Source organism: Pseudophryne corroboree, chromosome 11 (assembly GCF_028390025.1).
Source record: "Pseudophryne corroboree isolate aPseCor3 chromosome 11, aPseCor3.hap2, whole genome shotgun sequence".
Taxonomy (NCBI): Eukaryota; Metazoa; Chordata; class Amphibia; order Anura; family Myobatrachidae; genus Pseudophryne; species Pseudophryne corroboree.
This window is the reverse complement of record NC_086454.1, coordinates 65,673,447-65,961,804: the sequence shown is the minus strand read 5'-3', so window position 1 is coordinate 65,961,804 and position 288,358 is coordinate 65,673,447. Positions and strand designations below refer to the sequence as shown.

At 45.7% G+C, this 288,358-nt stretch overlaps 2 protein-coding genes and 2 pseudogenes across 7 annotated transcripts; 2 read left to right on the top strand and 2 right to left on the bottom strand.

Annotated features, from left to right (window-relative positions):
- Positions 1-78,505: 78,505 nt before the first annotated feature.
- On the bottom strand, positions 78,506-79,568 carry LOC134969934 (3-galactosyl-N-acetylglucosaminide 4-alpha-L-fucosyltransferase FUT3-like). Its single transcript, XM_063946093.1, has one exon. It carries the CDS (start codon positions 79,566-79,568, stop codon positions 78,510-78,512), a length of 1,059 nt encoding a protein of 352 aa, XP_063802163.1. The 3' UTR covers positions 78,506-78,509.
- A 10,002-nt stretch (positions 79,569-89,570) lies between these two features.
- On the bottom strand, positions 89,571-278,259 carry VWCE (von Willebrand factor C and EGF domains). 6 transcript variants are annotated; one of them, XM_063944373.1, is made up of 31 exons: positions 278,166-278,259; positions 226,308-226,402; positions 223,650-223,739; positions 223,526-223,561; positions 217,701-217,820; positions 197,423-197,578; positions 193,304-193,429; positions 193,080-193,196; positions 190,920-191,042; positions 183,864-183,992; positions 156,582-156,701; positions 156,039-156,451; positions 155,853-155,943; positions 155,687-155,769; positions 144,865-144,952; positions 144,503-144,588; positions 144,190-144,307; positions 141,526-141,611; positions 141,194-141,290; positions 137,793-137,875; positions 135,801-135,891; positions 135,636-135,718; positions 129,647-129,737; positions 129,081-129,163; positions 128,854-128,929; positions 127,887-128,768; positions 126,852-126,934; positions 109,538-109,642; positions 106,769-106,892; positions 104,751-104,927; positions 89,571-90,302 (listed from the first exon to the last, which is right to left on the bottom strand). In XM_063944373.1, exons 2-30 carry the CDS (start codon positions 226,366-226,368, stop codon positions 104,842-104,844), a joined length of 3,927 nt encoding a protein of 1,308 aa, XP_063800443.1. In that variant the 5' UTR covers positions 226,369-226,402; positions 278,166-278,259; the 3' UTR covers positions 89,571-90,302; positions 104,751-104,841. The 6 variants fall into 6 exon arrangements, with proteins under 6 accessions (XP_063800443.1, XP_063800438.1, XP_063800439.1 ...); XM_063944368.1 differs by lacking the exon at positions 278,166-278,259 and adding an exon at positions 272,686-273,243; XM_063944369.1 differs by lacking the exon at positions 278,166-278,259 and adding an exon at positions 272,686-273,243 and having other exon boundaries at positions 156,039-156,448.
- On the top strand, positions 157,780-157,898 carry LOC134971395 (5S ribosomal RNA; annotated as a pseudogene).
- On the top strand, positions 168,842-168,960 carry LOC134971383 (5S ribosomal RNA; annotated as a pseudogene).
- Positions 278,260-288,358: the final 10,099 nt, after the last annotated feature.

The window sequence follows — 288,358 nt, the reverse complement described above, 5'->3', positions numbered from 1 at the left end:
AAGAAGTGTGGTGTCTTATGAGTCCTCGGTGCGCCTTGACGCCTGATGCAGACAGCGCTGCCAATCCCTGAGGAAACTAGTAAACACAAAGATTATATACATCAGAACATGAATGTTTTATGTGCCAAATGGTTCCCCCCTACACTATATGGTTGGTGTCGGGGATCATGTAGCTACCATAGGTGCAGGTAGTGCAACTGCTATGGGACCCAGAGATGAGAGGGGCCCACCTTGCCTGTAACTGTTACATGTGTTTTATACATTTTTCATTGGGTGGTGCATAGAGGCCTTTACAAATTTTTGCCTTGGGGCCAGTAATATATATCTAGGTATGCCCTTGAACCTGCTCATTGTAATGTGGCACAATATGAAGTGGGGGCACTATAGTGTGACATAATATGAACTTTATGACATAATGTAAATTGGGGGTACTGTTACATAATGTGTTCTGGCAGCCCTACAATGTGACATAACGTGAACTAGGGCATTACTATGGTTTATTAAATAAACCAGGGCACTACCAGTGGTGCTGAGAGGGGTAGGGGGTGGGTAACTAATTATCCTCTTGATATCTTTAGTAATAGGATGTGCAATCCAGGTTCCCCCTTTTTTCACTATATTTGTGTATACATTGTACACTGGAAGGCAAGGCTTCCTTCCTCTGGCATTGGCACTCCTCCCATTCACCCTCAGGTGTTTTAATTAGCTAGGTTCCTGCATTTCAGATCACACATTGATAAGGCCCTATTTAGAGGTAAGTCCTGTATAAATTTATAGAATGTGATAGTATTAGGAATGTTAGGGACCCATGTGATGAAGTCACCTGGCCGCGGTACATGGGCCCACATATCTGCACAAATGTGTGCTAAGAACTTCAGTTATACTCCATGTTAATTGTGAGGGTTTATTTAAATAATTTTTACTATCAGTGTTCTTAGTGCTTAGAGTGTGCAACTGCATTTTTCTTTCTCACTCTCTCACCTCCCCTGACCTGTCAGCCTGGGCAGTGATTGTAAAGAGTCTGCTGCCAAGCAGCAGAAGCGGCATCCTCTGTTTGTGTGGTGGCGCAGGAAGGGATGGTAGCAATTGCACTGATCGTGCCCTCTCCTTTCTGGGGTGCACAGCAGCGCCCCCCTATAGAGCACTCGGCACCGTGAAAATACTATTTTTAATAAAATTATTTTTGTGACGAGGCGTGGCCCTTACACAAAAAACATTACCTGGGCCCCACCACACTATCTACGGCAATGGGCACTACTATCAGGGCATAACATTAACTGGAGCCCTACTATGGGTCATAAAATTAATAACTGCTGCGGAGAAGTGTCTCTCTACAAGCATTTCAACAGCAGCCCCTTCAATATGTTGCTATGGGGCCCACAAAGTTCTGGCTATGCCCCTGGTAATATATTGTTTGTCAGTTTATTAGAATAGGGACATAAGTGTTGCCATCTATTTCATTACAAACTGGGCGTATTATCGATTGATATCACACATACGCTTTAAAATCTTTAGCAACTGTTATTGGATACTGTCCAGTCGTCAAAAGGTTAATTGGTGGTAAAGTGAAAAAACCAGAAGGATTAAATCCATGTTATATTTCCATACTGCCCCACGGGTATGGGTCCTTGGGTAGACACAACTCAGGTCGACATGCATTAGGTCGACAAGTCAAAAGGTCGACATTGTTTTTTTTACTTTTTTTGGGCGCCATTTTCTTCGTAAAGTGACGGAGAACCCCAATTAGTGCACTGTGTCCCCTCGCATGGCTCGCTTCGTGTTCCAATCGTAGTCCACGTGGATCGTTAAGTATGAAAAAATCCACAAAAAAAACAAAAAAATTAAAAACTCATGTCGACCTTTTGACCTGTCGACCTAGTACATGTTGACCTAATGACCATGTCGACCTAATGACCATGTTGACCTAATGCATGTCAACTTTCAGTAGTCGATCTAATGACTGTCGATCTAAGCTGTGTCGACCTAACGACCGTATCCCCTGCCCCACAGAAAAACTTTTTTAACGGTTGCTGCTATTGCAAGAATTATGTATATAGAAGTCTCAACAAGTTCACTAAAACAACGTGAATGTTTCATCATCGAATAGGAGGGGTACATGTGTGAACAGGCAATACTCTCCTAGTCTTAGAGAGCGATAGTGTTTTACCATCCTATTTGTGAAAAATAGCATTTCTTTGCAGAGCATAAACACAACAATATTGCTTTGATTATGTATTGAAACATGGTGAGAGTAAAGGTGCCCATGCACCTATAGATGTATCTTCCAATCTGGCTGATTGGAACGGAAATCTGGTAATGGATGGGAACAAATGACAGATGGAAGCAAATGAAATGGTCAACTGTCATTTGCTCCCATCCATGTCATTTGCTACCATCCATTACCAGATTTTCATTCCAACCAGCCAGATTGGAAGATAAATCTTTAGGTGTATGGGCACCTAGTGGGAAGTGAAATCCTATTACCCCCCAGCATGAATGAACCTCTTTATGTCATCTATTTTGTATGGTAAACGGGAGCATAAGAGACTTCAATGAGAAGTGTGACCATGGTCCCAGTGAATAATAACATGGTGTATGCTTGTTATATGATCTGAACATTTGTGTTACAGCAACACTGTATCATGCTTCCCTGGAAATAAGCTTGACACAAAATAGAAACATTTTATTATAACAGTGTATACACATGTGGGAGGCCAATTGCAGGATATTCCTGTTTCATTTTGAGAACATTATACAACTGTAATTTATGGAAAATACAATACTGTAATAAATAACAAATTAAATTGACATGGGTGGTCATTCCGAGTTGTTCGCTCGTTGCCGATTTTCGCTATGCTGCGATTTGTTGCTAAAAGCGCATGTGCAAGGCACGCAGGGCGCATGCGCTTAGTTATTTAACTAAAAACTTAGTAGATTTGCTGTGGATCCTGCAGCGCTTTTCAGTCGCACTGCTGATCGGTGTATGATTGACAGGAAAGGGGCGTTTCTGGGTGGTAACTGAGCGTTTTCCGGGAGTGTGCTAAAAAACGCAGGCGTGTCAGGGAAAAACGTGGGAGTGTCTGGAGAAACCGGGGAGTGGCTGGCCGAACGCAGGGTGTGTTTGTGACGTCAAACCAGGAACTAAACGGACTGAGGTGATCGCAATCTAGGAGTAGGTCTGGAGCTACTCAGAAACTGCAAAGAATTATTTAGTAGCAATTCTGCTAATCTTTCATTCGCTATTCTGCTTAGCTAAGATACACTCCCAGAGGGCGGCGGCCTAGCGTGTGCAATGCTGCTAAAAGCAGCTAGCGAGCGAACAACTCGGAATGAGGGCCATAGTTCAGAATAATAGACAACACACAGCTTTTGGTTTTAAATATTTTCTTTATTTCTACACCATTTTCATGTATTTTTTCCACGTTATTCTATAAATAACACGCTTTTAAAAAAATACTTTGCTTTTTGTAATCCTTATGGGTTATGGGAGTCATTCTGACCCGATTGCACGCTGCAGTTTATCGCAGCGGTGCGATCGGGTCAGAACTGCACATGCGCCGGCGCATGCCAGACGGCCGAAGGCCGTCGGAGCGCTACGATCGCCTCTGCCTGATTGACAGGCAGAGGCGGTCGCTGGGCGTGGGGGGGGTGGAACGATGGCTGCCGTTTCGTGGGCGTGGTCCGGCCAACGCAGGCATGGCAGGTCCGTGCAGGGGGCGGGCCGCTGCGCCCAGGAGCAGTGACGACCAACTCCCGGCCAGCCACTAGAGCTGCGCTGGCCGGGAGTAACTCCACATGTACAAAAGCATTGCCACTGTGCTGGTTTGCCACTGGTTTTTGAAAATCATCTTCTTAGAATTTTTCATTTTGAACAACTTAAACATTTCATTCCTTTGGTGCAATGATCAGTTAAAATGCTGTTCTTGGGCTGATATTCTTATGCTTCTGAATTTCTGTTCTCTAGATGACAGTGCCATGCATGAATACGGTTAATGGCCCTCATTCCGAGTTGTTCGCTCGGTATTTTTCATCGCATCGCAGTGAAAATCCGCCTAGTACGCATGCGCAATGTTCGCACTGCGACTGCGCCAAGTAACTTTACTATGAAGAAAGTATTTTTACTCACGGCTTTTTCTTCGCTCCGGCGATCGTAATGTGATTGACAGGAAATGGGTGTTACTGGGCGGAAACACGGCGTTTCAGGGGCGTGTGGCTGAAAACGCTACCGTTTCCGGGAAAAACGCAGGAGTGGCCGGAGAAACGGTGGGAGTGCCTGGGCGAACGCTGGGTGTGTTTGTGACGTCAACCAGGAACGACAAGCACTGAAATGATCGCACAGGCAGAGTAAGTCTGGAGCTACTCTGAAACTGCTAAGTAGTTAGTAATCGCATTATTGCGAATACATCGGTCGCAATTTTAAGAAGCTAAGATTCACTCCCAGTAGGCGGCGGCTTAGCGTGTGTAACTCTGCTAAATTCGCCTTGCGACCGATCAACTCGGAATGAGGGCCAATATGTATTAACAGCTTCACTACAATTTAACTGGTACAGTTGACTCCAGCAAGTGTGTCTACTGTTTGTAATAATGCATTTATCACCATGTCACATGTCCTTGCTTGGCAAGCTTTTTTTTTTTTTTTACAGACAACAGATTGGTGTCAAGATTAGGCACATATAAGACTCTTCATAAGTATCGTTCTGGCAAATGTTGGAGAGACTAAACAGTAATTATAACCTTATCCTGTGCCTTCTGAGACCATATAATGATCATTAGCTACTGTATGTATATTCTTTATGATTAACTTTGGTCTCACTTAGTAAAGAAAGTTTTATCATTTGTCATATTACACTTCTGAGTTAATACACCAAGCATATATCATTGTACTTGTATTAGAAGCACATTCAGGATTAGAAATATTTTCTTTCTTTATCTTTAAGACACTTTTTATTTTTGCTTTGTATCTTGTTTAATTAGATGATTCATTCTGGCTTTACAGACTCTGCAATCTGCCTTAAAGTAACCAGGTTTCTTGCACACAAAATGTTAATGTGTTTTTAGTCTCTGACCAGTGCTTTTAATAAAACAGTCCTGAACTCTCAATACTGTATCATGCGTATTTGCACTTTCTGTCTTGCAACTGAATTTATCCACAAGTTTGCGTAGAACATCCTCTAATGTCAGTTCATCATCTGGTCTGGCATCAAGTTCTGTTACAAGTGTCTCATAGCTGTCTTGAAGACCAATGAGTAGCAAGGCTGCTTTATAAAACTCCTTTATTTCTTCTCCAATGCAGCTCAAATACTTAGCCATCTCTAAGGTACATGCTCATTTTGCATGTGCTGGACTTTAAGCAGTTTAGTCTGGTACAAATTTATTATTCAGGGGGTGATTCCGAGTTGTTCGCTCGCTAGTTGCTTTTAGCAGCATTGCACACGCTAAGCCGCCGCCCTCTGGGAGTGTATCTTAGCTTGGCAGAATTGCGAACGAAAGATTAGCAAAATTGCTAATAGAAATTTCTTAGCAGTTTCTGAGTAGCTCCAGTCCTTTTCGTTCCTGGTTTGATGTCACAAACACACCCAGCGTTTGCCCAACCACTCCCCCGTTTCTCCAGCCACTCCTGCGTTTTGCAACTCGAACGCCTGCGTTTTTCCGCACACTCCCATAAAAAGGCCAGTTTCCGCCCAGAAACACCCACTTCCTGTCAATCACACTATGATCAGCACAGCGATGAAAAAGCTTTGTTATGCCGTGTGTAAAATACCTAACTTTTGTGTAAAAAAACTAAGCGCATGCGCTCTGCGAACCTTGCGCATGCGCAGTAGGCGACTAATCACAGTATAGCGAAAATCGGCAACGAGCGAACAACTCGGAATGACCCCCTAAATACAGGTTATTGCTTAAATGAGCTCTCTTTTGCACTTTCTACAGCACGTCCCACATTTCTCTGGCAGCATCACAGTTACATATATGCACAATCTGATCATCATCTACACTGAGAGATATTGTACTCTGGGTTTTCTCAGTTCCATCTTCTATAACTGGATCAGTTAGGCTCTTATATACATTTTCACATATCTTCTATTATAAGCAGTATATTTACTTTGAATTTCCATGTCTGTTAGTTCTGGTTCCTCAGACTCATTACTGTAAAAGTGATTGAAACACAGGTGGCAATTTCATCTGGTCTTTGTCTTTTCTATCACTGAGTTACTGACATTTGTGACTTTTCCTTCTGCAGTCCTGGGTCCATAACTTTTTAGCAGATATATAGGAACAGCAGAAGGTATAATAAATACAGTTGAGGCAGTGGTTGCAATATCAAAATTAGAGGTGTGCGGTTTGGTTTTCCTAAAATACGAACGCACTCAAACTTAGGGGTTCTGAGTCGCATTGAATCCCAGCTTGAAATCATTTTGGGTTCTGAGTGGGACAGAGTCCCGGCTCATGTCTGCTGTCCGTTCGGAATTCTGATTGAAAACTGAACTCAGGTTTTGGATTGCATTAAACAGGTCCAAATTACATGATTATAGCTATTTTTTATCGACTTTAAAGGAATCCAAAACAAGGCAAAAAAACAAACAAAAACAATCTGAACCAAAACACTTGAGGGTGATTTGGGCGAAATAAAAACATGATGCAATAAAACCAAAACACGGGCGTCTGCGCACATCCCTAATAAAAAAAAAAAAAATTCCCCTGGGAGTTATGGTTTCCTCCAACAGTCCAAAAACACATTAAGGGATCTATTTGCTAAACCTTGAATGGTGATAAAGTCAATTGTCAATAAAGTACCTACCAATCAGCCCCTAACAGTCATTTTTCAAACACAGCCTGTGACATGGCAGTTTGGAACTGATTGGCTGGTACTTTATTTCCATCCAAGGCTTAGTAAATAGACCCCTAAATATACTGTGTCTTGACAAAACCAATCTCTGTGTGTGCACATTTACTGTATATTAGGTCACTTATACTGATGTGAATACAGAGGCGGAACTACCGGCAGTGCAAGCAGTGCGTTGCACTGGGGCCCGCCTCTGTCCAGGGGCCCAAGCATGTAATGAGTCAAACTGACTCATTACATGCCGCTGTGCGCTGCAGGCAACCGCTGCCCGCAGCGCACAGCCGCCCGTAGAGGAGAGGAGCGGAGCGGAGCAGCTGCACGGACGGGGGAAGGAGGAGGAGGGAGGTGAAGGAGGGAGCCGCAGCAGCGCTTTGTTACTGGTGGAGGCGCTGCTGCTGCTGCCCCTCTGCTTCACTATAGGCTGTCTTCCGAGAACAGCCTATAGGGAAGCAGAGGGGCAGCAGCAGCAGCGCCTCCACCAGTAACAAAGCGCTGCTGCGGCTCCCTTCTTCACCTCCGTCCTTCACCTCCTCTACTGCCCGGGAATCGTCTGACGCGGCTGCACCGAGGAGCCTGAGCCGGCGGAGAGGGTAAGTATAATTCTTCTTTCTTTCTTTTTCTCTTTTTCTTTCTTTCTTTCTCTTTCTTTCTTTCTTGGGCCTGCCTGCCGCTATGTGTAAAAATGGGGGACTGCCTGCCGCTATGTGTAAAAAGGGGAATCAGCCTGCCGCAATGTGTAAAAATGGGGGACTGCCTGACATAATGTGTAAAAAGGGGGAATCAGCCTGCCGCAATGTGTAAAAAGGGGGGACTGCCTGACGTAATGTGTAAAAAGGGGGAATCAGCCTGCCGCAATGTGTAAAAATGGGGGACTGCCTGCCGCTATGTGTAAAAAGGGGTAATCTGCCTGCCGCTATGTGTAAAAAGGGGTAATCTGCCTGCCGCAATGTGTAAAAATGGGGAATCTGCCTGCCGTAATGTGTAAAAATGGGGACGCTGTCTGCCGTAATGTGTAACAAGGGCACGTTGTCTGCCGTAATGTGTAAAAATGGGACGCTGTCTGCCGTTATGTGTAAAAAGGGAATGCTGTCTGCCGTAATGTGTAACAAGGGCACGCTGTCTGCCGTTATGTGTAAAAAGTGTACGCTGTCTGCCGCTATGTGTAACAAGGGCACGCGGTCTGCCGTTACGTGTAAAAAGGGCACGCTGTCTGCCGTTATGTGTAAAAAGTGCACGCTGTCTGCCGTTATGTGTAAAAAGGGCACGCTGTCTGCCGTTATGTGTAAAAAGGGCACGCTGTCTGCTGTAATGTGTAAAAAGAGGAATCTGTCCGCTGTAAGGTGTAAAAGGGTCTCTACCTGGTGTAGTGGTGCTACTGTGCGGCGTAATTTGAATAATGGAGACTACTGTGCACTGTTTTATGAATTGGTATTATTTTGTGGCCACACCCCTTCCCCACGAAGCCACGCCACTATGTATTTTTGCACGCGCCTGCGGCGCGCACTGCCCCTGTTTTGCATGCAGGGGTGGGGCTCCGATGCCGTTTCTTGCACACAGTGCTAAAATGTCTAGTTACGGCACTGTTGCTAGGTATCCATTTCTCTGGCCCTGAGCAAGTCCCCCTCACCAGATCCTCTCCAGGGGTGAGGGGGTGGACTTGGATGGGATGTGTGTGGGGGGGGGATGTGGGGAGGGGGGGCCCAAAGCATTTTGTCGCACCTGGGCCCACCGCTCGCTAGTTCCGCCACTGTGTGAATACCAAATACTCTCTACAGTGCAGCATAAAGTGCAGCATAAATTGGTGGTACTACAGTATTTAAATCAGTGATTATATTACTTAGGAGGGAATTTTACATTTTTATCATCACATGATATTTTAAAACTAAAACTTTTTCACATTGCAGGATTCAATTCCTTTAATTTTTACGTGATTTTTTTAGTGTTTGCAAAGGGATAGAGCGAACTCTGGACCTCATTCAGAGATGGATGCAGATTGTTGCATCTGCAGCAGGATCTGCATCCATCTCCTGACACGCTGGGGGCCGCCCGGCACTGGGCAAGGCCATCCATCATGTGTCTTGAACCGCCTCATAATGCGTCCGCAATGTAATTGTGGATGCATTAATTTGAGGCACAGTGAAATCACCGGCCATCTGACCACTATAATGGGTGCAGGGTGTGCGGTGCACAGGGTCCAGGGGGCTCACACCGCACACCCTGCACCCATCCATTTCAATACTTACCTCTCCGCAGCAGTGCAGTGACTCTGAGCACTAGGTGGGGAGCAGGTCTCTGGGAAAATGGCACAGTGGCCATTTTCCTGGCATTTTGCGCATGAACAGTAGAGAACATTGGGGGTCATTCCGAGTTGTTCGCTCGTTATTTTTTTCTCTCAACGGAGCGATTAGTCGCTAATGCGCATGCGCAATGTCCGCAGTGCGACTGCGACAAGTAAATTTGCTATGAAGTTTGGTATTTTACTCACGGCATTACGAGGTTTTTTCTTCGTTCTGGTGATCGTAATGTGATTGACAGGAAGTGGGTGTTTCTGGGCGGAAACTGGCCGTTTTATGGGTGTGTGTGAAAAAACGCTGCCGTTTCTGGGAAAAACGCGGGAGTGGCTGGAGAAACGGAGGAGTGTCTGGGCGAACGCTGGGTGTGTTTGTGACGTCAAACCAGGAACGAAACTGACTGAACTGATCGCACTGGAAGAGTAAGTCTCGAGCTACTCAGAAACTGCACAGAGAAGTCTTTTCGCAATATTGCAAATCTTTCGTTCGCAATTTTGATAAGCTAAGATTCACTCCCAGTAGGCGGCGGCTTAGCGTGTGCAAAGCTGCTGAAAGCAGCTTGCGAGCGAACAACTCGGAATGACCCCCACTGCCAGGAAAATTGCTGCTTCATCATTTCCGGGAGATCTAGTGCTTAGAGTCGCTGCTACTGTCTGCTAGAGAGGAGGGGGCCTGGACATAGACTGCACATGGGCCCCCTCCTCTCTTAATATATCCCTGAGCATTAACATATTTACACACAGCCAAATATGTAACTACTGTATGTACTGGGTCCATCTCTGAATCAGGTCCAAAGGAGGCAATTCAGAGATCGATGCAGCCGCACGTCTGTACGCAGCGGCCACGTCCATCTGGTCTGCGCAATGGACGTGGGATCCCAGCGCACGATTTACAGTATTTAAAATAGGGACACAATCGATGTATTAAAATAAACAATTTGTTTATTATAGACAATTTTTGTGCAATTAAAAAACAACAATCAAGACTAATTTCATCAGAATCAAAATCCGTTTATTGCCAAGTATATCAGTACATAATACACAAGTAATTAGGTTACAATGACCACAGCTCTCAGACAAGATACAACACATGACATAACATCGAGAAGCATGACGGGTACTTGAGTACATGTTACGTGTATGACATGAAATGGGCTAGGCAGTTATCGAATTAACCAAGATAGTTGCTTGGGGGAAGAAACTGTTCCTGTGTCTAGCATTTCTCGCTAGCCGCAAGCTGTACCGTCTGCCAGATGGCAGCCGACGGAATAGGACGTGAGCGGGGTGGGAGTGGTCGTCAATGATCCTTCCCGCCCGCTTTGTGACCCTTGCCCGATAGCTAATTGCTGGGAGGTTTGTCCCTATGATTTTTTCTGCTACCTTAACGATTCGCTGTAGTCAGTTCCTGTCATGGGTTGGGACTTCATTAGAATTCTAAAACAATTGATAACACCGGTTTACACAGGTGGGGGGTGGGTGGGGAGAGGGGAGTGGGAAGAGTGGGAATAGAAAAAAGAGAGAGAAGAAATTATAATCAAGCATGAAAGTTTATTATATTTCCACTATACTAAGGCTACATCCAGGTGTAATATGGAGCCACAAGATGAGATCACATAACAGCGCCGGGAAATGCTACCCAGGCAAAAAACAAAGGCCCACATTCCGAGTTGATCGCTCGCTAGCTATTTTTTGAAAGAGCAGCGATCAGATAGTCGCCGCCTCTAGGGGAGTGTATTTTCGCTTTGCAAGTGCGCGAAAGCATGTGCAGCTGAGCGGGTCGAAAAAGTTTCTTGCAGTTTCTCAGTAGGTCTGAACTTACTCAGCCCTTGCGATCACTTCAGCCTGTCTGGTCCCGGAATTGACGTCAGACACCCGCCCTGCAAATGCCTGGACACGCCTGCGTTTTCCCTACCACTCCCAGAAAACGGTCAGTTGACACCCATAAACGCCCTCTTCCTGTCAATCTCCTTGCGATCGGTTGTGCAAATGGATTCGTCGCTAGAAGCCTTGCACAGCAACAATGCTCTTTGCACCCGCACGACGCGCGTGTGCATTGCGGTGCATACACATGTGCAGTAGTAACCTGATCACTGCGCTGCGAAAATTAGCAGCGTGCGATCAACTCGGAATGACCCCCAATATGAAGATGTCAACACTCAGTATTACAACAATACAGCGGGATGGAAGTGATGCGGCCCAAAAGAAATTGTGGGCGGAAGCAATATGGCACCGGTAAGGCACTGCCGGGCGGAGGGTCCGGAAGTGATGCTGCCCAAAAAAGACTGTGGGCGGAAGTGATGTAGTGCCAAAGACACGGCGACTGGCTTAAGTGACTTGATGCCAATGACGCGATGCTGGGGAATCTGAGTGGAAGTGACGCCTTTTTTCTGGCAGAAGTGACGCCCAGTTTTGGGTGAAGTGACACGCCCACCGGGAGCGGGACACAGGAAACGGATGTGACGCGGTCATCAGACTTAACGATGCCACAATTTAATTGGATATGTTCAGGTACAGTATATAGAGGTGATCAGGGGAGAAGGTCAGCACATCTTCAATTCCCTGAGGAAGCCTCTTTGCAGGAAAACGCGTTAGAGGGAGCAAGTGCTGTAGGCCAGGTTTCACTTTCATTAAGGCAACCTTACCCCTCCTTTGCCGGCAAAACCCATGCCCACTCACTTCATATACTTTGAGGGAGAACTCCCCTCATTTGAGAACTTACCTATACAGGATTCCAATAAGGATATATCACTTGAGATTAACATACCTACTTCATACAGTACATCAAATCATCGCCTGAGGGACATTTGTCTTTTCCAAAAAATATTTTTTTTTCAGAAATCCCCTTTTTTTCCCTCTTACATCCTAGAGGATGCTGGGGTCCACATTAGTACCATGGGGTACAGATGGGTCCACTAGGAGCCATGGACACTTTAAGAGTTTAATAGTGTGGGCTGGCTCCTCCCTCTATGCCCTTCCTACCAGATTCAGTTTACAAAATGTGCCCAGAGGAGTCTGTCACAGCTAGGGGAGCTCCATAGGAGTTTTTCTAATTTTCTTATTTTTATCAGATATTAGGCACAGGGAGGCTGTTGGCAACAGCCTTCCTGCTTCGTGGGACTTAGGGGGGGAGTAGTGTCCAACCCACTGAGGTTAATGGCCACTAGCTCCGCTGACAGGACACTGAGCTCCTGAGGGTGTCGATCGCAAGCCCCCGAGGCGACCCCTCACTCCCGCAGCAGTGCCGCCACCCCATAACAGAGCCAGAAGACGTCGGTGGTGAGTTGGACACCGGTGACCTGAGAAGCGGGGATCTGGTGAGAATGGCGGCATCAGGGTGGGAGCACAGCGCTGAGGCTGCGCTCCAGAGGGCTCAGCGGTACAGAGTGCGGCGCTGTGAAGGGAGCCCTAGGCCAGTGCAAACACCCTTAAACTGGTCACAGCAGCTATCAGGGGCACTATACTACTGCTAGCAACATTTACCTCAGTATAATCTTACAAAGTGCGGGAAGACGCGCTATTTTAGGGGGCGGAACTTCTCCTCAGAGCGGATCCAGCACTCACCAGCGCCATTTTCTCCCTGCAGATCACACTACGGAGACGCTGACAGGGAGCGCTGACCCTCCACATAACTCCAGCTATAGGGGTTATAGAAGGGGGGGGGGGAGAGTGTTATTCACATTACTATGTAGTCTATTAAGGTTGAACAGTCAGCACCCAGGCTTTTATTATATACCTGTCTACTGGGGCGTTGTGTAGGCTGGCTCCAAACTCTGTGTCTCTCTGAAGGTACTTGGGGGAGACTGTGTCTGACATATTCCTGTGTATGTGTGTGTGTGTATGCTATATACCCCACATTACCATGTCTAGGGACTCTGTATCTTGTGCTGCAGACTATGTATCCTCTCCAGAAGAGTCTATTTGATGTACTCAGGAATGCAATACACTGTCTCAACCCCCTGAACCCGAACCCAAGTGGGTGGCTTCTATTGAGGGTATGATATCCCAGATTTCATCTAGGAGAGCTCATTATGAGACTGAAACACAGGTTTTAAAACAATCTGTGGAGGTTTTGTCATATTCAACTCCCACTACCTCATCTAAATCCCCTGGATTATACTCCCAAAACTGTGCTCTTGCCCAAGTAATGCAAGTCGACACGGATACTGACTCTGAGACGGTGATGGGGACATACTGCGGGGGGAGGCATCCCTTGCTAAATGATTGAGGCCATTAGGGATGTTTTACACATTATCAAGGTGGTTTATTTTACTGACAATAAGAAAGTCTCCCTTACCTTTCCTGCATCTAGGGAATTAAACGCTATATTTGAAAAATCCTGGGAAAACCCAGAGAAAAAATTCCAGATCCCAAAAAGAGTTCTGGTTGCTTTTCCTTTCCCTGAAGAGGATAGTAAAAACTAGGAAAACCCTTCTATAGTAGAAGGTTGTGTTGGCTTTTCATATCAACCAACCAGGGGCGGATTGGGAACAAAAAGCGGCCCTGGAAAAAAATTGTATTAGTGGCCCCACTTGGGCAGCACCAGAGGTGTAAGGTCTAGCCATGGGCCATGGCAGCAGCACCCTCCCCCCCAAGACTTTCCAGATAGTGGGGATGTCCAGCATCAAGGGGAAATTAAAGGAAATAAAATTAAATGTAATGAGCACATTATATGATACACCTTCAGAATTTAGGAAACTATATTATTCTTTAGAATGATATATTTTCTTGCTTATTACAACAACCATATCCCAATCACTATTCACTCAATCTTATATGTCAGCCAAGCAGGCAGACAGAGCATACACTAGATCATCTGCAATCACAAGCTAAGTGGCAAAGTCAGTTTCATATATGCAAATTGTTTGGCATCTTATTTATTATGTCTATAAATAGGACCACATGTCCTCAAACAAAACAGGCCCCACTGGTGCGTCGGCCCACCGGGAATCTTCTAAGCAGATGATTTCTCGCTGGATCAGGTTCACTAGCCAGCATGCTTATTCTACGGCAGGCATGCCGTGTCCAAAATCTGTTAAGGCCCACTCTACTCGTAAGGTGGGTTTTTGCTGGGCGGCTGCCCGGAGGGTCTCGGCTTTGCAGCTTTGCCGAGTGGCTACTTGGTCTGGGTCGAACACGTTTGCTAAGTTCTACAAGTTCGATACTTTGGCCTCTGAGGACCTACAGTTTGGTCAGTCAGTTCTGCAGGAGCCTCCGCTCTCTCCCTCCCGTACTGGGAGCTTTGGTACATCCCCATGGTACTAATGTGGACTCCATCATCCTCTAGGACGTAAGAGAAAATAGGATTTTAATTACCTACTGGTAAATACTTTTCTCGTAGTCCATAGAGGATGCTGGGCGCCCGTCCAGCGCTTCGTTTTCCTGCAGTTGTTCCTTGGTTCAGTACTGCCTTGTTACTTGGTTTAGTACTGTGTTGTTACTTGTTTAAGTACTGTCTTTAGCTGTTGCTGAGATTGTTCAGGCTGTTGAGCCTGGTTTGCCTTGTTATGTGTGAGCGGGTATCAATCTCACCACTATCTGTGTATTTTCTTCTCTTGAAGTATGTCCATCTCCGCGAGCACAGTTTCTAGACTGAGTCTGGCAGGAGGGGCATAGAGGGAGGAGCCAGCCCACACTATTAAACTCTTAAAGTGCCCATGGCTCCTAGTCCAGTCTGTACCCCATGGTACTAATGTGGACCCCAGCATCCTCTACGGACTACGAGTAAAGCATTTACCGGTAGGTAATTAAAATCCTATTTTTTCCTTCTTTCTCTTTTTTCTATTCCCACTCTTCCCACCCCCCTCTCTCCCCTCTGTCTGTTTGAATCTGCCCCATGGATTGTGAAGAAGGAAGGGGAACTTGAAGCAGATGAGCAGAGAAATTATGTTGTGAAAGATTATCAAATCTCCAAAAATGGACAAACAGAGGTAATTCCCATAGCAACCAGATACTGCTGTCATTAACCTAGTACATTCGATTAAATAATGGCCAGAGCCTGTTTTTTTTTTTATGTGCAACCCATCCACTTAGTCTATATACAGTACATGGTTTTCTAAATTTTCCCTTGAAGTTGATAAAGAAGTTATCAGTGTACTAGGTGGATAAACATAGAAAGGTTTCTTTTCAAGTGTATATATAAATTAGAGATGTGCACCGGAAATTTTTCAGGTTTTGTGTTTTGGTTTTGGATTCGGTTCCGCGGCCGTGTTTTGGATTCGGACGCATTTTGGCAAAACCTCCCTGAAAATTTTTTGTCGGATTCGGGTGTGTTTTGGATTCAGGTGTTTTTTTTCAAAACCCTCTCAAAAACAGCTTAAATCGTAGAATTTGGGGGTAATTTTGATCCTATAGTATTATTAACCTCAATAGCCACAATTTCCACTCATTTCCAGTCTATTCTGAACACCTCACACCTCACAATACTATTTTTAGTCCTAAAATTTGCACCGAGGTCACTGGATGACTAAGCAAAGCGACCCAAGAGGGCGGCACAAACACCTGGCCCATCTAGGAGTAGCACTGCAGTGTCAGACAGGATGGCACTTAAAAAAATTGGCCCCAAACAGCACATGATGCAAAGAAAAGAAAAAAAGAGGTGCACCAAGGTCGCTGGATGGCTTAGCTAAGCGACACAAACACCTCAATATCAATGGCCATCATGCAAACATATGGTTTGGTAATTGATGTGTGGTCATATATCCAGCCCAGAGCCAGGAAGGCCACGTGCAGCGCAGCTTCCGCCTCTCTGGTTTGTCCCCCCTGCTACTCGAAGTGCCCGTTTAAAAAATTTGGGGGCATGCTGTAATTCCATGCGCCCTGACTCACTCAGCAGTGTTTACGTGACCATTTCCATGGATGCAGATGCTAGGGCCAAAAAGCAGCCCCAGTCCGTCCCTGATCCAGCCTTTCACATGCATGCATAATTTGGCATCTACAGTATTGATTTGCCTACTGGATTATGGGGGAGATGTATCAAAGCTTGGAGAGAGATAAAGTGGTGGAGAGATAAAGTACAGGCCAATCAGCTTCTACTGTAACTGCTAATTTACAGGTTGTGTTTGAAAATTAACAGATAGGAGCTGGTTGGTTGATACTTTGTTTCTCTTCACTTTATCTCTCCAAGTTTTGATAAATCTCCCCCTATATACTTACAGTACACAATGTTGTGGTCTATTTTAAATGCCTGCACAGCAGCTCACAACATATAGATACCAGACCACATATTTATACTATCAGTCTCTTTTTTACTTTGCAAGTTTTAACATCATATCCAGGGCCGTAACTAGGTGTGTGTGGAGGGTGCACTGCACATAGCGCTGCAGAGTAGAAGGCACTGTTGGTGGCACTTGTCAATTATCTGTTTTAATTACTTTCACTTGCAACTTCCCCCCTTTTTGAAGCTCAGCATCTCCTGACTGCCCCTGCCTCCTACCCTTCCCCCTTCTGTAGCTAATACCTATACAACATTCATGAACTCAACTTGAGATTTCTTTGTTTTTCAGTCACATTGTCCTTTATTACATTTCAAGATGCTGACATACCCGGGATTCTAACCCATTGTCTGTGGCATTGCAGTAAGACAATCTATTCATTGAGCTATCTGCCCTTGCATAGAAAGGTGGATAATTCTAAGCTAGAGAATTCTAACTATTTGAAGCTCACCGTGTACTTTGTGAAAAAATTATCAGCATTGCAGCTGAGTAGATCTATGTAGTGTGTGGCTGCAAGAGATTGGATGTGTGGCTGCACACTACATAGATCTGCTCAATTGCAATGGCCTTTCTCTGAGATCAATCTTGTCATGCTCCTTCCCCATGAGGCATGCACCTTATGTCCCTATTGAAAAAATGGTGGGGAGGGGGTGCCAATTCTCTCTCTGGCACAGGACACCAAAAAGTCTAGTTACTGCTCTGATCATATCAGGCAGCTAAAATGAAGGCACGCTCTTAGGGGGTCATTCCGAGTTGATCGCTAGCTGCCGTTGTGCGCAGCGATCAGGCTAAAAATCTGCATTTCTGCTCATGCGAATGGGCCGCAGTGCGCACGCGCGACGTACTTTCACAAAAAACTATGTATTCCACACAAGCTCTAGCGCCGCTTTTCAGTCGCACTGCTGAGCGTTGAGTGATTGACAGGAAGTAGGTGTTTCTGGGTGGTAACTGACCGTTTTCGGGGAGTGTGTGTAAAAACGCAGGCGTGCCAGATAAAAACGCAGGAGTGGCTGGGGAAACGGGGGGAGTGGCTGGCCAGTCGCAGGGCGTGTTTGTGACATCAAAACAGGAACTAAATAGTCTGAAGTGATCGCAAGGTAGGAGTAAGTCTGCAGCTACTCTGAAACTGCTTGAAAATATTTTGTCGCCGTTCTGCGATCCTTTCGGTCGCACTTCTGCTAAGCTAAGATACATTCCCAGAGGGCGGCGGCTTAGCGTTTGCACTGCTGCTAAAAACAGCTAGCGAGCAATCAACTCGGAATGAGGGCCCTAGTTTGTACCCTTTAACATCAAACATGTCTGCATTTTCCTGTTAACATAATGCTGTCAATATGGACTGTCCCTACATGTCTACCATTTCTAAAACATCTCTTTTTGGCCCAGTTCCTAATTGTATGGAATTGCAGAGCCGCAATGAAGTAGCTGTACAATTCTTTGTCATTAAAATTCAAATGCAACAGGAGGCGTCTGTAAAAGATAGATGCCTCCTGTTTGCTTTAGCAAGATCTAAGTGCTGTGTCTTAGGACGCAGCCTCAGCTTGCAATCATGACCGCCGGTTGGGAATCCTGATGGTTTCAGGCACCGGCCAGCCTGTGTAAGCTGAAGATTAGTCTGGCTGGCCATAGGATCCAGACAGCAGCAGATCTTGCTATGGACACGCAGGATTTTTGCCCGGGGCGCCGCCTTCCGGAGGGCGCCGACGAAGTGGCAAGATTCGCTACTGGAGGTGCCCCTCGGTGCTGTGCCGACTGTGCGGTGCGCAATGAAGCCATCGCGCACCTGCACTGTATTTTAGGAGCGGCACATAGACACTAGAGGTCATGATTGACCTCTAGTGTCTATGCGGTGCTATGGGAGAGAAGTCATGATGTCTCTCCCATAGATCAGAGGAGCGACGCTGGCGGCCGGACTCGGAGAGCAGCAGCAGTCGGGAATCAGGAGCGGGGATGGTGAGTATTAATTTATTTTTCTTGTAAGCGGCACAAACTATGTGGCACAACTCTACTGGGGGCAATACTACTGGGGGCACAAACTAGGGGGCACAGCAACTCTACTGGGGCAATACTACTGGGGACATAACTGACCACGCCCCTTTATGAAGCCACTCCCCTATTTTTCACCCGGGGCGCCACAAGGGCTAGATCCAGCCCTGAATCCAGACACCGGGGTGTAGGTAGTCAGCGCCGAACGGCACAGACCCTGGACCTTTCATGCCTTCCAAGCAGAGGCAACGCACCTGTTTTAAAACACAGTGTAATGTGCGGCCTCCGCTTTGCCCCACAAATGCCGCTGCATGCAATCATGCTGCCACTGACAAGTGGTTGTGAGCAACATTGCACGACCCACTCTGCACATAAGCATTTATATGCAAACCATCAGGTTTGTGTACAAACTAGAGATGTGCGGCGGGCATTTTTCGTGTTTTGTGTTTTGGTTTTGGTTCTAATTCTACTTTCGTGTTTTGGTTTTGGCTTGGTTTTGCTAAAACCACCCTTTCATGTTTTGGTTTTGGTTTTGGATCTGGATGATTTTTGAAAAAAACATAAAACATGCTAAAATCACAGAATTTGGGGGTAATTTTGTTCCTACTGTATTATTAACCTCAATAACAATCATTTCCACTCATTTCCAGTCTATTCTGAACACCTCACACCTCACAATATTGTTTTTAGGCCAAAGGGTTGCACCAAGGTTGCTGGATGACTAAGCTAAGCGACACAAGTGGACAACACAAATACCTGGCCCATCTAGGAGTGGCACTGCAGTGTCAGACAGGAGGGCAGATATAAAAAAAAAAGGCCCCAAACAGCACATCATGCAAAGAAGAAAAAGATTTGCAATGAGGTAGTTGTATGACTAAGCCAAGCGACACAAACAATTGGCCCATCTAGGCGTGGCACTACAGTGGCAGACAGGAGGGCAGATATAAAAAAAGACCCCTAATTGCACATGATGCAAAGAAGATAAAAAGGTGCACAGAGGTTGCTGTAGGCCTAAGCTAAGCGACACAACCACCTGGCCCATCTAGTAGTGCAAAGCCGGCCATAGGCATAGGCAAACTAGGCAATTGCCTAGGGCATTTGATATGCCTAGGGGCATCAGCAGCTTCTGCTGATTAAAATGATATGCGGCATGCCTATATTCTGTATGTAGCATTTCATATGCAGATACAGCCACAGTTTCACACAGTATATAGGCATGCTGCATATCATTTTAATCAGCAGAAGCAGCTTGTGCATCCTAGCCACACAGCAATGCAAATAAGATGCATTTTCATTAAAAAAGGTGCCCAACGTTAGCATTGAGGCAAGAATTATGAGGACACATCTGTATCCAAGCAGAGGCACAGTGTTAGCGGCAGTGTGAGTGCTGTGTGCATGTGAGTTGGTTGGTTGTGCAGTAGTGTTCAGAATATGTGTAAGGAGCATTATGTGTGTCATGCAAAAATGCATTAATAACGTGCAACATATGTGTAAGGGGCACTATGTGTGTCATTATGTGTATAGGGACACTAATAATGTGCAGCACATGTGTAGGGGGCACAATGTGTGTCATTATGTGTATAAGGGCATTAATAATGTGCGGCATATGTGTAAGGGACAATATGTGTAAAAGGGCATTAATAAAGGTTGTCATAATGTGTAAGGCGCATTATGTTTATAAGGACATTAATAATGTGTCTCAAATGTGTAAGGGGCATTACGGTGCGGAATTATGTGTATAAATGCATTACTAATGTATGGCATTATGTGTACAAGGTGCTCTACTATGTAGCATTGCATATAGAAAGAGCACTACTGTGTCGTCTAATGTGAATAAAGAGCAAATAGGTGTGGTGTAATGTGAATAAAGAGCAATTCAGTGTGATGTAATGTGAATAAGGGGCTCTACTGTGAGGAGTAACGTTTATAAGGTAAAGTGATACTACTGTGAATGTAATGTGAATTATGGACACTATCGCATGATCAAATGTGAATAAAGTTGCAGTACTGTGTGGCGTAATTTGAATTGGGGTTACTATTGTGTGGCCATGCCCCTTGCCAGCAAAAACACACCCCTTTTTGGGCTGTGCGCCAAATGTGCGAACTGTTGCTATTTAAAATATAGGGGGTACAAACACCAAAATAAGGACTGCTATGGGTGAGGGGTGATGGTGCTGGGAAAGAGGTGGAAGGTCAGAGGCGGAACCAGCGGTGGTGCTAGGGAGCACCAGCCAAAATCTTGCCTAGGGCATCATATTGGTTAGGGCCGGCTCTGTAGTAGTGTCACGCAGTGGCTGAATGTTGAGAGTGGGCCGCAATTGTTCGGTCCACTGACAGCATCTCCAGCACGCTCCAGTCACTTTTAAAAAAATCTGCAATTGGTGGACTTATACGGCAGTACCCCAGGACTAATACAGCAGTACCCCTGGACTCATACGGCAGAGTCACACAGGATGGCACTTTTCAAAAACTAGGCCCCAAACAGCACCTCATGCAAAGATGTCGAAGAGGTGCAATGAGGTAGCTGTATGACTAAGCCAAGCAACACAAACAATGCCAACTGGAATTATATGTCCAAATCACTGAAATTAATTGGCAAGATCACTGTAATTAATAATTCTAAATCACTGAAATTAACTGGCAAGATCACTGTAATTAATAATTATAAATCACTAGAATTAATTGGCAAGATCACTGTTATTAATAATTATAAATCACTGAAATCAATTGGCAAAATCACTGGAATTATACGTCCAAATCACTGGAATTAAATGGCAAAATCTCGCTATCGCCTGCCTAGTGAAGTGGAATCTACAGTAGATGGGATTTGTTACCGGGAACACAATACCTCCATCAATTGTCTAAATCCCACTGCACTAATGGCGGATACCGGACGCACGTCTAACACCAACATAAGTGTCAAGGCCTCAGTTATGAGGGCTTCCATCGTCATGCGAAGCTGAACCACTAGTCATGAACTAGAGATGAGCGGGTTCGGTTCCTCGGAATCCGAACCCGCCCGAACTTCAGCTTTTTTTACACGGATCCGAGCGACTCGGATCTTCCCGCCTTGCTCGGTTAACCCGAGCGCGCCCGAACGTCATCATGACGCTGTCGGATTCTCGCGAGGCTCGGATTCTATCGCGAGACTCGGATTCTATATAAGGAGCCGCGCGTCGCCGCCATTTTCACACGTGCATTGAGATTGATAGGGAGAGGACGTGGCTGGCGTCCTCTCCATTTAGATTATAAGAGAGAGAGATTTACTGGAGTTTAGGACTAGGAGGAGTACTGTAGAAGTGTAGAGAGTGCAGAGAGTTTACTAGTGAGTGACCACCAGACAGTGCAGTTTATTTAATATATCCGTTCTCTGCCTGAAAAAAGCGATACACACAGTGACTCAGTCACATACCATATCTGTGTGCACTGCTCAGGCTCAGCCCAGTGTGCTGCATCATCTATATATATTATATATCTGTCTGACTGCTCAGCTCACACAGCTTATAATTGTGGGGGAGACTGGGGAGCACTGCAGCGCCAGTTATAGGTTATAGCAGGAGCCAGGAGTACATAATATTATATAGTGAGTGACCACCAGACAGTGCAGTTTATTTAATATATCCGTTCTCTGCCTGAAAAAAGCGATACACACAGTGACTCAGTCACATACCATATCTGTGTGCACTGCTCAGGCTCAGCCCAGTGTGCTGCATCATCTATATATATTATATATCTGTCTGACTGCTCAGCTCACACAGCTTATAATTGTGGGGGAGACTGGGGAGCACTGCAGTGCCAGTTATAGGTTATAGCAGGAGCCAGGAGTACATAATATTATATTAAAATTAAACAGTGCACACTTTTGCTGCAGGAGTGCCACTGCCAGTGTGACTGACCAGTGACCTGACCACACTGACCACCAGTATAGTTAGTAGTATACTTATATTGTGATTGCCTGAAAAAGTTAAACACTCGTCGTGTGACTTCACTTGTGTGTTGTTGTTTTTTTTATTCTATAAAAATAAAACTCATTCTGCTGACAGACAGTGTCCAGCAGGTCCGTCATTATATAATATATAATATATACCTGTCCGGCTGCAGTAGTGATATATATATATTTTTTATATCATTTATCATCCAGTCGCAGCAGACACAGTACGGTAGTTCACGGCTGTGGCTACCTCTGTGTCTGCACTCGGCAGGCAGTCCGTCCATAATTGTATACCACCTAACCGTGGTTTTTTTTTCTTTCTTCTTTATACATACATAGTTACATAGACATCTCTTTGTCAACCAGTCTATATTAGCAGCAGACACAGTACAGTACGGTAGTTCACGGCTGTGGCTACCTCTGTGTCTGCACTCGGCAGGCAGTCCGTCCATAATTGTATACCACCTAACCGTGGTTTTTTTTTCTTTCTTCTTTATACATACATAGTTACATAGACATCTCTTTATCAACCAGTCTATATTAGCAGCAGACACAGTACAGTACGGTAGTTCACGGCTGTGGCTACCTCTGTGTCTGCACTCGGCAGGCAGTCCGTCCATAATTGTATACCACCTAACCGTGGTTTTTTTTTCTTTCTTCTTTATACATACATAGTTACATAGACATCTCTTTATCAACCAGTCTATATTAGCAGCAGACACAGTACAGTACGGTAGTTCACGGCTGTGGCTACCTCTGTGTCTGCACTCGGCAGGCAGTCCGTCCATAATTGTATACCACCTAACCGTGGTTTTTTTTTCTTTCTTCTTTATACATACATAGTTACATAGACATCTCTTTATCAACCAGTCTATATTAGCAGCAGACACAGTACAGTACGGTAGTTCACGGCTGTGGCTACCTCCGTGTCTGCACTCGGCAGGCAGTCCGTCCATAATTGTATACCACCTAACCGTGGTTTTTTTTTCTTTCTTCTTTATACATACATAGTTACATAGACATCTCTTTATCAACCAGTCTATATTAGCAGCAGACACAGTACAGTACGGTAGTTCACGGCTGTGGCTACCTCTGTGTCTGCACTCGGCAGGCAGTCCATAATTGTATACTAGTATCCATCTCCATTGTTTACCTGAGGTGCCTTTTAGTTGTGCCTATTAAAATATGGAGAACAAAAATGTTGAGGTTCCAAAATTAGGGAAAGATCAAGATCCACTTCCACCTCGTGCTGAAGCTGCTGCCACTAGTCATGGCCGAGACGATGAAATGCCAGCAACGTCGTCTGCCAAGGCCGATGCCCAATGTCATAGTACAGAGCATGTCAAATCCAAAACACCAAATATCAGAAAAAAAAGGACTCCAAAACCTAAAATAAAATTGTCGGAGGAGAAGCGTAAACTTGCCAATATGCCATTTACGACACGGAGTGGCAAGGAACGGCTGAGGCCCTGGCCTATGTTCATGGCTAGTGGTTCAGCTTCACATGAGGATGGAAGCACTCAGCCTCTCGCTAGAAAAATGAAAAGACTCAAGCTGGCAAAAGCAGCACAGCAAAGAACTGTGCATTCTTCGAAATCCCAAATCCACAAGGAGAGTCCAATTGTGTCGGTTGCGATGCCTGACCTTCCCAACACTGGACGTGAAGAGCATGCGCCTTCCACCATTTGCACGCCCCCTGCAAGTGCTGGAAGGAGCACCCGCAGTCCAGTTCCTGATAGTCAGATTGAAGATGTCAGTGTTGAAGTACACCAGGATGAGGAGGATATGGGTGTTGCTGGCGCTGGGGAGGAAATTGACCAGGAGGATTCTGATGGTGAGGTGGTTTGTTTAAGTCAGGCACCCGGGGAGACACCTGTTGTCCGTGGGAGGAATATGGCCGTTGACATGCCAGGTGAAAATACCAAAAAAATCAGCTCTTCGGTGTGGAGGTATTTCACCAGAAATGCGGACAACAGGTGTCAAGCCGTGTGTTCCCTTTGTCAAGCTGTAATAAGTAGGGGTAAGGACGTTAACCACCTCGGAACATCCTCCCTTATACGTCACCTGCAGCGCATTCATAATAAGTCAGTGACAAGTTCAAAAACTTTGGGTGACAGCGGAAGCAGTCCACTGACCAGTAAATCCCTTCCTCTTGTAACCAAGCTCACGCAAACCACCCCACCAACTCCCTCAGTGTCAATTTCCTCCTTCCCCAGGAATGCCAATAGTCCTGCAGGCCATGTCACTGGCAATTCTGACGATTCCTCTCCTGCCTGGGATTCCTCCGATGCATCCTAGCGTGTAACGCCTACTGCTGCTGGCGCTGCTGTTGTTGCTGCTGGGAGTCGATGGTCATCCCAGAGGGGAAGTCGTAAGACCACTTTTACTACTTCCACCAAGCAATTGACTGTCCAACAGTCCTTTGCGAGGAAGATGAAATATCACAGCAGTCATCCTACTGCAAAGCGGATAACTGAGGCCTTGGCATCCTGGGTGGTGAGAAACGTGGTTCCGGTATCCATCATTACTGCAGAGCCAACTAGAGACTTGTTGGAGGTACTGTGTCCCCGGTACAAAATACCATCTAGGTTCCATTTCTCTAGGCAGGCGATACCGAAAATGTACACAGACCTCAGAAAAAGAGTCACCAGTGTCCTAAAAAATGCAGCTGTACCCAATGTCCACTTAACCACGGACATGTGGACAAGTGGAGCAGGGCAGGGTCAGGACTATATGACTGTGACAGCCCACTGGGTAGATGTATGGACTCCCGCCGCAAGAACAGCAGCGGCGGCACCAGTAGCAGCATCTCGCAAACGCCAACTCTTTCCTAGGCAGGCTACGCTTTGTATCACCGCTTTCCAGAATACGCACACAGCTGAAAACCTCTTACGGCAACTGAGGAAGATCATCGCGGAATGGCTTACCCCAATTGGACTCTCCTGTGGATTTGTGGCATCGGACAACGCCAGCAATATTGTGTGTGCATTAAATATGGGCAAATTCCAGCACGTCCCATGTTTTGCACATACCTTGAATTTGGTGGTGCAGAATTTTTTAAAAAACGACAGGGGCGTGCAAGAGATGCTGTCGGTGGCCAGAAGAATTGCGGGACACTTTCGGCGTACAGGCACCATGTACAGAAGACTGGAGCACCACCAAAAACTACTGAACCTGCCCTGCCATCATCTGAAGCAAGAAGTGGTAACGAGGTGGAATTCAACCCTCTATATGCTTCAGAGGTTGGAGGAGCAGCAAAAGGCCATTCAAGCCTATACAATTGAGCACGATATAGTAGGTGGAATGCACCTGTCTCAAGCGCAGTGGAGAATGATTTCAACGTTGTGCAAGGTTCTGATGCCCTTTGAACTTGCCACACGTGAAGTCAGTTCAGACACTGCCAGCCTGAGTCAGGTCATTCCCCTCATCAGGCTTTTGCAGAAGAAGCTGGAGACATTGAAGGAGGAGCTAACACGGAGCGATTCCGCTAGGCATGTGGGACTTGTGGATGGAGCCCTTAATTCGCTTAACAAGGATTCACGGGTGGTCAATCTGTTGAAATCAGAGCACTACATTTTGGCCACCGTGCTCGATCCTAGATTTAAAGCCTACCTTGGATCTCTCTTTCCGGCAGACACAAGTCTGCTGGGGTTGAAAGACCTGCTGGTGACAAAATTGTCAAGTCAAGCGGAACGCGACCTGTCAACATCTCCTCCTTCACATTCTCCCGCAACTGGGGGTGCGAGGAAAAGGCTCAGAATTCCGAGCCCACCCGCTGGCGGTGATGCAGGGCAGTCTAGAGCGACTGCTGATGCTGACATCTGGTCCGGACTGAAGGACCTGACAACGATTACGGACATGTCGTCTACTGTCACTGCATATGATTCTCTCAACATTGATAGAATGGTGGAGGATTATATGAGTGACCGCATCCAAGTAGGCACGTCACACAGTCCGTACTTATACTGGCAGGAAAAAGAGGCAATTTGGAGGCCCTTGCACAAACTGGCTTTATTCTACCTAAGTTGCCCTCCCACAAGTGTGTACTCCGAAAGAGTGTTTAGTGCCGCCGCTCACCTTGTCAGCAATCGGCGTACGAGGTTACATCCAGAAAATGTGGAGAAGATGATGTTCATTAAAATGAATTATAATCAATTCCTCCGCGGAGACATTGACCAGCAGCAATTGCCTCCACAAAGTACACAGGGAGCTGAGATGGTGGATTCCAGTGGGGACGAATTGATAATCTGTGAGGAGGGGGATGTACACGGTGATATATCGGAGGGTGATGATGAGGTGGACATCTTGCCTCTGTAGAGCCAGTTTGTGCAAGGAGAAATTAATTGCTTCTTTTTTGGGGGGGGTCCAAACCAACCCGTCATATCAGTCACAGTCGTGTGGCAGACCCTGTCACTGAAATGATGGGTTGGTTAAAGTGTGCATGTCCTGTTTTGTTTATACAACATAAGGGTGGGTGGGAGGGCCCAAGGACAATTCCATCTTGCACCTCTTTTTTCTTTTCTTTTTCTTTGCATCATGTGCTGATTGGGGAGGGTTTTTTGGAAGGGACATCCTGCGTGACACTGCAGTGCCACTCCTAAATGGGCCCGGTGTTTGTGTCGGCCACTAGGGTCGCTAATCTTACTCACACAGTCAGCTACCTCATTGCGCCTCTTTTTTTCTTTGCGTCATGTGCTGTTTGGAGAGGGTTTTTTGGAAGGGACATCCTGCGTGACACTGCAGTGCCACTCCTAGATGGGCCCGGTGTTTGTGTCGGCCACTAGGGTCGCTAATCTTACTCACACAGCTACCTCATTGCGCCTCTTTTTTTCTTTGCGTCATGTGCTGTTTGGGGAGGGTTTTTTGGAAGGGACATCCTGCGTGACACTGCAGTGCCACTCCTAGATGGGCCCGGTGTTTGTGTCGGCCACTAGGGTCGCTAATCTTACTCACACAGCTACCTCATTGCGCCTCTTTTTTTCTTTGCGTCATGTGCTGTTTGGGGAGGGTTTTTTGGAAGGGCCATCCTGCGTGACACTGCAGTGCCACTCCTAGATGGGCCCGGTGTTTGTGTCGGCCACTAGGGTCGCTAATCTTACTCACACAGCTACCTCATTGCGCCTCTTTTTTTCTTTGCGTCATGTGCTGTTTGGGGAGGGTTTTTTGGAAGGGACATCCTGCGTGACACTGCAGTGCCACTCCTAGATGGGCCCGGTGTTTGTGTCGGCCACTAGGGTCGCTTATCTTACTCACACAGCGACCTCGGTGCAAATTTTAGGACTAAAAATAATATTGTGAGGTGTGAGGTATTCAGAATAGACTGAAAATGAGTGTAAATTATGGTTTTTGAGGTTAATAATACTTTGGGATCAAAATGACCCCCAAATTCTATGATTTAAGCTGTTTTTTAGTGTTTTTTGAAAAAAACACCCGAATCCAAAACACACCCGAATCCGACAAAAAAAATTCGGTGAGGTTTTGCCAAAACGCGTTCGAACCCAAAACACGGCCGCGGAACCGAACCCAAAACCAAAACACAAAACCCGAAAAATTTCAGGCGCTCATCTCTATCATGAACATAGGCCACGTCCTCAGCCGTTCCTTGCCACTCCATGCCGTAAATGGCATATTGGTAAGTTTACGTTTCTCTTCAGACGATTTAAATTTCTTTTTTTGGTTCTTTTTACTGAACTTTGGCTTTTTGGATTTTACATGCCCTCTACTATCACATTGGGCATCGGCCTTGGCAGACGACATTGATGGCATTTCATTGTCTATGTCATGGCTAGTGGCCGCAGCTTCAGCACTAGGAGGAAGTGGTTCTTCTTGATCTTTCCCTATTTTATCCTCAAAATTTTTGTTCTCCATTATTTTTTAGGAGTTATATGAGACAATATGCGGCACAGGAATGACTGGAGTGACTGATGAGACAGGACACTACCACTGGTCTAATGCAGAACAACACAACAATACTGTAAGAGACTTGTGGTTGTTGTTATTATTATTATTATACGGCAGCAGTGGACATATAGCAGCAGCGTATATCATCACTGGAATGACTGATGAGACAGGACACTACCACTGGTCTAATGCAGAACAACACAACAATACTGTAAGAGACTTGTGGTTGTTGTTATAATTATTATACGGCAGCAGTGGACATATAGCAGCAGCGTATATCGTCACTGGAATTACTGATGACACAGGACACTACCATTGGTCTAATGCAGCACAACAGGTTGTTGTTATAATTATTATACGGCAGCAGTGGACATATAACAGCAGCTTATTTCGTCACTGGAATTACTGATGTCACAGGACACTACCACTGGTCTGATGCAGTACAACAGGTTTGTTATAATTATTATATTGCAGCAGTGGACATATAGCAGCAGCGTATATCGTCCCTGGAATTACTGATGACACAGGACACTACCACTGGTCTGATGCCAGTGGCGGAACTAGCGAGCGGTGGGCCTAGGTGCGACAAAATGCTTTGGGCACCCCCCCCATCCCATCCAAGTCCACCCCCTCACCCCTGGAGAGGATCTGGTGAGGGGGACCTGCTCAGGGCCAGAGAAATGGATACCTAGCAACAGTGCCGTAACAAGACATTTTAGCACTGTGTGCAAGAAACGTCATCGGAGCCCCACCCCTGCATGCAAAACAGGGGCAGTGCGCGCCGTAGGCGCGTGCAAAAATACATAGTGGCGTGGCTTCGTGGGGAAGGGGTGTGGCCACAAAATAATACCAATTCATAAAACGGTACACAGTAGTCTCCATTATTCAAATTACGCCGCACAGTAGCACCACTACACCAGGTAGAGACCCTTTTACACCTTGCGGCGGACAGATTCCTCTTTTTACACATTACAGCAGACAGCGTCCCCTTTTTACACATTACAGCAGACAGCGTCCCCCTTTTTACACATAACGACAGACAGCATCCCCTTTTTACACATAACGGCAGACAGCATCCCCCTTTTTACACATAACGGCAGACAGCATCCCCTTTTTACACATAACGGCAGACAGCATCCCCTTTTTACACATAACGGCAGACAGCGTGCACTTTTTACACATAACGACAGACAGCGTCCCTTTTTTACACATAACAGCAGACAGCATCCCCTTTTTACACATAACGGCAGACAGCGTGCCCTTTTTACACATAGCGGCAGACAGCGTGCACTTTTTACACATAACGGCAGACAGCGTCCCCTTTTTACACATAACGGCAGACAGCGTGCCCTTGTTACACATAGCGGCAGAAAGCGTACACTTTTTACACATAACGGTAGACAGCGTCCCCTTTTTACACATCACGGCAGACAACGTGCCCTTGTTACACATAGCGGCAGACAGCGTACAGTTTTTACACATAACGGCAGACAGCGTCCCCTTTTTACACATTACGGCAGACAGCGTCCCCCTTTTTACACATTACGTCAGGCAGATTCCCCCTTTTTACACATTGCGGCAGGCAGATTCCCCCTTTTTACACAATGCGGCAAAGATTCCCCCTTTTTACACATTACGGCAGACAGTTCCCCTTTTTACACATTACATCAGGCAGATTCCCCCTTTTTACACATTGCGGCAGGCAGATTCCCCCTTTTTACACATTACGTCAGGCAGATTCCCCCTTTTTACACATTACGGCAGACAGTTCCCCTTTTTACACATAACGGCAGACAGCGTGCCCTTGTTACACATAGCGGCAGACAGCGTACACTTTTTACACATAACAGCAGACAGCGTCCCCTTTTTATACATCACGGCAGACAGCGTGCCCTTGTTACACATAGCGGCAGACAGCGTACACTTTTTACACATAACGGCAGACAGCGTCCCCTTTTTACACATCACGGCAGACAGATTCCCCCTTTTTACACATTAGGTCAGGCAGATTCCCCCTTTTTACACATTGCGGCAAAGATTCCCCCTTTTTACACATTACGGCAGACAGTTCCCCTTTTTACACATTGCGGCAGGCAGATTCCCCCTTTTTACACATTGCGGCAAAGATTCCCCCTTTTTACACATTACGGCAGACAGTTTCCCTTTTTACACATTGCGGCAAAGATTCCCCCTTTTTACACATTGCGGCAGGCAGATTCCTCCTTTTTACACATTGCGGCAGGCAGATTCCCCCTTTTTACACATTGCGGCAGACAGTCCCCCTTTTTGCACATAGAAAGACAGAAAGAAAGAAAGAAAGAAAGAAAGAAAGAAAGAAAGAAAGAAAGAAAGAAAGAAAGAAAGAAAGAAAGAGAAAAAGAAAGAAAGAAAGAAAGAATTATACTTACCCTCTCCGCTGGCTCAGGCTCCTTGGTGCAGCTTCTGATCACGATTCCCGGGCAGGAGAGAAGGAGGAGGAGGGAGGTGGAGGAGGGAGCCGCAGCAGCGCTGTGTTATTGGTGGAGGCGCTGCTGCTGCTATCCCTCTGCTTCACTATAGGCTGTTCTCGGAAGACAGCCTATAGTGAAGCAGAGGGACAGCAGCAGCAGCGCCTCAACCAGTAACAAAGAGCTGCTGCGGCTCCCTCCTCCACCTCCCTCCTTCTCCTTACCCCCGTGCCCGTGACCGCTGCGCTCCTCTCCGACTCCTGTGTCCTGCGGGCGGCTGTGTGCTGCGGGCAGCGGTTGCCCGCAGCACACAGCGGCATGTAATGAGTCAGTTTGACTCATTACATGCTTTGGGCCCCTGGACAGACGCACTGGTTGCACTGGCGGTAGTTCCGCCTCTGTCTGATGCAGTACAACAGGTTGTTGTTATAATTATTATACTGCAGCAGTGGACATATAGCAGCAACGTATATCGTTACTGGAATTACTGATGACACAGGACACTACCACTGGTCTGATGCAGCCCAACAGGTTGTTATAATTGTTATACTGCAGCAGTGGACAAATAACAGCAGTGTATATTGGCCCTCATTCCGAGTTGTTCGCTCGGTATTTTTCATCGCATCGCAGTGAAAATCCGCTTAGTACGCATGCGCAATGTTCGCACTGCGACTGCGCCAAGTAACTTTACTATGAAGAAAGTAATTTTACTCACGGCTTTTTCTTCGCTCCGGCGATCGTAATGTGATTGACAGGAAATGGGTGTTACTGGGCGGAAACACGGCGTTTCAGGGGCGTGTGGCTGAAAACGCTACCGTTTCCGGAAAAAACGCAGGAGTGGCCGGGGAAACGGTGGGAGTGCCTGGGCGAACGCTGGGTGTGTTTGTGACGTCAACCAGGAACGACAAGCACTGAACTGATCGCACAGGCAGAGTAAGTCTGGAGCTACTCTGAAACTGCTAAGTAGTTAGTAATCGCATTATTGCGAATACATCGGTCGCAATTTTAAGAAGCTAAGATTCACTCCCAGTAGGCGGCGGCTTAGCGTGTGTAACTCTGCTAAATTCGCCTTGCGACCGATCAACTCGGAATGAGGGCCCTTGTCACTGGAATTACTGATGACACAGGACACTACCACTGGTCTGCACAACACAGCACCACTTTATACAGCTACACTGGATATATGACAGCAGAGAACACCAACACTGTGAATGGCTGGACTGATACAGCACAATGCACTGACTACACTGGGCTGGTCTGCACAGCACCACTTTACAGCTACACTGGATATATCTGCCTGGACTGATACAGCACAATACACTGACTACACTGGACTGGTCTGCACAACACAGCACCACTTATACAGCTACACTGGATATATGGCAGCAGAGAACACCAACACTGTGGCTGCCTGGACTGATGCAGCACAATACACTGAGTGATTACACTGGACTGGACTGAGCAGCACAACACTTGCCACCCCACTTTCCCGCCCCAACACACAGACACTGAACACTGAGGACACGTCCTCTCTATACACTCTCCGAGACTGGAGTGAAAATGGCTGCGACGCGCGGCTCCTTATATGGAATCCAAATCCTGCGAGATTCCGACAGCGGGATGATGACGTTTTGCCGCGTTCGGGTTTCTGAGCCAGGCGGGAAAACCCGAGCCGGGCTCGGAAACGGGCTCGAGACGTGAAGTTCTGTAGGGTTCGGTTCTCTGAGAACCAAACCCGCTCATCTCTAGTACAAACACAAATCAGGCCCATTATACATATCCCATTGTTACACACCACTGTAGAATATGTTAGTAAAACATCAATAACTAATTAATGAGAACAACTTGCTTCTCTCAGGTGGCCAACAAATAGGCGTTGGTACAGGAATGCTCACAGCTCATACCCGTCTTACTGTTCTTGAACACAATTGCATTTATTGTTTTTTTAAACCACAGATTGCTCAAGGCAATAATAGAGTACACTGTGCAATTGCAACAATTTTCTTTATAAAACAATTGATAGATTTATGTGTACAAACACAGAAATATAGGGAGTAAATCAGGGTTGATCATAGCAGCAAATTTGTTAGCAGTTGGGCAAAACCATGTGCACTGCAGGTGTGGCAGATATAACATTTGCAGAGAGAGTTAGATTTGGGTGGGTTATTTTGTTTCTGTGCAGGGTAAATACTGGCTGCTTTATTTTTACACTGCAATTTAGATTTCAGTTAGAGCACACCCCTCCCATATGTAACTCTCTCTGCACATGTTATATCTGCCACACCTGCAGTGCACATGGGGGGTCATTCCGAGTTGATTGCACGCTAGCTAGTTTTAGCAGCCGTGCAAACGATATGCTGCCACCCACTGGGGAGTGTGTTTTAGCTTAGCAGAAGTGTGAACGCTTGTGCAGCCGAGCTCTGCAAAAACAGTTTGTGCAGTTTCAGAGTAGCTCTGAATCTACTCAGCGCTTGCGATCACTTCAGCCTATTCCTGTCCGGATTTGACGTCATACACCCGCCCAGCGAACGCCCAGCCACACCTGCATTTTTTCAGGCACACCTGCGTTTTTGCAAACACTCCCTGAAAACGGTCAGATGACACCCAGTAACGCCCCCTTCCTGTCAATCTTCTTGCGGCCACCAGTGCGAAGGAAAACTTCACAAGAACCTCAGCACAACCACAAAGAGCTTTGTACCCGTACGTTGCGCGTGCGCATTGCGGGGAAAACGCATGCACAGAAATGCAGTTTTTTTTCATCTGATCGCTGCACTGCGAAAATCGGCAGCGAGCAATCAACTCGGAATGACCCCCATGGTTTTGCCCAACTGCTAACAAATTTGCTGCTGCGATCAACTCTGAATTAGGCCAGTAATTTGAGAGCAGAAAAGAACCTATATGTCCATTTAGTCTGCATGTCTTTTGGGTGCTTTGTACCTACAATAGTTTACTGTTTTTAAACATTTTAGGACTGAGTTCTAGCAACAACAATGGCCCTCAATCCGAGTTGTTCGCTCGCAAGCTGCTTTTAGCAGCTTTGCACACGCTAAGCCGCCGCCTACTGGGAGTGAATCTTAGCATAGTAAAATTGCGAACGAAAGATTTGCAGAATTGCGAATAGACAGTTCTTAGCAGTTTCTGAGTAGCTCCACACTTACTCGGCAACTGCGATCAGTTCAGTCAGTTTCGTTCCTGGTTTGACGTCACAAACACTCCCAGCGTTCGCCCAGACACTCCCCCGTTTCTCCAGACACTCCCGCGTTTTTCCCAGAAACGGCAGCGTTTTTTCACACACACCCATAAAACGGCCAGTTTCCGCCCAGAAACACCCACTTCCTGTCAATCACATTACGATCACCAGAACAAAGAAAAAACCTTGTAATGCCGTGAGTAAAATTCCAAACTGCATAGCAAATTTACTTGGCGCAGTCGCAGTGCGAACATTGCGCATGCGCATTTAGTGGAAAATCGCTGCGATGCGAAGAAAATTACCAAGCGAACAACTCGGAATGACCACCAATATGTTTGTTCTATGTCGTGTTCAGTTCTTTTACTGTAAATGTTCCACCACAACTGCTAGGAAGCGATTTCATTGTTCTGTCAATCTTTCTATAAAAAGAGTATCTTTGTTACCCCTTTAATTTCAACGTGTGTTTCCTTGTCTAAGAAAATCATATTTTAAAATGTGCCCCTTGTCTTAGACCCTTCAATTGCAAACAAGTCGTTTGGTCTAGAAGATGGTACATTTTTCATATTTCAGAAGAGAAATATAATATATATTTATATAACATTTTGGGGGTAATTCAGACCTGATCACTATGGTGCATTTTTTGCTTCCCTGCGATCAGGCAGTCGCTGCCTACACGGGAAGGGGGAATTCGCTGTGCAGGTGTGCGATATCGTGTGCAGGAGAGCTGCACATACATCAGTTTGAGCATTCTCTGCACAGCCCAGGACTTACTCAGCCGCTGCGATGATCGGGGCTGGAGCTGGGTCCCTCCTGCGTTTTTCCAGACACTCCCTAGCAACGGTTAGTTGCCATCCACAAACGCCCTCTTCCTGTCAAACTTCTTGCGATCGCTGGTGCAATCGGATTTTTCGCACCATCCCATCGCTGCCCAGCGCTCCACGTCACTACGGACCATCGCGCCTGCGCATTGCGGTGCATACGCAGTTCAGACCTGATCGCCCGCTGTACGAAAACGCACAGCAGCGATCAGGTCTGAATTAGCCCCTTTATTAGAACTGTTCTTGGACAAAAAAATCCAAGACTGAGATGATCATCTTCCCACCCTCCCGCACAACCTCACATCCCACAATCTCATTATCCATTGATGGCACGACTATCTACTCTAGCCCCCAAGTATGCTGTCTTGGCGTAATACTTGAATCCTCCTTCTGCTTCAAACCACACATTCAGCACCTCTCACAAACCTGTAATTTTCATCTCAAAAACATTTCCTGGATCAGACCCTTTCTCACTCAGGTTGCCACCAGGACCATTATCCACTGGTCATCTCCAGACTGGATTACTGTAATCTCCTCCTGACTGGCATTCCTGACAAATACCTCTCTCCACTCCAATCTATCCTCAATGCTGCTGCCCGGCTCATCTTCCTCACCTAAAGCACTACGTCCACCTCCCCTCTCTTACAAGACCTTCACTGGCTCCGCTTCCCTTTCAGAATCCATTCAAACTTCTCACACTCACAAAGCCCTCACCCACTCCTCTCCCACTTACATCTCTGACTTTATCTCCCTTTACTCTCCCACCCATCCTCTTCGCTCTGCTAATGCACGCCAACTCTCCTGTCTTCTGATTACTTCCTCCCACTCCTATCTCCAGCATGCTGCTCCCTTATTCTGGGATTCTCTACCTCTTCCCATCAGACTCTCCACCTCTCTACAGAACTTCAACGGGCTCTGAAGACCCACTACTTTACCAAACCCAGCCAAATCTCATCCTAACCCTCTGTCCCACGCTCGGTCTACCCCATCTGTGTCACCCCTGTCTGTTTGCCACTCCCCTTTAGAATGTAAGCTCTCACGAGTAGGGCCCTCTTCCCTCATGTGCTTATCCTTTACTTACTTTAATAATCCTCAACTGCTCAAATCCTACAGTTTTCGGCCACCTTGATCTCATCTCAGTGTCGTCTACTAATGTAGTTATGCTTAGTCACCCTGTACTTGTCCTATATCGTCTTCAACTGTAAGTCACTGTTTTCCTGTTTTGTGCATATGTACTCTGTAATTGGGCGCTGCGGAACCCTTGTGGCGCCATATAAACAAAGGATAATAATAATAATAATAATAACAACAACAATATGGTTGTAAAACTGATAAACATTCTAACTCATTTCTTGCTGTGGTGCCACAGAGAAGGTCAGTTTGGCAAGGAAGACTGTTTAGAAGGAAATTATTTTAGAAATTGTCTGTCTGCTATTGAGAATTGTCCATTGTCTAGCCTTACTTTAGACTGCAGATGTTCTGAGAAGTACATTAGTGTAATTATTATGTTCAAGTTTTTTTTTTATATTTCAAATTGTTATTTCTGTATGTCAGTATGTTATCTCAATTTTTATTCAATTAGCATTCTAACTGCCATTTTAAATCCTATTTAATAACACTCTGTCTTTTGTGTTCTTAAATAATTTATATATCAGGTAGGTTTCGTTTTTATGTTATACATGTCCTGGTGGCTTTTGTTGTAACACGATGTAAGCCAGGTGTAATAGCACTGAAATTAAGGAATTTAAAATAGGTCATGAATAGATGTGAGGTTTGTTTCTGTTTGCATAGATCGGTGAGTGAAGTGGGTCTATGAACCAAAACAATCATGGGTGCAGACTAGTAAGGTGGAAAGTAGTGAGGGGGAAATAATGATGGTGGAGGAACAAATAGGATGCAGGAGAGATGAGGAGTTTGGAGAGAAATTTGGTTACAGTGAATAGTCAAAACAGAATATAAATTGAAAGGTGCTTTATGAAGTGAGTGTCGCAGTCAGTAATATATGTTGCGATATCAAAACTGTAAATTAAATTTCATGACACTTAGGGCCTAATTTAGATTTGTATCTGATGGTTGTGAGGCGGTTGTACAATTCCTTACAAACATATGTTAGGCCTATGTTGTCATGACTGTAGTTTTTGTGAACCCAGCGTGTGTGTGAAGTCCGTGCGGGTAACTGGAGGACTATGTGTATATTTGGCTGGTCTGTGGGAATCAGTGAGATGAAGTAGTAAGGAGCAATCCCTGAACAGGGGTCGAACCCAGGCCTCGGCTGAGGAAGCCATATCCTGACCACTGGATCACCAGGGACTTAGTGTTGATAGCAGGATGGTGAATGTATTGGTGAGAATGAACTGGATATACTGTCACAGGAGTAGGTGTTTGTGTACTCAAGGTTACTATGAAATAGGTTCTCTGGAGTTGCGCAGAACTGGAAGGAGAGCTGAAGACGTTGAACCGGACTGGTTACCGGTGAGACTGAGAATCGCACTGTGAACCAGGCTGTGTACAGGTATACTGGAATGCAACTGTAATCCAGACTGGTGCCGGATATAACTGGAAACGCAACTGTAAGTAGAACAATGACTGTGGCTGTGACTTTAAGACAAGGCTAAAGAAGAACTGGAAACTGTAGCTGTGACTTTAAGACGAGGCTGAAGAACTGAAGACTGTAGCTGTGACTTTAAGATGAGGCTGAAGAACTGAAGACTGTAGCTGTTACTTTAAAACGAGGCTGAAGAATACTGTGGCTGTGTCTTCAAGACGGACTGAAGAATACTGTGGCTGTGTCTTTAAGACGAGACTGAAGAATACAGCGGCTGTGGCTTTAAGACGAGATTGAAGAACACTGCGGCTGTGGCTTTAAGACGAGGCTGAAGAATACTGCAGCTGTATCTTTAAGACGAGACTGATACTGGATATAACTGGTAACACAACTGTAATCCAGACTGAGTAGCAAAAGAGCAGAGTTTTACAGGAACCAAGGTAATAGTGTTACCTCTTAGGGAACACAGCTATTAAGCTCACACAGAGCTGTATGACACAAGGAACTGGCAGATTTTGTAACACAAGTCTCTTTACTTATACTTCCTGGTCTTTGGTGATTGGTGACAGTGTCAGGTGATTCAGAGAGTCTCAGGCTGGCACAGGATTGGACATCTCCAGGTCAGGTGATCTGACCCTGTCATGTCAGTACTCAAGGTTAGGCTCTGATATGGAGTGAGGCTTAGCAGGCCGAAAAAAACACTGAAGCCTGAACTTCTACAAATGAACAGAGGATGCTGACTTTTAAGCCTTAAATCTAGATTGCTGAGCACATTGGAGAATGTATCTGCTGACCACTGGAGTCAGAGAGGCATATAGTACAATGACAACAATCACTGCTATGTAGGCACAGCATAGAGAGACTTGCTGAATTCAGAGTCACAAAGAAGGTTAATCAACAGCTCGTGAACTCTCACCTTCCAGGCAGAGAATTCAGCACTCAGGAAACTCATGGTACTGACAAGCTGTTTATCCCAGTGAGCAGAAAAGATGCAGGATCCAGGACAGATGACAGAGGTAAGTCACCAAATATGAAAACTACAGTCAGAATCGGGATATATTTCAGTAGGCTAGCTGGGTGTATGCCCATACGCTGAGATGGTTTTCCAGCCCCTAGAGTTATTTGAAAGTGTCTGCACTTGTGATGCCAACTAATCAGTCCGATTGGAAATATTAACCTTATCCCTTATAATGAGAACTCACCTACCAGTCATTGACCAAACAGCAGACCAGTGGATGGTGATTATTACCCCCGGGCCCAGATTGGCCATTACTCATACGGGGAGAGTCCCGGCGGGCCGATTGGTTTCCGAGGCCACGTGTGACACGCTGCTGGCTGACTCAATAAGATAGTATGCTGTCCGCCACAGCCACTGGCCCCTATTGGGAGATCAGGTCTCACCTTGTTGTCAGGAAGAGATGGTCAGCGAGACAGGTGAGTATGAGTCTACTCTAGTCTGACCTCTTCCTGCACTAAGCTATTTATGTGCTGTCCCTTGTAGACATTACAGCAGCAAGTAGCACAGAGAGTCTGTTCCCAGTGCGCTCCGACCCTCCACGTCTTCTGTCACTCATTTTTTGACGCTGGCGCTGATACAGTGAGTGGGAATCAGCCCTGGCAGTGAAATGGACGCTGCTGCACAGAGTGTCTGAGGTAACTGTAAACCAGAGCATCAGCAACGGAGACACCTTGGTAAATGGAGATCTGTATGGGGGTAGGTGGGGGGTGGGGGAGGGTTCAGTAGTATGCAGAAGAGGAATACTCATATGAATAGGGAGGAGGCAGCTGGTGCAAGACAGAAGGAAAAGTGATTGATGAGGGGCACAAGGGAAAAGTGGGAGTTGATGGTAGAAAGTTTACATTTCTTAAGTTTTTAATGTGTTAGGTCCAGCTAATATGACATGCTCTGCCAAAAATACACCAAGGACACAATCCATAAAAAAATCATATCACAAAGGGATCGAATCAGCATACGGGAAGGAAAAACACAAGCACAAACCCTCATGCAAAATACTGAATCACGGATTCTCGCAGAGGAAATAAAAAATGGAACAAGACCCAGAAAACGAGCTTATACTATAAAATATGAAGATGAATATGATGATGGTTTTTTAGATTTTCTCATAGAAAAAGAAATACCACAGGAACACCAGACAGCTGCAAGTTACCAGAAGAAACAAAAACTCACGCTATCACCTGGAGCAGCGTCAGGGGTGGAAAAATCAAAAAGAAAATAAACACAACATCTTCTACACAAAACAATGAAGGTATTTACAATTTGAGTAAAAAACCTCTAACAGATCAACAAATATCGCTTCCAAATAAAGGTTTAAAGTTTTGTCCACACTCCAATGCGAACCAATTTTACTTTTTTATTGACACCCAGAGATTTATAAGAAAACTATGTGTCAAAACATTCTTTGCACGAGAGGATATTAATCAAATGGAACAAATACAACAAGAAGATTACACTCATACATTAAAACCAGCTTTAAAATTCTTCTCTGCCCATATAAAAGGAGCTCAAATAGAGACGTTTCAAAAGTTTGTTGAGAATATTAGAAAAATAACAGGGAAAGAAAAGAAGTTCAATCTAACAAGAGCTGAGAAGGAAGCTTTGAGAGGATTAAAGGAGGATCAAACAATCATTCTAAAGCCAACAGAAAAAAGGTGGTGGATTGGTCATCCTAGATAAAGAACAATATGAAACTGAAGTAAACAACCTCTCATCTGACACCACAACATATGAACAACTAACAGACAACCCTAACGCTCATTATCAAAGGGAATTAAAAGAATTAATGGATGAAGGTTTGGAAATTGGAGTATTAACAAAAAAAGAATATAATTTCCTCAACATGGAAAATCCACACATACTAACTTTCTATCAACTTCCAAAATTACATAAAAATGTAGAAAACCCACCTGGCTGTCCCTTTGCATCAGGGATAGATTCCCTTTCAGCAAATGTATCCAAATACTGTATGTTGATTTATTTCTTCAGAACACTGTGCAGTCACAAAAAAAAGCCATCTTAAAGACACAATGAATATACTACAGATTCTAAACAGTATCCAGTGGCAAGACAATTTCACCCTCTGTACCAGCGATGTGAGATCGCTCTATACGTGTATTTCACATGATAAATGAGGCGAGGCAACAAGATTTTTCTTATCAACTGAAACTTCTCTACCAAATACCCAAATCAATTTCCTAATGAGCTGTATAAACTTCATTCTACACCGTAATTATTTCTGGGGCCATGGTACATACTACAATCAAGTAAAAGTGACCGCGATGGGTAGTTCTTTCACACCTAGCTACGCAAACATATTTGTAGCTAGGTGGGAGGAAGAGCATATATGGAATAACAATCCCTTTTTCTCTAACGTCCTAGTGGATGCTGGGGACTCCGTAAGGACCATGGGGAATAGTCGGGCTCCGCAGGAGACATGGGCACTTTAAGAAAGAATTTAGATTCTGGTGTGCTCTGGCTCCTCCCTCTATGTCCCACCTCCAGACCTCAGTTTGAATCTGTGCCCGGACGAGCTGGGTGCCTTTCAGTGAGCTCTCCTGAGCTTGCTGTGAGAAAGTATTTTGTTAGGTTTTTTTATTTTCAGGGAGCTCTGCTGGCAACAGACTCCCTGCATCGTGGGGCAGAGGGGAGAGAAGCAGCCCTACTCTCTGAAGCTAGGTCCTGCTTCTTAGGCTACTGGACACCATTAGCTCCAGAGGGATCGTACACAGGATCTCACCCTCGTCGTCCGATCCCAGAGCCGCGCCGCCGTCCCCCTCGTAGAGCCGGAAGACAGAAGCTGGGTGAGTATGAGAAGCAAGAAGACTTTGAAATCGGCGGCAGAAGACTCCGGTCTTCACTGAGGTAACGCACAGCACTGCAGCTGTGCGCCATTGCTCCCACACACCTCACATACTCCGGTCACTGTAAGGGTGCAGGGCGCAGGGGGGAGCGCCCTGGGCAGCATTTGGACCTCTTTTTGGCAAAAGTAAACATATATACAGTTGGGCACTGTATATATGTATGAACCCCCGCCAAGAAAATACATATTTAAGCGGGACAGAAGCCCGCCGTCGAGGGGGCGGGGCTTCTTCCTCAGCACTCACCAGCGCCATTTTTTCTCCACAGCTCCGCTGAGAGGAAGCTCCCCAGGCTCTCCCCTGCAGATACACGGTAGAAGAGGGTAAAAAGAGAGGGGGGGGGCACATAATTAGGCGCAAAAATCAATATAACAGCAGCTACTGGGTTAACATTAAGTTACTGTGTTATTCCTGGGTTTATAGCGCTGGGGTGTGTGCTGGCATACTCTCTCTCTGTCTCTCCAAAGGGCCTTGTGGGGGAACTGTCTTCAAAAAGGGCATTCCCTGTGTGTGTGGTGTGTCGGTACGCTTGTGTCGACATGTTTGACGAGGAAGGCTATGTGGAAGCAGAGCGGGAGCAAATGAATGTGGTGTCTCCGCCGACGGCGCTGACACCTGATTGGATGGATATGTGGAAGGTTTTAAATGATAATGTTAATTCCTTGCATAAAAGGTTGGAAAAAGCTGAAGCCTCAGGACAGTCAGGGTCTCAGCCCGTGCCTGATCCTATGTCGCAGAGGCCATCAGGGTCTCAGAAGCGCCCACTATCCCAAATTGTTGACACAGATACCGACATGGATTCTGACTCCAGTGTCGATTACGATGATGCAAAGTTACAGCCTAAATTGGCTAAATCCATCCGTTATATGATTATAGCAATTAAGGATGTGTTGCACATCACAGAGGAAACCCCAGTCCCTGACAATAGGGTTCATATCTATGGGGAAAAGAGGCAGGTGGTGACCTTTCCCCCTTCACACGAGCTAAATGAGTTATGTGAAAAGGCTTGGGAATCTCCAGATAAAAAACTGCAGATTTCCAAACGGATTCTTATGGCGTATCCTTTCCCGCCAACGGACAGGTTACGCTGGGAATCCTCCCCTAGGGTGGACAAAGCTTTAACACGCTTATCCAAGAAGGTAGCCCTGCCGTCACAGGATACGGCTACCCTCAAAGATGCTGCGGATAGAAAGCAGGAGGGTACCCTGAAGTCCATTTATACACATTCAGGTGCCTTACTGAGGCCGGCGATCGCGTCGGCCTGGGTGTGTAGTGCTGTGGCAGCATGGACGGACACCCTGTCTGAGGAACTTGATACCTTAGACAAGGATACTATATTATTGACCCTGGGGCATATAAAAGACGCTGTCCTATATATGAGAGATGCTCAAAGAGACATTAGTCTACTGGGTTCTAGAATAAATGCTATGTCGATTTCTGCCAGAAGGGTCCTGTGGACTCGGCAAAGGACAGGTGATGCCGACTCAAAAAGGCACATGGAGGTTTTACCTTACAAGGGTGAGGAATTGTTTGGGGAGGGTCTGTCGGACCTGGTCTCCACAGCTACCGCTGGAAAGTCAAATTTTTTGCCATATGTTTCCTCACAGCCTAAGAAAGCACCGTATTACCAAATGTAGTCCTTTCGATCACAGAAAAGCAAGAAAGTCCGAGGTGCGTCCTTTCTTGCCAGGGGCAGGGGCAGAGGAAAGAAGCTGCACAACACAGCTAGTTCCCAGGAACAGAAGTCCTCCCCGGCTTCCACAAAATCCACCGTATGACGCTGGGGCTCCACAGGCGGAGCTAGGCCCGGTGGGGGCGCGTCTCCGAAATTTCAGCCACAAGTGGGTTCACTCCCAGTTGGATCCCTGGGCAATAGATATTGTGTCTCAGGGATACAAGCTGGAATTCGAAGAGATGCCCCCTCACCGATACCTCAAATCGGCCCTGCCAGCTTCCCCCCTCGAGAGGGAAATAGTGTTAACTGCAATTCACAAATTGTATCTTCAACAGGTGGTGGTCAAGGTTTCCCCTCCTTCAACAAGGAAGGGGTTATTATTCGACCATGTTTGTAGTACCGAAACCGGACGGTTCGGTCAGACCCATATTGAATTTAAAATCCCTGAACATGTACCTGAAAAGGTTCCGGTTCAAGATGGAATCGCTGAGAGCGGTCATCGCAAGCCTGGAAGGGGGGATTTTATGGTGTCTCTGGACATAAAGGATGCATACCTTCATGTCCCCATTTATCCACCTCATCAGGCGTACCTCAGATTTGTGGTACAGGATTGTCATTACCAATTTGAGACGTTGCCGTTTGGTCTCTCCACGGCTCCGAGAATATTTACCAAGGTAATGGCGGAAATGATGGTACTCCTGCGGAAGCAAGGGGTCACAATTATCCCATACTAGGACGATCTCCTCATAAAAGCGAGGTCAAGAGAGCAGTTGCTGATCAGCGTAGCACGTTCTCTGGAAGTGTTACGGCAACACGGCTGGATTCTAAATATTCCAAAGTCGCAGTTGATTCCTACGACTCATCTGCCTTTCCTGGGCATGATTCTGGACACAGACCAGAAAAGGGTTTATCTCCCGATAGAGAAAGCTCAGGAACTCATGACACTGGTCAGAAACCTATTAAAACCAAAACAGGTGTCAGTGCATCACTGCACTCGAGTCCTGGGAAAGATGGTGGCATCATACGAGGCCATTCCCTTCGGCAGGTTCCATGCGAGGACCTTTCAATGGGATCTCCTGGACAAATGGTCCGGATCACATCTTCAGATGCATCGGTTAATCACCCTATCCCCCAGGGCCAGGGTGTCTCTCCTGTGGTGGCTGCAGAGTGCTCACCTTCTCGAGGGCCGCAGATTCGGCATTCAGGACTGGGTCCTGGTGACCACGGATGCAAGCCTCCGAAGGTGGGGAGCAGTCACACAGAGAAGAAATTTCCAAGGTCTGTGGTCAAGTCAGGAGACTTGCCTTCACATCAACATCCTGGAACTAAGGGCCATATACAACGCCCTACGTCAAGCGGAGACCCTGCTTCGCGACCAACCGGTTCTGATTCAGTCAGACAACATCACCGCTGTGGCTCAAGTAAACCGACAAGGCGGCACAAGGAGCAGGGTGGCAATGGCGGAAGCCACCAGAATTCTTCGCTGGGCGGAGAATCACGTAAGCGCACTGTCAGCAGTGTTCATCCCGGGAGTGGACAACTGGGAAGCAGACTTCCTCAGCAGGCACGACCTCCACCCGGGAGAGTGGGGACTTCATCAAGAAGTCTTCATGCACATTGCAAGTCGGTGGGAACTGCCACAGGTGGACATGATGGCATCCCGTCTCAACAAAAAGCTACAGAGGTATTGTGCCAGGTCAAGAGACCCTCAGGCGATAGCTGTGGACGCACTGGTGACATCGTTGGTGTTCCAGTCAGTCTATGTATTTCCTCCTCTTCATCTCATACCCAAGGTGCTGAGAATCATAAGAAAAAGAGGAGTGAGAACAATACTCATTGTTCCGGATTGGCCAAGAAGGACTTGGTATCCAGATCTGCAAGAAATGCTCACAGAGGAACCGTGTCCTCTTCCTCTAAGACAGGACTTGTTGCAACAGGGGCCCTGTCTGTTCCAAGACTTACTGCGGCTGCGTTTGACGGCATAGCGGTTGAACGCCGGATCCTAGCAGAGAAAGGCATTCCGGATGAGGTTATTCCTACGCTGATAATGGCTAGGAAGGACGTGACAGCTCAACATTATCACCGTATATGGCGATAATATGTTGCTTGGTGTGAGGCCAGGAATGCCTCTACGGAGGAATTCCAGCTGGGCCGTTTCCTTCACTTCCTACAGTCAGGAGTGACTTTGGGCCTAAAATTGGGTTCCATTAAGGTCCAGATTTCGGCCCTATCCATTTTCTTTCAAAAAGAGCTGGCTTCTCTACCTGAAGTTCAGACGTTTGTAAAGGGAGTGGCACCTTGGGATCTTAACGTGGTGTTGAGTTTCCTGAAATCCCACTGGTTTGAACCACTCAAAACGGTGGAATTGAAATATCTCACGTGGAAGGTGGTCATGCTACTAGCCTTGGCTTCGGCTAGGCGTGTGCCGGATTTGGCGGCTTTGTCACATAAAAGCCCCTATCTGGTTTTCCATGCGGATAGAGCAGAATTGAGGACCCGTCCACAATTCCTGCCGAAAGTGGTTTCATCTTTTCATATAAACCAACCTATTGTGGTGCCTGTGGCTACTACTGACTTGGAGGATTCCGAGTTGCTTGATGTGGTCAGGGCTTTGAAGGTTTATGTAGCCAGAACGGCTAGGGTCAGGAAAACAGAGCCTTTGTTTATCCTGTATGCTTCCAACAAGCTTGGTGATCCTGCTTCAAAGCAAACTATTGCTTGCTGGATCTGTAACACGATTCAGCAGGCTCATTCTGCGGCTGGATTGCCGCTGCCAAAATCAGTTAAGGCCCATTCCACTAGGAAGGTGGGCTCTTCTTGGGCGGCTGCCCGAGGGGTCTCGGCATTACAGCTGTGCCGAGCGGCTACTTGGTCAGGTTCAAACACTTTTGCAAAGTTCTATAAGTTTGATACCCTGGCTGAGGAGGACCTTGTGTTTGCTCAATCGGTGCTGCAGAATCATCCGCACTCTCCCGCCCGTTTGGGAGCTTTGGTATAGTCCCCATAGTCCTTACGGAGTCCCCAGCATCCACTAGGACGTTAGAGAAAATAAGATTTTACTTACCGGTAAATCTATTTCTCGTAGTCCGTAGTGGATGCTGGGCGCCCGTCCCAAGTGCGGACTTCTTCTGCAATACTTGTATATAGTTATTGCTGCAATAAGGGTTATGTCATAGTTGCATCAGGGTTGTACTGATGCTCTGTTGTTGTTCATACTGTTGACTGGGTAAGTTTATCACAAGTTATACGGTGTGATTGGTGTGGCTGGTATGTATCTTGCCCTGGATTACCAAAATCCTTTCCTTGTACTGTCAGCTCTTCCGGGCACAGTTTCTCTAACTGAGGTCTGGAGGAGGGACATAGAGGGAGGAGCCAGAGCACACCAGAATCTTAATTCTTTCTTAAAGTGCCCATGTCTCCTGTGGAGCCCGTCTATTCCCCATGGTCCTTACGGAGTCCCCAGCATCCACTACGGACTATGAGAAATAGATTTACCGGTAAGTAAAAGTAAGTAAAAGTAAGCACCATATAAATCTTTGGAAGCGTTATATAGATGACTATTCTTCATATGGCAAGGTATGGAACAAACAAACGATGAAAGAATTCCTAGAATACATTAATAAGAACACATATGGGCTAGAGTTCACATCTGAAACAAGCAAAATGATGATTGTTTATCTTGATCTTGAAATCTACATACAAGACAACACATACAAGACTACATACAAGAAACCATACAAAGAAAATCAGTGGCAACAATACACTACCCACAACAAGGAACCATCATAATAAATGGATACAAAACATTCCTGAAAGTCAATTTCAACATCTGAAGAGAAATTGCTCACAACTAAAGTTTTTGAAAAATACATTTGTCCAGAGGGGGTACAAAGATGAAGACCTTCAGAAAGAAATAGAAAAAATAGCTGGAATGGACAGAAGAGAACTTATAAAATATAAACAAAGGGAACAACAACAGGACTTTAGTATCTCATTTATCACCCAATTCAATAGTCAGCACTTGGTTTTTGAAAAAATACTAAAAAAGCACTGGCACATCTTGTTACTGGACAAACAGCTTGAAGCACTAATTCAGGATAGACCTCACATTATTTACAAAAAAGCAACATCATTAAAACAAGAATTGGTAAAAAGTTACATTCCCAACAATGAAGAAAATCAAACAAAAGAAAAGAAGAAAGGACTTTATTTTTGCTTAAACTGTACAGTTTGTAAACCTACAAAATATCAACCACAAAACCTGTTACTGAATTTTTATGCAATGTAACACAAAAAGAATACAAGATTAGAGACAAAGGGGGACATTTACTAAGCAGTGATAAGAGCGGAGAAGTGAGCCAGTGCAGAAGTGCCCATGGTAACCAATCAGCACTGAAGTAAAATCTATAATTTGCATACTATACAATTATACAGAGCAGCTGATTGGTTGCCATGGGAAAATTCTCCACTGGCTCACTTCTCCGCTCTTATCACTGCTTAGTAAATGTCCCCCAAAGTATCATGTGAAACTGAAGGTGTAATTTATCTCTTACAATGCCCATGTGGGCTGCAATATGTGGGACAGACAAAAAGACAGATGAAAATACAGATTGCTGAGCATATCTATAATTTCATAAAAGGTTTACAAACAACACACAGTGTTTCTAAACATTTCTATGACTGCCACAAACAAAACCCAGTGGGATTACAGTTCATGGGCATCCAAAAACTAATTCCTAAATGGAGAGGTGGAGATGTTTCTCAGCAATTAAAAAAGACGGAATCGAAATGGATTTTTTATTTACAGCCACTGGAGCCAGTGGTGTGACACCTGGAGGGGTGTGACACCAAATGTCAGCTCCTCCACAGTGACAAGAGCCAGGTGCTGCAGTGTGAAAGTCTCCTACAGCACCCGGCTCCTGTCATAGCAGAGGAGCCGACAGTGCATGGAGACTGTCTCCGGGGGCAGCCCAGCATCTCCGGAGATGCTGGGTACGCCCCCAGAGTGACAATTCTGGGATCCCCGCAAGGCCATGCCCCCTGCACATTAGGCCCCGACCCTTTTGCCGCTAGCGCACCGGGATATCAGGGGTGCGCACCGGGTGTCACCACACCCGGTGACACAGGCCTGAATATAAACTTTGATTTTAACTCTTTTCTGTGAGATTGAACAACTAACTAGTACTAATTAACACATTTAAAACTATTCCACTTAGTCTTTATAAGTAATAATACTACATATACTCAACTTTTTCACAGCGCAATACCTGTCTAGATTCATGTTTTTAAATGTGAAAAAATCACCATGGTTTTCTAAAATGTTTTATTATTTCAATTAATGAACCAATAAAGCTTTCAAATAAAAGGAGACTTCAGATCAGCGGTGCTATCCTTGACAAAGGGCTTAGCAGCCCGAAACGCATTGGTAAGCACCAGAGACCTGAGCCAGCACTCCATCATGTCATCTCCTCAGCGCCGACGGGCGAGACAGCAAGAAGACACCAGCGGGAACCAGCCGGACGGAGAAGCACCGCTAAACAGCATCAAACAGGTATGCAGCGGTAGGGAAAGTTAGATAGGATTTCCCCTGCAAACGTCTGTATACTACCTGGATGCAGTAATTGACCGCCGGCAAATACAAGGAACCTATAAGCAGTGACGGATCTTTCATGGACTCACACACCTGCACTTAAAAGTGTGTGCTGTTAAACATTGCTCCATTAACCCATTTTCTTTCTACAGGTATTAGCGCTTTTTACATTCAGTGCTCCTTTTTACATTTATTATTACAGGTTGATGTTAAGGTGCCCATACACTTGTGCGATTGAGCACGATGCAATATTGCACTTCAATTTCCCTTGAAGCTCCCCGTGCAATAAATCACATCAAAAGTGCTTTTTTTGTCCATTCGATGCGTGTACAATCATGCTGTGGCCGGAGAGACTAGCCAGCCACACGTGCAATGGCGTCTGCGGCACTGAAGGGGTTAACCCTCGTGCCCAGCGCCATGTTGCGGACTGTTTAAAAGTTTGTTGAATGATGTGTTTTAACATGTCATATGTAGTGCTCTGTGCACCATTGCAGGAAGACATGTTTAAATGTATTTATTTTATATTCAAGACAGGCTTGGTGTATATTTAAAGGGAAACACGTGTTTAAATGAAATGTATTTAAAGGAAAAAATGCAGTTACTATAGCTGTCTGAATAAGCAACTCTTATCCTCTGGAAATAGGAAGGGGCATGCTAAGGGCTCTGTGCTAGCAGCGAGGTGTGAAGGACAATACCTTTTGATGTGTGAGTTCCTTAGAGAGAGATACTAATCACTGGGTCTATGGGCTTGGAATCTGTTTCATGTAGGGGATGTAAGTGATATACGATCCGAATGGCAGATAAAGGAAGGAAGACCGTTTGTTTGTATTGTAGCTATTCCTGTTGTAATCTTAAACACTGGGAGTGCCTGCAGATGGGAATGACCAGACACATTTGTATTTTGAAGATATGTGATAAATTTATCAATAGTGAATGTTAATCTGATACCAAACGTTGTCTGGGTGACAGGAAGGAGGATATTGTTTTATTGCACTTATATCCTTGTAAAATGTAATTTATTGGTATTTTGTAAAATAACCTGATTGGTTGGAGAAGACAGGGAGGGCTTACCCCCCCTGTGGTACTGTGTGGAAAACTGACATAAAAAGGAGACCTGCGTGCCTCCAGAGTTGTATTGTAACATCTTCTTCTGCTGAAAACATCTTGATTGTATGCTGTTGCCCCTAGCAATAGGGAGGAGCCTTTTTAAAGGTTATTTGAGCAATAAACATCTTTGCCTCAAGACTGCTTCATCTTGTGACCAACAGGGTAAGGCCAAACCTAGCCCCGTCCTCCGGCTGTCCAGGGAAGCACCTAGCGTCTCCAAGCTCCGCCTTCCGCCAGCTACCGGTAGAGGCCTAGCAAGTGGCTAGTGGGGATTCGTCAGCACCACACAGCTGTGGTAAAGCAGTGCGTCGGCACATACAGAGCAGAACCGTGGTTCCAAACGCCACGGCAGGTTAGGAGTTTGGTGGTGGCAGCGAGAACCCGCCCACAGCGCAGTGGGTGGAGTCAGTAACAGGCGGTTACTGACGGTAAGCGGGAATCCCCTATGTGGTCAGGCCTCGTGCGGCTTGACCTTCCATTCTGTGCGCAGTCGACGGGACGCGGCAAGCGGCGAGTGCTTCCGTACGGTACCGTCCTGTCACAGAAATTGGTGGCATAGTGGTGGGATATTCCCAGGCGGCTTTTCATCACCCGATTGGAGAAGCCGAGTTACTCAGGAGAGGAGTAACTGCAGCGCAGGAGAACGCACAAGATGGCGGAATTCAGCGGAATGTCCAAGGAGGATCTGGAGATCGTTTGCCAGGGGAAGGGTGTGGATATCCCTTCCAACGCGTCCAGAAGCGTCATGAAGGCGGCGCTCAGGAGCGTGGAGGAGTCTCATCGGGCGGAGGTGGAAAGCACTGACGGCGTCAGCATCGCAGAGGACGGCCCAACAGTGGACCTTCGTAAGGAACCGGTGAGAACCACAAGCCCCGCCCTCTCTCACAGCAGCAATGTTTCCCAGCAATCCCTAGCAGGGCCAGGATCCCAACGTCCCAGGGGGGGCGGCCCGGATAGCCTAGCAGATCGGCAAGCGGAATTGGGGGAAAGGGCAACGGAGCAAGAGCGCTTGATCATCATCCAGATGTGGCGTGATGAGCGGGCACCACAGGCCGTGGTACCCCGGGAGCCGTTGTCAGCTGTTGTACACAGATCAGGACGTATACAGTTTGCCAAGTTTGCAGACAGTGATGGGGACATTGATGGACATTTGCAAGTTTTTGAAAGGACTTGTAAACTACACGATCTACCCAAGTCAGAGTGGGTGAGACACCTTGTGCCCACTCTGAATGGAGAGGCCTTGGAGGCCTATCGAGGAGTGGCGACGGAGGACTGCGGGAACTACAACAAAGTCGCGAAGGCCCTCCTCCAGCGATTCTTCATCACTCCAGAGTCTTACAGGAAGAAGTTCAGAGACTTGCCCAAGAATCCTAGCAGCACCCATGAGCAGTTCGCCACCCAGCTGCGGCAGTACGTGGTGAAGTGGGTGAAGGATTCGGAAGCCACTACATGGGACGCACTGATCGACCTGATCTGCAGGGAGCAGTTCTACCGCAGGTGCGCCCAAGAAGTGAAGGAGTGGGTGCTAGATCGGGAGCCACCCAGCTTAAAAATGGCTGCCCAATTAGCCGACAAATATGTGGCAATTCGGCCACGGGGGCAGAAGCGCCCCGCCAGCAGCCAGCTCCAACAGACTGTACCACCAAGGGGACCCCCCTCTTCAGCTCATCACCCCCAAAGACAAGCATCTTCCAACCCGGGTGCTCTTAGCCAGCAACCGCACCGCAGCGTCCCTGCAACTGATCAGAGATCATCGGTGCCACGACTGGAGAAGAAGTGCTACGGCTGTGGGAAAATCGGACATCTGAGGATGAACTGTCCTGCATCCCAAGCACCCCAGACTCGTGCCCCAAATCCGAGTGCTGGAGCCCGGATCGCTTGTTTGACGAGAGGAGATGAGCCTACAGAGACTGTTCCCCCTCCAGTCAGTCCGATGGAGTGTGGCGAGAGACAGGTGCACTCTGCGGAGAGAGTCACCTGCATGGCCAAACAGCCCCTACACAACATGTGGAGGCACCTGCAGCCAGTCCACGTGAGACCCCTGCAGGGAGAAGGCCTAAGAGACTCTGGGGCCTCAATCACTGTGGTGAGCCCCCACCTTATAGATCCTGCTGCAGTATTGCAGGGTCGCACTGCCACGGTCACCCTGGCAGAAGGAACAGAAAAAGCGGTTCCCATGGCAAGAGTCTACCTGGACTGGGGAGCTGGACCAGAGTTGCGAGAAGTTGCCGTCATGGATGGTCTCCCAACTGATGTGGTCCTAGGAAATGATCTGGGTGGTGGGATCGTCACTATGTTTGTTGGCGCCATTCCCCGGAGTCAAGTTCCAAAACCACCGTTGACATCAGCTACTCCAGCACAGCCCAGCCCAGAGGAAAAGACTACAGCTGCTAGACAACTGCCAGCACAGCCAACCACAGCATCAACCAGCCCAGAGGAAAAGATCACAGCGGCTAGATCAGTACATCGACCCCGCATGCCTTTTGCCTCTGGTATGCCTACGTCCCCTAGCAACGCAGAGGATGTCGGTTCCAGCTCGTGTGATCCTGTGGGGGTGCCCAATGATGCTCCTGACCCAAGTGGTTTGCCAACTCCGGCGGTGAGTATGAGAAACCACGCTGACTTTTCCATGACTGACCCCTACCAGACTGACCCTAGTAGTCCCCACCTAGATCCCCCTGTAGAGTGTCCCAATTTAGGAGAGATTGAGGGCCACAGGCAGGAGTTTAGGGAAGTTCAACTCTCCGACCCATCCCCGAAAGGCATGAGGCGCCACTTTGGCAGCGGCCTTGACAGGGTTGGGGCGGGAAGTTTGACCTGGCGGGAAGGGTTAAGGTACAGGGTAGCCAGGAAAGTGGGAGGGGATAGACCAGATAGGGAATGTGTCCAACTGGTCCCCTCAGGGAACGTTCCTGTGCAACCGGTGTCGGTTGCCAGCGAAACCCCTTTGGACAGTAACCCGGAGACAGACCGTACCCTTAAGTGCCTGACACAGAGCTTACCCTGGTCTGGAATGTCGGATGACGCCCAGACCAACTGTAAGGCTGGTGCCATGCGTTGGCAGCCAGGGCACTCCAGCGTTTGTGTTGTCTCTGGGCCTCTGCCCATAGGAGAACCCTTGCAGCAAGTTGCTGTGGACATAGCAGGTCTCCTGCCTGTGCGCAGTAGATCGGGGAAGACACGCAGCCTCCCTGTAGTCGATGCCACACAGGATCCAGAGGCTGGTGGTCTGGCCGCCATCACTGTGGCCCAGGTAGCGGATGAGGAGGAAGGAGTAGGCCTAGGTGACAGGGTAGGTTTCCCGAGTCATAGGTCGACAGAAGAGGATTGGAGGGCAGGTCTGACAGTTAGGGCAGACAGTTGCCAGATAAGTATGACGGAGGTGCAGTGCCTGGGGCACCATGTGGGAGGAGACAGGGGTAGGCCCAACCCAGAGGGGGTGGAGGCAACCAGAGGCTGTCCCCGACCCACATCACCCAGACCGGTACTGACATTAGAACCTGTAAGGCCCTACGGACATGTTGTCATTGACTTTAGTCCTGTAGTGAACCCCTTGACAGAGATGGCTAGGAAGGGCATTCCCAAGTCAGTGGACTTTGCACCCGCTTGCGAGTTGGCATTCCAGTCATTGAAGGAGGCTCGGGTACCCGCTCCAGTGCTGATGGCGCACATTCTTGACCAGGACTGTGTGTTACGAACTATTGCGCCACTGCACGGACTGGGAGCTGTACCAAGCCAGAAAGAGCCATATGGGCAGGAGCACCCTGTGGCCTGGTTGAGCAGTATACTGCTATTGTGGGAGGTGGGGTATGCCACGATTGGGACACCTTGGGTCGCACTTGTTTGTAACCGGCCCCCCACCGTGGTGACTTACCACCTACCCGTTAGGTGGCGGCAACCTACCTTGGGGAAATTGGACAGACTTTTGTGGTGGAGCCTTGCACTTGGACTTCAGGTGGACTATTTGAACATTGTGCACCCACGAAGAGAGGCCCACTGCACTATGGATGAACTGTCTAGGCCGGAGCCTACACACCCTAGGTAGCGTCCCCTTCAACACAAGGGACTGCGGGACCAGGACCCAAATCGTTGGGACATGGGTCCCTGGTTGACCCGCTTGAATGGGGGGGAAGGAATGTGGCCGGAGAGACTAGCCAGCCACACGTGCAATGGCGTCTGCGGCACTGAAGGGGTTAACCCTCGTGCCCAGCGCCATGTTGCGGACTGTTTAAAAGTTTGTTGAATGATGTGTTTTAACATGTCATATGTAGTGCTCTGTGCACCATTGCAGGAAGACATGTTTAAATGTATTTATTTTATATTCAAGACAGGCTTGGTGTATATTTAAAGGGAAACACGTGTTTAAATGAAATGTATTTAAAGGAAAAAATGCAGTTACTATAGCTGTCTGAATAAGCAACTCTTATCCTCTGGAAATAGGAAGGGGCATGCTAAGGGCTCCGTGCTAGCAGCGAGGTGTGAAGGACAATACCTTTTGATGTGTGAGTTCCTTAGAGAGAGATACTAATCACTGGGTCTATGGGCTTGGAATCTGTTTCATGTAGGGGATGTAAGTGATATACGATCCGAATGGCAGATAAAGGAAGGAAGACCGTTTGTTTGTATTGTAGCTATTCCTGTTGTAATCTTAAACACTGGGATTGCCTGCAGATGGGAATGACCAGACACATTTGTATTTTGAAGATATGTGATAAATTTATCAATAGTGAATGTTAATCTGATACCAAACGTTGTCTGGGTGACAGGAAGGAGGATATTGTTTTATTGCACTTATATCCTTGTAAAATGTAATTTATTGGTATTTTGTAAAATAACCTGATTGGTTGGAGAAGACAGGGAGGGCTTACCCCCCTGTGGTACTGTGTGGAAAACTGACATAAAAAGGAAACCTGCGTGCCTCCAGAGTTGTATTGTAACATCTTCTTCTGCTGAAAACATCTTGATTGTATGCTGTTGCCCCTAGCAATAGGGAGGAGCCTTTTTAAAGGTTATTTGAGCAATAAACATCTTTGCCTCAAGACTGCTTCATCTTGTGACCAACAGGGTTAGGCCAAACCTAGCCCCGTCCTCCGGCTGTCCAGGGAAGCACCTAGCGTCTCCAAGCTCCGCCTTCCGCCAGCTACCGGTAGAGGCCTAGCAAGTGGCTAGTGGGGATTCGTCAGCACCACACAGCTGTGGTAAAGCAGTGCGTCGGCACATACAGAGCAGAACCGTGGTTCCAAACGCCACGGCAGGTTAGGAGTTTGGTGGTGGCAGCGAGAACCCGCCCACAGCGCAGTGGGTGGAGTCAGTAACAGGCGGTTACTGGCGGTAAGCGGGAATCCCCTATGTGGTCAGGCCTCGTGCGGCTTGACCTTCCATTCTGTGCGCAGTCGACGGGACGCGGCAAGCGGCGAGTGCTTCCGTACGGTACCGTCCTGTCACACATGCGATTTATCGAATGCACCTTGCGACCAGAAATCGGGTGACCAGAAATGGGTGGAGGGGAGTGTTCAGGAAGTGAGCTAAATACTTCACAGATCACACATTGCAGTGCTATAAATCGAGTGTGGTAAAAACAGCATGCGATCGCACGTGCAATCCGATAAATATTAAGTGCAGCACATAATATCTTGAGATGCGAGATTCGACCAGCGTGCCCGTGCATCGCATCGGGGGGGACATTCGATGTGCATACAATCCTGCGATTTATTGCACCGATGCGAACGAAATCGAAGGGTTGTACCAGATATCTCACAAGTGTATGGGCATCATTAGTTTCATCTGTCCATCTGGCTTACGAATGGTTTGCACCTTGTGGTGAACCCTTTGTATTTGCTCTTGTGACGTCTTCTCTTTATGATTGACCTAGTCGGGTAATAATATTCCTATCTTCTGGAGAATGTTCTTCACTGGGCTAGATGTTGTAAAGTTTTTTTTTCCATGGAAAGGATCCTGTGTTCCTCCACCACTGTTGCCTTTTGTGGTTGTCCAGGTCTTAATTTGGCCACTCCTAAGGTTCTTGCTATCTTTTTGTTTTTGCAGTTTAAGGATGGCCTCTTTGACTTGCATTGACAGCTCCTTTGACCACGGGTGGAATGTAATAGGGTGTGAGATTTAGAAAGTGAAAGCTTTTTGGAGATTTTTCCTGTTTTTTTTTTAAATAGCAATCATTTACATGGGAAAATCAACCTGGTTTTGCCATGTAAATGATTGCTACTTTTAAAAAAAACAGGAAAAATCTCCCAAAATCTCTCACTTTCTGATTCTTACACCCTATTATACTCCCCCCTCTGATGTTGTGGGTTCACAGCAATGACTTCCAAATGCACATGCCGCACTTGGAAACAACTCCAGACCTTTTGACGCTTAATTGATAAAGAAATAAGAAAGGGACAACCCACCCCTGGCCATAAAACAGCTATTGAGTCAAATGTCCAGTTACTTTTGGTCCCTCGAAAATTAAGGGGCTACATATTAAACAGCTGTAATTCCTAAACCCTTCCTCCAATTTGGATGTGAATGTCCTCAAATTAAAGCTTATAGTCTGCACTTTAAAATCATTTTACTTATACAACTGTAACATTAATATGTTTTTGGCATACATCTAAAATAACAAAAATTGTGTCAGTGTCCAAATATATATGGACCTATTTGTATGTATAATAGATATGGCTCTATCCCTATACAGTATATTTTGAATCAGGTATTTTTTTTTATTGCTTTTCGATAACAACAAAAACAGAGAAATAAATAAATAAATAAAACACCAAAAAACATTCAAATACACAAATATAAAATCAAATTCGTGCTCTCCATGCGTCATTCTCAATAGGTAATCAGATTGTATATTAAAGAGGCAAAATTATACAGCAAGCGCATAACCATCAAGTAGTACAACAATCTGTAGACAAAAAGTAATAAAAGTATTAGGCTGTGACACTCAGCGGCTATAAGAAACAAATATTAAAACATCAATAAATCAAAAAATTCTGCCTATCCTGTTTATCAGAATATAAAAGTTATGTGCATAGGTGCGTGAGGGGGGTAGGCTGGACCACGCCGGAAGCAGCCCAGCGTTAAATACAACATAGTCATATAAGATTTTTAAGGCAAAGGATCAATAAAGTACAGAGAGTTCTTCCAAGAGCCCCATTTCTTATCAAATTTCATTGGGCATTTACGTTCAGTGTACATAAATCGCTCATGGGAAAGAGTAGTATTCACCAGGGCAACCCACTCAGCAAATGATGGAGGGGCATGAGCCATCCAGGTGCGGGCTATACGCACTCGGGCCAATGTTAGAATGTTGTTGACATAGAGACGATAATGACTCGGGAGGGATTCCTGTAAATCTAGTCCAAATACGTGGAGTCAGTAACGGAATCTGTATACCAGTGTGACACACAGAAGTCATTACAGCTTCCCAGAAGGTATACACCCATGGACACTGCCAGAGCAAATGCCAGAACCCAGCAGCTGGAGCAGAACACTTCGGACAATTATCAGAAGCCGAGCCACCAAATTTAGATAATGCACAAGGAGTCCAATAGACCCTATATAGGATATACAACTATATCTGCTGGAATCTAGCACACCCCGTGGTTTGATGCGGGGAGGCCATAATATAGTCCCAGTCCTCATCAGCAATAGTACCCAGATCTTGTACCCATTTAGCACGGAGGGCGCTCAGCCCATCTGACCCAGAGGAGGAGAGGAGGGAGGAGTAGAGAACAGAACAGACACCCGTCCACGAGAAGGCAACGTACGGATCATTGTATGAACAGGGTACTCAGAGAGTTGTAGAACAGAACCCCGCCACTGCGCTGACAGTGCATGTCAGAGTAGTAAATACCTAAAAAAATAATGTCTAGGTCTGGCATATGTAAAAGATAGGTAATCAAAATTATGTAGAACCCCATCCTGATAAAGTTGTCGAATGGCAGACACCCCAAAAGAGGTCCAGCCAGAGCTGCCTTTTAAATCATACGTTTCAGAAAAAGACATGTTGTTCTACAGTGGAAAGCAGGGGTCCATCGTGGAATCTCCTAGCAATTTCCCAGTTGCCAACCATACTCTACAAGCCTGTTGTAAAAATGGGGGAAGAGAGGGCAATGAAGTATGTGCTAATAGAAACTGCAGCAGAGAAAATATTAGGCCGGCTTTATCCAAAAGGGCCACTGGGAGGTTGCCATAATCCCCCGGGTTAACCCACTCACTGAGTTGTACCAGCTGGGCAGCTAAATAATATAGTCGCATATCCAGTAATGCCAGGCCACCCTCTGTTCTGGGCCTACTAAGTGTTTTATATGCAATACATGCCCGTTTAGCTCCCAAAATAAAAGAGGCAATATATCGGGAAATCAACAAAAATTGGAAGGCAGGGATATAAACTGGTGAATTCTGTAATATAAAAAGAAATTTGGGTTGGACGATCATTTTGACAATGTTCACGCAACCAGTAACAGATAATGGAAGTTTCTGCCAAATTTGTGTCTTTATGCATAAATTATCAATCTGGGGGGTCAAATTCAAGGTGATAAAATCCTTAGGATAATGAGAAATTTGAATACCGAGTTATTTAAACTGGGTACACCATTTAAGGGTAAGGTCATAGGAGAGGGGTGGTGATGTAGAGGGATCTAACGGAAACACCACTGATTTTTCCCAATTAATACAAATGACCGAGAAAGAGCCAAACTTTCGTACCAATTCGAGAAGGGCAGGCAAGGAATGTGATACATCCTCCAAAAACAATATCATGTTGTCCGTGTATAAACCAATTTTCTCCTCCCGACCCACTATATGAAACCCTTTTATAGCTGCGGCGGCCCTTACATCGCAAGCCAAGGGCTCTAGTAGTGGGACAGAGGGCACCCCTGACGAGTTCCCCTGCCCAGCAGAAAGGACTCAGTGGTAAAACCGTTGACAATAACTCTCGCAGCTGGACAGGAATACAAGAGCTTAATCCGGGACAAAAAATTTGGGCATATCCCAAATCTTACAAGAACCTCCCAGAGATACACCCATTCTACAGAATCAAAGGCGCAGGCAGCATCCAGGTAAACAACGATCACACCGTCCAACTCATCACCCGCCAACTGCATATAAGTAAATAATCGTCTGTGATTAACAGTAGTAGATTTGCCCGGCATAAAGCCAGTTTGGACCAGCTCCAACACCACATTATTAAACCGGATCGCTAAAAGTTTGGCAAGAATTTTAATGTCAGTTGACAGCAAGGAGATAGGATGGTACGAGTCCAAGGAAAGGGGATCTTTAGCAGGCTTCGGTATCAGCACCACCAGTACCTCAGCCATAGATGGGGGGAGAGTACCACCCTGCAACAAAGATTCAAAAATCAACAAAAGTTTGGGGGCACAAACAATCCAAATATGTTTTATACAGTTCAATAGGGAGACCATCTACCCCCGGGGCCTTATTACTGGGAAAGGACCTAAAGGCAGTTTTGACCTCCTCCAATGTGATGAGTGCTTCCAAAAATTGCTGGGAATCGGGGCTCAAGGCTGGAACCTCAACCTTGTTTAAATAATCAGATAATGTTGAATGTGTGTACTGCACCCTCGACCTATAAACATCTAGAAAATATGCATAAAAACTAGAAGTTTTAGAAGGGGTATCTGTACAAATAACACCAGACGTATTCCTTATACTATGCACAGTGGTGGAGGCGAGCTCCCTGAATATAGAAATCATGGGCGCGAAACAATAAACATCTCTTTGATTTATCAAGAAGTAGATCCATCAATTGTTTATGAAAAATCAGCCATTCCACCCGATCCGCTGGGGGGCCACTGTGCAGATAAATCTGTTCAAGTTCACCACTCCGCCTCTCCAACTCCTCCCCAGATTTCCTACTAAATATCTTCAGTTGGGCGACTCTGGAAATCAGTGTACCATGCAGGAAAGCCTTATAGGCGTCCCACACCAATGGGGCATCATTGCTAATAGGGTTATTAGTAAAGAACTCCTCCCAGAGCACAATTATTTCAGAGGCTGTACCCATCTGCGTTAGCCAAAAAGGGTTAAGTGTCCAAAAGGATGCCCCTCTAGGTATATCAAAGCACACGGACAGCAGTATAGGGGAGTGATCACATATCCTACGGGGCAAATATCTCACTGCGGAGACACAGGGAAGTAATGAGCGGGTAAGCTGTGCCATATCTATAAGGAAGAATACTCCATACGAACTTGAAAAACAGGAGAAACAGCTAACAGAGGGATTACGCAAATGCTAGATGTCCACAAGTTCAAACTCAGAGACCAGGCATGCAAAGGCAGTGGGTCCGGCACTTGTAGTCTGGGTAGCAGGCCTCCACCTATCAGTAGACTCATCCATAACAGCATTAAAGTCACCAATGCATATAGCTGGGACAGAGGGAAATTCCTGCATAAAGGCACATGCCTTCACCAGAATCCCAGAGTTGTAAGGGTGGGGGGGAGGGGGGAATATATACGGCATGCAGCACAAATGGGGAACTATGAATTGAGCCGGCTAGAAACACATAACATCCCAACGGGTCAATTTGAACCTTGGTACATACAAAATTCAAATTTTAATGTATCAGCAGTGATACTCCCCCAGAGAATGGAAGGTGGAGTGAAATGTCCATCCCTCTCAAGGCTTCTTAAGCAAAAGAACTCGGCCGCCAATAAGATGCGTCTCCATAAGGCAAACCAAACCCGGACTTTGAGTCTTAATATATTTTAAAACCAGGGAACGCTTGGCCCTATTATTAAGGCCACGAACGTTCCAAGAGAGAATGTTTACCATGTTGACACATAGAAGTGGAGCACAGAAACACTAAGCCAGCATTGCCCCAGCACGGCACCAGTTGCCCCCTTGCAGAAAAATCACATACACAAAGCAGCACGCATAATCCAAAACAATACAAAGAAAGCACATACTAAAAAAAGAGCATACGTAAGGAAAAAAAAAAAGGCAGACTAGATGGGCCAAGTGGTTCTTATCTGCCGTCAAATGCTATGTTTCTAAATCATGCACCGCAATGGTTGAAATAGTTCTAAGACATTAAAGGCATCTAAAATGTTATAGGCTTATAATGCAGTATAAGAAATTATTTAATGGATAGGCCTTAAACTCAAAGTAGTTATACTGTAGCTTATTAAGTGCAGGTACACCAAAAGTGAGAGACTAGGGGGGTTATTCAGACCTGATCGCTCGCTAGTGTTTTTTGCAGCGCTGCGATCAGGTCAGAATTGCGCTTCGCACGGGTACAAAGCGGATCGTTGCTGAGCGATGGATTGTATGAAGAATCCATTCGCACAGCCGATCGCAAGTTGATTGACAGGAAGAAGGTGTTTGTGGGTGTCAACTGACCATTTTCTGGGAGCGGAAAAACGCAGGCATGTCCAAGCGTTTGCAGGGCGGGTGTCTGACGTCAATTCCAGCCCCAGACAGGCTGAAGTGATCACAGCAGCAGAGTAAGTTCTGGGCAACTCAGAAACTGCACAAAGTTTTTTTGACCCACTCGGCTGCACATGCGATCACACACTTGCACAGCTAAAATAAACTCCCCGGTGGGCGGCGACTATGCGAACGCTGGACTGCAAAAAAAACTAGCGAGCGATGAGGTCTGGATTACCCCCTGAGTACAATAAATTACTAACCTGCAGCTACCAATGCAAGATATTAGATGACTGCAGAATGCATTACCAACAGTGACCAGTGGGAACAGTTTATCAATGGGGAGTTATAATGACAGAGCCACAGCAGGGGGATCCAAACAACATGTGACGTATAACTGTCAGTATTGGCACTAGTTTGCATGAGCAGCAGTATAGAAGCATGTTCGGGCTATGGCCCTCATTCCGAGTTGTTCGCTCGCTAGCTGCTTTTAGCAACATTGCAAACGCTAGGCCGCCGCCCTCTGGGAGTGTATCTTAGCTTAGCAGAATTGCTAACAAAAGGTTAGCAGTTCTGCTATTAAATTTTTCCCTGCAGTTTCTGAGTAGCTCCAGACCTTCTCCTAGATTGCGTTCACTGCAGACTGTTTGGTTCCTGGTTTGACGTCACAAACACGACCTGCGTTCGGCCAGCCACTCCCCTGTTTCCCCAGCCACTCCTGCGTTTTCATCTGGCACGCCTGCGTTTATTAGCACACTCCCGGAAAACACTCAGTTACCACCCAGAAACACCCACTTCCTGTCAATCACTCACCGATCAGCAGAGCGACTGAAAAGCGTCGCTCGGCCATGTGTAAAATTGCATAGTTTTGTGTGAAAGTACTTAGCGCGTGCTCCCAGCGGCCCATACGCATGCGCAGAACTGCCGGTTTTTAGCCTGATCGCAATTCTGCTAAAAACGTCAGCGAGCGAACAACTCGGAATGACCACCTATATAAGCAAATGTTCAAGTCCAGATGGTGAAAACACTAAGTGGTAGAACTTTTAAGGATTTCTTGCTGAAGGCTACAATTTTATGTAGTTAGCGCCATAGGCAAACACAGGGGGGGTTTCCGGTTACCCAGAAACCCCCCTCCTCTTTGCAAGTGGCTTAAATTATGTCAATAGCAATGGTATATAATATGATTACTAGAGCTGCCGCCACATCATGCAGTTTAAGGGACAGAGAGGAGCTGCAGCACATGCCCAGTGGAAGCAGCTTCTTCTACCAAGTTTGTTGTGTGTGAGTCCTGAATCAGTGCACTGGACTAGAGAGTAGCTACCAGGAAGAAGAGACAGGAGTCTTACCATGTGGTGGGAGAATGTGTGCTTAGAAAGTGCAGTAGTGGTTCTATTATATTTGTGTCTCTTTTTTTTTATAGTATGTTTAACCTTTTCCTGATCACTTATTTATATTATTTAAATATGTTTGATACAGCCTATACTATAGGGATAAATATTAATACTGTATTCCATGTTCCGTAGAGAGGAAGACTGTGGAAGAGGAAGACATTTGGAAACCCCCCTCTCGAAATCCTGCGTTTGCCACTGAGCGCCTACCACCACACAGTATGCGGCAAGTCACCAGATAAATGGAGTGTGTAAAATGGCATCTAGGATATATGGTTATAGAGAAACAGAACTGCTAGTGAAAAGAAGCAAATATAGACAGCCTCATATATCCCATATATCCCATATATGTATTCAGTGTTACCAGTGTGTTAAAAATGATTTCTGCATGCCTTGCAATTCACTGTGTAGGTCTCAATGAGGCCTTGAGAAGCAGTCTGTACACATACTTAAGACAGCAGATCTACAAACCTTGAAGATAAGTTTGTGTGGTTTACAACATATACCGAACATTCTGGTCCAAATATCTGTTAAAACCAGAAAACAGAGAATAGCCTATAAGCCAGTGGTTCCCAAACTGTGTGCCTAGGCACCCTGGGGTGCCTCAGAACACTTGCAGGGGTGCCTTGGATTGGTGGTCCAGGACCAATCAAAATTATTTCTGGTCAACGTAATAGGCAAAACTAGTGCTTGTGGCAGCCAATCATAAAATATGTGGACAAACAGAAGCAAATCTTGTTCCTCACCACATAATGGAACCTACAGATGACATATAAACACAATATTTGATTTAATTTCTATTTCAAAATTTCTTGCTAAGAAATTTTTGGCCTAGGGGTGCCATGAATAAAATGCTGATACTCTAGGGTGCCATGATTCCAAAAAGTTTGGGAACCACTGCTATAAGCAGAAGATGTAGCTTCATAAGTAAAAGAGAAAGTATATGAAGGGAGTCTTCCCTATATAACATTGGGATTCGACTAAAATAGAGATCCATGTGACATATATATATATATATATGCTTAGTAAGTCTGCAGTGAGCTTGGCCATCAATCCTGAGAATCATTCCATAATAGGTCCCCCTCAGATGTTTGATTTTGAAGATTTGAAGGACATATATAAGAAACTTCACATATAAGTTGAGTATTGCTTATTGTTTGCTTATCATTCTTTTGAATTACATGCTGTTTTGATTTATATGTACCAATAAACTGTATTTATTAAAATGACATTTGTCAAACGTATATTTTTTTACTTACAGTTTAGTGCCTTTATCTTCCATTTTAATGTATTGAATTTTATTTTTATATTTTGTAGCCTTAGATTTTATTTACTCTTCTTAATTTGCAAATAAATGTGCTTTTTCATGTGTACTATGCTGTGACATTTGCATCATTTTTATTAGCTATTTCTTTGATTGGAGTTGAAACATTGGTTTTTATGGATGTTACTGTATTTCAATAAAAGATATTTGTAAGCAGTTTTTGTGCACTGCACAAAACAAGGTGTCTGTTATTTCTGTTAAAAAAATAAATGTATTCACCATGTATAGAAGATCTTATCGGCTTATTTGTATTGAGTTTTTATTGATATTGTTTTTTTTAAAAATCTTTTGCAGTGTGTTTTATTGGTCCTTCAAGTTTTTATTAAAGTACAGTCCACATGGGAAGTTTTACCCAGGATCTAGGGTCCGCTTATGTTGGTTTAAGAGCCACAAATATTTAATTCTAAGGGTGGGATGTATTAAAAGGACATTTTCAGAGTTTTTCACGCGTTTCCCATATGTACCAAGTTCTGGAATGCAATACTTTCTAGAGTGGGAAATGCAATCTAAAGAAGTGGGAACAAATTAGCTGTTTGAAGAGGATATGGCTATAGGCCTCTCTTAACATTTTCCTTTGAGAGGTGCCTGACCAAGGAGTACTACAGGGCCTGGAACCCCTTTTTCTCGCATTTGGGCCCTCATTCCGAGTTGTTCGCTCGGTAAATTTTTTCGCATCGCAGCGATTTTCCGCTTAGTGCGCATGCGCAATGTCCGCAGTGCGACTGCGCCAAGTAAATTTGCTATGCAGTTAGGAATTTTACTCACGTTTTTTTCTTCGTTCTGGTGATCGTAATGTGATTGACAGGAAGTGGGTGTTTCTGGGCGGAAACTGGCCGTTTTATGGGTGTGTGCGAAAAAACGCTACCGTTTCTGGGAAAAACGCGGGAGTGGCTGGAGAAACGGAGGAGTGTCTGGGCAAACGCTGGGTGTGTTTGTGACGTCAAACCAGGAACGACAAGCACTGAGCTGATCGCAGATGCAGAGTAAGTTTGAAGCTACTCAGAAACTGCTAAGAGGTGTGTAATCGCAATTTTGAGAATCTTTCGTTCGCAATTTTAAGAAGCTAAGATTCACTCCCAGTAGGCGGCGGCTTAGCGTGTGTAAAGCTGCTAAAAGCAGCTTGCGAGCGAACAACTCGGAATGAGGGCCATGGTATCTCATTTTTCGACAGTTGTACCAGTGACTGTAGCTATACAAAGACTCCCAATCATTTGTTTATTTTCATTAGTGTTTCACCCCAGTTTCATTGTTTATTTTACTATAAAATTTATTTATACATTAAATATTATTATTACTATTAACTACCAATTAGTACAATAACGGTCAGAAAGAGAGAGAAATTCAATTGTTCATCTTAAAAATGTACATTTTCCATAGTCAGTAAGCCAGTATTTATTCCGATTTCATTGACAGCCTAATCTCATTTGATTGAGAGTATTTTTAATTCTATAGTCACTGACTCACTGGTTATGGTAAAGATGGAGCTACACTTATCTAGTGCGACTCCATCGCAGACGTGCACTCCCGGCGGGACTAGGCGATCCAGCACCTACCCTGCTATGGGAGTGCACAGAGACACTCCTATTGTAGTGAATGGGGCACGTGCGCGTCATGGATGCACGCAGCCAGGGACGTGCGGTGAGCTAAATAGCTCAGGAGGCACTGGCTAGCCCCAGAGCCAGATTTACATGCAGTATGTGAGCCAAAGCTTACATCTGGGCATTATACACAGGTGCAGCAGTATAAACTCCTGGGAATTTGGTGAGTTTTGATCAGACATGAGCGGAAAAGTTACCCAGGTGAGGCACTGCCGCCACACCTGCCATAGACTTTTCACTCCTGAGTTTTGGCTATTAAAATGATTAGAATAATGCAAAGAAGATATTTTAAACATATTCTTTGTATTTTCCATATACTTTATACAGTCAAACCTCTGGTACAAACGTTAGTATGACAGGAAAGGCTCTGCCTCACCCCACCGCACGTCACTGCCACGCACGGCTCAGACGCTGCGATGGGCACGTCTAGGCGGGCGCGTCCATGCACAGACGGAGCCACGATTAGCGTGGCTCCATCTATATGTGCTAAAAATGTAAATTGCTATATCTCACGTTTGTTACTGGACGCACCGCACAAAATTCTGAGTAAAAGTAAAGTGAATAGTTGTTTATCAATACAGGTTATTTATTAATGTTTATGAACAGAACACTTGGAGTTTTTAAATAAACCAATCAATCAATCAATCAATCAATCCGCATACTAATTCCAAGTACACCCTAGAGCAGGCATTCCCAACCACGGTCCTCAAGGCACACCAACAGTGCAGGTTTTAGTGATATCCAGGCTTCAGCACAGGTGACTTAATTAGTAGCTCTGTTATTTTGATTTAACCATCTGTGCTGCAGCCTGGATATCACTAAAACCTGCACTGTTGGTGTGCCTTGAGGACCATGGTTGGGAATGCCTGCCCTAGAGAGACAGGGATTCATTCTGACACCGAAACGATTCCCTGTCAGCCCTATATAGATATATAGATATATAGATAGTGGGTACACACTGGGACAATGCTAATGAAGGTTGGAACAAACATGTTCCGTCCTTCATTAGCATACTACAGGATGCAAGTGACAACTCTTGGTTGGACGTGCAGCACATCCATCTAAACGCCCGTTGATAGCAACCGGGGGAGCGCGCAATCTCCCGTACACACTGAGCGATGTAGGCAATATGTTGTTACGAAACTGCATATTGTGCTGACATCGCTCTATTGTGTACCCTGCTTAAGGGAATCTATATTAAAGACCATTTGGTAATTATACTAAGACAATCTATATTTTAAAAAAGTTTCACAAGTTCAGAACAGATACCCTGACTTTAGAAAGAAGCATGAAGGACCTACTCCTACACGTTACCAAAAATTAGTGATGTGCACCGGAAATTTTTCGGGTTTTGTGTTTTGGTTATGGGTTCGGTTCCGCGGCCGTGTTTTGGGTTCGAACGCGTTTTGGCAAAACCTCACCGAATTTTTTTTGTCGGATTCGGGTGTGTTTTGGATTTGGGTGTTTTTTTCAAAAAACCCTAAAAAACAGCTTAAATCATAGAATTTGGGGGTCATTTTGATCCCATAGTATTATTAACCTCAATAACCATAATTTCCACTCATTTCCAGTCTATTCTAAACACCTCACACCTCACAATATTATTTTTAGTCCTAAAATTTGCACCGAGGTCGCTGGATGGCTAAGCTAAGCGACACAAGTGGCCGACACAAACACCTGGCCCATCTAGGAGTGGCACTGCAGTGTCAGGCAGGATGGCCCTTCAAAAAAATACTCCCCAAACAGCACATGACGCAAAGAAAAAAAGAGGCGCAATGAGGTAGCTGTGTGACTAAGCTAAGCGACCCTAGTGGCCGACACAAACACCTGGCCCATCTAGGAGTGGCACTGCAGTGTCACGCAGGATGGCCCTTCAAAAAAATACTCCCCAAACCGCACATGATGCAAAGAAAAAAAGAGGCGCAATGAGGTAGCTGTGTGACTAAGCTAAGCGACCCTAGTGGCCGACACAAACACCTGGCCCATCTAGGAGTGGCACTGCAGTGTCACGCAGGATGGCCCTTCAAAAAAATACTCCCCAAACAGCACATGACGCAAAGAAAAAAAGAGGTGCAATGAGGTAGCTGTGTGACTAAGCTCAGCGACCCAAGTGGCCGACACAAACACCTGGCCCATCTAGGAGTGGCACTGCAGTGTCAGACATGATGGCCCTTCAAAAAAATACTCCCCAAACAGCACATGACGCAAAGAAAAAAAGAGGCGCAATGAGGTAGCTGTGTGACTAAGCTAAGCGACCCTAGTGGCCGACACAAACACCTGGCCCATCTAGGAGTGGCACTGCAGTGTCACGCAGGATGGCCCTTCAAAAAAATACTCCCCAAACAGCACATGACGCAAAGAAAAAAAGAGGCGCAATGAGGTAGCTGTGTGACTAAGCTAAGCAACCCTAGTGGCCGACACAAACACCTGGCCCATCTAGGAGTGGCACTGCAGTGTCACGCAGGATGGCCCTTCAAAAAAATACTCCCCAAACAGCACATGACGCAAAGAAAAAAAGAGGCGCAATGAGGTAGCTGTGTGACTAAGCTAAGCGACCCTAGTGGCTGACACAAACACCTGTCCCATCTAGGAGTGGCACTGCAGTGTCACGCAGGATGGCCCTTCAAAAAAATACTCCCCAAACAGCACATGACGCAAAGAAAAAAAGAGGCGCAATGAGGTAGCTGTGTGACTAAGCTAAGCGACCCTAGTGGCCGACACAAACACCTGGCCCATCTAGGAGTGGCACTGCAGTGTCACGCAGGATGGCCCTTCAAAAAAATACTCCCCAAACAGCACATGACGCAAAGAAAAATGAAAGAAAAAAGAGGTGCAAGATGGAATTGTCCTTGGACCCTCCCACCCACCCTTATGTTGTATAAACAGGACATGCACACTTTAACGAACCCATCATTTCAGCGACAGGGTCTGCAACACGACTGTGACTGAAATGACTGGTTGGTTTGGGCCCCCACCAAAAAAGAAGCAATCAATCTCTCCTTGCACAAACTGGCTCCACAGAGGCAAGATGTCCACCTCATCATCATCGTCCGATTCATCACCCCTTTCACTGTGTACATCCCCCTCCTCACAGATTATTAATTCGTCCCCACTGGAATCCACCATCTCAGGTCCCCGTGTACTTTCTGGAGGCAATTGCTGCTGGGGAATGTCTCCATGGAGGAATTGATTATAATTCATTTTAATGAACATCATCTTCTCCACATTTTCTGGAAGTAACCTCGTACGCCGATTGCTGACAAGGTGAGCGGCGGCACTAAACACTCTTTCGGAGTACACACTGGAGGGAGGGCAACTTAGGTAGAATAAAGCCAGTTTCTGCAAGGGCCTCCAAATTGCCTCTTTTTCCTGGCAGTATACGTACGGACTGTCTGACGTGCCTACTTGGATGCGGTCACTCATATAATCCTCCACCATTCTTTCAATGGTGAGAGAATCATCTGCAGTGACAGTAGACGACATGTCAGTAATCGTTGGCAGGTCCTTCAGTCCGGACCAGATGTCAGCATCAGCAGTCGCTCCAGACTGCCCTGCATCACCGCCAGCGGGTGGGCTCGGAATTTGTAGCCTTTTCCTCGCACCCCCAGTTGCGGGAGAATGTGAAGGAGGAGATGTTGACGGGTCGCGTTCCGCTTGACTTGACAATTTTCTCACCAGCAGGTCTTTGAACCCCTGCAGACTTGTGTCTGCCGGAAAGAGAGATCCAACGTAGGTTTTAAATCTAGGATCGAGCACGGTGGCCAAAATGTAGTGCTCTTATTTCAACAGATTGACCACCCGTGAATCCTGGTTAAGCGAATGAAGGGCTCCATCCACAAGTCCCACATGCCTAGCGGAATCGCTCTGTTTTATCTCCTCCTTCAATGCCTCCAGCTTCTTCTGCAAAAGCCTGATGAGGGGAATGACCTGACTCAGGCTGGCAGTGTCTGAACTGACTTCACGTGTGGCAAGTTCAAAAGGTTGCAGAACCTTGCACAACGTTGAAATCATTCTCCACTGCGCTTGAGACAGGTGCATTCCACCTCCTTTGCCTATATCGTGGGCAGATGTATAGGCTTGAATGGCCTTTTGCTGCTCCTCCATCCTCTGAAGCATATAGAGGGTTGAATTCCACCTCGTTACCACCTCTTGCTTCAGATGATGGCAGGGCAGGTTCAGGTGTTTTTGGTGGTGCTCCAGTCTTCTGTACGTGGTGCCTGTACGCCGAAAGTGGCCCGCAATTCTTCTGGCCACCGACAGCATCTCTTGCACGCCCCTGTCGTTTTTTAAATAATTCTGCACCACCAAATTCAAGGTATGTGCAAAACATGGGACGTGCTGGAATTTGCCCAGATGTAATGCACGCACAATATTGCTGGCGTTGTCCGATGCCACAAATCCCCAGGAGAGTCCAATTGGGGTAAGCCATTCTGCGATGATCTTCCTCAGTTGCCGTAAGAGGTTTTCAGCTGTGTGCGTATTCTGGAAAGCGGTGATACAAAGCGTAGCCTGCCTAGGAAAGAGTTGGCGTTTGCGAGATGCTGCTACTGGTGCCGCCGCTGCTGTTCTTGCAGCGGGAGGCAATACATCTACCCAGTGGGCTGTCACAGTCATATAGTCCTGAGTCTGCCCTGCTCCACTTGTCCACATGTCCGTGGTTAAGTGGACATTGGGTACAACTGCATTTTTTAGGACACTGGTGAGTCTTTTTCTGACGTCCGTGTACATTCTCGGTATCGCCTGCCTAGAGAAGTGGAACCTAGATGGTATTTGGTAATGGGGGCACACTACCTCAAGCAATTCTCTAGTTCCCCGTGAACTAACGGCGGATACTGGACGCACGTCTAACATAGTTGTCAAGGCCTGAGTTATCCGCTTTGCAACAGGATGACTGCTGTGATATTTCATCTTCCTCGCAAAGGACTGTTGGACAGTCAATTGCTTACTGGAAGTAGTACAAGTGGTCTTCCGACTTCCCCTCTGGGATGACCATCGACTCCCAGCAGCAACAACAGCAGCGCCAGCAGCAGTAGGCGTTACACTCAAGGATGCATCGGAGGAATCCCAGGCAGGAGAGGACTCGTCAGACTTGCCAGTGACATGGCCTGCAGGACTATTGGCTTTCCTGGGTAAGGAGGAAATTGACACTGAGGGAGTTGGTGGTGTGGTTTGCGGGAGCTTGGTTACAAGAGGAAGGGATTTACTGGTCAGTGGGCTGCTTCCGCTGTCGCCCAAAGTTTTTAAACTTGTCACTGACTTATTATGAATGCGCTGCAGGTGACGTATAAGGGAGGATGTTCCGAGGTGGTTAACGTCCTTACCCATACTTATTACAGCTTGACAAAGGCAACACACGGCTTGACACCAGTTGTCCGCATTTCTGTTGAAATAATTCCACACTGAAGAGCCGATTTTTTTTGTATTTTGACCAGGCATGTCAATGGCCATATTCCTCCCACGGACAACAGGTGTCTCCCCGGGTGCCTGACTTAAACAAACCACCTCACCATCAGAATCCTCCTTGTCAATTTCCTCCCCAGCGCCAGCAACACCCATATCCTCATCCTGGTGTACTTCAACACTGACATCTTCAATTTGACTATCAGGAACAGGACTGCGGGTGCTCCTTCCAGCACTTGCAGGGGGCGTGCAAATGGTGGAAGGCGCAAGCTCTTCCCGTCCAGTGTTGGGAAGGTCAGGCATCGCAACCGACACAATTGGACTCTCCTTGGGGATTTGTGATTTCGAAGAACGCACAGTTCTTTGCTGTGCTTTTGCCAGCTGAAGTCTTTTCTTTTTTCTAGCGAGAGGATGAGTGCTACCATCCTCATGTGAAGCTGAACCACTAGCCATGAACATAGGCCAGGGCCTCAGCCGTTCCTTGCCACTCCGTGTCGTAAATGGCATATTGGCAAGTTTACGCTTCTCCTCAGACGCTTTTAATTTTGATTTTTGGGTCATTTTACTGATCTTTTGTGTTTTGGATTTTACATGCTCTGTACTATGACATTGGGCATCGGCCTTGGCAGACGACGTTGATGGCATTTCATCGTCTCGGCCATGACTAGTGGCAGCAGCTTCAGCACGAGGTGGAAGTGGATCTAGATCTTTCCCTATTTTTTTAACCTCCACATTTTTGTTCTCCGTATTTTAATGCGCACAACTAAAAGCCACCACAGGTATACAATGTAGATGGATGGATTCTATAGTATTATATTACTTATGGACGACGAGTGCACTGACGACACAGAGGTAGGTACAGCCGTGGCCTACTGTACTGCTATATATATATATATATATATATATATATAATATACTGTATAATAATAATAACGGACCTGGTGGACACTGTCAGCAGACTGCTAAACTAGTATGAAGAAAAAAAAAGCCACCACAGGTATACAATGTAGATGGATGGAAAGTATAGTATTATATTACTTATGGATGACGAGTGCACTGACGACACAGAGGTAGGTACAGCCGTGGCCTACCATACTGCTTATATATATAATATACTGTATAATAATAATAACGGACCTGGTGGACACTGTCAGCAGATTGCTAAACTAGTATGAAGAAAAAAAAAGCCACCACAGGTATACAATGTAGATGGATGGATAGTATAGTATTATATTACTTATGGACGACGAGTGCACTGACGACACAGAGGTAGGTACAACCGTGGCCTACCGTACTGCTTATATATATAATATACTGTATAATAATAATAACGGACCTGGTGGACACTGTCAGCAGACTGCTAAACTAGTATGAAGAAAAAAAAAGCCACCACAGGTATACAATGTAGATGGATGGATACTATAGTATAGTATTATATTACTTATGGACGACGAGTGCACTGACGACACAGAGGTAGGTACAGCCGTGGCCTACCGTACTGCTTATATATATAATATACTGTATAATAATAATAACGGACCTGGTGGACACTGTCAGCAGACTGCTAAACTAGTATGGAAAAAAAAAAGCCACCACAGGAGTGTTTTTCAGGCAGACAAACGTATACTGGACTGGTGGTCACTGTCAGCAAAACTGTGCACTGTACTCCTGCTATAACTGCTCCCCACAATTAGGCAGTGTGAGCAGTGCACTCAGCACAGATATATGCAGCAGTGCAGCATACTGAGTGAGCACAGATATGGTGGAGCGTTTTTTTTCAGGCAGAGAAACAACGGATTAAACTCACTGGTGGTATAATCAAAACCCTGCACTGTACTCCCTAACAGCTGCTCCCCGTCCCCAATCCTCCCCACAATTATAAGTCACTCAGTCTTTTCTACTATAACGGAGAGGACGCCAGCCACGTCCTCTCCCTATCAATCTCAATGCACGTGTGAAAATGGCGGCGACGCGCGGCTCCTTATATAGAATCCGAATCTCGCGAGAATCCGACAGCGGGATGATGACGTTCGGGCGCGCTCGGGTTAACCGAGCAAGGCGGGAGGATCCGAGTCGCTCGGACCCGTGAAAAAAAAGGTGAAGTTCGAGCGGGTTCGGATCCCGAGGATCCGAACCCGCTCATCACTACCAAAAATACGTTCCTCTCTTAATTTCTAGTTACAAACTCTCTGAATACGTCAATGGTCTCGTGTGTCTGCTTATGATTACTGTAAAGTGTGAAAGCAAAATGAGTGGGGCTTCTAAGGAAGAAAAAAAAGTGTTTACAAGAAGAAAATGTAAACCGAACAAACATGAAGATAACTTCATTTTTGGTCATCAGAAACGACAACGGTTGGAGAGTAAAAATAAAGCTATTATCGCTCTTCCCCATTTTCATTTAATTCTTCCCCATTCACTTTTGTGTAGAAGTTCATGGGGAAAACACATTGGCCACCCATTAGATATGATTTGTTGGGCAATTGCCCCCTTTACTCCCCCCTCCTCCCACCACATACTAATGCCCCTTATTATGGTTATGTCACTCAGTAGTGCCCTTTATTCACTTTGCGTTACACAGTGGTACCTTCTATCAGGGCCGTAACTAGGTGTGTGCGGAGGGGGTACCGCGCATAGCGCTGCTGTATAGGGGGCACTGTTGGCACTTGTCAATTATTTGTTTTAATTACTTTCACTTGCAGATTCCCCCTTTTTGAAGCCCACTATCTCCTGACTGTCCCTTTCTCCTACCCCTACCCCTTCTGTTGCTAATACCTATACAACATTCATGAACTCAACTTGAGATTTCTTTGTCATTCAGTCACACTGTCCTTTATTACATTTCAAGATGCTGACATGCCCAGGATTGTAACCCATTGCCTGTGGCATTGCAGACACTCTATTCATTGAGCTATGTGCCCTTAAAGAGAAAGGTTGATAATTCTAAGCTAGAGAATTCTATTTGAAGCTTACCTTGTACTTTGCGAAGGGGTGATTAGCATTGCGACTGAGCAGATCTATGTAGTGTGCGGCTGCAAGAGATTGGATGTGTGGCAGCACACTACATAGATCTGCTAAATTTCAATGCTGATTTTTTTTTTTTTTTTTACAAAGTATCAGTAGCTTCATATAGTGATCATAATAGCTCAATGATTAGAATGCAACAGGCTATAGGTTTGAATCCTGGGTATGGCAGAATATTGAAATGTGTTATTTAATAATGGGTATTGTAAGTGAATAACAGCAAGCTTTCAAGTTAAGTGCATGAATGGGGTATAAAGAGGATTTGTGTACACTGTATATAAAATGTGGGAAGGGGCATCAAAGCATGGGTTTTCTCTGGGATCAATCTTATCATGCCCCTTCCCCACGAGGCATGCACCTTATGTCCCTATTAGAAAAAGGATAAGGGGGGGGGGGGCACCAATTCTCTCACTGGCACAGGGCACCAAAAAGTCTAGTTACGGCACTGCCCTCTATACATGTTATGCCACACAGTAGTTCCCCTTATGTGTAATGCCCACAGTAGTGCCGCTTATAGACATAATGCCAAAAGAAGTGGTGCTTACAAAGAAAATGCCCACAGTAGTAGTGCTGCTTATATACATAATGCCCACAATATTAGTGCCTCTTGCAAATAATGACCACAGTAGTGCCACTTATAGACATAATGCCCACAGTAGTGCATCTTATACATATCTCTGCCTCTGTCACTCCAGCAGTTCACTGTTCTTCACCCCTCCAGCAGCTTCCCCACCTCTCTTGTCCATCCAGCCCCCTCTCATCTTGGCTTCGGGATGCTCAGAGCCTACTCCTCTTCATGGCTCTTTTTCACTTCAGCATCACTGACAGTATGACATCACATATACCGTGCCGGAAAAGGAAGACACTGGGACCTGAGGACGGGATAAATTCTGTCCAACAGACACAGCTTGCTTGAGTACCAGGAGGGGTTGGCCGTAGATAGAGGAAGACCATGGATCCACCAGGACCTGAGGAAGTGGGAGGTGGCTGCAGCTCATCAGTAACACTAGCGCTGTCTGTATCATCGATTGATGTAGGTGATGGGGTGGGCTTTTCTGTTGGAATTACTGTACAGGGCAATGGAGGTGGTGGAACTAGTTCCCCCTACCTTTACAGTTGGTGGAACTCAGTTTCACCTCGTTCCCACCCACTTTAACCGCTAGTTATATACCAGATAAGAGTCAGGATGTATTTCACTCTCAACGCGATGCGTAGTGCTTCCTGCCACAAGTGGTGAAGCTTTAGGAACATTGTTATTGTTTGGAGGAAATCATAAAGAGTCCACTATAACCACCAAGTCTCCTGGATCACTGTCCCATGATATGGGCCAGCAACAGAAATCTTGGGGCCCGGTACAGTGATATCTCCTTGGGCCCCTCAGCAGGGATGTGTGGTGAGATAAATGGCTCAGGAGGCACTGGCTGGCCCCAGAGGCAAATCTACATGCAATATATGAGTCAAAAGGTACATCTGGTCATTATACACAGGTGCAGCAGTATAAAGTTGGTGAGTTTTGATCCGAGATGTGCTGAAAAGATAGGATAGGAGGCACTGCCTCACCTGCCATAGACTTTTTACTCCAGAGTTTTTGCTATAAAAATGATTAGAATAATACAAAGAAGATATTTCAAAAAAATTATTTGTATTTTTCATATACTTTATTCAGTCAAAACTCTGGCACAAACATTTGTATGACAGGAAAGGCTGTGCTATATAAGAAACTGTTAATAAATATATATTTATTGATTTATCTGTATACATATGTAAATATGTATAGCTCTCCTTCCTCCCCTATACACACTCTGAGTGCTGTATGTGGGCATAGATCTCTGACACAAATCTTGACATCACTTTTGTTACTTGTCTCATTAAAAATGTTTCTCTTTGCACTTTGATGTAGTTTACGACTGACACTCTCTATTTTAGTATGTTAATAAAAGTATATAAGGGTTACTTAGTCACCAAGCAGAGAAATTACTTTATAGACTGATTAACCAAACAGGCTCTTCAGCGTTGGTGTTAATGGAATGACACATATGGGTGCACACTGTTCTGAAATATAAATAAATATATATATATATATATATATATATATACACACACACACACACACACTGTAGGGACAGGCTTGGACTGGCCCACAGGGGTTCAGGGGAAACCCCCCGGTGAGCCCCACTGCCTGGGGGCCCACCTCCTCCTCTAAGGATCAGGATCCAAACTGTGCCCTAGATTATACTGCACAGTACTGTTTTATTCTCTACAGTGCATTCCTGTTACTAATTTGGTATATTTTCCTTTATAGTCTTTATATTTATAAAGGGGCCCAGGCCATGAACACTGTAATAGTTAACCAAGCCTCTGTCAAGTCTGGCCACCCCCCCCCTTCCCTCTCTGTAGGCTGACCACACCCCTAACTATGTACCCCTATCACTGTATTCCCTGGTGGGCCCTTCATGGGCCAGTCCGACACTGTGTAGGGAGGAAAGGAAAATTGGCACATTCTGTATTCTCTATGAATACCACCAAGACTTTTTTTATACCACTTGACAGGACAAGGCCCACGTGTGCGTAGATGACATATTGGGGTGGAAGAGTTCATCAAATCAAAAATACTTGGTCTTTCAAAAAATTACTTTGTCTTAGGAGTTATTATTTACATATATTATATATGGCACTAAGTGGTTTTGCTTCGATTCATTCCTGTAAGCCTCCTATACACGGTGTAGATAATTAATGCATATTCTTTATGCCTAGTAAATGTTTATTATTAGTCTTAGGAACAGACTCTTGTTTTTACCAATATTTATCTCCCAGAGCCATCAGTGGCAGAGGTCAATGCTTATTTAGGCACTGATTCTCAGAGGAGGCGGTTGATAGATAGGTAAAAGGTAGACAGTCATTAGTTCGACACCAAATGGTCGATTGTCAAAAGTCAGACAGGGTCAAATGTCTGAAAGTCAAAAGGTCGAGAGGGTCAAAATGTTGACACATGTTTTTAGGGATTTTTCATGCATTTGCGACTTTTCTTTCATTTACAATCCATGTCACAAAATATTACCTTTAGTAACCTTGTGGCGCGCAAAGCGAGACACTGAGCACGAAACGTGGTGAGCGAAGCGAGCCTGCGAGGGGCCAAATTTAAACAAATTTTGAATTTTATTTCTAAAAAACACAAAATCCCCCCCCCCCCCCAAAAAGAACACTTTTTGTGTCAACATTTTGACCCTGTCAACCTTTTGATTGTCAGATTTTTAGCCCTGTCGGACTTTTGACCCTGTCGGACTTTTGACTGTCGACCTTTTGACTGTCGGACGTTCGACCCTTTCGGACTTTTCACAGTCGACTATATGGTGTCTACCTAATTACTATCTAACTTGTATACCACACCCGATTCTCATTCGGATGGAAGTTCGATCACTTTCCCATATACCCTTAGTATTCTACTACTATCCCACCCAACTTTAGTGACACCTCCTGCTTAAAACCCAAAAAAGTCAGCAGAATCATGAGTCTTTCATGGTCTATATTCATACTGAAAATCAACATCAAGCGAGCTTTTGCTCCACGGGAGGTGCCTGTCCTTCTTGAGCTCGCTGTAGGACACATGCTGGGCTTGAAAAATGACAAGAGCTGATTGGCTGGTACTTTATCTCTCTCCAATTTATCACTCTCCAAGGCTTAGTATATAGGGCCTAATTCAGACCTGATTGCTAGCAAACCAAAAAGACACTCAGTAATACTAAGTCACACAGGATCTTGCGTGCCAAGAGGGGCCATTTGGAGCGACTGAAGCCACAGTGTACGAGGACGCATCTGTTTGATCTGATGCATGTACACTTGGCAATTCCTTTATTGTGCTGAGACTGCGAGGCCCATCTTCTTTTCCATGCAACTCAGAAATACCTCCCAAAACACCAGATGACAACAATTTAGATACAGTATGTATTTATGAATAGAGTTTGAATAATGCATATAGAACTATCAGGGGGTATAAACATACCTAAATGGGAGGACTAGTCCATGCATTCACTGCACATAGTAACCAGCCCAGACTAAGCATCAGTGGTGCCCAGGGCCAGGGCTGCCATCAGAAATGAGGGGCCCGGGACCGACCCTCACAAGTCAGGGCCCCCCTACAGACCCCCACCCCCTTCAATGCATTCCCCAAACTACCTTTTGAGGGGGACTGGTTGGTTATAGTGAGGATCAGGGGACCAGGACAGCTGCCTGCCTGCACATCGGCAGGCAGCCACGGAGAGACAGAGCCACGGTCATATTCTTAATACAGAGCCGGCCGTGAGCCATTCGTTTCTCACGGACCGGCAGCCAATCAGGAGCTGCTATTCCGTAGCTCCTGATTGGCTGCCGGTCCGTGAGCTCCGATTGGCTCACGGCCGGCTCTGTATTAAGAATATGACCACTGGCCGCGGCTCAGCCTCTGTTCTTCCGTGGCCTCCTGCCAATGCGCAGGCAGGCAGCTGACCTGGCCCCCTGATCCACACTACAACCACCCGGGCCCTATCTCACCCCGGGCCCGGGACTGGAGTACCCGCTGTCCCGCCTTGATGGCGGGCCTGCCCAGGGCTGCCATCAGAAATTGTGGGGCCTGGGACTGACAAAAGAGACAGGGCCCCTCCCTCCCAAAAAACAGATTCTACCACACTGCTCCACCCCTATGTGATGTCATACATTGTGACGTTACATAAAGGTGGAGTGTTGCGGGTCTAGGAGAATGGTTTACAGAGAGCTGATGAACAGATAAGGCTTGTTTTAAGAAGTCCTCACTGCGCATCAGCCTGCTGATGATTCACAGACTTGTTGTGCAGCTCTACAGGTATTGGCGGTACGAGTCAGGGGGGGGGGCCTCTCTACCCCCCTCTCTACACCCCCCCCCCCATTATGCCCCCCCCTCTCTGCAAAGGCCCGGGACACCAGTTCCCACAGTCCCCGCCTGATGGTTGCCCTGGTGGTGCCTTTGAAAACTTTACGTCAGGAACCATTTTTCCACACTCTGGATAACTTTGTAACCTTTGTACTCTTGCAGCTCCCTGCATGCTTTACAGTAATGATTATCCCACCCGATCTCTCTAACTTCAGCATAATTTGATCTCCACTTAAAATATTGTTGGTATCTGGCATAGTCTTTGTCCAGGTCCAGCAGGAACTGTGCTAGCTCTCTAGGACTGGAGAAATCATCCACGTGAATGAAGGAGTCAGGAGGGATGAAGCGTTCATAGTTCTTTCGGGTGGCTCCAAGTACCACAGGAACAATCCTTAATTCAAAAGAATTGAACCACAGCTTCTCAGTTATGTAATCCTTATGGTCGCAATTTTCAAATGCCAGGTAAAATTTGTACTGAGAAAGGGTGCTGTAAAAATCAGCCCAGCTCAGATTCTTGTGGTGTTTTCCATACACATCAATAGGAATGTGTTTCTTCAGTTCTTCATAGTAAGCAGTCCTCCGAACACCCGGGTACCATTTACTAACTGCCCAGGCCACCAGCTTGGATTTTGTAGGAATTTTAATACTCTGAGGTTCCTTCAGTGGCTTCAGGAAACCATAGGGAATAAAAATATCAGAATCCTCTCGATAGGTCATCGTCATGTTTATAAGATTGTCTAACATACTGAGGTTCTCTAAGATGGTTGGAGGCTCCCTGTTGAACCAAATCCAACGCTGGTAGTGAGGCCTTGGTCCTTGGGGGAGCTTTTTATTAGACATGATATCAATGTGATGAATGATTACAGCATCAGCCTGATTTAACAATTTACGATCGGTTGTCAATATGCACCCTGATACTCCATACACGGACTGACATGTGTCCAGAGGAAATATTTCTCCAAAGGGCCAAGTCCATAGAACAATAAGAAGTTGGTTGCTATCAACTTTTCTTGATGGACTAGTCTGCATGTATGTAGGGTTTTTTTCCTTTTCTTGGCTTATGCGTATGATGTAGCTGGACATCCATATATACACGAGGAACAGCACCAACAAGAGGAGCGAGGTGATAGTCAGTAACTGCATGTGAGGTCTTTTTCTCATCTTCTCATTACTAGACAAAAGCAAGAGTAAGAAACTATGGTTATTTATCAGATAAAACACAGAATAGTACCACTTCACATTACACAACACAACACAGTAGTGTCTGTTATTCACATTTCACCACACACCATAGACAGCAGCAAATAGACTTTGGCATAATGCCAGAGTCTACTGCGCATGTGCAGGTCTCCGGGACCATGGCGCCTGTGCCTTGTTTCCAGGGACATCTCCAGGGCACATGTGCAAATCACTTGGAAATGGCCGCGGCGGGCATTTTCCAAGTGATTTGTGTCTGCACTCCAGGGCTGCCGCCGTGGGACTCCGGAGGGGTAAGTATAATATATGGGTGCAGTGTGTGCGGTGTGGACACAACTGGACCCAGGGGCCCGTGTGCTCCGCAAATACTGCACCCATAATAGAAAGCCTATGAGCAGAACCTCTAATACACAGTAGACCTTATTCAGAGCTGATCGGTATGGCTGCAAGTGTTTTTCGCAACTGCGCTCTTGCAGTGGGCGCAGTGCGTGGGTTGTCATGATGCGATCGCAACCCAGAAGGATGTGATCATGTCATGATTGTCGTTGCCTGCGTTTCCTGTGAGTGGAAACATGGCGCCGGACCGCCTACATTTGCAGCCATGCTGCATAGGCAGGGATCTACCTCTGTTATAATTGCAAGGGCAGTTGGACTTACCTGCCACATCACCTACCTGATGACAGGGATAAATATCTATATCTATATTTATATAACTATTTCTATTGTTATGTCTAGAGTATATCTATCTATCTATCTATCTATCTATCTATCTATCTATCTATCTATATATACATCCACACATATGCAGTTATTATGTTAAAAATATCATAGAGGACACTATGGGGATGCCAGATGATAGTGTATTAGATACAACAATAAGGGGCCCAATTATAATTTTTGGAGTTTTAGACACAATAAATCAAATTTATTATAGCTGCTATTCAGGAAATCAGAAATTTGTTTCTGGCCATATGAATTAGAAATATCATCCAGGGACAGGCGCTCCTATAGGAGTCCTATAGGAACCCTTCCTTGTGGTGTGTAAATTAAAGTGATCGCAACAGTGATGGTTTACTTTATGTTGCGGACTTGCTGTGCATGTGTGGTCATTAGACATCACGTGCGCCAGTGGCTGTTACCAGGGAGGGATCCGGCGGCGGCTCTACATCTTGCGTAAAAGTACATTGACCCGTACCTCTCGAATGTTTGGTTGGGGGGAGACGCTCCCTTGCCCCCCGCCCCCCCCCCCCCCCGTTCCCCCTTTTCTGGTGACTATGATGGGATCTGTCAATAAGTTATGTTGATTCAACCTTCTGTGCTAATGCATGTATATCCTTAAAATCTGCATTGTTTGGGTGCCTCCTTGAGGACCCATGTTGGGATACACTGTCCTGTTTTACTGGCACTCTTACATGTTATCCTTCCTGAGGATCCTGCCTTCTTTCCACTTCTCCAGTACCATGTCTTCTTAAAATAAGTTCATTTTTCTTTTTTGATACCTGATACAGATAAACACTGAATACATAAAAAAACAGAAATAACACCAAATTCCCTAAAAATAAGCACTTAAAAGTAAAAACCAAAACCATAATAATACATCACTGTTCCACAGTAGCTTTTCACTGCTTGCTACAAATCAGAGCGTTACGTTCGTAAATTTCAATAAGGCAAACAAGCAAAGACCTGTCTCCTGCACATATACAGCAAACAGGATAATAGGGGAAAACAGTCAACATACCTCTTTGCTATATGAGACTCTCCGAAAAGATGTGTAACCCAGAAATTCTTGTTTTCAATCCATAGTTTTAATATAAATCTCTTAAGACTGTAAATCCTTAGAGTGTATTTCAAAATGCCAAATGGAAAACTTACTACAATATACTATAATCCTGTAAAACAAGGGGAACCTGTTTCCTCAGATTTTATAAATGTGGTATATTAGAAGATCTTAATAAGTAGGTGGCAAATATGAGAACACTATGCTCATAAAAATAGGATGTATCCTAAACCAGTAGTATAAATTGGATGTATGACCTCTGGCCCTCATTCCGAGTTGATCGCTCGCTAGCTATTTTCCTGCAGCACGATCTGTTACTACTGCATAGCTCCGCAAGCGCACGGGCGCGCGACGTGTACTTATCAGCATTTGATGGTTTGTGCGAACAGCATCCGTGCAGCAAGAGCGGGACAAATTTTTTTTTTCTGCAGTTTCTGAGTAGGTTGTACTTACTCAGCCCCTCGCGATCACTTCAGCCTGTCCGGCCCCGGAATTGACGTCACGCCTGCGTTTTTGCTACCACTCCCAGAAAACGGTTAGCTGACACCCATAAACGCCCTCTTTCTGTCAATCTCCTTGCGAACGGCTGTGCAAATGGATCTGTCGCACAAACCCATCAACAATGCTGTTTGTACCCGTACGACGCGCGTGCGCATTGCGGTGCATACGCATTCGCAGTAGTAACCAGATCGTTGTGCTGGGAAAATCGGCAGCGTGCGATCAACTCGGAATGAGGCCCTTTGTCTCTTTTAGGTGGTTGTTTGAAACCTCAAAGTTTCCAGTGGCAGTTTGATGGATTACCGCAACATCAGTACTGATTAACAGCCTCGCTCGTTCCAATACCTTCTACAATTGTCAATATATACAGTAACGGCTCTTGCCACGGGCAAGCAGGACTTTTGCCCGGTGGCGCCGCCTTCCGGAGGGCGCCGGAGCCTTCCGGAGGGCGCCGCACCATGGCAAGATCCGCTGCTGCTGTGCCCCCCGCTGCCCGCTCTGTCCCGCTGCCGCTGCCCCCCGCTGTGAAGGGAACAAGACACGTAGCGTCTAGATTCCCTTCGTGGAGAGGACCTTTGCTGTGCGGTGCGCGATGACGTCATCGTGCACCACAGATCATTCCAGCGGCGCTACTACTGTACAGGGGGCGTAACTGACCATGCCCCCTGTATGAAGCCATGCCCCTATTGCCCGCCCGGGGCGCTGAAAGCCCTCGAACCGGCCCCGCACAGTAATACATCATGGCTCCGAAAAACTATGCATTTGCTGACTACTGTAAACTTTTAGGGTTAGACTATTCCACCCAGGGTGATCCTACGCAGTGCGGCCAAGAGGGCTGCCTCCCCTGGTACCTTGTGATGGTGGAATACACAACCTTTGGAAGTTATTACCCAAAATACCTACACCAATCCTGTATTATGCTTATGTGTGCTTAAGGTTTTCTTTTATGTCTGTGTGGCTTCTTAATTGCTGTTTTATTTAAATCTTCTGTATCATGGGCATTGTTTCTGATGTCTGTATGATGGGATGCAGTTATGTTACTGGTGCTCGGGATCACGAGCGTTAAAAATGCCGGCAGTCGGAATTCTGACCCACAGGGTCTATTCTCACTCATGTGTGTCCACAACACTAATAGAGTGGGAATAGAACCTGTGGCGAGCGCAGAGAGCCCGCGAGGGGCTTTGTCGCGCTCGCCTTCCCCCCCGCCAGCATTCTGCTGCCGGGATCCCGGTGCCGGTATGCTGACCACTGGGATCCCGGCAGTCAGCATAACATACCCAACCCGTCGGTAAAGCGCCTTTATTCCTGCTAGAGAAAGTGCTATATAAATAAACTTATTTTTATTAATGTTAATAAATAGATTAGTAGTTGATAAGAAAGTCATAGAAAAAATATATTAAATATCTATCTATCTATCTATCTATCTATCTATCTATCTATCTATCTATCTATCTATCTATCTAACAGGACGTCTATGAGTCCTGTTACAGGGCTGACTGGAAGATCAACAAAACAAGACAGAAACATCAGTTACATTGCAATATATCAGAAAACTCGTAAGCACATAGCATAACAAGTTGGTTGGTATGTGAACACTAAGGGGCAAATTTAATTACCTGCATAAGCTGCTGGAAAGACGCAACTTTGGTGCAATTAAAGTTCTCCCAGGAGGAGACGTAGGAGTGGGATTGCCAACATTGCTTGGAGAGACAAGATCGCTTCTTGATTCTAGAAAGTTGATGGAACCAGTGAGTGGTGGGCCTTCCCCCTCGCACACACACCCACAGACACACTATATATATATATATATATATATATATATATTTCTTCAGAGATCTCCTATACAGTCATAGGTCAACTAGATCACTGAGACAAATAAACCTATCTAAGGAAATAGGCAGTTCACGTGCAGCCAGATTATTGTTGTTTGTACCCATGAGACCTCGTCAGAAAACTGTGGTTAAGAATTCACAATTCCACTGGAGTTCAGAGGTGTGGAACTGGATCACATATTCCCCTGCAGACCAGGTTCCTTACTGGAGTCACAGGATGGCTGGAGTAGGAATAGGCAAATTATACTAAAGCAGCAAAAACAATGACTGGCCCATGAGCCTCTGATGTTCTGCAGGTTTTTTTTAACAGCCCTCCAATATTTGCAATGGATATCCGGCACAGTGGGGTCCCCAGACATCTCCATGCATGGTCAGATTTTACTGTCACAATTACACTGGAATGTAGGTGATTAGTCCTATTTCGACATTACTTCCTCAGAGGTGTAGAGCCAAATCGGGCAGTGGTCTTTGCAAGGGGGTGGGGGCATTTTAGAATTTCATGGGGAGGGGGCGCATTTTTTTTGTTTGCCCTGGGAGCCAAATTGTCTGGAAACAGCCATGCAAGTATCCAAAATGGTCAGAGAGTCAGATGTCTAGGAAAGCAAGACAGAGATTAGACACTGGACCTGCCAGTGGAGCAAGTATAAATAGCAGACATGCTAGCGTAAGAAGATGTCATTGACTTTGATGGTCACCTTTCTTGAGTAGACAAATGGAAAACATGGCTTACCTAGTAGAAAATCAGGACCCATGGATCCGATAACCGCATCTTGTGGCTCTTGGTTTACATTCATTCACTCTTCTGTCTGCCTGTTTCATTCAGATAATCTAGACCTCTCTTATTGGTTTACCTGTGTACTGAATGCTTTATTTATTTGCACTTGTCTTGTCCAGGTCTACCATCTGATCAGCAGCATACCGAACATCAACATATTCAGTTCTTACCTATATTATAGGAGTCTACAATACTCCAAAATTACACAGCAAACAAAAAAACAGTGCTACATGTCAGTATCTATAAACAAAGAAAGATCATTCGAATATTCAAATCAGAAACGTATCTGTAATGTAATGCTCTTAGAAGCATCTGTCCCTGACATGTGCAGTGAGATCTGGATGGTGGTGCATACATGACCCCCTGCTACTACCCCCCCCCCCCCCCCCAACTCAATCAATCAATGATGGCCCTCATCACAACCATAGACCAGCTTGCCCAGGGTACTCTCACCCATCTTCCATTTACCACTAAACGCTTAACAAAGATTTTTGACACAAATTGCTATTTCTCCACTTCATCCTTGGTCTGATCAAGTACAGAACTGAACATAATGTGCATAGCCACATGCAGCTACATACACTATAAAATGTAACCAGTAGCGTTAATGTTAACTTAAAATATTAGTAGCCCTTGTCCCACATTGATAATCAGTACATGGCTGCATGTACGTATATGTGTGTTGTAGGATGCAAAGAGAACATTTCGCCTGTTCCCAAGGATTTTGTTCAGACTGACATGCATAGATGAGTTGTTAATGGGCTTAAGGGCCTAATTCAGATCTGATTGCAGCAGCAAATTTAGTAGCTAATGTTCAAAACCATGTGCACTGCGGGTGGAGGGGGGACAGATATAACATATACAGAGTGAGTTAGATTTGGGTGTGGTGTGTTAAAACTGAAATCTAAATTGCAGTGTAAAAATAAAGCAGCCAGTATTTACCCTGCACAGAAACAAAATAACCCACCCAAATCTAACTGTCTCTGCAAATGTTATATCTGCCCCCCCCCCCTGCAGTGCACATGGTTTTGCCCAATTGCTAACAAACTTGCTGCTGCGATCAACTCAGAATTACCCCACAATGTAACTACGTAATATGAGCTATATGGTATTTGAATTGTCCCTGTTTTATGGTCTCCAAAAGCTTTTTTTTTTTTTCTTTCAGGACCTCCTTTCTTTTGAGCATGTTACAATCTAGATCAGCAAGCCAGGGCAAAGCAAATTTCAGCAAAGCAAACATATCTATTTATTTTAAAAGACAATTTCATATAATAAGATATTACAGGCAATATGATGGTATTGTTTTCAAACCTTAAAATAAAGGAATCAATGTAACATAGGTTATTTATAATGGGTGCAGGGTAAGTAGCACACACATACCCCCGGGACTCTGCATCGGTAGCTCTGCTCCCAAAGCAGGCTCACCAGTGGTATGGCGAGCAGGTCCTCCCTCTATTTAGTGCGCCAGGTCTCTACGCAGTGACAGAAAACTGATAATTAAAATGTCATATTACCGCTTATTGTGTTTGTAATTGATGCGGTAAGTAGCCTATAGGCTACAATAACTAACGCCATCTATAGACTGTGTGAGCTGCAAAGGCAAACCTCCAGAATGCTCCACATTCCACAGCTTGGTAAATTCCCCAAAATAAAGCATCCCCCATAGAAACCTGTAGGGGCTGCTCGTGAAAACGAAAATGGGAGACATGCATTTAGGGGAAACTTTATGTTTTGGGTACCCAAATATTAAATATGAATTGATAAATAGGCATTTAAACCTTTTTGGAGTGTCCTGAGAAGTAACATAACATAACATAACATTGTGTTGAGTCGTGTTTACTGTGGGGGCCAGTTTGTTCTTTTTTTATTATTCTGTGTGGGCCAAAGTGTTTAGTATTTTCCTTTTGGGATCAGTGTATTCATTTTTTTCCTGTGGGGCCAATGTGTGAAATTTTCCTGTGGTGGCCATTGTGTTGGGGTACAGGGTGCAAAAATAGGGATATGTGGTAGTGTTTTCCCTGCGAGTCCATGCCACTTATCATGTGGCCATGTCCCCTCTACTTCCCAAAAGTAGTTAGTTATGATAAATTTTAAAATATCCTGGGGTGGAGGGGCATTTTGACTGTGGACACTGGAGCCATATTGTCTAGAAACTACCCTGCCTATAGCTGGAGATGGCCAAGCAATCAAGTTAACTCTACTACCTTGGATTCTATTTCATAGAATTCCTGTTCTGATGCTTAAGAGCGTTTCTCTACAGGGTAGACTGTATGAAGATGCTGGATTTACAAATGTTTATTAGTATTAATTCACTAACTGGACGTATCCCAACTTTAACCTGTTTGTTTGACCAACAACAGATGTATGTAATGGGGTTTCCTTTATGTCTTTCAAGTGGATATCATCTGACACCTGTTGTCCACCGGGTGGATAAAACACTATACTGGAGCACGTCTTAAAATATTGGGGGTCATTCCGAGTTGTTCGCTCGGTAAAAATCTTCGCATCGCAGCGAGTTTCCGCTTAATGCGCATGCGCAATGTCCGCACTGCGACTGCGCCAAGTAAATTTGCTATGCAGTTAGGATTTTTACTCACGGCTTTTTCATCGTTCTGGCGATCGTAATGTGATTGACAGGAAATGGGTGTTACTGGGCGGAAACAGGCCGTTTTATGGGCGTGTGGGAAAAAACGCTACCGTTTCCGGAAAAAACGCAGGAGTGGCTGGAGAAACGGGGGAGTGTCTGGGCGAACGCTGGGTGTGTTTGTGACGTCAAACCAGGAACGACAAGCACTGAACTGATCGCAGATGCCGAGTAAGTCTGAAGCTACTCAGAAACTGCTACGAGGTGTGTAATCGCAATATTGCGAATACATCGTTCGCAATTTTAAGATGCTAAGATTCACTCCCAGTAGGCGGCGGCTTAGCATGAGCAAATCTGCTAAAATCCGCTTGCGAGCGAACAACTCGGAATGACCCCCATGGGACAGAAACAGATTGCAATATTTTTCAACCTTCTTACCTGACTTCTCTTTCTTGGCCATTATGATTAATGGACTAGTTTTACAGAGAAGAACAATGAGTTCAAAGTTAAGCCAGAAACAAAAAAAAACAACAAATTTCTTTCCAGCAGTTCCATTATAGGCCCTCATTCCGAGTCGTTCGCTCGGTATTTTGCATCGCATCGCAATGAAAATCCGCTTAGTACGCATGCGCAATATTCGCACTGCGACTGCGCCAAGTAATTTAACAATGAAGATAGTATTTTTACTCATGGCTTTTTCATCGCTCCGGCGATCGTAATGTGATTGACAGGAAATGGGTGTTACTGGGCGGAAACACGGCGTTTTATGGGCGTGTGGATGAAAACGCTACCGTTTCCGGAAAAAACGCAGGAGTGGCTGGAGAAACGGGGGAGTGTCTGAGCGAACGCTGGGTGTGTTTGTGACGTCAAACCAGGAACGACAAGCACTGAACTGATCGCACAGGCAGAGTAAGGTTGAAGTTACTCAGAAACTGCAAAGTAGTTTGTAATCGCAATATTGCGAATACATCGGTCGCAATTTTAAGAAGCTAAGATACACTCCCAGTAGGCGTAGGCTTAGCGTGTGTAACTCTGCTAAATTCGCCTTGCGACCGATCAACTCGGAATGAGGGCCATAATGTTAATGCACCGTAGGATGAGTTCTGTAGCCATGCTCTGATTTCACTCTTCCTGCCCCCTCTACTCGGTACATTTCTTTAGAAGAGGAAATCTATATGCATTATGTAAATAATCAATGAACGGAGATTCTATTCGTAACACTTGCTTTATATGATCTTAGGAAATAAAATATTTGAAAATAAATATAATAAGTAGGATACTGGGAAAATAATATGAGGTCATTATTAGTAATTAAGATATCACTTAGTGACCCATGTCCTTGTGACCTATAGGTTAAGAACAGCTATTGTAAGTTGATGTGAATGCGGTTTCCCAACAGGACGCATCAGCAATTGTGTGGTACCATATATTAAAAATCAAAATTCATACCACTTATCAAACTGGTCTTCAGAAACCTGTGCACCTGATATAATTAATGTGGACAAGTCGAAAACAAAAAGTTGTAAAAAACGGGATTGGTATGAGATCCCAGCGGTCGGGATCCCGGAGGTCAAGAGACTGATGCTGGGAACCTGACAGTCAGAATCCCTCGCAGACTTATTGCCACGTTTTGGGCCCATTGGAGTGGACCACCACCCGAGTGGGAATACCAGGCTAGGGTCAGGATTCCAACCGCTGGCATTTCCCCAGCTGTCGGGATTCCGGCGAAGGTATCCTGACTGCCAGTATCCCGACAGCCGGTAATTTAACCGCATACCTAAAAAAACAAAAACAAATGGCAGTATACTGTACTCTTTTTTTCTCAATCACAAATACCCTTAATTGTGTAGTCCAGTAGTTCCCAAACCTTTTTAAATGACTGCGCCCTAGAGTATCAGAATTTTTTTTCATGGCATCCCTAGTTTCTTATTGAAATATTTAGAAAAAATATGAAATTAAGTAACTTGTGTTTATATGTCATCCTTAGGTTCAGTTACAGTATGTGGTGATGGGCAAGATTCTGTTAGTCCATATATTTTATGATTGGCAGCCATAAGCACTGGTTTTGCCTATTACATTGACCATAAATAATATGAATTGGTCCTGGACCACAAATTCAGAGCACCCCTGCAAGTGCCCTAAGGCACCCCAGGGCAGTGGCATCACAACGGGAGTGCAGGGTTGTACTGGCCACACCTGGGTGTTACTGCTGGTATTGCACAAAGACTGGTCTCCGGGAACAGCCCAGCATCTCTGTAATCCCGGAGTTACAAAAAGAGGGGTTGAGGCCACGCTCCCTGCATACAAGGCAACACCCCATACCTACGAGGCCACACTCCTTTTTTGCTAGTGCATGCACTATGTATGTTCCCACACAAGGTGTCACCACAGGTAGGAATAGCCACTGCCCCATGGGCCACAGCATACAGTTTGGGAACCACTGGTGTAGTCTAAGTGAGTTCTACAGTATGTTACTGCATTGATTTTATGGCTACCAAAATGAATAAAATATTTGTTTTATTAAACTTTTCAGTGATTAGTATTTAAATGCTAGTCCCGCCAGTTTGATTGCCTTAATTAATGTTACAACGATTTCCAAATATTCAAAACAGTGGTATTTTATAAGTACCACTGTCATATTGCACCCAAGAACTCTTCTAGTAGCGAATGTGACATTGCAACACTTAAACAGGTTCACTGTCTCACTGTGTCCACAGGAATGGAGCATTATATGAATGGATCATATTGTATGGCTTATCCCATGATATTTATATTGTTACACATCTTGCTGAAGACATCATGGACTCCTGCAGAAATTCTCCTAGTATGCAGTATTATTGCTGAACCTTAGAGGATGGATGTGACAGCACTGTTGTGTAGGCATCTCTTGTTCTGACTTAGCTTTGGCTTCTGGTGATATCCCTGGTCAGCAGAATCAGGATGCAGTTTTACCAGGAAAACTTTTTACTACCTTTGGTTGGTGATGGTGGACTTCTCGGTAGTACAGCCATGAGAATTGTCTTCTCCCAGATTATCTCCCTAATCTGTTACATGAAGTCGAAGAGTGACTCACAAAATGTTATGATGTTTTCCAGTGGACAGCTTTCAGATTTCAGCTGTTTCCAGGGTAGCAGATTTATTGATGATGATGACAATGCTTTGATGAGGAATGGATACTCAGCAATGAACTGTACCAAGGTTCCTGTAACACCTTTCAGTATCTGTAGTGTAGCTGTTTCAAGAAATGAAGGGATACAGGTTATATTATCTATATTATTATTATTATTATTATAATTATTATTATTATTATTATTATTACGTATTAATTTTTTTATTATTATTATTATTATTGTTGTTTCTTATATAGTACAGAATATTCCATTGTGTTTTACAATTGGAACAAATTGGAACAACAGTAATATAAACACAAACAAACAAACAAACAAACAAACAAGTAATAACAGACAGTCATAGAGGTAGGAAGGCCCTGATTGCAAGTTTACAATCTATAGGGAAAAAGGCATTGATACACAAGGATAGATGCTACCTATTCCATTATGGTTCTTCCAGATTGTAAAGGTTCTTAATGGGCTCTATGATATAGACACACAGCAATGTTGTCCAAGGGTCAGGAGGATGTGAAAGTGAAGTAAGACAAAAAATGTGAGGTTATGTGTGATCAGTATAGAGGAGATATTATTGGGTAGCATAGCTTATGAAGGTTATGTGGGCGGTTCTGGAATCTGATAAGCTTGTCAGACGAGGTGAGTTTTCAGGGAACGCTTGAACATTTGGAGACTAGAGGAAAGTGTTATTGTTTGTGGGAGGGCATTCCACAGAGTGGATGCAGCCCGAAAAAAAAATCCTGTAATTGTGAGTGGGATCGAGTAATATGTGTGGATGAGAGACGCAGATCTTCTGCAGAGCGGAGAGGTCGGGTTGGGAGATATTTTCAGATAAGCGAAGAGATGTATGTTGGTGCAGTTTGGTTAATAGCTTTATGTTTAAGTGTTTCGTGTTTTATATTGAATACAGTAGAATATCGGTAACCAATGGAGGGACTGACAGAAGGGATCAGCAGACGATGAACTATTGGCGAGGAAGATTAGCCTCGCAGCTGTATTCAAATAGAACTGTGGTGAGAGTCTAGTTTTGGGAAGACCAGTAAGGAGACTATTGCAATAATTAATGCAGGAGATAATGAGTGCATGGGGAAAAAAAGTGTTTACAATGCCTTCCGTGAGATATGGTTGTATTTCGGATATGTTTCTTAGATGTATGTAACATGATTTTGAGGTAAATTGAATGTGATGAACAAAGGACAGTTCAGAGTTAAGAATGACACCTAGGGGGGGCGTGGCCTAGCAGTGGAGGCGAGCAGTCGCAGCTTCCATCAGCTCCTGCTTTGGATTCACTCCTGAACTGTTTTACCTCAGCCCTACACCTTACTCCCCTTCTAAACTTCTCTCCCCTAACCCCCAGCATCCGTCCGGACAGCGCCGCGGAACCAGGGGGTGCCATGGAGGCTCCCGCAGGTTGCGGCCTTCATAACATCCAAAAGCCAGGGCCTCGATTTTGGAGCAGTCCCGCTGGAATCCTGGAAGCTCCGTATTGCCGGTGATTGGCCCTTCACCCTCACTCTCCGGCTACATCACCGCCCGTGGAGAGCCCCGAGAGCCCCGCTGACACTCACCCTGCACCTGCAGCCTGGCTGGGGGCACCTGGAGCCGCCTCGCTGGGAACAGACGCTGACCGGTGGCCATCTTGCCCTTACACGCCGCTTCCTGGGGAGTACGGGCCCTGCACGGCGAGCACATAAATGGGCAGATCAGGTGAATTCCCCTTCTTTTGTGTGGCACTACCCGTGCCTCTGGCAGCCGGAATCCGCGCTTACTAGTGGAGCTGCATGAGTCGCAGCAGTGAACAAACGCCTGCTCCTATGTCTTCAGCTGTAGCCTCGGTTTCACAGCTGCCCCCTCCGCAGGCACCAAGGTCCTGTATCATCCCTGCCATAGGATATATGGGGCAATAGTATACCATTATTGGGACATTACTCCTGACCTAACAGTATTTCTAAGCTGCTGCTGTTGACGTTCTCGCATCTGCCCTGAGCAGGATTTCATCATCATTGTTACATTGCTTGTCACTGACCCACTCTGCCTGCTGGCTCATTTTCTCTCCCAGATTCCATCACTCCACTATCTGCCTGCTGGGATTTACATTTTACTCTATATCTACCCTGTACACCCTACGTGCTGGGCTTTTGTACTAGAAGAACGTCCCAACTTTGCTGATAATCCACTAACACTTTCTGCAAGTTCTCTGAATCAACTGTACCTCCCCCTGTACCTGAGACTGCTCTATATTCTGTCGCACCCCCCCCCCCCCCATCATTATGTCGATCGAGATGTGGCGATTCAATGGCTAAGATACTTCATGTGTGAAACCCGTTGCACTCCTTAAACCTTATACTCTCTGCATACTCCTGTTGCTGTTGCCTTATTATTTCAGTTGGTCTGCATGGAAAAGTTCCTCATACCCTCGTCAATGACGTCCACGGGTACTATATTACCACCTCGAGACGATATCCCCTGTGTAAACTCCTCCGATTCGGAACATTCAACCTCACGCTCTACCTCTCAATGCTCATGCAAATCCAGACCACCTGTTAACAACCAAAAATGAAGCATAAAGATCTAGTGGCGGTCTTGGGGCCCCTTTTGGACAAAAAATTGGCTGGTATTAAGGAAGCCATTGAATCCACTTTGACCCAGCTTAACCAACACTCTGGCCGCCTTGATGAAGCCGAACAGCGGATATCATCCCAGGAATATGACCTAACAATGGCTATGCGTACTATACGTACCCAACAGCTAGAGATATCCGGCCTCTCAGAGAAGGTCGATGATCTCGAAAAACACAGCCACCGTAAACAATTAAAGGGCACGAACTTATGGATCTCCTCTCATTGGGCATTCCGGAGTTATTGGGTATGGATCTAAAGGGAGCTCCGCTTCTTGTTGAGAGAGCCCATAGGGTCGGGCCTGATTGGAAAAATTCTGCTGGTCGTCCTCGCCCTGTCATAATGAGGGTCTTGACCATTATCGCAAATCTGCCTGCTTGTCTTTTAATGGTGACCGCCTTCTCATCTTCCAGGACTTTTCTGCCCTCGTGGCCACTAAACACAGAAAGTTTGCTCCCATCTGCAAGCACCTCTTTTATTCTAAGGTTAAATTTTTGTCACTCTACCCTTCCCGCCCCCGGGTATTTGAGGATTGCAAACCGCTATTCTTTGATGATCCTGAGGAGGCAAAACTGCATTTCTCTCAACCTGACACCAGATTGTTGACTCATTTCACTTGCTTGTAATTCACTATTGTCCTCGATGTGTTTTTGGGTCTGACATGCGGAGTGCTATATTTATGATATATGCCCACTCCTAGTCGGTTTTCTGTTTATTTACTATCTTTGTTGTTTTTGTCATTGTTTGTATTTTATTTCAACGTTTCAGGTTGTGTCTGCCTTGGCCGGAGCCCCCTTTCCCTCCTGTGGTGTCCCCCCTCCCCTGCTCGCTGGGACGGAGAGGGGCCCTATCTCACGTCATGTATATTTACTTTAACATTTCCATCTGTGGGGATAGGCTAGTATAGCATCTATTGCCTCCCCGCAATCTCATGTAGATGGAGATTCACGCGATAGCCTACTTCGTATTGTTTCTTGGAATGTAGAGGGGCTTAATCACCCAGTTAAGCGTAAGAAGGTAACATCTCACTTGAAATGCATGGCTCCTCATGTTGTGTTACTTCAAGCGATGCATTGGTTAGATGATCCTAGGAATTCCTTGTGAGCCTCTTGGATTGGAGAATGTATCTTAGGCCCGTATCACTCTAAATCCAGAGGCGTAGCTATCCTCTTCAACTCCTACTTACAATATTCTGTCCGTAGAAAATGTCTTGATCCTGAAGGAAGGTTTATGTTGCTAGATGTATCCATTGACAACACTGTATATACCTTACTTAATGTCTATGCACCTAATGTATCCCCTGACTCTTTTTTTGTAGCACTTTTAACAACGCTCCTTACTTGGGGTGGAAAGAATTTGATTGTAGGTGGGGACTTTAATTTGGTGATCGACCCATCCATGCACAGATCCAGAGTTTGTGCTTACACTACTTCTCCTCTCTGTCATCTCCTGCCCTCTTTCTGCATTCAGCTTGATATACTTGACCCGTGGCATATTCTTCACCCTACTCAGAAGGACTTCTCTTTCTATTCTCACCCACACTCATCTCATTCCCGCATTGACTATATCTTTACCTCTACCAACCTCTTTCCCAAGGTTACCCTCGCATCAATTGCTAACATTATCATTTCTGATCATGCCCCTATATCTTTGCATATTCAATTGACGTTGCCCCGCCGCTCTTCCCCATGCTTTCCCGCGTACCTACGAAACTCCACTGACTTCCTTCTCCACCTCAAGCAATCCTGGCTTAATTATACTCTAGATAACAATGATCATAGTTCAGATTCGCCACTGTTTTGGGGTGCTGCTAAGGCGGTACTTAGGGGCCATGTTATGTCCTACACTCACTCCAAAAGGAAAAAATTCTCCTCACAACTGCAGACACTGAGTGCAGCGCTTTCCTCGTCTTATAAACTATATAAACAACACGACATTCCTGCTCACAAGGAGGCATATCTTTCAGTCAAGCTCATTTCAGACACTTTCCTCACGGAACGAGCTCAATTATCTTATGACTACCAGCAGAATAGATTCCATAGATAGGGCAATAAATCGGGCAAATTATTAGCTAATCTAATTAAAGGACCCAAATCCCGTACATGGGTAACATAGTAACATAGTATCTCAGGCTGAAAAAAGACAATTGTCCATCGAGTTCAACCTATTTGTGGTGTCCTATGCATGATGATTTGACTAAAATTTCTGACTGATGCTGCTGTCAGCCATTGCATTTTATCCCTATTTATAGTAACTATAATGCATGACTATGCACCATACCCCTGGATATCCTTATCCAATAGGAATTTATCTAACCCATTCTTAAAGGTGTTGACAGATTCCGCCATTACAACTCCCTCGGGCAGGGAATTCCAAACACGTATTGTCCTTACCGTGAAAAAGCCTTTACGCCATATTGTGCGGAATCTCCTTTCCTCTAACCTGAGCGAGTGTCCACGAGTCCTCTGTGTTGATCTAACCAAAAACAGGTCCCGCGCAAGCTCTGTGTATTGTCCCCTTATATATTTGTAGATGTTGATCATATCCCCTCTTAGTCTCCGCTTTTCCAATGTAAACATGCCTAGTCTTTCAAGCTTTTCCTTGTATTCCATCGTCTCCATGCCCTTAATTAGTTTGGGTAAATGACATTAATGTTTCAGGGAACATGGTTTCGGATACCGAAGCTATTTGCACCGAGTTTATGCGATTCTATCGCTCCCTCTATGCTAAGGGCCCGGATAATGCTGATGCTAACCGCTCTTTTCTTGAAGATGCCAATCTCCTCCTAAAGAGCCCGATCACAGCTGAGTAAATCATTGAAACTATTAAAAACCTGCCAAATAACAAAAGCCCCGGCCCTATGGTTTTGGTGAAGAAATTTATAAAATGCAACGCGATGATTTAGCTCCTATTCTTGCATCCCTCTATAATCATATTCTCACCTTCAAACAAACCCCGATTAGGTTCAATTAGGCTAAGATAATTGTTTTGGTGAAACCTGGTAAGGACCCTTCCCTGCCTAGCTCTTACAGGTCGATTTCCCTCCTTAATCAAGACTTTAAGATCCTGACCAAACTAATGGCTAACCGCTTGCAAACGTGTCTCTCTCGTATTATCTCACCTGCGCAGTTGGGTTTCATTAAACATAGACAATCGGTGCGTGGTATTAGAGCTGCTTTAGCTGCTATAACATACTCTCGCACTCACAACATTACGAACAACATTCTCATTAACTTGGACGCTGAAAAGGCCTTGACAAGATTGCTTGGTCTCATCTTGATAGAGTCCTACACCATCAGTGCTTTTGAGAAAATTTTTGCAACCTTGTCACTTCCCTTTATACTGACCCTTCTGCACAGGTGCTGGTAAACAATATCTCCTCGGCTCCCTTTACTCTGGAATGAGGGACTAGACAAGGATGCCATCTTTCTCCCCTTCTCTTAAACCTAGCTTTGGAACCCTTTTTGCATTATATTACTAATCTCTCTATTTTTCGGGGGACATACTAATAGGCACCCAGGAATTAAAAATTATAGCGTTTGCAGATGACATTCTCCTCTTTACTTCTAACCCTAAGCAATCTTCTCCAGCATTACGAGACGCTATAACGCACTTCTCTTCCTTTGCTGGCTTCTCCATTAATTACAATAAATCGGAAGCCCTTGCTATATTCCGTCAAGCTACTTTGCGATGGGACACCGCTTTTCCATTTCGTTGGGCTCCTACCCATATTACCTATCTAGGGGTTTTAATGCCTTCTGATCCTTCCCTCCTCTATTGCTACAACATTCACCCTGTTCTCACTAATATTCAGACTGAACTTTGCCTCTGGCGAAATTTACCAATCAATCTCCTTGGTCGCTGTAACCTTATTAAGATGGCCAATTTCCCGAAATTGCTCTATGTCCTTCAGATGGTCCCTATCCTGCTTACAAAATCAGACATTTTTCTCCTTAACTCGCACATTTCTGAATTCGTATGGTCTGATAAACGGCTTGGAATTCGCTTTCTTAAATTATCTCAGTCAGTGCAAAGTGGAGGGCTTAATCTGCCGGACATAGAGCAATACAATAGGGCATGTCTGATCCGCTTTGCCATGGACTGGCTCCGAGACACAAATGTCTTCACTGATTCATCACTAGACTCCCATCTTTGCGCCCCCTTATCCCTTAGCTATATCTTACATGCAAACAACGCTACATTGAAATTGTCCCACCTTGACAATCTACTCCTGATGTTAAAGTATGGCGAATGTCTAGGAAATCATTGAGTTTACACTACTCTCATTCACTATTCCTCCCTTTTACTGGTAATCTGAATTTTCAAAATGGACAGGCCTCCTTTCCCTTCACTAAAAGCAAGCAAATATATAATCAGCGCTAAGTGGTCATAGATGAGATGAGCAGGTCAATAATTACACATGTTTAATTCATAATAAAATTCAATAAAACATCCATATGGAATCAATAAAATAACTGGAAAAAAAACCCTTGAAGAGGGTATAGAACGTAACTCCCAATCACATTTGTCTGAGAATGGAGGAAATAATAGGACCTGTTCCTATAGTATAGTCCCCTTATAGGGCCGTATGGACCAAATTGATAGTCTGAAATAGGCAATAGTCACCACAGGTGTATCCAAGGGTTATTAAGCGGCTCAGCACTCCGCAATATTGCAGTTCCTTGGTATGGTGGTAAAAAGGCAGTGTCCTCAGTTCAGTTCTCCTTTCCCTTCACTACTTGGCGCTCTGCAGGGATTGCACATGTACGCGATCTCCTAAACCGCCTCCATAAACCACTCACCGTTAATGAAGCAATAGCCAAATATAACATTGACCCCCTTCTACTACTTCCAAGCCTCTCATTACATACAATTTGTCCTATCAAACCTACATAAATCTGACTTTATCAACCCTTTAGACATGCTTGTACATTCTGGTACATATTCTATCTCTACCATCTATGCCCACATTCGCACAGAGATTGTACCTATCTCCGACTTAGCTTTCCTCCAAATATGGTCTTCCCAGAAACCTTCCGTGTTCCCTGAAATGGTGATGGATAGATTTACGGCCTCTCTGAAACTTACCCCGGCAAGTATCTACCAAGAAATGTCATACAAGGTTTTGCACAGGGCCTACATATCTCCAAAAAGAAGCCATTTAATGGGTCTTTCCGACTCGGCAAAATGCACCAAATGCTCTGCACCAGTGGCTGATATTATACACTGTTTTTGGCATTGCACCCACATATAAACCTTTTGGAGTGAGCTGCAGGCATATATTTCTTCCGAGCTGGGTATTAATTTCAATTGTACTGCCTCTTGGGTTCTCTTTGGACAAATTCATGACCAACCGACTATTCCTTCTCCATATAAAAAACCTGATAGTGCTTCTCTCAGGCGTTGGGAGAAAATCCATTCTGCAGCAATGGATTCATGACACTCCTCCTACCTTGCCAATGGCTACTTCTAGACTGCTTTTCCTATTCACTATGGACTGGTTGGAAACCTCTCTTGATAAAGAAATCCTGACGCCTGCCTTGTTTCAGTGTTGGGGAAAATGTATCCAAAAATTGCCCACCCCTACAGAACTGGCTATTCAACGTAGCTTTCATTGCACTACATGTTAGTGTCATCAATTGTTAGACGATAGACCCCCAATCTCTCTCCCATAAGTTTCTAACACCTTTTGTCTCTTCCCCCTATACCTCTCCTCCTTCTGATTTTCTATATGTTCTCTCTGACTTCTCTTTAAACTCCATCTGCCGCATCTACTACTGCTTTGATGGTTTAACTACTATTGGCCAGACCGGTGGAAATATAATTAATTCTGTTTTGGAAATATTACGTTTGAGGTGGCGTGATGACATACAAGATGAAATGTCAGAAAGACATTCAGTGACACGGACCAATACAGATGGTGACAAATCTGTGGAGAATAGGTAGATTTGAGTATCATTCGTGTACAGATGATACTCAAGGCTGCAACACTTGAGGCAGTAAGTGAACAAGCCCAAAGAAATGGGTGGAAAAGATTTATTGTAAACCTTCTGCAAACGGTTACCCACGATGCGCACGCGAGACCCGTATACTTCCGGCATACCACTTACAGAACACAGACCACTCTGAAGATACAGGTACTCTACCTCTCTCTCTCCTAGGAGCTCTCATCGTGCGGGAGAGCACACTCTGCCCTGCAATTCCTTCTGATACCAGGACAGTGTAAGCACACCCCGTCACGAAAGCAAAAGTGCCACTTTACTTTGTTCTTACTGACTGCACCTGTCACCCCCTCATCCCTTGTTCACAATATGTTGCTCACTACACCTCACTAAATATCGTTACTATTGTGTGCAACGTTATAATTGGGATGCAGTTAATATACCGGCTGTCGGGATCCCAACGTTCAGGATACCGACACCAGAATCCTGACAGCCAGTAAAATGTCGGCGGACAAAAGGGAATCCAGGTATACAATCTGGATAACTCAATTTTGAATGTGTCTTGGACGACCTTCGGTCGCCACCAGGTTCTATTCCCCTCCGGGTGGTGGCGTGGACCACCACCCAAGAGGAGTGACCATTTCAGCTGGTGTCGGGATTCCGGCGTTGGTATCCTGACCGCCAAGTTCCCGACAGGCGGTAAATTGACGGCCTCCCGTCTCACAGTACTGTACCTTTGAGTTGCCATATGGCAGAAACCTAGGAAGAGTTTCTTGACAATCTATGCTTATTACTTTACAATTCTGTGTATTTATCAAGTGTGTCTTCTTGTTGTGTACACTGGCACCAAACTATTTGACTTACTGTCACATATTTTTTCCATGTGAATGTACGAGATTTGCTAAGTAGTATGCCTCTATAAAAAGCTATTTTTGCTAACTGAGTACACATTTGACCGATGTTTTTTCATGTGTACCCAATTATTATTTTCACCCAGAATATTTAATCCAGAAATTTCAGGAAGGGAGCTCTTGAAATATGGTGATTTACTATTTTTAATAATGTTTAAGAAAAGTTACATTTAATACTAATCTTAAACATTAAGGGGTACATTTACTAAGCAGTGATAAGAGCGGAGAAGTGAGCCAGTGGAGAAATTTCCCCATCAACCAATCAGCAGCTCTGTATCATTTTATAGTATGCAAATTATAGATGTTACTTCAGTGCTGATTGGTTGCCATGGGCAACTTATCCACTGGCTCACTTCTCCGCTCTTATCACTGCTTAGTAAATGTACCCCTAAGAGTGTCCTCAAAAAGAGGTTGATCTCTTCTTTTCCTGCACACTGACATGACCCATGTTGATACTGAAATCTGAAAGAGCTGATTAGGTTGCCATGAGTGATAGACTAAGAAAAGCGGGGAACCTAAGACTGAGCCTTGTGGTACTCCCAATAGATGTCCCGGGCCCGGCCTCTCTAACATAGAGGAGAGGGCCCGGGCCACTCATGCCGCCGTCCGCACACAGCGATGCTCCGTCCCACTTTTCATTACCGAGTTCTGGCATTGTTAAAAGAGGGGAGGAGGACGCTGCAAGCTTCTATTATAAACGTCCCTCCAAAAATGTCTGCCGCCTCAGAGGAGACAGTTATTAAAGATACTAGAGGAGGCTACTCTAATATCTTTAATAGCTGTCTCCTCTGAGGCGGCGGTCTTTTTGGCAGAGACTTTCAATAGAAGCTTGCAGCATACTCTCCCCCCTCCTGTGACAGTGCCAGAACTTGTCATGAAAAGGAGCGGAGCTACATGAACAGAGGGGGCGGGGCTACATGGGACCAGGCTGCTACAGTTCTGGTCAGCCTGTGATAGGTAAGTCGAGGGAGAGTGAGTGGGAGAGAGAAAGCGCGTGTGTGTGTGTGTGTGTGTGTGTGTGTGTGTGTGTGTGTGTGTGTGTGTGTATATTTATTTTGTATGTTTTATATATAAATATATATATATAATTTTTTTTTAATTATTATTATTTTTATGTTTCTTTTTTTGGGAGGGGGTTCCTATTTTGTGAGTCCTGGGCCCCAGAATTTCTGATGGCAGCCCTGCTCCAACTGATAGAGGTAGCGAAGAGGAGGCAGAATCAATGAGTAACAAGAAAGGGCTGTGTCCTGAAGACCTAGGTACTGTTTGTATCAGGAGACAGTGGTCAACAGGATACAGAGATTTACTCATACCCCTTTCACATCGCACAAATAACCCGGTATCAACACGGCATATTGCCGTGTCGACACGGGTCAGTGTGCGATGTGAAATTACCTGAGCCGGTAATTCAACCCGGTATATAAGAAGGGTTATTCCCGGGTTGAATACTGGGTCAGACGCAGTGTGAATGGGAGCTGTGTCGATGCGACACGGCTCCCATTCACAGCATAGGGAGAGGCGGCGCAGGAGATGAGCTCATCTCCCAGTGCCGCCTCCACCCCCGCCCCTGCTGCTGCTGCGCCCACCCGCTGCTATGGCAACCGACCCGGTATATTGCCGGGTCGGAAAGCCAGCAAAGCAGAGCAAATGCCGTATCCACCCAGTAAGGACACGTTTCTCTTCCCAGGTGGGATACGGCATTTGCGATCTGAAAGCGGTATTATTTGGGAGGGTATTGGATCAAGACGAGATGTAGCAGAGTAGGTGGATGAAGAGTGTTGATACTTCATCTTCATTTGTGGGATCAAACTGAGAAAAGGTGCCAGAGGTGTCAGGTAGGGAATTGAGCAGGTCACTGTCTTTATCTATCTATCTATCTATCTATCTATCTATCTATCTATCTTAGAAATCAAGTAAATCTGAGTGTCAAAATTGCAATTGTTTTATTTGATTTATTTTATTCTCACCCTATATAATGTGCTTTTATTCTCACCCTAAATTTTCTTCTATGTCTCACTCTATGTAATGTGCTCATTATGTAGATTGCCTTTCCACCAATACATTTTTGGGATTTCACAGTTTCTTTAGAGTAACTAGGGACAGTAGAACGAAAGGTAAAATACAGTGGGGCTGATTCTGAGCAGTGCGCAAAGCTGATGTTCTCTTGGTGATTTTATGCGCCTGTGCATTCATATAAATCTCTACAAAGTGGCATGGCACATGTATCCCACTGTGTCAGCGCACAGAGGGCCTGATTCAGAGTTGCTCAACTGTTCCTACAGTTAAGCAATTTTATGCTTCTACACAAAGTACTAGAAACCCTCACTGCACATGCACAAACCCATGTATCCGATGGTGTTAGCTATTGCGTACAACATTGCTAACATTTGAGAAGGGGCATTTCAAGGTGGAGATTGGGAGGTGACCTAAAATGAACACAAAAGGGTTAGTTTCATGGGCGTGTTACAGGAGCATATGAGAAAGCTGCTTCATTCTCAGTTGCAAATCCACAGCCTCAGAGGCCATGTTTAGTTAGACTTGAGGAGAGAAGCTTGAGTAGACCCTAGGCTTTTGCAAATGTCAATGTTGCATCAATGTTGCAATTGCACAGACCCTAGAGCCTGAAAGTGGGCATCTCAGCTCTCATACACTTCACTTAATAAGAAGATCAAGGAACAAATGGATAAAAAGAGGTGTGCTTTGAAAGCATATAAGTCTGACAGGAAGGCAGAATCATTTCAGTTGTACAAGGAATGTAACAAAAAATGCAAAAAAGTAATCAGAGCAGCTAAAATAGAAAATGTAAAACAAATCGCAAAGGAGAGTAAAACAAACCCCAAAACGTTCTATAAGTATATAAACGGTAAAAGGTTAAAAAAGGAGAATATTGGACCATTAAAGGGCGAGTTGGATGTCTTGATTAATGATGATAGAGAAAAAGTAGAATTATTGAATAAATTATTTTCATCTGTATTCATGAGAGAGGACCGGTTGATGAGAGTAGAGCACAACATAAGCTATAATAACGACCCATTGCTAAGTACTTGGTTAAACGAGGAAGTAGTCTGGGAGAGACTAAGTAAAATTAATATAAATAAATCTCCTGGGCCGGGTTCTTATGGAACTTAACTCAGAGACCCCTATATATGATTTTCAGTGAGTCAATTACATCAGGAATCATACCAAAGGACTGGCATATAGCAGAGGTAGTCCCAATATTTAAAAAGGGAATTAAAACTCATCCCGGTAACTATAGACTGGTAAGTTTGACATCTATAGTGGAGAAAATACTGGAAGGTATATTAAGGGATAGCATACTAGAGTACTTGGATACATCCAAGGTTATTACTAGGAATCAGCATGGTTTTGTTAAGGACAGGTCATGTCAAACTAACTTAATATGTTTCTACGAGAAAGTGAGCGATAATATAGTTCAGGGTAAAGCAGTGGATGTGGTCTTTTGGACTTTGCTAAGGCCTTTGACAAAGTCCCACATAAGAGACTAATTTTCAAATTAAGAGAGCTTGGGGTAGGAAACACTATTTGTGCTTGGGTGAGTAATTGGCTGTACAACAAGGAACAGCGAGTGGTGATTAATGGGGTATTCTCTGAATGGGCCTCAGTGTTCAGTGGAATACTGTAAGGTTCAGTACTAGAGCCATTGCTGTTTAACATATTCATTAATGACCTAGGAGTGGGCCTAGAAAGCACAGTTTAAATTTTCGCAGATGATACTAAACTATGTAGAGTAATTAATTCAGACAGGAATGCTGAGTCTCTACGGAATGATTTATCTAGACCGTAGGTCTGGGCAGACAAATGGAGAATGAGGTTCAATATAGACAAATGTAAATGCATTTTGGGACTAAGAACAATAGGGCAGCCTATAAACTAAATGGGGATAATGTAGGGATAATGGTAGTTGAAAAAGATTTGAGGGTGCTCATTGATAATAGACTTAGCAGTATGCAACAAAAGCAAATAAGATGTTAGCATGCATAGAATGGGGAATGGAGACTAGGGATGAGAGTGTAATCTTAACACTGTATAAATCATTGGTGCGGGCACACCTGGAATATTGTGTACAGTTCTGGGCACCTCACTATAAAAAAGATATCTTGGAACTCGAAAGGGTTCAGAGGTGAGCCACCAAACTGGTTAAGTGGTTAGAGGCACTGAATTATGAGGAAAGACTTAAAAGGTTAGATTTGTTTACAGTACACTGGAAGAGAGGCGACTGAGAGGGGACATTATTAATATTTATAAATACATAAAGGGACAATACAAGGATTTATCAGACAATCTGATTATCAAAAAAAGGCTACACAGTACACGGGGACACCCCCTGAGGTTAGAAGAAACAAAAATTTCATTCACAACGGCGAAAAGGGTTCTTCACTGTAAGAGCAGTAAGGATTTGGAATTCTCTTACAGAGAAGATAGTAATGGTGGACTCAATCAATAAGTTTAAAAATGGACTAGATAAATTCCTAATTGAAAGAAATATCCAAGGATACAACATTTAAATTATATAAAATTTTATAATACAGGTTGACATTTGTCTTTTTTCAACCTCAACAACTATGTAACTATGTAACAAGGGCTCCCACTGCAGCCAGGAACTATGACCAGCAAGGAATAAGAGGCAGACAGGATATATAGGGAACATGAGCCAATCACCCAACAAGCACAGCCAAGTCTCCCTTAATTGTAAACTCTGTGCAGCTGTCTTGCTACACGTTCCACAAGTCTTCATAGCAACCCCGGTGACCGGGGAGCGGATGTTCACAAGCGTCCGGTCAAGTAGCAATGACCGGATGCTGAGGAAGTCATGGGCCGCGCCGACTTGTGATAGGCTGGGAAGTGGCTATACAGATGCATAAGTATATTCTGTCTCATGGGCATGTTATGTGGGCTGACTAGCATTAGTTGCAGTAGTGACTATGGCAAAGATGCCAACGTTCTCCAACTCAGAACCAACCTCAGTGTGTCCTGCACATAGTGGTCACTATCACGCACTTGTCTGGTTTTGGCCTAAGTATAGGGTGAGGTCCTACTGTCCGCTCATTGTGGTCTCTTCCTACCTTCTGAGTGCTGAAGAAGCATCAACATTAGAAGATGGTAACAGTTCTGCATCTTTCATCCCAGTGATTTGGACCATGATGACATATGTAGTCAAGGTTTGGAATTCTCATCCCCAAGATTCAGCTCATCTTCAATAACTAGTGCAACCCAATTAATCTTGCTCTTTGTACTTTGCTCTGTAAGAGAAAAAAAATCTGGTTAAATTATCCCAAAAAGATCATTGTTTTATATATTCATTGAAAGCCAATTTGTGCTCTAAATCTATTGGAACTTCTATGTTCAATATAATATAGAACCCAACATTTCTCTTACTGTATATAAAGATAATGAAATGCTTTCCTATAGAAAATTCTGCAGAAACATCCTGCTGTCTAAGTTCCATCCTTTCATGGATACTTTATTTCCCAGTGTTATCCCACAGTGCTGGTGTCCGACTATCCCTCTCTATATTCCGACTATTTATCCCAAGCCGGATGATGCAGCAGGATCTTCTAAAAGGGGGAGTAAACCTAACATCATTAGATTTGGCAGCCGAAAAGTAACTAAGTAAAGCTTTCAGGGGGAGCTGTTCCAAAGTTTGGATAGAGATAAAGTGAAGAGAGATAAAATACCAACCAATTAGCTCCTAGCTATCACTATACAGGCTTTGGGGAAGAGTTGTCAATGCTGGAAGAGAGATAAAGTGGAGAGAGATAAAATACCCGCCAGTCACTGTCATTTTACAAGCTGTGTATGAAAAGAGTTTTGGAGATGATTTGTTGGTACTTTGTCTCTCTCCAATTTATCTCTATCCAGGCTTTGACGTTAGGATCCATGCATTACTTTTTTTCTTCCTACCTAGGGACAGATTCAGTTGAGAGCAAGAGATTTGAAAACCCTGCAGCCGCAGGGTTTTCCTAACCAATTAAAGCAGACAAAAGGCGATGCTGTGATTTCTATAGAAATCACTATGTCTTTTTTTCCCGCACCCCCAGAGCAAGTGTGTAGTATGTGGTATGTGTGAGTATGTGTAAGGAAGTGTGTGACTCCCTATGTGCCTGTAGTTCCACCCCCCACATCTCTCAGCATACTCCTCCCTTCCCAGAAGCCCCCTCGCCTTCCAGCAGCCCCCTCTCCAGTGCAGAGATGGAGGCGGTGTTGGCCTGGGGCATGACGGGCCCACCCGGGGAATGCCGTTATAGGGGCCCATACTTAAGGGTGTGGCCAGCCTACAAAGGGGGTGTGGCCAGCCTCCACAGAGGCTTGAAATACACAATAGTCTAGTGCAGTGTAATGCAACACATCTACCATGTATAATACAAGAGCACACTCTGGAACTTGATCCCTAGAGGAAGGAGTGGGCACTCAGGCATTGGGGCCTACCGGTGGTTTCTCTGGTACCCCTGTGGGCCAGTCCGACCCTGGATGGAGGTGAGACCACCGGGAGCAACGGACACCACAGGACCGGTACATATAATTTAGTTTTTTTCACGTGGCAGGGTTTTCAGCATTGTGCTTTTTTTTTTTTAAATTGCATACCGCGGGTATCGGTGCCAACCAATCAGCTTCTAACTGTCATGTGTTCAGCTCCAAATTTTTATGTGTTTAGCTTCTAACTGCCATGTATTTGAAAAATGACAGTTGGGAGCTGATTGTCTAGAGCACCATTTATCATAAGCAATGAGTTTTAACATTCACAACGTGTTTTATCACTCTTTAATAAATGGGCCCCATAGTATGCTCCGAGCAGCTGTACACACTGCAGGAAGCGTGCCCAGGGCATCAAAAGGATGCAATGCTGCTGTCTGAAAGGTGCAGTTCCAGGCAAGCCATATGCAGGTAACATTAGGTATCGATATTGGCACCCCCAGGGCCCTGCATCCTGGGCGGTGGCACAGCTAGCAGACGCCTAGTTTTGGCTCTTATACTGTTTTTTAGTGCAGTTTGCTTCTTTGCGTGATTTGGTCATGTTGTACAATGCACAAAATGTATTTTGCCCTCCAATATGACAACTAATGTTTTACCAGTAGATCCATACCTGACTCTGAACTCTGCGAGGTGCCCTCTGTGCTACACCCATATCTGTAGGAGCAGGTGCGGCATTGCAGTATTACATTCTGACACTTGCAGAACTTGCGGCCTTCACGCCACTCTGAGTGTATCTGAAAAAGAAAGCTTTCATTGTATTCACATCGATTGTTATTGCGTTTGTAAACCTGGAGGATCCTGTATACAAAACATCTATAAACTAGAGCCGCAGGCTACATACAGTAGCTGGGATCATTCACACAGTATTTGTGCACAACAACTATATGTTCCCAATTTTACAAACATGTAAGTGTTCCTTTCAGACACTTACACAAACAGAGGGTGCACACAGCAAGGTCATTGTGTTGCCAGCTGTGTTTGGAAGAGGCAATAATATACGTTTCTGAAAGGAAGTCTTGAGGCTCAATGTGCTCACGGTAAAAGCATACTTGTCTACTTACTCAGAATTTTTAGGAAACTTCTAGATAAATGGGAGACTTACATGCTGCAAAGTGGGCAGGAATGTACCATGAAGCTACTGTACAAGTCATCCCCTGCACACCTCAGTCAACAGTGGGCAGCGAGTGGGCAGAGGCATCATTATCTTTTCCCTGCCCACCTATAGACTAGGAGGCTTACAAAATGCAGGCTCTGGTGAGATTCCGGCGAGTCTGTCTGTATTTTTAAAGCAGCCATCACTTAATATCACACTGCCGATTACATGGTACACTCCTCTAGGTATTTATCTATGATTCAGTAGTCTTGTACCACCTATGGTACAAGCACCTAAGGTAACCGAATCTTATAGCTACAGTTGTGCAGTCTCTGCAACACAACTACAGTAGCTCTCAAGTAATTAGTCAAGGGTGATTAGTCTCATAATACTTCTAGCAACAGCAATAATAGTTTTAGGGTAGCTTAAGCAATCCTTCAAGATTTCAGAGCATATATGAAACTAGGTACTTCATCGCGCCCTACGGTCGCTCTTCACACCGTCGCAAGGTGCTACGCCCTCTTAACCCTTGCACGCCTTTCTGGGGTTCAATATTTGTATTATATGGAGTATTACCTGCATTCCTTTGTTAGTGGTTAAATATTGCACGATGAAAGGGCGCGCGATGGTGAAGGAGGCGCAGCCCCTTGCGACAGCGTGAACAGCACCTGCAGGGCACGATGTACAGAATGTAGCGGTTCCTGTAGATGCTGCGGGTGGAGGGGGGGTCGGATGCGGGGGGGGGGGGGCGAACCCGCAGCAGGCACAGCAATGAGATAGGGCCCCCCCTGTCTCAAGTGCTCTGGGCCCCCTGGACTCATAATCCACCCCCCCCTGCCTGTGCCATGTGCTGCTGCTCCTAGTCTCTTATAGATTTGCCCAGATCTGTGACTCATTTGACTAACTCCGCCCAGCGTTAGCAAATGAGGCACAAAGTCACAGATCTGGGCTAATATATAGGAGATAATTGAATAAAATAAATACTTTATTTTACAAAAAGGAGTACAATGCTTAGGGACAAAATGATTACAATAAAAAGGATAACATTAAAAAGGGTTACAATAAAAATACATTTGTTGCAATTGAAATAAAAAGGAAAATGTACAGATAGAACATGAAGGTTATATTTTCTGATAGCTGTGGAGTACAGCAAGAAAAATGGGTAGCTCGCAAGTTTTAGTTGATCCCACAAAACTGACCCAGAGCTAACAACTCGGAATGACCCCCAATGTCATAATAAAATATTGTACCATCAGCATCACACAAAGTCTGGCTCTTTAATTCAATAATTTCTGCATCGACTATTTACATAATATAAATGATCTCAGATTCCAATGTTTATTGTAACATTGTGGCATTGAAGTTATACTTTACTGATTGTGCACCAAAGTGAAAGTGATTGTTCTCTGTTTTCAGTAATATAAATGGCCAAAATAAGCTAGGTCTTAATTACACACTGCACTGGACCCCCTACAATTACTTTAAATCCTTAGCCTGTTTCATATATATTTGTGACCAACATTTAGATCCTTTAGCATGTAAATTCTATTAGCGGGAAGCAAGGTGAGGTTTAGGTAAACAGAAACAATAAAAAAAAATTAAATTATGATAGACCTGTCTAAGCTGAAACACAATAAAAACAATGACCTTTATATTTATACACTAGAAAGGAAAGACAACTAAAGAAAATGCCAAGAAATTAGGGCCCTCATTCCGAGTTGATCGCTCGCTAGCTGCTTTTAGCAGCAGTGCAAACGACAAGCCTCCGCCCTCTGGGAGTGTATCTTAGCTTAGCAGAAGTGCGACGGAAAGGTTAGCAGAACTGCTCGAAAAAAATGTCATGCAGTTTCTGAGTAGCTCCAAACCTACTCCTACCTTGCGATCACTGCAGACTATTTAGTTCCTGTTTTGACGTCACATACATGCCCTGGGTTCGGCCAGCCACTCCCCCGTTTCCACAGGCACGCCTGCATTTTTAGCACACTCCCGGAAAATGGTCAGTTACCTCCCAGAAACGCCCCTTTCCTGTCAATCACTCACCGATCAGCCGAGCGACTGAAAAGAGTCGCTCAACGTTGTGTAAAACTGCATAGTATTGTGAGAAAGTACTTTGTGCGTGCACACTGCGGCCCATACGCATGCGCAGAACAGCCGATTTTTTGCCTGATCGCTGCGCTGCGAACAACAGCAGCTAGCGATAAACTCGGAATGACCCCCAAGGTGTACATATTGACTTCCGTGATTAAGTAAACTCCATGAATAGGTCTAGATAATTAAAGTGATTACCTGGTTGTTCTCTCCAGAACAGGACTCTAACGGAAAAGTATAACAGCCACGACAGCACAGCCCAGTGGGGAAATGTGTATCTGGTCTACAGTAGATCTCTTCTTTCTGAAAGTAATAAATATCTGCATCAATGAGACAATACCTTTTTGACCGTTCAGTGTCAATATTTTTGATGATTATTATACAATAATAGTAAAACCTTCAGCAATTTTCTGATTTACTGTGATTGTGAACAATACTGCAGAAGAGGAGAATCCATGCAGAGCTGGTGATAATGTTTGCAAACCAACCCAGCGTTGGAAGAAGAGGTCCCAACTACAGATCTACTTGTTGGGTCTATAATAGTAATAATAATAATAATAATAATAATAATACACATCGCATACAGAGTAATACATATATAAGTAATAAGTAAGACTAATAGGCCACCATTAGATGATTATGAACTAAGTAGTATCAGCTAATTCAGAATCAGCTATACAGTGTTGTCGATAGTCATGTACCTTTTGCACCACCCTTCTAGAACCTACAAGAGCTATGCCTCTTAGGATATGACAATACCTAATTATGTGGCATCTCCAAGGGGCATGACATAAACTCGCTTTTATTCTACTTAAGTTATGACTTACAATATAGTACCTAAAGTTTGTTGATAGTACCAGTATTCAGTGGAGTTCCTGCATAAGATGAGTTTTTAGGAAAGAATGCATCTACCCAGTAAAACAAATGACCGGTGTCCATGTTTAATTAGTTTTCCTTAATTATATAGCATGTGTCTCTAAAGGGGGGGTACTCATGGAGAGATCCATGCTTAAAATCTAAGCAATCTGACTAGATTGCTTAGATTTTAAGCAAAGATCACTCATGTGTACCCCCCTCAGCGATAGCGATGTGCGGCTCCGCTCATCGCTATCGCCGGCGCTAGATTGAGCCCCTCGTCCTCCACATAGCACTGTGCTGAGTGGTGGGAGAGATGTGTGCTGAGCGGTTCGCTCAGCACACATCTCTCCCGTGTATGTGGGTCTTTAGTTTTCATACAGTATAGAGATAAGATGGATATATCCTGCACAAATGGTGGTTTATTGTATAAAGTTGATAATTCTATACTCGGGGATTCCTACAGCTCACCTCGGAAAATGACAAGTCAAGTCTGGCAATAGTTGCCTTGGTTCTGGGTATGCCAGAGCACCAATTAGCTTGGCTGTCTGCCAGGACCACATTCATTGATCTTCATCCCCTTATATCATATTTACCAGATCTCCAAAATACACCTTATAATTAATTCCTTGAATGCATACATAGTCATCTCAGTGGCGTTAGGTCTTCAGTAATCAAAGGGATTGTACAAGGACTTTTACATGCTCCCCCATGTTGGCATTTCTTTTCAAGTGTATGTTGATAGGGGATGCTGAAAAGGTATGTAGTCATTAAGAATATCTACACCATTATGTCGGGTGTAGTACTTCTGACCGGCGGTCTCCTGACCGCCGATCAGCTTACCGACGCCGGGATCCCTGCAGCATACCGGCGGGGAGGGGCGAGTGCAGCAAGCCCCTTGTAGGCTCACTGCGCTCGCGACGCTGCGGGCTCGGTGGCGACCTGCAGTCGCCAAGGGTTCTATTCCCACTCTATGGGTGTCGTGGACACCCACGAGTGGAAATAGTCCCTGTTGGTCGGCATGCCGACCGTCGGGATAGTGACCCGTCGGGCTGGTGGAGGAGGTCATGTGACTGTCGGTCAGCTGACCGGCGGTCACATGAATACCACCCATTATGTCTTATCTGAATGGACATGACAGAATTTAGACATACAACGTTTTGACATTTACGTTGACCACAGCAACATAATGTCAATATTCCCAGAATGATGGCAGCCAGACTGTAAACATACTGTACTGTAGGATTTTAGGGTTAGGATTAGGCTTTAATTAGGGACAAGGTTGGATTGTAGGATTTTAGGGTTAGCTTCAGTTAGACAATGGAGACATGTCAGTGTCGACACTGAATATGTTGACATCTTGAATGTCGACATAATATATTACCCCCACAGAAAATATATGTTATTTGTAAAGTTTTAACAAGAGCCTTACAATACTTACATATTTAGTACTGCACATAGTTTTTTTTAGACGTATAATATTAGTATTTAAATTCATGCAAATGACCAGGAATATGTAGATTCTGAACAATGTATCATTGCACAGTTCAGCTTCACCATATGGATGAACTGCGATCGGTTGGTGGGACCTGTAGCCTCTGAACAGAAGAGAAAGTTAATCTAATCTTTGTGGGGGCACTCTTTTAGAATAAAATATTACTTCACTCTTAATATTCATTTTTTTTTTTCAAATAATTTTTATTGAAACACCACAATGATATTATAGTCATTACAATTAACATTTACAATCATTATTGCAGAACAGTACTTCTTCTTTCAGCCAATTACATATCAAAATATATATTGAATATTATTTATTATTGCATATAATATATTGTCATCTTTATATTATTTAGAAGTTGAAATAAACATCTATATCTTTCCCGTGAGACCTTGTGTCCTGAGTATTATTGTTCGACTGCTTCCACACATCAATCCATCCCCAGGATCCAGTGGTTCAATAAGCCACAGTGGGGCAGATTTATTAAGCTTGGTGAAGTGATAAAGTGGAAGGTGATAAAACACCAGCCAATCAGCTCCTAACTGTCATTTTTCAAACCCAACCTGTGATATGGCAGTTAAGATCTGATTGGCTAGTCCTTTATCACCTTCCACTTTATCACTTCACCGAGCTTAATAAATCTGCCCCAGTAAGACTTAGGGTAATATGTTTACCGGAGGGTCTACCGATATTTCTCGAATAGCGTACCACTGTTTGTGTTTAAGGGATTTTCGTATTCTATTACGCAATTCAATTGGTAAGATGTCGATATAGCTTTCCCAGGTTGCAAAGAACCAGGCTGAGCATAGTAACATAGTAACATAGTATTTGAGGTTGAATAGAGGAAAATTGCCCATCGTGTTCAACCTGTTTTACGTTGTGATGATTCTACATACTTGCTGAATAATGTTTTTTGACTAGTTAGCTACTATTACACGTTACCCCCGGATTAACCACATTGATTTTTTAAGTATTATAGCCTTGGATAGCTTTTTCATTCGGAAACGTATCTATTCCTTTTTTAAATCCAATTACAGAGTCCGCCATTACCACCTTCCCTGGCAGGGAATTCCACATCCTGATTGCCCTAACAGTGAAGAACCCTTTCCTCCGTTGCATTCGGAACTTTCTCTCCACCAGTCCCACGTGTCCTAAACTGTGCCCACGTGTCCTAAACTGTGTTCTTTTAATAAGTAATTCCTCTGATAACTCTTTGTGATGTCCCTTTACATATTTGAAGATATTAATAACATCTCCTCTTAGGCGCCTCTTTTCTAGTGTATACATATTCAGCCTAGTAAGCCTTTCCTTATAGTCCAGTCCTTCTAGGCCTTTAATCAATTTAGTAGCTCGCCTTTGAACCTTTTCGAGTTCACTGATGTCTTTTTTATACAAGGGTGCCCAAAACTGAACACAATATTCCATGTGCGGACGTACCAATGCCTTATACAGCGGCATGATTACATCCGAGTCCCTTGACTCAATTCCCCGTTTTATGCACGCTAGCACCTTACTTGCCTTCTTTACTGCGTTTTGACATTGTGTATGGTTATTAAGTCTATTATCAATGAATACCCCCAAATCTTTTTCCAACTCTGTTTCCCCTAGGCGTTCCCCATTTAATATGTAGGATGCAAGTTTGTTTTTAGTCCCAAAATGCATAACCTTGCATTTGTCTGTATTGAACCTAATTTTCCATTTAGACGCCCAGATTTCAAGTTTAGATAGAGCGTTTTTCTTTCTCTAAAATAGTATCTATCCACTCCATATTAAATACGTGGTGTCATTTATCTCTAAATAGCTTCAGGGTAGGGGGAGTTGCTTCAATCCATGTCTGCAAAATAGCTTTACGTGCAGCTGCACTAATAATCAGTAATAACCGTTTACATCCTTCCTCTATTCGCTGTCCCTGCGGCAGCATCCCATATATTGCCCATTTATATGTGAGAGGTACATAGTTCACCAAATTTTCTAAAGCGAATTATCTCACTCTGAGTCAAAAAATTCTCAATAGGGGGCATTGCCAGAAATAATGGTACATATCTGCCATATCAGAATGACATCTGGGGCACAAGACAGAAGGTATCAACCCTGCTAAATGCTGTCTGTGGGGCAAAAAATAAGCCCTGTGATAAATATTTAAAAACATCTCCTGATACTGGATTGCAGGGATTCATTTTCTTGACCACTGGAGTGTTTTCAACAATCCTTCACAATTTGGGCAGTACGGATGGTGTAATGGTTAGCATTACTGCCTCACAGCACTAAGGTCATGGGTTTGATTCCCACCATGGGACTAACTGTGCGGAGTTTGTACATTCTCCCCGTACTTGCGTGGGTTTCCTCCGGGTACTCCGGTTTCCTCCCACACTCCAAAAATATACTGGTAGGTTAATTGGCTTCCAACAAAATTAACCCTTGTGTGAATGTGTGTGCGTGTACATGTGGTAGGGAATATAGATTGTAAGCTCCAATGGGGCAGGGACTGACGTGAATGGGCAAATATTCTCTGTAAAGTGCTGCCGAATATGTGTGCACTATATAAGTAACTGGTAATAAATAAAAAATATAAGTTAAAGAGGGAATAATCTGTACCCAAGATTTTATACCTGACCCAATCTCTTTGTGTTTGATGTCTTGCTGTAAAAAGGCATAATGTTGTGATATTGTCCTTTTTGCCATTGGTGCTGTATGCAACATAATGTCTAAGGTATTGTTCCAGTCACCCTCTGAGAACCCTTTAATTACTGTTGCTACATAATGGTTGGCCTGCATATAGGCAAATGGGTATGCACGAAAGGTTGGGTACTTCTCTGATGCTTGAGCATAAGAGAGGGGTGCCCTAGCATCCTTATCCAAAAACGTCCCCACGTTTAATAAACCTTCAGCATTCAGCCAATCAAAAGGGATATGCCGCTAACCCTTCCTGGAATTCTGGATTCTTAAAGAATGGCAAAAATAAAGTGTTGTATGCAGAGGCGTAACTAGGGTTTTTGGAGCCCAGGGCAAGATGTAAAATGGCGCCCCCCCCCCCCCCCCCCCCCCCCCCCCCCCGAAAAAAAACATAGCAAAAGAAGTCGAGTGCGGCGGAAAAATGGGCGTGACCACACACCAGAAGGGGTGTGGCCACGCCCCAGAAGGGGTGTGGCCACTGAAAATGGCCCACAGTGCCAGTTACATTGCCCCACAGTGCCAGATACAATGCCCCACAGTGCCAGTTACATTGCCCCACAGTGCCAGATACAATGCCCCACAGTGCCAGTTACATTGCCCCACAGTGCCAGATACAATGCCCCACAGTGCCAGTTACATTGCACCCCAGTGCCAGATACAATGCCCCACAGTGCCGGATACAATGCCCCACAGTGCCGGATACATGCCCCACAGTGCCAGTTACATTGCCCCACAGTGCCAGATACAATGCCCCACAGTGCCAGTTACATTGCCCCCAGTGCCAGATACAATGCCCCACAGTGCCGGATACATGCCCCACAGTGCCAGTTACATTGCCCCACAGTGCCAGATACAATTCCCCACAGTGCCAGATACATGCCCCACAGTGCCAGATACAATGCCCCACTGTGCCGGATACATGCCCCATAGTGCCAGTTACATTGCCCCACAGTGCCAGATACAATGCCCCACAGTGCCAGATACATGCCCCACAGTGCCAGTTACATTGCCCCACAGTGCCAGTTACATGCCCCACAATGCCAGTTACATTGCCCCACAGTGCCAGTTACATGCCCCACAGTGCCAGTTACATGCCCCACAATGCCAGTTACATTGCCCCACAGTGCCAGTTACATTGCCCCACAGTGCCAGTTACATGCCCCACAGTGCCAGGCCCCACTCAGTGCCAGTTACATATGCCCCATTTGGTGCCAGATACATGCCCCACTGTGCCGCCAAGCCAGCCCCCCCCCCCCCCCCCCCCACCCCGTCACTCACCGCTTGCTCTATGTGAGGGGAGGAGAGCGCAGCGCCTCTCCTTCCCCTCACCGCTCCAGGTCTCCGGCGGCTGTCTGGCGCCGGTTCGCTAGCCAATCAGAGCTCGCGGACCGGCAGCCAATCAAGAGCCGGTCCGCAAGCTCTGATTGGCTAGCGCCGGAGACCAGACACAGCAGCGCTGTTGGCAGCGTTGCTAGTGCTTGCAGCGGCGGTGAGGGGAGGGAGAGACGCTGCGCCTCACATTTAGGGTTGACGGGGGCGAGTGGGGCATGATGCCCTGGTCGCCGGCGGCGCCCCCTTCTCCTGGGCCTGCCAAGGCGTCCAGGGCACATGCCCCACTCGCCCTACCCTAGATACACCTCTGGTTGTATGAGTTTAAGTGTTGCTTGTGTCGGAGTATCTGCCACAATCTTCGTGTGGTCCACAATAAGGGATTATTACGTATAGATTGTCTTATCCGGGTATCTGGACGCCATTTCTTACCCATCAGATGCCTCCTAAGGCTGGCTCAGCGCTCCAGGACCGGATCCCATCTGTTATCCTAATGTTCACATTCCTGCATCCTCTCCTGTCTCTCTGAGACGCTGTCACAGTAACGCCTTATTACATCTGGCATGGCGTCTCCCGCGGCCTCCGCCGCCGTCCCTGAGCTTCTGCATGCAGAGTGTCAGAGTGGCGATTACGTCAGCCGCGGCCTCCGCTGTGTCCGCGTGGTTGGATGTGCACTTGTCAGCCTGGCGTCTCCTGTCTCCAGTGGCCGGCGCCGCCATTACTGTTTTCATTACCACATGGATTACAAACCAAACTTCCCTCCAAGTGTCTGCATGGGCGCAGCCATCTTGGATTCTGTCAGCTGATCATTTCCTCCAATCTGTTGTCAGTATTGTTAATCTGCATAATTGCCTAGCCAATCCCTTCCTTGCTGCAGGTATAAATACACTGTGCCTGAGCAAGGAAGGCGTCAGTGCTTTGGTTGTCAAACCTAGTTCCTGTTTGTCTCTCTCCTGTGATTGTCTTCCAGGTTCCAGCTCCTGTCTCAAGACTTCCACCATAGAGACCCGCACCAGCATTCCACCTGCGGTGTAGCCTGACTCTCCAATCCATTGTGGATTCATCTGTTTCCAGCTACAACATTACCTGCTTCCAGCCCAGCTTCCAGCAGAGTACAGCTTCTCTTAAAGGGCCGGTGTCCTTTCTACACTTTACCACTCTCCACCGGTATTATTATTTCTCCGCTCTCAAGTTCTACATTTCAGTTCATATTTCATCGCTCCCAAGTTCATTTATTATTTAACTGGTTCCAGCCAGTATCCACTCCGTGCTAACAACAGTCTTGTTCCAGCCAGTATCCACAGCAGCCGTTTTATCTTCAGCAACCCAGCTTTTCCTGGAACACCAGCTGGTACAATCCTGGGTTATCTCCATTGCTACAGTCGGGCCTGGTAAGGACTTTCCATCTAGAAGATTATAAGAACTATCTCACACTACCAGTGCCCTGTGGCTCCCGCCATCCTGTAGTACCCAGGAACTGTATTTATTCTTTGCTGACTTTTACGTTTTCTTTTACTGCTGCTGTGTTGCGGAGTTGTCATAATAAACATCATTGACTTTTATCCAAGTTGTCGTGGTCACGCCTTCGGGCAGTTATTATTCAGGTTACTTACATGTCCATGGGTCTGATACAACCTCCCAGGTTCCGGTACATCTCAGCCCCTACAACTGAGGCTGCCTCCCGTCAGCTCAGGCCCTCAGTTGTGACATAGATTCTCCAATTTCACAGTCATGCATGTGTAGAAATACCATCAAACTACAGTCCACTAGGAATTGTCTCTCAATAGACGTGTTGGCGTAAATTTCTTTTTCATGCAGCCAATCTCGTAGATACCTCAGTATCGCAGCATGATTATAATGTAAAACGTTGGGGAAGTTTTTATACCCCCGTTGGCATTTGTTTGTTGTAATTTTATTAGCCCAATTCACAGCCATTTTGCACCCCAGATACATTTTCTAAAATGGGCAATAAGTAAGCAGATATCTTTTTGAGTCATAAGGAGAAACCTGTAACACATATAACCATCTTGGAAATTTCACCTTTAATAAGGTTCACTCTTCCAACATATGATAACATAAGGTGAGCCCAGCCCTCTAATTCCCTTGAGGTAGCCGCTAGTGCCGAGGAAATATTAAGTCTATACAACTCTACAGGACGTTTGGGAAGGCAAATGCCCAGGTAAGCAATGTCAGATTTTGCCCATCCTATTGCAATCTGACTACTCCAAGATTGAGTAGTAATATGGGGATGAAGGTATAAACCTACAGACTTGGATAAATTGATTGTAAATCCCGATATTTCCCCATATTCCTCCACTCTGTTTAGAATTTTCTGGAGTGACGATTCCGGATTGGTAATGTATAATAATACATTGTCTGCAAAGATTTATCTCTTCCAGGCCCACCTTCATGCCTTTGAACTCTGACCAATTTTGCAGGATGCGAAATAGAGGATCTATACATAAATTGAACAGCAAGTGGGATAGGGGGCATCCCTGGGCGTACCCCTAAACATCCGAATCGGATCACCCCTAACTCCATTGATCAATAATGATGTTTTGGGTTGGGTATAAAAATATCGGACCAGTTCAATAAATACCGGATCGAATTCTCTCCTTTCAAGTACCGCAAAGAGATGTGGCCAAGCCACAAACCAAAGGCCTTATTAGTATCTAAACTGAGTAACATACTTTTGGGGATCTTCTGTTGTGTTCCCGCTAAAACTGCCACTATTGCCATTCTGACCGCTCTGACCAAGTGTCGCCCTCTAACAAATCCATTCTGATGTGAAGTCAACAAGTCAGGTAAAATTAACTGTAGTCTGTAAGCTATAATTTTGGCTAGTAACTTCAAATCTGTGTTGAGAAGGGAGATCGGTCTGTAGGAGTCCGCTGACAAAGGATCTTTGTCTGGTTTTAGTATAAGTGATGTGTAAGCATCTGTAAATGATGGGAAGGTTGGCTTGTCTTTCAACAACTTGTTAAAGAGTTCTAATAGGGCAGGCAGTATTTCTGTTTCTAACCTCTCTCTATTAGATACCAGAAAATCCGTCAGGACCTGGAGATTTATGGGCTAAAAGTCTTTTAATCACATTCCTTATTTCTTCCTCCATTATCTCTTTAGATAACCTTTCCCTTTGGTCTTTTGTTAATTTAGGCAACTGTGCTAATGACAACAGATGTTCCTGCTGTTCCTTTGGCACCTGTATATCCTGATATAGGGTCATATAATATTTAAGAAAGTGTTGTAAAATGTCCTTAGTGGCTATGTATGTGTTATTAGTAGCGGGATCTTTGAGAGCCATGATGAAGGAACGTTTTCTATACGGTTTAGACATAAGGGCCAATAATCTGCCAGTCTTCTAGCCCCATTTATAATACATTTGTTGAGAATAATCCAATCTAGCTTTAGCTTGCGTGACCAAAAATGATTCAAGAGTTTTCCTGTACTGTAAATATATTTCCATGGTTGAATCTGATTGGTTCATTTGGTATTCCCTAAAAGCCTGAGAAACTTACTCCTGCAAATTTTTATACTGTCTCATTGCATCTTTCTTCCATTTGGCAACATACTATATGATAATGCCCTGCATCACCGCCTTTGACACTCCCCAGAACAGGACAATATCGTCTCAACTGTTTATATTATCATCTTCGTAATTATTCCAAGAAGTTTTTAGGTAGCGTTTAAAGTCCTCTGATTTTGATAAATAATCTGGGAAGCGCCAAAGATGATCCACTGTGGTTGCTGATTCATGCCACAAATCTAAGGATATAGGTGCGTGGTCAGATATTAAAATAAGCAACAACAAGAAGAAATGTGTCTGGCGCTGAGTTTTTCTTAAATAGCCTCTAAATAGAGAGGACAACCTAAATTTGGCTGCCTTCACAATGTGGACCTGGAAATCCACTCAACATAAAAAATGTGTTACTAAAAAATATATAAGTGAAGGCGCACAATATATTAACCGACTGCTGTTTTGATACAAATTACTGGTTTATTACAAATTACTTGATTAAAATCTTAATCTTACATACAAACAGTAAAGCAGAATTATTAGCATAAAAACCATGAAACATTAATTTTGTCAATTACTCCATATGCAAGTATATGTAAACTCCACACAGGTTGCGCTTTGATTAGTAATGCTCCCTTTTAAAAGCTTGATTGCATGCACCTACAAGGGTTAAACCAATTAGGGAAAGATTCTCTTTCAGCCGAAATAATTCTTGCACATAAATAAGCAAAGTTAGTATTTGTTCCAAGCAGAATGGTTGTTAATTCACAAGGGAAAGAGTTAGTTGCATGCACTTATGCGGTTTATGTAGTTAGGAAATAACTCTCCTTCGGCTGAATAGATATAGTTTCATGCACCAATGATTTGGGAAGATTTTTGCTCCAAACAGACTTACTGTTTAATCGTGCAAAAAAACAATCATGTATGGTGATACATGCCACTTTAGAAAGGATGCTGTTTATATATTGGGTGTTTGTAGAGTAATACTTCACTTATCCGTTAATGTCAGGAGCGCTCCTGGGTTGTGCAAGCCTGGTCCACAGTAGCTGGAATCTTGGTATCAGATGCAGGGGATGGGGAACTCGTAGCTGAATCTACGGGATTCTTGCGCAGCCACAGACTGTGGGAGAGTGGATCGTCTGCACTCATTTCCTGTGAACCGCAAGTGGAACGCAAAGTCCGGAAGCCCGAACCCGGAAGTCGCGGGACGCGACACGTGCAGACGATCCACTCTCCCACAGTCTGTGGCTGCGCAAGAACCCCATAGATTCAGCTACGAGTCCCCCATCCCCTGCATCTGATACCAAGATTCCAGCTACTGTGGACCAGGCAGGAGGAATCACTAGGAGGACATACGGGCTTGCACAACCCAGGAGCGCTCCTGACATTAACGGATGGGTGAAGTATTACTCTACAAACACCCAATATATAAACAGCATCCTTTCTAAAGTGGCATGTATCACCATACATGATTGTTTTTTTGCACAATTAAACAGTAAGTCTGTTTGGAGCAAAAATCTTCCCAAATCATTGGTGCATGAAACTATATCTATTCAGCCGAAGGAGAGTTATTTCCTAACTACATAAACCGCATAAGTGCATGCAACTAACTCTTTCCCTTGTGAATTAACAACCATTCTGCTTGGAACAAATACTAACTTTGCTTATTTATGTGCAAGAATTATTTCGGCTGAAAGAGAATTTTTCCCTAATTGGTTTAACCCTTGTAGGTGCATGCAATCAAGCTTTTAAAAGGGAGCATTACTAATCAAACCGCAACCTGTGTGGAGTTTACATATACTTGCATATGGAGTAATTGACAAAATTAATGCTTCATGGTTTTTATGCTAATAATTCTGCTTTACTGTTTGTATGTAAGATTAAGATTTTAATCAAGTAATTTGTAATAAACCAGTAATTTGTATCAAAACAGCAGTCGGTTAATATATTGTGCGCCTTCACTTATATATTTTTTAGATATTAAAATATCATTTATTTCAGACCGTCTCACCTGCGTCATCAAGGTATTTGTAATAAAAAAAAAATATATCCTAGAGAAAGATTGGTGCGCCCTAGATAGCTGTGTGTAGGTATGATCACCATTGTGTAATAGTCTCCCAGGGTCGCTGACCTGAAGAGTCGTCCTAGGAGCTTGTATGTGATATCATGACGAAGGTAGAGATCTATTTATTGGCAGAGATTTATCCAATAGTAGATTATCCACCGAATTGAAATCACCCGCCATTATTAATTTATAAACGTGATGTTTTGCTACCATTTGGGTGACTTTAGATACGAAACGGTCTGGGTATATATTTGTAGCAAATAAATGAAGTAATGTATATTTATTACCCTCTATTTCTACATCAATCAACAAAAAACGACCTTGCAGGTCAGCCAGCATATCCAATATAGTATATCGTAAATCCTTATGAAATATGATCGCTACTCCTCTGGACTTAGTTCAGTAGGAGGCCGTAACACATTCTCCTATCCAATGTGCCCTAAGAGTGGAACTATCTTCCTTTACCCAATGCGTCTCATGTAAGAGATCTATATGTGGTCTCAACTCAATCTCCTCAATTGTGTCACTACCTCCCTATGTTTAATTGGGGTGTTGAGACCAGCAACATTCCAGGAGATTAGATTAAAGTGTGGTGGAACCGAAGGTCTAACCTGTTCTTGTGCTTGTACAGACATGGACTGAGGCAACTATAAAATGACACATTGGTCTCATGAGGTCAGATGTACATATAAAACAATTTTGTGCATTCATTAGAAAACCAGCATGAACAGACAAATATAATCAACTGGAAAAATGGAAAAAGTGTAATTTGTAAAATTGAACAAATAAGTACAAGAAATGTATCAGAAATGGTAATAACTCTCTAGTTTCATGTTTCTTTTCTTTTTTTGTAAGTCTCAGGTGGTGGGCTAAACCCACCGAGCATATCTGAGGACCCCAACAACATAATTTGGGGTGCTCCATACAATCAGTAAACTCTCAACTATTTTTTTTCTTAAGGAATTTGTATAAAATGGGGGCAAAGAGACACTGAAAAAATGGATTAGAATCCAGCAATAAACACATTTTCAACAACACTTGAATACAACATATAAAATAAGCCAATTAAGTTGGCTATCTTTAGTATAGCTCACTTCCTCATACCTCTGTTAGAATACTGTAGGGACTGAGGGCAAAATTTTGTCACCACTCCTATTCCAGAATGGATTATGAATCAGATATGGTAAATACCAGTTATCCCAGTCCCTAATACTCCTATACTGATAGTTCATTCATCAGAGCGCTGTGGAGAGTGAGCTTGTTCCCTACGAATATGTTCTTTGTCCTCTATTGGATCCTTAAAGTATACTGGAGGACCATTTTCCATAATTCGCCGTTAGCAGGGTACATCAAAGCGAAGCGTTTATTACGTTCCACCAGCATCCTGCACACCTCTGAAAACTTTTTTTTCTTTTGAGACACTAACACTGAAAAATCCTGAAATATCAAGATCCTCTGTCCATACACAATAAGGGATTGGGTAGCACTATAGGCTGATAATATTTTTTCCTTAGCTCTAAAGTCCAGGAACTTGGCTATGGAAGGCCTGGGTCGGGCCATCTGATCTTGTCTGTCTGGACCCAACCTATGTGCCCTTTCAACTTGGGGAATAGCTGCCACATCATGTTTCTCCAATATTTGTGGGATGCGTACACTGATAAATTCTACCAACTGTGAGCCTATCACCACTTCTGGTATGCCTACAAACCGGAGGTTACGGCCACTATCCCTGTTCTCTAGATCATCCATTTTGGCCACTAATGATTGAATAGTTTGGTCCTTTTGATCAACAATGGCCTGTAAGGCATGGACCAAGTCCTCATTATCACTGAGGCATTGTTCTAAAGTAACTATTCTAGATATATTAGAGTCAATTTTGGTTAGTGAAGATTCCAGTCTGGTATGAAGGTCCTCAAATTTTTTGTCTAATAGGGGCATCAGCATCTGAATCGTCACTTTGGCATTATCTTCAGGGATAGGTATTTTTGGTATTTGAGAGGACATATCCAATGTGTCGCCCACCATTCCCTCTGACGGGAACAGTGGGGGGAGGGTGGCGGATCAGATGCTTTAGATTTATGTTTATTTCTTACCCTATTTGAGTCAGACGGTGTCTGGGAATTACTGGATGCTGCGTGTCTCTCCAAGAATCTGTCCATACTCTAGTGCAGACCACACTGAATGAGAAATTGTGTCACACCTGAATCTAGTGTTGTAGAGTTTTCCCTCAGAGCTATTATACAGTCATTATTTGCTGGAGTAAGAGTTGTAGGAGGTGGCTCTTCTAACCTAAAAATAATAATCTAAACCCTTAAATTATGAGCCCATCATGTCCCTTGTCAGGAGTGACTGCAATACACTGGGTAGGGAAGAGCTCTGGATCACAACAGAGTTGTAAACCTCGTTGGCATAAATCAACACAAAACCAATAAATGGTTATCCGGCCAAGAGTTCGCCCAACTTTTACAGATTGCAATATGTGAAACATAGTGTAGAGAAAGACAGGTCTATATTAGTGATGGTATAAGCAACTTTAGTCAGGGATAGTGGATGAGCTTCCCTCAGGGTCATAAATACAGCAATATAAACGTGTGATTAGTGTCATAAAAAAGGCACACTTTCAGTACAATTAACCTGTGATCGTGCACAAGAGTATCGGTGGTATGACCACAAACCACTGCAATATGGCCTCCCTAGCGGTGAGATGCAGAAGTGTGCTGTTGGACTGTCTTGTAGTATAGTGTATTGCAATTAGTTATACAGAGCAGAAAAAACTAGTAGCTGAATAGTGGGTGGAATAACTCAAACCGCCACAAGATGTCTCCATAAACCTGGTACATGTAAAAACTTACTGCTCTAATACACTGTTGAATTGAATGTGGGACACACACCTAATATCAATAGCTATGAGCCAGACCAGCATTATGGTATAGAATAATGCAGCATTCCTAATTAGGAATTTAAAACACTTAGTATAAATATTAGTTACTAATTACAATCAGTATAGTTACCAGCACTGTTACCATAGAGACACAGTCCTATGGACAGCTGAAGCTATAGAGGCAATAACTTCTCACGATGTGGAGAAGAGTAAGGGGGCACAGAGTCCAGATGGAACTTCACTCATACAGCCGGGTCCAATGCTTACTGATGATGGAGGCTGAAGCTCCAAAGTTGTCCCATCTATTATCCCCCTGTCTCACTGTAATATCCTCACCACCTGACCCAATATGTGTTTGTACGTGCCGTACACCACCAGGGAGGGAAGTGCAGCAGTACTCAGTATAAAGATACACCCATTAGAGTCTCTCCCCTGAAACGCCTGTCCTCCAAACCGCATTACCATATAATATGTCCCAGCCATCCCCAGTCATCCCGCCAGCAAACAGAAGCGGCGACTGTCCATCAATACGAGGTCCAGATGTCCGGCACTCGCCCACATGGGAGCTCCTGTAAAGAGACTGCTCCCGCTCCGGCCAGCCACAGAGAGTCAGCGGGGAAGTGAGGTCCTCAGGCAGCCATGCAAGAAAAGAGTTCAGGGGCCTGCTGGCTACAGCGATCCTCCGGCGTCCTTAGACATCACTCTAAGTCCACAGCTGCGGCTTCTCCGGGCAGCAACACCCAGAACGCAGAGCCGTCCAGGTCCTGCAGCAGCTGTCACAGGGGATCTGGGCCACAGGAAATGGGGACAGTAGGTGCAGAAGTTGTAGAGGGAGTGGGGGGGGATCCTGCTCAGAAACTCCACTAGGGCGACACGTGTTTCCACCACTTCCAGCATCCAGCAGATTACCGACAGCCTCCCGTCCACCCGCCTCTTGGTAATAGCAGGGACGGGATGTCCGATGTCCAAGCTGGGGAGTCCGTTTGCCGAGGTTCAGGGACAGCAATATTTCTCTGGCGTCCAAGCCAGTTTTCATGCCAGGAGTCCCGGCAATCATACAGGCCACCAACATATACGGCCAGACTCCGGTGATTATATAAGCTCTCGAGCTGAGCTAAAAAGCAGCCATGCTAGATGACCCGCCCACCGGAAGTCTCATTCTTAATATTTAATGATTCAAATTTTAAAAATAGGTAAAATAAAAGGACATATGTTTAGACAAACATAGACAAATGAGCTCTATCAACTATTCCAATGGTATCACACAAAACATGTGTTAATAACAGTAGTAGGTAGGTGATGAGCAAAAAGTTAAAAAGTATTATTTTGTTTCTAAAAGAGTGCCCACACAGAGATGAGAATATCTCTCTCTCTCTTCTATTCTTTTCATTTTTGTGGCTCTATCTTACACATGTATATACCATCTAACTACTGCTAGGGATCACCCTCTCCCCCCTCCCTGTGGGTACTCTAGCTTGTAAGAAAGTCTATTCCCAGCTAGGGTGGGTGTCTGCTGGGAGGAAGGCACAAGCTCATGGCCTCTATGGGTCTTTCCATTCATGTGCTACAAAGAGGCGACATGACAGAGAAGGATACAGAGGGGAATTGCAGAGAAGGATCTAGGAGTACTTCATTTGGTATCCAGTCATGATGTTGGCATTCAGCATGTTGATATTCAAAGTGTCAACAGCAGGTCAACACTGATGATGTCAACATGGTTAAAATGTCCGCATGATTAATGTAAACACCTGCAAATTGTCGATATTGACAGAATGCCAAAATCAGAAATGTAACACTGTCATAATGTCAAAATGAGAATGACAACAGGGTTAGCACTAGGGATAGGGCTGCCATTAGGGTTACCATTAGGATAGATCTGCCATTAAGGTTACCATTAGGGATAGGGCTGCCATTAGGGTTACCATTATGGATAGAGCTGCCATTAAGGTTACCATTAGGGATAGGGCTGCCATTAGGGTTACCATTTGGGATAGGGCTGCCATTAGGGTTACCATTAGGGATAGAACTGCCATTAAGGTTACCATTAGGGATAGGGCTGCCATTAGGGTTACCATTAGGGATAGGGCTGCGCTGCCATTAGGGTTACCATTAGGGATAGGGCTGCCATTAGGGTTACTTTTAGGGATAGGGCTGCCATTAGGGTTACTTTTAGGGATAAGGCTGCCATTAGGGTTACCATTAGGGATAGGGCTGCCATTAGGGTTACCATTAGGGATAGGGCTGCCATTAGGGTTACCATTAGGGATAGGGCTGCCATTAGGGTTACCATTAGGGATAGGGCTGCCATTAAGGATAGGGTTAGGGTTACCATTGGGGATTAGGGGAGAATCAGAAGAAAACAGCGATGCTGACATGAGAACAATATTTCCATTATATCTGTGTTGATATACTGAACGTCATCATGGTCAGTGTCAACAGCATGAACATTTCGACATGTTCCATGCAGACATAATAAATTTTCACAATGTGACTGTTGCATTTATATACCAAACCCCTTCATTACTGAAGTCACGGCCTGCGGATAATATAGTGCTGCCTTAGAGAGAAATGTCACAGTTGTAATTGTGTGTGTGTGTGTGTGTGTGTGTGTGTGTGTGTGTGTGTGTGTATGCCCAAAGAAAATGATGCATGTGGATGAATGTGTGAAACGCTATGTCAGTTAAGTTTTACCAAACATTCACACTGCAGGCAGTGGTCCACATCAGAAATGTAGATGGATCCATTGGTATAGCTGCGGCCATTTAGGGAGCATTCTGAATAAAGAAGAGATAAAGCAATAGTTATATAGAGTTGGGTACGACTTCCCAGCAGTCAGATGCTCGATATTCAGAAGATCGACAGCGGAAACCCAATGACCAGAATCTGACTGATCACAGTAAGTATTTTCACCCTACCCCAGAGGTTCCCAAACTGTGCGCCGTGGCTCCCTGGGGTGCCTCAGGACACTTGCACGGGTGCCCTGGGTTGGTGGTCCAGGACCAATTCAAATTATTCATGGTCAATATAATAGGCAAAACCAGTGCTGGTGGCTGCCAGTAATAAACTATGTGGACAAACAGAAGCTAATCCTGTCCCTCACCACACAACTGACCCTAAGGATGACATATAAACGCGATCTACTTGATGTAATATTTCTTTCTAAATTTCTCAATAAGAAATATTTGGCCTAGGGGTGCCGTGAAAAATATTCTGATATTCTAGGGCGCCGTGATTCAAAAAAGTTTGGAAACCACTGCTCTACCCTAATTCTAACCCTATCCTCCCTATCCTGCAGACTAACCCTATCCGTTCCCTCCCGCAGCCTAACCATCCCTCTAGTGCTTAACCCTAACCATCCATACTTACCTTCAGGGAATGTGATGATTCTGACTGTCAGGATCCCGGTCGGTCTTCTGACTGTCGGGGTCCTAACTGTCGATTTTGATTGAATCCCTTTATAGATACAGATCTGTACAGGTAATATATATTGTGCATATACAAATGATTATTAATCTGATTTTTGAGTTAGTAAACTGTATTATGTGTTGTGAGTTGATTGAGCCATTCCTTATGTATACTATAAATATTAACTGAAACACTGAAATAAAAAAACAATCTGCAGCATATATATCTTCTAAGCAGAATCTCAAATGAAGGTCACACAAAAATCTACCAATATTGTTCCATTATGTGCCCTGGACTTGGTAGCTCTAGAATGAATCTCACCTTTTGAGTTTACAGAGTCATAATGCTTCATCTCAGTGTTTTCCAGTTTTGGTAATGTATGTTTTGAGGTATCTTCCATATGGTGGAAATGACCAGAAGGTCTTGATGGTGAGACAGCACCGCCTGGGGCTTTTGTAGTCATTAAAGCTGTATAAGTGTTTTTCCCCCAAGGCGATAGCTTTCCAAGGTCATGATAAGACATGGGGAACTTTTTGTCTTTGACAGTAGTTCCTGAAAGTATTGTGGGTTTGGGAGAAGCCACAGAACCATTTTCTGGGGGGTGAATTGAGCTAGTGGATGTTCCTGGTGAGAAAGATGCTTCAGTGATGCTAGAAGATGACATAGACAGAATACTAGGGGGCACATTAGTGTAAGATACAATGTCATAAGCTATTGTTGATGTAGAGTGCCTAGTTGTAGGCAAAGTATGACTGGTGGCACTACTGTGTGGGACAGCTTGATTAGGAAATGTAGTTGAGGTAGAAACAGACACATAGACATTGTCTTTAGACTGAGTAGTACTTATGATGTCAGCATGAGATACTGGATCATCTTTTATATATTGAACAAAGTCTGTATTTATTTTAAATTGTACACCAGATACTGATTGTGTGTTGTGAATTGCATTATTATCCGCAGTCTGCAATCCGTGAGCTACATTGGGATATGGGACTTCTGTGTGAGGAACAGAACTGTGACTAGCTGAAGAGGTGACTGTAGTCACCAAGTTCCTGCTTAAAACTAGTTGTTGAGATAGAGAAAGGCTGCTAGATCCAGGTGGTTTAGTGAAACTTGGTGGCTTTAGTGGCATATTGGCCTCTTGTAATACGGTATCTTGCTGAGATGTTTGGAACGCATTGGTGTAAAAATTGTCTGGGACTTCTATGAAAGATACAAACAGGAAGAATAATGAGGCTTATATAGATGTCTAACACCTTCCATACAAGTCTTGTTGTGCCGGACATACCATTCAGGCAGTCCTGAGTCTTCTGCTCACATGGAGTGCAAGGACCTTCCCTCTGTTCACACTGTACATTACCAGCCTATGAAGAGACTTTGCATTACTATCATAAGTTCATCACTATATCACAGTCCACTTGCAGTACCATTTCATATAATATCATGTCATTTGATCTGTAGATTAAATAGACATTACTTAAGACAATAGTGAAGGAAATTGTAGAACATACTCACATAACAATGACACACAACACAGGGGTTAACCTTCCGTATGTAGGAGCTTCCATTTTCCAGCACATGTCCTTCAAAGGTACACTCTGATATTAAAGGGCGGAAACAATTTTGTTATTATACATTCACTCATGCTTATTTATTATACATTAAAGATATTTCAAATGATAGTATATGGGAGATTAAGACAGACACCTCACAGCAGAGATCATATAAAGGTTAAAGCAGTGGTTCTCAAACTGTGTGCTGTGGCACCCTGAGGTGCCTCAAGGCACTTGCAGGGGTGCCTTGGATTGGTGGTCCAGGACCAGTTCAAATTATTTATGGTCAATGTAATAGGAAAAACAATTGAACCTAAGGATGACATATAAACACAATTTGCTTAATTTAATTATTCTTTCGAAATTTATCAATAAGGAACACTTGGCCTAGGGGTGCCGTGAAAAACATTCTGATACTCTAGGGCTCCGTGATTCAAAAAAAGTTGGGAACCACTGGGTTAAAACATTGCAGCTTAACAAGACAGTACTAGAGTAAGAGCAACAAGATTTGGAGTTTGACATTTGTACCTTCACATGTTGTGCAGCATTCCCCAGGAAAAATATATGGATGAGAGCAGGAAACAGAGCATGAGATGGCTTCACACTGCACCTCTCCATCCTGGTGACAGAAATAATTTAGAATATACATTAATAGTGAAGTTGGGCAACTACGATATTTATTCTGATACTTTTTGTTTGTTTAAAAACACCTATATGGATTTTTTTAATCAGGTAAGGACCTCAGACTATGTCAAATGTGCATCCCGACTAAAAACATTTCTTCCGCTTTGGTCCTCCTTGTGACTTTGTGACAGTGACTAATGACACCAAGTAAGTGTGATGCATTCACATAGTGTATATTGTAAGTTAGAGTTAGTTATGTCCTTGAGGTATACATGCTGTTTTGAAATCACCATTGATTAAAAGATGATAATGTCTTCTTCCCATCTTGACTAGCTAGTCACAGCATACTTCCTGTCTCAGGACAGTCCTGATTTGAGGGATCTCTCCCGCTTTGCTGTTAGAATTCTGTTAGTTTTGCTGTGTTTTCCAGTAATGTGTTTCCCCGCCACCAGGGGTCAACAGAAGTGCTGCTCTTTGGACTCAATTACCAGCATGGACTACACCTGACTCCTGTCTATTAAGTCTGCTTGAGAACAGCACTCATAGCTGGGTCACTGATGTTCACTGATGTTTAATGTTACCTGTTCATGTTTTCTGGATCTGCCAAAGCCAAGGAACTTCTGTTTGAATGTTTGTTTTAATGTTTTGCCTTGCCAAGATTTTTGGATACCTGCACCTATTTATGTTCCTGTGAGAATCTGTCTGCTGTCAAGGTAAAGGATCTCTGCAATTAATCAGGTTACCATTCTGATGTTAACTTGTGTCATTTCTATTTAAGTTTTCAAGCTCATCTGCTTTGCCATGTTCATCAGCCTTGACAAGTTCATCAAACATTAACTATATCTGCATTGTGTATGTACCCACAGCCCCAGTACTCATGCAGTTTCCAGTAACCTGATTATTTTTTACGTTTGTCTGCATACCAAGTTTACCTGTGCAATAATAATTTCCTACAATAAATCTCATACTGTATTCACGGGTGGTCTTCAGTATGCCGACTGTCGGGATCCCGGCGCCGGAATCCTGACAGCCAGCATACCAACACTTTTTCTCCCTCGTGGGGGTCCACGACCCCCCTGGAGGGAGAATAAAATAGCATGGCGCGCGTGGCGTGCGTAGCGTGGCGCGCGTGGCGTGCGTAGCGCGCCACCGTGCCGGCAGCGTGGCGAGTGCAGCGAGCCTGCAAGGGGCTCATTTGCGCTCACCACGCTGTCGGTATGCCGGCGGTCAGTATGCCGGTGGTCGGGCTCCCGGCGCCGGTATGCTGGTCGCCGGGAGCCCGGCCGCTGGCATACCATACTACACCCGTATTCACTGCTACAATTCTGTAACTTGTGATTTAATCAGCACCCAGGGTGTCACAAAGAGAGCACACTCAGCGCTGTGCTGCCGGGCGCTCTCTTACTTCTCCAGCTATCTCCTAGCTCACCAATGTTCCCATGCTGACGTCGGCGGCTCTCCGTCATTTCTTCATCCTGCGCTGTTTGGTGTCCCACGTGGGGCCGGCGCCGGGCACTGTTATCTTGGTGCTGGTTCCTTGTCCTTTGATGCACCAATTTATTGACACTTGAAGCAGCATCAGCAGAGCACAGCCAATTGGCTGAGACCCAGGGGTATAAAGATCCTTCTGTAGCATTCCTCAGTGCTTTGTTGTACATATCTGCTCAGACCAACGCTGAGTATTTCTCTAGCAACACTTTCAGCTGTTAGACCCCAGAGCGCTTTCCATCTCTAGCAATCACTGACTCCCACAGTGTTCCTGCATAGCTGCTACTACAACATCCCAGTGCTCCTGCTTATCTGGTACTATAGCATCCCAGCAATCCTGCACAGTTGGTACAGCAATTTCCCAGATCTCCTGCTTATCTGGAACTGCATATCCCAGTGCTGTAGCATACTGTATCTGGTGCAGCATCAATCCAGACTATCTGCCTATCTGGTACTGCAATATCCTAGTGTTCCTGCTTATCTGGAACTGCATAATCCCAGTAATTCTACATAGTTGGCACTGCAATATCCAAGTGCTCCATTTTATCTGTAACTGCATAAATCCCAGTAATTCTGTATAACTGGTCCTGCTCCGCACACCAGCTTCACAGTCCTGTGGCCAGTACTCTACATTCTGGTTATCATGAACAGTAGATCCTGCCATCCAGTTATTCAATATAACTGGGTCTGCCTAGTTTCCCAGCACAACCTTCACCTCAGTCCTGGTCTTCACTCTTCTGTTTCCGACTCTGCATGAAGAAATCCTACATCAGGCCACCCAGTTCCCTGCCTAAGCTCCCACACTCCACCTCCACAGCAACTCCTAGTCCGGATTCACAAATCAGACCAAGCCTGACCCAGGGAGTTTATGGTACTTCCCAATTGGAGGTGCATTGTCCCAGTCGACTATTATGTTGGTATGCAGACATGACTGGTACCTGTCTCTACAACATGCAGAAGGAGGAGTTAATAGGTTACTCTGCAATGTTCCTACACTGATCGTGCTCTTGGATAAACTCACACAGCCCAATAAAAAATTATTTCAGAATACATTTCAAACTACTTAGCCTCACCTACAATCCCTTCAACCATATACATATACCTCAAATCTCATCCTGAAATATTCTCCTTCTGATAGCTACCTCAGACATGCATTTCATCCATAGCCAGATTAAGGGGGGAGCACAGGGCATACTATACCCCGATCCCCGCTCTGTCATTTGCTCTCATACATTACCAGATTTTTATTCCAAACAGCCAGATCTGGCAGATAATCTGCCAGATAATTGTGCAGTATATTCCCAGTTTAACAGTAGATCACAAATGCTGCACTTTGTAGTACAAATAAATAATGTTTAGATGCCTAGCTAGGTATTCATTTGGGATAGGCTTGCTGCAGCTGAGCTCCGTCTCACTCGGGCTTTAAAGGTTTTTGTCCCATGATTTATCCCCTATCATACCTACCTCATTTCTTGGCCTTAGTGCTGAGCTCTCTTCCTGGATCCAGATTTATGTCCTTGAGGTATACATGCTGTTTTGAAATCACCATTCTCAGTTTTCCAGTTTTCCCTGTCTTCCACCAGCCAACTATAAGAATCCTTTAGCTAAGTTGTCTTCGAGTGGCTTGTTTCTTACACATTAGCCCCCACTCTTCAAATCTGCTGATTGCTGCCTCTCCAGGATTGAACCCACTTGTCACACAGTGGCTTCTAATGTTACTGACATGATTAGATGCAATGGACCTCCAGGCGTTAGATGAGCTATGATGTCATCAATCCCCACTCCCACATTTGCAAAATTTGTGGGTCTGCAGGGAGGGGTGGGGTTAAAATGACATGATTCACGCAGTATTTAGCTATGTGTATGACTGTGTGTGCGACAGTATTTATGTATGTGTATAAGTATATGACAGTATGTATGAATGTGTGAGACTGTATGTGTGTAACCGTATATATGTATATATGTATATGACTATGTATGTGACAGCACAAATATATATATATATATATATATATATATATATATATATGTTTGTGTGTGTGTGTGACAGTATATATATATATATATGTGTGTGTGCGTGCGTGTGACAGTATATATATATATATATATATATATATATATATATGTGTGTGTGTGTGTGTGTGTGTGTGACAGTATATGTATATATATATATATATATATATATATATGTGTGTGTGTGCGTGTGACAGTATATATATATATATATATATATGTGTGTGTGCGTGCGTGTGACAGTATATATATATATATATATATATGTGTGTGTGTGTGTGTGTGTGACAGTATATGTATATATATATATATATATATATATGTGTGTGTGTGCGTGTGACAGTATATATATATATATATATATATATATATATGTGTGTGTGTGTGTGTGTCAGTATGTGACAGTATATACGAATGTGTGTATATGTATGGATATGTGTGTTTGTGACTGACTGTATGTATATATGTATGTATGTATGGGCTGCAGTGTCTCTCAGGGAGGAATAGTAGGGCAGGAACACCCTCTCCTGCTATGCAACGAGGCAGGGGGCAGGCCAGCAGCTGGAGAAGGAACGACAGCCCTCAGTTTACAGGCTAATCATAACAAACGCGGGTCATTTTCTGCGATTAGCATGCTCTCCTAGAGCCAGCTCTTCCTCTGCTGTAAACGGGTCCCGGGTCACATCGACCCAGCTTACCCCCTTATACTGTCCTGCGACCTGGGCCCTTCCTGGAACCAACCCTGCAAGCTGGCTGGGTTAACCATTTTCCACTGAGCCAGAATCCGGGTTAACCCGGCAATAAACCAGGTTATTACGGCAGTAGAAAAGGGGTATTACTTTTCAGTTCTTCAATATTCATCCATCATTTTTCCTTTGCAAGTTAGTGATGGTTAATTCCATTTAGACCACAGATGCCACTGCTTAAATAATTTAAGCCCAGCTGTTGTCATTATAATGTGCACAGGATGCATGGGGCGAGGTACTTTTTAAAAAAAAAATAATCCTACATACAAAATACAATTATCTGAAAATGCCATCTGGTGGCATAAAAATATAATGCAGGGAATGGTCTACTTTGGGAAGCACGCTTTACACCAGAGATTCCCAAACTCCGCCATTATAGTCCAGCTTTTCAGGCTATCCATGCTTGAGCAAAGGTGACTTAATTAGTACCTCAGTCAATCTGATTTAACCATATGGGCTCATGTATTTAAATGCAGCTGCGAGGCTAATCTTCCTCGCCAGACGTTCTTCGTCTGCTGATCCGCTCTGTCAGTCCCTCCACTGGTTACCGGTATTCTACCGTGTCAAATATAAAATACTTTTACTTACATACAAGGCTATTACCCAAACTGCACCATCATACATCTCCTCACTCATCTCAAAATATCTCCCTACCAGACCCCTCCGCTCTGCACAAGATCTGCGTCTCTCATCCAGATGTATTACCTGTTCCCACTCAAAATTACAGGACTTTACCCGGGCTTCACCCACTCTGTGGAATGCCCTCCCACGCACAATAAGACTCTCCACTAGTCTCCAAACCTTTAAACGTTCCCTGAAAACTCATCTCTTCAGACAAGCCTACCAAATTCCTGACCCACACACATAACCTTCAATGCTTCCCTATCCAGTTACATTCCCTCTGCACAGTCCCCATAACCTCACATTTTGTCTTCCAACATTGCTGGGTGATCATATCATACAACCCACTAAGAACCTAGCAATCTGAGGAACATTATGTAACAGGTTACATCTATCCTTGTGTATCAATACCTATTTCCCTATAGATTGTAAGCTTGCGAGCAGGGCCTTCCTACCGCTATGTCTGTCTTTGCCCTGTTTTGTTCTATAACTGTTGTTCTAATTGTAAAGCGCAACGGAATATGCTGCGCTATATAAGAAACTGCTAATAAATAAATAAATGTATGGATAGTCTTAAAACCTGGACTGTAATGAGTCTGGGAACCTCTGCTTTACACATTGCTTTGTGTTCCCTTAAGCATCAGCCCGCTGAAGGTTAGAACACAATTTGATGTGGTACATACATGTAGCATGACCTCAAAGTACGATCAATTAAAGGGGGTGGTGAGTTGGATGCAGTGAAAGCATCAGATACAAACATTCAATGTTTTCTTTTTGCTCATGCATCCGAGACACACTACGCATGTGTCCCTCTAAGTACTGCCAGGGGATGCAGATTGCAGATCAGAGTTATATGGAGATCCATGCAATTTTGATGAGTATTTCTGGGTGGTAACTGGAGTTGTCTGACAAACAGACGGGGATCAGATGTGAAGTTTGTATTAGAACACCCACATTCTGTAGCCAAAGTCTGAAAGGTTTTAGATTGTAGAGTACTGTACATCATTATGTGCGACAGAGCTCACCTGGCAGGTACACTGTGTGCAGGGCTCACTTTCCAGGGAAAACGTCTGTCTGTTTAACACTTTCCTCCCATCGTATGTGCAGTCTGCAATGACACAAACATTCTTATGTTAGGAGGCAACAGGGAATAAGGGTCAGAAAAGGAGCAGACTCAGACAAGGTCATACCTCGACACACAGGGCAACAATCTCCTTCATCATGGAACGGGTAGGTGCAGCTGGGAGCACATTCAACTGGAGAACAAGCTACTGTGCCCATCTAAAAAATAAATAAATCTTGTGTCTGGGTTATATAAAAATGCTGCCATCTTTTTTGTGGCAGGTGATTCTCACTTCTCACTGTGCAGACAATTCTGAGAGCTTTACACGCATACATATATCACAAAATGATATTCCTGAAGCCTCACACTAGCAGACTAGGATTGCACAATGTAATACATCTGTCTATATGTAATACATCTGTCTATTGCTTCAGCAAACTATGGGGCCAATTCGACCCTGGCGCTGATGTGCAAAAATCACTATGAAGCAATTTATGCACATCTGGGATCATGGAGGTGTGGGGTGTGGTGTCTCTGGACTGGCTGAGCTGGATGGCTTTAGTGTGGCATACCTTTACATTCTATTAACACTTTTCACTTATTAATTTTTTAACACTATTTCTCTATTTTAATTGCATTTCATTTTTGTATCTTCTCTATAGCTTCGGCTTCCTAAATACTATTTTATTAACACTATAGTTTTTCCACTGGTATGCTACGCTGGGCTTTCTGGCTTATACTGGTGTTTTGGGGTGCCACACCCTGTACCTAGATATAGCGCTAGGGACCCCAAATATACAGAGACGCCTTGATGCGGCTTTGGGGCTTAACCACACATTTGCATAAATATGTGTAACGAAGATCTCTGAATTCTATTTTTATGTGGGATTTATATCTGGTTACTGTTATCATTCAGGGTGCTGGGGGAAACAAAATGACTTTTTTTTTCTTGCTTAGGATTGCACAATGTAATACATCTGTCTATTGTTTCAGCAAACTATGGGGCCGATTCAGACCCTGACGCTGATGTGCAAAAATCACTATGAAGCAATTTATGCACATCTGCGTATGCCGATATGCACATATGCAAGGTCCTAAACTGCGTTCTCTTCAGAACGCAGCTTAAGACCTGGAGGGGGGGCAGGAACGTGGCGTCGACACCGCATTTTTGTAGTTGACGATGCTCAGTTTTAGGGGCGCGTTCCGGACAGAGCAGGCATATCTGGATTGTTTGCAGTCGGCCCGCAGCAGCTGCATGACGTCACAAGCAGCAGCTGCGACCATTAACATGGTGGGTAGCCATCTGCCTCTGCATCTAGGCTGTGCAGGCAGAGGGCTACTCTAAACATGCAAAAGCATCACCACCGCGCGATATTCTCACATGTTTGCGGGGGGGGGGGGGGGGCGGGCTGGATCTGGCATGTGGGGCGGACTTGCCCTGTGCTGGGCATCCCCCTGCATGTCAAAGAAATTGATCGTAGATGTGCGTTTTCTCACACATCTACAATCAGGTCTGACTTAGGCCCCATGGCTCATACTAACCTACTTTTGAAGTCTCATCTCCAGGAGAAGCCTAGAAAGCAGCTGCAGGTGGGCAATGCTGGGGGTGGGATCAGACTAGCCACGTCATTAGGACCCACCTCTCATTAAAAAGATGCTGTGAATCATATAACATTATTTGAATAGGGGGTGGGGTCAAAATAACACAACTACCATAGAATCACGTCATCTGTAGACCCATACCCCTCCTCACGGGCCACAGATTCCCATTATATTCTCCCCATTCTGTCCACTTCACCAGGAAGTGGATAGGGGGCTAGATGCATCATCGCTTGGAAAGTGATAAAATGGAGAGTGAAAAAGTACCAGCCAATCAGCTCCTAACTTCCATGTCACAGGCTGTGTTTGAAAAATGGCAGTTAGGAGCTGATTGGCTGGTACTTTTTTACTCTACATTTTATGACTTTCCAAGTGATGATGCATCTGGCTGAGGATGCGGATGATTATCCACTCTCTCTTCTGAGAGTGTGGAGAACCACCCCAAAACCCATCTGTCTCCCGCAGGTACCGGGAGAGTTGGCAAATATGCTATGGATATGGTCAAGTGCACATTCCTTACCAGGCAAATACAAGTGAGACAAGAGTCTGTAGAGGATGGAAAGCTTTCATTGTTCTTGAATGTCTTTCTTCCATAAGAGCAACCTGCAAAACAATCGGTTAGCCTAGTGGCACCCAGAAACATTTTTTCAATTATTTTTTTTAATACAAAATTATCTACTAATCTGAGGTGATTTAATATGTTATAGAGTTTACAGTCGTATGTCTCACAAATAAATTATACTAAGCAGGGGCGTACAGTATCTACACTTTGGCCAGGATGGCACTCACCAGGGGTGCCGGCCAAGGAGGGGGCACCACCCATCGGTGCCACCCTCAGCCACGGGGTGGAATCAAATAGTAGTGGCAGTATCTGGTGTGGTGCCCTGGGCAGTGCCTGGCCCTGAGACTTACATAGCAGCCACTGTTACTGGCACAGGTATCTGGCACCACACTGCACTACACCACTTGGTTGCCATGGGGTTGCCATAGATAACTTCTCCACTGGCTCACTTCTCCACTTTTATCACTGCTTAGTACATGTCCCCTTAAGCCTTGGGATGAGATAAAGGGGATGGAGATAAAGTATCAACCAACCAGCTCCTGTCATTTTCAAACACAGCTTGTAACATGACAGTTAGTAGCTGATTGGCTGGTACTTTATCTCTCTCCACTTTATGACTCCCAAAAGCTTAGTACATCTGCCCTTATATGCTGTGATCTGTGCCTGTATCCTTCAAAGGGCAGCTGGCAAACAACTTTGTGCTAAATATAACTAAAAAAGTAAATGCCTTCTAGGGGTCATTCCAGTTACAGTACCTGTGGGTGTAAGTAAGTGTGGCTATATGGCGCACTTACGGTACTGCTCTTACAGTACTCCATTAATCCGTGGCAAGATCAAGTCGAGAGGGAGGCAAGTTCGAATGCTGTTGCAATGACAACGCGACCTCTTGCGTGCAGAGGTGAGTTAATTGGAATGACCCCCTAGTGCTTAGGGGTGGTATTCATGTGATCGGCGGTCGGGAGACCGACAGTCACATGACCTCCTCCAGCATCCCGACTCCTCACTATCCCGATGGTCGGCATGCCGACCAACAGGGACTATTTCCACTCGTGGGTGTCCACGACACCCACAGAGTGGGAATAGAACCCGTGGCGACCGCAGGTTGCCACCAAGTCCGCAGCGTGGCGAGTGCAGCGAGCCCGCAAGGGGCTTGCTGCACTCGCCCCTCTCCACCGGAATCCCGGTGTCGGTATGCTGCCGGGATCCCGGCGTCGGTATGCTGACTGGCGGTCTCCTGACCGCCGGCAGCCATACTACACCCATGCTTAGGCATGCTTGGTTATGACACAGATACCAGCTAACATGAAATAAGTAAATAACTCGTTAATGCAATAGGCAGAATAACGGTTTATGGCTACAAAACTCTTTTTTATAAACGAGCACAATGAGAATTGGCCGTGATCATCCCTTCCCATCATAGACTTCCTAATGATACAACCTGTTCTAAAACAGATTAAGGGGGTCATTCCGAGTTGATCGCTCGCTAGCTAGTTTTAGCAGCTGTGCAAATGCAATGCCGCCGCCCACTGGGGAGTGTATTTTAGCTTAGCAGAAGTGCGAACGCTTGTGCAGCCGAGCTCTGCAAAAACAGTTTGTGCAGTTTCAGAGTAGCTCTGAACCTACTCAGCGCTTGCGATCACTTCAGCCTATTCGTGTCTGGATTTGAGATCATACACCCGCCCAGCGAACGCCCAACCATGCCTGCGTTTTTTCAGACATGCCCGCGTTTTTGCAAACACTCCCTGAAAACGGTCAGTTTACACCCAGTAACACCCCCTTCCTGTCAATCTTCTTGCGTCCGCCAGTGCGAAGTAAAACTTTGCTAGAACCTGAGCACAACCACAAAGAGCTTTGTACCCGTACGTCACACGTGTGCATTGCGTGGCATACGCATGCGCAGAAATGCAATTTTTTCACCTGGTCGCTGCGCTGCAAAATTGGCAGCGAGCGATCAACTCGGAAAGACCCCCTATATCTCATATGTCTTTTTTGTCAAAATATTCACATTACCTATACTCTCCTGAGTGAAATGTGATATATAAGCTGAGACGGTCTGTCCAATCTCTGACATGTACATTGGGAGCTTTGGCACGCGCCTCAGAAGATAACGGTTCCCACTACAGTGATAGGACTGGCCTTAGAGGATGGAGAAGGACCACTCTGCGGGTTCCAGGAATGTAGTTCATTTTCAGTCAGGACGAAGTGGGAAGGGGCAAGGCAGAAAGCGGGATTGAGGCATTGGGGAGATGGAACGAGGTGAGCCAGTATATTCCAGGTCCCTAACTATTACTTATGCTTATTCTAACTATTATCTGTAACTTTAAGGGAGAGATTTGTCAAAGCTTGGAGAGAGATAAAGTGGAGAAAGATAAAGTACAAACCAATTAGCTTCAATCTGCCATTTCACAGGCCGTGTTTGAAATATGATAGTTAAGAGCAGTGCTGCAAGTATGATGGTACGGGCTGGAACTGCGTACCGGTAAGAAATTGACAGCTGGTACGGAGTACCGCCAGCCCAACCACCTTGCATGCAGCCGCTGTGTGTCACAGGAGACCGAACTGAGCACTGATGGGTAGGAGAGGCGTGCACTGCACTCTACTGCCCACAGACACAGCAGCAGCGAGTTGCACTGCTGAGGGCATATGTGTATCTGGCACTATTTGGGTGCATATGTGTATCTGGCACTACTGGGGTGCATATGTGTATCTGGCACTATTGGGGGCATATGTGTATCTGGCACTGCACTACTGGGGGGCATATGTGTATCTAGTACTGCACTATTGAAGGCATATGTGTATCTGCCACTATTGGGGGCATATGTGTATCTGGCTCTACTGGGGGCATATGTGTATCTGGCTCTACTGGGGGCATATGTATATCTGGCACTGAACTACTGGGGGCATGTGTATCCGGCACTATTGGGGGGCATATGTATATCTGGCACTGCAACACTTGGGACATATGTGTATCTTGCTCCCCATATGTGTATCACATCCCCATTTTCATGGGCCATGCCCTGTGTGGCACGTGGGCAAACCCATTTTTTGGTGTGCACACCTTCGGCGTATGCACACAGTACCACTAAGAAATGTTTTATACTTGCGCCACTGGTTAGGAGCTAATTGGTTGGTATTTTATATCTCTCCACTTTCGCTCCAATCTTTGATAAATGTCCCCCAGTGTCATAACTGTATACCTTGCTAAATCTCTAACACGTCATAACAGAACACTGTCCTCACTTTTCAGTATCCTTAATATATAAGAAACCTGTCTAAGTTACCTCTCTAAAGTGTTTTTTTTTTTTTCCATCAGTAGGTCAAACAATGCCTTAAACCAGCCCCAATGACAATGCCATTACCTGCTGAGCAGTCAGGGCAACACTGTCCAGGCACTGGGATGGGGTGAGGGCAGGTCTCCACACAGTCTGTTTTTCTACACACAATGGAGCCGTCTGCCTAGATACGATCACAACAGGTATTATTACTTGCCAGGCAGCCATTATTAATGTCAACACAACTCTGCTACAAGACTGGTCTCTAAGATAGTCAATATCAGCACAGAGAATATATCAGTACTAGAAAATGTTTCTCTAATAAATGTTTGCATATACTGTACATTCAGATTGTTTTATTATCTCAAATAAAATCCAAGTGGCCACCAACGGATGAGTTGTTACAGATAATCATTTACCTGGCAAATGCAGATTGAACAGGGATCTCCTGGAGACCATATTTGACCAACTGGAATTTCAATTCCATTGTCATCAAAGGGGCATCCTGAATGGAGAGTATTCAAACAGTTTCATTACTTTAATTCCCTTATATTGTGTACTTTAGCATATAACCATGCCTTGCTTGTGCAACCGTTCTAAGAGCCTAATTCAAGGTTGGTTGCAAAAGCAAAATCTTCTTCTAATGGGCAAAACCATGTGCAGTGCAGGTGGGGCAGACAGGGCTGCCATCAGAAATGAAGGGCCCCGGGACTGACAAATGAGGCAGGGCCCCCCCACACACAAATGCTGCCCCATTCCCCCCGCATTCCCCAAAACTTAGATTTTGAGGGGGCCTGGGAGGCAGCAGTGAGGATCGGGACAGGGCCAGCTGCCTGTGCACCGGCAGGCAGCCACGGCACGGAGGAACAGAGCCGCAACACTATTATTACTACAGAGCCGGCCGTGAGCCAATCGGAGCTCATGGACTGGCAGACAATCAGGAGCTACCAAATAGCAGCTCCTGATTGGCTGCAGGTCCGTGAACTCCGATAGGCTTATGGCCGGCATTGTAGTTAGAAGAGTGCTGCGGCTCTGTCCCTCCAAGGCAGCTGCCGGTGCGCACTGCTGGCAGGCAGCTGCAATGGCCCCCGATCCCAACTGCAGCCACCCGGGACCCATCTCAGTCCGTGCCCGGGACTGAAGTCCCCACAGTACCCTCTTGATTGCGGGCCTGAGTGCAGATATAACATGTGCAGGGAGAGTAAAGGGCTGTATTCACGGCCTGATTTGGGGAGAGATGTGTGCTGAGCGAACCGCTCAGCACACATCTCTCCCCCCACTCAGCACAGCCCGTTGTGTACTGAGCGTGCGGGGGGAGATGGGGGGGCGCTCATTTCACCCAGCGGGTGAAGTGAGCGACCTGCTAGATTGAGCCTGCATGCAGGCCAATCTAGCACCAGCGATTGCAATGTGCAGGGACGCGCATCGCTATCGCTGTGGGGGTACACACGGAGAGATCACTGCTTAAAATCTAAGCAATCTAGTCAGATTGCTTAGATTTTAAGCAATCTGACTAGATTGGGTGGGGTGCGTTCAAACTGAAATCTAAATTGCAGTGTAAAAATAAAGCAGCCAGTATTTACTCTGCACAGAAACAATATAACCCACCCAAATCTAACTCTCTCTGCACGTTATATCTGCCTCCCCTGCAGTGCACATGGTTTTGCCCATTAGAGGAAGATTTTGCTTTTGCAATCAACCTTGAATTAGGCCCAAAGGCAGTTATCACAATCACTTAAACTAGACTGCAAAAAAAAAAAAAAAAATACAGCAAGTTATGTAGATGCAAACATCCCTTCAGTGGAACAGTGAAGACAATGCTTTTCATGGCCACAACCAATTCTCAAAACATGAAGACTAGCAATCCACTAGGATACAGCTACAGTTTGCCATTGACGCAATAACATAAACCCAAAAGGAGAGCAATAACAAAATAAAATGCACTATGTATAAAGGTAACTAAAAGCAGGAGGACAGCGGATTCTGAAACTGACCAGCTGGCTGAGGAGTAAGCTGTGTGACCCTGTGATTGGGGCTGCGTTCCAATAGAACTGGTGATTATAGCCTTCAGCCTTGTTAGGGTAGTGTTGTTTAATAAGCTCTTTGTGTAGTGTACCCCCTGATTTTTGTTACAGTACTTGTGTTATTTGTATCCTGTGTATTTCCCTATGAATGTATAAAATATAAAGTATATTTGTACTTTTACAATTGTTTTTTTAAGTGATTCTGAATCCATAGGGGTTCCAGGTGCCCTCAGCCAGCACATAAGGTTTCCTTTGGACAGATCAGCTAGTAACCCATTATCTTTCTTTATTTACTGTAATTGTAACAATGCAAATGGTAAAATTGTCCATTTAGAATATTACTTAGTGCACATTTGGGATGTAATTATTCTCTCCCAGCAAAGAATTGACTCTCTTTTTCTTTGTAATTCGTTGAAGTTTAAACAGTAGAATAGGGAGAAGTATCAAACCTTGGAGAGAGATAAAGAGAAGGGAGATAAAGTTTCAACCAATTAGACGCTTTTTCATTGGTACTTTAGCTATACTTTCCCACTTTATCTCTCTCCAAAGTTTGATTAATCTCCCCATAATTGTGACAAATTTCAAAAGACTATCCAAAGAACTATACTGAAGTTAAAGGCATTATTATTTATCACCATTATTTCCTGATATCTATTTCCCACTATCTATAACAGGGCTGGCCAAACCGGTCCTCAAGATCTACCAACAGTTCATGTTTTCCAGGCCTCCTGGAGATCTGTAGAATTGTCAGTTAGGAAAGAATGCAGCACATCTTAATTAGTAATGACTACACCTGTGCACCAGCTAGGTGGTTTGGAAAATGTGAACTGTTGGTAGATCTCGAAGACTGGTTTGGCCAGCTCTGATCTATAATATTTAATGAGATACTGACTGCAACAATCCATTGGTAACCCCACCTTATGGGTGGTGCAGCTAATCACACTATTCTAAAAAATAAAGTGTTGGTGCACAATGATGAAAATGCTGAACCCATGGCCGCTCACGCACTTCCTCTATAAAAAGTATCATTTTATCCGCCATTCATTTAGTGTAACCTACCTGTACTCTCCAGTGGATCCTGGCATTTGAAGCAACATTGTCCAGTCTCCAACACCCAGTCCTCTCTAGGACACTCTAGACTAGGACACGGGACAAATGAGCATTCTACTGCTCCATTCTAAGGATAGCAAGAAAGAGATCACAGTATAGAGCTCAGTTCTACAGCATAGACATACTGTATGTCATGGGTAGGTAGTGTTCTCTTCACAATTCTCAGTAAAAGATTTATACAAAGGTATTGACAATAAAGGGAAGGGCATAATATTTGCAAAAATTAACATTGACACTAAGAAATGAATGGAGCTATCCAGACCTGACACAAGCATGATGTGCATCCGTTTTCATCCCGGCTAAATTTGGCACCGTGGGGATAAATGCTTCCTTGGAATTCACAGCTATCTACATGGTCACAGAGATTGGTTGTCAGTAGAAGAAATCAATAAAGAGCTAAACAATCCAGAGAACGCTTAGGAAAACTGGCGCACAGGTAATTGTTTAAAACATTTTTAATCTGTAATCAACAGACGGTATTTCTAGTAAAAGTAAAAACAAATGCCTGATTGACTGCAATTTGGTTTTACATTATTATTTTCTCTTTGCACAATTACTCATGAATGAGGTTTCATAACAGCCTCCCAAATGTTATCCCAAAAAATATGCAAGTACATCACAGACCTGGGCATTGCAGACAGCAATCCAACATGTAGGGTTCAGCGCATGAGAGAGAAGGACACACAGGGGGGATACAGGTGATATTTCCAGCCTATTAATAATCAGAAAACTTATTAAAATCTTGCTACACAATTAAACATCATATTAGGATGCAATGTGGACCTATATAAAAGCACCCTGCCTCCAAATGTGTGATTAATATGGTGCCTGAATCAGAGGTGGGTGTTGTGTATGCAGTGGCTGCATGTTTGGACACAGATGCTGTGTGCAAATATGCTAATGCTGTAGGAGGCGTCTGTTGAGACCAGTCTGTAACTGTGTTATTGGAGCGTTACAGTGCTGTACAGCTGTACTTAGCGCCTAATTCAGACCTGATCGCAGCAGCAAATTTGTTAGCTAATGGGCAAAACCATGTGCACTACAGGGGGGCAGATATAACATGTGCAGGGTTCCGGTATGAATGGTCGACAATGTTAAGGTTGACACTCATTAGGGCGACCACTATTGGTCGACATGGACAAATAGTCGACACGTGAAACTGGTTTACACATGAAAAGGTCAACGTGATTTTTTTTTTTAAATGTGGTGTCGTTTTCTGTGTAAAGTGACGGGGAACCCCAATTAATGCACCGCGTTCCCCGAATGGCTTGCGCTTCAGTTAAGGTGCCTCGCTCTGCTACCACTGCTCTCGGCACACGTTACAGTTCCCAATCGTACTCCACGTGGATCGTAAAGTATGAAAAAGTTCCAAAATAGAAAAAAAAAAATAGAAAAACCCATGTCGACCTTTTCATGTGTCGACCATTTGTCCATGTCGACCATGTCAATGTTGACCAATAGTGGTTGACCTAATGAGTGTCAACCTTAACATTGGTGACCATCTGAACGGATACCCATGTGCCGAGAGAGTTAAGGCCCATACACACGGTGAGATTTGGGCTATGCCCGATTCTCACTATGCAACTGGGGCTAGATCGGGACATAGGGGGTCATTCCGAGTTGATCGCTCGCTGCCGATTTTCGCAGCGCAGCGATCAGGTGAAAAAGCTGCATTTCTGCGCATGCGTATGGGCCGCAATGTGCACGTGCGTCGTACGGGTACAAAGCCATTGTGGTTGTGCACAGGTTCTAGTGAAGTTTTTCTGCGCACTGATGGCCGCAAGAAGATTGACAGAAAGGGGGCATTTCTGGGTGTCAACTGACCGTTTTCAGGGAGTGTTTGCAAAAACGCAGGCGTGTCTGAAAAAACGCAGGCGTGACTGGGCGTTCGCTGGGCGGGTGTATGACATCAAATCCGGACACAAATAGGTTGAAGTGATCGCAAGCGCTGAGTAGGTTCAGAGCTACTCTGAAACTGCACAAACTGTTTTTGTAGAGCTCAGCTGCACAAGCGTTTGCACTTCTACTAAGCTAAAATACACTTCCCAGTGGGCGGCAGCATAGCGTTTGCACGGCTGCTAAAACTAGCAAGCGAGCGATCAACTCGGAATGACCCCCATAGTCAGTATCGCAAGCACACTCAGTTTGTGCTTTCGATACTGACTATGTGCGATTTTGGCTAAGTGTCAATTTTGACTATCTCTTCTACAGAGATAGTCAAAATTGACTTGCCTGCACAGTCTATCTATTCTTGCGATGCCGACCATGTGGGGCCGCGCATCGACATCGAATCGGGATCGCAAGGTGACTTTCACCTTGCGATCTGCACTAACTTTTCTTACGATTTTGACTATATAGTCAAAATCGTAAGAAAATAATAAGAATTTACTCACCGGTAATTCTATTTCTCGTAGTCCGTAGTGGATGCTGGGAACTCCGTAAGGACCATGGGGAATAGACTGGCTCCGCAGGAGACTGGGCACTCTAAAAGAAAGATTAGGTACTATCTGGTGTGCACTGGCTCCTCCCTCTATGCCCCTCCTCCAGACCTCAGTTAGGGAAACTGTGCCCGGAAGAGCTGACACAACAAGGAAAGGATTTGGAATCCAGGGTAAGACTCATACCAGCCACACCAATCACACTGTACAACTTGTGATAACCATACCCAGTTAACAGTATGAACAACAACTGAGCCTCCTTTTACGGATGGCTCATAACAATAACCCTTTAGTGAAGCAATAACTATATACATGTATTGCAGAGAGTCCGCACTTGGGACGGGCGCCCAGCATCCACTACGGACTACGAGAAATAGAATTACCGGTGAGTAAATTCTTATTTTCTCTGACGTCCTAGTGGACCATGGGGATTATACCAAAGCTCCCAAACGGGCGGGAGAGTGCGGATGACTCTGCAGCACCGAATGAGCAAACTCAAGGTCCTCCTCAGCCAGGGTATCAAACTTGTAGAATTTAGCAAACGTGTTTGAACCCGACCAAGGGGTATATTTACTAAGGTCCTGATTTTGACCGAGATGCCGTTTTTTCTTCAAAGTGTCATCTCGGTAATTTACTAAGCAAAAATCACGGCAGTGATGAGGGCATTCGTAATATTTTGGAAGTCCTTGGAAAAAATCACGAATCAATACACCATCGGTCAAATACGCCTGCAATTTGGTAGAAATCGGGAATTTACTAAAAAGTGCAAAACACAAACACTGCCGACAATAGCCAAACACTGCCGTGCTAAAATACAAATCGTGAAAAAGTGCTAAAAAAACCAGACCTGCTTTTTTATCCCGTGTTTGTATAGGCATGCACGGATCCATGAGATCCGTGCATGTTTATCAGTGGGAAGGGGTGGGAAATGTTATAATTTTTCCCCAAAAAAATGCGTGGGGTCCCCCCTCCTAAACCAAACCAGCCTCGGGCTCTTTGAGCCGGCCCTGGTTGCAAAAATATGGGGAAAAATTGACAGGGGTTCCCCCATATTTAAGCAACCAGCACCGGGCTCTGCGCCTGGTCCTGGTTCCAAAAATACGGGGGACAAAAAGCGTAGGGGTCCCCCGTATTTTTGAAACCAGCACCGGGCTCCACTAGCTGGACAGATAATGCCACAGCCGGGGGTCACTTTTATACAGTGCCTTGCGGCCGTGGCATCAAATATCCAACTAGTCACCCCTGGTCGGGGTACCCTGGGGGAGTGGGGACCCCTTCAATCAAGGGGTCCCCCCCCCAGCCACCCAAGGGCCAGGGGTGAAGCCCGAGGCTGTCCCCCCCATCCAATGGGCTGCGGATGGGGGGCTGATAGCCTTTGTTGAAAGTAATGAATATTGTTTTTAGTACAAGTCCCAGCAAGCCTCCCCCGCAAGCTGGTACTTGGAGAACCACAAGTACCAGCATGCGGCGCAAAACCGGGCCCGCTGGTACCTGTAGTACTACTACTAAAAAAATACCCCAATAAAGACATTACACACACACCTTGAAAGTATAACTTTAATGCATACATACACACCACCATATACACATACTTACCTTATGTTCACACGAGGGTCGGTCCTCTTCTCCAGTAGAATCCATGGTGTACCTGTTGAAAAAATCCTACTCACCAAATCCAGTGTAGAGGGCTCCTCGGATAATCCATTTGTAATCCACGTACTTGTAAAAATAAAAAAACGGGACACCCGACCACGAACTGAAAGGGGACCCATGGTGTACCTGTTGAAAAAATCCTACTCACCAAATCCAGTGTAGAGGGCTCCTCGGATAATCCATTTGTAATCCACGTACTTGTAAAAATAAAAAAACGGGACACCCGACCACGAACTGAAAGGGGACCCATGTTTTCACATGGGACCCCTTTCCCCGAATGCCAGAAACCCCCTCTGACTGATGTCTAAGTGGGTTTCTTCAGCCAATCAGGGAGCGCCACGTTGTGGCACCCTCCTGATCGGCTGTGTGCTCCTGTACTGTCTGACAGGCGGCACACGGCAGTGTTACAATGTAGCGCCTATGCGCTCCATTGTAACCAATGGTGGGAACTTTCAGGTCAGCGGTTGACCGAAAGTGACCTCACCGCTGACCTGAAAGTTCCCACCATTGGATACAATGGAGCGCATAGGCGCTACATTGTAACACTGCCGTGTGCCGCCTGTCAGACAGTACAGGAGCACACAGCCGATCAGGAGGGTGCCACAACGTGGCGCTCCCTGATTGGCTGAAGAAACCCACTTAGACATCAGTCAGAGGGGGTTTCTGGCATTCGGGGAAAGGGGTCCCATGTGAAAACATGGGTCCCCTTTCAGTTCGTGGTCGGGTGTCCCGTTTTTTTATTTTTACAAGTACGTGGATTACAAATGGATTATCCGAGGAGCCCTCTACACTGGATTTGGTGAGTAGGATTTTTTCAACAGGTACACCATGGATTCTACTGGAGAAGAGGACCGACCCTAGTGTGAACATAAGGTAAGTATGTGTATATGGTGGTGTGTATGTATGCATTAAAGTTATACTTTCAAGGTGTGTGTGTAATGTCTTTATTGGGGTATTTTTTTAGTAGTAGTACTACAGGTACCAGCGGGCCCGGTTTTCCGCCACATGCTGGTACTTGTGGTTCTCCAAGTACCAGCTTGCGGGGGAGGCTTGCTGAGACTTGTAGTACTGCTACTAAAAACAATATTCATTACTTTCAACAAAGGCTATCAGCCCCCCATCCGCAGCCCATTGGATGGGGGGGACAGCCTCGGGCTTCACCCCTGGCCCTTGGGTGGCTGGGGGGGGGACCCCTTTATTGAAGGGGTCCCCACTCCCCCAGGGTACCCCGGCCAGGGGTGACTAGTTGGATATTTGATGCCACGGCCGCAAGGCACTGTATAAAAGTGACCCCCGGCTGTGGCATTATCTGTCCAGCTAGTGGAGCCCGGTGCTGGTTTCAAAAATACGGGGGACCCCTACGCTTTTTGTCCCCCGTATTTTTGGAACCAGGCGCAGAGCCCGGTGCTGGTTGCTTAAATATGGGGGAACCCCTGTCAATTTTTTCCCCATATTTTGCAACCAGGGCCGGCTCAAAGAGCCCGAGGCTGGTTTGGTTTAGGAGGGGGGACCCCACGCAATTTTTTTTTTAAGTTTAAACATTTTTTTTTTTTTTAACAAGGTGCACAATGAAGCCCTGCACGGATCTTTCAGATCCGGCCGAGATTAATTGTATTAAAGTCGGCAGTGTTTTACATGTCACTCACGTAAAACACTGCCTAAAAAAACGAATGACATCGACATCGGAAAAACCGAAAATGCAGAATACGGCAGCTTAGTAAATTAGTCGTAATCAATTCAAAAAGTTGCATATTTACACTTTCGATGTCATTCGTGATTGAAATTTGACCTCAAACGGGAAAATACGATTCTTAGTAAATTTACCCCCAAGTAGCAGCTCGGCAAAGCTGTAAAGCCGAGACCCCTCGGGCAGCCGCCCAAGAAGAGCCCACCTTCCTTGTGGAATGGGCTTTCACTGATTTAGGATGCGGCAGTCCAGCCGCAGAATGTGCCTGCTGAATCGTGCAACAGATCCAGCGAGCAATAGTTTGCTTTGAAGCAGGAGCACCCAGCTTGTTGAGTGCATGCAAGATAAATAGCGAGTCAGTTTTCCTGACTCCAGCCGTCCTGGAAACATAAATTTTCAAAGTCCGGACTACGTCCAGCAACTTGGAATCCTCCAAGTCCCGAGTAGCCGCAGGCACCACAATAGGTTGGTTCAAATGAAACGCTGATACCACCTTTGGGAGAAATTGGGGACGAGTCCTCAATTCCGCCCTGTCCATATGGAAGATCAGATATTGGCTTTTACATGACAAAGCCGCCAATTCTGACACACGCCTAGCCGAAGCTAAGGCCAACAGCATGACCACCTTCCACGTGAGATACTTTAGCTCCACGGTCTTAAGTGGCTCAAACCAGTGTGATTTCAGGAAATCCAACACAACGTTAAGATCCCAAGGTGCCACTGGAGGCACAAAAGGGGGCTGAATATGCAGCACTCCCTTAACAAACGTCTGAACTTCAGGCAGTGAAGCCAGTTCTATTTGAAAGAAAATAGATAGGGCCGAAATCTGGACCTTTATAGATCCTAATTTTAAGCCCATAGACACTCCTGACTGTAGGAAGTGCAGGAATCGACCCAGCTGGAATTCCTCTGTAGGGGCCTTCCTGGCCTCACACCAAGCAACATATTTTCGCCATATACGGTGATAATGTTTTGCTGTCACGTCTTTCCTAGCCTTTATCAGCGTAGGAATAACTTCATCCGGAATGCCCTTTTCCGCTAGGATCCGGCGTTCAACCGCCATGCCGTCAAATGCAGCCGCGGTAAGTCTTGGAACAGACAGGGCCCCTGTTGTAACAGGTCCTGTCTGAGAGGCAGAGGCCATGGGTCCTCTGAGATCATTTCTTGTAGTTCTGGGTACCAAGTTCTTCTTGGCCAATCCGGAACGAGAGTATAGTTCTTACTCCTCTCTTTCTTACTATCCTCAGTACCTTGGGTATGAGAGGAAGAGGAGGGAACACATAAACCGACTGGTACACCCACGGTGTCACTAGTGCGTCCACAGCTATCGCCTGAGGGTCCCTTGACCTGGCGCAATATTTTTTTAGCTTTTTGTTGAGGCGGGACGCCATCATGTCCACATGTGGCAGTTCCCAGCGATTTACAATCTGTGTGAAGACTTCTTGATGAAGTCCCCACTCTCCCGGGTGGAGGTCGTGTCTGCTGAGGAAGTCTGCTTCCCAGTTGTCCACTCCCGGAATGAACACTGCTGACAGTGCTAGCACGTAATTCTCCGCCCATCGAAGAATCCTTGTGGCTTCTGCCATTGCCATCCTGCTTCTTGTGCCGCCCTGGCGGTTTACATGGGCGACCGCCGTGATGTTGTCTGACTGAATCAGTACAGGTTTGTTTTGAAGCAGGGGCTCTGCTTGCCTCAGGGCGTTGTAAATGGCACTTAGTTCCAGTATATTTATGTGTAGTGAAGTCTCCAGACTTGACCACTGGCCTTGGAAGTTTCTTCCCTGAGTGACTGCCCCCCATCCTCGGAGGCTTGCATCCGTGGTCACCAGGACCCAGTCCTGTATGCCGAACCTGCGGCCCTCGAGAAGATGAGCACTCTGCAGCCACCACAGCAAAGACACCCTGGCCCTTGGGGACAGGGTGATCAACCGATGCATCTGAAGATGCGATCCGGACCATTTGTCCAACAGATCCCACTGAAAGATCCTTGCATGGAACCTGCTGAAGGGAATTGTTTCGTAAGAAGCCACCATCTTTCCCAGGACTCGCAAGCAGTGATGCACTAACACCTGTTTTGGTTTCAGGAGGTCCCTGACCAGAGATGACAATTCCTGGGCTTTCTCCACCGGGAGAAACACCTTCTGCTGTTCTGTGTCCAGGATCATGCCCAGGAAAAGCAGACGCGTCGCAGGAATCAGCTGCGACTTTGGGATATTCAGAATCCAGCCGTGCTGTTGCAACACTTCCTGAGAGAGTGCTACGCTGACCAACAACTGCTCTCTGGACCTCGCCTTTATGAGGAGATCGTCCAAGTACGGGATAATTATAACTCCCTTCTTCCGAAAGAGTATCATCATTTCGGGCATTACCTTGGTAAATATTCTCGGTGCCGTGGAGAGACCAAACGGCAACGTCTGGAATTGGTAATGACAGTCCTGTACCACAAACCTGAGGTATTCCTGGTGAGGTGGGTAAATGGGGACATGCAAGTAAGCATCCTTGATGTCCAGCGACACCATAAAATCCCCCTCTTCCAGGCTTGCAATAACCGCCCTGAGCGATTCCATTTTGAACTTTAACTTCTTTATATAAGTGTTCAAGGATTTTAAATTCAGGATGGGTCTCACCGAACCGTCCGGTTTCGGTACCACAAACATTGTGGAATAGTAACCCCTGCCCTGTTGAAGGAGGGGGACCTTGATTATCACCTGCTGGAGGTACAGCTTGTGAATTGCCGCCAGTACTACCTCCCTTTCCCTGGGAGCAGCTGGCAAGGCTGATTTGAGGTAACGGCGAGGGGGAGTCGCCTCGAACTCCAGCTTGTATCCCTGAGATACAATTTGTACAGCCCAGAGATCCACTTGTGAGCGAACCCACTGGTTGCTGAAGTTTCGGAGACGCGCCCCCACCGCACCTGGCTCCGCCTGTGGAGCCCCAACGTCATGCGGTGGACTTAGTGGAAGCAGGGGAGGATTTTTGTTCCTGGGTACTGGCTGCCTGGTGCAGCTTCCTTCCTCTACCCCTGCCTCTGGCCAGAAAGGATGCTCCTCTGACCCGCTTGCCTTTCTGAGGCCGAAAGGACTGCATTTGATAATACGGTGCTTTCTTAGGCTGTGAGGGAACCGGAGGTAAAAAAGTCGACTTCCCAGCAGTTGCTGTGGATACGAGGTCCGAGAGACCGTCCCCAAACAATTCCTCACCCTTATAAGGCAAAACCTCCATGTGTTTTTTAGAATCAGCATCACCTGTCCACTGCCGAGTCCATAATACTCTCCTGGCAGAAATGGACATTGCATTAATTCTAGATGCCAGCAGGCAAATGTCCCTCTATGCATCCCGCATATATAAGACGACATCTTTTATATGTTCAATGGTTAGCAAAACAGTATCCCTGTCGAGGGAATCAATGTTGTCTGACAGGGTATCAGTCCATGCTGCTGCAGCACTACACATCCAGGCTGAAGCAATAGCAGGTCTCAGTAGAGTACCAGAGTGTGTATACACAGACTTCAGGATAGCTTCCTGCTTTCTATCCGCAGGATCCTTTAGGGCGGCCGTATCCGGAGACGGCAGTGCCACCCTTTTTGATAAGCGTGTTAGCGACTTGTCCACCCTAGGGGATGTTTCCCAACGTAACCTATCCGTTGGCGGGAAAGGGTACGCCATCAGTAACCTCTTAGAAATCACTAGTTTCTTATCAGGGGAACTCCACGCTTCTTCACACAAATCATTTAATTCATCAGATGGGGGAAAAGTCACTGGCTGCTTTTTCTCCCCAAACATAATACCCCTCTTGGTGGTAACCGGGTTAATGTCAGAAATGTGCAATACATCTTTCACTGCAGTAATCATGCATCGGATGGCTTTTGTAGACTGTACATTTGTCTCATCCTCACCTACACTGGAGTCAGACTCCGTGTCGACATCTGTGTCTACCATCAGAGCTAGCGGGCGTTTATGAGCCCCTGACGGCTTCTGAGTCGCCTGGGCAGGCGCAGGCTGAGACCCCGGCTGTCCCAAGGCTGCTGCGTCATCGAACCTTTTATGTAAGGAGTTGACACTGTCGGTTAAGACCTTACACATTCCATCCAATCAGGTGTCGGCCCCGTCGGGGGCGACACTACATTTATCTGCCCCTGCTCCGCCTCCACGTAACCCTCCTCATCAAACATGTCGACACAGCCGTACCGACACACTGCACACACACAGGGAATGCTCAGACTGAGGACAGGACCCCACAAAGTCCTTTGGGGAGACAGAGAGAGAGAGTATGCCAGCACACACCACAGCGCTATATAACACAGGGATTTACACTGCTAATAAGTGATTTTCCCAATAGCTGCTTGTCTGTATCGATTTGCGCCTAAATTTATGTGCCCCCCCCTCTCTTTTTAACCCGTCTTGTACCTGGATACTGCAGGGGAGAGCCTGGGGAGCGTGCTTCCAGCGGAGCTGTGAAGGGAAAATGGCGCTGGTGTGCTGAGGAAGAAGGCCCCGCACCCTCAGCGGCGGGCTTCTGTCCCGCGTTTTCTTTAACTTAATGGCGGGGTTTTTTACACATATACAGTTAACTGACTGTATTATGTGTATATTTAGCCAAAAGGTAATATAATTGCTGTCCAGGGCGCCCCCCCCCCCCAGCGCCCTGCACCTTACAGTGACCGGAGTGTGTGGTGTGCTGTGGGAGCAATGGCGCACAGCTGCAGTGCTGTGCGCTACCTTAATGAAGACAGGAGTCTTCTGCCGCCGATTTCATCTTCTTCTTCTGTCTTCTGGCTCTGCAAGGGGGACGGCGGCGCGGCTCCGGGAACGGACGATCGAGGTCAGGCCCTGTATTCGAACCCTCTGGAGCTAATGGTGTCCAGTAGCCTAAGAAGCACAAGCTAGCTGCGCGCAGGTAGGTTTGCTTCTCTCCCTTCAGTCCCACGTAGCAGTGAGTCTGTTGCCAGCAGATCTCACTGAAAATAAAAAACCTAACTAATACTTTAACACAGCGGCGTGTGTTAAAGGAAGTGCCGGTTCGTGCACTTCCTTTACCACTCAGACGCCGCTGCCGCTGGAGATGCAGGCGGGACACAGGAGAGCCGCGCGCTGTGCTCTCTGTGTCCCTCCTTCAGAAGACAGTGCGGGAGCGACGGAGGGTAAGTATCTAGCACTGTGAGGCATATCTGGCACACCTGGCACTGTGGGGCATATCTGGCACTAAAGCTGACTCGAGGATAAGCCGAGGTGGCTTTTTCAGCACAAAAATAAGTGCTGAAAAAGTCGGCTTATACTCGAGTATATACGGTATATAGGAGATAATCTGCCTCTCCCCCCTGCAGTGCACATGGTTTTGCCCATTAGCTAACAAATTTGCTGCTGCGAACAGATCTGAATTAGGCCCCGAGTGGTATAGCCCTACTGGCTGGTTGGAGGGAAAATCTGGTAATGCAAGCTTCAAATGCAGTAAAATGGACCACAACGGACATTCAAACAAGTCGGTTAAATCAAACGGATTTAACCAAATTGTCTGAACGACTGTTTTCCAGTGTTTAGATGCAAATGGTCAGTTGTCATTTGCTCCAATACAATACCAGATTTTCATTCCCACCAGCCATCAATTTGGCTGCTTGGAAAGATAACCTTTAGATGTGTGGGCAGCTTACTGTCCCTCTGTGTCACTTACCAAACAGATACAAATGGTACAATTGTCTGGAGAATTAGGAAAAAGTTCTCCATCTGCTCTCACTGTCCCTTCAAACAAGCACCCTGTAAGAGGCCAAAACAGTGCATGTATGAGAGCCAAGAGTGGTCCAAGTGACCTATCACTATAGTGACCTATTGCAACTCACCATCACATGATGGGCAGCAGCTGTCTGGGTGCAAAACAGGATGCGAGCAGCTTGGGTTGCACACTCTTTTTTCACACGATACCATCCCTTCCTGTAACAAAACAGTAAAGTGTTTAATAGTAAGTCTCTGTAATGGACATGAAGAATACAATAGTTTGTGTTTTCAAACTCCGGCACAAACAGTACCTGACAAGTGCATTCTAAACATTCTGGTTCTGTCCAAGAGCTTCCTGATAGTCTCAGTTCCTTGTTATGCCAACATGAGGCATTTGTGCCCATCGCAGTAGGAGTTCCAGTTGGCATTATTATGTTTTCTTTTAGAGGCATGTGAGAGATCCCTGAGGATTTTTGCAAATGACCCGTTTTCAGATGCTGAGGTGGTGGCAGAGGATCAAGATTTGTTGTTGTAGTTTGTGGTTTTGAGGTAGATTTTGTCGTAAATACTTCTTGTGTTAATATGGTAATGGGCATCATAGTCTGAGATGCACTGAAGGTCGGAGTTCCTAGCCTTAGAGGCATTGACGATGTTGGCTTTAGAAGTGCCCAGTCGCTGTGCACTGCCTGTAGGAAGCTAGCGGTCTGTGTCTCAGGAGGAACTGCTGCCAAGTAGAGATATACAGAATAATCTTGTCATTAGCCTCTGATCTGAATAGTTTCTGTGCTAGAACTGTTGATGATCATTTTTTGGGCAGTAAAGACATTTATGAGGAAAGTATTAGAGTGTTTTACCTAAGCAACCCCCACTGATTGACAGAAAACCGGCAGGACAGGAGCAGACATACGATCCCAGTGTATTAATACAACTACCAGAGTAGCATAAGGTGGCATTCTCCAGGCACTCGTTCACATCTAGAAGAGAAACAAGCACATATGAACTGATCAAATGCCACAGTCAGAGCGAGGAGACTAAAATGTGAGTTATGGCTTTTAGATTTAGCAGTGATCAAATCAATGACCACCTTATTGTTAGAAACGTCTGGATCATTCACATCTGGCTGTTTGTGATCGTTTGGTTAATAAGGTCTTTTCTGATGGGATCCTGGCCCTACATCTAGCCTCCAAATGCTTGGTCAGGTGTTGGTCAGAGCGTTTCTAGTTTTGACCATGGCTTGCTCTCACTATTTTCAGGCTCAATTACTGTCTCTGATCCCAACTTGTTTCCACCATTCTCAGGCTCAACTACTGGCTCTTATACCAGTTTGCCTCCACCATTAGCAGACTTGGTTACTGGCTCTGACCCTGGCTTGCTCTCACCATTCTCAGGCAGAAATACTGGTTCTGACATCATCTTGGTTTGCAAAATGGGAGAAAACAGAAGGCTCTTGTGTTGGCGCACTCTTAGAAAGAAAATACGTAATATATGACAATTTTATAGAATGCTTAAAACATAACTTTTATTAACATTATTACAACGCAAATACCCTTCCCAAAGATCTATCGCTGAAAATACAGATTTGAAAAAATATTAAAATTGTTCTGGTCTCTTTATTGCAAAGAGTATTTGGAAAGGTTGTAGACATTGATTAGTCATACCCCCATTTCCCCTGACCAGTACAGGATTTCTGTATTGATGGAACCAAAGGTTGGTCAAGACACAGTTATATGTAAGAAAAAGCCCATAGGCTGTAGATAACTAGAGTGGTGATCAGCAGTCACAACTCTAAGAATTGTACACCTGAATTACATACAAATGTCATAATTTGAGAAAAATTTCATAAACGGTTTATAGGCATCATGAAGTCAGAAAAAGAGGCTGCTTATATTGTAAACACTGAAATGAAAGAATTGCAGGATAGAATCGGGTCTAACGTGAAAAGCAGATCCACATATTTTCACCAATCCTTTTCCTATTTTCTATTTTTTTCGCTGTTCTCTTGAAATTTCGTATTTCTTATATAGGTGCACTCTCATTGGTGTACGCATAATTCTCTACTACCATACCACGCTGACAGCGCCCGATCTCGCCTGATCTTGGAAGCTAAACAGCGTTGGGCCAGGTTAGTATCAGGAAAGGCGACTACCTGCGAATACCTGGTGTTGTAGAGCAGGATTTTCCTCTGTTATGTGATAAAAACACACCAACAGCAGTATCACCACTAATTCTATCCTGCAATTCTTTCATTTCAGTGTTTACAATATAAGCAGCCTCTTTTTCTGACTTCATGATGCCTATAAACCGTTTATGAAATTTTTCTCAAATTATGACATTTGTATGTAATTCAGGTGTACAATTCTTAGAGTTGTGACTGCTGATCACCACTCTAGTTATCTACAGCCTATGGGCTTTTTCTTACATATAACTGTGTCTTGACCAACCTTTGGTTCCATTAATACAGAAATCCTGTACTGGTCAGGGGAAATGGGGGTATGACTAATCAATGTCTACAACCTTTCCAAATACTCTTTGCAATAAAGAGACCAGAACAATTTTAATATTTTTTCAAATCTGTATTTTCAGCGATAGATCTTTGGGAAGGGTATTTGCGTTGTAATAATGTTAATAAAAGTTATGTTTTAAGCATTCTATAAAATTGTCATATATTACGTATTTTCTTTCTAAGAGTGCGCCCACACAAGAGCCTTCTGTTTTCTCCCATTTTGCAAGTCTACGTACTTTCTGGCTCTGGGTGCACCACCAACCAGGACAGCATAACATTTATATATATATATATATATATATAAACGGCTAATTTTGCGGTTTTCTCCCTTACTAACAAGGGTAACATACTGTCCAACTTTGGTCTTTCTTTCTTTAATCCACAATCTATCACAATTTGATAAATCCTGTGCCAGATCGCCCTTTGTTTTTCTATATCATCTTGGTTTCACCATTCTCAGGCAGAATTGCTGGCTCTGACCCCGTATTACTCTCACCATTCTTGGACTGAATTACTGGCTCTGACCCCAGCTTACCGCTATCGTTCTCAGGCAGAATTACTGGCTCTGACCACGGCTTGCTCTCTCCATTCATGAACTGAATTACTGGCTCTGACCACCATGGCTTGCTCTCACTATTCTCAGGCAGAATTACTGGCTCTGACCCTGGCTTGCTCTCACTATTCTCGGCAGAATTACTGGCTCTGACCCTGGCTTATCTCCATGATTCTCAGGCAGAATTACTGGCTCTGACCCTGGCTTACCTCATAGAAACATAGAATTTGACGGCAGATAAGAACCACTTGGCCCATCTAGTCTGCCCCTTTTTTATTTTTTCTTAGGCATTATTTTTTTTCTCAGGCAGAATTTTTTCTCGGGTAGTATAACTGACTCTGATTCTGGTTTATCTCCATCATTCTCTGGGTGAATAACTGACTCTGACTCTGGCTTATCTCCATCATTCTCAGGGTGAATTACCGGCTCTGATCCTGGCTTACCTTCATCATTCTCAGGGTAATTTACCGGCTCTGATCCTGGTTTAGCTGCATCATTCTCAGGGTGAATTACCGGCTCTGACCCTGGCTTACCTTCATCATTCTTAGGGTGAATTACCGGCTCTGATCCTGGCTTAGCTGCATCATTCTCATGGTGAATAACTGGCTCTGACCCTGGTTTATCGCCATCATTCTCAGACTGAATTACTGGCTCTGACCATGGCTGCCCTCCATCATTCTCAGGGTGAATTACTGGTTCTGACTCTGACTTACCTTCATCATTCTCAGACAGAATAACTGGCTCTGACCCTGACTTACCTCCATCATTCTCAGAGTGAATTACTGGCTCTGACCCTGGCTTACCTCCATCATTCTCAGAGTGAATTACTGGCTCTGATCCTGGCTTACCGTCATCAATCTCAGACTGAATTACTGGCTCTGACCCTGGTTTACCTCCACCATTCTCAGGCAGAATAACTGGCTCTGACCTTGGCTTATCTTCATCATTCTCAGGCAGAATCACTGGCTCTGACCCTGGCTTATCTCCATCATTCTCAGGCAGAATAACTGGCTCTGACCCTGGCTTACCTCCATCATTCTCAGACAGAATAACTGGTTCTGACCATGGCTTATCTCCGTCATTCTCAAGCAGAATTACTGGCTCTGACCCTGGTTTATCTCATTCATTCTCAGGCAGAATTACTGGCTCTGACCATGGCTTATCTCCATCATTCTCAGGCAGAATTACTGGCTCTGACCAGTGGCGTCACCGGGTGTGGTGACACCCGGTACGCGCTCGCGGCAAAAAGGGGGCATGGCCGACAACAAAGGGGCATGGCCTCGCTGGGGCATCACTCCGGGGGCGTGCCCAACATCTCTGGAGATGTTGGGCTGTACTGAGCTGCCCCCGGAGACAGTCTACCAGCACTGTCGGCTCCTCTTCTATGACAGGAGCCGGGTGCTGTAGCAGACTTTCACACTGCAGCGCTCGGCTCCTGCACTGCGGAGGAGCCCACAGTGTGGTGTCACCCCTTAGTAGGCGTCACACCCAGGTGCGGGCCGCACCCCCCGCACCCGGCTTGTGACGCCACTGGCTCTGACCATGGTTTACCTCCATCATTCTCAGACAGAATAACTGACTCTGACCACGGCTTATCTCCATCATTCTCAAGTAGAATTACTGGCTCAGACCATGGCTTACCTTCATAATTCTCAGACTGAATTACTAGCTCTGACCCTGGCTTACCTCCATCATTCTCAGGCAGAATTATTGGCTCTGACCCTGGCTTACCTCCATCATTCTCAGGCAGAATAACTGTCTCTGAACCTGGCTTACCTCCATCATTCTCAGGCAGAATAACTGTCTCTGAACCTGGCTTACCTCCATCATTCTCAGGCAGAATAACTGTCTCTGAACCTGGCTTACATCCATCATTCTCAGGCAGAATAACTGTCTCTGAACCTGGCTTACCTCTATCATTCTCAGGGAGAATTACTGGCTCTGACCCTGGCTTACCTCCAACATTCTCAGGGAGAATTACTGGCTCTGACCCTGGCTTACCTCCAACATTCTCAGGGAGAATTACTGGCTCTGACCTTGTCTTACCTCCATAATTCTCAGGCAGAATAACTGGCTCTAACCCTGACTTATCTCCATCATTCTCAGGCAGAATTAATGGCTCTGACCCTGGCTTACCTCCATCATTCTCAGACAGAATAACTGTATCTGACCATGGCTTATCTCCATCATTCTCAGGCAGAATAACTGGCTCTGACCCTGGCTTACCTCGATCATTCTCAGGCAGAATTAATGGCTCTGACCCTGGCTTACCTCCATCATTCTCAGACAGAATAACTGGCTCTGAACCTGGCTTATCTCCATCTTTCTCAGGCAGAATAACTGTATCTGACCATGGCTTATCTCCATCATTCTCAGGCAGAATAACTGGCTCTGACCCTGGCTTACTTCCATCATTCTCAGACAGAATAACTGGCTCTGAACCTGGCTTATCTCCATCTTTCTCAGGCAGAATAACTGTATCTGACCCTGGCTTATCTCCATCATTCTCAGGCAGAATAACTGTCTCTGACCCTGGCTTACTTCCATCATTCTCAGACAGAATTACTGGCTCTGACCCTGGCTTATCTCCATCATTCTCAGGCGGAATTACTGGCTCTGACCCTGGTTTACTTCCATCATTCTCAGACAGAATTACTGGCTCTGACCCTGGCTTATCTCCATCTTTCTCAGGCAGAATAACTGTATCTGACCCTGGCTTACCTCCATCATTCTCAGGCAGAATAACTGGCTCTGAACCTGGGTTATCTCCATCTTTCTCAGGCAGAATAACTGTATCTGACCCTGGCTTACCTCCATCATTCTCAGACAGAATAACTGGCTCTGAACCTGGCTTATCTCCATCTTTCTCAGGCAGAATAACTGTATCTGACCCTGGCTTACCTCCATCATTCTCAGGCAGAATAACTAGCTCTGACCCTGGCTTACTTCCATCATTCTCAGACAGAATAACTGGCTCTGACCCTGGCTTACTTCCATCATTCTCAGACAGAATAACTGGCTCTGACCCTGACTTACCTTCATAGTTCTCAGACTGAATTACTGGCTCTGACCCTGGCTTACCTCCAATATTCTCAGGAAGGATAACTGGCTTTGACCCTGGCTTACCTCCATCATTCTCAGGCAGAATTACTGGCTCTGACCCTGGTTTATCTCCATCATTCTAGGGGAGAATTACTGTCTCTGAACCTGGTTTACCTCTATCATTCTCGGGGAGAATTACTGTCTCTGGCCCTGGTTTACCTCCAACATTCTAGGGCAGAATTACTGGCTCTGACCTTGGCTTACCTCCAAAATTCTCAGGCAGAATTCCTGGCTCTGACCATAGCTTACCTCCAACATTCTCAGGCAGAATTACTGGCTCTGACCATAGCTTACCTCCAACATTCTCAGGCAGAATTACTGGCTCTGACCTTGGCTCACCTCCACCATTCTCACGCAGAATAACTGGCTCTAACCCTGGCTTATCTCCATCATTCTCAGGGTGAATTACTGGCTCTGACACTGGCTTACCTCCATCATTCTCAGGGTAAATTACTGGCTCTGCACTGGCTTACCTCCTTCATTCTTGGACTGAATTACTGGTTCTGACCCTGTCTTGCTCTCACTATTCTCAGGCAGAATTACTGTCTTTGACTGCAGCTTGCCTCCACCATTTTCAGTTGTTAGCTTTTAACAGCCTTACTCTCACCACTCTTTGGGTCCTATTTATCAAATAATATTTGCAGCATATCCCCATAACGACACTCATTTTCAGGGGTTACCGGCAAATATTAAGGATCCCCTGAATGCATGAAGGATGGACCACAGCAAATTTCTCGTTATCTGCTGTGGTCCCTCCATTTAGGTTTCTATGGGGGCTGTGAAGCTGTCATATTTACCAAGCTCCAGAATGTGAAGCCTGAAGGCTACATTCTGCAGAAATTACCAAGAGAGGGTTCCCCAGGAACCCTCCCCAGTACTGAGCTCCACACATGCGTGGTCAGCAGTCAAAGCATGAACAGAACGGACTGGCTGCTGAATGAGAAGTGGAATGATTGTTTTTACGATCACTTCACTAGTTCTTACACACCGCATGTGATTGTTAGTAAATTTGGGCAATCTAGGACTATAGTTATCGGGTCTAAAACCCAATAATAAATAAATATGGCCCTTAGGCATTTAGGGACAGATTTAACAATGAGTGATATTCTAGTTATCACCCGTTACTAATCTTAAATGAGACCACGCTGCCGGTTGAAGGGCATGGTGTGTAGAGAGCCGCAGGCGGGACCACAGAAGCCAGCAGTCAAGCTGTGTGGAAAGCAGGGACTATGCACGCGTCGGGTTGCCGAGTGCCGTGAAGGAGAGAGATGCAGGCGCCAGGAAGTGTCTAAGGAGAGCGAGACAGCATGTGGAGCTCACGGTGACAGGGAGCCAGAAGGCTGAGACAGAGCTCCAAGACTGCAGCATCATCCTGGGCTGCAGAGAGAGAAAGCAGCATGTGAGGCCGGGAGCTGAGCCAGGACCCTGCTGAGGAGAGTCACGTCTCCTCAGTAGCAGTCACCAAGAGAGAGAGAGAGACGCAGGTCCTTCCCCCCTGCAGCAGCTACAGGGGGAAAATGGCTGGGAGACAGACAGTGTGGAGGTGCTGAGAGGCAGAGAGACCAGCAGCAGAGAGGGGGCCTTAGAATTGGGGATGCAGTAATCTAAGCAACATCCCAGCAGCAATAGCCCCAGCAGTGACCACAGTGGGGCTCAGGGAGACAGCCTGCAGGTTCACAAGGTAAAGCCTGCATAGCAGCACCAGCATAGGTTCAGTAGCGAGCAGTGCCGTTTCTAGCGGCGGGCGAGCCGTGCAACCGCACGGGGCGCCCGCCGCGGCACTTTGTGTGTCCTTATCTGCTCTCCTCCCTCTTCCCGAGCGCTCCTGCTCGGGGGGCGAAGTTTCACGGAATGACGCGTTTGCGTCGTGACGTCACGATGCAAACGCGTCATTCCATGAAGCCCCGCCCCCTGAGCAGGAGCGCTCGGGAAGAGGGAGGAGAGGAGATAAGCCTGGAAGGAGGAGGCGGCTGGCGCGAGGGACGTGAGGCGGCCGGACCCGAAGAGCGGGAAGATGTAAGTATTATCTCTATCTCTCTCTCTCCCCCTTTCTTCCCCCCCCCCCACTTGACACCTGCCTGCCGCACTGTGTAAAATGGGGATACCTGCCTTCCGCACTGTGTAAAATGGGGATACCTGCCTGCCGCACTGTGTAAGATGGGGATACCTGCCTGCCGCACTGTGTAAATTGGGGACACCTGCCTGCCGCACTGTGTAAATGCCTGTGTACTGTGTAAAATGGGGATATCTACCTGCCGCACTGTGTAAAATGGGGATATCTGCCTCCCGCACTGTGTAAAATGGGGATACCTGACTGTCGCACTGTGTAAAAATAAGAATTTACTTACCGATAATTCTATTTCTCATAGTCCGTAGTGGATGCTGGGGACTCCGAAAGGACCATGGGGAATAGCGGCTCCGCAGGAGACTGGGCACAAAAGTAAAAAGCTTTAGGACTACCTGGTGTGCACTGGCTCCTCCCCCTATGACCCTCCTCCAAGCCTCAGTTAGGATACTGTGCCCGGACGAGCGTACACAATAAGGAAGGATTTTGAATCCCGGGTAAGACTCTTACCAGCCACACCAATCACACCGTACAACTTGTGATCTGAACCCAGTTAACAGCATGATAACAGAAGGAGCCTCTGAAAAGATGGCTCACAACAACAATAACCCGATTTTTGTAACAATAACTATGTACAAGTAATGCAGACAATCCGCACTTGGGATGGGCGCCCAGCATCCACTACGGACTATGAGAAATAGAATTATCGGTAAGTAAATTCTTATTTTCTCTAACGTCCTAGTGGATGCTGGGGACTCCGAAAGGACCATGGGGATTATACCAAAGCTCCCAAACGGGCGGAAGAGTGCGGATGACTCTGCAGCACCGAATGAGAGAACTCCAGGTCCTCCTCAGCCAGGGTATCAAATTTGTAGAATTTAGCAAATGTGTTTGCCCCTGAACAAGTAGCAGCTCGGCAAAGTTGTAAAGCCGAGACCCCTCGGGCAGCCGCCCAAGATGAGCCCACTTTCCGTGTGGAATGGGCTTTTACAGATTTTGGCTGTGGCAGGCCTGCCACAGAATGTGCAAGCTGAATTGTACTACAAATCCAACGAGCAATCGTCTGCTTAGAAGCAGGAGCACCCAGCTTGTTGGGTGCATACAGGATAAACAGCGAGTCAGATTTTCTGACTCCAGCCGTCCTGGAAACATATATTTTCAGGGCCCTGACTACGTCCAGCAACTTGGAATCCTCCAAGTCCCTAGTAGCCGCAGGCACCACAATAGGCTAAGTGAAATGCTGAAACCACCTTAGGGAGAAATTGAGGACGAGTCCTCAATTCTGCCCTGTCCGTATGAAAAATTAGGTAAGGGCTTTTATAGGATAAAGCCGCCAATTCTGAAACACTGGTTGCATATTGCATATCGGGTGGATATCCAGGTCCACGTTGGGAAGGCAGCCGATTATAGGTTGTTCTTTCTTTTCTCTTTATTAAGAGAAAAAGTACAAAATAATCTAGCGCCAGACACTTTGGTTTCTGTTGGTCTAATTCTGAAACACGCCTGGCTGAAGCCAGGGCTAACAGCATTACCACTTTCCATGTGAGATATTTTAAGTCCACAGTGGTGAGTGGTTCAAACCAATGTGATTTGAGGAATCCCAAAACTACATTGAGATCCCAAGGTGCCACTGGAGGCACAAAAGGAGGCTGTATATGCAGTACTCCCTTGACAAACGTCTGAACTTCAGGAACAGAAGCTAGTTCTTTTTGGAAGAATATTGACAGGGCCGAAATTTGAACCTTAATGGACCCTAATTTTAGGCCCATAGACAGTCCTGTTTGCAGGAAATGCAGGAATCGACCCAGTTGAAATTCCTCTGTAGGGGCCTTCCTGGCCTCGCACCACGCAACATATTTTCGCCAAATACGGTGATAATGTTGTACGGTCACATCCTTCCTGGCTTTGATCAGGGTAGGGATGACTTCATCCGGAATGCCTTTTTCCTTCAGGATCCGGCGTTCAACCGCCATGCCGTCAAACGCAGCCGCGGTAAGTCTTGGAACAGACATGGTCCCTGCTGGAGCAGGTCCTTTCTTAGAGGTAGAGGCCACGGGTCTTCCGTGAGCATCTCTTGAATTTCCGGGTACCAAGTCCTTCTTGGCCAATCCGGAGCCACGAGTATAGTCTTTACTCCTCTCCTTCTTATGATTCTCAGTACTTTTGGTATGAGAGGAAGAGGAGGGAACACATACACTGACTGGTACACCCACGGTGTTACCAGAGCGTCCACAGCTATTGCCTGAGGGTCCCTTGACCTGGCGCAATATCTGTCCAGTTTTTTGTTGAGGCGGGACGCCATCATTTCCACCTTTGGTTTTTCCCAACGATTCACAATCAAGTGGAAGACTTCTGGGTGAAGTCCCCACTCCCCCGGGTGAAGATCGTGTCTGCTGAGGAAGTCTGCTTCCCAGTTGTCCACTCCCGGAATGAACACTGCTGACAGTGCTATCACATGATTTTCCGCCCAGCGAAGAATCCTTGCCACTTCCGTCATTGCCCTCCTGCTTCTTGTGCCGCCCTGTCTGTTTACGTGGGCGACTGCCGTGATGTTGTCCGACTGGATCAACACCGGCTGACCCTGAAGCAGAGGTCTTGCCTGACTTAGGGCATTGTAAATGGCCCTGAGTTCCAGGATATTTATGTGAAGTGACGTTTCCATGCTTGACCACAAGCCCTGGAAATTTCTTCCCTGTGTGACTGCTCCCCAGCCCCTCAGGCTGGTATCCGTGGTCACCAGGACCCAATCCTGAATGCCGAATCTGCGGCCCTCTTGGAGATGAGCACTCTGTAACCACCACAGGAGAGACACCCTTGTCCTTGGAGACAGGGTTATCCGCTGATGCATTTGAAGATGCGATCCGGACCATTTGTCCAGCAGATCCCACTGAAAAGTTCTTGCGTGGAATCTGCCGAATGGAATCGCTTCGTAAGAAGCCACCATCTTTCCCAGGACCCTTGTGCATTGATGTACTGACACTTGGCCTGGTCTTAGGAGGTTCCTGACTAGGTCGGATAACTCCCTGGCTTTCTCTTCCGGGAGAAACACCTTTTTCTGTACTGTGTCCAGAATCATTCCTAGGAACAGCAGACGTGTCGTCGGAATCAGCTGCGATTTTGGAATATTTAGAATCCATCCGTGCTGTCGTAGTACTACTTGAGATAGTGCTACTCCGACCTCTAACTGTTCTCTGGACCTTGCCCTTATCAGGAGATCGTCCAAGTAAGGGATAATTAAGACGCCTTTTCTTCGAAGAAGAATCATCATTTCGGCCATTACCTTGGTAAAGACCCGGGGTGCCGTGGACAATCCAAACGGCAGCGTCTGAAACTGATAGTGACAGTTCTGTACCACAAACCTGAGGTACCCTTGGTGAGAAGGGCAAATTGGGACATGGAGGTAAGCATCCTTGATGTCCAGAGACACCATATAGTCCCCTTCTTCCAGGTTCGCTATCACTGCTCTGAGTGACTCCATCTTGAACTTGAACCTTTTTATGCAAGTGTTCAAGGATTTCAGATTTAAAATGGGTCTCACCGAGCCGTCCGGCTTCGGTACCACAAACAGCGTGGAATAATACCCCTTTCCCTGTTGTAGGAGGGGTACCTTGATTATCACTTGCTGGGAATACAGCTTGTGAATGGCTTCCAATACCGCCTCCCTGTCGGGGGGAGACGTTGGTAAAGCAGACTTCAGGAACCGGCGAGGGGGAGACGTCTCGAATTCCAATTTGTACCCCTGAGATACTACCTGCAGGATCCAGGGGTCCACTTGCGAGTGAGCCCACTGCGCGCTGAAATTCTTGAGACGGGCCCCCACCGTGCCTGAGTCCGCTTGTAAGGCCCCAGCGTCATGCTGAGGACTTGGCAGAAGCGGGGGAGGGCTTCTGTTCGTGGGAAGAGGCTGTCGGCAGCAGTCTTTTTCCCCTTCCTCTGCCCCGGGGCAGATATGAGTGGCCTTTTGCCCGCTTGCCCTTATGGGGACGAAAGGACTGAGCCTGAAAAGACGGTATCTTTTTCTGCTGTGAGGTGACTTGGGGTAAAAAGGTGGATTTCCCAGCCGTTGCCGTGGCCACCAGGTCCGATAGACCGACCCCAAATAACTCCTCCCCTTTATACGGCAATACTTCCATATGCCGTTTGGAATCCGCATCACCTGACCACTGTCGCGTCCATAACCCTCTTCTGGCAGAAATGGACATCGCACTTACTCTTGATGCCAGAGTGCAAATATCCCTCTGTGCATCACGCATATATAGAAATGCATCCTTTAAATGCTCTATAGTCAATAATATATTGTCCCTGTCCAGGGTATCAATATTTTCAGTCAGGGAATCCGACCAAGCCACCCCAGCACTGCACATCCAGGCTGAGGCGATTGCCGGTCGCAGTATAATACCAGTATGTGTGTATATACTTTTTAGGATATTTTTCAGCTTCCTATCAGCTGGTTCCTTGAGGGCGGCCGTATCAGGAGACGGTAACGCCACTTGTTTTGATAAGCGTGTGAGCGCCTTATCCACTCTAGGGGGTGTTTCCCAACGCGCCCTAACCTCTGGCGGGAAAGGGTATAATGCCAATAATTTTTTAGAAATTAGCAGTTTTTTATCGGGGGAAACCCACGCTTCATCACACACCTCATTTAATTCATCTGATTCAGGAAAAACTACGGGTAGTTTTTTCACACCCCACATAATACCCTTTTTTGTGGTACTTGTAGCTTATATTGTAAACACTGAAATGAAAGAATTGCAGGATAGAATCGGGTCTAACGTGAAAAGCAGATCCACATATTTTCACCAATCCTTTTCCTATTTTCTATTTTTTTCGCTGTTCTCTTGAAATTTCGTATTTCTTATATAGGTGCACTCTCATTGGTGTACGCATAATTCTCTACTACCATACCACGCTGACAGCGCCCGATCTCGCCTGATCTTGGAAGCTAAACAGCGTTGGGCCAGGTTAGTATCAGGAAAGGCGACTACCTGCGAATACCTGGTGTTGTAGAGCAGGATTTTCCTCTGTTATGTGATAAAAACACACCAACAGCAGTATCACCACTAATTCTATCCTGCAATTCTTTCATTTCAGTGTTTACAATATAAGCAGCCTCTTTTTCTGACTTCATGATGCCTATAAACCGTTTATGAAATTTTTCTCAAATTATGACATTTGTATGTAATTCAGGTGTACAATTCTTAGAGTTGTGACTGCTGATCACCACTCTAGTTATCTACAGCCTATGGGCTTTTTCTTACATATAACTGTGTCTTGACCAACCTTTGGTTCCATTAATACAGAAATCCTGTACTGGTCAGGGGAAATGGGGGTATGACTAATCAATGTCTACAACCTTTCCAAATACTCTTTGCAATAAAGAGACCAGAACAATTTTAATATTTTTTCAAATCTGTATTTTCAGCGATAGATCTTTGGGAAGGGTATTTGCGTTGTAATAATGTTAATAAAAGTTATGTTTTAAGCATTCTATAAAATTGTCATATATTACGTATTTTCTTTCTAAGAGTGCGCCCACACAAGAGCCTTCTGTTTTCTCCCATTTTGCAAGTCTACGTACTTTCTGGCTCTGGGTGCACCACCAACCAGGACAGCATAACATTTATATATATATATATATATATATATATATATATAAACGGCTAATTTTGCGGTTTTCTCCCTTACTAACAAGGGTAACATACTGTCCAACTTTGGTCTTTCTTTCTTTAATCCACAATCTATCACAATTTGATAAATCCTGTGCCAGATCGCCCTTTGTTTTTCTATATCATCTTGGTTTCACCATTCTCAGGCAGAATTGCTGGCTCTGACCCCGTATTACTCTCACCATTCTTGGACTGAATTACTGGCTCTGACCCCAGCTTACCGCTATCGTTCTCAGGCAGAATTACTGGCTCTGACCACGGCTTGCTCTCTCCATTCATGAACTGAATTACTGGCTCTGACCACCATGGCTTGCTCTCACTATTCTCAGGCAGAATTACTGGCTCTGACCCTGGCTTGCTCTCACTATTCTCGGCAGAATTACTGGCTCTGACCCTGGCTTATCTCCATGATTCTCAGGCAGAATTACTGGCTCTGACCCTGGCTTACCTCATAGAAACATAGAATTTGACGGCAGATAAGAACCACTTGGCCCATCTAGTCTGCCCCTTTTTTATTTTTTCTTAGGCATTATTTTTTTTCTCAGGCAGAATTTTTTCTCGGGTAGTATAACTGACTCTGATTCTGGTTTATCTCCATCATTCTCTGGGTGAATAACTGACTCTGACTCTGGCTTATCTCCATCATTCTCAGGGTGAATTACCGGCTCTGATCCTGGCTTACCTTCATCATTCTCAGGGTAATTTACCGGCTCTGATCCTGGTTTAGCTGCATCATTCTCAGGGTGAATTACCGGCTCTGACCCTGGCTTACCTTCATCATTCTTAGGGTGAATTACCGGCTCTGATCCTGGCTTAGCTGCATCATTCTCATGGTGAATAACTGGCTCTGACCCTGGTTTATCGCCATCATTCTCAGACTGAATTACTGGCTCTGACCATGGCTGCCCTCCATCATTCTCAGGGTGAATTACTGGTTCTGACTCTGACTTACCTTCATCATTCTCAGACAGAATAACTGGCTCTGACCCTGACTTACCTCCATCATTCTCAGAGTGAATTACTGGCTCTGACCCTGGCTTACCTCCATCATTCTCAGAGTGAATTACTGGCTCTGATCCTGGCTTACCGTCATCAATCTCAGACTGAATTACTGGCTCTGACCCTGGTTTACCTCCACCATTCTCAGGCAGAATAACTGGCTCTGACCTTGGCTTATCTTCATCATTCTCAGGCAGAATCACTGGCTCTGACCCTGGCTTATCTCCATCATTCTCAGGCAGAATAACTGGCTCTGACCCTGGCTTACCTCCATCATTCTCAGACAGAATAACTGGTTCTGACCATGGCTTATCTCCGTCATTCTCAAGCAGAATTACTGGCTCTGACCCTGGTTTATCTCATTCATTCTCAGGCAGAATTACTGGCTCTGACCATGGCTTATCTCCATCATTCTCAGGCAGAATTACTGGCTCTGACCAGTGGCGTCACCGGGTGTGGTGACACCCGGTACGCGCTCGCGGCAAAAAGGGGGCATGGCCGACAACAAAGGGGCATGGCCTCGCTGGGGCATCACTCCGGGGGCGTGCCCAACATCTCTGGAGATGTTGGGCTGTACTGAGCTGCCCCCGGAGACAGTCTACCAGCACTGTCGGCTCCTCTTCTATGACAGGAGCCGGGTGCTGTAGCAGACTTTCACACTGCAGCGCTCGGCTCCTGCACTGCGGAGGAGCCCACAGTGTGGTGTCACCCCTTAGTAGGCGTCACACCCAGGTGCGGGCCGCACCCCCCGCACCCGGCTTGTGACGCCACTGGCTCTGACCATGGCTTACCTCCATCATTCTCAGACAGAATAACTGACTCTGACCACGGCTTATCTCCATCATTCTCAAGTAGAATTACTGGCTCAGACCATGGCTTACCTTCATAATTCTCAGACTGAATTACTAGCTCTGACCCTGGCTTACCTCCATCATTCTCAGGCAGAATTATTGGCTCTGACCCTGGCTTACCTCCATCATTCTCAGGCAGAATAACTGTCTCTGAACCTGGCTTACCTCCATCATTCTCAGGCAGAATAACTGTCTCTGAACCTGGCTTACCTCCATCATTCTCAGGCAGAATAACTGTCTCTGAACCTGGCTTACCTCCATCATTCTCAGGCAGAATAACTGTCTCTGAACCTGGCTTACCTCTATCATTCTCAGGGAGAATTACTGGCTCTGACCCTGGCTTACCTCCAACATTCTCAGGGAGAATTACTGGCTCTGACCCTGGCTTACCTCCAACATTCTCAGGGAGAATTACTGGCTCTGACCTTGTCTTACCTCCATAATTCTCAGGCAGAATAACTGGCTCTAACCCTGACTTATCTCCATCATTCTCAGGCAGAATTAATGGCTCTGACCCTGGCTTACCTCCATCATTCTCAGACAGAATAACTGTATCTGACCATGGCTTATCTCCATCATTCTCAGGCAGAATAACTGGCTCTGACCCTGGCTTACCTCGATCATTCTCAGGCAGAATTAATGGCTCTGACCCTGGCTTACCTCCATCATTCTCAGACAGAATAACTGGCTCTGAACCTGGCTTATCTCCATCTTTCTCAGGCAGAATAACTGTATCTGACCATGGCTTATCTCCATCATTCTCAGGCAGAATAACTGGCTCTGACCCTGGCTTACTTCCATCATTCTCAGACAGAATAACTGGCTCTGAACCTGGCTTATCTCCATCTTTCTCAGGCAGAATAACTGTATCTGACCCTGGCTTATCTCCATCATTCTCAGGCAGAATAACTGTCTCTGACCCTGGCTTACTTCCATCATTCTCAGACAGAATTACTGGCTCTGACCCTGGCTTATCTCCATCATTCTCAGGCGGAATTACTGGCTCTGACCCTGGTTTACTTCCATCATTCTCAGACAGAATTACTGGCTCTGACCCTGGCTTATCTCCATCTTTCTCAGGCAGAATAACTGTATCTGACCCTGGCTTACCTCCATCATTCTCAGGCAGAATAACTGGCTCTGAACCTGGGTTATCTCCATCTTTCTCAGGCAGAATAACTGTATCTGACCCTGGCTTACCTCCATCATTCTCAGACAGAATAACTGGCTCTGAACCTGGCTTATCTCCATCTTTCTCAGGCAGAATAACTGTATCTGACCCTGGCTTACCTCCATCATTCTCAGGCAGAATAACTAGCTCTGACCCTGGCTTACTTCCATCATTCTCAGACAGAATAACTGGCTCTGACCCTGGCTTACTTCCATCATTCTCAGACAGAATAACTGGCTCTGACCCTGACTTACCTTCATAGTTCTCAGACTGAATTACTGGCTCTGACCCTGGCTTACCTCCAATATTCTCAGGAAGGATAACTGGCTTTGACCCTGGCTTACCTCCATCATTCTCAGGCAGAATTACTGGCTCTGACCCTGGTTTATCTCCATCATTCTAGGGGAGAATTACTGTCTCTGAACCTGGTTTACCTCTATCATTCTCGGGGAGAATTACTGTCTCTGGCCCTGGTTTACCTCCAACATTCTAGGGCAGAATTACTGGCTCTGACCTTGGCTTACCTCCAAAATTCTCAGGCAGAATTCCTGGCTCTGACCATAGCTTACCTCCAACATTCTCAGGCAGAATTACTGGCTCTGACCATAGCTTACCTCCAACATTCTCAGGCAGAATTACTGGCTCTGACCTTGGCTCACCTCCACCATTCTCACGCAGAATAACTGGCTCTAACCCTGGCTTATCTCCATCATTCTCAGGGTGAATTACTGGCTCTGACACTGGCTTACCTCCATCATTCTCAGGGTAAATTACTGGCTCTGCACTGGCTTACCTCCTTCATTCTTGGACTGAATTACTGGTTCTGACCCTGTCTTGCTCTCACTATTCTCAGGCAGAATTACTGTCTTTGACTGCAGCTTGCCTCCACCATTTTCAGTTGTTAGCTTTTAACAGCCTTACTCTCACCACTCTTTGGGTCCTATTTATCAAATAATATTTGCAGCATATCCCCATAACGACACTCATTTTCAGGGGTTACCGGCAAATATTAAGGATCCCCTGAATGCATGAAGGATGGACCACAGCAAATTTCTCGTTATCTGCTGTGGTCCCTCCATTTAGGTTTCTATGGGGGCTGTGAAGCTGTCATATTTACCAAGCTCCAGAATGTGAAGCCTGAAGGCTACATTCTGCAGAAATTACCAAGAGAGGGTTCCCCAGGAACCCTCCCCAGTACTGAGCTCCACACATGCGTGGTCAGCAGTCAAAGCATGAACAGAACGGACTGGCTGCTGAATGAGAAGTGGAATGATTGTTTTTACGATCACTTCACTAGTTCTTACACACCGCATGTGATTGTTAGTAAATTTGGGCAATCTAGGACTATAGTTATCGGGTCTAAAACCCAATAATAAATAAATATGGCCCTTAGGCATTTAGGGACAGATTTAACAATGAGTGATATTCTAGTTATCACCCGTTACTAATCTTAAATGAGACCACGCTGCCGGTTGAAGGGCATGGTGTGTAGAGAGCCGCAGGCGGGACCACAGAAGCCAGCAGTCAAGCTGTGTGGAAAGCAGGGACTATGCACGCGTCGGGTTGCCGAGTGCCGTGAAGGAGAGAGATGCAGGCGCCAGGAAGTGTCTAAGGAGAGCGAGACAGCATGTGGAGCTCACGGTGACAGGGAGCCAGAAGGCTGAGACAGAGCTCCAAGACTGCAGCATCATCCTGGGCTGCAGAGAGAGAAAGCAGCATGTGAGGCCGGGAGCTGAGCCAGGACCCTGCTGAGGAGAGTCACGTCTCCTCAGTAGCAGTCACCAAGAGAGAGAGAGAGACGCAGGTCCTTCCCCCCTGCAGCAGCTACAGGGGGAGAATGGCTGGGAGACAGACAGTGTGGAGGTGCTGAGAGGCAGAGAGACCAGCAGCAGAGAGGGGGCCTTAGAATTGGGGATGCAGTAATCTAAGCAACATCCCAGCAGCAATAGCCCCAGCAGTGACCACAGTGGGGCTCAGGGAGACAGCCTGCAGGTTCACAAGGTAAAGCCTGCATAGCAGCACCAGCATAGGTTCAGTAGCGAGCAGTGCCGTTTCTAGCGGCGGGCGAGCCGTGCAACCGCACGGGGCGCCCGCCGCGGCACTTTGTGTGTCCTTATCTGCTCTCCTCCCTCTTCCCGAGCGCTCCTGCTCGGGGGGCGAAGTTTCGCGGAATGACGCGTTTGCGTCGTGACGTCACGATGCAAACGCGTCATTCCATGAAGCCCCGCCCCCTGAGCAGGAGCGCTCGGGAAGAGGGAGGAGAGGAGATAAGCCTGGAAGGAGGAGGCGGCTGGCGCGAGGGACGTGAGGCGGCCGGACCCGAAGAGCGGGAAGATGTAAGTATTATCTCTATCTCTCTCTCTCCCCCTTTCTTCCCCCCCCCCCACTTGACACCTGCCTGCCGCACTGTGTAAAATGGGGATACCTGCCTTCCGCACTGTGTAAAATGGGGATACCTGCCTGCCGCACTGTGTAAGATGGGGATACCTGCCTGCCGCACTGTGTAAATTGGGGACACCTGCCTGCCGCACTGTGTAAATGCCTGTGTACTGTGTAAAATGGGGATATCTACCTGCCGCACTGTGTAAAATGGGGATATCTGCCTCCCGCACTGTGTAAAATGGGGATACCTGACTGTCGCACTGTGTAAAAATAAGAATTTACTTACCGATAATTCTATTTCTCATAGTCCGTAGTGGATGCTGGGGACTCCGAAAGGACCATGGGGAATAGCGGCTCCGCAGGAGACTGGGCACAAAAGTAAAAAGCTTTAGGACTACCTGGTGTGCACTGGCTCCTCCCCCTATGACCCTCCTCCAAGCCTCAGTTAGGATACTGTGCCCGGACGAGCGTACACAATAAGGAAGGATTTTGAATCCCGGGTAAGACTCTTACCAGCCACACCAATCACACCGTACAACTTGTGATCTGAACCCAGTTAACAGCATGATAACAGAAGGAGCCTCTGAAAAGATGGCTCACAACAACAATAACCCGATTTTTGTAACAATAACTATGTACAAGTAATGCAGACAATCCGCACTTGGGATGGGCGCCCAGCATCCACTACAGACTATGAGAAATAGAATTATCGGTAAGTAAATTCTTATTTTCTCTAACGTCCTAGTGGATGCTGGGGACTCCGAAAGGACCATGGGGATTATACCAAAGCTCCCAAACGGGCGGGAGAGTGCGGATGACTCTGCAGCACCGAATGAGAGAACTCCAGGTCCTCCTCAGCCAGGGTATCAAATTTGTAGAATTTAGCAAATGTGTTTGCCCCTGAACAAGTAGCAGCTCGGCAAAGTTGTAAAGCCGAGACCCCTCGGGCAGCCGCCCAAGATGAGCCCACTTTCCGTGTGGAATGGGCTTTTACAGATTTTGGCTGTGGCAGGCCTGCCACAGAATGTGCAAGCTGAATTGTACTACAAATCCAACGAGCAATCGTCTGCTTAGAAGCAGGAGCACCCAGCTTGTTGGGTGCATACAGGATAAACAGCGAGTCAGATTTTCTGACTCCAGCCGTCCTGGAAACATATATTTTCAGGGCCCTGACTACGTCCAGCAACTTGGAATCCTCCAAGTCCCTAGTAGCCGCAGGCACCACAATAGGCTAAGTGAAATGCTGAAACCACCTTAGGGAGAAATTGAGGACGAGTCCTCAATTCTGCCCTGTCCGTATGAAAAATTAGGTAAGGGCTTTTATAGGATAAAGCCGCCAATTCTGAAACACTGGTTGCATATTGCATATCGGGTGGATATCCAGGTCCACGTTGGGAAGGCAGCCGATTATAGGTTGTTCTTTCTTTTCTCTTTATTAAGAGAAAAAGTACAAAATAATCTAGCGCCAGACACTTTGGTTTCTGTTGGTCTAATTCTGAAACACGCCTGGCTGAAGCCAGGGCTAACAGCATTACCACTTTCCATGTGAGATATTTTAAGTCCACAGTGGTGAGTGGTTCAAACCAATGTGATTTGAGGAATCCCAAAACTACATTGAGATCCCAAGGTGCCACTGGAGGCACAAAAGGAGGCTGTATATGCAGTACTCCCTTGACAAACGTCTGAACTTCAGGAACAGAAGCTAGTTCTTTTTGGAAGAATATTGACAGGGCCGAAATTTGAACCTTAATGGACCCTAATTTTAGGCCCATAGACAGTCCTGTTTGCAGGAAATGCAGGAATCGACCCAGTTGAAATTCCTCTGTAGGGGCCTTCCTGGCCTCGCACCACGCAACATATTTTCGCCAAATACGGTGATAATGTTGTACGGTCACATCCTTCCTGGCTTTGATCAGGGTAGGGATGACTTCATCCGGAATGCCTTTTTCCTTCAGGATCCGGCGTTCAACCGCCATGCCGTCAAACGCAGCCGCGGTAAGTCTTGGAACAGACATGGTCCCTGCTGGAGCAGGTCCTTTCTTAGAGGTAGAGGCCACGGGTCTTCCGTGAGCATCTCTTGAATTTCCGGGTACCAAGTCCTTCTTGGCCAATCCGGAGCCACGAGTATAGTCTTTACTCCTCTCCTTCTTATGATTCTCAGTACTTTTGGCATGAGAGGAAGAGGAGGGAACACATACACTGACTGGTACACCCACGGTGTTACCAGAGCGTCCACAGCTATTGCCTGAGGGTCCCTTGACCTCGCGCAATATCTGTCCAGTTTTTTGTTGAGGCGGGACGCCATCATTTCCACCTTTGGTTTTTCCCAACGATTCACAATCAAGTGGAAGACTTCTGGGTGAAGTCCCCACTCCCCCGGGTGAAGATCGTGTCTGCTGAGGAAGTCTGCTTCCCAGTTGTCCACTCCCGGAATGAACACTGCTGACAGTGCTATCACATGATTTTCCGCCCAGCGAAGAATCCTTGCCACTTCCGTCATTGCCCTCCTGCTTCTTGTGCCGCCCTGTCTGTTTACGTGGGCGACTGCCGTGATGTTGTCCGACTGGATCAACACCGGCTGACCCTGAAGCAGAGGTCTTGCCTGACTTAGGGCATTGTAAATGGCCCTGAGTTCCAGGATATTTATGTGAAGTGACGTTTCCATGCTTGACCACAAGCCCTGGAAATTTCTTCCCTGTGTGACTGCTCCCCAGCCCCTCAGGCTGGTATCCGTGGTCACCAGGACCCAATCCTGAATGCCGAATCTGCGGCCCTCTTGGAGATGAGCACTCTGTAACCACCACAGGAGAGACACCCTTGTCCTTGGAGACAGGGTTATCCGCTGATGCATTTGAAGATGCGATCCGGACCATTTGTCCAGCAGATCCCACTGAAAAGTTCTTGCGTGGAATCTGCCGAATGGAATCGCTTCGTAAGAAGCCACCATCTTTCCCAGGACCCTTGTGCATTGATGTACTGACACTTGGCCTGGTCTTAGGAGGTTCCTGACTAGGTCGGATAACTCCCTGGCTTTCTCTTCCGGGAGAAACACCTTTTTCTGTACTGTGTCCAGAATCATTCCTAGGAACAGCAGACGTGTCGTCGGAATCAGCTGCGATTTTGGAATATTTAGAATCCATCCGTGCTGTCGTAGTACTACTTGAGATAGTGCTACTCCGACCTCTAACTGTTCTCTGGACCTTGCCCTTATCAGGAGATCGTCCAAGTAAGGGATAATTAAGACGCCTTTTCTTCGAAGAAGAATCATCATTTCGGCCATTACCTTGGTAAAGACCCGGGGTGCCGTGGACAATCCAAACGGCAGCGTCTGAAACTGATAGTGACAGTTCTGTACCACAAACCTGAGGTACCCTTGGTGAGAAGGGCAAATTGGGACATGGAGGTAAGCATCCTTGATGTCCAGAGACACCATATAGTCCCCTTCTTCCAGGTTCGCTATCACTGCTCTGAGTGACTCCATCTTGAACTTGAACCTTTTTATGCAAGTGTTCAAGGATTTCAGATTTAAAATGGGTCTCACCGAGCCGTCCGGCTTCGGTACCACAAACAGCGTGGAATAATACCCCTTTCCCTGTTGTAGGAGGGGTACCTTGATTATCACTTGCTGGGAATACAGCTTGTGAATGGCTTCCAATACCGCCTCCCTGTCGGGGGGAGACGTTGGTAAAGCAGACTTCAGGAACCGGCGAGGGGGAGACGTCTCGAATTCCAATTTGTACCCCTGAGATACTACCTGCAGGATCCAGGGGTCCACTTGCGAGTGAGCCCACTGCGCGCTGAAATTCTTGAGACGGGCCCCCACCGTGCCTGAGTCCGCTTGTAAGGCCCCAGCGTCATGCTGAGGACTTGGCAGAAGCGGGGGAGGGCTTCTGTTCGTGGGAAGAGGCTGTCGGCAGCAGTCTTTTTCCCCTTCCTCTGCCCCGGGGCAGATATGAGTGGCCTTTTGCCCGCTTGCCCTTATGGGGATGAAAGGACTGAGCCTGAAAAGACGGTATCTTTTTCTGCTGTGAGGTGACTTGGGGTAAAAAGGTGGATTTCCCAGCCGTTGCCGTGGCCACCAGGTCCGATAGACCGACCCCAAATAACTCCTCCCCTTTATACGGCAATACTTCCATGTGCCGTTTGGAATCCGCATCACCTGACCACTGTCGCGTCCATAACCCTCTTCTGGCAGAAATGGACATCGCACTTACTCTTGATGCCAGAGTGCAAATATCCCTCTGTGCATCACGCATATATAGAAATGCATCCTTTAAATGCTCTTTTAATATATTGTCCCTGTCCAGGGTATCAATATTTTCAGTCAGGGAATCCGACCAAGCCACCCCAGCACTGCACATCCAGGCTGAGGCGATTGCCGGTCGCAGTATAATACCAGTATGTGTGTATATACTTTTTAGGATATTTTTCAGCTTCCTATCAGCTGGTTCCTTGAGGGCGGCCGTATCAGGAGACGGTAACGCCACTTGTTTTGATAAGCGTGTGAGCGCCTTATCCACTCTAGGGGGTGTTTCCCAACGCGCCCTAACCTCTGGCGGGAAAGGGTATAATGCCAATAATTTTTTAGAAATTAGCAGTTTTTTATCGGGGGAAACCCACGCTTCATCACACACCTCATTTAATTCATCTGATTCAGGAAAAACTACGGGTAGTTTTTTCACACCCCACATAATACCCTTTTTTGTGGTACTTGTAGTATCAGAAATGTTCAAAACCTCCTTCATTGCCGTGATCATGTAACGTGTGGCCCTACTGGAAAATACGTTTGTTTCCTCACCGTCGACACTGGAGTCAGTGTCCGTGTCAGTGTCTGTATCGACCTGAGGTAACGGGCGTTTTATAGCCCCTGACGGTGTTTGAGACGCCTGTACAGGTATTAACTGATTTGCCGGCTGTCTCATGTCGTCAACAGTCTTTTGTAAAGTGCCGACACTATCACGTAATTATTTCCATAAGACCATCCAGTCAGGTGTCGACTCCCTAGGGGGTGACAACACTAACACAGGCAATTGCTCCGCCTCCACACCATTTTCCTCCTCATACATGTCGACACAGCGTACCGACACACAGCACACACACAGGGAATGCTCTGATAGAGGACAGGACCCCACTAGCCCTTTGGGGAGACAGAGGGAGAGTTTGCCAGCACACACCAGAGCGCTATATATATATATACAGGGATAACCTTATATAAGTGTTTTTCCCTAATATAGCTGCTGTATATATTAATATGCCAATTTAGTGGCCCCCCCCCCTCTCTTGTTTTACCCTGTTTCTGTAGTGCAGGACTGCAGGGGAGAGTCAGGGAGCCTTCCTCCAACGAAGCTGTGAGGAAAAAATGGCGCCAGTGTGCTGAGGAGATAGGCTCCGCCCCCTTATCGGCGGCCTTTCTCCCGCTTTTTAATGGAAAAATTGGCAGGGGTTAAATGCCCAGGAGCTATATGTGATGTATTTTTTGCCAAAAAAAGTTTTTTTATTGCGTCTCAGGGCGCCCCCCCCCAGCGCCCTGCACCCTCAGTGACCGGAGTGTGAAGTGTGCTGAGAGCAATGGCGCACAGCTGCGGTGCTGTGCGCTACCTTATTGAAGACCAGGACGTCTTCTGCCGCCGATTTTCCGGACCTCTTCACTCTTCTGGCTCTGTAAGGGGGCCGGCGGGGCGGCTCTGGGACCCATCCATGGCTGGGCCTGTGATCGTCCCTCTGGAGCTAATGTCCAGTAGCCTAAGAAGCCCAATCCACTCTGCACGCAGGTGAGTTCGCTTCTTCGGTGCAGTGAGCCTGTTGCCAGCAGGTCTCACTGAAAATAAAAAACCTACTTTAAACTTTTACACTAAGCAGCTCAGGAGAGCCCCTTAGCCTGCACCCGTCTCGTTCGGGCACAAAAATCTAACTGAGGCTTGGAGGAGGGTCATAGGGGGAGGAGCCAGTGCACACCAGGTAGTCCTAAAGCTTTTTACTTTTGTGCCCAGTCTCCTGCGGAGCCGCTATTCCCCATGGTCCTTTCGGAGTCCCCAGCATCCACTAGGACGTTAGAGAAATGGGGATACCTGCCTGCCGCACTGTGTAAAATCGGGATATCTGCCTGCCGCACTTTGTAAAATGGGGACACCTGCCTGCCGTGTTGTGTAAAAGGGGGGCACGTGCCTGCCGCACTGTGTAAAATGGGGATACCTGCCTGCCGCACTGTGTAAATTGGGGACACCTGCCTGCCGCACTGTGTAAAATGGGGGCACCTGCCTGCGTACTGTGTAAAATGGGGACACCTGCCTGCTTACTGTGTAAAATGGGGATATCTGCCTGCCGCACTGTGTAAAATGGGGATACCTGCCTGCCGTACTGTGTAAAATGGGGATATCTGCCTGCCGCACTTTGTAAAATGGGGACACCTGCCTGGCGTGTTGTGTAAAATGGGGGCACGTGCCTGCCGCGCTGTGTAAAATGGGGATATCTGCCTGCCGTACTGTGTAAAATGGGGATATCTGCCTGCGTACTGTGTAAAATGGGGATATCTGCCTGCCGCACTTTGTAAAATGGGGATGTCTGCCTACCGTACTGTGTAAAATGGGGATACCTGCCTGCCGCACTGTGTAAAATGGGGATACCTGCCTGCCGCACTTTGTAAAATGGGGACACCTGCCTGCCGCGCTGTGTAAAATGGGGACACCTGCCTGCCCCGCTGTGTAAAATGGGGACACTTGCCTGCTGTAATGTGTAAAATGGGGACTTTTTTTATTTTTATTTTTTTTTCCCTGTGGTGGGCGTGATGATATCAGACGAGGCCATGCCCACTTTAAGGAGACCACGCCCATTTTAATCAGGCCACACACCCTTGTCGGGAGCGTGCGCGCCTTAGGCGTGCGCATGCTTTTTCTCTTTATAGCTATATGGGGGGCACGTAATTTTTTTTATAGCAATGGGGGGGGGGGGCGCATTTTGAAATCTCGCACTGGGAGCCAAATTGTCTAGAAACGGCCCTGGTAGCGAGACCATACCAATTACTGCAGAAGAGTGGTGAGCTCTGAACTTATGATATTATGCACATTGCGGGTCATTCCGAGTTGTTCGCTCGCAAGCGGATTTTAGCAGTATTGCACACGCTAAGCCGCCGCCTACTGGGAGTGAATCTTAGCATCTTAAAATTGCGAACGATGTATTCGCAATATTGCGATTACACACCTCGTAGCAGTTTCTGAGTAGCTCCAGACTTACTCGGCATCTGCGATCATTTCACTGCTTGTCGTTCCTGGTTTGACGTCACAAACACATCCAGCGTTCGCCCAGACACTCCTCCGTTTCTCCGGCCACTCCTGCGTTTTTTCCGGAAACGGTAGCGTTTTTCCCCACACGACCATAAAACGGCCTGTTTCCGCCCAGTAACACCCATTTCCTGTCAATCACATTACGATCGCCTGAGCGAAGAAAAAGCCGTGAGTAAAAATCCAAACTTCATAGCAAATTTACTTGGCGCAGTCGCAGTGCGGACATTGCGCATGCGCACTAAGCGGAAAAACGCTGCGATGCGAAGAAATTTTCTGAGCGAACGACTCGGAATGACCCCCATTGCTCCCAGAAAGCAATGTCTTACCAACGTTTATCTACAACCAGCTATTAGTGTACATACTTTCTGTTACAACCCCATCTTGTGGTTAGATCCGGTATTGCAGTAACATTTACTAGTTACATGCAGTAGTGGGATGTAATCGCATCACCGGCGGTCGGGATCCCGCCGGTCAGTATACTGACGCCAGAATTCTGAGTGATAAAAATACTCACAGTCGGCATACCGACTAACAGGAACTATTTCCAGTCGATGGGTGTTGTGGACTTACCGCCCTACATGCTTGTTGCCAGGGTTTTCTTGCTCGTTGCCAGGTGTTACATGTTAATTGCCAGGGGTTTCTTGCTCATTGCTAGGGGTTACATGCTCCTTGCCAGGGGTTACATGCACCTTACTGGGGGTTACATGCTCCTTGCCAGATGTTTCTATGCTCGTTGCCCAGATTTTACATGCTCCTTACCCAGGGGTTATATGCTCATTGCAAAGGGGTAGGCACACAGCACACCAGCGATCCTGGGAATCCGCACTTCTGGGTAGCGCTGGGAGCAAAGCACTCCGTGACAAATGCTAGAGGTGAAATAGTACCTCTAGCGTCTTTCTCCTCCAAGGCGGAGGCCATTTTTGGAGGGGCGTAAGGTCTTTGTCCATGCAGGCAGAGACCCTGTGCCCTGTGGCGCTGGTGGTATGGCGTGCCGGCACCATATTTCTTAATGGTACGCTGTACCACACTACTTTCAACCCTGGCGGAATCCCATTGTAGTCTTTGGGCTACAGATCAAAGATGTAGTTCCGACAGGGTTCCACCGTAAAATGGCTGCTGTGCATGATGGTCATTCTGCAATGCAATCTTGGGCACTAATATTGCGCACAGATTGCAGTGCAAATGCAAACAATGATAAATGGGCCCTTAGTCATATACTATCTTGTCACCTACACTTTCTATCATGCTATTACTACTCAAAGTTGAAACCTGGAGACATCTGATCTGTGAATATGTCTAGTTCTTTGAGAAAGGTGGCTGCTGTAAGTGAAGCCCTCTGCCAGTCTGTGCAGTCAATGGAGTGTTGGCAGCAAAAGTCTGATTAGAGAGGGTCCAGTAAATTGTTTGAGAAAAGAAAGCATGTGAGGCGAGGTTAGGCTATACCAGGCTGATACTGCATGTAAAAGTATTATGGCTCTGGCAGTATAATATTACAAATGACAAAATTACATTGGGAAAAAACATGACATAAAGGAGCTACAATAATTATCCGGTAATCACTTACCAACACATGACACTCTGTCTGCACTAAGCGCAAAACCAGTCCGACATGAACAGAAGAAGCTACCATGTGTGTTGCGACAGAAGTGCTGGCACAGATGAGCTGTTCCCGGCCGTCGACATTCGTTAATATCTACAGGGTACAATAAAGCACAAATGTCAAGTCTTAAAGGTTATCATACATGCGCCTATATCTCAGCATTCATTGTAGTGGTGGTGGTGGTGATGGTGGGGTATAAGCAGCACCGGGCGCAGCTACCTGAAGATCGCACCCCAAAGCAGTGGTCCCCATCCGAGCCTGTTAATTGCTCTTCCCAGCCATATATCTCAGATTCTGTCTGACTTACAGTTTTTCTGAGGGTATACTGCAAATGCTGGGACTCTCCCCTTTCAGTGGACACTGGCACCTTGTCTCTGCTATGCCAATAACCAGAGCTATCAGCCTTCCAGCAGCTGGTCCCTGCTCCAGCTCCACACTCCTGGTATGTCGTTTTATATTTTCATCATGGATTGCTCTGGGTCCTGTATCCTGATCCCCAAGTCCCAAGTACCTCCTGAAAGGTGGGACTCTCCAGTGTTTCTCTAACGTCCTAGTGGATGCTGGGAACTCCGAAAGGACCATGGGGAATAGCGGCTCCGCAGGAGACTGGGCACAACTAAAGAAAGCTTTAGGTCACCTGGTGTGCACTGGCTCCTCCCACTATGACCCTCCTCCAGACTTCAGTTGGATTCTTGTGCCCGGCTGAGCTGGATGCACACTAGGGGCTCTCCTGAGCTTCTAGAAAGAAAGTATATGTTAGGTTTTTTATTTTACAGTGAGACCTGCTGGCAACAGACTCACTGCAGCGAGGGACTAAGGGGAGAAGAAGCGAACCTACCTGCTTGCAGCTAGCTTGGGCTTCTTAGGCTACTGGACACCATTAGCTCCAGAGGGATCGACCGCAGGCCCGTCCTTGGTGTTCGGTCCCGGAGCCGCGCCGCCGTCCCCCTTACAGAGCCAGAAGCAAGAAGAGGTCCGGAAAATCGGCGGCAGAAGACATCAGTCTTCACCAAGGTAGCGCACAGCACTGCAGCTGTGCGCCATTGCTCCTCATACACACTTCACACTCCGGTCACTGAGGGTGCAGGGCGCTGGGGGGGGCGCCCTGAGCAGCAATAATAAGACCTTGGCTGGCAAAATAATCACAATATATAGTCCCAGAGGCTATATATGTGATAAATACCCCTGCCAGAATCCATAAAAAAGCGGGAGAAAAGTCCGCGAAAAAGGGGCGGAGCTATCTCCCTCAACACACTGGCGCCATTTTCTCTTCACAGTGCAGCTGGAAGACAGCTCCCCAGGCTCTCCCCTGTAGTTTTCAGGCTCAAAGGGTTAAAAAGAGAGGGGGGGCACTAAATTTAGGCGCAATATTGTATATACAAGCAGCTATTGGGGAAAATTCACTCAGTTATAGTGTTAATCCCCACATTATATAGCACTCTGGTGTGTGCTGGCATACTCTCTCTCTGTCTCCCCAAAGGGCTTTGTGGGGTCCTGTCCTCAGTCAGAGCATTCCCTGTGTGTGTGCGGTGTGTCGGTACGGCGGTGTCGACATGTTTGATGAGGACGCTTATGTGGTGACGGAGCAGATGCCGATAAATGTGATGTCGCCCCCTGTGGGGCCGACACCAGAGTGGATGGATAGGTGGAAGGTATTAACCGACAGTGTCAACTCCTTACATAAAAGGCTGGATGACGTAACAGCTGTGGGACAGACGGCTTCTCAGCCCGCACCTGCCCAGGCGTCTCAAAGGCCATCAGGGGCTCAAAAACGCCCGCTCCCTCAGATGGCAGACACAGATGTCGACACGGAGTCTGACTCCAGTGTCGACAAGGTTGAGACATATACACAATCCACTAGGAACATCCGTGACTTGATCCCGGCAATAAAAAATGTGTTACACATTTCTGACATTAACCCAAGTACCTCTAAAAATGGGTTTTATGTTTGGGGAGAAAAAGCAGGCAGTGTTTTGTTCCCCCATCAGATGAGTGAATGAAGTGTGTGAAAAAGCGTGGGTTCCCCCGATAAGAAACTGGTAATTTCTAAACAGTTACTGATGGCGTACCCTTTCCCGCCAGAGGATAAGTTACGCTGGGAGATATCCCCTAGGGTGGATAAGGCGCTCACACGGTTGTCAAAAAAGGTGGCACTGCCGTCTTAGGATACGGCCACTTCGAAGGTACCTGTTGATAAAAAGCAGGAGGCTATCCTGAAGTCTGTATTTACACACTCAGGTACTAGACTGAGACCTGCAGATCGTGCTGCTGCAGCGTGGTCGGTGACCCTGTCAAACAGGGAGACTAGTTTGCTAACATATGAACATATTAAAGACGTCGTCTTATATATGAGGGATGCACAGAGGGATATTTTGCCGGCTGGCATCCAAAATTAATGTAATGTCCATTCTGTCAGGAGGGTGTTAGAGACCTGTTACTGGACAGGTGATCCTGACTTTAAAAGGCGCATAGAGATTCTGCCTTATAAGGGTGAGGAATTATTTGGGGATGGTCTCGGGGACCTCGTATCCACAGCAACAGCTGGGAAGAAAATTTTTTACCTCAGGTTTCCTCACAGATTAAGAAAGCACTGTATTATCAGGTACAGTCCTTTCGGCTTCAGAAAAGCAAGCGGGTCAAAGGCGCTTCCTTTCTGCATAGAGACAAGGGAAGAGGGAAAATGCTGCACCAGTCAGCCAGTTCCCAGAATCAAAATTCTTCTACCGCTTCCTCTGAGTCCACCGCATGACGCGGGGGCTCCACAGGCGTAGCCAGGTACGGTGGGGGGCCGCCTGAAAAATTTTGTCGATCAGTGGGCTCGCTCACAGGTGGATCCCTGTTTCCTTCAAGTAGTATCTCAGGAGTACAAGCTGGAATTCGAGATGTCTTCCCCCCGCCGTTTCCTCAAATCTGCCTTGCCGACAACTCCCTCAGGCAGGGAGGCTGTGCTAGAGGCATTTCACAAGCTGTATTCCCAGCAGGTGATAGTTAAGGTGCCCCTACTTCAACAAGGACGGGGTTACTATTCCACACTGTTTGGGGTACCGAAACCGCACGGTTCGGTGTGACCCATTTTATATTTAAAATCCTTGAACACATACATAAAAAATTCAAGTTCAAGATGGAATCGCTCAGGGCGGTTATTGCAAGCCTGGACGAGGGGGATTACATGGTATCCCTGGACATCAAGGATGCTTACCTGAATGTCCCCATTTACCATCCTCACCAGGAGTACCTCAGATTTGTGGTACAGGATTGCCATTACCAAGTCCAGACACTGCCGTTTGGACTGTACACGGCACCGAGGGTGTTTACCAAGGTAATGGCCGAAATGATGATACTCCTTCGAAAAAAGGGAGTTTTAATTATCCCGTACTTGGACGATCTCCTTATAAAGGCGAGGTCCAAGGAGCAGTTGTTAGTCGGGGTAGCACTATATCGGAAAGTGCTACAACAGCACGGTTGGATTCTAAACATTCCAAAGTAACAGCTGGTTCCTACGACACGTCTACTGTTCCTGGGGATGGTTCTGGACACAGACCAGAAAAAAGTGTTTCTCCCGGAGGAGAAAGCCAAGGAGCTGTCATCTCTAGTCAGAGACCTCCTGAAGCCGAAACAGGTATCGGTGCATCATTGCACACGAGTCCTGGGAAAAATGGTAGCTTCCTACGAAGCAATCCCATTCGGCAGGTTCCATGCAAGAACTTTTCAGTGGGACCTGTTGGACAAGTGGTCCGGATCGCATCTTCAGATGCATCGGCTGATAACCCTGTCTCCAAGGACCAGGGTATCGCTACTGTGGTGGCTGCAGAGTGCCCATCTTCAAGAGGGCCGCAGGTTCGGCATACAGGACTGGGTCCTGGTGACCACGGAAGCCAGCCTTTGAGGCTGGGGGGCAGTCACACAGGGAAGAAACTTCCAGGGACTTTGGTCAAGTCAGGAGACTTCCCTACACATAAATATTCTGGAACTGAGGGCCATTTACAATGCCCTGAGTCAGGTAAGGCCTCTGCTTCAAAACCAGCCGGTACTGATCCAATCAGACAACATCACGGCAGTCGCCCATGTAAACCGACAGGGCGGCACAAGAAGCAGGATGGCGATGGCAGAAGCCACAAGGATTCTCCGATGGGCGGAAAATCACGTGTTAGCACTGTCAGCAGTGTTCATTCCGGGAGTGGATAACTGGGAAGCAGACTTCCTCAGCAGACACGATCTACACCCGGGAGAGTGGGGACTTCATCCAGAAGTCTTTCAACTGATGGTAAACCGTTGGGAAAGGCCACAGGTGGACATGATAGCGTCCCGCTTAAACAAAAAACTAGATAAATATTGCGCCAGGTCAAGAGACCCTCAGGCAATAGCTGTGGACGCTCTAGTGACACCGTGGGTGTACCAGTCGGTTTATGTGTTCCCCCCTCTGCCTCTCATACCAAAGGTACTGAGAATAATAAGAAGGCGAGGAGTAAGAACGATACTCGTGGTTCCGGATTGGCCAAGAAGAGCTTGGTACCCAGAACTTCAAGAAATTATATCAGGGGACCCATGGCCTCTACCGCTCAGACAGGATCTGCTACAGCAGGGGCCCTGTCTGTTCCAAGACTTACCGCGACTGCGTTTGATGGCATGGCTGTTGAACACCGGATCCTAAAGGAAAAGGGCATTCCGGAGGAAGTCATTCCTACGCTGATTAAAGCTAGGAAAGAAGTAACCGCAAACCATTATCACCGTATTTGGCGAAAATATGTTGCGTGGTGTGAGGCCAGGAAGGCCCCAACGGGGGAATATCAGCTGGGTCGATTTCTGCATTCCTACAGTCAGGAGTGACTATGGGCCTAAAATTGGGTTCCATTAAGGTCCAGATTTCGGCTCTGTCGATTTTTCTTTCAGAAAGAACTGGCTTCACTGCTTTTGTAAAGGGAGTGCTGCATATTCAGCCCCCTTTTGTGCCTCCAGTGGCACCTTGGGATCTCAACGTGGTGTTGAGTTTCTTCAAATCACATTGGTTTGAACCACTTAAAACCGTGGATCTAAAATATCTCACGTGGAAAGTGGTCATGTTATTGGCCTTGGCTTCGGCCAGGCGTGTGTCAGAAATGGCGGTTTTGTCATGTAAAAGCCCTTATCTGATTTTCCATATGGATAGGGCGGAATTGAGGACTCGTCCCCAGTTTCTCCCTAAGGTGGTATCAGCTTTTCACTTGAACCAACCTATTGTGGTGCCTGCGGCTACTAGGGACTTGGAGGATTCCAAGTTACTGGACGTAGTCAGGGCCTTGAAAATTTATGTTTCCAGGACGGCTAGAGTCAGGAAAACTGACTCGCTATTTATCCTGTATGCACCCAACAAACTGGGTGCTCCTGCTTCTAAGCAGTCTATTGATCGCTGGATTTGTAGCACAATTCAGCTGGCGCATTCTGCGGCTGGACTGCGCATCCTGAATCTGTAAAAGCCCATTCCACAAGGAAGGTGGGCTCATCTTGGGCGGCTGCCCGAGGGGTCTCGGCTTTACAACTTTGCCGAGCTGCTACTTGGTCAGGGGCAAACACGTTTGCAAAATTCTACAAATTTGATACCCTGGCTGAGGAGGACCTTCAGTTCTCTCATTCGGTGCTGCAGAGTCATCCGCACTCTCCCGCCCGTTTGGGAGCTTTGGTATAATCCCCATGGTCCTTTCGGAGTTCCCAGCATCCACTAGGACGTTAGAGAAAATAAGATTTTACTCACCGGTAAATCTATTTCTCGTAGTCCGTAGTGGATGCTGGGCGCCCATCCCAAGTGCGGATTGTCTGCAATACTTGTACATAGTTATTGTTAACAAAAGGGTTATTGTTGAGCCATCTGTTGAGAGGCTCAGTGTTTTCATACTGTTAACTGGGTATAGTATCACGAGTTATACGGTGTGATTGGTGTGGCTGGTATGAGTCTTACCCGGGATTCAAAATCCTTCCTTATTGTGTCAGCTCTTCCGGGCACGGTATCCTAACTGAGGCTTGGAGGAGGGTCATAGTGGGAGGAGCCAGTGCACACCAGGTGACCTAAAGCTTTCTTTAGTTGTGCCCAGTCTCCTGCGGAGCCGCTATTCCCCATGGTCCTTTCGGAGTTCCCAGCATCCACTACGGACTATGAGAAATAGATTTATCGGTGAGTAAAATCTTATTTTTTCCCATTGAGAGCTAAAAAAAATAAATTTTCAGGAACTGGAGATATCTGCAGTCAAGCAAGCTGCCCTCCCACCGGAAAATGCTGAATATTAAGCCCACTCCACTATCTACCTCTCCCCTGCATATTAAACACCCCCTACCACCAGTGGTGGATCCAGCAGGGGGCGATCAGGGCGATCGCCCCCTGTAACACACAACCACAGTGTCAAACTTGTCCTGAGGCTGCAGCTACAAGCTGGTGGGAGAACAGCGCAGCGCTGCAGCCACATACAGATTGAACTGCAGGAGCCATAACAGGGTCTGACTGGCGACACCGCCCATCACAGCTCCTCTTCTCCTGCACGTTCCTCCACAAGACTCCCTCAGCACAGGGCCGCTCCTTCAGAACCCAAGCTGCTTGCCCTGCGGTAGCGCCTGTCAGACAGCGCCGATACTCTGACTGCCCACAAGTCGCAAGTCTCCTGTGCCGGTTGCTGCAGCGATGAGCCGGCACACCACCCTGGAAGTCATGTACCAGGGATGCTTCATTCAGCCCAATGCCAATTCTACAATTTAGTGTTCTCTCTCTCGCCCCGTCTCCCACCATTTGTGCAGTAAAGGAATAATTAGCATAAATTACTGCACCAGGTCCTACATGCTGAGCAGAGGATAGAACACCCCCTACCGCCCATGGGACATCAAATTTGCCGCTGATAGTGCCCCCACCCCCTACCGCTGGAGGATGGGTAAGGGCCCCAGTGCATTGCTTTGCCCAGGGGCATACACTGTTGTTAAGACGGCCCTGTGTATGGTACTGTACAACAATTGGATTCCATGGATCTGTCCTCCCTGAGCTTGCCTGAGCTTTCTGAATACCTGCACAAGTGCGTCCATTGCTCTGTAGCGTGAACCCAGCATCACACAAACACCTGTAACTCCCATGAAAGTTTTTACATCTCTGCGTACAAATGGATCTATGGGACGAGCACTCATCAATATCTGGAAGGGTGAGAGAAGGCCACAGATCTTTTGTTAACACTTTCTAATAGTCATTTTATACATGAAATATTATTATTATTATTATTATTATTATTATTATTATTATTATTATCATTACATTTAGTTTAAATAAATCCACAAAGGGGACTTGGCATTTTGGATAAAAATAGAACAGAAAGCAATAAATCACATCTATATAGTTGTAATATTTCTTAAGCAAGTCTCATAATTAAATTTAAGACAAAGGAGGATGAAGAGAGTGGCGTTGTAAGAGAAATCATGAAAGATGTAACACTGGTGGTGGAAGCAGCTTAGACTTTGTGCTAGTGATGCATTTGTTGTTTTTCTAACCATTCACATTTTTGTAGTATCTGCAAATCCACAAATGCAGGAGACTATTAATGTTATGAGACACGTGGAAGCCCCATAAAATGCATCCACATTAGACAATTATAGGCAAAAAAAGCCAGCAGTGGTTCACCTATGAGTTCTTTTTTACAGCAGACAATAAGCCAGGTATTTAGATATATGGAAAGCGCTGCTGCACAATCTACATGATACTCCTTCAGGGAGGCATTAATGTTTTACCAAGATGGCCACCGTTTGGACTTGTGCGCATGTGACACTGGGTTAGAGAGCCACAGTGGAACATGGATGTGTCCCACTTAGCTCCAGGAGACCCTGCGATATACAAAGTCCTGCTGCTACCAAGCCACACCCCTACTGATTGTATATACACCGCAACCCTGATACCTCATGGCTGGTGCTCTGTATGCTCTGTTCAAGCTCTGCTCCATCCTATTGCTGGGTGTATGTAACAGTGAGTACGGCTGTACAAACACACTACTGCTCAATACACCACACCAGCGATTAAGTTCTAGGCTGTTTGGTGACATTAGAACACCTGGTGTATACTATTACTCTGCAATTACCATCACTAATAGTTCACACATATTTCAATGGGTTCAGTATGATTTCCCAATGGACGTGATGCCGGCGGTCAGAATACCAACAGCAGCATCCCGACCATCAGAATCCCGACAGCCCCCTCTAAAGTACCCTAACCCTCCTCTGCCCTCTACCCTAACCCTCCCTTGGGGGTGCCTAAACCTAACCACCCCCAATGGTGCCTAACCTTTACCTTTCCATGTGGGGCATAACCCTAACCCTCCCATCCCCGCTGCCTAAACCTAACCCTCCCTGCTTGATTCCTAACTCTAACTTCCCCTTCCATGTGCCTAAACCTAACCCTCCCTCCCCTGTCCCTAACCATAACCTTCCCGGCCCTGCACTCTAACCCCGCTTCTCCTGCCTAAACCTAACCTCCCCCTGCCCGTGGCAGGACGCCAGTGCGCACCACTGTTAGGATGATTGGGATGCCAGCTGTCGGTATTCTGATGCCTGTATCCCATACGGATTGCGTCCTCCTTCGGGATCCCAACGTCAGTAAATCGACTGCCGGGATCTTGTCACTCGGAAAGCCAACTGCTTCCCATTTCAACACCATGACAGGAAGACTGACTCATTACTTGTATTTGATCTAACGTTGAATTCAATAATGTTTTTTTAACACTAAGGGGCCTATTCATGAAGCAGTGAAAAGTGTGAAGTGAGCCAGTGGAGAAGTTGCCCATGGCAACCAATCAGCATTGAAGTAACATTTATAATTTGCATACTGTACAATTGTACGGAGCAGCTGATTGGTTGCCATGGGCCACTTCTCCACAGGCTCACTTCTCCACACTTTTCACTGCTTTATGAATAGACCCCTAAGTTTTGAACATTGACGGGAAAATAAGGTGTTACTTAGGGAAAGGTGGCCTGCGGCTCTTCAGTTGTTCTAGCTACAAACTGTCTGAGATGATGTAGAGGCGCAAACCTGCAATCAGAAACCTAACTGGGCATTATACAAGAAGGATGGTACAGTTGAAGCCAAGTGTTACAAGTTAATATCTGCAGCCCACAGCTTCTGACTAATTAGACCCGATACACCAGAATACCTTATAATATTTAGTACAATATAGTACAGCTAGTCACCCAAACAACTTCTTCTGTCAGCAGCAAGCTTCAGGCCGGATCCACAGTCACACATATAGCCTCCTTCAGTATTGAGGCACGTCCCCTCACAGGAAGATGCTGCACATTCATCGATGTCTGGTATAGAGAAGACATGGTGCTTGTTATTGACAAAACAGTTATTCACCAAACTACTGTCTATATTATATACTGTATCTAGACTGGAGTAGAGGATGCTGGGATACCTGTGCAGGTTACTCCATTAGTCGTTTCTGTCATTCTGAATCCCACAGGACACACTCGAGAAACATGTTCACAGCCTCCATCGTTACAGGCTAGCTCACAGCCATACTCTCCACAAAGCGCAGAAGCTGTAAGGAAACATTCTGATCATTGACAGCAGGACAGTAGAACAAGGAGGTAATAATTGGATAGGGAGATTTTCACACTACAGCTTGTACACTTTATAGTTAGGAATTTAAGTACTAAATACAGGGGCTAATTCAGGTTGGATCGCAAATCGCGTTCCAAGCGGAATTTTTACGATCGCCCTGCGGATGCATCCGCAGCATACTTTCTGCAGGGGGTGCAATCACGGCGGCTTCGTGACTTCACGCGCAGCCACCGTGATCGGGAAGATGGCGGCGGGCCGCCTGCATGCATAGCTAAGCTGCGCCGGCAGGAGGCTTCCGGGTCATTCCATGAAAACAGGGACATGTAACGTTTGTTACCAGTTTTCAATCCTCTCTCACAGCATCTATCAATGACAAGATGCCAAGCTTTGCATCAAAATTAAAGCATATCTTGTACCACACAAACAACATTTACTTTGCACAAAATATTCAAAACACATGCTCAAATATATTTCACATGATCTGTTTAATCCAAATGTAACGTTTGTTACCATGGAATGACCCTTCCTTAGTTTCTGCTAACAAGCAGAAATTGCGATGGGTGGAGGCTACGGTCAGCATGCTGGGCGGCCTTGCCAGTGATTGGTGGCCCCCAGCATGTGCTCCAAAGGATAGCAAATTTTGCTAATTAGCAGAATCTGTAATCCTTACTGAATTATGCCCATACTTTATATTACCAAAGGACAGACTCATAATTGATTTCATTGCAGTCATTCCCAAAGTGAAAAACAGACGCATCAATGTACAAATGTTGCTTTGAACCCGAAGTACACCTACAGTAGATCTCTTCTGGGATCACGCATATGTTTGCAAAGCAGGAATTATATAGATGGAGCGAGTTGCAGAAGCAAACGAAGGCGTCAGGCGTCTTGACAGTGTTATTAGTAAATTACGGATTGGACAAACCTTTTTTTGCAAAGTAATACAGAAACAATATTTCAATTTGTGAAGCAAGATTACTGTAATGAGATAAAGGAGTAGAGATTAGGCTTGCTATAATATCCCTTTACTCAGCATACCTCCCAACTGTCCCAATTTTCGCGGGACAGTCCCATTTTTTTGGGACTGTCCCGCTGTCCCACCTACGGGCCGCAGTGTCCCGCGGTGGGGAGGGGCAGTTTGGAAGCTCCTGTCACTGCTGCTCTGCTTAGAAGCAGTGGAGAAGAGACACAGGGGGTCATTCCGAGTTGATCGCTAGCTGCTTTCGGTCGCTGTGCAGTGATTAGGCAAAAAAAATTCACTTCTGCGCATGCGTATGCGGCGCAATGCGCACGCGCGATGTACTTTTACAACGGCCGATGTAGTTTCACACAGGGTCTAGCAAAGCTTTTCAGTCGCACTGCTGACCGCAGAGTGATTGACGTGAAGGGGGCATTTCTGGGTGTCAACTGACCGTTTTCAGGGAGTGTTCGAAAAAACGCAGGTGTGCCAGGAAAAACGCAGGCGTGGCTGGGTGAACGCAGGGCATGTTTGTGACGTCAAAACAGAAACTGAACAGTTTGAAGTGATCGCAAGCGCTGAGTAGGTCTGAAGCTACTCTGAAACTGCACAAATTTATTTTGTAGCCGCTCTGCGATCCTTTCATTCGCACGTCTGCTAAGCTAAAATACACTCCCAGTGGGAGGCGGCATAGCGTTTGCACGGCTGCTAAAAACAGCTAGCGAGCGAACAACTCGGAATGGCCACCACTGTGCACATGCGCACAGTGTCTATTCACTGGAAACAGAGGGAGAGAGAGCATGCCAGCGGCTCACAGAGCACTGGTCGTGCCCCCCAAGTGAAGAACATGGAGGCGTGACTCGCGATCGTGGGCTCACCTGCGAAGCCACGCCCACTTTACACAGGCCAAACCCCTTTTCAGGCGCGAGCACGCAGATGTCCCGGATTCATGGGAAACAATGTTGGGAGGTATGAATCAGGCAAAAATATGAATTACACAGGTTCTGTCGCTGATTAAAATCAGGTGAAATGCAGACTTGAGGGCAACCAGCCACAGAACCTGTGTATATGTGTCTCTGATTATAGGGATATTATTATGAGCCTAGTGGTGAGGTCAATGGCGGAACTAGCGAGCAGTGGGCCCAGGTGCGGCAAAATGCTTTGGACCCCCCCAATCCCATCCAAGTCCACCCCCTCACCCCTGGAGAGGATCTGGTGAGGGGGACCTGCTCAGGGCCAGAGAAATGGATACCTAGCAACAGTGCCGTAACTAGACAAAAATACATAGTGGCGTGGCTTCGTGGGGAAGGGGTGTGGCCACAAAATAATACCAATTCATAAAACGGTGCACAGTAGTCTCCATTATTCAAATTACGCCGCACAGTAGCACCACTACACCAGGTAGAGACCCTTTTACACCTTACAGCGGACAGATTCCTCTTTTTACACATTACGGCAGACAGCGTCCCCTTTTTACACATTACGGCAGACAGCGTCCCCCTTTTTACACATTACGGCAGACAGCGTGCGCTTTTTACCCATAACGGCAGACAGCGTCCCCTTTTTACACATAACGGCAGACAGCGTGCCCTTGTTACACATAGCGGCAGACAGCGTACACTTTCTACACATAACGGCAGACAGCGTGCCCTTGTTAAACATAGCAGCAGACAGCGTACACTTTTTACACATAACGGCAGACAGCGTCCCCTTTTTACAGCGGTTGCTCGCAGCACACAGCGGCATGTAATGAGTCAGTTTGACTCATTACATGCTTTGTTGGAGTCCTCTCAGAGAAGGCTGAGGCTAAAGGAAGTCTAACTCCAACAGGCCCCAGTGCAACGCACTGGTTGCACTGGCGGTAGTTCCGCCTCTGGGTGAGGTCACACGTCACATATGCGCTCTTTGTAAAGGTTCATCCGGCCATTTTCACTCTGCAAAAGCACTTATGTTTTACAACTGTGTTTTGTCATGATGTGCTTTGGTGCAAAGATTGCAGCAATAAAAGTTAAATAAAACAATTACTTAGTGCAGAGATTCTCAAACGCGGTTCTCAAGACACCCCAACAGTCCAGGTTTTAAGTTTTTCCAGGCTTGGCCACAGGTGACTTAATTAGCACCTCAGTCAATTTGATGTAATCATCTATGCTGAGCCATGGATACACCTAAAACTTGGACTGTTGGGGTACCTTGAGGACCGTGTTTGAGAATCTCAGGCTTAGTGTAATAAAGGCATCTGAGCAGAGAGTAGCATTGCATATTTAAAGCACACTTGCCAACCCTCCCGGAAGCTGCATGAGCCTACCAATTTTTAGGGTAGTTCCCTGAAGCCCCGGAAGGGTATGTGAGTCTCCTGCAATTTGCCCGCATCCTACCCACTTCCTAGTGAAGTGGGCAGGACAGAGATAAAAACACTGAAAACTCACCAGCGGCGGAAAGGGGGCAGGGTTAAACCTGGAAATCACATATTTTAGCCCTGCCCCCTATCTACCTGCGAATCTCAGGCATTTCTCTGCCTTGGGGGTGGGGCCTAATGACATGACAGTCCGGTCCCGCCCCCCAAAGTGACCTGCTGCCTCATCTCTCTGGGCTTCTCCTGGAGAGAAGAAAAAGAAAGTAGGCAAGTATGATTTAAAGTATAGTAATGCATAGGGTGGAACATCCAGACACTCTGGGGTAAAGCAAAGCATTGTACTGTGCCCACGAGGTTCATTTACATTATGGGGGAAAATGTAATAGGGTGTGAGAATCAGAAAGTGAAAGATTTTGGTAAAATTCTCCTGTTTTTTTTAAAGTGGCAATCATTTACATGGCAAAATCAACCTGGTTTTACCATGTAAGTGATTGCCACTTTAAAAAACAGGAGAATTTTACCAAAATCTCTCACTTTCTGATTCTCACACCCTATTACATTTTCCCCATAATCTTCATTGACGGAAAAGAAGCATATTACAATGTGGTATCCACACTTTGCTGGCCAGTTGCTATACATAGTGAGGTTTTATAACTTACCAGCAATTGTGTTGGGGTGTTTTATTGGTAGACATGAACGCCCATTGGGAGAAATCTGATATCCATAGTAACAAAGGCATCTGTAGCTTCCTATGTTATTTTTGCATTGCTGTTGACAAAGACTTGATGTTTGAGATCGGGAGCATTCATCTACATCTGAAAAAGCAGCAAACACAACTTGCTGTATGAATGTTAGATGCATATAACCTCTTGCATAGAGAGTTGTTATTCCGGAAGCTACCAGTAAAATCACACAACACACCACTAGGGGCTACTTACAAATTCATAGAAACTTTAAGTAACACTAAATATTTAGCTTTTCAAATGTAAAATGATTGGTTTGTGCCCTGAGCCAGGCTCAGGTAGACCCTGCTGACTATTGGCCACCGGTCCATGAGCCACGATTGGCTTCCAGTCGGTGACAAACTTAACATGGCGCTGCACCCATTTGCCCGGTGCTCAGAACATAGAGAATGAGAAGGCCCGTTACAGGCGATGATGGCTCCAGACCGGCACCCGCCTGATTTGCTTACCCCATTTTTAGCCCTGTTTAGAGCAATGCGCTAGAGTTCAGGAGTTTATATCCAAGGTGTAATAGTAACACAGCTTGTTTAACCATCTGAAATCTCAGCGTCAAAAGTGAATAGAATTAAGACATACTCATAAATTGGTTCACAGCTAAATACAATTGTTTTTTTGCAAGTATTATGAGTTTCATGAGGCAAAATATCTGAATCCTTAAAGGAGATATTATACCGGGGGTAATTCAGACCTGATTGCTGTTGTGCGAATTCACAAGGCGGCCGATTATCGAACGCCTGCGCATGTGTACAGATCGTAATGGGCATGCGGAGGCCAAACTGCAATAGAAATCAGTGTCTTTTTTGATCGCTAGGTGAACGCAGGTTGATTGACAGGAAGCGGACATTTGGGGGTGGTAAATGGCCGCTTTCTGGGAGTGCCTGGAAAAACGCAGGCATTCCCAAGCATTTTCAGGGCGGGTGGGTGACGTCAGATCTGGCCCCAATCAGCCTGTTTGTATCTCACCGTAGGAGTAAGTCCTGGGCTACGCACAGACTGCACAGGCTGGGAAAAAGATTTGATGGTGAGTGAGTTGCGAACGGATTTGCAGCTGACCGGCGTTTGCAAAGCTTTTCGCAGGGCGTACGCAGACTTGCACGGGGCGGAATTTCACTCTGTCTGGGCAGCGATTATCCGATCGCAAACCTCTGCAAATTCGCAGAGGAGCGATGAGGTCTGAATTAAGCCCATCATCCCTTACTAGTATCATATGGCATAGGAGTGGGTTTCACTGTGATCAATACCAATGATATAATTAGACTTTAAGTACACATACTTTTAATCAGTGGTGGCTCATTTCATTCTGGGTAAGGGATCTGTCATGCAAAATGGATCTGGCAGCTACAAAGAACAACACATGCACATAAACGATGGCTTTTCAACAAAGCATCAGCTGCAACCCTTAGAAGCTAGGTAGAGCTGATGGAAAGGAAGTGTGTGGCCAGTGTTGGACTGGGGCATAAAAGGCCCACCGGGGGAATGCAGTGCTAAGGGCCATGTTTAGGGGTGTAGCAAGTCTTCAGGCACCATATTGGTTTGCCTAACCATTAGAGAGTGCATGAGCCAGGCCCCTTGATAAATATATATATATATATATATATATATATATATATATATATACAGTTGTGTTCATAAGTTTACATACCCTAGCAGAATTTGTGATTTTCTGGCCATTTGTCAGAGAATATGAATGATAGCTCACAAACTTTTCTTTCACTCATGGTTAGTGGTTGGGTGAAGCCATTTATTGTCAAACAACTGTGTTTACTCTTTTTAAATCATAATGACAACAGAAACTACCAAAATGACCCTGATCAAAAGTTTACATACCCCAGTTCTTAATACCGTGTATTGCCCCCTTTAACATCAATGGCAGCTTGAAGTCTTTTGTGGTAGTTGTGGATGAGGCTCTTTATTTTCTCAGATGGTAAAGCTGCCCATTCTTCTTGACAAAAAGCCTCCAGTTCCTGTAAATTCTTGGGCTGTCTTGCATGAACTGCACGTTTGATATCTCCCCAGAGTGGTTCAATGATATTGAGGTCAGGAGACTGAGATGGCCACTCCAGAACCTTCACTTTATTCTGCTGTAGCCAATGACAGGTCGACTTGGCCTTGTGTTTTGGATCATTGTCATGTTGGAACGTCCAAGTACGTCCTATGCGCAGCTTCCGGGCTGATGAGTGTAAATTTTCCTACAGTATTTTCTGATAACATGCTGCATTCATCTTGCCATCAATTTTGGCCAAGTTTCCAGTGCCTTTGTAGCTCACACATCCTCAAAACATCAGCGATCCACCTCCGTGTTTCACAGTAGGAATGGTGTACCTTTCATCATAGGCCTTGTTGACTTCTCTCCAAATTTAACGTTTATGGTTGTGGCCAAAAAGTTACATTTTGGTCTCATCACTCCAAATGACTTTGTTCCAGAAGTTTTGAGGCTTGTTTCTGTGCTGTTTGGCGTATTGTAAGCGGGATGCTTTGTGGCATTTGCGTAGTAATGGCTTTCTTCTGGCGACTCGACCATGCAGCCCATTTTTCTTCAAATGCCTCCTTATTGTGCATCTTGAAACAACAACACCACTTTTTTTCAGAGAGTCCTGTATTTCAGCTGAAGTTATTTGTGGATTTTTCTTTGCGTCCCGAACAATTTTTCTGGCAGTTGTGGCTGAAATTTTTGTTGGTCTACCTGACCGTGATTTGGTTTCCACAGAATCCCTCATTTTCCACTTCTTAATTAGAGTTTGAACACTGCTGATTGGCATTCTTTTTATATCCCTTTCCTGTTTTATACAGTTCAATTACCTTTTCCCGCAGATCCTTTGACAATTCTTTTGCTTTCCCCATGACTCAGAATCCAGACACGTCAGTGCAGCACTGGATGAAAGATGCAAGGGTCTTTCAGGAGTCCAGAAACTCACTGACCTTTTATATATACACACACTGATTACAAGCAAACAGATCACAGGTGAGGATGGTTACCTTTAGTAGCCATTCAAACCCGTTTGTGTCAACTTGTGTGTATGTTATCAGGCCAAAATCTCCAGGGTATGTAAACTTTTGATCAGGGTCATTTGGGTAGTTTCTGTTGTCATTATGATTTAAAAAGAGTAAACACAGTTGTTTGACAATAAATGGCTTCACCCAACCACTAACCATGAGTGGAAGAAAAGTTTGTGAGTTATCATTCATATTCTCTGACAAATGGCCAGAAAATCACAAATTCTGCTAGGGTAAGTAAACTTATGAGCACAACTGTATATATAGTAAATACTGCTAGCACATGTATGATAATGTACCAGATTAATACCAGAAATGCACTGTAGAAAATACTCAATAGTCCAGTGCAGTATAAGGTAACATATGTATAATGTATAATTATAATAAGGTCTGGAACTTGATCCCTAGAGGAGGAGGAGGAGGGCCTCCAGGCAGTGGGGCCCACCAGGGGTTTCCACTGTACCCCTGTGGGCCAGTCCAACCCTGGGTGTGGCTTCCGATTGGAAATGCTTTCTGCTAATTGCAGTCTAGACTGGCAGTTCCAGGAGGTGAAAACATTGCCCACTATAACTATCTATATGGTGAATGATGGTTATCAGATTATGCTTCACTGTAACTCTCTATATGGTGAATGATGGTTATCAGATTATGCTTCACTGTAACTCTCTATATGGTGAATGATGGTTATCAGATTATGCTTCCAATGGGAAACCACTGCCAGTGAAGCCAGTGCAGGGACTCCAACTGGCTGACCGGTGGTAGTGGATTTAACTAGGGAGGAGGTCTGCAGCCCTGCAGATCCAGGCAAAATCTTCCACTGCTCTTAATTATTTTTGAACTATAGGTATATGTCGAGACTTTTGTCTATTAAGATGTCCAAATATACATGCAATCCAGAGGCATAGCCAGAACTTTGTGGGCCCCATAGCATCATTTTGAAGGCCCCCTGTCCCAATGTTTCTAGAGATACCTCTCCACAGCAGTTGTTCATGTTCATTTTATGCCCCATAATAGTGCCCTACAGTAGTTAATGTTCTATTTTTTTTCTCCAACATTAGATCTTTATTAAGATTATGCAAGTAAAATAGGGGTACAGAAAAAGAATACGTTAACAATAGGGGAAGTCAAAAATACAAGAGGAGGTGGGGATAGGTCAACCAATAGCATTGAATAAGAACACAAAATGTTACATACAAATCAAGTATCTTCTTCTATTGGGGGCTCGCTTAAATCAATCGGAGGGCTCTGTGATGTAGGGCATGGCAGGGGGTTCCTTTACCCTCTGTCATATATATAATAGCAGTAGAGTATGTAATCTCCCTAGTCTCCATTTTGAAGTGGAATTGGGTTTTAGAGATAACTTTCTCAAAGTGGGGAGGGGAGGGAGATTTCCAGTGTTGGCCAATTGTAGCTCTGGCAGATATTAAAATGTGACCAAGGACATAACAGGGGGAAGTGGGAATAATATTAGGGCACCAATGTAGGAGGGCTAAAGAAGGATCCAGGGTTAATGTAAGGCCAAGAACATCTTGTATAAGGTCAAACATTTTAACACAGAAGGGGCATAGGACAGGGCATTCCCAAAAAACATGTAAAAAAGTACCTTCGAAATGGCAAAGGTGCCAGCAAAATTTAGAAGTAGCGGGCAGTGGGCGGTCATTCCGAGTTGATTGCTCACTGCGATCAGGTAAAAAAATGGCAAAACTGCGCATGCGTATGCACCGCAATGAACACACTCGTCGTACGGGTACAAACAGCATCGTTGCTGTGCAATGCTTCTAGCGACTAATCCATTCGCACAGCCGATTGCAAGGAGATTAACAGGAAGAGGGTGTATATGGGTGTCAACTGACCATTTTCTGGGAGTGGTAGGGAAAATGCAGGCATGTCCAGGCGTTTGCAGGGCGGGTATCTGACGTCAATTCCAGGATCTCTGTAGCTAGGATCATCACACAGGATAAGTAACTCCAGGGCTGGTCTTGTTTTGCACAAAATGTTTCTGTACCGCTCAGCTGCACAGGTGATCGCACACTTGCAAAGCGAAAATACACTCCCCCGTGGGTGGCAACTATGCATTTGCACGGCTGCAAAATGTAGCTAGCGAGTGATCAACTCGGAATGAGGGCCAATGTCCTATGTAATTTAGAAGGAGAAAACAATCTATGCAATAGTTTAATATGCATTTCAGCATCATTGGTGCATTTAGATAAGGAGAAAGAGGAGAGGTGGATAGATTCCTACTGTTTGAGAGTAAAGTTGCAGTGGAGGTCAGTCTCCCATTTAATTTGAGCAGAAGATTTAACCGCCTAGTCTAGGGGTGACAGTAAACCATACCAAAAAGATATGGCACCATGGGATGAAGATCTAGTCAATCTATTCAAAACACGTTCTGGAGGAACTTGGAAGGTATTGGGGCTAGTAGCCATTTCGTCTACCCAGTGCTTAAGTTGAAAATAATAAAACCAAGCTGAGGGGTCAAAATTAAATTTAACACTCAAATCGGTAAATTATAAAATAGAGGATGGGGAAAAAACATCTGCAAAGGACTCAGTGCCTAGATGCCTCCAATAGGAAATGTGAAGATGAGGCAGTGATTTGTCTAATGCTCAAAGAGAAAGGTTCCTAGTAGGGTGAGTAAGATAAAAATGAGTCGAGTGTCTAAGATCCCAAACTGTCAATGTGTTGAGAACAGCAGAAGGGGATAATGGAAGGTGTGGGCGGAGTTGTCGAAGGCAACCAGAGAAGATCAGGGAGGGAAAAATCTTGAAAAAGGCCACATTGCAAATCTACCCAATGCGTAGAATGAGGGGGGAGAAAGAGGTCACATAGCTGAAGTTTAGGCCACACATAGGATAACACCAACTGTCTCCTCTGACATAATAGTTTATAGGGAATAGCCTAAGGGATAGCACAAAATAAGTACATCAACTTTGGTTGCAGCATCATTTTAAATGCCGCTAGGCGACCCAACCAAGAGACCTTGTGTCAGGGGCGGATCTAGACTTCTCCTATAGGGAGGGCGGTTTTAAAATTAATCTGGACTCCTCCCCCTTCCAGTCCAGTCCGCTAGGCCGTAGTGATACACAATACATACACTACTAACACACACACAGACACTAGCGATACACCATACATACACTACTAACACACACACACACTAGTGATACACCATACATACACTACTGACACACACACTAGTGATACACCATACATACACTACTAATAAACACACACGTGATACACAGCACACACAACCCCTAGTAACACTCCATGCACATACAGACACTAGTGATGTACCATACATACACTACTATCTCACACACACACACACACACACACACACACACACACACAACTAGTGATCCCTTATACATACACTACTAACACACACAAACACTAGTGATACACCACACATACACTACTGACACACACTAGTGATACACAATACATAAACTACTAATAAACACACACACAGTAGTGATACACAGCACACACACAACCCCTAGTAACACTCCATACACATACAGACACCATCACACACACACACACACACTAGTGACACACCATACATACACTACTAACACACACACACAGACACTAGTGATACACAGCATACACAACCCCTAGTAACACTCCATGCACATAGACACTAGTGATGTATGGTACATACACAGACACAATAGGATACAGTAGAGTCCCGTCCACCCAGCGCTCCTCCTCCTCCATCTGCCGGGACAGGCCCCCTGTCTCTCCTGCCCTGTCTCTCCTCAGGACAGAACTCCGACCGCTCTCTGACACCAGCCAATCGCCTCCCCCTCCCCGCCCCTAGCCTGTTGTGCGTCCTTGCGGTTCCTGATCTGTCAGACAAGGCGGCGGCAGCTCCTCCGCAGCTGAAGGAGCGAACTAGGCTGCGGTGTGGGGAGTTATGCTGCTGCTGCCGCTGGTAGCTGGGGCACACTGGATGGTCCCGCCCAGCGCCGTCTCAGTTACCCTGTCAATGCGGCCAGATCCCAGCCGTCGCACTCAACTTCCCCCACCTCTGCTGCCCTCAGCAACAAGTGGGCGGGTCTGGGTCACTGAGTTACGGGGGGCGATTGCCCTCATCGCCCCCTGCTGGATCCGCCACTACCTCGTGTGTCACCCAGGCAGAAGTTAAGGGTATGTACATTCTAGATATGAGAAGGGATGAAAACTCCCAAATATACTAAGGAAGAATTCTTCCACGTAAATGTAAAATGCATCTTCAAGGGCTTCAGGGCTGTAGTAGGAATATTAATAGGGAAGGCATCTGATTTGGTGGTGTTCAATTTATAGTATGAGGCAGCACTATAACGTACTAGTATGGCATGTAGGGAAAGCAATGAGGTCTCTGGGTTGGTTACAAACAGTAAAACATCATCTGCAAAGAGACACAATTTATGTGAGGCAGTGGCATAACTAGGGCCCAGCAACCACTGCGATCGCTTGGAGGTGCAGGGCTGCAGGGGCACCATCGCCGCTGCCACTGATTTCTGCTATTTTGGAAAGGACACGGGAGGGCACAGTGCGCGCCTCTCCTGTGTGTCCCTCCTGGGTCTCCAGCGGCAGCAGCGTGTCTGTTAAATGAACTGCCGGTTCATGAGCTCTGATTGGCTCATGAACCGGCAGTTCATTTAACAGGCACGCAGCTGCTGCCAGAGACCCAGGAGGGACACATAGGAGAGGCGCGCACCGTGCCCTCCAGTGTCCTTCCCAAAACAGCACAGCAGCGGGGAAACCCGGGGAGGGGGGGGACATGTACCTGGCAATGGGGGGGCATATTTGGCACTGGGGGGTATATGTGTACCTGGCACTGGGGAGGGCATATTTGGCACTGGGGGGGTATATATGCACCTGGCACTGGGGGAGCATATTTGGTACTGGGGGGGTATATATATGTACCTGGCACTGGGGGAGCATATTTGGCACTGGGGGGGGGGTATATATGTACCTGGCACTGGGGCAGCATATTTGGCACCGGGGGGTATGTATGAACCTGGCACTGGGGGAGCATATTTGGCACTGGGGGAAGTATATATGTACCTGGCACTGGGGGAGCATATTTGGCACTGGGGGGGGGGGGGGGGGGTATATATGTACCTGGCACTGAGGGAGCATATTTGGCACTGAGGGGGTGTATATTTGGCACTGGGGGTGGGTATATGTGTACCTGGTACTGGAGGGGCATATTTGGCACTGGGGGGTATATGTGTACCTGGCACTGGGGGGGGGGGCATGTTTGGCACTGGGGGTGTATGTGTACCTGGCACTGGGGGGGAATATTTGGCACTGGGGCTATGAGTGTAGCTGGCACTTGGGGGGCATATGGGGCACTGGGGGCATATGTGTATCTGGCACTGTGGGGGAATATCTGGCACTAGGGTCATATGTGGCACTGGGATCACGGGCCTAGCAACAAGCATTACCGCCTGGTTACAAGCACAACACCCAGCTCATGAAATCCCTGGCAACAAGCATTACCCCCTAGCAACGAGCATGACACCCTGTACATGAAACCCCTGGCAACGAATATTACCCCCTGGCAACAAACTTGAAACCCAGCACATGATACCTCTGGCAACAAGCATAACACCCAGCGCATGAAACCCCTGTCAACGAGTATGACACCCTGAGCATGCACCCTGGCACCGTGCATCGAACCAAGAGCATGAAACCCCTGCCAACGAGCAGGTAATTTAAAAGTAATTAGAAGCCTTACTGTAGGACTCAATGTGTAATGGGCATTACGGTGTGTTGTATACTATATCACGGGCATTGTGGTAATGGTTAGCATTACTGCCTCACAGCACTGAGGTCATGGGTTCGATTCCCACCATGGCCCTAACTGTGCGGAGTTTGTATATTCTCCCCGTACTTGCATGGGTTTCCTCCGGGTACTCCGGTTTCCTCCCACAATCCAAAAATATACTGGTAGGTTAATTGGCTCCCATCAAAATTAACCCTAGTGTAAATGTGTCTGTGTGTACATGTGATAGGGAATATAGATTGTAAGCTCCCTGGGGCAGGGACTGATGTGAATGGACAAATATTCTCTGTAAAGCGCTATGGAATATGTGTGCGCTATATAAATAACTGGTAATAATAATAATAATAATAATAATAATAATGTGGCATAATGTCTCAGGGTCATTGCAGTGTGTGGCATAATGTATCACGGATATTGTAGTGTGTGGCATAATGTATCACGGACATTGCGGTGTGTGTCATAATGTGTCACAGGCATTACGGTGTGTGGCATAATGTGTCGAGTGCATTATGGTGTGTGGCATATTGTGTCATGGGCATTATTGTGTGTGGCATAATGTCTAAGGGCCATTGCAGTATGTGGCATAATGTATACTGGGCATTACTATAAGGAGGAAAAATGACAAATAATGTAAGGGGCATGAATCAGGATTATTTTTTTTCCTGTGGCGGCCAGGGTCTGGGCATGCAGGTTGCAAAACTGAGGTATAAGGCACTAACGTGCGGTGGGGTGAGACAGGTGAGGCAGAGTCTTTACTGTCATACTAACATTTGCACCAGAGTTTTGACTGTATCAAGTATATAAAAAATAAAAAGAATATGTTAGAAATATCTTCTTTGCATTATTCTAATAATTTTATAGCCAAAACTCTGGAGTAAAAAGTCTATGGCAGGGGAGGCAGTGCCTCACCTGCCTATCTTTTCCACACATCTCTGATCAAAACTTATCAAACTTCCAGGAGTTTATACTGCTGCACCTGTGTATAATGCCCAGATGTACGCTTTTGCTCATAAATTGCATGTAAATCTGGCTCTGGGGCTAGCCAGTGCCTCCTGAGCTATTTAGCGCACCGCACGTCCTTGGTATAAGGTAGTCTTTTCCTGCAATGCCATACCCCTTTATGCAAAGCCACGCCCATTTCAGCAAGGCCATGCCTCTTTTTTGTGGCATGCGCAAATTCATCACATTACTAGTGACAATTATGGAAGGTGGGGAAGAAGGGAGGCGACAGATAATGTTTTGGCTTGGAGGAGAAAAATTCTAGTTACGCCCCTGATGGGAGGTATTACAAACTGAAAGTCCAGGAAATTGCGAGGATAAGTGGATCATTTATACAAGGGGCTCAATAGATAACACAAATATTAATGGGGAAAGGGGGCTCTCCTGTCTAGTGCCATCAGAAATTTGAAAGGGATAGTAAAGGAAGCCATTACTAAATATTCTAGCTGAAGGGCCATTCTAAAGGGCTAAAATAGAGCAAAGAGTGTTTCCTTGGAGTCTGAACTTGGATAATATAACCCCAATGGAGACGGTTGAATACCTTTTCAGTGTCAAGAGAGAGAAGGAGAAGTTGTGACTTAGTATGTGAAGTCCATCCAACTAGATCCAAAACTCTATAAGCATTATCAGGAGACTGGCGGCCAAGTACAAATCCCACTTCGTCTGGATGTATCAGTTGTGGGAGTAAAGGGTTTAGGCGATTAGCTATTAGTTTGGTGTAAATTTTTAAATCTGTATTAAGGAGAGCTATAGGTCGCCAATTCTTGCAGTTAGAGGGGGTATGGGTTGTATGGGTCGTTGGGTCGACACAACTTAGGTCGACAGTAATTAGGTTTACCACTGAAGGTCGACATGGGTATTAGGTTGACATGGGCATTAGGTCAACATGTACTAGGTTGACAGGTGAAAAGGTCAACATGCGTTTTTGGACTTTTTTTGGTGTCGTTTTCTTTGTGAAGTGACGGGGAACCCCAATTAGTGCACTGTGGCCCCTAGCGTGGCTCGCTTCGCTCATTCCCAGGTTACCGTTCCCAATTGTAGTCCACGTGGATCGTAAAGTATGAAAAAGTACAAAAAATTTTTTTAAAATATGAAAAACTCATGTCGACCTTTTGACCTGTCGACCTAGTACATGTCAACATAATGCCCATGTTGACCTAGTGCATGTCGACATAATGCCCATGTCGACCTTCAGTGGCCGACCTAATGATTGTCAACCTAAGTTGTGTTAACCTAACGACTGTATCCTGTCAGAAGGATCCTTACCGGGTTTTGGGATAGTCACAATTTGAGCTTCAACCATTTCCGCTGGGAAAGACCCAGTGCTGGAAGAGTGCCTGAAGAACAGAACTGTCGAAGGAGGGGAAACGACCTCGCTGAATTCAGAATAAAAAGAGTTAATAAAGCCATCTGGGGCGGGAGCCTTTCCTTTTGTCAACTGCCTAATTACAAGTTGTATCTCCTCCAGAGACCAAGGGACGTTCAAAGATGCCAGGCTATCTTCATCAAGGGAAGGAAGAGGGAGGCTGTCCAGAAATGAGCAGATAGTAGCAGCGGAGAGCTGGGAAATAGAGGAATCCTTATGCAGATTAAACAGTTTAGCGTTAAACTCTGAGAACTGGTTAGCAATATCAAGGGGATTGAGATACTGTTTACCTGAGGGGCAATGAGACATTTGATGCAATTGCGGGCCTGCCAACCGCGAAGCTTACACGCTATTAGTCGAAAGGCCTTATTCCCAGCTGTGTAAAATTGTGGAGGCAAGCAAGGGCAGAGTGCATGCAGAGAATAAAGAGCTTCTGAATCCGATTTCTCACTTCCTCAAGATTTTTACGGAAAGCTCTAGTGGGATGGGCCTAATTCTGAGACTCCAAAGACTGGAGGGTCAACTCTAAGTCAGCCTGTAGCTTTCTGTTGCAAACCTTGTGTTGAGCAATCTTCTGAATGATATGCCACGGAGTACTGCTTTCTGAGCACACCAATAACTGAAACAAGAAGTATCATCTGGGGAGTTAGTTTGCATGTATAATGTCAGAGAATCAGTAAGGGCCTTTAAAGACTCAGGATCAGTTACTTGGTATTCTGGGAATCACCAGGGAGGAGCAGGAGGGAAATGCCGACCTATATCCCAGGCCCATAAAACAGGAGGATGATCGGACCATATAATAGGAAGGATTTTAATTTTCTGAGTATATTGAAGAACCCTCTTCTTATATTGAAGAACCTTCAAAAGAATAAGATCTATCCTAGAATAACTATTATGCACAGCAGAAAAAACTATAATCTCTCTCTTCAGGGAAGTGCACCAGGCATCATACAAGCTGAACGCCGCAAGTAGTTTCCTAAAAGCAAGGGAAGGGCCCATATCTCTAGGGGAGTAATGATGACCTTGGGGAGAGGACTTATCCAATTTAGGGTCAAGAACTAAATTAAAGTTGCCCAATAGTATAAGCGCTCCCTGTCTAACTTTATTTATTTCCTCTCTAGGGGATCTCAAAGAAAGGGAATTTGGCGGGCATTAGGGGCATATAAAGAGACCAGAGTAACCATAGTATCATCTACAGTACCTATAAAAATGAGATACAGACCATTTGTATCTTTAAATTGCCGGTGCAAGGTAAAGGGGGTATTCCTGTGAAATAGTAAAGCAACGCCATTGCCTTTGGGAGGGCCATTAGCGATATAACATGTGGGGTATCTATGCTCTTTAAAAGCAAGGGGCACTGAGGAGGACAAATGTGTCTCCTGAAGGGCCATAATATGAGCTTTATATCGATTGAATGTAGAAAGGTCCAATCGCCGTTTATATGGGGAGTTAGCGCCTTTGACATTAAAAGAGAGGACCTTAACCATCAAGTAATGTGAGGAAATGAGAGTATGGAGATGCCTTAGGTGTACCTGTCACAAAAAAACTGAGTGGAGGGATAGAGAGAAATAAGAAAAAGGAAGGAAGAACACAGGAAAAAGTTAAAGAACCCAAAAGGCCCAGTATATATGAGTTGGAAATGTGTCAGTCTCCTCCAAAATCGAGGCTCCGACTTTTAGCGGACTACCAGGCCGCAGCCCACGGGAGAGCAGGTGACCCGCCCCGTCTCCGCGACTGGTACCAGCCTACTCTAGGGGGTCTCAGATGACCTGGACAGCGGGATCAGATTCCCTAGAACGCCAGCAGCAGGAGATCTGTTAAGTGCAGGAGGAGAGCACTGTCCCTGCACGTCTGCCTTTGATGGCTGCTAGGCCATGCCCCCAGTAGTTAATTTTCCAATACATAGTAGTGCCTTAGTTAATGTATTCCCCATAGTAGTATACTAGTTTATTTTATTAACATTAGTAGTGCTCTAGTTCATATTATGTCACATTGTAGGGCTGCCAATTCATATTATGCAACACAGTACCCCCAATTCACATTATCACATAAAGAGTCCCTAATTCCTATTACACCACATTACAGTGTACCCACTTCCTATTATGCTACACTATAGTGCCTCCACTTCATATTGTGCCACACTACATTGCCCCAGTTCATGTTTATGTAATATTTATGTAATATTATAATGTCCTCCAGTTCATTTTATACCACATTGCAATGAGCAGTTCCAGGGGCATAACTAATTATATTGTAGGCTCCAAGGCAAAAGTTTGTAAGGTCCCCTGTGTACCAACCAATTGTGGAAAATGTTTAGAACACCTATAACTGGGAAATGGAAGGTGGGCCCCTATCAGCTCTGGGCCCCATAGCAGCTGCACTTCCTGTACCTATGGTAGCTACACCCTTGATGCAATCTACTTCTGCGTAAAGAGGTTGCCCATACCAAACAACCAAGATTCCTGGACTTCATACTGATTTCTTGTCTGGTGATCACAACGACCATCAGATAACTGAGGGCCTAATTCAGGATGGAACGCAGGTACGATTGTGTTCGCATGCTAAAGCCCTGTGAAGTGTGCGCACGTTCAGCACAGCAGCCGCAATGCGCATGCCACTGTGACCAGAAACATGGCAGGTAGCAATCTGCCTTTGCAGCTAGGCTGAGTAGGCAGAAGGCTACCCTGAACATGCAAAAGCATCACCGTCGTGCAATGCTTTCACATTTTTATTTTTTTTGTGGGGGAAGGGGGGTGGGGGGGTGGGGGGCTGGATCCGGCGTGTGGGACAGACTTGCCCAGTGCTGGGAGTCCACCTGCATGTCAGTGTAGTGGTGCATAGATGTGTGATTTGATCTTGATGTGCCAGGCAGGGTGTAATAGGGCCTCTTTAAAGTCCTTTATTTATGTTTTATAATTCTTTTATGCAATGGCTAGAAGGGGGAGGGCTTACTATAAAAGGCTGCCTTCTCCATCAGCCTCCATTGACAGTAACCCCCTTGATCTTTTGCAGTGTAATGCAATATCACAATCTCCAATGCTTTTGATGAATCAACCTACCCTGTACCAGCATTTAAAACTTCAACCCTGGTACTCTGTATAGACTCTTTACCGTCAAAATGTTCCTAAAAAACTGCCCACTCTCTGAGCAAATATATTTCAAACACTTAATCTCCACCCTATGCATTCCCAACCTCCTTTTCACTACCATCAATTTGCCTCTCTGCTCCCATAACATAGAAACATAGAATTTGACAGGAGATAAGAACCACTTAGCCCATCTAGTCTGCCCCTTTTTTTATCCTTTAGGTAATCTCAACCCTTTTTTGAACCTTAATTCTTTGTAAGGATATTCATATGCCTATCCCAAGCATGTTTAAATTGCTCTACAGTTTCTGACTCTATGACTTCTGATGGGAGACTAATCCACTTATCCACTACCCTTTCTGTGAAGTATTTTTTTTCCTTAAATTTCCCCTGAACCTCCCCCCTCCAGTCTCAGTGTATATCCTCGAGTTCTAATACTTATGCTCCTTTGAAGAATGTTTCCCTCCTGAACTTTGTTAAGACCCTTGGTATATTTGAAAGTTTCTATCATGTCCCCCCTTTCCCTTCTCTCCTTCAAACTATACATGTTAAGATCTTTTAGCCTTTCCAGGTAAGTTTTGTGATGTAGGCCATGCACCATTTTAGTTGCCCTTCTTTGTACACTCTCTAATGTATTTACAGTATATCCTTCTGAAGATATGGTCTCCAGAAATTGACAGTATTCCAGATGGGGCTGTACCAATGACCTATACAATGGCATTATTACTTCTTTTTTCCTGCTACTGATTCCTCTCCCTATGCAAAACCATCTGACTTGCCTTTCTCATTGCTTTGTTGCATTGCTTTCCTGCCTTTAAGTCACTTGAAATAGTGACTCCTAAATCCCTTTCCACCTCAATAGTTTCCATTATAGTACCCTTGATACTATATTTAGCCTTTGGGTTTTTGAGACCCAAGTGCATGATTTTGCATTTTTTAGCATTAAACTGTAGTTGCCACATTCTTGACTATTTCTCAAGCCTACCTAGGTCATCAATCGTTTGTTTTACCCCTCTCGGTGTGTCTACCCTGTTGTATCATCCGCAAAAAGGCATACATTCCCTTCAATACCATTTGCAATGTCACCAACAAAGATATTAAAGAGAACTGGACCAAGTACAGATCCCTGGGGTACTCCACTAGTAACATTTCCCTTCATAGATTGCACTACATTTACTACAACTGTCTGTTTCCTATGCTGCAACCAGGTTCTTATCCATTTAACTGTTTTATAATCCACCCCCACGCTTTCAAGTTTATTTAGCAGTTTGTGATGTGGGACAGTGTCAAATGCCTTACTAAAGTCTAGATATGCTACATCTACAGCTCCCCCTTGATCTATTATTTTCATCACAGAGTCAAAAAAGTAAATAAGATTTGTGTGGCATTATCTCCCACCAGTAAATCCATGCTGTTTTGGATCATTTAAGTTGTTTGATTTAAGATAGTCCACAACTCTTACTTTTAATAGTTTTTCCATTACTTTCCCTACTACTGATGTAAGGCTTACTGGTCTGTAGTTACTTGCTTCTTCCTTGCTTCCACTTTTGTGCAGTGGAACTACATTTGCTCTTTTCCAGTCCACTGGAATGACACCTGTATTTAGTGACTAGTTAAATAATTCTGTTAGAGGTGTAACCAGCACATCTTTAGCTTTTTTAGTATCCTTGTTTAACCCATCTGGCCCCATTAATTTATCCACTTTTAGTTTTGAAAGTTCTGTTAGGACCTTCCCCTCTAAATGTACTTTCATCTACCTTATTTTTATGAATGTCCTTGCAACTTAACTGTGGCCCCATCCCTTCTCCTTCTGTAGTAAATACTGAGCAAAAATATTTAGGTGATCTGCTATTGCCTTGTCTCCCTCCACCAAATGCTCACTCTCTGTCTTAAGTCTTATCATTCCTCCATTTGATTTTCTCCTTTCACTTATATACTTGAAAAACATTTAGCCCCCTTTATCTACTGACTGGGCTATTTTCTCCTCAGCTTCTGCCTTTGCACGTCTGATCACTTTCTTAGCATCCTTCTGTCTGTCAAGATACACCTCTTTGTCGTTATTATTTTGAGTCTGTTTGTATTTCCTAAAAGCCATCTTTTTTTGCTTTCACACTAGTTTATACTTCTTTTGTGAACCACACTGGCTTCTTTTTCCTGGTGCTTTTCCTAACCCGTTTGATACAAAGGTCTGTTGCCCATAGTATTGCACTTTTCAGTTTTTCCCACCTCTCCTGCACTCCTTCCAAGTTCCTCCAGTCCACCAATGAATCACTTAAACATCTCCCCATTTTTGCAAAGTCAGCATTTCTAAAGGAGTTGGATCCTGTCATTATACTAAACCATACTGCTTGATGATCACTGGGTCCCAGGTGCTCACCCACATATATGTCTGATATCCTGTCACCATTTGTAAGAATTAAATCTAATATTGAGTCTTTGCGAGTGGGCTCCCTCACCAATTGCTTGAGAGATGCTCCCTGTAAGGAATGTAGAAATTTGCCACTTGTAGCTGAACTTGCAAAAGTCCCCTCCCAATTTACATCAGGTAAATTAAAGTCTCCCATGATTATGACTTCTCCCTTTAAAGCCATTTTAGTGATGTCCAACAATTGATTCCTGTCCAAATCCTGCCCCTGGCCTGGTGGTCTATAAATCACCCCAATGCGAATAATGTCCTTCTCCCTGGTTTCTATGGTGACCCAAAGTGCCTCAGTTTTAGCTTAAATATTTTGGATTAAAGTAGCATTTATGCTTTTTTCACATACATTGCTACCCCTCCTCCTATTCTTCCCATTCTATCCATCCTAAATAAATTGTATCCTGGTATAGCTATGTCCCAGTCATGATTCTCATTGCGCCATGACTCTGTAATTGCCACAAAATCCAGGTTATCCCTTGTCATTATCGCAATTAGCTCTGAAATTTTGTCTCCTAAGCTCCTAGCCTTTGCACACATAGCTTTAAGAATTTTGTCTGTGCATCTGTTATTAATAGCCATGTCCAGACAGTACAAAATAAATTACAAGTTTAAAGTTTAAATTACCTGTTTGGTGATGTTGCTCAGTGTTTGGTTTTTTTTTTTTTTAACTAATCAGGAATCACACTCTGTCCTTTTCACCACAACTATACCTCACTAAATGTAAAGATATAGTACACCTGACCACAAATGGCCAAATGATCAAAGGAGGTAAACACCACACAGCATGCAATAATAAACTATGTTTCACTGAGCAACTTCCCCACACATGCAATGCCAATTACAAGCCAATCATTACATCAAAAAACATACATGAGTTTGCATAAGTGAGAACTGTAGTGAGCAGATTGGGGATGTCTTTTCATAGTTTAAAAAGACAGATAACATTGGTACGGAATCTGAGAATTCAGATTCCGTATCCAGCAGCCCATTCTTTACTAACTAATCTTGGCTTTTCCACTTACTTTAAAGGTAAAATAGACATCACAAAACCATGATATCTCCTCTCAGAAAACCCATTTCCCCCACCCATCCCTTTCTTACGCTCACCTTGCCACCCCCAGCTTCAGTTATCCTGTAACATAGACTAAGAAGATCTCTATTCTCCCCTCCTCCACGCTCTAAGTCTGTTCCCTTGACCTTATTGTCGTCCAACTGCTCCTCTCCATTTGCCCTACTGATTGCCACCAGCTAGCTCACTTCTTCAACCTGTTCCTCTACATAGTAATTTTCCTCTCTGCAGTTAAACGTGGCCTACATTATCAAAGCAGATTACACACATATCTCTCCCTAACCTCTGACCCTTCTTTCTTATCCCATGTGTCTTGCTGCCTTGTCCAACTGGATGTCCCAACTCTGCCATAAATGCATTATGTCTAAATATTAGCTTATTACCTTTCCCCTTCCAGTGACCCTATGCCTCTATCCATCACCCTTACAGTTGGTGACATCTCATTACCATAGCCTGCTGCAGTCTCTTTGTCATCATTGATTTCTCCCTCAGCTTCATCCCACACATCAAGTCCCTCTTACAGTTGTGTTGCCCTCTCCTTCACAACATAACTAAAACTAGACCCTTTCTCATAAAAACATCTGCTCTGTTCACTTGTCTCATGCATGGACTATTGCAATCTTCTCTTTGCTGGCTTATGACTCCTGTGTCACTGCAGTCTCATCCCCTTGGTGTCTATCCAACCCCATCCCATTGTCTTCAGCACCATCCCCTGTGTCTCTCCAGTTTCCTCCCCTTCTTTGTCTCTCCAGGCTCATTCCCCTCTCTGTATCCCCAGCCTCACTCCCTCTGTGTCTCTACATCTCCAGTCTTATCCCCCTATATGACTCTCCAACCTCATACCCCTCTCTGTCTCTCTATCTCCAGCCTCATCCCCCACTACTCTGTTTCTCCATCTCCAGCCTCATCCCATTCTGTCCTAATCTCCAGTTACATCCCCCTCTCTGTCTCCAGCCTCATGTCTCTCTCTGTCTCTCCCTCTTAAGTCTCATTCCCCCTTTACTGTCTTTCCATCCCAGCCTCACCACACACTCTGTATCTCTATTACAGCCCATCCCCTCTGTCTCTCCATCTCCAGCCTCATCCCCCTCCCTGTTCTCTGCAGCTACAGCAACCCCTCCATTCATGTCTCTCTGGCTCCTCTGACCTTCAGCGACATGATGTCACACACAAAACAATATATATTATTGTGCTGAATGCCGTGCTCCTCCTTCATGCCTGTGCCCTGCATTATACACTACAGCATCACAGGCAGGGCAGAAGGCAGCAGTCAGAACATGTACTCAAAGTACCTGGATGCCCACCACTGGGATGACATTTGGTGGCAGTAGTGTGTCTCCCCTATTTCAAATTTGGACTGCGCTGCAGCCCCACCTCTGCAGCCGCCACTCGTGCCCACTAAAAGTGTTCCCCTTGTACCCCATTTTCGCCGTGCCTGGTGTTCACTCTACCCACTAGACAATTAACAATTCTGTAATCTACATTGTCTACCTCCCATGTCAACCTGTATTCCATTGCACTTACCTTCTCCAATTGCATTGTCTCTTTTGATTGCAATCTCTTGTGAACAGGGTGCTCATTACCTCCTGTCTTACATCTGTCCTACTTGTACCTATTATGTTTTATGATGCAATTTTATTTAGCTGAGTGTTATTTTGTTGTGCTCACTTTATAATATTTTTTTATACTTTTCTTTTTTTCATACTTTTCACTGTGCATGAGCAACTCAATATTCTATATGTATCATGTCTTGTTATTATGCTTTATTTTTACTGAAGTGTTTACAGTGACTTGTAAATGTATTCAACCCCTTACAAAAGTGAACACAATCTGTCTGTATTACAAATGATACTTATACAGATTGTTCCAAACAGTATTTTCTATTGCAAACCAGTAGGTTTTTACATTCTGAAACTCATAGTTACTCCATACCTACTCTCCTGAAAATCGGGTGGTACTCCCGGCCACCTGTAAAAGTGGGAATGTCTCCTGCAACTTTCTCGTACCCCCCGCACCCCGCAACTTACCCCTGCAGCCGCCCGCACCTGCCCACACTGAGAGGAACAGTGGGCAGGCTAATAACATGATTTTGCTCCCCCCCCCCCCCCCCCCACACACACACACATGTAGGCATTGTATTTGTATAGCTGGGGCAGGGTCACAATGACATGATTGAATCTCCACGCCCACGGATCGCCCCCTTTTACAGAGACCCGCCCCACGGTGAACTGACCTGGCTGCTCTCTCCGCTTGTATAGGTACTTAACCCATTTCCCAGATATTTATTTTAAAGTGGTGATGATTTGTAAATTTGTGGCACTAATTTCTGTAATCTATTGGATCCTAAATAATGGGTGTCCTAATAACTTGCCACTTATAGCTTCTGTATATTATTTTCTCTTTGCCTTAATTGTCAATAATAAATAAATAACATATATTGATTTAGACTTAAATGAAAAATAATTTACCCATTTACCATAACAACTTTTACCATCCTTTCCGAGAGAGTAACCATGCAGACAGCTACACACAGCATTGCCGTGAATCACTTTGCAGCCTTGATCACACATTGCAGATAAACAGTTCAAAGAAAAACCTGTGACAAGAAAAACAGGTCAGTCTCATTATATTGTGCTCTGTACAGTTCCACACAACTCATAAACATATGTCCATACATGCCTACTTCTGAAAAAGCATTTCAGGGAGATTGTGAAAGTAACACCTATCAGCGCGGACATGTACTGCTACATCAGAGAGGCGTGTCATGAAAATGACTTACATCCAAATGTAAATGAGCGCCAAAATTATACGTCTTTTACACCGCACAAATAACCCGGTATCGACCCGGCATATTGCCAGGTCGACACGGATCAGCGTGCGGTGTAAAAGGGGCATAGCCGAAATCCCGGGTCGCCTGAGTTCAACCCGGGACTAAAGCAGTGTTATACCCAGGTTGAATACCGGGTCAGTTGCTGCGTAAACGGGCTCCCTGGTAACCCGTTTACTACAGCAGGGAGAGGCGGCGCGGAGATGATCTCATCTCCCAGCGCCGCCTCCACCTCCGCCCCCGCTGCCGGCTCCGCCCTTCGCTGCTATGGCAACCCGCCTGGCATATTGCCAGGTCGGGGAAGCCAGCAGCAGCGGCCAATGCCGGATCCCACCCGGGAAGGACCCGTTTCCAATTCCTAGGTGGGATCCGGCATTGGCAGTGTGAAAGGGGTATTAGTAAGATCTATTTGTTGAGGAAAAGACAATGATATTTTGCAGAATTTGTTGGTGTATTGTGTTTTACAAGAGGTTCCATATACTGTAAGTGGCCATAGGGATCATTGTGCCTTATAATCAATACAAGGAAATGGCAATAATGATCCCATTTGAATGTATGTAGCTCTGATTTCTTTTCCCCCCAACAATGTAATAGCTGCATAATGGGTAATCAGGGAGATTGTTGGACTTTTCAGGGAGTGAGGGAGATTGCTGCTATTTCAGGGAGTCTCCCGCAGAATGAGGGGGAGTAGGCAACTATGCCGTCTGGTCTCAACAGTTGCCATGATAACATTTGTAGGCTAAATGCCTTTAAGTGACATAATTCTTGTTATGTTCAAATTAGAGAGAAAAATTAAACCAACTAATAAAGAAATGATTCTGTCAGCAATCATATAGCTATACTGTAAATCCTGTGGATAGAAGGGGCTTGTGAAGTGGATGTAAGTGTGAAAGCTTCTCCGTGTAGCAAGCCACCTTCAGTCGTGCATAGGCACAAAGTGTCGGTCTGTACAGTGCTACATGAGGTCACAGATGGAGCTTGGGATGGATGGATACCAGCGTGAAGGCCCCGGTGTGCACATTGCACATCTGCTAAACACAGAGGGTCTAATTCAGATGTGGTTGGAGTTGCTTTTGCTGCAGCAGTGATAGCACTAATATGGTAATGAAGAAGGAGGCATCACACCTCCTGCCGCATTACTGATCCAAGCTACGTCCAATGGGGTCACACAAGCTGGCCATTGCAAGAGCTGCCAAGAGGCCAGGAACTCTCCATCCTCAGATGAAGATCTTGGCCTCGTCCCTCCCTCGCAGTGGCGGCAACATGCCTCCATTTTCAGAAATGGAGACTGTCGCTGCCCTCTCTCCACCCCCAAACAGCATCACTGACAGTCTGATGCCGCTATTGCAGACCCATACTGCCATGCACAGTAAGGATCCGATGCATGTGCAAAGTACCGAACATCAATCATTTGCAGCATGTGCTGCATACGTGTCATGACCTGAATAAGCCCAGAATCCCCCCAGTATGGAAACACAGTCAGTGTGAGTAGAGGTTTGGTGATTCTGGGCTCCAAAAAGAGTTGAATTGGGATTCTTCTGAGTATATGAAGTCTGTGCTGGCCTGTTTCACTGACATGTGCTCATTAGAGATGAGCGGGTTCAGTTCTCAGAGAAACGAACCCCACCCGAACTTCATGTTTCGAGGCAGAATTCATGTTCCAAGCCAGAATACATACAGTATGTTAATATGTTAAAAGGGATAATGTGCAAGTAATGGATGTAGATATTTTATACCAATGAATTCTGATTGGTGGTTGTAATCACATGGATAGGACAGGGGGTATAAAATGGCCGACTGGGTATGTTCCATGATACACCCTGAGGAAGGATAATCTATCCAAAACGCGTTGGTGCTGTCTGGAACCCAGATTTTTAATGTTTTTACCCAACTTTTCATCCATATAGAAGGATTAGTTTCATGCTGAAAAGCTCCCTTTGCATAGAGGTAATTACCTTTTTTTTTTCAATTAAGGAAAAGATAGAGCAGCTGGCTTCCTTAGGATGTATGGTGGAACAAACCTATGACCTTTTGGGGTGTTATGAATGTAATTTTTGTTTTAAAGGAATTTTTATGTTTTTATGTATGTAAATAAAATAAAAAAATTGTGTCCAATAAATACCCTTTTTTGGATAATCCTTGCAATTTGCCCTCTATAACCACACCTATAACGACTGTGGTGGATGAGAGTCTGGATCCCAGTATCATTTGGTGGAGGCACAGAAAATATACTTTTCAAATTATCTAGGTGAGTGCCCCCCATGAGGGATAAGACGGGGTCAATCGTTATTTGGTGCAACTGTATATGAAGATTTAAAGAAACATTTTGATGCTCACATTTCATTTAGAAAAGGTCAGCCCTGGGGAACCAATCCACTATATGAAGATAATACACAGTATGGTTTAACTGATGTGATCTTCTATCTTTCTGTTTGCAATCTTCTGGAAATACAGGGCATTCTGGTAGGAACCTCAGGGACTGACACTTACTGTATTTTATCTAGCAGCATTTGTGGACCACTCTAATTGTTTGGTTATAATTTTTTGGTTGTAAAAATTCAGGGGTGCAGTGAAAATAAATGTACACTGGCCGTGTCTTGTATGCTGTAAAAATACAGGGGTACTGTTGTTAAAATAAAAGTACACTGGTCCTGTATGCTGTAAAAATACAGGGGTGCTGTTGTTAAAATAAAAGTACACTGGTCCTGTATGGTGTAAAAATACAAGGGTGCTGTTGTTAAAATAAAAGTACACTGGTCCTGTATGCTGTAAAAATACAGGGGTGCTGTTGTTAAAATAAAAGTACACTGGTCCTGTATGCTGTAAAAATTTCGGGGTGCTGTGAAAATAAATGTACACTGGCGCTGTCCTGTATGCTGTAAAAATACAGGGATGCTGTGAAAATAAATGTACACTGGCCCTGTCTTGTATACTGTAATAATTCAGGGGTGCAGTGAAAATAAATGTACACTGGCCCTGTCTTGTATGCTCTAAAAATTCAGGGGTGCAGTGAAAATAAATGTACACTGGCCCTGTCTTGTATGCTCTAAAAATTCAGGGGTGCAGTGAAAATAAATGTACATTGGCCCTGGCTTGTATACTGTGAAAATTCAGAGGTGCAGTGAAAATAAATGTACACTGGCCCTGTCTTGTATGCTGTAAAAATACAGGGGTGCTGTTGTTAAAATAAAAGTACACTGGTCCTGTATGCTGTAAAAATACAGGGGTGCTGTTAAAATAAAAGTACACTGGTCCTGTATGCTTAAAAAATACAGGGGTGCTGTTGTTGTCAATTCCTGGACCGGACATGCTGAAGTGATCGCAGCGGCTGAGTAAGTTCAGACCTACTCAGGAACTGCACAAACTATTTTTGTACCGCTCGGCTGCACAAGCGTTCGCACACTTGCAAAGCGAAAATACACTCCCCCAAAGGCGGCGACTATCTGATCACAGCGCTGCAAAAAATAGCTAGCAAGCGATCAAGTCGGAATGACCCCCTAGGTGCTTGTAAATGTGTGATACAGTACCTTAAGTCTTTTATTTTTTACTGAACACAACATTTTAGGCACCATTTATATGTTTATATTCTATTGCAGAGCCGTAACTACGTGTGTGCCAGGTGTGCCTGGCACACAGCGCAGTCGCCCTGAGGGTGCAATGGCCAGCATTCTATGTCAGCGGCTTGTAATGAGTCAAATTGACTCATTACAAGCCGCCTGTGCTGTGTGCGCCGCAGGAGAAGAGGAGAGGCGCAGCGTCAGGGGAGGACCTGGAGGATGAGCAGGGAGGGGAACTGGAGCCGCAGCTCTGCTATGTAATTGGTAGCGACACCGCTGCAGCTGTCCCTCTCCTTCCGCATTGGCTGTCCGGCGCTGCTGTGAATGCTGGGATGCGCTTCCCTCATCCCAGCATTAACAGCGGCGGCGGCCAGCCAATGCGGAAGGAGAGGGACCGCTGCAGCAGTGCCACCACCAATTACACTGCGCTGCTGCGGCTCACGAGTCCCCGTCCCTCCTCCTTCTTCTCCCCTGCCCGGGATCTGCCAGCACCGAGGAACCTGACTGCCTGAGCCAGCGGGGAGAAATGGTAAGTATCTATCTATCTATCTATCTGTCTGTCTGTCTGTCTGTCTATCTATCTATCTATATATTCTGTCTGCCTTACTGTGTAAAAAGGGGGACACTGTCTGCCATAATGTGTAAAAAGGGACACTGTTTGCCGTACTGTGTAAAAAGGAGACGCTGTCTGCCGTAATGTGTAAAAAGGGGGATGCTGTCTGCCGTAATGTGTAAAAAGGGGACGCTGTCTGACGTAATGTGTAAAAAGGGGAATAAAAAGGGGGACACTGTCTGCCGTAATGTGTAAAAAGGGGGATGCTGTCTTCCGTAATGTGTAAAAAGGCGGATGATGTCTGCCGTAATGTGTAAAAAGGGGACGCTGTCTGCCGTAATGTGTAAAAAGGAGACACTGTCTGCCATAATGTATAAAAAGAGACGCTGTCTGCCATAATGTGTAAAAAGGGAACGCTGTCAGTCGTAATGTGTAAAAAGGGGACACTGTCTGCTGTACTGTGTAAAGAGGGTACGCTGTCTGCCGTAAAGTGCAAAAAGGGGGACGCTGTCTGCCGTAATGTGTAAAAAGGGGACGCTGTCTGCCGTAATGTGTAAAAAGGGCGACGCTGTCTGCCGTAATGTGTAAAAAGGGGACGCTGTCTGCCGTAATGTGTAAAAAGGGAACGCTGTCAGTCGTAATGTGTAAAAAGGGGACGCTGTCTGCCGTAATGTGTAAAAAGGGGACGCTGTCTGCCGTAATGTGTAAAAAGGGGGACGCTGTCTGCCGTAATGTGTAAAAAGGGGACGCTGTCTGCCGTAATGTGTAAAAAGGGGACGCTGTCTGCCGTAATGTGTAAAAAGGGGGACTGGCTGCCGTAATGTGTACAAAGGGGGACTGTCCGCCGTAATGTGTAAAAGGAACTCTACCTGGTGTAGTGGCGCTACTGTGCATCGTAATTTGAATAATGGAGACTACTGTGCACCGTAGTATGAATTGGTATTATTTTGTGGCCACACCCCTTCCCCATGAAGCCACGCCCCTATATTTTTTGCACGCGTCTACGCCGCGCACTGCCTCTATTTTACATAAGAGGTGGGGGGGGCACCAATGCCATTTCTTGCTCACAGCACTAAAATGCCTAGTTATGGCACTGGTCTATTGTTATACTGTTTACCTTTAATGCTCTATGCATGCAAATGTTTATATGGGGTATGGTACTGCGGTCGCCACGGGTTCTATTCCCACTCTATGGGTGTCGTGGACATCCACGAGTGGGAATAGTACATGTTGGTTGGCATGCCGACCATCGATATTGTGAGGAGGTGGGATGTAGGGGGAGGTATTCCACATAACTACATCCCCTTAATATGGTATATCTAGAAACACAAGTCATACACTTACTTACACATACTCACCCTTACCTTCAAATTCTTTCTCGTGTTCACCAGTGTAGTGATCTGAAATGAGAGAAGTCTTTAGCTGTTTGGATAGCAAGGGAAATGGTAAAAGACACTTGGAATGGACACACATCAAAACTCCCATTACCTGTACATGTGACACCTTGATGCCCATCTCTGCAGGAGCACACATTGGGGGCGATACAGAACCCACTTCCACATCCATATGAGCACAGGGCTACAGGAAAGAGAGACAGTTTAGCACTGATGGTAGTGTTGCCTTATCCACTGTAAGTAAATACAGGATTGTTTTAGAGTTATGATTAAATTCAGCTATAAGGTGCCATTATGCCATCAGCAAACATCATGTGACCAGGTGGATGTATCCGAGCCCTGAACATAGGCATGGAAAGACACACACATGAAAAGGCATGTTCATGTGCAGAACACTAAAAGATAAAACTATCAGTCAAACTAGTAATGCTTTGTGGGGCAATTCAATTGCTGGCGAAGGGTGCAAATTGCCGACAACAGCACCCTGTCTTACACCCTTTGGCCGGCCGATTCACACCCCAGTTCACTCAAAAGTGCTTGCTACCCTATGTGGTAGCGATCACTTTTGTGCGAGATCCCACTACTGTAAAGTGCGGCGGGTGTTGTGCGTAATTGGCCTGGGAAATCATCGCCGACAATTGAATAGTTGAATATAAAAATACACTTGGCCTTATTCAGGTCTTTTTGCAAACCAAAAAAGTTAGCAATTGGGCAAAACCATGCTGCATTGCAGGTGGGGCAGATGTAACATGTGCAGAAAGAGTTAGATTTGGGTGGGGTGTGTCTCAAACTGAAATCTAAATTGCAGTGTCGAAATTAAGCAGCCAGTATTTACCCTGCACACAAACAATATAACCCACCCAAATCTAAATCTTTGTACATATTACATCTGCCCCACCTGCAGTGCAACATGGTTTTGACCAATTGCTAACTTTTTTGGTTTGCTAACAAACCTGAATAACCCCCATTATCAGCTGATAATATACACATTACACCTTTCTTGGCAAATAAATGCAGTTTATATATGTGCATTAATAGAATAATTAAAGGGGATCCGGTATGTTAAACCGGCAGTCAGGAGACCAACGACAGAATCCCGACAGGCGGAATCCCAGCGGTGAGTGCAGGGAGTCCCCTCACGGGCCATTTTCAGGCCCGGCCGATGAGGTCGTTTGCGTTTACTGATAGCGGTAACATGGTGGTGGTGCCCCTATTTGAGGTTTTTGCAATGCGATCGTAATTGAATTGCAATAGCATAGCGGGGTAGTGCAACACATGTTGGGTGGCCTTGCCCTGTGCCGGGCGGCCCTCAGCATGTGATTTTAAAAATCTGCGACCAACACTCAATAACCACCCCAAAATACCAACTAAACAGTTCCTGTCATTTTAAGGTTGTATTTGAAAAATTATAGTTAGGAGCTGAGTGAGTACTTTGGGGCTCATTTATTAATGAGTGATAAAACTCATTGTGAATGATAAAACTTGTTGCTTTCGATAAATGGTTCTCCAGTCAATGAGTTCCAAACTGTCATGTGTTTAAAAAATGACAGTTGGGAGCTGATTGGCTGAAGCACCATTTCAAAAATTAGATTTATCATTCACAATGGCCCTCATTCCGAGTTGTTCGCTCGGTAAAAATCTTCGCATCGCAGCGATTTTCCGCTTAATGCGCATGCGCAATGTCCGCACTGCGACTGCGCCAAGTAAATTTGCTATGCAGTTAGGATTTTTACTCACGGCTTTTTCATCGTTCTGGCGATCGTAATGTGATTGACAGGAAATGGGTGTTACTGGGCGGAAACAGGCCGTTTTATGGGCGTGTGGGAAAAAACGCTGCCGTTTCCGGAAAAAACGCAGGAGTGGCCGGAGAAACGGGGGAGTGTCTGGGCGAACGCTGGGTGTGTTTGTGACGTCAAACCAGGAACGACAAGCACTGAACTGATCGCAGATGCCGAGTAAGTCTGAAGCTACTCAGAAACTGCTACGAGGTGTGTAATCGCAATATTGCGAATACATTGTTCGCAATTTTAAGATGCTAAGATTCACTCCCAGTAGGCGGCGGCTTAGCATGAGCAAATCTGCTAAAATCCGCTTGCGAGCGAACAACTCGGAATGAGGGCCAATGTCTTTTATCACTCTTTGATAAAAGGGCCCCTTTATCTCTCCTCACTTTCTCTTTCCCCAAGCTTTGACACATGAGTTTCACTATATACACCGACATGACTGCTTGATGATGCCATTGAAGTCCTCATGTCTCGCCCATCTCTTATGTTCATACAGTAATTCGCCTTTATAGAAAACGTACAAATCTCTTTCTACCTGGGGAGCACAGTCTGTGTTTCCTGACTAATTTGATGGGGGAAAAAACATAATTTAAAATATTTGTATTAATGTTTCTAACTTACATCCACACTACTAACTGAGGGGGTAATTCCAAGTTGATCGCAGCAGGAATTTTGTTAGCAGTTGGGCAAAACCATGTGCACTGCAGGGGAGGCAGATATAACATGTGCAGAGAGAGTTAGATTTGGGTGTGGTGTGTTCAATCTGCAATCTAATTTGCAGTGTAAAAATAAAGCAGCCAGTATTTACCCTGCGCAGAAACAAAATAACCCACCCAAATCTAACTCTCTCTGCACATGTTATATCTGCCTCCCCTGCAGTGCACATGGTTTTGCCCAACTGCTAACAAAATTACTGCTGCGATCAACTTGGAATTACCCCCTAAATAAGATACCAGGAGGAGACTTACGCTGAAGGCATAGTCCAGTGCCTGGTGAAACTGTCCACCCTGGGCAGCATCCACTACCCATACCTGAGAAACAGACGTGAGGTCCAGAACGCAGTCTGCAGGGATACATGAAGAGACGCCACATCATTACATTATGACATTTCCTCATATCATGCACAACAATCTACTGTTTCAATGAAAGTTAAAATACACAATTGGGCATATTAATTTAGCATACATATAGGCCAACCACAACCAATCATATAATTGCTGTCTTATGTATACCTTCGGGTTCAGAATGATTTACTGACGGACACAATACCGACGGTCATAACTTCGACAGCCTTTGACCTACAGTCAAAATACCGACACGGTCAAAATACCGACATTCATTATGCCGACATGTTCAAAATGCCGACATAGTCGGAATACCGACATTTGAAATGCAGACATGTCAAAATATCGATATTAGTTTTTCTGTTGGTTTTGTGTCAATGTCGACATAGGTCATCATGGACACCGTCTAAGTTTACCGCGTCCCCTCGCATGGCTTGCGCTTCAGGCACGGTGCCTCGCTGCACTCGGCACACTATTATATTCCCCCTCCAGGTCCACTGGGATGGTAAAGTATGAACAAATCTGTTTTTTGAGCAAAAATTCCTTCAAAATGCATGTCAGCATTCTGACATATCGACAATTCAAATATGGGTATCCTGACTATGTGGGCATTCTGAACATGTCGGCATAATGAATGTCAGTATTTTGACCGTGTTGTTATTTTCACTGTCGGTCATGGCTGTCTGGATTATGACCGTCGGTATTGTGTCCGTCGGTAAATCAACTGCTACCCGTACCTTCTTTAGGACCAATGTTGTGCTAGTTTGCTGCACCTACGCTAGACAATCAGAACTGGGCTGGGTACACACTTGCCGATGTCACATCAGATGTGACATTGTGTAAGATCCAGGTGCATGTCGTCTTGTACAATAACTTTAGATTTCAAGGTGAAAACTAAAGATATTGTACGTCGTTAACGACCCATGACCGCCAGTCACAATACTGACACCTCCATCCAGCCCCCTGAAAATCCCAACAGCCCCACCCCGATGGAAAAGTGCCTGGGAATTCCAGGGAAAAGGAATTTTGGCATGGACAGTTCAGAAGAGAAAGGGGCCCCAAACCAGTATCTTGTGTAGTGCCCTATGGGGTCTTAATCCAGCTGTATACGGAACATTAGGAAACAAAATCAAAAGCATCACAGAGATCTAAAACTATATCCCTTTCCATCATATGATTTGGTATAAAGAACTACGCCTATAGGTGAACACAGACTTTTTTTCCCCCTCCTCTTATTGAAATTATAAAACATATTATATACCTATAACATATTGAATGGTTATATTTCCCTAATAAACTCAGACAGTAAAATAATGGCCCTCATTCCGAGTTGTTCGCTCGGTAATTTTCTTCGCATCGCAGCGATTTTCCGCTAATTGCGCATGCGCAATGTTCGCACTGCGGCTGCGCCAAATAAATTTGCTAGGCAGTTCGGTATTTTACTCACGGCATTACGAGGTTTTTTCTTCGTTCTGGTGATCGGAGTGTGATTGACAGGAAGTGGGTGTTTCTGGGCGGACACTGTCCGTTTTATGGGAGTGTGTGAAAAAACGCTACCGTTTCTGGAAAAACGTGGGAGTGGCTGGAGAAACGGGGGAGTGTCTGAGCGAACGCTGGGTGTGTTTGTGACGTCAAACCAGGAACGACAAGCACTGAACTGATCGCACTGGAAGAGTAAGTCTCGAGCTACTCAGAAACTGCACAGATAAATCTTTCCGCAATATTGCGAATCTTTCGTTCGAAATTTTGCTAAGCTAAGATTCACTCCCAGTAGGCGGCGGCTTAGCGTGTGCATTGCTGCTAAAAGCAGCTTGCGAGCGAACAACTCGGAATGAGGGCCTATGTCCCCTACAAAGAGATCCTATATTGCTACAAAAATCCCTACAATATATTAATGGCCCCACAAATCCCACATTTAATAATGATCAACCACATAACATTAGGACCACCACGATCCCACACAGTGAAAATCTAAACCACATAACATGAATGCCCCTTCACCAGGCTCCACGTTACATTGACAACCAACTGTGACATGATAAAATTCATAAATTTACACACCAGCCCCAACATAATATTAATAACCTACAGCCATATACAGTAACATTAATACACAACACAAAGTAATAAATATTAGCAATTGCTGCACAAAACTAATAATACTAGAAAACTCCTGTGCAGGTAGGTCACTATAATGGGTCCAGTGAAACGAGCTAAAAGTTAATACATGCGTGGCACTGGTGGGGGGGATATAATCAGGGCTGACGTCAGATTTGTCTGTAATGTGAGGGGGCGTGGCCAATGAGGGGGGCCATGACCAGACCACTCCATTCAAAACATAGAAAAATATCATTTACATGTGGCACGGGGGGGGTTGTTGCCGGTCATTAATATTGATGTGTTGGACAAGGTTCTTAGATATAACATTTGTATTAAGATATTGGCATAGATACATTCTGAAGAAGCAGGCAGATTGTTTGTGAAATGCCTGTGTGAAATGAGCCAATGTGAACTAGTGTCCACTTATCCATGATGTCCACTATTTCATTAAATATGGGTGAAAAAAGCGATTGGGACTCATTGCTGTTGACACTTTAAATAGCTTCTTGGATCCTTCTTTCTTTGGGCAGCAAACACTACCAGTTGCTGAAACAGTTTCCCAAGTGAGAGGGCGCAAATAAATCCCAATGTGCTGTCAACAAAAAGCACAGAACATATCATAGCAAAACATATGCTTAATAACTAGAGATGTGCGGCGGGCACTTTTTCGTGTTTTGGTTTTGGTTCTAATTCCACTTTCGTGTTTTGGTTTTGGCTTGGTTTTGCCAAAACCACCCTTTCGTGTTTTGGTTTTGGATCAGGAAGATTTTTGGAAAAAAACATAAAAACAGCTAAAATCACAGAATTTCGGGGTAATTTTGCTCCTATGGTATTATTAACCTCAATAACAATCACTTCCACTCATTTTTTCCAGTCTATTCTGAACACCTCACAATATTGTTTTTAGGCCAAAAGGTTGCACCGAGGCTGCTGGATGACTAAGCTAAGTGACACAAGTGGACAACACAAACACCTGGCCTATCTAGGAGTGGCACTGCAGTGTCAGACAGGAGGGCAGATTTAAAAAATAGGCCCCAAACAGCACATGATGCAAAGAAGTAAAAGAGGTGCATTGAGGTAGCTGGATGACTAAGCTAAGCAACACAAGTGTGCGGCACAAACACCTGGCCCATCTAGGAGTGGCACTGCAGTGGCAGAATGGAGGCAGATTTAAAAAATAGGCCCCAAACAGCACATCATGCAAAGAAGAAAAAGAGTTGCAATGAGGTAGCTGGATGGCTAAGCTAAGCGACACAAGTGTGCGGCACAAAAACCTGGCCCATCTAGGAGTGGCAGTGCAGTGGCAGACAGGATGGCACTTTAAAAAACTAGTCCCCAAACAGCACATGATGCAAAGAAGAAAAAGAGGTGCAAGATGGAATTGTCCTTCGGCCCTCCCACCCACCCTTATGTTGTATAAACAGTACATGCATACTTTAACAAACCAATCATTTCAGCGACAGGGTCTGCCACACGACTGTGGCTGAAATGACTGGTTTGTTTGGGCCCCCACCAAAAAAGATGCAATCAATCTCTCCTTGCACAAACTAGCTCTACAGAGGCAAGATGTCGACCTCATCCTCATCCTCCGATTCCTCACCCTTTTCACTGTGTACATCCTCCTCCTCACAGATTAGTCCCCACTGGAATCCACCATCACAGTTCCCTGTGTACTTTCTGGAGGCAATTGCTGGTAAAGGTCTTCCCGGAGGAATTTATAATTCATTTTGATGAACAACCTCTTCTCCACATTTAGTGGAAGTAACCTTCTACGCCGATCGCTGACAAGGTTACCGGCTGCACTAAACACTCTTTTGGAGTACACACTGGAGGGGGGGGCAACTTAGGTTAAATAAAGCCAGTTTGTGTAAGGGCATCCAAATTGCCTCTCTTTCCTGCCAGTATACATACGGACTGTCTGACATGCCTACTTGGATGCTGTCACTCATATAATCCTCCACCATTCTTTCAATGGTGACAGAATCATATGCAGTGACAGTAGACATGTCTGTAATCGTTGGCAGGTCCTTCAGTCCGGACCAGATGTTAGCTTTCGCTCCTGACTGCCCTGCATCACTGCCAGCAGGTGGGCTAGGAAATCTTATCCTTTTCCTTGCAGCCCCAGTGGCGGGAGAAATTGAAGGACGAGCTGTTGACGGGTCACGTTCCGCTTGAGTTGACAATTTACTCACCAGCAGGTCTTTGCACCTCTGCACACTTGTGTCTGCCGGAAAGAGAGATACAACGTAGGCTTTAAACCTAGGATCAAGCACAGTGGCCAAAATGTAGTGCTCTGATTTCAACAGATTGACCACCCTTGAATCCTGGCAAAGCGAATGAAGGACTCCATACACAAGTCCCACATACTTTGTGGAATCGCTCCACCCTAGCTCCTCCTTCAATTTATCCAGCTGCTTCTGCAAAAGCCTGATGAGGGGAATGACCTGACTCAAGCTGGCAGTGTCTGAACTGATTTCACGTGTGGCAAGTTCGAAGGGTTCGAGAACCTTGCACAAAACGGAAATCATTCTCTACTGCGCTTGAGTCAGGTGCATTACCCCTCCTTTGCCTATATCGTAGGTGGATGTACAGGCTTGAATGGCCTTTTGCTGCTCCTTTATCCTCTAAAGCATATAGAGTGTTGAATTCCACCTCTTTACCACCTCTTGCTTCAGTTGATGGCAGGGCAGGTTCAGGCGTGTTTGCTGGTGCTTCAGTCTTCGGCATGCGGTGGCTAAATGCCGAAAGTGGCCCGCAATTTTTCAGGCCACCGACAGCATCTCCTGCACACCCCTGTCATTTTTCAAAAAATTCTGCACCACCAAATTAATTGCATGTGCAAAACATGGGACGTGCTGGAATTTGCCCAGGTGTAATGAACGCACAATATTGGTGACGTTGTCTGATATCGCAAATCCCCAGGAGAGTCCAATTGGGGTAAGCCATTCTGCAATGATGTTCCTCAGTTTCCGTAAGAGGTTGTCAGCTGTGTGCCTCTTACGGAAAGCAGTGATACATAGCGTAGCCTGCCTAGGAACGAGTTGGCGTTTGCGAGATGCTGCTACTGGTGCCGCTGCTGTTGTTGCTGCGGGAGGCCATACATCTACCCAGTGGGCTGTTACAGTCATATAGTTCTTAGTCTGCCCTGTTCCACTTGTCCACTTGTCCACATGTCCGTGGTTAAGTGGACACTGGATACAACCGCATTTTGTAGGACACTGGTGACTCTTTTTCTGATGTCTGTGTAGATTCTCAGTATCGCCTGCCTAGAGAAGTGGAACCTAGATGGGATTTGATACCAGGGCCACAGTACCTCAAACAATTCTCTAAGAGTCACTGAATTAATGGCGGATAACGGACGCACGTCTAACTCCAACATAGCTGTCAAGGCCTCAGTTATCCGCTTTGCAAAAGGATGAATGCTGTCATATTTCATCTTCCTCACAAAGGACTGTTGGACAATCAATTGCTTACTGGAAGTAGTACAAGTGGTCTTCCGACTTCCCCTCTGGGATGACGATTGACTCCCAGCAGCAACAACAGCAGCGGCAGCAACAGCAGGCATACCACTCAAGGATCCTCCGGAGGAATCCCGGTTAGGAGAGGAATCCTCAGTCTTGACAGTGACATGGCCTGCAGGACTACTGACGTTCCTGACTGAGGAGGAAGTTGACGTTGAGGGAGTTGGTGGTGTGGCTTGCAGGAGTTTGGGTACAGGAGGAAGAAGGGATTTAGGTGTTAGTTTCACAACTTGACACTGACTTCTGGTGAATGCATAGCAGTTGACGTATAAGGGAGGATGTTCTTAGGTGGTTAATATCCTTACCCCTATTTATTATAGATTGACAGAGGCAACAGATGGCTTGACACCTGTTGTCCGGATTTGTGGAGAAATAATTCCACACCGAAGAGGTGGCTTTTTTGGTAGTTTGCCCAGGCATCCCAATGGGCTTCTTCATCCCATGGACAACAGGTGTCTCCTCCAGTGCCTGACTTAAACCACATCACCATCAGAATCCTCCTCAGCGCCAGCAACACCCATATCCTCATCCTGAGGTACTTCAACAGTGACCTCAACAGTGACCTCTTCAATTTCAATATCAGGAACTGGACTGTGGGTGCTCCTTCCAGCACTTGCAGGTGGCATGCAAATGGTGGAAGGAGCCACCTCTTCCCATCCAGTGTTGGGAAGGTCAGGCATTGCAACCGCCGACACACTTGGACTCTCCTTGGGGATTTGTGATACCATCTCAGAACGCACAGTTCTTTTCTGTGCTCTTTCCAGTTTAACTCTTTTAATTTTTCTAGCGGGAGAATGAGGGCTTCCATCATCATGTGATGCTGAACCACAAGTCATGAACATAGGCCAGGGCCTCAGCCGTTCCTTGCCACTCCGTGTCGTAAATGGCATATTGGCAAGTTTACGTTTCTCCTCAGACCATTTAAATTTCTTTTTTTGGGTATTTTTACTGAACTTTGGCTCTTTAGATTTTACATGCCCTCTACTATCACTATGGCACTTCATCGTCTATGTCATGGCTAGTGGCAGCGGCTTCAACACTAGGAGGAAGTGGTTCTTTCCTTTTTTATCCTCCAAATGTTTGTTCTCCATTATTTTTCTGGAGTTATATAACACAATATGCGGCACAAGAGAGCATACACTTACACCTCACAGGGCAAACCCTGTAAAAATTATTTGTCTTAAATATTAATAATCCCTTTATTTGGCATAAATAATATGCAGCACAGGACAGCACCACTGAATTTATATGGCAGCACCACTGGACTGGATTTATACGGAATTATATGGATTTATATGGCATTATACGGCAGGATAACTGGAATTATACGGCAGTATTCTGAGAATTGTATGGCAATGTCACAGGGATTATACGTCAGTATCACGGGAATTATATGGCAGTATCACAGGAATTATACACCAGTATTCCGAGAATTATACGGCAATGTCACAGGAATTATACGCCAGTATCACGGGAATTATATGGCAGTATCACAGAAATTATACGCCAGTATTCCGAGAATTATATGGCAATATCACAGGAATTATACGGCAATGTCACAGGAATTATACACCAGTATCACGGGAATTATATGGCAGTATCACAGGAATTTTATGCCAGTATTCCAAGAATTATACAGCAATGTCACAGGAATTATAAAACAGTATTCTGAGAATTATATGACAATATCACAGGAATTATACGGCAATGTCACAGGAATTATATGCCAGTATCACGGGAATTATATGGCAGTATCACAGGAATTATACGCCAGTATTCCGAGAATTATACGACAATATCACAGGAATTATACGGCAGTATCATAGGAAATATACGCCAGTATCACAGGAATTATACGCCAGTATCGCGGGAATTATATGGCAGTATCACAGGAATTATACTCCAGTATTACAAGAATTATATTGCAATATCACAGGAATTATACAGCAGTGTCACAGGAATTATACGCCAGTATCACGGGAATTATATGGCAGTATCACAGGAATTATACGCCAGTATTCCGAGAATTATACGGCAATGTCACTGGAACTATAGGCCAGTATCACGGGAATTATACGGCAATATCACGGGAATTATACGCCAGTATCACAGGAATTATACGTCAGTAACACTGGATATATGGCAGCAGAGGACACCACCACTGTGATTGGTCACTGGACTGATGCTGCACAAGACACTACCCCTGGTCTAATGCAGGACAACACAGCACCACTGAAAGGGACTTATACAACTACACTGGATATAAGGCAGCAGAGGACTCCACCACTGTGACTGGTCACTGGACTGATGCTGCACAAGACACTACCACTGGTCTAATGCAGGACAACACAGCACCACTGAAAGGGACTTATACAGCTACACTGGATATATGTTACTAGAGGACACCACCACTGTGACTGGTCACTGGATTGATGCTGCACAAGACACTACCCCTGGTCTGATGCAAGACAACACAGCAAAAATGCAAGGGACTTATACAGCAGCCAGCAGCACTGGGGACATATAGAAACAGAGGACACCAACACTGTGACTGGCTGGCAGTGGCGGATTTAGCGGGGGGCGATTAGGGCGAACGCCCCCCCTAGATATACCGCCACCGGGATGGAGGCCGGGTCCCGCCGCGGTATTGGGAACTGGTGGAGAGCGGTGCAGCGCGGCGGGGGACGAGGAGAGAGAGAGCGTCCTCACGCGCGTACAGCAGCTTCTGTTCTGACCACGCCCCCTCCTCCCTGTACGCGCGTTAGGACGCTCTCTCTCTCCTCGTCCCCCGCCGCGCTGCACCGCTCTCCACCAGTTCCCAATAACGCGGCGGGACCCGGCCTCCAGTGTGTGCCATCTATGAGTAGGTGTCTCGTGTGGGTGTGTGTGTCTGTGTGGTGGTGGGGGGGGAAGGTGTCCCCTGTGTCCCATTTCTCCCCCCTCTTCTCCCTGCATTATGTCCCTGCATTATTTTGCCTAATTCAGTGTGCTATATTGTGAATTTTGGCTCATTCTGCTTGCTATATTGTGAATTTTGCCTCATTCAGCGTTCTATAATGTGAATTTTGGCTCATTCTGCTTGCTATATTGTGAATTTTGGCTCATTCAGCGTTCTATAATGTGAATTTTGGCTCATTCTGCTTGCTATATTGTGAATTTTGGCTCATTCAGCGTTCTATAATGTGAATTTTGGCTCATTCTGTTTGCTATAATGTGAATTTCGGCTCATTCAGCGTGCTACAATGTGAATTTTGGCTCATTCTGCTTGCTATATTGTGAATTTTGGCTCATTCAGCGTGCTATAATGTGAATTTTGGCTCATTCTGCGTGCTATAATGTGAATTTTGGCTCATTCTGCTTGCTATAATGTGAATTTTGGCTCATTCAGTGTGCTACGATGTGAATTTCGGCTCATTCAGTGTGCTACAATGTGAATTTCAGCTCATTCAGTGTGCTACAATGTGAATTTTAGCTCATTCAGTGTGCTACGATGTGAATTTCGGCTCATTCAGTGTGCTATGATGTGAATTTCGGCTCATTCACTGTGCTATAATGTGAATTTCGGCTCATTCACTGTGCTATAATGTGAATTACGGCTCATTCAGTGTGCTATAATGTGAATTACGGCTCATTCAGTGTGCTATAATGTGAATTACGGCTCATTCAGTGTGCTATAATGTGAATTACGGCTCATTCAGTGTGCTATAATGTGAATTTCGGCTCAATCTGTGTGCTGTTGAAACAGTATTTGTCGGCAGATAAGAACGACTTGGCCCATCTAGTCTGCCCCTTTTTTTTTTTTTACATTATTTTTATCTCTAACCTTATGTGATCCTTATTTCTTTGTAAGAATATCCTTATGTCTATCCCATGCATATTTAAATTGCCCTAGTGTCTTAGCCTCTACCACCTCTGATGGAAGGAATGGCGATTCGCCAGTCTGTATCACCAGTGCGCAGGGTTCTCTCCACTAACTGGCAACATTTTATTAGTAATGGAAACAATAGGAAATTTTAGAAGCGAACGGGAAGGGTATTACTAAGTGGGATGGGCTATGATTAGGGGGAAGAGTTATAATTCTTAAACCGCCCCCCCCTAAAAGTTAAGTCTAGATCCGCCACTGCTGGCTGGACTGATGCAGCATAAGACATTGACTACACTGGACTGGACTGAGCAGCACAACACAGCACTAGAATCGCCACCCCACTTTCCTGCCCACACACAGACACTGAGGACGGAGACACTTCCTCTCACTACACTCTCCGAGACTGGAGTGAAAATGGCTGCGATGCGCGACTCCTTATATGGAATCCAAATCCCGCCAGAATCCGACGGCGGGATGATGACATTTTGCCTCGTTAGGGTTTCCGAGTCAGGCGGGAAAACCCGAGCCTGACTCGGAACCGGGCTCAGAGCGTGAAGTTCGGTACGGTTCGGAACCCGCTCATCTCTATTAATAACTATTATGGAGAGTTTACCTGCATTAAAGTCATAGGAATTAGAATTGATCCCAACAACAAACAGAGGAGGAGACAGATCTTATTGGCTGTGTCTCAGAGAATGATGGACTCTACAACCAGAGAGTATGAATGAAACCACTGAATTGGACTTTGATTTGTGGGACTCACATTACCCTACATTGGAATTCTCATTTGAATGGGTTTTTAATGTGTTTTCTTCATATCTCAGTCCTAGGGCAGGATGCAGAAGCACTAAATATGCAGCCAAGCCTCAGAAAATCCATTTTCTGAGGTTTTGCAGCTTATTGCATATGCACCAAGCTCCAGAATGTGACATATTCTGATGCTATGAAGCCTATGGGTTTCTTTCCAATTCCCACTGAGAGGGATCCAATGAGATCCCTCCCAGCAACCCCCACAAGGCGTGTTTCACTCCTTGAATGCACAGATAGATTACTTATGCAGGGGTGCATGAGAAGATGAGATCACAAAAAGATTAATTAAAAATGTAATCAAATAAACAAAAGGCATTGATCCACTGTACTCACCACTCCTAGATTGCTGAATTTAACTGCTAATAAATTCATTAGCATCAGCATTAAGAGCCCACAAGCCTTATGAAACCTCTGTAACCACATTTGAGTTCTGACAAAATGCTACTACAAAAGTGTGGGAGATGCACAGCAAGACTACCTAATTCGACCTTTTCCCAAATGATACACTCCACCAGATCATGTCAGAGCTCACTTCACTGGACTCATTATATTGGTTTGCCTACACAGGAACATTGATATGTGTTCCTATTAGCATTTCTTTCATCTAGCTGCAGGGATCCTTGATCATCATAGTGCATCACAGTGACTGCTATACAATGTAAAGAACATAACAGTGACAATCAGATAATGCAGAGAACATCACAGTGACTGCCAGAACATACAGAAACATCACAGTGGCCATCCTATAACAGTATCAATGACTGCCACATAATACAGAGAGCATCTGTGACTGCCATATAATAAGAGCGCATCAGTAAATGCCATGTAATATGGAGAAAATCAGTGACTGCCATATAATGCAGAGAGCATCAGTGAATGCCATTTAATACAGAGAACATCAGTGACTGCCATATAATCAGAGAGCATCGGTGACTGCCACATAATACAGAGAGCATCAGTAACTGCTGTATACTACAGAGAGCATCAGCGACTGCCACTTAATACAGAGAGCATCAGCAACTGTAATATAATACAGAGAGCATCAGTGACTGCCACATAATGCAGGCAGCATCAGTGATTGTCATGAAATACAGAGAACATCAGTGACTGCCATGTAATATAGAGATCATCAATGACTGTCTTATAATACAGAGAGCATCAGTGACTGCCATATGATATAGAGAACATCAGTGACCACCATATAATACAGAGAGGATTAGTGGCTGCTATATAATACAGAAAGCATTAGTTACCACCATATAATGCAGATAGCATCATAGTGAGCAATAAATAATGCAGAGAATGCCACAGTGACTGCCAGATAGTGCATACAGCATCATAATGACTGCCATATAATATAGAGAGCATCAGTAACTGCCACATAATACAGAGGGCATCAGCGACTGCTATATACTACAGAGAGCATCAGTAACTGCAACATACTACAGAGAGCATCAGTCACTGCTATATACTACAGAGAGCATCAGTAACTTCCACATACTACAGAGAGCATCAGCGACTGCTATATACTACAGAGAGGATCAGTAACTGCCACATACTACAGAGAGCATCAGTCACTGCTATATACTACAGAGAGCATCAGTAACTGCCACATACTACAGAGAGCACCAGTGACTGCTATATACTACAGAGATGATCAGTTACTGTCATATAATACATTAAGCATCAATGACCTCCATGTTACAGAAAATATTAATACAACCCCCCTCTAAAAACACACACACAACATTAATACATGATCCTTATCTACAGACAATATTTATGTACCCTGTCTGCAACCCCCCACCCCCTCACTAGCCGTGTTCTGGTAGCTAAACTCTGGACCCATTGGAAAATCAGACCCAGGGCCCACAAGTAACTTCCTCTCCAAGTCCTAGTAGCACAATTGTTCAACATGATGCTTGATGCTATAAAACTTACATTTCCAGAGTAAAGCCCCATATTGTTATACATGACATTGTCCTCGCTCTGTATGCACTGTCATATATCCCTCTGAGACAAGATATAACACAGCATTACATGCCCAGCATCAGTGTTCATTTTGTCAACAAAAATTTTGACTAAAAGTATTCGTCGACTACAGTTTATTACAGGACTAAGATTAGACTAAAATGAAAACTGAGATCCACTGACTATGGGCCTAATTCAGGTTGGATCGCAAATCACGGTCTAACCAGAATTTTTGCGTTCGCCCAGTGGGCGCATGCACAGGGCCCATCCTGCGCATGCACCTGCATTTACTGCGGGTGACATCACACCCAAAGTGACCGCTTAAAGAGATGGCGGCGGACGTCCTGGCTGCGACGGCAGGAGCCATCCACAATTTCAGTGGTCACACTGAAATTGCGGTGCGATCGCAATGGCTGGGCGGTGGACTGCATGCTTGCCTTGCGATGGACGGCCCCAGCATGCGAGCAAAAGGATTGTAAATTCTGCTGTTTAGCAGAATTTACAATCCTTTCTGAATAGGGGCCTAAATCTTCACTAAAACATAGCAAAAAAAAAGTGACTAAGACTAAAACTAAATTTAAAATCCTTGTCAAAGGACATTGGAAGTAACACTGGAAGTCGAGTTTTAAATTAAATATGTTATAGATATTTGCAGAAAATAAATATGACCTGCTGTGAAGGAAACAGGATAGTGTATTCAGGGCCGGTGCTAGGGTGTTTGGCGCCCCCTGCAAACTATAAATTTGCACCTTTCCATACTTTACAAAGGGACAGCGCACATAATGCTTTTACACATAATGCTCCCTGTAGTAGTGGCACTTACACACGTAACGCCCCCTGCAGTAGTGATGCTTACACACGCAACGCCCCCCTGTACCAATGACGCTTACACACGCAACGCCCCCTGTACCAGTAACTCTTACACATGAAACACACCCTGTAATAGTGACGCTTACACACACAACGCCCGCTGTACTGGTGATGCTTACACACGTAGCGCCCCCTGTACCAGTGATGCTTGCACACGTAACGCCCCCTGTAGCAGTGACGCTTGCACACGTAACGCTCCCTGTAGCATTGCAGCTTACACATATTATGCTGCACAGTCACACATACACCACATACACATAAACATACACAAACATACTGTACATATATTACACACATACAGTACAATCACACATAAACACACATACATATACACAGATACTGTATACACACACACACACACACACACAGATACTGTATACATATACACTTACACACACTTTCACTCACTCTTTCCAGCCACTTACATAAAGAAGTCTAGCAACTCGTCCTTCTGTGTTGCAGGCAGCAGCCTAGTCCAGTGTAGCTCCGCCCCTTAATCTCATGTAGCCCCACCCTCTTTTATATCCGCCCAGCACATTGCACTGTGAGGTGAGGTGAGTCTGTGACAGGGGAGAGGGAGAGGAGGCTTCATGATGCCGGCGCCGCTGCCTGTTATAGAGTGTGACAGGTGCAGCAGCCGGCATCAGCAGGGGAACTCAGAAGCGGGGATGCAGAGCAGGCAGAACGCCTTTCCTGCCTGGCACCTACCTGCTTTGCATCCCTTTGCTGAGCGGTAAGCGACGGGCCTGAGTGTATTGCACTTGTTTGTTCGAACAAACCCTGGCATTAATTTGAATATTATATATGGGACACTACGGTAAGTCAGACTCCTATGACAATTTGGTAAGAATCACATCCAGCGGTATGGTAAAAACAGTGGTTTATTCACTGGAGCTTAGCAGCCACTGCACAGCAGGTCACAAGTCTGGAATTACTGCAGGTCACAAATCCCATACAAAATGAAGCAGTTACAGCAACAGGTTTGTCACTCTGACTCACAGTTGACTTGACATGCATAATATCTGTGGACCTTCCAGGCCCTGGCACCCCAATGCTAACCACTACCCCAGCCTATCGCCTGGCCAGCTTGTCTGACATCAGGAGCCCTGTGCTCTGTTTGCAGCAAAGCTTTATCCCAGCTCACAGGAGGGCTGATTGCTTGGTTGTGAACCTCAGCACACTTCAAAACCTGGACTGGACCTGACAACCAGTCTAAACCCAGGTAGTCAGGTGGTGAGTATTGCCTCTGACTTGTGGCTCTGTGGCCTCCCTGCCACAATCCGTATGTAACACATTCTCAGCCTATTGAACCTATATTACTAAACACATAGTTAAAGGTATGCAAACTTCTCAAGGAAATTGTAGAGAAATATTCTTCAGCAGAATCCATTATAGTATCATTAAACTGTTTGACTAAAACATTGACTGAAGTCAGACTAAAATAGGGTGACCAAGACCATATGGGTGGTATTTAGTATACCGGTTGTTGGGATCCCGGCACACAGTATACCGGTGCCAGAATCCCGACATCCGGCATACCGACACCTTTTCTCCTTCTTGGGGGTCCATGGCAAGCACAGCGAGCCCTGCAAGGGGCTCATTTACGCTTGCCCGGCTGTCAGCAAACCGGCGGTCGGGATCCCGGCGCCGGTATGCTGGCCGCTGGGGACTCGGACGCCTACACCTCATACCACACCCGACCATATTATCCCTTTCACCTGGGATGCTCATGGATTACACAGGTTCTGTGGATGATTAAAACCAGCTAAAATGTAGGCTTGAAGTCAGCCAGCCACAGAACCTGTGTAATCCATGAGCGCCCCAGGTAATAGGGATAATATGGTCACCCTAAAAATGAAAACTGCGATCCACTGTCTAAATCTTGACTAGCAAAAGAAAAAGACTAAAATGTGCCTATAAAGTTATAAACCAACTACAATTGCGAGTAAGACTCAAACTAAATTGATAATCCTTGTCAAAATTAACACTGCCCAGTATACATCTCCCTTTTCCCAATATACCACAGAGCTCTCATTCAGCAATATACAAAGTAGGTCCATCAGTCTAGTAAGTATACAGAACTGTTTCCCTGAGCCTAATATACAGCACAGTTTCCATGGTTCTAGTATACAACACAACTTCCATGGTTCTAGTATACAGCACAACTTCCATGGGCCTAGTATACAGCACAGCTTCCATGGTTCTAGTATGCAGCACAACTTCCATGGGCCTAGTATACAGCACAGCTTCCATGGTTCTAGTATGCAGCACAACTTCCATGGGCCTAGTATACAGCACAGCTTCCATGGTTCTAGTATACAGCACAACTTCCATGGGCCTAGTATACAGCACAGCTTCCATGGGCATAGTATACAGCACAACTTCCATGGGCCTAGTATACAGCACAGCTTCCATGGTTCTAGTATACAGCCCAACTTCCATGGGCCTAGTATACAGCACGTCTCCCATGGGCATAGTATACAGCACAACTTCCATGGGCCTAGTATACAGCACAGTTTCATGGACCTAGTATACAGCACAGCTTCCTTGGTTCTAGTATACAGCACAACTTCCATGGGCCTAGTATACAGCACAGCTCCCATGAGCCTAGTATACAGCACAGCTCCATGAGCGCGTGTGTGTGTGTGTGTGTGTGTGTGTGTGTGTGTGTGTGTGTGTGTGTGACTGTGTGTAGGGGACAGGCTCTATGTGTGTGTGTGTGTGTGTGTCTGGCGCTGGAGGAGTAAGCAGGAGTGTGTGCGTGTGTCTGTGTGTTTGTGTGTCTGGTGCTTTAGAGGTAAGTGTGTGTGTGTGTGCGCGTGTGTGTGTGTGTGTGTGTGTGTGTGTGTGTGTGTTTTTTCTGTTTGTCCTTGTTTGTTGTTGTTCTGCTTTTCATACTTCACTCTACTAAAGGGAATGTTAGTTAATATTTCTTATTTTCCCTTTGTATTTGTGTAATGTAAATAGTAAGGAATGAACTGAAGGTATCAAAGTATTTCTGTTATGATGCAAGTAAGTTTGCATGCACCATAATCTCACTTTGGGGGTAATTCCAAGTTGATCGCAGCAGGAAATTTTTTAGCAGTTGGGCAAAACCATGGGGGTCATTCCGAGTTGTTCGCTCGTTATTTTTTTGTCGCAACGGAGCGATTAGTCGCTAATGCGCATGCGCAATGTCCGCAGTGCGACTGCGCCAAGTAAATTTGCTATGCAGTTAGGTATTTTACTCACGGCATTACAAGGTTTTTTCTTCGTTCTGGTGATCGTAATGTGATTGACAGGAAGTGGGTGTTTCTGGGCAGAAACTGGCCGTTTTATGGGTGTGTGCGAAAAAACGCTTCAGTTTCTGGGAAAAACGCGGGAGTGGCTGGAGAAACGGAGGAGTGTCTAGCCGAACGCTGGGTGTGTTTGTGACGTCAAACCAGGAACGAAACTGACTGAACTGATCGCAGTTGCCGAGTAAGTGTGGAGCTACTCAAAAACTGCTAAGAAGTGTCTATTCGCAATTTTGCTAATCTTTCGTTCGCAATTTTGATAAGCTAAGATTCACTCCCAGTAGGCGGCGGCTTAGCGTGCGCAAAGCTGCTAAAAGCAGCTTGCGAGCGAACAACTCGGAATGAGGGCCCATGTGCACTGCAGGGGGGGCAGATATAACATTTGCAGAGAAAGTTAGATTTGAGTGGATTATTTTATTTCTGTGCAGGGTAAATACTGGCTGCTTTATTTTTACACTGCAAATTAGATTGCAGATTGAACACACCACACCCAAATCTATCTCTCTCTGCACATGTTATATCTGCCTCCCCTGCAGTGCACATGGGGGGTCATTCCGAGTTGTTCGCTCGCAAGCTGCTTTTAGCAGCTTTGCACACGCTAAGCCGCCGCCTACTGGGAGTGAATCTTAGCTTGTCAAAATTGCGAACGAAAGATTCGCAATATTGCGAAAAGACTTCTCTGTGCAGTTTCTGAGTAGCTCGAGACTTACTCTGCCAGTGCGATAAGTTCAGTGCTTGTCGTTCCTGGTTTGACGTCACAAACACACCCAGCGTTCGCCCAGACACTCCTCCGTTTCTCCAGCCACTCCCGCGTTTTTCCCAGAAACGGTAGCGTTTTTTCACACACTCCCATTGAACGGCCAGTTTCCGCCCAGAAACACCCACTTCCTGTCAATCACACTACGATCACCAGAACGAAGAAAAAACCTCGTAATGCCGTGAGTAAAATACCTACCTGCATAGCAAATTTACTTGGCGCAGTCGCACTGCGGACATTGCGCATGCGCATTAGCGACTAATCGCTCCGTTGCGAGAAAAAAATAACGAGCGAACAACTCGGAATGACCACCATGGTTTTGCCCAACTGCTAACAGAATTCCTGCTGCGATCAACTTGGAATTACCCCCTTTGCTCCTACATTAGAGGGAGCATGGAACAAGGGATACGCCAACATTAGTGGGGTTGTGGTGTAATGTCAATGGAGACATGGGGCGGATGTAGTGGCTTGCTAGACTGCCAGAGCTCCAAGACTCCGGCCGAACTCGTATGTTTTTTTTAAAGCAGCAAACGTTTACATGGCAAAACCAACCAGGTTTTGCCTTGTAAATGTTTGCTGCTTTAAAAAAACATACGAGTTCAGCCGCAGTGTCGGAGCTCCGGCCATCTCGCAAGCCATTACAGCCGGTCCATGGTGAGGTCTGAAACAAACTTAAAATCTGACTGATTGCAGGAAAATAATAAGAATTTACTTACCGATAATTCTATTTCTCGTAGTCCGTAGTGGATGCTGGGAACTCCGTAAGGACCATGGGGAATAGCGGCTCCGCAGGAGACTGGGCACAAAAGTAAAGCTTTAGGACTACCTGGTGTGCACTGGCTCCTCCCCCTATGACCCTCCTCCAAGCCTCAGTTAGGATACTGTGCCCGGACGAGCGTACACAATAAGGAAGGATTTTGAATCCCGGGTAAGACTCATACCAGCCACACCAATCACACCATATAACTTGTGATCTAAACCCAGTTAACAGCATGATAACAGAGGAGCCTATAGAAAAGATGGCTCACTACAGCAATAACCCGATTTTTTGGTAACAATAACTATGTACCAGTATTGCAGACAATCCGCACTTGGGATGGGCGCCCAGCATCCACTACGGACTACGAGAAATAGAATTATCGGTAAGTAAATTCTTATTTTCTCTGACGTCCTAGTGGATGCTGGGAACTCCGTAAGGACCATGGGGATTATACTAGAGATGAGCGGGTTCGGTTTCTCTGAATCCGAACCCGCCAGAACTTCATGTTTTTTTTCACGGGTCCGAGCGACTCGGATCTTCCCGCCTTGCTCGGTTAACCCGAGCGCGCCCGAACGTCATCATGACGCTGTCGGATTCTCGCGAGGCTCGGATTCTATCGCGAGACTCGGATTCTATATAAGGAGCCGCGCGTCGCCGCCATTTTCACACGTGCATTGAGATTGATAGGGAGAGGACGTGGCTGGCGTCCTCTCCATTTAGATTATAAGAGACTGAGAGAGATTTACTGGAGCTGACTAGGAGGAGTACTGTTACTGTAGAAGTGTAGAGACTGAGTGGAGAGAGTTTACTAGTGAGGACAGTGCAGTTTACTTTATAATCCGTTCTCTGCCTGAAAAAAGCGATACACAGCACACAGTGACTCAGTCACATACCATATCTGTGTGCACTGCTCAGGCTCAGGCCAGTGTGCTGCATCATCTATTATCTATATATAATATTATATATATCTGTCTGACTGCTCAGCTCACACAGCTTATAATTGTGGGGGAGACTGGGGAGCACTACTGCAGTGCCAGTTATAGGTTATAGCAGGAGCCAGGAGTACATAATATATTATATAGTGAGTGACCACCAGACACACAGTGCAGTTTATTTAATATATCCGTTCTCTGCCTGAAAAAAGCGATACACACAGTGACTCAGTCAGTCACATACCATATCTGTGTGCACTGCTCAGGCTCAGGCCAGTGTGCTGCATCATCTATTATCTATATATAATATTATATATATCTGTCTGACTGCTCAGCTCACACAGCTTATAATTGTGGGGGAGACTGGGGAGCACTACTGCAGTGCCAGTTATAGGTTATAGCAGGAGCCAGGAGTACATAATATATTATATAGTGAGTGACCACCAGACACACAGTGCAGTTTATTTAATATATCCGTTCTCTGCCTGAAAAAAGCGATACACACAGTGACTCAGTCAGTCACATACCATATCTGTGTGCACTGCTCAGGCTCAGGCCAGTGTGCTGCATCATCTATTATCTATATATAATATTATATATATCTGTCTGACTGCTCAGCTCACACAGCTTATAATTGTGGGGGAGACTGGGGAGCACTACTGCAGTGCCAGTTATAGGTTATAGCAGGAGCCAGGAGTACATAATATATTATATAGTGAGTGACCACCAGACACACAGTGCAGTTTATTTAATATATCCGTTCTCTGCCTGAAAAAAGCGATACACACAGTGACTCAGTCAGTCACATACCATATCTGTGTGCACTGCTCAGGCTCAGGCCAGTGTGCTGCATCATCTATATATATTATATATCTGTCTGACTGCTCAGCTCACACAGCTTATAATTGTGGGGGAGACTGGGGAGCACTACTGCAGTGCCAGTTATAGGTTATAGCAGGAGCCAGGAGTACATATTATATTAAAATTAAACAGTGCACACTTTTGCTGCAGGAGTGCCACTGCCAGTGTGACTGACCAGTGACCTGACCACACTGACCACCAGTATAGTTAGTAGTATACTTATATTGTGATTGCCTGAAAAAGTTAAACACTCGTCGTGTGACTTCACTTGTGTGTTTTTTTTTTTTTTATTCTATAAAAATAAAACTCATTCTGCTGACAGACAGTGTCCAGCAGGTCCGTCATTATATAATATATAATATATACCTGTCCGGCTGCAGTAGTGATATATATATATTTTTTATATCATTTATCATCCAGTCGCAGCAGACACAGTACGGTAGTTCACGGCTGTGGCTACCTCTGTGTCTCTGCACTCGGCAGGCAGTCCGTCCATAATTGTAATACCACCTAACCGTGGATTTTTTTCATTCTTCTTTATACATACATAGTTACATAGACATCTTCTCTTTATCAACCAGTCTATATTAGCTGCAGACACAGTACAGTACGGTAGTTCACGGCTGTGGCTACCTCTGTATCTGCAGTCGGCAGGCAGTCCATAATTGTATACTAGTATCCATCTCCATTGTTTACCTGAGGTGCCTTTTAGTTGTGCCTATTAAAATATGGAGAACAAAAATGTTGAGGTTCCAAAATTAGGGAAAGATCAAGATCCACTTCCACCTCGTGCTGAAGCTGCTGCCACTAGTCATGGCCGAGACGATGAAATGCCAGCAACGTCGTCTGCCAAGGCCGATGCCCAATGTCATAGTACAGAGCATGTCAAATCCAAAACACCAAATATCAGAAAAAAAAGGACTCCAAAACCTAAAATAAAATTGTCGGAGGAGAAGCGTAAACTTGCCAATATGCCATTTACCACACGGAGTGGCAAGGAACGGCTGAGGCCCTGGCCTATGTTCATGGCTAGTGGTTCAGCTTCACATGAGGATGGAAGCACTCAGCCTCTCGCTAGAAAAATGAAAAGACTCAAGCTGGCAAAAGCAGCACAGCAAAGAACTGTGCATTCTTCGAAATCCCAAATCCACAAGGAGAGTCCAATTGTGTCGGTTGCGATGCCTGACCTTCCCAACACTGGACGTGAAGAGCATGCGCCTTCCACCATTTGCACGCCCCCTGCAAGTGCTGGAAGGAGCACCCGCAGTCCAGTTCCTGATAGTCAGATTGAAGATGTCAGTGTTGAAGTACACCAGGATGAGGAGGATATGGGTGTTGCTGGCGCTGGGGAGGAAATTGACCAGGAGGATTCTGATGGTGAGGTGGTTTGTTTAAGTCAGGCACCCGGGGAGACACCTGTTGTCCGTGGGAGGAATATGGCCGTTGACATGCCAGGTGAAAATACCAAAAAAATCAGCTCTTCGGTGTGGAGGTATTTCACCAGAAATGCGGACAACAGGTGTCAAGCCGTGTGTTCCCTTTGTCAAGCTGTAATAAGTAGGGGTAAGGACGTTAACCACCTCGGAACATCCTCCCTTATACGTCACCTGCAGCGCATTCATAATAAGTCAGTGACAAGTTCAAAAACTTTGGGTGACAGCGGAAGCAGTCCACTGACCAGTAAATCCCTTCCTCTTGTAACCAAGCTCACGCAAACCACCCCACCAACTCCCTCAGTGTCAATTTCCTCCTTCCCCAGGAATGCCAATAGTCCTGCAGGCCATGTCACTGGCAATTCTGACGAGTCCTCTCCTGCCTGGGATTCCTCCGATGCATCCTTGCGTGTAACGCCTACTGCTGCTGGCGCTGCTGTTGTTGCCGCTGGGAGTCGATGGTCATCCCAGAGGGGAAGTCGTAAGCCCACTTGTACTACTTCCAGTAAGCAATTGACTGTTCAACAGTCCTTTGCGAGGAAGATGAAATATCACAGCAATCATCCTACTGCAAAGCGGATAACTGAGGCCTTGACAACTATGTTGGTGTTAGACGTGCGTCCGGTATCCGCCGTTAGTTCACAGGGAACTAGACAATTTATTGAGGCAGTGTGTCCCCGTTACCAAATACCATCTAGGTTCCACTTCTCTAGGCAGGCGATACCGAGAATGTACACGGACGTCAGAAAAAGACTCACCAGTGTCCTAAAAAATGCAGTTGTACCCAATGTCCACTTAACCACGGACATGTGGACAAGTGGAGCAGGGCAGGGTCAGGACTATATGACTGTGACAGCCCACTGGGTAGATGTATGGACTCCCGCCGCAAGAACAGCAGCGGCGGCACCAGTAGCAGCATCTCGCAAACGCCAACTCTTTCCTAGGCAGGCTACGCTTTGTATCACCGCTTTCCAGAATACGCACACAGCTGAAAACCTCTTACGGCAACTGAGGAAGATCATCGCGGAATGGTTTACCCCAATTGGACTCTCCTGTGGATTTGTGGCATCGGACAACGCCAGCAATATTGTGTGTGCATTAAATATGGGCAAATTCCAGCACGTCCCATGTTTTGCACATACCTTGAATTTGGTGGTGCAGAATTTTTTAAAAAACGACAGGGGCGTGCAAGAGATGCTGTCGGTGGCCAGAAAAATTGCGGGACACTTTCGGCGTACAGGCACCACGTACAGAAGACTGGAGCACCACCAAAAACTACTGAACCTGCCCTGCCATCATCTGAAGCAAGAAGTGGTAACGAGGTGGAATTCAACCCTCTATATGCTTCAGAGGTTGGAGGAGCAGCAAAAGGCCATTCAAGCCTATACAATTGAGCACGATATAGGAGGTGGAATGCACCTGTCTCAAGTGCAGTGGAGAATGATTTCAACGTTGTGCAAGGTTCTGATGCCCTTTGAACTTGCCACACGTGAAGTCAGTTCAGACACTGCCAGCCTGAGTCAGGTCATTCCCCTCATCAGGCTTTTGCAGAAGAAGCTGGAGGCATTGAAGAAGGAGCTAAAAGGGAGCGATTCCGCTAGGCATGTGGGACTTGAGGATGCAGCCCTTAATTCGCTTAACAAGGATTCACGGGTGGTCAATCTGTTGAAATCAGAGCACTACATTTTGGCCACCGTGCTCGATCCTAGATTTAAAGCCTACCTTGGATCTCTCTTTCCGGCAGACACAAGTCTGCTGGGGTTGAAAGACCTGCTGGTGACAAAATTGTCAAGTCAAGCGGAACGCGACCTGTCAACATCTCCTCCTTCACATTCTCCCGCAACTGGGGGTGCGAGGAAAAGGCTCAGAATTCCGAGCCCACCCGCTGGCGGTGATGCAGGGCAGTCTGGAGCGACTGCTGATGCTGACATCTGGTCCGGACTGAAGGACCTGACAACGATTACGGACATGTCGTCTACTGTCACTGCATATGATTCTCTCAACATTGATAGAATGGTGGAGGATTATATGAGTGACCGCATCCAAGTAGGCACGTCACACAGTCCGTACTTATACTGGCAGGAAAAAGAGGCAATTTGGAGGCCCTTGCACAAACTGGCTTTATTCTACCTAAGTTGCCCTCCCACAAGTGTGTACTCCGAAAGAGTGTTTAGTGCCGCCGCTCACCTTGTCAGCAATCGGCGTACGAGGTTACATCCAGAAAATGTGGAGAAGATGATGTTCATTAAAATGAATTATAATCAATTCCTCCGCGGAGACATTGACCAGCAGCAATTGCCTCCACAAAGTACACAGGGAGCTGAGATGGTGGATTCCAGTGGGGACGAATTGATAATCTGTGAGGAGGGGGATGTACACGGTGATATATCGGAGGGTGAAGATGAGGTGGACATCTTGCCTCTGTAGAGCCAGTTTGTGCAAGGAGAGATTAATTGCTTCTTTTTTGGGGGGGGTCCAAACCAACCCGTCATATCAGTCACAGTCGTGTGGCAGACCCTGCCACTGAAATGATGGGTTGGTTAAAGTGTGCAAGTCCTGTTTTGTTTATACAACATAAGGGTGGGTGGGAGGGCCCAAGGACAATTCCATCTTGCACCTCTTTTTTCTTTTCTTTTTCTTTGCATCATGTGCTGATTGGGGAGGGTTTTTTGGAAGGGACATCCTGCGTGACACTGCAGTGCCACTCCTAGATGGGCCCGGTGTTTGTGTCGGCCACTAGGGTCGCTAATCTTACTCACACAGTCAGCTACCTCATTGCGCCTCTTTTTTTCTTTGCGTCATGTGCTGTTTGGGGAGGGTTTTTTGGAAGGGACATCCTGCGTGACACTGCAGTGCCACTCCTAGATGGGCCCGGTGTTTGTGTCGGCCACTAGGGTCGCTAATCTTACTCACACAGCTACCTCATTGCGCCTCTTTTTTTCTTTGCGTCATGTGCTGTTTGGGGAGGGTTTTTTGGAAGGGACATCCTGCGTGACACTGCAGTGCCACTCCTAGATGGGCCCGGTGTTTGTGTCGGCCACTAGGGTCGCTAATCTTACTCACACAGCTACCTCATTGCGCCTCTTTTTTTCTTTGCGTCATGTGCTGTTTGGGGAGGGTTTTTTGGAAGGGCCATCCTGCGTGACACTGCAGTGCCACTCCTAGATGGGCCCGGTGTTTGTGTCGGCCACTAGGGTCGCTAATCTTACTCACACAGCTACCTCATTGCGCCTCTTTTTTTCTTTGCGTCATGTGCTGTTTGGGGAGGGTTTTTTGGAAGGGACATCCTGCGTGACACTGCAGTGCCACTCCTAGATGGGCCCGGTGTTTGTGTCGGCCACTAGGGTCGCTTATCTTACTCACACAGCGACCTCGGTGCAAATTTTAGGACTAAAAATAATATTGTGAGGTGTGAGGTATTCAGAATAGACTGAAAATGAGTGTAAATTATGGTTTTTGAGGTTAATAATACTTTGGGATCAAAATGACCCCCAAATTCTATGATTTAAGCTGTTTTTTAGTGTTTTTTGAAAAAAACACCCGAATCCAAAACACACCCGAATCCGACAAAAAAAATTCGGTGAGGTTTTGCCAAAACGCGTTCGAACCCAAAACACGGCCGCGGAACCGAACCCAAAACCAAAACACAAAACCCGAAAAATTTCAGGCGCTCATCTCTAGATTATACCAAAGCTCCCAAACGGGCGGGAGAGTGCGGATGACTCTGCAGCACCGAATGAGAGAACTCCAGGTCCTCCTCAGCCAGGGTATCAAATTTGTAGAATTTAGCAAACGTGTTTGCCCCTGGCCAAGTAGCTGCTCGGCAAAGTTGTAACGCCGAGACCCCTCGGGCAGCCGCCCAAGATGAGCCCACCTTCCTTGTGGAATGGGCTTTTACAGATTTTGGCTGTGGCAGGCCTGCCACAGAATGTGCAAGCTGAATTGTACTACAAATCCAACGAGCAATAGTCTGCTTAGAAGCAGGAGCACCCAGCTTGTTGGGTGCATACAGGATAAACAGCGAGTCAGATTTCCTGACTCCAGCCGTCCTGGAAACATATATTTTCAAGGCCCTGACTACGTCCCACAACTTGGAGTCCTCCAAGTCACTAGTAGCCGCAGGTACCACAATAGGTTGGTTCAGATGAAACACTGAAACCACCTTAGGGAGAAAATGAGGACGAGTCCTCAATTCCGCCCTGTCTGAATGGAAGATCAGATAAGGGCTTTTACAGGATAAAGCCCGCCAATTCTGACACGTGCCTGGCCGAGGCCAGGGCCAACAACATGACCACTTTCCATGTGAGATATTTTAACTCCACAGATTCAAGTGGTTCAAACCAATGTGACTTTAGGAACCCCAAAACTACATTGAAATCCCAAGGTGCCACTGGAGGCACAAAAGGAGGCTGTATATGCAGTACCCCTTTTACAGACGTCTGAACTTCAGGTAGTGAAGCTAGTTCTTTCTGGAAGAAAATTGACAGGGCCGAAATTTGAACCTTAATGGACCCCAATTTTAGGCCCATAGACACTCCTGTTTACAGGAAATGCAGGAATCGACCTAGTTGAAATTCCTCCATCGGGGCCTTACTGGCCTCGCACCACGCAACATATTTTCGCCAAATGCGGTGATAATGCTTTGCGGTTACATCCTTCCTGGCTTGACCAGGGTAGGGATGACTTCATCCGGAATGCCTTTTTCCTTCAGGATCCGGCGTTCAACCGCCCTGCCGTCAAACGCAGCCGCGGTAAGTCTTGGAATAGACAGGGTCCTTGCTGGAGCAGGTCCCTTCTTAGAGGTAGAGGCCACGGGTCCTCCGTGAGCATCTTTTGAAGTTCCGGGTACCAAGTCCTTCTTGGCCAATCCGGAGCCACGAGTATAGTTCTTACTCCCCTCCGTCTTATAATTCTCAGTACTTTTGGTATGAGAGGAAGAGGAGGGAACACATACACTGACTGGTACACCCACGGTGTTACCAGAGCGTCCACAGCTATTGCCTGAGGGTCCCTTGACCTGGCGCAATACCTGTCCAATTTTTTGTTTAGGCGGGACGCCATCATGTCCACCTTTGGTTTTTCCCAATGGTTTACAATCATGTGGAAGACTTCTGGGTGAAGTCCCCACTCTCCCGGGTGGAGGTCGTGCCTGCTGAGGAAGTCTGCTTCCCAGTTGTCCACTCCCGGAATGAACACTGCTGACAGTGCTTATCACATGATTTTCCGCCCAGCGAAAAATCTTTGCAGCTTCTGCCATTGCCCTCCTGCTTCTTGTGCCGCCCTGTCTGTTTACGTGGGCGACTGCCGTGATGTTGTCCGACTGGATCAGCACCGGCTGACCTTGAAGCAGAGATCTTGCTTGGCTTAGGGCATTGTAAATGGCCCTTAGCTCCAAAATATTTATGTGAAGTGATGTCTCCAGGCTTGACCACAAGCCCTGGAAATTTCTTCCCTGTGTGACTGCTCCCCAGCCTCGCAGGCTGGCATCCGTGGTCACCAGGACCCAGTCCTGAATGCCGAATCTGCGGCCCTCTAGAAGATGAGCACTCTGCAACCAACACAGGAGAGACACCCTTGTCTTTGGTGACAGGGTTATCCGCTGATGCATCTGAAGATGCGATCCGGACCATTTGTCCAGCAAGTCCCACTGGAAAGTTCTTGCGTGGAATCTGCCGAATGGAATTGCTTCGTAGGAAGCCACCATTTTTCCCAGGAAGGAATATCATAATTTCGGCCATTACCTTGGTAAAGACCCGGGGTGCCGTGGACAATCCAAACGGCAGCGTCTGAAACTGATAGTGAAAGTTCTGTACCACAAACCTGAGGTACCCTTGGTGAGAAGGGTAAATTGGGACATGTAGGTAAGCATCTTTGATGTCCAGAGAGACCATATAGTCCCCTTCTTCCAGGTTTGCAATCACTGCTCTGAGTGACTCCATCTTGAATTTGAACCTTTGTATGTAAGTGTTCAAGGATTTTAGATTTAAAATTGGTCTCACCGAGCCGTCTGGCTTCGGTACCACAAATAGTGTGGAATAGTACCCCTTTCCCTGTTGCAGGAGGGGTACCTTGATTATCACCTGCTGGGAATACAGCCTGTGAATGGCTTGCAATACTGTCTCCCTGTCTGAGGGAGACGTCGGTAAAGCAGACTCTATGAAACGGCGAGGGGGAGACGTCTCGAATTTCTTGAGACGGGCCCCCACCGTGCCTGAGACCGCTTGTAAAGCCCCAGCGTCATGCTGAGGACTTTGCGGAGGCGGGAGAGGGCTTTTGTTCCTGGGAATTGGCTGTTTAGACCTACCCCAAATAACTCCTCCCTTTTATAAGGCGATACTTCCATATGCCTTTTGGAATCAGCATCACCTGACCACTGTCTTGTCCATAACCCTCTTCTGGCAGAAATGGACAGCGCACTTACTCTTGATGCCAGTCGGCAAATATCCCTCTGTGCATCACGCATATAGAGAAATGCATCCTTTAAAATGCTCTATAGTTAGTAATATACTGTCCCTATCTAGGGTATCAATATTGTCAGTCAGGGAATCCGACCAAGCCACCCCAGCACTGCACATCCAGGCTGAGGCGATTGCTGGTCGCAGTATCACACCCGTGTGAGTGTATATACATTTTAGGATATTTTACTGCTTTCTGTCAGCAGGTTCCTTAAGGGCGGCCGTATCCGGGGACGGTAGTGCCACCTGTTTAGACAAGCGTGTGAGCGCTTTATTCACCCTAAGGGGTGTTTCCCAACGTGCCCTATCCTCTGGCGGGAAGGGGTATGATGCTAATAACTTTTTAGGAATTAACAGTTTTTATCGGGGGAAACCCACACATCATCACACACTTTAATTCCTCAGATGCAGGAAAAACTACAGGCAGTTTTTTCTCACCCAACATAATACCCTTTTTAGTGGTACTGGTATTATCAGAAATGTGTAAAAACATTTTCCATAGCCTCAATCATGTAACGTGTGGCCCTACTGGAAGTCACATTCGTCTCTTAATCGTCGACACTGGAGTCAGTATCCGTATCGGCGTCTGTATCTGCCATCTGCGGTAACGGGCGTTTTAGAGCCCCAGATGGCTTTTGAGACACCTGGACAGGCACAGGCTGAGTCGCCGGCTGTCTCATGTCATCAATCTTTTGTAAAGAGCTGACACTGTCACATAATTCCTTCCATAAGCTCATCCACTCAGGTGTCGACTCCCTAGGGGGTGACATCTCTGTTACAGGCAATTGCTCCGCCTCCACCTCATTTACCTCCTCATACATGTCGAAACAACCTACCGACACCCAGCACACACACAGGGAATGCTCTGATAGAGGACAGGACCCCACTAGCCCTTTGGGGAGACAGAGGGAGAGTATGCCAGCACACACCAGAGCGCTATATATATATATATACAGGGATAACCTTATATAAGTGTTTTTCCCCTTATAGCTGCTGTATTGTTATACTGCGCCTAATTAGTGCCCCTCTCTTTTTTTAACCCCTTTCTGTAGTGTAGTGACTGCAGGGGAGAGCCAGGGAGCTTCCCTCCAACGGAGCTGTGAGAGAAAATGGCGCCAGTGTGCTGAGGAGATAGGCTCCGCCCCTTTATCGGCGGCCTTTTCTCCCGTTTTTCTGTGGAATCTGGCAGGGGTTAAAAATTCATCCATATAGCCCTGGGGGCTATATGTGATGTATTTTCGCCAGCCAAGGTGTTTTTATTGCTGCTCAGGGCGCCCCCCCCTAGCGCCCTGCACCCTCAGTGACCGAAGTGTGAAGTGTGCTGAGGAGCAATGGCGCACAGCTGCAGTGCTGTGCGCTACCTTGGTGAAGACAGGATGTCTTCTGCCGCCGATTTTTCCGGACCTCTTCTAGCTTCTGGCTCTGTAAGGGGGCCGGCGGCGCGGCTCTGGGACCGAGCTCCGAGGCTGAGCCTATGTTCGGTCCCTCTGGAGCTAATGGTGTCCAGTAGCCTAAGAAGCCCAATCCACTCTGCACGCAGGTGAGTTCGCTTCTTCTCCCCTTAGTCCCTCGATGCAGTGAGCCTGTTGCCAGCAGGTCTCACTGAAAATAAAAAACCTAAAACTAAACTTTCACTAAGAAGCTCAGGAGAGCCCCTAGTGTGCACCCTTCTCGGCCGGGCACAAAAATCTAACTGAGGCTTGGAGGAGGGTCATAGGGGGAGGAGCCAGTGCACACCAGGTAGTCCTAAAGCTTTACTTTTGTGCCCAGTCTCCTGCGGAGCCGCTATTCCCCATGGTCCTTACGGAGTTCCCAGCATCCACTAGGACGTCAGAGAAAAATGTGTATTTGTCAGAGCTTATTTATTAACATTACTTTTTCTAAAATTCATTTTTTTTTTTGCACCCTTTTCACATTATTTTAGTATCACTTAAATATTTTGAAGGGCTTTTGGAGCAGTGTTCATAAAAACTGCCCCAAACCCTTTAATTCACTTTTTTTCAGTAACCCACATCGCATTTCCCTTACTTATAATGGGAAATGCGATCTGGGCCAAATTTACTAAAAAAAAATGTGAGAAAAATCGCAGTCAGCCCTGTGATAATCTCGCCAGCTCAGGCTGGCGAAATCACAGGGGAGCAAGGCGATAAGCTGCCTTCTACCCAGCTTTCTCTGCCCCCTGGCATAGAATGCTGTGCGGGGACCCGGCAATGGGATCAGCTCTGTCTGTCCAGTGGACACACAAGCTGATCACTGGTAAAAAAAAAACAAAAAAACAACCACACTCAACAGTCCAGCAGCCGGTGATCGGTGCTCCACTGCGGGCTACTGGGCACCGGGTCCTCCATATGCTGCACTGTGACCCCTGGTGCAGTAAAGTGACGCTGCAAAACGGCAGCTCACTTTACAGCACCGGGGGTCACAGCAGCGCCCAGGATCCGGCACCCAGCAACCCTGCAGGAACAGCGATGACCAGCTCCCTGGACTGGTGAGTATGTTAACAGTGCAGGGGAGGGTCCGTGGCCTGGGGGAGGGGGTTGACGTAGCGGCGATGTCGGACGTGGCAGTGCATGCGCAGCAGGACATCGGGGTATTTTTCCATAAAATAACTCAATGATGCTGTGGAGTGGCATCGCAGCGACTCTGTCCCTGCTTGCAAGCTCTGTCCCTGCATGCGATATTTGATACACCCGAGCGTTGTAATCAATTATGCAGTGCGGATTCGGGTGATTTTATCACCTCACATCCGCATCCTTGAATGTGGATGGTGATAAATAGGTCCCTTAGTAACATATATATTGGCAGTATGGATCGTGTATTAGTTAGTATTACTGCCTCACAGCACTGAGGTCATGTGTTCAATTCCCACTATGGCCCTAACTGTGTGGAGTTTGTATATTCTACCCATTCTTGTGTGGTGCATTGTTTTGTATAGTAACAGAGAAGTTACTGGGAAGTTACTGTATAGTAACAGAGAAGTTAATGATGTTCTTTATGGTGGCATACCTCATCGCACTTGGGGCCTAATTCATATCTGATCACAGCAGCAAATTTGTTAGCTAATGGGCAAAACCATGTGCACTGGGGAGGGGGGGGGGCAGATATAACATGTTAAGAGAGAGTTAGATGTGAGTGTGGTGTGTTCAAACTGAAATCTAAATTGCAGTGTAAAAATGAAGCTGCCAGTATTTACCCTGCACAGAAACCGTATAACCCACCCAAATCTAACTCTCTCTGCACATGCTATATCTGCCCCACCTGCAGTGCACATGGGGCCTAATTCAGATCTGATCACAGCGGCAAATTTGTTAGCTAATGGGCAAAACCATGTGCACTGCAGGGGGGGCATATATAACATGTGCAGAGAGAGTTAGGCTTGGGTGGGTTATATTGTTTCTGTGCAGGGTAAGTAATAGAGAACCGAACCTCTCCAAACATCCCGTTCCGAGCCAGAATCTGAGTCCGGGTCGGGACTTCCCGCCAGACTCGGAAACCAGAACGAGGCAAAATGTCATCAACCCGCTGTCGGATTCTTGCGGGTTTTGGATTCCATAAAAACAGCCACGCATCACCACCATTTTCACTCCGGACATGGAGAGTGAGGGAGACAGACCTCTGTCTCTCTCTGTGGCTGGTAGCGTCGAGTGGGGTCAGCATGTGCTCTCTAGGGCTGCTGTTAGGGGTGCTGTCCTGTCACTGTGATGTTAGGGGTGCTGTCCTGGCTGTCACTGGTGTTTCATGTGCTGTTAGGGGGCTGCAGCTGTACATGGGTGTTGTTGCTGTCCTGGCTGTCACTGTGTTGTACAGGGGGCAGGGGCACTGTCCTCATGTATGCTGTGAAATCACAGGGGTACTGGCCCTGTCTTGTATGCTGTCAAAATTCAGGGGTGCTGTTATTAAAATAAATGTACACTGGCCCTGTCTTGTATGCTGTAATTATTCAGGGGTGCAGTGAAAATAAATGTACACTGGCCCTGTCTTGTATGCTGTAATAATTCAGGGGTGCAGTAAAATAAGTGTACACTGGCCCTGTCTTGTATGCTGTAATAATTCAGTGGTGCAGTAAAATAAATGTACACGGGCCCTGTCTTGTGTGCTATAATAATTCAGGGGTGCAGTAAAATAAATGTACACTGGCCCTGTCTTGTATGCTGTAATAATTCTAGGGAGCAGTAAAATAAATGTACACTGGCCTTGTCTTGTATGCTGTAATAATTCTAGGGTGCAGTAAAATAAATGTACGCTGGTCCTGTTTTATATGCTACAAAAATTCAGGGGTGCAGTAAAATAAATGTACACTGGCCTTGTCTTGTATGCTGTAATAATTCTAGGGTGCAGTAAAATAAATGTACACGGGCCCTGTCTTGTGTGCTATAATAATTTAGGGGTGCAGTAAAATAAATGTACACTGGCCCTGTCTTGTATGCTGTAATAATTCTAGGGAGCAGTAAAATAAATGTACACTGGTCCTGTTTTATATGCTACAAAAATTCAGGGGTGCAGTAAAATAAATGTACACTGGCCTTGTCTTGTATGCTGTAATAATTCTAGGGTGCAGTAAAATAAATGTACACTGGTCCTGTTTTATATGCTACAAAAATTCAGGGGTGCAGTAAAATAAATGTACACTGGCCTTGTCTTGTATGCTGTAATAATTCTAGGGTGCAGTAAAATAAATGTACACTGGCCCTGTCTTGTATGCTGTAATAATTCAGGGGTGCAGTAAAATAAATGTACGCTGGCCCTGTCTTGTATGCTGTTGAAATTCTGGGGTGCAGTGAAAATCAATGTACACTGGCCCTGTCTTGTATGCTGTAAAAAATTCTGGGGTGCAGTGAAAATCAATGTACACTGGTCCTGTATGCTGTAAAAATACAGGAGTGCTGCTGTTAAAATAAATGTACACTGGTCCTGTTTGCTGTAAAAATACAGGGGGGGGGGGCTGTTGTTAAAATAGGATTTTAATACCTACCGGTAAATCCTTTTCTCTTAGTCCGTAGAGGATGCTGGGGATGCTTCAAGAACCATGGGGTATAGACGGGATCCGCAGGAGACATGGGCACACTATAAGACTTTGGGTGTGAACTGGCTCCTCCGTCTATGCCCCTCCCCCAGACTCAAGTTGTAGGAACTGTGCCCAGGGAAACGGACATTTTGAGGAAAAGGATTTCATTATTTTAAACTAAGGTGAGATACATACCAGCTCACACCACTAACACGCCGTACAACATGGCATTCAACAACAACAACGCATGCAACGACATGACCAACAACAGTCACAGATTGACTGAACTCAATGCAATATGAGTGAAACTACAACCAAACTGCAGATACAGCCCGCACTGGGACGGTCACCCAGCATCCTCTACGGACTAAGAGAAAAGTATTTACCGGTAGGTATTAAAATCCTATTTTCTCATACGTCCTAGAGGATGCTGGGGATGCTTCAAGAACCATGGGGTTTATACCAAAGCTCTAGAATGGGCGGGAGAGTGGGGATGACTCTGCAGCACTGATTGACCAAACAAGAGGTCCTCCTCCGCCAGGGTATCAAACTTGTAAAACTTCGCAAAGGTGTTTGAACCCGACCAAGTAGCAGCTCGGCAAAGTTGTAACGCCGAGACTCCCCGGGTAGCTGCCCAGGATGAGCCCACCTTTCTGGTAGAATGGGCTTTTACCGATTTCGGTAACGGTAATCCTGCCGTAGAATGAGCCTGCTGAATCGTATTACAAATCCAGCGCGCAATAGTCTGCTTAGAAGCAGGAGCCCCAATCTTGTTGGGAGCCCACAGGACAAACAGAGCCTCTGTTTTCCTAATCTGCGCCTCCTGGCGACATAGATTTTAAAAAGTTCTGACCACATCGAGAGACTTTGACTCCGCCAAGGCGTCAGTAGCCACTGGCACCACAATTGGCTGGTTAACATGAAATGACGAAACCACTTTCGGCAGAAATTGCTGACGAGTTCTCAACTCCGCTCTATCAGCATGGAAAATCAAATAGGGGCTTTTGTGAGACAAAGCCGCCAACTCAAACACTCGCCTAGCAGACGCCAAGGCCAACAACATGACCACTTTCCAAGTAAGGAATTTTAACTCAACCTTGCGCAAAGGTTCAAACCAATGTGATTGCAAGAATTGCAACACCATATTAAGGTCCCATGGTGCGACTGGGGGCACAAAGGGAGGTTGGATGTGCAGCACGCCTTTTACGAAGGTCTGAACTTCTGGAAGGGAGGCCAATTCTTTTTGAAAAAAGATCGACAAGGCTGAAATCTGTACTTTAATAGAGCCTAACTTTAGGCCCACATCCACACCTGCTTGCAGGAAATGGAGTAAACGCCCCAGGTGAAATTCTTCCGTAGGAGCCTTCTTGGATTCACACCAAGACACATATTTTCTCCAAATATGGTGGTAATGCTTTGCCATCACTTCTTTTCTAGCCCGAAGAAGTGTAGGAATTACTTCACTGGGAATACCCTTTCGGGCTAGGATTTTGCTTTCAACCGCCACGCCGTCAAACGCAGCCGCGGTAAGTCCTGATACACGCACGGCCCCTGTTGTAACAGGTCCTCCCAAAGAGAAAGAGGCCAGGGATCTTCTATGAGCAACTCCTGAAGATCTGGATACCAGGCCCTTTTTGGCCAATCCGGAACAATGAGGATCGCCTGAACCCTTGTTCTTCTTATAATCTTTATCACCTTCGGAATGAGTGGAAGTGGAGGGAACACATAGACCGACTAAAACACCCATGGTGTCACTAGGGCGTCCACCGCTATCGCTTGAGGGTCCCTTGTCCTGGAACAATATCTCTGAAGTTTCTTGTTGAGGCGAGACGCCATCATGTCCACTTGAGGAACTCCCCAACGACTTGTTACTTCTGCAAAGACCTCTTGATGAAGACCCCACTCTCCTGGATGTCTGCTGAGGAAGTCTGCTTCCCAGTTGTCCACTCCTGGAATGAAGACCACTGACAGAGCGCTTGCATGTCTTTCCGCCCAGTGAAGAATCTTCATGGCCTCGGCCATCGACGCTCTGCTTTTTGTTCCGCCTTGGCGGTTTATGTATGCCACTGCTGTCACGTTGTCTGACTGAATCAAGACCGGCAGACCTCGAAGAAGATGTTCTGCTTGCAGTATGCCGTTGTAGATGGCTCTTAATTTCAGAATGTTTATGTGTAGACAAGCTTCCTGGCTTGACCACTTTCCCTGAAAGTTTCTCCCCTGTGTGACTGCTCCCCAGCCTCGGAGGCTTGCATCTGTGGTCACCAGGATCCAATCCTGAATCCCGAACCTGCGTCCCTCCAGAAGGTTAGAACTGTGCAGCCACCACAGTAGGGAGATTCTGGTCCTGGGAGATAGAATTATTTTCCGGTGCATGTCCAGGTGAGACCCGGACCACTGGTCCAGCAGGTTCCACTGAAATACCCTGGCATGGAACCTGCCATACGGAACAGCCTTGTAGGCCGCCACCATCTTCCCCAGCAACCGAGTGCAGTGAAGAACTGACACCTTTGCTGGTTTCAGAATCTGTTTTACCATGTTCTGTATTTCCAGAACTTTTTCCACTGGAAGAAAAACTCTTTGCAATTCTGTATCCAGAATCATACCCAGGAACGACAGCCGTGTCGTAGGAACCAACTGTGATTCTGGCAAGTTTAGGAGCCAACCGTGTTGTTGCAGAATCGTCAGTGAAAGGGCAACATTCTTCAGCAATTGCTCTTTGGACCTCGCCTTTATGAGGAGATCGTCCAAGTACGGGATAATTGTGATTCCCTGCTTGCGCAGGAGAACCATAATTTCCGCCATTACTTTGGTGAAAATCCTCAGAGCCGTGGACAGACCAAACTGCAACGTCTGAAATTGGTAATGACAATCCTGCACAGCGAATCTCAGGTAAGCCTGATGTGGAGGATATATGGGGACATGCAAGTAGGCATCTTTTATGTCGACCGACACCATAAAATCCCCCTCCTCCAGACTGGAGATCACTGCTCGTAGAGATTCCATCTTGAACTTGAATCTTTTGAGGAAGAAATTGAAAGATTTTAGGTTTAGAATCGGTCTGACTGAGCCATCCGGATTCGGGACCACGAACAGGCTCGAATAAAAACCTTCCCCCTGTTGAGATGGGGGTACCGTGACGATTAATTGATTTTGACACAACTTTAGTATCGCAGCGCTTACTATCTCCCTTTCCGGAAGAGAAGCTGGCAAGGCCGATTTAAAAAATCGGTGAGGGGGCACGTCTTGAAACTCTAACTTGTACCCTTGGGTTACTATGTCTACTATCCAAGGATCCAGGTCCGAGTGCCCCCAGACCTGACTGAAGAGCTTGAGACGTGCCCCCACCGGTGCGGACTCCCGCAGAGGAGCCCCAGCGTCATGCGGTGGATTTGATAGAAGCCGGAGAGGACTTCTGCTCTTGTGAACTTGCCACAGCCTGTGACCTCTTTCCCCTTCCTCTTCCTCTCGCAGCAAGGAAAGAGGACCCTCGTCCTTTTTTTAATTTATTGGGCTGAAAGGACTGCATCTGATAGTGGGGCATTTTCTTCTGTTGTGCTGGAACATAAGGTAAAAATGACGACTTACCCGCGGTAGCCGTAGACACCAGGTCAGTGAGGGCGTCGCCAAACAAGACCCTACCGTTCAACGTAAGCGACTCCATCGCCTTCTTAGAGTCAGCGTTAGCATTCCATTGATGAATCCACAACGCTCTCCTAGCCGAGACCGCCATGGCATCGGCCCTTGATCCCAAAAGGCCAATATCCCTTACTGCTTCTTTTAAATATGCTGCAGCGTCCCTGATGTGACCCAGAGTCAAAAGCACACTATCTCTGTCTAGGGAATCTACCTCAGATGATAAGTTATCTGCCCACCGTTCAATGGCCCTCATTCCGAGTTGTTCACTCGCTAGCTGCTTTTAGCAGCATTGCACACGCTAAGCCGCCGCCCTCTTGGAGTGTATCTTAGCATAGCAGAATTGCGAACGAAAGATTAGCAGATTTGCGAATAGAAAATTCTTAGCAGTTTCTGAGTAGCTCGAGACTTACTCAGCCATTGCGATCAGTTCAGTCAGTTTCGTTCCTGGTTTGACGTCACAAACACACCCAGCGTTCGCCCAGACACTACCCCGTTTCTTCAGACACTCCCACGTTTTTCCCAGAAACGCCAGCGTTTTTTCGCACATTCACAGAAAATGTCCAGTTTCCGCCCAGAAACACCCACTTCCTGTCAATCACACTACGATCACCAGAACGATGAAAAATCCTCGTTATGCCGTGAGTAAAATACCTAACTTTTGCGTAAAATAACTAACCGCATGCACTCTGCGAACCTTGCGCATGCGCAGTAAGTGACTAATCGCAATATAGCTAAACTCGGCAACAAGCGAACAACTCGGAATGAGGGCCAATAGCGCTACTCACCCATGTCGCAGCAATGGCAGGCCTGAGTAGTGACCCCGTAGTGACATAAATAGATTTCAGTGTATTTTCCTGCTTACGATCCGCAGGATCCTTTAGGGCTGCCGTGTCAGGGGACGGGAGCGCCACTTTTTTAGATAGACGCGACAAAGCTTTGTCTACCGTGGGGATTGACTCCCACCTTTCCCTGTCCCCAGAAGGGAACGGATATGCCACTGGAATTCTTTTGGGAACATGTATCCTTTTGTCAGGATTTTCCCAAGCTTTTTTAAAAAAGTGCGTTCAGCTCATGAGAGGGAGGAAACGTTACCTCAGGTTTCTTTCCTTTATACATACAGACCCTGGTATCAGGGACAGCGGGGTCCTCAGTGATATGTAAAACATCTTTTATTGCCACAATCATGTACTGAATACTTTTAGCCAGTTTTGGATGTAATCTGGCATCACTATAGTCGACACAGGAATCAGAGTCTGTGTCGGTATCCGTATCTGCTATCTGGGTAAATGCACGTTTCTGTGACCCCCGAGGGGGCCTGGGCTTGTGACAATGCATCCTCCATGTCTGGTTCTTAGACTCAGATTTATCAAATCTCTTAGCTAACTTAGCATTTAACTTAGCTAACTTAACATTTGCGTTTAAAGCACTTAACATATTCACCCAATCATCCGTCGGCGGTGCCGACACTGCCACTCTCACATAATTGTCTGTCCCCACTCCAGCCTCCTCCTGGGAAGAGCATTCAGCCTCAGACATGTCGACACACACACACGTACCGACAGCCACAACCACACTGGGGCTATAGGAGACAGACCCACACTAAAGCCTGCTGGAGAGACACAGAGAGAGGTCTGCCAGCTCACACCCAGCGCCTATCCCGGTACTGAGGCCAGTAATAAGACTGCCCAGACCTGCTAGCGCTTTTTCATATAAAATAAACCACCAAATTGCCAGTGCCCCCCCATTTTGCACCTGTTACTTGCACAGTGTGGAGGTCAGGGCCAGCGTCTCTGCAGCCTTCTGTGAAGAGAAATATGGCGCTGGTCAGAGCTGTGCGGGCTAAGCCCCACCCACTACATGGCGCGCTTCCGTCCCGCTCAAAATCTTTATACTGGCGGGGGTCCCTTAACTACTATGCCAGTGCTGTCTGAGGTCCCCCCATGCTGCCCAGGGTGCCCCCCCTGCGCCCTGCACCCTCAGTGCCGTGATCAGTGTGGGAGCCTGGCACGCAGCGCGGCCGATGCGCGGTACCTCAGACGCATCTTCTGCCGTCACTGAAGTCTTCAGTTCTTCTCATACTCACCCGGCTTCAATCTTCTGGCGCTGTGAGGGGGGTGAAGGCGCGGCTCCGGGAACAAGCAGCTAGGCATACCAAGTGATCGAACCCTCTGGAGCTAATGGTGTCCAGTAGCCTAAGAAGCAAAGCCATTGAACTCTTAAGAAGTAGGTCTGCTTCTCTCCCCTCAGTCCCACGATGCAGGGAGCCTGTTGCCAGCAGGTCTCCCTGAAAATAACAAACCTAATAAAGTCTTTTCCTGAGAAACTCTGGAGAGCTCCTCAGTGTGCATCCAGTCTCACTGGGCACAGAATCTAACTGGGGGGAGGGGCATAGAGGGAGGAGCCAGTTCACACCCATTCAAAGTCTTATAGTGTGCCCATGTCTCCTGCGGATCCCGTCTATACCCCAGGGTTCTTGAAGCATCCCCAGCATCCTCTATGACATATGAGAAAATAAAAGTACACTGGTCCTGTATGCTGTAAAAATACAGGGGTGCTGTTGTTAAAATAAAAGTACACTGGTTCTGTATACTGTAAAAGTACAGGGATACTATTGTTAAAATAAAAGTACACTGGTTCTGTATGCTGTAAAAATACAAGGGTGTTGTTGTTAAAATAAAAGTACACTGGTCCTGTATACTATAAAAATACAGGGGTGCTGCTGTTAAAATTAAAGTACACTGATCCTGTATGCTGTAAAAATACAGGGGCGCTGTTGTAAAAATAAAAGTACATTGGTCCTGTATGCTGTAAAAATACAGGGGTGTTGTGAAAATACAGGGGTGCTGGCACTGACCGCGGTTGCAATGTCTAGGCCTGGCCTTCACAACACTGTATAGGAAGAGGAGGCTCCTACCACCATTTGCATGCTCTCTGCAAGTGCTGGGAGGAGCAATGCCAGTCCAGTTGCTGATATTGAGATTGAGGATGTCACTGTTGAAGTACACTAAGATGAGGAGGATATGGGTGTAGCTGGTCTTGCGGAGGAAGTTGACAATGAGGATTCTGATGGTGATGTGGTTTGTTTGAATAAGGCACCAGTGGATACAGTTGTTGGCCATGGGATGAAAAAGCCTATTGTCATGCCTGGGCAAAATTCCAAAAGAGCCACCTCTTTGGTGTGGAATTATTTCTCCACAAATCCAGACAAAAGGTGTCAAGCCATCTGTTGCCTTTGTCAATCCATAATAAGTAGGGGTAAGGACATTAACCACCAAGGAACAGCGCATTCATCAAAAGTCTTTGTCAAGTACAGAAATTTTGGGTCATAGCATAAGCAGTCCACTGACACCTAAATAATGTGGGGGGTTTTTTAATATTATTTCTCTGTGAGGATGTAAACACTGAAGGGGGGGATCTGAGGATGAGGACGACATCTGCCACTGTAGAGCCAGTTTGTGCAAGGAGAGATTAATTGCTTTTTTTTTGGTGGGGGCCCAAACAAAAACAATCATGTCGCTGAAATGATTGGTTTGTTAAAGTATGCATGTCCTGTTTATACAACATAAGGGTGGTTGGGAAGGCCCAAGGACAATTCCATCTTGCACGTCTTTCTTTGCCACATCATACCAGGGGTGCTGCCCTATATGGTGTGCTGCCCTATATGGGGTGCTGCCCCTCTGTTCTATAAGTCCGGGGGTGCTGCCCCACTGCCGTTTAAGTGCAGAGGTGCTGTTGCCTGTCTGCTGTGCTGTGTAATTCTCCAGGAGTGCTGCCTATGCTGTATAAGTCCAGGCATGCTGCTGTACTTGATCCTACATTTAAATTAAAGCCTAGAGCAGATATGAAACAAGCAAGCTTCAACATCACAAACAGATTTGTGAAAACATAGCCGCAAAGGTGGAAATAGAAATTGCTATTTTGACAAAGTGTTTTAAAATAAAATGGGGAGAGACCACATTGCGTGTGCATCTCTAATTTTTAATCACCTTCTTGACACTGTCCTCTTCCTCTTGCCTCTTCTCATAATGTGAAAAGTCATCAAAGCAGGAGGTGGTAGCTAGCTATGATTCAGAGAACTTGGCGAGCTTTTTCCAGGGGGACCACCTGTCGCTGAAATTATGGGTTTATTAAACTGTGCATGTCCTGTTTAAACAACATATGGGTGGGTGTGAGGGCCCAAGACAATTCCATCTTGCACCTCTTTTGTTTCTTTGCATTATGTGCTCTTTGGGGCCTAGTTTTTAAATCTGCCATCCTGTCTGCCACTGCAGTGCCACTCCTAGATGGGCCAGGTGTTTGTGCCACCCACTTGTGTTGCTTAGCTTAGTCATCCAGCAACCTTGGTGCAACCTTTTGGCCTAAAAACAATATTGGCCCTCATTCCGAGTTGATCGGTCGCAAGGCGAATTTAGCAGAGTTACACACGCTAAGCCGCCGCCTACTGGGAGTGAATCTTAGCTTCTTAAAATTGCGACCGATGTATTCGCAATATTGCGAATACTAACTACTTAGCAGTTTCAGAGTAGCTCCAGACTTACTCTGCCTGTGCGATCATTTCAGTGCTTGTCGTTCCTGGTTGACGTCACAAACACACCCAGCGTTCGCCCAGGCACTCCCACCGTTTCTCCGGCCACTCCTGCGTTTTTTCCGGAAACGGTAGCGTTTTCAGCCACACGCCCCTGAAACGCCGTGTTTCCGCCCAGTAACACCCATTTCCTGTCAATCACATTACGTTCGCCGGAGCGATGAAAAAGCCGTGAGTAAAATTACTTTCTACATAGCAAAGTTACTTGGCGCAGTCGCAGTGCGAACATTGCGCATGCGTACTAAGCGGATTTTCATTGCGATGCGATGAAAAATACAGAGCGAACAACTCGGAATGAGGGCCATTGTGAGGTGTTCAGAATAGACTGGAAATGAGTGGAAATGAATGTTATTGAGGTTAATAATGCCGTAGGATCAAAATTACCAAAACCATAACCCGAAAGAGTGGTTTTGGAAAAAACCAATCCAGATCCAAAACACGAGCGGGGATCCAGATCCAAAACCAAATCACAAAACCTGAAAAGAGTCCGCCGCACATATCTAGGCCCCATGTGCACTGCAGGAGTGTCGACCTTAACATTGTTGACCATCTAAACGGATACCCTTGTGCAGTGAGAGTTAGATTTGGGTGGGGTGTGTTCAAACTGAAATCGAAATTGCAGTGTAAAAAGAAAGCAGACAGTATTTACCCTGCACAGAAACAATATTAACTACCCAAATCTAACTCTTTCTGCACATATTATATCTGCCCTCCCCCTGCAGTGCATAGGGGCCCTCATTCCGAGTTGTTCGCTCGCTAGCAGATTTTAGCAGCATTGCACACGGTAGGCCGCCGCCCTCTGGGAGTGTATCTTAGCATAGCAGAATTGCGAAAGAAAGATTAGCAGAATTGCGAATAGAAAATTCTTAGCAGTTTCTGAGTAGCTCGAGATTTACTCCTACACTGCGATCAGCTCAGGCCGTTTCGTTCCTGGTTTGACGTCACAAACACGCCCTGCGATCGGCCAGCCACTCCCCCGTTTCTCCAGACACTCCCGTGTTTTATCCTGGCACGCCTGCGTTTTTCCGCACACTCCCAGAAAACGGTCAGTTTCCGCCCAGAAACACCCACTTCCTGTCAATCACACTCCGATCACATCAACGATGAAAATTCTTCGTTCGGACGTGAGTAAATCTACTAAGTTTTGTGCTAAAATACTTAGCGCATGCGCACTGCGTACCATGCGCATGCGCATTTTTGCCTTAATCGCTCCGTTGCGAAAATCGGCAACGAGCGAACAACTCGGAATGACCCCCATGGGGCCTAATTCTGAGTTGATCGCAGCAGCACTTTTGTTAGCAGTTGGGCAAAACCATGTGCACTGCAGGAGGGGCAGATATAACATGTGCAGAGAGAGTTAGATTTGGGTGGGGTGTGTTCAAACTGAAATCTAAATTGCAGTGTAAAAATAAAGCAGCCAGTATTTACCCTGTACAGAAACAAAATAACCCACCCAAATTTAACTCTCTTTGCAAATGTTATATCTGTCTTCCCTGTAGTGCACATGGGTGGTCATTCCGAGTTGTTCGCTCTGTAATTTTTTTCGCATCGCAGCGATTTTCCGCTTAGTGCGCATGCGCAATGTCCGCAGTGCGACTGCGCCAAGTAAATTTGCTATGCAGTTAGGAATTTTACACACGGCTTTTTCATCGTTCTGGTGATCGTAGTGTGATTGACAGGAAGTGGGTGTTACTGGGCAGAAACTTGCCGTTTTATGGGTGTGTGCGGAAAAACGCTACCGTTTCTGGGAAAAACGCGGGAGTGGCTGGAGAAACGGAGGAGTGTCTGGGCGAACGCTGGGTGTGTTTGTGACGTCAAACCAGGAACGACAAGCACTGAACTGATCGCAGATGCCGAGTAAGTCTGGAGCTACTCAGAAACTGCTAAGAGAGGTGTAATCGCAATATTGCGAATACGTCGTTCGCAATTTTAAGAAGCTAAGATTCACTCCCAGTAGGCGGCGGCTTAGCGTGAGTAAATCTGCTAAAAGCAGCTTGCGAGCGAACAACTCGGAATGAGGGCCCTGGTTTTGCCCAACTGCTAACAAATTTGCTGCTGCAATCAACTCTGAATTACCCCCATGGTTTTGCCATTAGCTAACAAATTTGCTGCTGCGATCAGATCTGAATTAGGCCCTTAGTCTTGCGGAATAGAGACACAACATGGGGGTGCAACCAACAGGATACCAGTGAAAAGCTCTTAGGTGAAACATACATTTGGCAACTGAGTACGTACGGGCAAGTGCACTTGCTGTACTTTATTGGCGGCGGCAACATACAACTTCGCTTTGGAGATTCTCCTGATATTTTTTCTTTTCAGGCATCTGTGCAAACACTCACTCTGCACTACCCTGCACCATTCATACAACGTAGGTAAGTGTCTGGGTGTAATGCAGTGTGCCAGTGTGAAATAAAACATAGGTTATTGTCTGGGTATAATGCAATGTGCCAGTGTGATACAGTGTAGTTTAGTGTCTGGGTGTAATGCATGCAGTCTGACAATGTAATACAATAGTTTAGTGTCTGGGCGTAATGCAGTGTGCCAGTGCAATACAAGGTAGGCTCGTGTCTGGGTGTAATGCAGTGTGCCAGTGTAATACAATGTAGGCTCATGTCTGGGTGTAATGCAGTGTGCCAGTGCAATACAATGTAGGCTAGTGCCTGTGTGTAATGCAGTGTACCAGTGTAATAAAATGTCGACTAGTAGTGTCTGGTTGTTGTAATGCAGTGTGCCAGTGTAATACAATGTAGGTTAGTGTCTGGGTGTAATGCAGTGTGCCAGTTTAATACAAGGTAGGCTCGTGTCTGGGTGTAATGCAGTGTGCCAGTGTAATACAATATAGGTTAGTGTCTGGGTGTAATGCAGTGTGCCAGTGTAATACAATGTAGGTTAGTGTCCGGGTGTAATGGATTATGCCAGTGTAATACAATGTAGGTTAGTGTCTTGAGTGCAATGCAGTGTGCCAGTTTAATTCAATGTAGGTTAATGTCTTGTTGTAATGCAGTGTGTAAGTGCAATACAATGTAGGCTAGTGCCTGTGTGTAATGCAGTGTACCAGTGTAATAAAATGTCGACTAGTGTCTGGGTGTAATGCAGTGTGCCAGTGTAATACAATGTAGGTTAGTGTCTGGGTGTAATGCAGTGTGCCAGTTTAATACAAGGTAGGCTCGTGTCTGGGTGTAATGCAGTGTGCCAGTGTAATACAATATAGGTTAGTGTCTGGGTGTAATGCAGTGTCCCTGTGTAATACAATGTAGGTTAGTGTCCGGGTGTAATGGATTATGCCAGTGTAATACAATGTGGGTTAGTGTCTTGAGTGCAATGCAGTGTGCCAGTTTAATTCAATGTAGGTTAATGTCTGGGTGTAATGCAGTGTGTAAGTGCAATACAATGTAGGTTAGTGGGTGTAATGCAGTGTACCAGTGTAATACAATGTATGTTAGTATCTGGGTGTAATTCAGTGTGCCAGTGTAAAACAATGTAGGTTAGTGTCTGGGTGTTATGCAGTGTGCCCGTGTAATACATTGTAGGCTAGTGCCTGTGTGTAATGCAGTGTGCCAGTGTAATAAAATGTCGACTTGTGCCTGGGTGTAATGCAGTGTGCCAGTGTAATACAATGTAGGTTAGTGTCTGGGTGTAATGCAGTGTGCCAGTGTAATACAATGTAGGTTAGTGTCTGGGTGTAATGCAGTGTGCCAGTTTAATACAATGTATGCAATGCAGTGTGCCAGTGTAATACAATGTAGGTTAGTATCTGGGTGTAATGCAATGTGCCAGTGTAGTACAATGTAGGTTAGTGTCTGGGTATAATGGATTGTGTCAGTGTAATACAATATAGGTTAGTGTCTGGGTGCAATTCAGTGTGCCAGTTTAATTCAATGTAGGTTAGTGTCTGGGTGTAATGCAGTGTGTAAGTGCAATACAATGTAGGTTAGTGGGTGTAATGCAGTGTACCAGTGTAATATAATGTATGTTAGTATCTGGGTGTAATGCAGTGTGCCAGTGTAAAACAATGTAGGTTAGTGTCTGGGTGTAATGCAGTGTGCCAGTGTAATACAATATAGGTTAGTGTCTGGGTGTAATGCAGTGTGCCAGTGTAATACAATATAGGTTAGTGTCTGGGTGTAATGCAGTGTGCCAGTGTAATACAATGTAGGTTAATGTCTGGGTGTAATGCAGTGTGCCAGTGTAAAAACAATGTAGGTTAGTGTCTGAGTGTAATGCAATGTGCCAGTGTAAAACAATGTAGGTTAGTGCCCGGCTGCAATGCAGTGTACCAGTGTAATACAATGTAGGTTAGTGTCCGGCTGTAATGCAGTGTGCCAGTGTAATACAATGTAGGTTAGTGCCTGGGTGTAATGCAGTGTGCCAGTGTAATACAATGTAGGTTAGTGTCCGGCTGTAATGCAATGTGCCAGTGTAATACAATGTAGGTTAGTGCCTGGGTGTAATGCAGTGTGCCAGTGTAATACAATGTAGGTTAGTGTCCGGCTGTAATGCAGTGTGCCAGTGTAATACAATGTAGGTTAGTGTCCGGCTGTAATGCAGTGTGCCAGTGTAATACAATATAGGTTAGTGTCTGGGTGTAATGCAGTGTGCCAGTGTAATACAATGTAGGTTAGTGCCCGGCTGTAATGCAGTGTGCCAGTGTAATACAATATAGGTTAGTGTCTGGGTGTAATGCAGTGTGCCAGTGTAATACAATGTAGGTTAGTGCCTGGGTGTAATGCAGTGTGCCAGTGTAATACAATGTAGGTTAGTGTCCGGCTGTAATGCAGTGTGCCAGTGTAATACAATGTAGGTTAGTGTCCGGCTGTAATGCAGTGTGCCAGTGTAATACAATGTAGGTTAGTGTCCGGCTGTAATGCAGTGTGCCAGTGTAATACAATGTAGGTTAGTGCCCGGCTGTAATGCAGTGTGCCAATGTAATACAATGTAGGTTAGTGTCCGGCTGTAATGCAGTGTGCCAATGTAATACAATGTAGGTTAGTGCCCGGCTGTAATGCAGTGTGCCAATGTAATACAATGTAGGTTAGTGCCCGGCTGTAATGCAGTGTGCCAGTGTAATACAATATAGGTTAGTGCCTGGGTGTAATGCAGTGTGCCAGTGTAATACAATGTAGGTTAGTGTCTGAGTGTAATGCAGTGTGCCAATGTAATACAATGTAGGTTAGTGTCCGGCTGTAATGCAGTGTGCCAGTGTAATACAATGTAGGTTAGTGCCCGGCTGTAATGCAGTGTGCCAGTGTAATACAATGTAGGTTAGTGCCCGGCTGTAATGCAGTGTGCCAGTGTAATACAATGTAGGCTGCCTGGCGGTAGAATAGTACATGAGTGCAGTGTCCCTGTGTGAGGTAATGCTGCTGAGGTTCTGCGCATGCCTGTAGCTTCTTATTGCAGACTCAGTATTTCTCTGAGTCAGAGGCTCTGTGCCTACATACTGTACCTCTGTGCTGTCAGTGCTGGCGGCTTCTTCCTCCCATTATAAATTCTCCCTTCTCTTCCAGAAGTCAGTAAGAGGATGAAGGACACCCTCATCCAAAATGGGACCATGACGCGTGCTCGAACCAGACCCAAATCCAGTGGCCAATAGTGAGTGGTATCTCCCTGCGCTGTCTCCAGTCTGTTTCTCTTGTCACTGTCACTTCTACTGCAAAAGTCTTTAAACAATGTTTTCTTTTCCTTTACTCCTCTTTATCTTCTGAATGCATTTCTTATTTTCTCCCCAGCTGCACTCACTGCCCCTTTCTAGCTCTCTAGTTATCTGTGTCCCCGCTATGTCACTCTCTCCCCCTCCCGACTTGTCTATCTCCTATCTCTAATTTGATGCTGCTTTCCCCTTGTCTCCTGCTTTACTTCCCTAAGTTATGTATAAGTGCCTTTAGCAGCATGCCATCCATCCCAGGCTATCACCTTCTAAAACGCTCCATCCTCCCTCTACAGCTCTCTTTCCTTTGACTCACTTTCTCCCTCTCAGCTCTGCTGATGAATTTGATGGGATAGGAGCCCCTCACATCATAGTAAGAAGGAAGTGGCCCCACAGTGACATCTGGGAACGGATAGAAAGCTTTGCCAGATGCAGATCTTTCTATCCGCTCCCAGATGTCACACTCTCTGATGTGCCAAGATTGCGTGTGTCTCTATCTGTTCTGTGTGACTGTGTGCTTGTTACTAGGCGCCCGCCTGTGTGTGACTCTTTTTCATGAAGCTTTAGTTGTGCTGTAAACTTTCTGTTACAAAAAAAACCTCAACAGTTTAGATGTAAAGGAGTATCTGTAACTTTCTGAATTTTCTTCACACAAAATACAAACCTACAAACTAAACACATAATGCAGTGACCTTAAAGCAACGAAACCCACGAGGAGCTGACACTCTAATTGCTACAAGAGCGCACTGATTGAAAGAAGGTAAGTTTAAGGTCAACCGTTATGTGCAATAAAAAATAAAACCAAAAATGAGTAATCTGAGGTCATCCGGATCTACTTGAATCTCTAATTTATTTGGTCCCTGAGGTGTATTGCTTCTCAGAATGAAGACAGAAAATGGACTGGTGCCTTTGTTTTATTGGTCATCCTGTATCGCATAATACACCGATGTTCCACCACGTCTCCAGGGTATGGGCACTGTCTAAACTTGGCTGTAAGGTTTGTTATAGTACAGAGGAAACGCAGACCCTCCCCCGTAGCTCAGTCCTCTCTCTGCACTGACTTCCATAATCACTTTTTACTATTTGTTTGCTTGGGAACACATCTGGAACGAATCAGCAGTCCATTGCTCTAGGCACTATCCTTTGTACTTGTTGCAGACCCCAGAACTTCCACATTGAACTGGTAAATGAACTCCAGCCCATTCCTTGCTCTCTCAGTGTGTGGATCACGCCGTGTCCACACTAGAGGTTTTTAACTGAACCTATTTTGAGGTTTCCGGGATTGCATCCCCCTCCTCCTTCACAGATAATACAAAACCCCGCTTGTACACTAGTATCCATATAGACAGATAAAATTGGTGTTATTTGTCTGCAAAACTATGCAGAGAATTTATTGCAGATGGCCAAGTAAGAAGAATCAAATTGGCATCATTAAAAGTAAAGAGGAAACACACAAAGGCTGTATAAAGAGAAATGGAAGAGTTTGTTATTTGGTTGTTTTTAGAGATTTGCGCTTACATCAGTGTTTTCGTTTGGGTTTTGGTTCTAATTTGTCGTTTGTTTTTTTCTTTCAAAAATTTATAAAAACAGCTAAATTGACATAATCTGGCCCTTTTTTGTTCCTACGGTATTATTAACCTCAATAACATTGATTTCCAGTAATTTCCAGGCAATGTTGACCACCTCACAGCTCATAATATTATTTTCACCAATATCGGCCAAAGTCAGCAGCGAGCTGGCTGGTTACTAAGCGACAGAGCAGCTGCATAGTCATATGGCAGTTTATAGCACATCTATAAAACATTGCCACACAGCAGTGGCAGAAAAGAATATGGTGCAAGATGGAATTGTCTTTGGGCCCTCCCATCCTCCCTTTTGTTAGATATTAAAAAGGACATGCACAGGTTAACAAGCCAAGAACTTAAGATACAGGGACTGACACTTTTGTGGCTGAAGTGCTTGGTTTGTTTGAGCCACCACAAAACAATTTTTTGGAAGAACTACCTCCGATCACGAACGAGGATGTTGATGATGAGGGTGTTTATTACAAATCATTATCATTTTGCCAATTAAATTTCATGAACTCGTTAACGCCCTTACGGCTACAAACTTTGGTCTCAAAAATGGAGTAGATGCCTTCACAGATGTTGCAAGGATTTGGGTAAAAATAATACCACAGAGGTGGCTTTTTTGGTCTTATACCCAGGCATTACAATAGATTTATTTTTATCATGGGCAAGAACTGCTGCCACTGGAGGCTGACTTACACAAGCAACATCATCAACATCCTTATCCTCATCATCCTCTTTAGTGTCAGATAGTACACAAATATCTCCCTCATCATATTCCCCTTCCACACTAGCATCCTCAATTTCTGTTATGTCATCACCATCTTTACTTGTACTGTTCATCGCCACATTTGCAGATGGTGCAGAAAGGATGAAAGGAGGCTTCACTATGAGAACAGTGTGTTCTTTTTTAGGAGGGGGGCACTAATTTATCACTTTTTTAAATTGATGCATCAAACCCTTTTTTAACATTGTGGGAAAAAAATATTTCAGGTTTCCTTTCTTATACTTTCTGCCCCTTGGACTACCTTTAGTAGATGTTGTAGTGCTATCATGGCTGGCAGCATCCACAGCACTAGTACTTGTGTGCTGCTCCTGCTCTTCTATTGTCTGATCGTGACCCATATCAACACAGTGCTTATATTTATTAACACAGTGGCATGGCAACTACTGAGCTGTATTGAATGCACAAGGTGTAAAAAAAATTAAAAATAACTTTGTTTTGTTTTTTCACAAATAACAACTCACACTGCTGAGTCACAGTGCTTATAATTACAGTATGAATGCAGTGTGGCAGTGCACCTATTGAGCTTTATTGAACTCACAAGTTGTAAAAAAAAAATGATACTTTATCAAAAATGACAACTTACACTGTGGAGTCACAGTGCTTATATTTATTAATGCAGTGCGGCACAGCACCTATTGAGCTTTATTGAACAAACAAGTTGAACTAAAAAATAATAATATTACAGTAATGATAGCATGCACCAGTGTGCATCAATAATGGTTTAATGCTGCACTGAGGGCAGTGACAAAAGAAACCACCAGTGTGCACTGTGTACCAAGGGTTAATGCTGCCCCTGTATGTATTAGGACCTCTGGGCTGTTCACCAAGGTGCAGCAGTTAAGTTACATCACTAGTGTGACACACTTAGCCAAAATGCAAGTACTAATAGATAAGATGTTCCTTCCAAGACTATTTTGCTATCTGCTTACATGATCCATCTAGCTCGGTCAGCAAAATTAGCTAGGGACATGTGGGTGCCTGTCAAACAGTTGACTCTCCCCAGTTTTAACCAGAGACGTGTGGGTGTCAGTGTCCTGAGTCTCCCCAGGGGCAAACGCAGGACTTATACAGGGGATTCCAAATGCATTCCACAATCTCCCACTCTGCAAAACATTGGAGCAAATGTGGGAGCCTGGGGAAGTGGTTGATGAACCTAGTACCACCCCCGGACATACATGTACAAATTGATCATTTTATTCACTAGATGGTCTATTGTATAGTCTGTATCAAACATATTTAATATAAATTAATTGTAAGGAAAAGTTTACACATCCCATCATATATAAAGACACATATATAATAGAACATGTAGGAGACAGAACTGCACATTATAAGCACACTTTCTCCCACTTCATGTTAAGACTCCTGTCTCTTCTTCCTGACAGTTACTCTCTGGTCCAGTGCACTGATTGAAGGCTTAGATCCACACACTAGGGATGGCCATAGACCATCGATGATTCAAAATCATTGATGGTTTATGGCCGATGTAGAATACTTTTGCCATTGGGGGAGACCCAGATGGTTTCCCTCCATCGATGGTATGGCATAACCAATTTTTTTTTAAACAAGACACTGGGACACAGAGCATAGCTCGCCCTCTGACACTCACAAAGCTCCACCCCATCTTCTGATTGACTAATGGGGCAATCAGTTAAAGAACAGGGATGACCATTGGTTGTGGAAACCATTGATGGTCATCCACTGCATAATTGGCAGCCATTGATGGTTACTTTCCATATTGTCATCGATGGTAACCATCAATAGCAACCACACCGATGGCCATCACTACTACACACAGCAAACTTTGTAGAAGAAGCTGCTAACATAGGGCACGCGCAACAACTTTGCTCTGTCCCTTAAACTACATGTTGTGGCGGAAGCTCAAGTAATCATATGATATACTGTTGCTAGTGTGGTCATAATTTGAGCTGCTCAGCAAAAGGAGGGTGATTTCTGGGCTACTGTGACCAGAACACCCCCCCCCCCCCTCCCCCCCTTCCTGCGTTTGCCTATGCTCCCGTCAGTGTCTTCTGTGAAATGGCACCGAAATCGCAGCGGAAGGGAGATATATAAAATCCAAAAGAACCAAGCATGCTCCTCTCTAATTATTACTAATAAACAACACACATGCTTCCTTCATGGATGCAAAAAAACAGGGATAAAAATCCTTAATGCTGATTATGTACTTGTAAACGTACCTACATATGGTACCTACCATATATATCTAGCCCTTCATTGAGACCCATGGGTCTTTTTTCTCAATGATACAAAAAGCTCTGCGCCCGAGAATAAATGCAGGTTAAATGAGTCTCAGACGGGAAATGTGCTTCGGGCGGTACACCTGTCAAAATATAAAATAGGTGTCCCAAGACAAGCTCCCGAGGAGCAGAAGGGCTAGAACTCAATGAGCTATTCACCTAATTCTGTTTATACTGTATACTGACTAGTACATTTTTAAAGGCCCACAGGTGATACTATTTGTTTTTTTTATTATTGAGGAGGTAACCATACACTGTTGGGGTTCCATGAGGACTAGATTTGAGAAACAATGATTTAAGAAGTTAGAACTATGACTTGTAGATCACTGTACTGTAAGGCTCATATACACTCCAGTTGATACAAGAGTTTGGCAGTTATATGCTTGAGAGCTTATACTATGATTTGAGGTATATATGTACAGTATACAGTCAGACAACTGGGTGGTACAGACACACATCGACATTTTTTTGATTAATCCAATGTTGCAGGACCTTTTATTGTGTATCCTTTCCTCAACATTACACAAAGCGCCTGAAATGTTGAATTAATCGTGGAGTTTGCATTTGTGGATTTGTGGTGTGTAAGCTATACTGTTGTCTGACTTATTTGTGGTCTGCCGCCTTGCTGACTGGGAGAGAGCACCTGGCCAAGTCACAATTGCATACCTGGAAGTTCCGGTTTCAACAGTTGCGCTCTCTCTCTCTCTCTCTCTCTCTCAATTTGACAAATCAATGCCCTTCATTAACGTCCCATTGCATACCCTGAAAAATTGAACAAGAGAAGGAAACTTTGGGTTAGATACAGGAGGTTGGGGTGATTCTTGGGTGCCTTCACATGTACATGATTAAGGAAAACTGCTAATTGCCCTGAATCTAAGAGTATTGGTACATTTCGCATATGGGCAAATAGAGACACATAAAGGGGGACATGTACTAAGCAGTGATAAAAGTGGAGAAGTCAGCCAGTGGAGAAGTTGCCCATGGCAACCAATCAGCTGCTCTGTATACTTTTATAGCATGCAAATTATAAATGTTACGTCAGAGCTTATTGGTTGCCATGCACAACCAATCAGCACTAGATGCAAGGTTAAAGTGTGGGGGAACGAGGTGGAACTGAGTTACACCACCTGTAATGGTAAGGGTAACTAGTTCCACCTCCTCCATTTCCCTGCACAGTAATTCCAACAGAAAAGCCTGCCCCATCACCTATGTCAACAGATGATGCAGGCAGCATTAGTGTTACTGATGAGCTGCACCCACATCCCCCTTCCTCAGGTCCTGGTGGCCCACCCCTCCTGGCTGGTACTCACATGTGCTGTGTCTGTCGGACAGCATTCGTCTCCTCCTCAGGTTGGAGTGGCATCCTTTTTGACACGGAGTATGTGATGTCATACTCTGTGAATCTTGAAAACAAGATGAGAGGGGGCTGGAGGGACTAGAGAGTTGGGTTAGCTGCTGGAGTGACAGAGGCAAAGATGTGTATAAGAGGCACTACTGTTGGTATTCTGTATATAAGTGGCCCTACTACTGTGGGCATTAAGGGGGTCATTCCGAGTTGATTGCACGCTGCCGATTTTCGCAGTGCAGCGATCAGGTTACTACTGCGCATGCGTCTGCACCGCAATGCGCACGCGCGTCGTATGGGCACAAACAGCATTGTTGCTGGGCAATGCTTCTAGCGATGAATCCATTCGCACGGGTGATGACCGCAAGGAGATTGACAGAAAGAGGGAGTTTAGGGGTGCATTTGCAGGGCAGGCGTCTGACGTCAATTCCGGCACCGGACAGGCTGAAGTGATCGCTGAGTAAGTTCAGACCTACTCTGAAACTGTAAAAAAACTTTTTCGACCCGCTCGGCTGCACATGCGATCGCACACTTGCAAAGCGAAAATACAATCCCCCGTGGGCGGCGACTATGCGTTTGCATGGCTGCAAAAAGAAGCGAGCGATCAATTCGGAATGACCCACCTATGGAGGTCATTCCAAGTTGTTCGCTCGTTATTTTTTTCTTGCAACGGAGCGATTAGTCGCTAATGCGCATGCGCAATGTCCGCAGTGCGACTGCGCCAAGTAAATTCGCTATGCAGTTAGGAATTTTACTCACGGCATTACGAGGTTTTTTCTTCGTTCTGGTGATCGTAGTGTGATTGACAGGAAGTGGGTGTTTCTGGGCGGAAACTGGCCGTTTTATGGGAGTGTGGGAAAAACGCGGGAGTGGCTGGAGAAACGGAGGAGTGTCTGAGCGAACGCTGGGTGTGTTTGTGACGTCAAACCAGGAACGACAAGCACTGAACTGATCGCACTGGCAGAGTAAGTCTCGAGCTACTCAGAAACTGCACAGAGAAGTCTTTTCGCAATATTGCGAATCTTTCATTCGCAATTTTGATAAGCTAAGATTCACTCCCAGTAGGCGGCGGCTTAGCGTGTGCAAAGCTGCTAAAAGCAGCTTGCGAGCGAACAACTCGGAATGACCCCCTATGTGTATAAGTGGCACTACTGTGGTCATTATATGTAAGGGAAACTACAACTGAGGGCATTATTTGTAAGGGGCACTACTGTGGGCATTGTATATAAGGGGCACTACCGTGTGGCATAACGTGTATAAAGGGTACCATTGTGTAGCACATCATGAATAAAGGGTACTACTGAGTGATGTAACCATAATAAGGGGCATTAATAAGTAGTGTAATATGAATCCGGGGCACTACATGCAGTATAATGTGAATAAGATTGTGCTATTGTGTGGTGTCATTTGAATTGGGGGTACTATTGTGTGACAACGCTGCTTCCTTTTGAGATCAATGTCCCTTTATAAAGTATAGGAAGTAGGGCATTCATTTATAGTTTGCAGAGGAGTTCCGAAAACACTAGCTCTGGCCCTGTCTCCGCTTATTGTTGGGGGAAGGGGGGAAGGTGGCGGGGTAAATGAGTTCCACCACATCTCCAGGACCACTTTAAGCCCTGGCTGGATGTATGTGCTAAATATTTAAGCAACGATCCTTATTACCAGCGGCATATTTCCTTTAGCATCGCAATAATACTAACGAATATGCAGTTGGTATGTAACATTACTAACCCCTCCAGCGAGGTCCAACATTGTCCAGCTCCTCGGCAACTTCTTCCATGCTGTTGCTAGCAGCCTATTGCTGCTATAAACAGGCTGTTGTGTCATGCGCATGTGCGATTTCCAGTCTGCACATGCACATTACACTTTATCCAGTTGCGACTTGGCAATGCTCGGAATGTTTTGCTAAAACTGGGAAGGCTGTTGCTGGGTCCCCATTGCCGGCAATGGGAACCAAATCGCTATCTATAGATGGCATAAGCATTACAGTAACAAACAGCAGTCAGCTAAGCCATATACAACAGGGAAAGCTAAACAAAGTAGGACAACAGGGGAGGGGGAATATGAAAAGGAAAACTGGATGAGGAGGAAAGATGAAGAAGCAAGAGGGGGGCAGAAGATGGAGACGGACAGTTGATTTACCAAAAAGGGGGTAAAAAAATCAATGGGTTAGAATGTGGTGTAGTAAAAAGGGGTGGTCTTCAGTATGCCGAATGTCGGGATCCCGGCGCACAGTATACCGGCGCCAGAATCCCGACACCCGGCATACCGACAGCTATTCTCCCTCGTGGGGGTCCACGACCCCCCTGGAGGGAGAATAAAATAGTGTGGCGCGCGTAGAGCGCCACCGTGCCCGCAGCGCGGCAAGCGCAGCGAGCCCGCAAGGGGCTCCTTTGCGCTCGCCACGCTGTCGGTATGCTGGCGGTCGGGCTCCCGGCGCCGGTATGCTGGTCGCCGGGAGCCCGAGCGCCGGCATACCGTACTACACCCGTAAAAAGTAGTTGTAGGATAATACAGGTTAAAGAGCTACAGAGTAGCAAGCAATGACAAAGAACATCATAGGAATTAGTGGTGGTTGCATGAATTGTTGGGGAATAAGAACTTAACTGCGAGTAAAGGGGTCAATTACTGTTTGTAGGTCAGGACATTGGGGGTCATTCCAAGTTGTTCGCTCGCTAGCTGCTTTTAGCAGCATTACACATGCTAGGCCGCCGCCCTCTGGGAGTGTATCTTAGCATAGCAGAATAGTGAACGAAAGATTAGCAGAACTGCTACTAAATAATTCCCTGCAGTTTCTGAGTAGCTCCAGACCTACTCCTAGATTGCGATCACCTCAGTCCGTTTAGTTCCTGGTTTGACGTCACAAACACGCCCTGCGTTCGGTCAGCCACTCACCCGTTTCTCCAGCCACTCCTGCGTTTTTCCCTGGCATGCCTGCGTTTTTTAGCACACTCCCGGAAAACGCTGTTACCTCCCAGAAACGCCCCTTTCCTGTCAATCACTCACCGATCTGCAGTGCGACTGAAAAGCGCCGCACAAACACCAGCAAATCTACTAAGTTTTGTGTAAAATAACTTGGCGCATGCGCACTGCATACCATGCATTTCCACCTAATCGCTGCGTTGCGAAAAACGTCAACGAGCGAACAACTCGGAATGACCACCATTGTGAGAAGTAAACACTAGTAGCAGAAAAATTATGATACTGAAAACAGAAGCAGTTTGGGCAGAAGTGTGGTGGACGTGGGCAAGGTACATTACATGGCCAAAAGTATGTTGACACTAAAATATCTCAAATGTGCTTGTTGAACATACCTCGCTGTGGTTCTCCAAACCCGCTTACCTCACCAAGCGCTGTCACTATTCCTAATGGCATGTCCTCGCTGTTTAGATTACATATGCCATTCCAAACATGGATTCCAGATGACAGTGTTTCCTGAGAGACATGGGGGGTCATTCAGACCTGATCGCTCGCTACCGTTTTTGCAGTGCTGCGATCAGGTCACAACTGCGCATGCATATTCCCTGCAATGCGCAGGCGCATCACACAGGTACAAAGCGGATCGTTGCTGTGCGATGGGTTTTACGAAGAATCCATTCGCACAGCCGATCGCAAGAGATTGACAGGAAGAGGGCGTTTGTGGGTGGAAACTGACCGTTTTCAGGGAGTGCTTGGAAAAATGCAGACGTGTCCAAGCGTCGACAAAGCTACATGCGAAATGCGCGCATCGGCATTTCTCCCCGCTCTGATGCTTTGGCATTAACTACCATATCTATTATGCTCATGGGGGTTGGACTGCTGCACGGCAAACGGGAATGCCCGTTCATCGGACAAATGCTGATTCACTAGGTGCCGTTGCAGCATGTTCACCCTCATAGTCTCCAGTGTCTGAATTATTTTTTCTCTAGCACATACACAGAAGGTTGATTTTTTGCTACACGGGAATGCCCGAGTGGATGCATGCTGATTGAATATGTGCCGCTGTAGCATACCTACCTCTGTGTTTCACAGCCTTATTTTTCTCCCAATAAGCATGTAAATGCTGATTGAATGTGTGCCATTAATTCTACATTTTACAGCTATTACTGTCTTTAGAATCATTCAGCAATTCATGTATTCATGACAGCAAGTGAGATCATACTATTAAGTGATGGAATACTTGACAATCAGATCAAGATTACATTAACACTTGCTGTTATAAGAACCCAAGGGGCCCTTTGTTCCATCTATTTATTAATTTGTGTTTACGGGGGGCTGACGCACTGAGGGCATTTAATTTGATGGCAATTTGACGGCGTTTTACAGAGCTGCATAATAAGCCTATTTATATACTATTCCCTCTATTGATAACCGTGCCCAGCCCTAATGACTTTAATTGTGAATTCCAGTGGATATACTGCCGTTATATGCAGCAAGTGTGAGATGTGATTATATTACACTCTCAATGATAGGCACATTAGATATTGTTCTAGAATCATTAATAATCCATGTTAGGGAATAGAGATTATCCCATTTATAGGCACGAATGAAGGTGCCAATCCTTGCTTGCATACTTAACATCACTATACAGGCTAAATTAACCCCATCCAGACATAATCATTTTCTGAAAAGGTGGGGCAGTGGTAGCAATTGCTGTGAGTGCAGTATTTATGAAATATAGTGATACATTTGGAATAAAGATATTGTTCAACAAAGTTGGTTCTTATATATTTCATGAATACAGTGATACATGTTTAATAAATTATCATTCATTGATTAACATGCTCCAGGTGATTTCACGTTGCTGTTGATACAGCCTTGTAGATACTGGGAGTGAATACCCAGGCGAAATTGGACAGTTAATTCAGGACATACAAGTTTGCATAACCATCATTTTGTTTATTTCAAACTTCATATATTAAAGGTTTCCCTTGACACATGTAGGCTGTGGATGGTAGAGTATTTGACTCATACAAAGAATTTATAACAACACCCATACTATAGAGGACACTGGGAGCTGGAAGTTTTTAGTAGCCACTAATTGTGGTTTTACCAAGTAGTACAAAATTGATCTACTTATATGTACATATAACAGATCCATTCGTCAATGGATTAGTATCTCAATTAATTCTCATTGGTAGTTTCTGCATTCATCGGAGTGGATACATTTTAAATCTTATCACTTTTCTATCTTAGAGCACTCGATCTTTCTAAATTCTATCTGTAATTTTAACTATATATTTCGCTATGCTGACCGATTTACGGCCTTTAATGTGATAATAAAAGTTATATTTTAATTTATTTTCTGTGCACCTTACTAGTACAACCCCATTCTCTTTTCTCCATATTATGTGTTGCTAATTGGTTGTCTTAGGTAGCACCCCCAAGATTTATGTACATTAAACTCTAAAGGGCCCTACTCACTGGCCGACCCGCCGCCGAGCTGCCCGACGGCGGATACGGCCGACGAGCGACCCGGCGGCGGGGGGGGCAGTGATGGGGGGAGTGAAGTTTCTTCACTCCCCCGTCACGCGGCCGCATTGAAGTGCAGGCAAATATGGACGAGATCATTCATATCTTTCAAAAAATCGGCCAGTGTGTAGGGCCTATTAGTCATATTGGGGTCAATGTGAGTGATTTATTTCACTTTATCATTCTACAATAGAAATTTGAGAGTGCAGATTTCTTCCCAATTCTTGTTGATGTCCAAGCGTCTGCAGGGAGGGTGTCTGACGTCAATTCCGGCCCCGGACAGTCTGAAGTGATCACAGCGTCTGAGTAAGTACTGGGCAATTCAGAAACTGCACAAAGTTTTTTGTACCGCTCGGCTGCAGATGCGATTGCACACTAACAAAGCAAAAATACACTCCCCTATGGGCAGCGACTATCTGCTCGCTGCACTAAAAAAAAAACCTAGCGAGTGATCAGGTCTGAATTAGGCCCCATGTGCACTGCAGGGGAGGAAGATATAACATGTGCAGAGAGAGTTAGATTTGGGTGGGGTGTGTTCAAACTGAAATCCAAATTGCATTGTAAAAATAAAGCAGACAATATTTACCCTGCACAGAAACAAAATAACCCACCCAAATCTAACTCTCTCTGCACGTTATATCTGCCTCCCCTGCAGTGCACATAGTTTTGCCCAAACTGCTAAAAAATTTCCTGCTGCGATCAACTCAGAATTACCCCCATGGTTTTGCCCAAACTGCTAAAAAATTTCCTGCTGCGATCAACTCAGAATTACCCCCATGGTTTTGCTCAAATGCTAACAAATTTGCTGCTGCGATCAACTCTGAAATACTCCCATAGGGGGTCAATCTGACCCGATCGCACGCTGCAGTATAGTGGGCGCGGTCCGGCCAACGCAGGCGTGGCTTAACCGAATGGGGGGTGGGCCGCAGCGGCTGCGTGACGTCACACGCAGCCACTGCGGGCCGGGGAGTGATGAGTAGCTCCCACCCAGCACGCTAAAGCTGCACTGGTCGGGAGCTACTCTTGAAGTCGCTTTGCGATGCCTTTGCACTTCTGCGCGCGGGGGGGGGCGGCACTGACATGCGGGGCGAGATAGCCCTGTGCTGGGCGTCCCCCCGCATGTCAGTGTGCATGATCGTAGCTGTGCTAAATTTAACAAAGCTACGGTCATCTCGGAATGACCCCCATAGTGTCATGGCCGCCACCATGTTGCCTCTGATCATATGATCATTCTGCTCATATTCCGAACCTTATTTTTCCACATGAATATTACAGTCAATCTGCTTCCTGAGAGCCCTACTTAAGTTCTACTGGTTCACAGTGCCAGAACAAGTTGTCTGATCACTAGTTCCTGGTCAGTAGCTCTATCTGCTGACTACATCTGCTAGTCACTCTCTGAGTGTATTCAGCATTCTTCTTCTCAGCATTCAGCCCCTTTCAGGAAAAAAGAATAAAAAAAACACTTTGGCCTCCACAGGCTAAAAAAAACACACTTTGAGGCAGACGCACACACACTCACAATGACACACATACTGAGGCAGAGGCACACACACATTCATACTGAGGCAGAGGTACCCAAACACTCGTACTGGGACACACACTGATACTGAGACACACACACACACTGATACTGAGACACACACACATCATACTTGCCTACCTGACCCTCTCCATGAGGGAGAAAATGCTCTGTTCCTGGACTTTCCTGGTAATGTATGATTGCCATCACCTGTGGTGAAACACCTTTCTTATCAATTAACTAGCTCACCACAGGTGATGGCAGTCATACATTACCAGGAAAGTCCAGGAACAGAGCATTTTCTCCCTCATGGAGAGGGTCAGGTAGGCAAGTATGACACACACACACACACACACACTGACACTCATACTGAGACACACACACTGACGCGGAGACACACACATACTGATACGGAGACACACACTCATACTGAAACACACACACTCATACTGAGACACACACACACTGACACTCATACTGGGACACACACACACTGACACTCATACTGAGACACACACACACTGACGCGGAGACACACACTACTGATACGGAGACACACTCATACTGAAACACACACACTCATACTGAGACACACACACACTGACACTCATACTGGGACAGAGGCACACACCCACTACCACAGTACTTACCTCCAGCTGCTCTGATCACAGGAGCCAGTCTCCTAAAGAGCAGGCAGGCCAGGCAGAGCCACAGATAGACCGCAGGGAAAACTGGGGAAGTCGGGGGCGTGGCCTAATCACGGCCATGTGGCCACGTACCCTTTAAAAAAAAAGGGGGGCTCCGGCCGGCAGAAAGTGGACACGGGACTGGCCGAGTGGGAAACCACCTCTCTGCTCCCACTGCATAGCTTCTGCAGAGAGGTGGTGAATTAAAGAAAATCAGTGGCTCGGACACTGTGTAGGGTATAGTGGCCTGGAATGGCCAAAAGCATCAGTTGCCGGTCACTCAGTTTAGCAGCGTTGCAGGACTACCTGCAGCGCTGCTACTAGTGTGTCCATGGCGCCAAGTACCCTGCTGCTGCTGCTATTGTATGGGAGCTACAGTGAGGGGGGCTAACCACCAAAATAACCAGGGCTCCTGTCAGCCTCAGCGTGCCACCCCTTCAGTTCCCTGCGCTCATAGGCAGCTGCCTAAAGCTGCCTAGTGGAAGCGCCGGCCCTGGGTGTGGCCTATTCACAGGAGGCGCAGCCATGCGCCCTTAGAAAAAAATACAGAAGAAATTGTATTTTAAGCACTTCCCTGGCCACGCTGCAGCCCAGCATACAGCAGCGTGTGGTGGGCTAAGAAGAAAAGCTGCAGCTGCTGCTTCCAGGTAAGGAAGGAGGGGGGACCTGGGCTCTCACTGGACCCCTCCATTAGACCTGGCACGAGGTAATTTGTACCCTCTCCCCCCTCTCTCGGTGCCACTACCTGTGTATCACTAGCTGTACCAACTTATCCTGGAATTTCTAGCACCTACCAACCTTTGGACTTGGGCCTAATTTCGACCTGATCGCAGCAGCAAATTTGTTAACTAATGGGCTAAACCATGTGCACAGCAGGTGGGGAAGATATAACATGTGCAGAGAGAGTTAGATTTGGGTAGGGTGTGTTCAAACTAAAATCTTAATTGCAGTGTAAAAATAAAGCAGCCAGTATTTACCCTGCTGTTAGCGCCAGGAGGCGCGTGTCCCACCCGTTGCTTAGGAGCCGGGACACCGCGCCTCCCGCTGACCCCCACCCGGCACCTAGCAATGTGCAGATGCCAGGTTCAAAGCCTTTTGGTCCCTGGCCAGCGCCTAGTAACAGGCAGAAGCCGGGTGCTGAGAGCTGCCGGATCCCTAGCAACGGGGACGCCGGAGGCAGACGGCGTTCCCCATTGCTGGGTAATTAAGCACTCAGCTGTCTATGTAGGGAAATGCAGCTGCTCAGTATTGTTAATCAGGGATCAGCAGTGATTGGTGCAGCACCATTTATATTCCCTTCCTGGCCTCTCCCAAATCGCTGGTGATATTTCCTGCATTTGTGAGAACCTGTCAGCTTGTGTGAGTACCTGTCAGCCTGTGAACTACTCATGATTCTGAGGTCATGCCTGATTGATTCCTGATCTGATCCAGCTAGCCATGGGATTTCCACACAGGCACTGGCTTGCCTACATTTCTTTATTGTATCCATCCTGTGCATTGTTGCATTACAAATCATTAGTATTTACAGTCTTGTTGTTCATAACACCCTGTGCATTGTTGCCTGTACATAGTTATTGTGTTAATTTTATAGTCCAACCTGTGCATTGTTGCACTCGCGTGCATTAGGTTATCTCTCTCTGGGGGTCATTCCGAGTTGATCGGATTTTCGTAGCGCAGCGATTATGGCAGAACGGGGCTAATCTGTGCAAGCATATGCACCGCAATGCGCAGGCATGTCGTACAAGTACAAAGAGATTTGTGGTTTTGCACAGGTTCTAGCGACGCTTCCAGTCGCACTGGCGGACGCAAGGAGATTGACAGGAAGTGGGAGTTTCTGGGTGTCAACCGACCATTTTCT

Excerpts from the sequence above, each read along its gene's own strand:
- LOC134969934 (XM_063946093.1), bottom strand. The coding sequence starts at position 79,568 with ATGAGAAAAAGACCTCACATGCAGTTACTGACTATCACCTCGCTCCTC.
- VWCE (XM_063944368.1), bottom strand. The coding sequence starts at position 272,792 with ATGGTCCCATTTTGGATGAGGGTGTCCTTCATCCTCTTACTGACTTCT. Across the intron at positions 226,403-272,685 it reads CCAGCACTGACAGCACAGAG|ACTGCGTTCTGGACCTCACG; the intron begins GTACAGTATGTA and ends GTATCCCTGCAG. Across the intron at positions 193,430-197,422 it reads ACACCCCAACACAATTGCTG|CTTCTGCGCTTTGTGGAGAG; the intron begins GTAAGTTATAAA and ends GTTTCCTTACAG.